Source organism: Neofelis nebulosa, chromosome 9 (assembly GCF_028018385.1).
Source record: "Neofelis nebulosa isolate mNeoNeb1 chromosome 9, mNeoNeb1.pri, whole genome shotgun sequence".
Lineage (NCBI taxonomy): Eukaryota > Metazoa > Chordata > Mammalia > Carnivora > Felidae > Neofelis > Neofelis nebulosa.
In genome coordinates this window covers 73,963,173-74,200,708 of record NC_080790.1, presented here as the reverse complement: position 1 = coordinate 74,200,708, position 237,536 = coordinate 73,963,173, and the positions used below count along the sequence as shown (strand labels likewise).

General features: G+C 43.4%; 3 protein-coding genes and 1 long non-coding RNA gene across 4 annotated transcripts; 1 reads left to right on the top strand and 3 right to left on the bottom strand.

Annotated features, from left to right (window-relative positions):
• Positions 1-5,561: 5,561 nt before the first annotated feature.
• Positions 5,562-51,901, bottom strand: STPG4 (sperm-tail PG-rich repeat containing 4). The gene is given in 8 exon segments (XM_058684190.1): positions 5,562-5,598; positions 5,601-5,700; positions 8,862-8,966; positions 34,596-34,650; positions 34,859-34,923; positions 47,867-48,124; positions 49,752-49,811; positions 51,692-51,901. Coding segments are annotated over 8 exon segments (741 nt in total). The 5' UTR covers positions 51,770-51,901; the 3' UTR covers positions 5,562-5,578.
• A 4,691-nt stretch (positions 51,902-56,592) lies between these two features.
• Positions 56,593-71,191, bottom strand: CALM2 (calmodulin 2). The gene is made up of 6 exons (XM_058684187.1): positions 71,082-71,191; positions 65,416-65,446; positions 58,501-58,644; positions 58,297-58,403; positions 57,927-58,062; positions 56,593-57,236 (listed from the first exon to the last, which is right to left on the bottom strand). Exons 1-6 carry the CDS (start codon positions 71,082-71,084, stop codon positions 57,208-57,210), a joined length of 450 nt encoding a protein of 149 aa, XP_058540170.1. The 5' UTR covers positions 71,085-71,191; the 3' UTR covers positions 56,593-57,207.
• An 81-nt stretch (positions 71,192-71,272) lies between these two features.
• LOC131485131 (uncharacterized) lies at positions 71,273-117,333 on the top strand. The gene is made up of 3 exons (XR_009248654.1): positions 71,273-71,826; positions 72,444-72,659; positions 116,973-117,333. It is a non-coding gene; the product is annotated as an uncharacterized LOC131485131 (long non-coding RNA).
• A 19,193-nt stretch (positions 117,334-136,526) lies between these two features.
• Positions 136,527-155,890, bottom strand: LOC131486328 (uncharacterized). Its single transcript, XM_058686395.1, has 4 exons — positions 155,850-155,890; positions 150,889-151,273; positions 144,261-144,408; positions 136,527-138,762 (listed from the first exon to the last, which is right to left on the bottom strand). The coding sequence occupies exons 1-4, from the start codon at positions 155,888-155,890 to the stop codon at positions 138,668-138,670; spliced, it is 669 nt and encodes a 222-aa protein (XP_058542378.1). The 3' UTR covers positions 136,527-138,667.
• Between the last annotated feature and the right edge of the window lie 81,646 nt (positions 155,891-237,536).

Genomic DNA, 237,536 nt, shown 5'->3' with positions numbered 1-237,536 from the left:
ATCTCTACACTCAACATGGGGCTCAAACTCACAACCTCAAGATCAAGAGCTGCATGATCTACTGACTGAGCCAGCCAGGCTCCCCTGTTTTCATACATGGTAAAGGGACTTTGCAAACATGATTATTAAGTTAAGGGCCCTAAGATGGGGGGGGGGGGGATCTTCTGGATTATCCAGGTGAACCCGATATAGTCACAGGGATCCTTACAAGAGGAAAGCAGGAGGGTCAGGAGCAGATATGATGGGAACAGGGGTTTGGAGCGATTTGAGGAAGAGACCATGAGCAAAGGACAGTGGATGGTCTCTAGAAGCTGAAAAAGAAAAGGAAACACACTTTCCTCCAGAGCTGCTCGAAGGAGCTTCCTTCTGGAACCCAGCCTGCCAACACCTTGACTTAGCCCAGTGGGACTGGTTTGGAGACTTCTCGCCTCCAGAACTAGAAGATAATGAATTTGTGTTGTGTGAAACAACAAAGTCTATGGAAATTTGTTATAGCAGCCACGGGAACTAATACAGACGGTTTGGTTAAAGCTACCCCAGACACACGGTTGGGCACAGGAGTTCAGGGTTATGTGCAGTGTAGCCCCCATGTCCAACCTGGGAGGGGCTGGGGATTAGAAGCCTAAACAGGTGTGACCCTGCCTGGCATGTTTCCAAGTGTCCCCTCTTGCCTTGTTAAATACGGGAATCTCTAGCAACTTCCTTTCTCCTCGATGGCCCTCAGTTGCCAGGCATGACTGCTGAGCTCAAGGACTTCAGAAAGAGGATGAGGAAGCTCAACGGCCAGCCCTCATCAAGCCCTGAGCTCCATGTGTGACCCACACATCTCTCAGCATGCTGTCTTCCTGTCCCACCCTGCCCCTAACCTGGGCCGCTCAGTTCCACAGGGGTGAACTAAATGAAATGCCTTGTCAATCCCTGCCTCCTGTCCCACCTAACCCACTCTAGTGACCAGAGATGGGGTGTCAGTGGGCCTGAGCCTGCCTTCCTGCCTAGGGTTCTCAGATACTAAGCCACATTCCCACCCAAAGCAGCCACACTGCTACCTCCCCCCGACTCTGGCTGGGCCCCTCTGAGCCCCTACCTCTCTCCAGAAGGGTGACACTTTTCTCTGGGCACTGATTTGGCCAATGGTGTGGTTAATAAGACCATGAGGAGCACCCGCTGGGAGATGATTCTCCACGTGTCCACCCCCTGGGACTCCCCTCTCTGGCTACCCCTCCTTCCCAACATCTATGTCCCATCTCTCTCCCCATCCTTGCTCACTCACCACCCCCAACCTCCCAGCCTCCACGGGTCCAGGCTTGCCTTCTTCTCTAGAGAGGCTTGTGGATAAGCCTGGGCAGGCTCTGGGACTCTGGCACTGGCCCTCACAAGCCCACACAGCCCCTGCAGGCCTGAATCTAGAGCCCAAACCCCGCCCTTTAGGCCTGTAGGCTCTGCCTGCCTGCAGCCCTGCCATTGGCCAAAACCAAAGGTCTCTGAGGAGCCCAGCCAAGGGTCCGGCTGGTGAGAAGTGCCTGGGTTCCAGGCTGCTATGGTTCATTCTCCCCAGAACAATTCTACCTAGTAACACTCCAGGTTCTAGCTTCATCCAGACAAACCAGCCCTGTGCTGTTCTCTTCCCTTAGGCCTCAGCCAGATGCTAACATGGGTCAATCTCTTCATAGCTGGAAAGTGACTCTTAGCACAAGGACCCTGTCTTCTTCAACCTCTGGGGTTGGGAAAATTATGTGTGCCCCAAAGAATTATTGGTGACAGGTGCCTTTACACCATCTTGACAGTAGTCCTCAACCTGGGCTGCTCATCAGAATTATCTAGGGTGGGGGAAGTATTTTTAAAAAATACTGGGCCTGAGCCCTACCCCCAGAGAGTTTAATGTGATCTGTCGGGGAGCTGCCTGACACCAAGATTTTTAAAGGTTCCCCAGGGGATTCTAAAATGCAGGTTAGGGGGTGTATGGCTGGCTCAGTCAGTTAAGCATCCAACTTCAGCTCAGGTCATGATCTCGCAGTCCAAGAGTTTGAGCCTGCTGTGGGACTCTGTACTGACAGCTCAGAGCCTGGAGCCTGCTTTGGATTCTGTGTCTCCCTCTCTCTCTGCCCCTCCCCCACTTGTGCTCTGTTTCTCTCTGTCTCTCAAAAATAAACAAACATTGAAAAAACATCTTTTTAAAAAAATAAAATAAAATGCAACTTAGAACCCCTGATTCTGAACTTACAGATTGTGAACTATGTTTTCAAGATAATAGGGCTTTCAAAGTAATCCCAGGCATGGGGACCTGAATCCAGGCAGCTCTGTGCTGCACTGAGGTCACTGGCATCAAGCAGGTGAGAGATGACACTGGAGGCAGGGCCTGGCACCAAAGTGATGTGGGGCCCTTGGCTCCAGGTCTGGAAGGTGTCCCCTGTAGGTCCAGAGGGCAATGGGGGGGTGTGGATGGAGGTGAGGAAGAAAGGAAAAAAAGGGAGGAGGAGGAGGACAAGCTGTCCCCATCAGTGCGGTGACTTCTGACATGCATGCTCTGACTTAATGGAGAGAGAATGTCACATGGAAACAGCAAAAGATATTTGCAGCCAAGATGAGCCATGCCCTCTGGTTGAAGCCAAATTCAGAGAGCAGTTGGGGGCGGGTAGGTGGGTGGGTGGAGAGAGGAACAGAGGATGGTCAATGGAGCTAGGACAGGGACCTGGAGAAGCAGTGTCACAGCAGTCGCTGGGGAAGGGAGGAGGGACTTAGGATACACAGCATGGTCCCTTCCATCTGCCGTGCTCTATGGCTTTTCTAAGCCCTTCTGGACATGTCACTTGATGCACACAACAATCCTTGCTGCTAGGTGGTAAAATCCCAACCTCAGAGCTCAAGCTCAAAGTCAACCCAATCTCTCCATCTTGGAAAGAACAGAAGGAGGCTCTGCTCTTCAATTATTGTCTCAGTTTTGGGCTTGTGGCAGGAAAAAGCCACCCAGAATTCCTCTGGTCTCTTTGGGAAAGCTTCTCCCTACTGGTATGAAATACTATACAACATACTGGAATGTGCCAAAGAGAAGCAGTAAAACATTGCTCTTCTCACCACCTCATTCCCACCAGCCCCTCTGCTAATATCTAGGGCAGAGTCACTGTCACATCGTCCAAAACCACAAAGGAGGATGAGGGCTGCTTTACAGGCAGATGGCAAGACTGGTAAGGAAGGCAGGGGTTGAGGTGGTCCCAGCTCCAGAAAGACAGACAGACAGTCATAGCAGCCAAAGGCAAAGCTAAGTGAATGGAAATGAAACACAAGGGTGTCCAGGTGGCCCTGCAGAAAGTTCTCCAGTGGTTCTATTTCCAGTGAAGTCTCCGTAAGCCTCTCCAATCCCCTTCCTGCAGGCTGGTGAAGACATCCTCCACTTCTTATTCTGAAAGGGTCTTCATTCTCTTCTAGAATCCAAGAAGCTGTCCTCCATTCCAATTATATGCACATACCACACAAATGGGACCCTCAGCTCTGTCTGCACCAAGGGGCTAGACCCTCTTGACTACAACTGAAGGGCCCAGGAGTGAAGCCCTGATCCACACTGGCCAACTGGAGTCTCTCTCTTGGGAACCTGATGCTGGAACCAAGAGGGGCTGCTTACATTCTTTTAGGGTGTTGGCTTAGGAAATGATGTGAGGAGAGCCTGAGGTAGCCACATTAGACCCTATACACGTGAAGAGGCAGTGAAGGTTGGCCTCTCGAGGGAGAAGAAGCAGGCCTGAGAGAGAAGCACTGGGGAGACACAGGGAAGCAGTTCCTGCCAGCCCCTGGTTCATGCTCTTGTCAGAGAGATACTCCTACGTACTTACAATCTCCCTTTCCCCTTGCTGGTAGGAGAGGTTCCTTTCACTTTCCACCTGTGAGTCCTAAGACAGATATGACCACCTCTTGCCTCTCTTGCTTTCTAGAACCAACAGCTTTCCCGAGCACCAATGGCAACCAATGGGTTTTCTTTTCCTCAAGAAAACCCCCTCTGTCATAACTGCCAGCCGTTACTTTCTGACCCCACAGGGGACTTTGACCCACTTGGAGAATAAAATTTGGAACTACCTGCCCTGAGGCCGTCTTCTGATCAAAGTGGGACAGGAGCCACTGCCCCTGAGACACGTCTGATTTTCCAAGTGGCCGTTTTCTGTTCTAAAAGAACGCATTACAGGGAGTTTCTTATACAAATGAGAAACTTGAATAAATTCAGTGAGATGATGACCTTCCCTTTCTTGCCTCCAACACCCCTTTTATAAGGGCTTATAAGACTAAAGAAGAGAGGTGGGGGAGGGCAGGTTTCACCTTTTAAAATACAACAAAATATAAGCATTGATATTCGTTTTTATAAGTTCATGTTTTTAATTAAAAAAGAGATCCCTTCCATTTGTTAATGATTCTGGAATCTCTCCCACCTTTGAGAGATAACGAGCTGTCATGCATGGGGTGTGTCTAGCTGGGGCTCCCTGAGCGGGTCTTCTGGGCATGCGTGACTGCATGTGGCCCTCGCCTTCTGACTGAGCCTCCCCCAACCCCCTCCCACCCTCACAGCACCCTCCACTCTAGTTGGACCAGGCTCCCGCTGTTCCCCTCCAGCAAATATATATTCCTACCTTTCATCCAAACAAGGTCTTTGCCCCCAACCTTCTTCCCTCTCCTTTCTGTCTATCTCAGCCTCCAGGTCCCCTGCGTGGCAGCCAAGCTGTCCTACTGCATGTGGCCACCCTTCGCCGCTTGGGGCCATGCTGCCTTATCCCTGCTCTGCCTGCTTGTGGCCTTCACTGTACACCAGGTGCAGTGACTTCACAGCTTCCTGAGACCAGGGCCTGTCTTCCCCGAGGAACTGCCATCGTGCGAGGGCAGTCCCTGAGCTTCACACACAAGGTGACCAGAAAGAGCCACTTGGCACAGTTTGCAAAGCCTTCCTCGAGCCAGGGGCTACCCCAAACTCCCTTTGTGGCCTTGTCTCCTCTATAACCTTCCCCAAACTCAGTCACATACATGCCTTGTTTGTCTTTCCACTAGGCCCCCACTCCTCAACCCCAGCACACACCTGGTGCAGAGCAGATACTCAAATGTTTTTGTTGACTGAAATCGCAAATACTCATTGAGTTGAATCAATATTGCTCTTTTCAGGGAGTTGAAAGAACCACCTGCTGGGATCCTGTCACGCTCAGCTTGGTCTTGGTTGAATGCCAACACTCGAGGAAGCCTCCATGAGCCTGTGAAGTATTACAGCTCTAATCCAGCTCAGACACAGCTGGAGAGCCCACAGCCATGCAGAGCACAGCCTGGGCATATCAGGACCTGTCCGAGCTGCCGCAGGAGCAGCCCAGGGGCAGTCTCTAGGAATATACCCTTTGACAATAAGCAGAGTGAGCACACAGTTTGTTATTCAAACCAGGACACTTTCGAGAGTGAACTGGAAACTGCGCTGGAACTATTCCAGATAAGTGGGCAGGATGGTCACCGGGGCAATCGATTATGTTCTGTAGTCAAACCCTCCTAAAGAACAGACAAAACAGAGTTTTCTGAACATAAGAATTTGCTAAACTCAAAGTAGCTTAGGGTCACAGAGGCTTTATTTTAAAAGCCAATTGTGTTGTTGAAGAAAAGGCTATGTTCTCGACCCATTTTGGCTATGGTCGGTGCCTGCTTGGGGGATTGTGCTGAAGATGTGTACGCTCCCGGACCTGGGGTTTTCTGGAAACAGAACAAGAGACAAGGATGATGAGAGAGTGACCCCAAAACTCTGGAGCCACCAGAGCCTGGCTGTGAGCTCAGATGTGGCTGGCAAATCCCCACTGGGGAAAACAAGGGCCACACGGGACTGCATGCAGGCCTGGGGCACCCTTGAAGTGGAGTGTCTCCTTGGCATCTGCTCCTATCAGCGGCCGCCCCTAGGGCTGCAGAGGTGCAGAGAGAAGGGTGGACAAGCAAGCACTGGCCTAGACCTGCGGGGCCGGCAGGCTCACATCCCACCTGCACCTCAAGGCACATTTTGTATCAGAGGGCACTCCACCCAGACTGCTCCTGTCCCTGGGAAAGCCACTGTCCTCCCTTCTAGTGACCTCAGTCTAGTGGTAAGGGGCTGGAGAAAATGGATTCTGAACCTGGGTGATTGACCTCAAAAGCCCAAACTCATGTTTCTGTACAAAGGTCTATGGACACCAGGGTCGGTGGACCCGAGTGTCCAAAGTTTTGTCAAGGGATCTATGAGTTCTAATTTTTAAAATCATATTTTCATTTGGATAAAATTCTTGAAAAGATTGTTTTGCCAATTATTTAAATGAAGCTTCTCCTCCATGGTGATCAAATGCAAATGAATGTCATGTTCATAGACTAAAATAAAGACTTCGATTTCTTAGGTCAGCATTTCCCATGCGGTGCATGTACCTATTCTTGGAGCCCAAAGGAATTTTATCTTGGGTCTGTTGGAGAAGCACCAGTGTCTCTGTGTGTGACTAAGGGAAGGATTTAAAGGCTTGAATTCGAGTCCTAGTCCCACCACCAATGGTTCGGTGTGACCCTGGACCAGGTGCTTCCAGAGCCTCGCCCATCAGATGAGGTAATGAGGCTTGCTGGAGGCCCCCCAGGACAAGATAGCACCACACTAGGCAGGCAGCAAGAGCTCTACACATTAGCTGCCACCACTGTTATTATTCTCTCTTACCATGTTCTTGTCATTTCCATCCTTCTTTGCAGTATGTTACCTCTTTAGGAGACAGGGAGGGTGGAAATAGGATTACTCTGAAAGTGGGACAGAGTGGTCAGCCCAGAGTGGATGAAGTCAGCTGCATGCAGAAGCCACTGTAATGACAGGATGTTTCCCCTGCCAAAAGCGGAGGAGCAGCCTGAAAATCTAATCAAGTCCTGGCCAGATGTCAAAGGAAGCTGAAGCCTTTATTAGTGCTATTAATGAGGAAGTAACATGCATGTGGAGTCCTGGAGAGCCAGCCCACAGAACAGGGGGTTTGTGGGCCTCGGTCTCACAAGGCCATCCCTCAGGAGGCTACTGGTTGTGGTTCTCAGACCTTGAGAACATCCGGCTCCATCCCCCAGTCCTGATTTCACTGTCACCAAGCAAACTTCTGATTATCCTTGGCTTCTATGAAGAGTTTCCTATGTAGGGAGAAACCCCATAGACAAGTGGCCCCAGACATCAGCCCCCTTGCTGGACACTTGTAAATTAATACTACATCTTCCGGGGGCACCTGGGTGGCTCATTCGGTTAAGCGTCCAACTTGGGCTCAGGTCACAATCTCATGGTTCGTGAATTCGAGCTCCACATCAGGCTCTGTGCTGACAGCGCAGAGCCTGCTTTGGACCCTCTGTCTCCCTCCCTCTCTGCCCCTCCCCAGCTCTCGGGAGCGCTCTCTTTCTTTCAATAATAAACATTAAAAAAAGGGATGCCTGGGTGGCTCAGTTGGTTAAGTGTCTGACTTCCCCTCAGGTCATGATCTTACAGTTCTTGAGTTCAAGTCCCACATTGGGCTCTGTGCTGACAGCTCAGAGCCTGGAGCCTGCTACAGATTCTGAGTCTCCCTTTCTCTCTCCCCCTCCTCTCCCCTCTCTCTCAAAAATAAAAATAAACATTAAAAAAATACTACATTTTCTGGGTTCTCTATCAGCTTAACTGATAACTGATATGGTTAGCATAACTCCAATTTCCTGATGATGCTCAGCCCTACGAGCTCAGACAAAAATCTGGGTCTGGATCATGGTGATGCCACTAGAGTGTGAGGATCTACAGAAGGTATCCACCACCTCCTGCTGTTAGCCTGTTTTTAATATCACCAGCAGGGACTCCCCAGTATTCCTCCAGATAAAGACCACACTACCCCCCACCAGACTGGTAGCTCTGGAGCAAGATCCTGAAGACACTGGCCTGGGACACCAACCCTTCCTTGATTCCTCAAGCAGAATTTGAATTTCTGTCTCCACAACCATCTCAAATAAGGCTACATACAAGGAAGTTCTTGAACTTTCAAACTGGGATGCAGATTGGGAATAAGACCATGGGAATTAAAATTATCAGTACTTTAAAAAAAAAATAATATATCATTCATGTTACGCTTTTGCAATTTTTCGTGGTCTTCTCTAGGCCTCTGAGGCTTGGATACTCCCCAAATGTACTTTCTTTGTGTCAGTGGACTTGAGCCTCTTCCCTGTCTCTCCTGAGTTCTTGGGGGCAGAATGATTGCTCATGCCTTAATGGCCCCCTTTGGTTCAATAATAACATTTCTGGGGGCCGCCTGGGTGGCTCAGTCGGTTGGGTGTCCGACTTCGGCCCAGGTCATGATCTCGCAGTTTGTGGGTTCGAGCCCTGCGTCAGGTTCTGTGCTGACAGCTCAGAGCCTGGAGCCTGCTTGGGATTCTGTGTCTCCCACTTTCTCTGCCCCTCCCCTGCTCACTCTGTCTCTCAAAAATAAATAAACATTAAAACAATAATAATAATAATAATAATAATATAATAATAATGTTTCTGCCCTGACGCCACACACACAGTCCCAGAAGCCACACACACAAAGAACAGCAGTTCTGGATGGCTGGGGCCAGCCACTGCCTACTGCTTGCCTCAGTTCATTAAACATGTTTTCCCACAGAGCATCCAGGTCAGATCATTGATGGCTAATTACTATGCTGGATGCTGTCGACTGGACCCATAATTCTGCCACAGTCTTTGGATCTGGACGCACTCTGAGCCTGAAACAGGCTGAGGGCTTGCCAGATTTTTGAGCTCTGCCTTAACAAGAAATTGGATACATATATGTACACTAGAATTGTATATAGCTATAACCTGGCCCCAATGACCCCCCACCCCAGCCACAAAACCTACAACCGTAATCTTTTAGAGTACTTACAGAACGGGTGGACAGGAATCGAGGTACTCTAGACTGAAAACAAGAAGTCACAGAATTTGCTTGAGGTATTTTCAAGTCATAATGACCTGGTCCTGGGCCTTCGTGCTATAGAAGAAAAAAAAGAAAGAATGTTTTAGAATTACTAATATGTTATATTTTATCGCTTTACTTGCCTTCCACAAATAAACATATGAATCACTGTGATATGGTAGAAAAATCCTAGATTGGGGCTTGGAGGATCTCATTAAGGTGTGTCCTGGCACAAGTCATTGTGAGAAGTGGGTGATACCAGCTTCACCTGCTTTACCTGCCTTGTGGATGACTGTGGAGACTAAGGATTAAGTGACCTGTGCAAGTGTCCATGTGTCCTGCCCGGGCCCCCCCTCCCCACACTGGCACACCTCCCTCCATACCTGTCCTGACTGGTAATAAGGACTTCCTGCTTTCAGCTGCTAGCTTTATAAAACACCCTTATTCTTTCATACCAATATAATATGTATTATCTCAGTCCAAACAAGTATTCACAGCAGTTCACTGACAGAAGTACAATGCCATAGACATTAACATAAAATGAACACAATTTGTGAAAGACAATCATCCTAATAGAAAAATTAGGAAAAGGCAATTCACAAAGAGGAAATACAATTGTTCAAGTGAGGAAATGGCAGGGGGTGGGGAGAGCTTTAATCTCATTAATAACCAAATAAGTTCTAATTAAAACAATGATGTGATTCCTGTTTGGGGGTCTAAAAAATTCACCAAGAAAGAAGAAAGGCAGAGGGGGATAGGAGAGAGGGAAGAAGAAAAGAAAGAAGAAAGACCCAAAACTTGCATGGACACTCCTATATGCTTCTGGTGCAAGTGTAAATTTGATTAGCCTTTCTGGAGTGCAATTTGGCAAGACACAAAATGGCTTGAAAACATTTATACCTATCCAGAGGGAGATAAAGGAGACTAGTTACCATATTGTTGCAGGAATCCAAAGACAAACGAAGAGTCCTGACCCCAGATATGGCAGGGAAAATGGAAAGAGCCCACACATCGCAGTGGATAAGGTGGACAAGATGTTAACCTCTTATTTTTTTTTTCTGGCAATTCACTTTTTCTTTTTTCTCTCCCATTTTCAAATACCTGTACTATCTTACAGAAATGAGTCTTTCTGGCATGAAGTCTTGGATCTGTTCCTAAATAATGCAGGGACTAGAAGTGGGTGTGAGTATACATTGGCCAGGAGCTCCTAATTGTCATATGGGTGCCTGGGGGTTCGATGAAGTATTGTGTCTATGTAGTATATACTTCTAAAGTTTTTACAATATGAAGTTAGAGACAATGTATATTTATAATTCAGACCCAGCAATTCCACTTTTAGGAATTCATCCTAAGAAAACAATTGAGAACGTATGCAAGTATTTGGCTACAAAGACATTCACTATAATGTTGTTTCTAAAAATGGAAAGTTGGAAATAAACTAAATGACCAGCGATGTGTGCCTGACTAAATACATTGTGATTCTTCCATCCAGCTGTCTAGTGATGAACGTCAAGGACACAAAAGCTTCTCTCAAATATTGCTAAGTGCAAATGCAAGCTTAAAAAAAAAAAAATGTACATAAAAACACAGGGAATGGAATGTCCTAACTGGTAATAAGGACTTCCTGCTTTTCTCCAGGTGGCAGCATGTTACGTAAAAAGAATGTTATTTTTCTCATCTGCATTTTCTAATTTTCCCACAATAGACTTGAGTGCTCTTGAGGTATGAAAAAAAATTATATCTAATGTATAGATAAATGAACATGAAAAATGGGCAAAGGAAACAAAGATAAGATTAACAATAACTCAAGTCTTAGAGTAGAACAGAGAAACGTAGGGTGCCTGGGTGGCTCAGTTGGTTAGGTGTCCAACTCTTGGTTTTGGCTCAGGTCATGATCTCATGGTTTTTGAGTCTGAGCCCCGCATCAGGCTCTGCACTGATGGTACAGAGACTGCTTGGGATTCTCTCTCTCTCCCTCTTTCTCTGCTCCTTCAGCAAGTGCTCCCTCTCACTCTCAAAATGAATAAATGAACTTAAAAAAAAAGAAAAGAAAAAGAACCGAGAAATGTGTCCTGTAAGATCTTTGTTGTAGGTAAGGCTGGGCCACCAATTAGCCCATCCTATTCAGCAGAACAAGTGCCCAAGTGCAGACCCTCCAAGGATTTAGGAGCAAGGCTTTCCCTTGTTCACTCCCATGGGTGGCAGCTGCCATTCCCTTCTTTTTATCCATGAATGGAGTCTGTTATTAACAGTCAAGCACAAGTCTGATAACCAAGGGACGGATGTGCCTCTAAAATTTTACAACTCATGGCAGAGACATGAGAACAGCAATGTTTTGAAACTGGTGCCTACATGAGACAGAGATCACTACCAGGGTGAGGCTCTCAGTGTGTAGTGACCTCCACACTGCCACTGGAAAAATCTGAGCTGCCATAAAAACCAAAGCATAGAAAGCCAGGGACTCCAACAGGAACAGTCTGTGCCACCTCCGCTTGCTTTGGCCCTAATAAATACAGTACTTTGAAGCCAGAGCGGTAGCTGGGGCAAAAGATGCTAAGTGTGCTACCATTGACTCCATGCCTACAGCAGCCATCTGCAGGATGGCTAAGAAATGCTGCACATGCCCTCTTTCCCCCCAGCCTGATGTGGCTTCCATTTCTAAGCTCCAAATCATGTGCTCTTTGGGAATCCAAGTGCCAGGATTGACAAAGCACTGATGTGTGCCTGTGCCATCCAGCAGCCTCCTATATGGGCATGGTCATCTAAGCCAAAGGACCTAAAAGTTGGGGAGAAAGAAATGACTGCATGCTATTTGCCCCACGTGTCAAATGGAATCTTTTAAGAAGGAACATTAGGGAAGTGGATACAGACCCAAGTTCATATTCCAGAAGCCACAGGAATGGTGTTCTAAGTGAAAAGTAATAGTTGGGCCAAGACCCTGCAATGGGTGGGGAGCAATTCCAGCACAGTCCCCACTTCTGAGGACAATGTGAGTCAGCAGAGCAGGAATGGAGGGAAGGGGACATGGTCCAGGATGGCTCAGAATGTGGGTTGAGAAAATGGATCCACTTCAACAGGACGGTATTTAAAACAAGAACAACACTTGAATGGCGCCCTACTCTTCCTTGAGGTTAGAGATGCTGCTCCCTCATTTACTGCAGATCGATGAGCATGACCCAGAGCTTTAATTCACAATATGTAGGACGCATGGGTGAAGGGCAGCACCCAGGTTCATGAAGCAGCACTAAGCAACTCTCACACAGATCAGATGAACTACCTCTTCAACTTTGTTTTTGCCAGGTCCATGGATTGACAATTCTGGGTTTCCTGAAGCTACACCTTTCAAAGAACACTGACATTTGGTGTCAAAGGAGAACAGAACTGTCACCTTCCTAGAACCCCAGTACCTGCTGCCAAAATAAACTATAGGAAACCTTTCATAGTTACCCATTCTCCTGCTTTGAGGCATGATTACATTTCAACCCTCCTGACGATATCTTTCTCTTCCCTTTGAAAAAGTAATTGAGTTTCTACTCAAGGGCAACGTTAACCAATGGGAGCTATAGGGATACTATCTTCAACCTTAAAGGAGTTTATCCAGGGAGGGATTCCTTTTATCCCAAAAGGTAGTGAGGAGCTCAAATGGTGCTGAGTGAGGACTGAGCTAACTGCCTGGCTTCAAGACTCTACACCAGGCCACGTTGTATCCAGCCTGTGCTAGCTAAGTGTGATCTCAGTGGGCCAAGGTATGGTACCAAGGGCGGCTGCTTTCCACTTACTGTAAAGGGCTCAGAATGGATGGGCCCTACTGACTTTTCTGGAGTGCTCCTCGGACTGTCACACCATGAAGAGCTTCCTAATGGGCAGTAACTCTCAGTACCATTATAGGCTTTTGGTGAGCCCTGCCATGCCTCCTCTGAACATATTTCTCTGGGGCTGGGAGAGTGAGACTGGCTAATCTATGCCACACTGCTCTGGAATTAAAAGGTATTATCACTCTGGGACATGCCAGAGCAGCAAAATTCCAGGTATCTCTGAAAGACTGTGTGAAGGTAAATGAAATTATCCCAAACTAATATGTGTTGAACTGTGATCCTCTCAAAATTCACAAACCCTATAAATTTGTACCATGTTGAACTGGGTTGAACGGTATCCCCCCCCCCCAAAATTCATAGAACTATGAACCACTAGTACCTCAGAATGTGACCCTCTATGGAAATAGGTCCTTGCAGATGTAATTATGAGGTCATCAGAATGGGCCCTAAACCTATATGAATGCTATCCTTTATTAAAAGGGGAATTTTGGGCACAGAGACATGGACACCGGTAAAACATACAACAATGAAGGCAGAGACCTACAAACCAAGGGAAGCCAAAGATTGCTGGAACACCACCAGAAGCTAGGAGAGAGGCACAGAACAGATTTTCCCTCACAGCACTCAGAAGGAGCCAATACTGCCACCACCTTGATCTTGGACTTCCTCTAGGACTGGGAGACAATACATTTCTGTTGTTTAAGTCACTCAGCTTGTAGTACTTTGTTATGGCAACCCTAGCAAATGAATATGTAAGTGTTCAGCTCATTTCTTCTTTCACAGTGCACCACACAGTGTGCTGAGAGTTGGGAATACAGTGGTATATGACTGTCTCCCAATATCCATTCTAACCTTAGTATTAGAACATTTTTTAACTGGTCACATGTCTACCCAGAATAAAGACTAAATTTCCCAGCTTCCCCTGAAGCTACATGTGACCATTAATTTCTAGTTAACAGGACAGAGGTAAGGAGATATGTACAAATTCCAGAGTATCCTTATGGAGAGGGAAGCTTGTCCAGCTTCCCTGCCTTCCTGCCTGCTAACAGGTCCCACTGAGAGTTCTTGGCTCTCTGGGACCATGGAAATGAAAGCCATGCTTAGCCAAGGAGCACACAGAAATGTGATACTGCAGAACTGCCCTACCCCAGCCTTAAGCTGTCCACTGCAGGAAATTTACACAAGACAGAAGTAGGTGCTTGTCTCATTTATAATATTGCTGTTGGGGGTCTCAATATTTCTGTTGGCAGCAGAACTCAGTCTTAATTGCCAAAATGGACATGTGCCCTCAAAAACAAACACATAGACCAATGGAATAGAATAGAGACCCCAGAACTGGACCCACAAATGTGTGGCCAACTAATCTTTGACAAAGCAGGAAAGAGTATCCAGTGGAAAAAAGACAGTCTCTTTAACAAATGGTGCTGGGAGAACTGGACAGCATTCTTTCATGCAGAAGGATGAAACTGGACCACTTTCTTACACCATATACAAAAATAAACTCAAAATGGATGAAAGACCTGAATGTGAGACAGGGGGAGAGGGGAAAGTGGGTGATGGGCATGGAGGACGGCACTTGTAGGGATGAGCACTGGGTGTTGTATGGAAACCAACTTGACTATCAATTATATTAAAAATAAAAAAAGATGGACATGTGCCCTACTCTCATGGGGCTTACATTCTAGCAGGGAATATATGCTGTACAAAAAAATATGACAAGTGTGTGGCATATGACACAAAGGGGCATACAGGATGCTATGGGAGAGCATGTAAGAAGGTAAACTGATCTGGCCTGAGGGGCTTGAAAAACCCTTAAGGAAGCACAAAGGAGCTAGGACCTAAAGAACAAGGAGGGGGTGAAGTCTACAGGCAAAGAGGCTGGAGGAAGGATCTACACAGAAGCAATAATAGGAAAGGTTAGGGAAAGCCATCCAGTGAGGAAGATGCCATTCATTCTAATTCACTGCATCACAGAAATAAAATAAAATGTGCATACGCTCCTGTGGAAGAAAAATATATATAATATAATATAATATAATATAATATAATATAATATAATATATCTAATATATCATATATAATGTATCATACACACACACACACACACACACACAAAGTTAGGGACCTGAAATCCAACTTTCTCAAGACAGTTACCACTTTGGTGTTTTTCACATGTGTACAAACGCTAAGAATGGTTTTACAATTTAACTGCAGATGTAAGATGTTAAATGTCACCCTTGTATTTCCAATCTCTGCAACGCGTCTGCCGCTGGTTTCCACATTCCAAGGCACCTCTCCAGGTGGCTGTGCAGCAGGCTCCACTGCTGCCCACCGTGAGCTCCCCCAGACCCTCACCACTGCTCATCCCTGCACCATCTATAGCTCATGTACCCACTCTCATCCAATGCTCACAACAGCCTCGCAGGGGACACGCCATCCCCTCCGTGTAACAGATGAGAACGTGAGGATGGGTAGGCCTAGAAACTAATGCTTCAGCAGCTTAGTTGTGGGAGCCAGAGCCAGTTTTCACTGCTGGGAGGTATCAGTGTTTAGTTCTAAACTATTTGTCTTTAAAATCACAAAGCTAGGGGGCACCTGGGTGGCTCAGTCAGTTGAGCGTCTGACTTGTGATTTCTGCTCAGGTCATGATCCCAGGGTCATGGGATTGAGCCCCAGGTCAAGCTCTGTGCTGAGCATGGAGCTGCTTGAGATATTCTCCCTCTCCCTCTCTCTCTCTCTCTCTCTCTCTCTCTCTCTCTCCCCCTCTGTCCCTCTCCCCTGCTCATTCTCTCTAAGATAAAAAATAAAAATAAAATCACAAAGCTAAAGGGGACCTAGAAAGAGCACATAGTCTATTCCCACTGATCCTAGGCACAACTTTCAATGAATCATACTTGAAGAGAGACAAGGTCAGAAATCAAATTTATGGCCCCAAATGTCTATCTATACACATGTGAAACACAAGTAATAAGCAACATAAACTGAAATTATTTGATGGGGTAGTAAAATTTGGTGACATGGGTATAATAGCTGGAATACATTGCTCAAAAAAGAAAACAGGAGTGCCTGGGTGCCTCAGCTAGTGAAGCATCTGACTCTTGATTTCTGCTCAGGTCATGAGCTCAGAGCTCTGTGTTGACAACATGGAACCTGCTTGGGATCCTCCCTCTCCCTCTCTCTCTGCCCCACCCCTGCTCGAGAAGAAAGGAAGAAAAGGAAAGGGAGGAAAGGAAAGGAAAGGAAAGGAAAGGAAAGGAAAGGAAAGGAAAGAAAGAAAGAAAGAAAGAAAGAAAGAAAGAAAGAAAGAAAGAAAGAAAGAAAGAAGGAAGGAAGGAAGGAAGGAAGGAAAGAAAGAAAGAAAGAAAGAAAGAAAGAAAGAAAGAACGAACAGATGGCTCTGCAAGGAGAGTAGAATCCTGTGTGGAGACAGGCACAGAGAGAAGCTGGAGTTGCCCCTCTGGGAACTCAGGAGGAGGCATGTGGCTGAGTGTATTCAACTCAGGAAATTCTAGAATTCTGTGTTGGTCTACAAGTTCACAGGAAAAGAAGGGAGACATGTTTGCTGTTGAGTACAGCAGAAGCCAAACTATCAGGGCCAAAAGTTATTCACATTTGCGAAATTCAGAATTGACCGCACCTCTGAAGTGTAGCTTGGTACTGTTTATTTCTGCAGAAAGAGAGGAACCGTGACAGTCTAGGTTTCCTGATGGGGGCCATGTGGGCAGGCAACGCAGAGTGATCACAAACCTGCCCACCACAAAAGTGCAACTTTTACAGGAAGGCACGTTCCAGGAACCACCAGGCAACTCAGCATTGCTGCAGGTGTTCACTGGCCCATCCTCCCTTTTCTAGATGACCCGGAGGGGGCCCCACCAACATTAGAAATCTAAGGCGGGGGGGGGGGGGGGGGGGGGGGAGGGGCGGTGCCTGGGTAGCTCAGTCAGTTAAGCATCCCCTAATTCGGCTCAGTCATGATCCCCCAGTTCACCAGCTCGAGCCCTGCATTGGGCTCTGTGCTGACAGATCCAAGCCTGGAGCCTGCTTCGGATTCTGTGTCTCCCTCTCTCTCTCTGCCGCTCCTCCACTCGTGCTTGCTCTCTCTCTCTTGCTCTCTCTCTCTCTCTCAAAAATAAACATTAAATTTTTTTTTTTTAATTTAAGAAAAAAATCAAGGCATACTTACGCACAGGAACTTCAGGTCTAGCTGGCAACTCCTGGTCACAGCGATTGGTCCGGGGCAGACATGTGACTATCACCTAGCCAATCCAAAAAGCCTGCATTTTCACACTCAGGTGGTCAGGCAGGCAGGTGTGCACCTGAAAGTGCTCCTGGCCCCTCCTGCCCAGCCCGTAAACAGCGTGCCCACAAGCCAGAGAAAGGTAAATCGGTGGCAAACGTCCCAGAGGCTGTGTGCGCCAATAAATTCCATCTCTCTTTTTATGTTTTAATTTCTGCTTACGCTCTTTCAGAATGGGCTTCTGTTACTTGCAACTGAAAAAAATCCTACTGATTATATACTTTTTCCTGTTCCCAGTCAAGATATTGTTATAAGAAAGAAGAGCAGGACATATCCAAAACAGGGATTTATGACTCTGCTGGAAAAGTTGCATGATTTTTTTAAAAAGAAAAACTGCCAGGCTATCTTTTAATAAAAAAAAAAAAATCCTTGTACATCTGTAGCTATATTTCAAAGGTTATATTTCTCCAAAAATGTTACCTAGAAGTGAACTCGTCTTTGAGGAGATTGAGCCTTTAATCATCTTTCAGATTCCATTCAAGCAGAAATCAATTTGTGTTTGGCTTGATTCAATCTGACTATGTTTACTAATTATTTTTCTGTTCCTTGTGGAGTTTTAAAGTATCAGCTTAGTTTTTAATTGAACTAATTTCGTAAATCAGAAACAGCTGGAATGATTCAGCATTCTGTTATAGCCCTAGTTTCAATGCACAGAGTATGCCACAGACCCACTATCCCCCTTTCAAACTGCTCTGAAATGTGACTACAGCAGACAAATCATATAACACTCACTCATATGTGCACACACTCTTTCCTGTTTACCTAATCCTTTCCTTATTCTTTATAGGCTTGTCAGGTTTTAAGAAATACAGAAACATCTTGAAATATTTGTGACATCAAATAAAAGTAACCCATTTTCGTTGACATTGTAAGATTTTATTTCCTACTGTCAGGAAAGGTGTGCACATCTCATTTTTCACTTTATATACAACCGTGAGAATTAGTAACTTTAAAGAATCTGCTCAGCAAATTACTGGAAGCTCCAAATCGTATGAATGACTGAGTCCTAATTAAGTAGTCGTTAAGTGGCACTATTTTTATTAAGTAACAAAATATTTTTGGGGCACCTGGGTGGCTCAGTCAATTGAGCGTCTGACTTGAGCTCAGATCATGATCTCACAGTTCGTGAGTTCAAGCCCCACATCAGGTTCTGTGCTGACAGCTCAGAGCCTGAAGCCTACTTCGGATTCTGTGTTCCATCTTTCTCTGCCTCTCCCTCTCTCTCCCTCTTCCTCAAAAATAAACATTAAAAAAAATTTTAAGTAGCAAAATTATTTTTATGTTGACCAATTTGATGGCTCTTTTCCTCAAACACTACTTCTTTTCTGACTTCTAAAAAATTACATTTTGAAAAATTATAAAAACAATGCAAAAGAAAGGAAGTAAACAACCACCCTAAATCATGGCACCTCAGCATAGCCAAAAAGCATTTTGGTGCATTTCCTTTTTTTTTTTATATACACATAATTTTTCTTCCATTATTTTAATCATAGTATACATACCGATTTATATATTGTATTTTCCCCCTACACATTAGATCATAAACACTTTTGATACTATTTTATGATTTTAACAATAATTGTTTTAATGGCTATAAAATATTCCTTTGAGTAGGTATATAATATTCTTTTAAAATTATTTCCCTTCTGGGGCACCTGGGTGGCTCAGTTGGTTAGGCGTCTGACTTCACCTCAGGTCATGATCCATGAGTTGGAGCTCCGTGTCAGACTCTGTGCTGACAGCTTAGAGCCTGGAGCCTACTTCCAATTCTGTGTCTCCCTCTCTCTGCTCCTCCCCTGCTTGCTCTCTCTCTCTCTCTCTCTCTCTCTCTCAAAAATAAATAAACATTAAAAAAATTATTTCCCTCCTGCTGGATGTTAAGTTGCTACTGTTATCTTGCTATTATAAGTAATCCCTTCATGGTATCTTTATACAGATGATATTTCTGTATATAAGACTATTACTTTAAGAGAACTTACTCAAGATGGAATCAACAGCCTACAAGATACATACTGCCAACCTGCCTTTCAAGGGGTTGTATTAGTCGATGCTACCACCAGCAATAAACAAGAGAAGCACTGGGTCTGTATGATCCACATGCCAAGTAGATACTAGGGAAAAAAGACTTAGAAAAATAATATCTTCCTTAGTCTTCTTTACCCCAATGGGCATATTAAATAAAGTCATCAGTGGCCCCTATATGTTCTAAGAAGTTGTGCAGAATCTCTGAAATCCAAATGTGGGAAGACAGCCCACATTTGGAAACACATTCAAGAGGGAACAAAACTCATGAAATTTTTTGGTGAATCAAGAGTTTTATTTGGGCCATTTATGAAAGCAATTAAATCAGTTAAAGGGTAGGGTGAGGGGAGGAGAAACCACAAATGACAAGTTTTACTTTGTCCAATTCCCTTGGATAAGAATGACCAAGATTTCTTGTAGTTTTCTCCTCTTCTTAAAAAAAACCACTATGAGGTGACTGTATCTTTAGGTCTTGGAATTTGTGAGGCTTTGTCATTATTATCAAGGTGCTCAAAGGCAGCAGAAGTTGCCAGTACAATTCTTTTTATGGTGCAAAAAGGCCCTTTTTCCTATGACAGACCATGTCTCCTGGCATTGATCCCAAAATGCTCACATAAATCTTCTTCTCATAGTCTTTACTATAGACAAAACAATTGTGCTGATCCATAAGCAATTATTATTTCAACAATAACAGAAATAGCCAATAAGTATACAACCTTACATTGGTTGCTTGATCTAAAGATTAAAAACCGTTTTCCAACCCGACAAATCCCTTACCAACTGCTTCCCCTGAGAGCTACCTACACTTTGGGGACAAAATGTAAGTCACCAACCGAATCACTGATACAAACAAGAAGGCTGTGTTTTTTAACAAGTCAGAACAGCTCCTCCACACTGAGAGGCCTTCAGGGGCAAATGATCCTAGAGGATTTTCAAATCCAACGTCAATGTACTTTCTACAACTAAAAAATCATGTAGTATTGGCTAGACATTCGCATGGTCATCTACTTGTCTTTTAATTGGCTGCTCCTGGAGATTTTAGGCATGAATGATGAACAAATTTCAATGGGCTACTTTTCACAGATGATAGGAAGAAAGGAGGAGGAGATGCACACCTGTATGTATCCATCTTTTATAACCTGCCTCATTCTCAAAAGGGTTTAGAGTGAACTCAGTGAATGTCTGTGGGTCATACTATATTGCACCAGGTCTACAGGTCAGATTTCTGGTGATAGTAGGTTTCAGATACACCAACAATGAGGCAACCTGTCCTAAGTCAACAGGGCTCAAATGACACCACAACCTTACTGTGCAACCATACACAAAACACATTTCAGAAAAATTAGAGTTTTAAGGTCTTTAAAATTTTTTTTAAGTTTATTTATTTATTTTGAGAGAGACAGAGATAGTGTGAGAAGGGAAGGGGCAGAGAGAGAGGGAGAGAGAGAATCCCAGGCAGGCTCTGAACTGCCCAAGCAGAGCCTGACCCAGCGCTTGATCTCACTAACCGTGAGATCATGACCTGAACCAAAATCAAGAATTGGACTCTTGGGGCGTCTGGGTGGCTTGGTCGGTTAAGCGCCCCACTTCGGCTCAGGTCATGATCTCACGGTCCGTGAGTTCGAGCCCCGCGTCGGGCTCTGTGCTGACAGCTCAGAGCCTGGAGCCTGTTTCAGATTCTGTGTCTCCCTCTCTCTCTGCCCCTCCCCTGTTCATGCTCTGTCTCTCTCTGTCTCAAAAATAAATAAATGTTAAAAAAAAAAATTAAAAAAAAAAAAAAAAGAATTGGACTCTTAACCGCCTGAGCCAACCAGGTGCCCTGAAGAGTTGTAAGCTTTTTTTTTTTTTTTTTTTTTTTTTCAAATCAAAACGACAAATACATGAAAGAAAACTAAAGTAAACATCATGTCTCTGGGGGGAATTAAAAAAATTTTTTTTAAATGTTTATTCTTGAGGGAGAGAGAGACACACAGAGTGTGATTGGGGGAGGGCAGAGAGAGAGGGAGACACAGAATCTGAAGCAGGCACCAGGCTCTGAGCTGTCAGCACAGAGCCTGACACGGGGCTCAAACTCGCAAGCCGTGAGATCATGACCTGAGCCGAAGTCAGACGCTTAACTGACTGAGCCATCCAGGAGTTCCTCTGGAGGAAATTTTTTAAATGGTGGAAAAAATAAGAAAAGATGCATAGATTTCATTCATTCATTCATTCAATACATTTTCTAAGCAATGTACTAGCCTCTGGGTATTGAAGAAGAAGACAGTCCCCCTTCCATGGAACCTACATTCCAAAAGGTGATGACAAACTCTAATTTGACGATACTAACATTTTACATTTTGAACTTCTCTCTAGGGGCGCCTGGTGGTTCAGTCGGTTGAACCTCCGTCTTCATCTCAGGCTGTGATCTCATGGTTTGTGAGTATGAGCAGAGCATTGGGCTCTCTGCTGTCAGTGTGGAGCCTGCTTCGAATCCTCTATCCCTTCTCTCTCTACACCTCCCTTGCTCACTCGCTCATGCTCTCTCTCTCTCCCTCAAAAATACATAAACATTTAAAAATAATTAAATAAACTCTCTATATAAAAACACAAAAGTAAAAGGCAAAATCCCTGAAAACCTTCAGCAAATAAAAGTGCTAATATTTTTCACTATAGAGTTTATACAAATCAACAAAAAAAGAATGTTAAAACGCTACCCACTAGATAACTGGGTAAAGACTATGACCAGAAAAGTATGTAGGAAGGACCGCAAGTAACTGATTAATAATTAGAATGTGTAGTCTCACATGAATAGACACTTTTCCGAAGAAGACATCCAGATGGCCAACTGACACGTGAAAAAATGCTCAACATCACTCATCATCCGGGAAATACAAATCAAAACCACAATGAGATACCACCTCACATCTGTCAGAATGGCTAACATTAACAACTCAGGCAACAACAGATGTTGGCAAAGATGTGGAGAAAGAGGATCTCTTTTGCACTGCTGGTAGGAATGCAAACTGGTGCAGCCACTCTGGAAAACACTATGGAGGTTCCTCAAAAAATTAAAAATAGAACTACGTATGACCCAACAATCGCACTACTAGGTATTTATCCAAGGGATATGAGTATGCTGTTTTGAAGGGGCACATGCACCCCAATGTTTATAGCAGCACTATCAACAATAGCCAAAGTATGAAAAGAGCCCAAATGTCCAACGATGGATGAATGGGTAAAGAAGATGTGATGTATATATATACAATGGAGTATTACTCGGCAATCAAAAAGAATGAAATCTTGCCGTGTGCAACTACGTGGATGGAACTAGAGGATATTATGCTAAGCGAAACTAGTCAGAGAAAGACAACTATCATATGACTTCACTCATATGAGGACTTTAAGAGACAAAACAGATGAACATAAGGGAATGGAAGCAAAAATAATATAAAAACAGGGAGGGGGACAAAAACATAAGAGACTCTTAAATATGGAGAACAGAGGGTTGCTGGAGGGATTATGGGAGGGAGGATGGGCTAAATGGGTAAAGCCATTAAGGAATCTACCTCTGAAATCATTGTTGCACTATATGCTAACTAATTTGGATGTAAATTAAAAAATAAATTAAATAAAAATTTTAAAAATTGTGTAGTCTCAGATCCTAAGATTAAATTAAAATAATGAGACACCATTCTTTTATTATCAAATTAACAAATATTTTTTAAAATAATGATAAACAAAATTTATACCAATTTTTTGAAATGGGCATCCCCTTGATTGCTGGTAAAGATATAAATGAATGTGATACTTTTAAAAAAGGTTCAGCAATCTCGATCAAGAAGCTGTATATAATCTCTACCCTAGTAAATACCATTTGTGATAATCCATAAAAAATGATGCTCAGATTTAGAAAAGACTTTGTGTATTCAGTCTTATGTTAGCATTAGTCTTTTGATCTGAGTATTCAGTACCAGAGTCTTTGTATAACAAAGTTGTGAATGTAAACAAAGTTGTCATAACACAGAAAAATTCTCCAATGAGCTGACCTCTTACAAAATTATATCCTATTCAAGGAGCTCCTGGGTGGCTCAGTTGGTTAGGTGTGTGACCTCTGCTCAGGTCATGATCTCAAGGCTCATGGATTAGAGCCCTGCTTCAAGCTCTATGCTGACAGCTCAGAACCTGGAGCCTGCTTCAGATTCTGTGTCTCCCTCTCTCTCTGCCCCTCCCCTGCTCATGCTCTGTCTTTCCCTCTCTCAAAAATAAATAAAAACATTTTTTAAATTAAAAAAAATTAAAAATTAAAAATTAAAAATTTAAAACAAATTAAAAATCATATCCTATTCAAATATCTCTCCCCACTTAACATTGGCATCCACCACTGCAGACAGGACAGTGTCTTTTTGAGTCAGTTTATCTGCACTATTCTTAAATGATATTTAACAATACATCACAAATAAAGTACAAATCCAATTCAAAGTGAAAATGCACATTTTACCCAAAAAATGCAAGATTTCATGAAGTCAAGGAAAGTGATGGAAAAGTACCCACATCACAGGAAAAGTCTTTGATAGACCAATGAGGACCCAGCAAAGTTAAGTTAGCTAACAAGAAGAAAGAGACAATGACAAGGATTGTGACGTACTGGCACTTCAATAAAGAATGATTTCAAATGTCAGAGGAGATGCCCCTGGGAAAACTGATGACACTTCAAACAATATTTTTTCTAAAATTTGTCCTCTGTGATTTCATTAGAATGTCAAACATGAAGTGAAGGATGTCACTATACTATTATAAGACATTGTCATAAAAACTCAACACAGTCTCCTCTTTAACTTAGGAATGAGTATCTAGTTGCAATTATAGGATATTCTCCTAATTTTTAGTCCAATTTTTTAAATTTTTTAACATTTATTGTTTTTGAGAGAGAGAGAGTGAGTGTGTGTGTGTGTGTGTGTGTGTGTGTGTGTGTGAGTGAGTGGGGCGGTGGAGTGGGGGGCGGGCAGAGAGGGAGACACAGAACTCAAGCAGGCTCCAGACTCTGAGCTGCCAACACAGAGCCAGATGCAGGGCTCGAACTCACAAACTATGAGATCATGACCTGAGCTGAAGTCAGATGCTTAACCGACTGAGCCACCCAGGCACCCCTAGTCCAATTTTTCTTTTTAAAGGAAAGACCAAATCAAACTTTATTGACTACTTTGAGATTTTGATTCTACTTAAAGTGGGTTCACGTTAATAGGTCTTTTGGGTGGGTCAAGTTCTACTTGGATACTGAAGGCTCCTGTATATGGAATAATTGAAAACAAGATTGACCATCAAGAGGGGAATGGTTGAGTAAATTATGATGTGATAATTTGATTATTTACCTAGTAAAAATAAAGTTTAAAAGGATTTGTAATAATATGAAACATATGCTAAGTAAAAAAAGGATATAAAATTATCATGCACCATGATCACAACTATGTTTCTATTTTTTTATTTTTTTTCACAACTATGTTTTTAAAACTGCACAGGAAAAAGGAGAAAATTAACATTATTGGTTGCATATGAGCAATGACAAAAACTGTAAACAGAATTTTCTATATTTTCCAAATAATCTATAATTTATTTATTTTTACTCTAACTTTAAATTTTTATACATTTTTACTTAAATTTCAAGACATTTTATTAAATTTATAGAGAAGTGTGGCTTTAAAAATCAACTGGAACCAAAAGTCTTATAGTGAAAAACAGAAGTCTGGTCTCACTCCTCTCCCAATTTCATTTCCTAAGACAACCGGTTTTGTGTTTTGTTTTTAAGAGTGTGTAACAGCACATGATATGAATGTGAACATAGCATTTCACTGAAATAACACTATCCTCACTTCACACAACTAGCACTCTTAGAAACACCTTTTACACATATGTCTTAGGCATACATGTCTCTGAGCAGGTTCTAAAGAGCCTAAGACAATGATTTTTAGCTCTTAACTGTTCTTACAGAAGTGATCTTATCACTAAATAGTGTGTTCATATTGATATTTCTTAATTTGTACTTTAAAAATTATCTACTGATGGCCTCCTGGAATGAATGAAGATATGGCACTTGCCCTGTCCACTATTCCTCTCTCCTCATCCACTCAAAGCAGCATTTTATTTATTTTCAAAGTAACATTTTAAATCACTAACCAATGTTTACTAAATAAATATTATTCCTTGCAGAGCCAAGTTACATATTATGATTCCTTTTCTTAGATTGTCTTTCGTTTTACCTGGGGTTAATTAGTATCTTGTTTTTTTTCACTTGTGCATTTTGCTATACATATTTTCTTAGTATTTCTCATCATGTGGCTGTTCTTAAATGCTTTTCTCCTTAAAAACATTCCTTCTGGGGTTCTTTAGTTTCTTTCTCAATGTGGATTGGTTTCCCTGTCAGCCTGCTGCACAGTGGTCCACCTGGGACATCTTTTAAGTGCTCTCCCAGGCTGGACCCACTTTGTCCTAGATCCCACACCTCCCTCCTCCTGGATTCACTTCTTTGTTTTTCTGTATTTTATCACCAGTGGCATATTTAAAAAGAGTATTTGGGAGGCATTTTTTATGAGTTTTTGCATGCTGGAAAATGTCTTTATTTTATCTTCACAATTGATTGTGTGGCTGAACACAGAATTCTAAGTTGAAAATAATTTTCCCTTTTCTCTCTCTCTGTGGATGCTAATTGAATTTAAAAAAAAATCTTCCCTCAGGGTGCCTGGGTGGCTCAGTCAGTTAAGTCCAATTCTTGATTTCAACTTAGGTCATGATCTCATCGTTGGGGGATCAAGCCCTACGTCAGGCTCTGCACTGAGGGTGGAGCCTGCTTAGGATTCTCTCTCTCTCTCTCTGCCCCTCCGTCCTCTCAAAATAAATATATAAACACTTAAAAAGTGTATTAAAAAATCTTCCTTCTATTCCCTGTGTTCTGTTTTCAACCAGGTTTCCATCTTTCTGTCTGTTTATATCCATCTCTCATTCGTGTTACAGGCTTTTCACATTTGCCTGGTGGAAGCTTAGGTATGTGGCTGGGATGTGTGGAAATCAGGCAAATGAATGGGGAGCCAGTCTTTTTCCTGGGGTTCCCCCAATGTCAGGATGTGGTTCTCTTTCCTCTAGGCTCATTGAGTTTTTCCAGAGGATAAATTCTACTAAACTTTTGCTTGAGGGGCAAGTGTCCATTTCACATTAGGAGAGGAAGGGAGCCTCCAAACTTAAATTACTCTCTGTATACAGTTTTGATTAATTCCCTGGTGTTCAACTAATTCCCTGTGTCACCTTACTTTCCCCCACCAAGTCCCAAGTCTCTCTGCAGTTCTATGAGACAAACAGGCTCCCGTCTCTTCTGCACCATCCCCTGCCTGCTTTTTAATCTGTGGCTTCCTCTACTTTCTATTATCTAAAAATTGTTGAAATCTCTTGTGTGCCAGTGTTTCCCTTTTTTTCTATTTATTCATGTGGATTTATGTATTCTTTTACTACCATTTTATTGGGATTTGAGAGTGAGAAGAGACTGCTGTATGGCCAATTTGCCATACTGAGCAGGAAATCATATATTACTTTTAGAATAGAAAATATAAACTTTAAATTCAGGGGCACCTGGGTGGCTCAGTCGGTTAAGTGTCCAACGTCAGCTCAAGTCATGATCTCACGACTTGCGAGTTCCAGCCCTGCATTGGGCTCTCTGCTGTCAGCACCAGCACTGAGCCTGCTTCACATCCTCTGTCTCCCTCTCTCTCTGCCCCTCCCCCTGCTCGCTTGCTCTCTTAAAAATAAACATTTAAAGAAAACACTTTAAACTCAAATAGCTATTATGACCATAATTACATAAAGTAAGATATGCAAATTGATATTCAAATTTTCTACATAAACAGGAACTCCCATCTATTTAGCACTCATTCTTGTAGATTTTCTCTGAAACTATGCTACTTCAGTTATGTCAAAATTGGATCCTCTCATAAGAATCAACAGACTTACTTATTTTATAAAGAAAATATCTGTAAAACTTCCCAACATAGCAACTCTTTGTGATTTTTATTTTTCTTTATTTTGCAGATGCTTTTATGGAATTATCTTGAGGTTGATATCAAAAAGTGTAACACATATTTTGTGTAGAGAACAAAGAGTAATGATATAAATATCTAAAAACTGGAACCCCTCTTTTCAGTTCCTTTCCTTTATCCCAGGTACTCTAATTCTTGTCTCATCTATATTCCTGGAGGATGAGGGGATGGGGAGGGAGAATCTAAATAGTCACTAATTCCTTAGTATGAATTGGATCAATATATTTCTCCTTCAAGAGCTTTTGCATTTAAAAGAGGGCATGTGAGAGACTCCTAGGTGGCTCAATCGGTTGAGCGTCTGACTTCAGCTCGGGTCATGATCTCATGGTTCATGGGTTCGAGCCCCACATCAGGCTCTGTGCTGACAGCTTAGAGCCTGGAGCCAGCTTCAGATTCTGGGTCTCCCTCTCTCCCTCTCTCTCTCTCTCTGCCCCTCCTCCACTTGCTCTCTGTGTCTCTAAAATAAGTAAACATCAAAAAAATTTTTTAAAAAAAGAATGGCACATGTCTCATGTCTCAGATCTTAGGCTTTCATATCAAAATCCTTACTATGGGGGCACCTGCCTGGCTCAGTCAGAAGAGCATGCAACTCTTGATCTCAGGGTTGTGAGTTTGACCCCTACCCTGGGTATAGAGATTACTGAAAAATAAAATCTTTTTTTTTTTAAATCCCTACTATGGAGTTTCAGGCATGACTGCAGTGGGCAGTAATTTCCCTTCTTGACCCCTCATCTAATAAATGCCTCATGAAAAAGCCTTTGGATCCAAAGGCCGAGAAGACAACTAGCACTTTGGTTTCTTTGAGTTTGGCTTAGAATACAGGCTTTGAAGGGACAAGTATGGATGTCCCTTTCCTCATTCAAGCCTTTTCTTCACTCCTTATCTTTTTCTTCCACCTGGAATCAGCATTTGCTAAGAAGCTTACAAGTGAATGTATCAGAAAGTTCTGGAGATGGCTGGAAGGAAGAAGGTACATGTGCTTCTATCAACAGATAATATTAAACTTGTCATCAGGGGCGCCTGGGTGGCTCAGTAGGTTAAGTGTCCGACTTCAGCTCAGGTCACGATCTCGCGGTCTGCGAGTTCGAGCCCCGCGTCGGGCTCTGGGCTGATGGCTCAGAGCCTGGAGCCTGCTTCCGATTCTGTGTCTCCCTCTCTCTCTGCCCCTCCCCCGTTCATGCTCTGTCTCTCTCTGTCTCAAAAATAAATAAACGTTAAAAAAAAAAAAAAATTAAACTTGTCATCAGTGTCTAATTTTGGATGTCATGTTTCAAGTCGTGTATGCTAAGCCATTTGGTCCCACACTAGTTCCTGTGTGCTTCTATGGGTACACTTTCTATAATTAATAAAATCACTGAGCAGACTTGCCTAGGTGTTTGGAAACAGAAGCTATGTTTTATTTTTACTTATTTATTTATTTTTATTTTTTTAATATATGAAATTTATTGTCAAATTAGTTTCCATACAACACCCAGTGCTCATCCCAAAAGATGCCCTCTTCAATGCCCATCACCTACCCTTCCCTCCCTCCCACCCCCCATCAACCTTCCATTTGTTCTCAGTTTTTAAGAGTCTTTTATGCTTTGGCTCTCTCCCACTCTAACCTCTTTTTTTTTTCTTACCCTCCCCCATGGGTTTCTGTCAAGTTTCTCAGGATCCACATAAGAGTGAAAACATATGGTATCTGTCTTTCTCTGTATGGCTTATTTCACTTAGCATCACACTCTCCAGTTCCATCCATGTTGCTACAAAGGGCCATATTTCATTCTTTCTCATTGCCACGTAGTACTCCATTGTGTATATAAACCACAATTTCTTTATCCATTCATCAGCTGATGGACATTTAGGCTTTTTCCATAATTTGGCTATTGTTGAGAGTGCTGCTATAAACATTGGGGTACAAGTGCCCCTATGCATCAGTACTCCTGTATCCCTTGGGTAAATTCCTAGCAGTGATACTGCTGGGTCACAGGGTAGGTCTATTTTTAATTTTTTGAGGAACCTCCACACTGTTTTCCAGAGTGGCTGCACCAGTTTGCATTCCCACCAACAGTGCAAGAGGGTTCCCGTTTCTCCACATCCTCTCCAGCATCTACAGTCTCCTGATTTGTTCATTTTGGCCACTCTGACTGGCATGAGGTGATATCTGAGTGTGGTTTTGATTTGTATTTCCCTGATGAGGAGCGATGTTGAGCATCTTTTCATGTGTCTGTTGGCCATCTGGATGTCTTCTTTAGAGAAGTGTCTATTCATGTTCAGAAGCTGTGTTTTATATTCTTCTTATGTGTTTACCTACACCTACTACCACGCTTGAGGCAAGTAAATATTCAATAATATTAATAATTTGAATAATTTGGCCAAAAATACTGTTGAAATTGAATGAAATCGTATGGTGTAGGTTGATTGGCTCTCGAAAGTTTGAGTTGATCACTACTCAGTCTGAGATGTCAATAAGAACTACGGTCATTCATGGGTGTGAAAAGGCAGTTTGAAGAATAAAACACTTTGGGTTATTGACTTTATTTTTTAATTTTGGGGGGAGGGGGCGGTTATTGACTTTAGAGTGTCCTTGCCCTTTAAGAGGGAAGGGAGCACGCTGATAAGATGTCTCATTTGCATTGAATAGTCAACAATACCAACCTGGCATTGGGGCCTTACACACAGAGCCACCCAAAAGAGCTGTATAGAGTAGATGAAAGAATTTCTATTGAAGTCAGCTAGACTCAGTTGAGTCCGGCATTTTACAAAGAGACTTTGCTAAGAAAAGACTGGAAGTTCTAATATCCTAAAGGTGTCCCAGAGAAAAATATGGCCAATTAAGAAAAGCTAGTGTAGCAAGTCTCCCAGCTGGAGCCTAAGCTGCATCCATCCATTGTTAAGAATCTTAGATGATCAGGGCCTAACAGGCAGGCTGGCAGATGGACCTCCCAGGACAGAGAAGCTCCCTGCATGTGAACTTATCCTACTGCAAAAAGGGTCCAACCTGGGCCCACAAACAAGCCTTAGTCATCAGTGAGGAATGGTGACGCCAGAGACAACACAATGTCTGCCACCTGGATTTGACCCCTGATGAGCTGTAAATGTCCAAAGGCACTAAGCAAGTCACTTGATCATGCTCACGCACTAGGCAGTAGAGCTTAGAGCCCAGGTTTTGAGGTCACTATAAACAGGGTCTAAGTCGCAGCTCCATTTCCTAAAAAACCGTGTGACCTCTGGAAACTAACTTCCATTTCCTGACCTGTGAAACGGAGATGATAAATATTACCTCACCAAGTTGCTGCGAGGAGCACCTGCACCAGAAAACAGTCAATGAATGATGGTTATCACCATCAAAACCAACCCTAATAGAGTACAGTTGACCCTTTCACAGCATGGGGGTTAGGGACACTGGCCCCCAAGCAGTGGAAAATCCATGTATAACTTTGGACTCCCCCCAAACGTAACTGCTAATAGCTCACTGTTGACTGAAAGCCTTACCAATAACATATACAGTCAATTGGCATGTATTTTGTATGCTGTATGTATTATATATATTGTATTCTTACAATAAAGTAAGCTATAGAAACAAATGTTATGAAGAAGATCATAAGAAAGAGAAAATACACTTACAGTACTGTACTGTATTTACTTTTAAAAAATCCACATATAAGCGGACCCACACAGTTCGAATCTGTGTTGTTCAAGAGTCAGCTGTAGCTTATTTATAAAGTTTCTTCCAGTTCTAAGAGTCCTAAACAGTTCTGTGATCATAATGTTAATTTCTAGAACAATTAAACTGAAAGATGAAATCAATCAAATTGAGTTTTTCAGATAAAGGTCAAGTGGCATATTATAATGGCCTAAAGATTATTGCATTGGTTTAACATTTGAGAATGTTCTCCTGGTAGGCAGCATTTCTGTACCATACTCAACACAGTGCACCAACATCTCCCACTGTTGGGATCAAAGGAGTCTGCTTTCTGTAGTTTACAAGTTTGTGGATCTAAACCAAACCCACATTCTGCTGTAGGAATGCATGTTTAGGACAGACATGAATCACAGCCCTGAGCTATTTCTTTGTGTTAGAACATTTTCCATGAAAGTATTCTTTTCACTTTGTTGAAGGACAGGATGTTCTAAATCAGTGAAGCACATTTATTTATAAAATAGAATGGATGAGGTGACATCAATGAAAATGGCAGAATAAGGATCTCCAAAAATCTTCTCCTCCATAAAAGCGATGAGAACAAAGGCAAAGACTGTCAGAATCAACTGGCTTGTGCTATTTCATATACAGGGCTGCTTTTCCCTGCAGGACACATAGCCTGAACTAATATCAAATTATTTTTGATTTGAGCCTCTTTACTAATAGTAAACAAATTATTATTAGCTCACAGCATTCATTTAAAGCATATATTTCAATCCGGGAGCCTGGATGGCTCAGTCGGTTGAGCATCCAACTTCAAGCTCAGGTCATAATGTCACAGTTTGTGAGTTTGAGCCCTGCGACGGGCTCTGTGCTGACAGCTGGGAGCCTGGAGCCTACTTCAGATTCTGTGTCTCCCTCTCTCTCTGCCCCTCCCCTGCTAGCACACTCTCTGTCTCTCTCTCTCTCTCTCTCTCTCTCTCTCTCTCTCTCTCTCTCAAAAGTAAATAAACATTTTTAAAAAATTTTAACAATATATTTCAGGGGATATAGAGTATTACCTAGCAAAAAAAATCCATGTGTCTTGACTTCTTGCTGCCAAAGCCAGCCAGACACATTCATCTGTCTCTGTTCCACCTATCAAATAAAAAAGGCATAACTATCCACCCCCCATTCCACACACACACCCAAGAGAAGAGACAACAGCCAGCAGAGATAACATATCTGGGGTAGACATGAAGCAGTCTGGAGGAATGGTACCTGATATGGCTCAGTGGGGAGAGCTGAAGCCCACGCACCTGGAGAGGGCCTGCCAGAGGAGCAGGCTGATTTGCTCCACAGAACCCAAAAGAAGGTCAGGAATTTCAGCCCTGAGGAGCCCCTGTGAGGTGGGAATGGGTGGTGGGGGCTGAACACAGGAGGGCCGGTAGACCTCTCCTCTCTAGGTCCCTCTGCCTCACGCCCTTCCTGCATCCCAGGGTGTGTGTTGGTGGGGGTGGGGGTGGGGGGGGTTCATTCCTGGGAAGACTGCACCAGAGAATTGGACTCAGGAGCCCCAGGCACTCTGAGGACAGGAGCCTTCACTAAAAACAGGAATTGAGTGAGCTCTTTACACACAAAACGGTGAGACCTCCCAGCCCCTTCCCCGTCTCAGCATCCAGAACACCAGCAACTGGCCTATACCCAAGCCAGAGGCTGAGGAGTCATTTTGAAGCTACTGATATGTCCGGGAGAAAAGGCCTAGGGACACCCAAAGGAAAAACCATGCCCTCCTCCCATCAATCCACAGTGAAATCCACTGGACATAATCTCTACCTATATTTGTGTCCTGTGCCTGCTGTGACAAATTACTATAAATTTGGTGACTTAAAACAACAGAATTTTATTCTCTCATAGTTCCAGAGGCCAGAAGTCTGAAATCAGTGTCACTGGACTAAAATCAAAGTGTCATCAGGGATACCTCTGGAGGCTCTAGGAAAGGATCTGTCCTCACCTCTTCCAGCTCCTGGTGATGGCCACCTTCCTAGGCTTGTGGCCGCATCACTCTAACCTCTGCCTCTGTGGCCACATTGCCTTCCCCCCTTCTCAATCTCCCCCTGCCTTTCTTATACAGACACCTGTGGTTGCATATAAGGTCCACTGGAAATCCAGGATAATCTCCCCATCTCAAGGTCCTTCACATAATCACACAGACAGTTTCTGCCACATGAGGTAACCTTCACAGGTTCTAAAAATTAGGACACAGACACAGCTTTGGCGCCATTATTCATCCAAGCACACCACCCACATACAGACAGTTTTCAATTAACCTTTTAGCTTCTCACACTTCTTTTACCTGTTTTACTTTTCTATTGATGTTTCTCCTATAGATTGTTTTTTTTTTATTAAGTTTATTGATTTGGGGAGAGAAAAAGAGGGGGGAAGGGACAGAGAGAGAGAGAGAGAGAGAGAGAGAGAGAGAAAGAAAGAGACAGAGAATCCTAGGCAGCCTCCACACGGTCAGCATTGGTGGAGAGCCCAATGCGGGGCTCAAACTCATGAACCATGAGATCATGACCTGAGCCGAAGTTGGATGCTTAACCGACTGAGCCACCCAGGGGTCCCTCCTATAGAGTGTTAAGAGAAGTGTAGATAAGGCTGTCAGCCCTTTATCTACCATGTATGTTGAAAATATTTTCCTAATTCCTGTTTACTTATTTACAGTTTGTTTTCTGATATACAAAAAAATTTAAATGTGGTGGAATCAAATCAAATACTTCTTTTCCTTTGCAGTTCATCCATTGCTATTACTCAGAAAATCTACCTTATCCTAAAATTAGATATATGCCAATATGTTTTCTTCTGGTTTTATGGTTTCAAAAGTATTTAATTCTTTAATCAATATGAATTCATTTTAATATGTGGTATGAGGAATCTAACTTAATTTTCTAAGTTATTTCATCAATTGTCTAGCATAAAATAGCTCTTCCTTTTTCCTACTGATTTGACACAGCATCTTTATCAAATATAAAAATCTCACATAGTCTATGGTCTGTTTCTGAACTCTGTTATCTAAATTCCCCTTTTGGAAGTTCACTGTATGTTTCTCTTCCCCTGAGTTTCTAGTTACAAATAGGTAATTCAAGTCCATCAAATCATCCCTAAATAATTTCATATTTCTTTAATCCTTCAAAATGTTTATATAATTATTTATTTTTTGGCATCCTACTAGTTAGTTATCTAAAGGAGTTCATTTTTATCATAACACATGTACATATATTTGGAAACTTGTAGAAACAGGTAGGTAGGCATTTTCACACTTTGGAAAGAAACCAGAGACAGATACTTTTCCTTCTTGCTGTTAATATAATGATCTATTGAATATCTCTGACTTTATCAATCAATTAAATCAATAAATGCCATGTGTCAGCTATTTTTCTACATGTTATGTAAACAGGACAAAAACACACAAAAATCCTCACTTTTATGAAGCTTATATTCTAGTGAGGGAGACAGATAAAACAGGAGAGATTAATGTTCAAGTGTAATGTATCAGATAGTAATGAGCAATATGGAGAAAACAAAACAAAACAAAATAAGGAAGGGGCACAGAAAATTCTTAACAGGTGACCAAGGATGACTTCACTGAGAAGGTGATAGGAGTCAAGACTTACAGAAAGTAAAGAAGCCTTTACTTTTATTCTATAACTCGACACAAATGGACTACTTACACTGAAATCCCTAGTATATCTTTAGATATACTTTAAGTACATATTAAATCAATTACATTAATCATTCATTGCTTATCTACTACAGTGAACAAAAGGTTAATCTTGATATCTCAAAATGAACCATTGCATGTTTTAAACATCAAATTCATCAGGAGTTACGTGTCTACAATATACTTACAGGAGTGAAGCAGCTTGTTGGAAATCTTTGAACTGCAGAACGAAATACGAAGCTCCTATATTAAAAAAAGAAAAGGTGATATTCTAAATCTGTTTTTTAATGTGAGAACTTTATTAACTTATTCCCTATCTCTCACTAAATATTTAAAAATGCTAATCTGGATATGATGGGCATAAATTTAAAAGCCATTAGTATTGGTTAAGTATGTAAATAAAAAGGCATGAGTGAAATTATTAAAAGCAACTTAATAAGTATATAATTACCTGGAAGCGTGCTTGGGAACTGGCGCAGGAAGTAGATCGTATTGCCCTGGTGAAAGCTTAACTGACTACACAGAATGGACAAGGACACCAAAAATAGATTAATACAGGTCTCAAGCTCACTTTATTTTATTACCTGTCATTCATAATCCTTTATTTTATGACCATACAGCATTATATAATTTATTCTCTATCTTAATAATGGAAAAAATACATTTTCAAAGGTGGAGCTTCAAAACATTCAACCAATGCTCACTTTTCATGGTAAATTTTTTTTTAATGTTTGTTTTTGGGAGAGAGAGAGAGACAGTGAGTGAGCAGAACAGGGGAGGGGCAAAGAGAGAGGGAGACAGAGGATTCAAAGCAGGCTCCACAATGACAGCAGAGAGCCCAGTGCAGGACTCATGAACCATGAGATCCTGAACCATGAGATCTCATGAACCATGAGATCATGACCTGAGCTGAAGTCAGATGTTTAACCAAGTGAACCACCCAGGGCCCCTTCTTCATAAATTTATATGACAGTATGCCTGAGATGATGCATAGAAAAATGCTGTAAAATTGATCATATTTTAAATGTACTAGATTCAACGAATCCATTTCAATTACCATTTAGTGAGCATGCTCTGTAGGTAAAGAACTGTGCTGGGTGTAATGGGGAATATAATAGTCCCTGACCAGCAGGAGTGAGAAGGCACACACGTAAACAATTCTAATATAAAATACTATAAATAAAATTATAAAAGACAGACTGAGGGTAGGAAGAGATTAAACCCAGCTGAGTGACCCACAGTTAATATCACATACTCAATGGTGAAAAGCTAAAAGCTTTCCTCTAAGATCAGGATAGGAGAAGGCTGCCCACTCTCTCCATTCCTATTCAACATAGCATTGGAAGTGCCAGCCAGAGTAATTAGGCAAGAAAAAAAATAAAAAGCATCCAAATTGGAAAGAAAGAAGCAAAACTGTTCCCGTTCACAGATGACATGATCTTATACATAAAAAATCCTAAAGACTCCACCAAAAAACTGTTAGAATAAATAAAATCAGTAAATTTACAGGATACCAAAACAACTTACAAAAATCAGTTGAGTTTCCATGTACTAACAATGAACTACCATTTTTTTAAAAAAATTTTTAATGTTTATTTATTTTTTGAGAGAGACAGAGAGAGAGAGAGAGAGAGAGAGAGAGAGACAGAGAGCAAGCAGGGGACAGGCAGAAAGAGAGAGAGGGAGAGAGAGAGATATCCCAAGCAGGCTCCATGCTGTCAGCACAGAGCCCTCGATGCAGGGCTCAAATTCACCAACTGTGAGATCATGACCCCAGCCAAAACCAAAAGTTGGATGCTTAAATGATTGAGCCACCCAGGCACCCCTAACAATGAACTATCTGAAAAACAAATTAAGAAAATAATCTTATTTACAATAGCATCAGAAACAGTAAACACTTAGGAATTAATTTAGTTAGGGAGGTGAAAGATCTATAAACTGAAAACTGTAAGACATTGATAAAAGAAATTAAAGAAGGCACAAATAAATGCAAAGATATCCTGTGTTCATGGACTGGAAGAATTAATATTGTTAAAATACCTATACTACCCGAAGCAATCTACAGATCCAATGCAATCCCTATCAAAATTCCAACTGCATATTTCATACATATAGAAAAAACAATCCTAATATTGATATGGAATCATCTAAGACTGCCAACAGTCAAAGCAATCTTGATAAATAACAAAGCTGGAGGCATCACACCTCCTGATTTTAAACCATAGCTATAGTAATCAAAATAGTATTGTACTAGAATAAAAACAGACATATAGACCAATAGAACAGAGTGGAGAGTCCAGAAATAAACCTACTAATATTGAACAAGAGCACCAAGAATACACAGTGGGTAGAGGATAGTCTCTTCAATAAATAGTAATGGGGAAACTGGATATCCACATGCAAAGAATGAAACTAGACCCCTATCTTACACTGCTCACAAAAATAATTCAAAATGGACTGAATACTTAAATGTAAACCTGAAACCACAGACTTCTAGATGAAAATACAGGGAAAACCTCTTTGACATTGGTTTTAGCAATGATTGTTTTGGATTTTTTTTTTATAAATTGTTAATATCCAAAATACATAAGGAACTCATACAACTCATGAGTTTTTGTAGCAAAACAAAAACAAATAATCTGATTAAAAATTAGCAAAAGACCTAAATTTTTCTAAAGAAGACATACAAGTGGCTAACATGTACATGAAATGGTGTTCAATGTCATTAATTGTCAGGGAAATGCAAATCAAACTAAAATGAGCTATCACCTCACACCTGTTAGGAAGGCTATTATCAAAAAGATAAGAGATAACAAGTGTTGGTCAGAATGTGGAGAAAAGGAAACCCTTGTGCACTATTGGTAAGAATGTAAAATTATACAGCCATTATAGGAAACAGTATGGAGGTTCCTCAAAAATTAAAAAATAGAACTACCATATGATCTAGTAATCCCATTTCTGGGTATATATCCAAAGGAAACAAAATCATTATCTAGAAGAGATATCTGACTCCCATGTTCACTGCAGCATTATTCACAAATAGCCAAGCCAGGGAAACAACCCAAATATCCACTGATGGATGAATGGATAATGAATACATATGTGATATAAATTATATATGTGTGTGTGTGTATAAATGAGCATAATATCTGTCTATTTATCTATCTGCCTATTTACCTACCTACCACAGGAATATTATTCAACAATAAAAAAGGATATCCTGCCATTTGCAACAACATGGATGAAACTGGAGCTCATTATGCTAAGTGAAGTAAGCCAGAGAAAGACAAATACTGTTTCATATCACTTATATGTGGGATCTAAAAGGGTACTCATATAGGGGCACCTGGTGCACTCAGTTGTTGGAGTGTGTGACTCTTGATCCCTGGGTTTTGAGTTTGAGCCATACATTAGGTGTAAAGATTGCTTTAAAAATAAAATCTTTAAAAAAAAAAAAAAGGGTACTCATAGAAACATAGAGTAGAATGGTGGTTGCGAGGGTCTGGGGGTGGGGAAATGGGGAGACGAATGTCAAAGGGTACAAACTTTCAGTTACTGGATGAATAAGTTCTGGGGATATAATGTACAGCACAGTGACTATAGTTAATACTGTATTGTATCCTTGACAACTGCTAAGAGACTAGATCTTATGGGTTCTCACCACACACACACACACAAAATACTAACTATGTGAAGTGATGGATATGTTAATGAACTTGATGTGGTAATCATTTCATGAGGCATGCAAATATATGCAATTTTATTTGTCAGTTATACCTCAGTAAAGCCAGGGGAAAATAAATAAATAAATCCATCTGGGTGATCTAAAGATGGAGAAGACCGTGAGACTTGAGTGCGGTTTTAGGGAAGGCAGGACTTCCTCGAGGGGGCCACGGAAGGGCATTTTAAGGAGGAATGTTGCAGAAGAGATTGTCTCTCTACCTACTGCCAAACTTACTGCAAACTACCTGGGTGACTCCATTGTCCCTGGATCTTCAGATAATAGCCCGAAAGTGTGTGACATAAGGGAGTGTCAGGAGCTGGTGCACACACAGAGTGGAATAGAGAAGGAGAAGCCAGGGGAAGACTGACCAGACCTTCAGAACTGCCTATGTTGAAGGAGTTGGCAGGGAGGAGTTGTATTAAGAAATCCTGGGAAGAATCATTCCTTGAAATGAACAATCTCTTCCACCCCCTATTATTTTAAAATCAGATTTAAAAGTATAATACTGCCTTTGCTGAAAATGAGGCATCCATATCCTGGCATCACCTGCCACATGGAAGTTCATCCATTCTATCTCACCCCACAGCTGTCTTTCACATCCTAATACAATTTTGATTGCAGAGGCAGCTTTTTGTGGATACAGTGATAATAACCATAAATACAGATTTTATGATGAAATTTATACATTGTCCTGATGCACCTGTGCCTTCTTCATTGCTCACTCGACATAATAAACACCAAGGAAACATGTGTTTGTTTGTTTATGACACCATGGAAGCACAGGAATGTATTTTAAGCAGGCAACTTTCTTGGGGGCCACAGCATTTTATTTCTTGATTTTGATGATGGTTGCATGTATATTCCCTTTCTATTTACTTTAAATTGTGCATATATGGTTTATGCTCATTGTTCTTGTGCTCTCTCTCCTTCATGCACATATACACACATACAGAGGAAGAGAAATGAGAAAGAGAACTGAAAAGTTAAGAAAAAAATCTTAAGCAGCTGTTTATTCTTCCATATTCAGCAATCACAAAAGATTTACATAATAAAGTACTCATGGAAAAACTCTTAGCATTAACCTAGAAAGGAATATTGGTTACCCATAGCTTCTATATTTATCCTATTTTATTTGGCATTGGCCATTCTTTGCTATTTGATATAGCTGAGAGAGGGCTGATTTTTTTCCATAAAATCTTAAATAGCTGCCTTACATAAGAGACTGTTTCTCTGTGCATGGCTGAATTTGTTGCAAACTATCTGGGTGGTTACATTATCTTTGGGTCTAGTGGAATATATATGTATATATAACTCAAAAAGAATGGATATGTGTGTATGTATGTATGTGTATATATATGTGCATGCACACACGCACACACACAGACACACACTTTCCTAATTCCAACATATGCTTCTGAGTTCTTCATTTGTAAGATACGGCTCAGAGAATATAGACTATGTGCCCATAAAAAGACCTGACTCTAGCTAATTGTTTCAATTCACATTGATTAGGCACTCAGAAATCTTACAATCTTGGGATCATAAAATAGGGCAGGATCTCAGTGTGGATACTTAATTCAGTTGGGTGGTACCAGCACCATCAATGTCAGAAACCTGGAATAAGTGAAAAAAAATCCATCTCTACTTATTAGGTCCTTGGTGTGACAATATTTTGAAAACCCAGATCTATAAATAGGTGGGACAGAAGGAAACAGATTTTTCACTCCTTTAGAATCCCTACCAGAATAATCATAAGGTGAATGAAGTGAATGGGCTAGCAGGTGCAATATTTTTAAGCACTATTGGTGGAAATTTCACCAAATGTATCTCTGAGAAGTCAAGTCTCTTATGTCATATGAAAGTATCACTGATTCACTGCTCAGACTTGGGTCTGAGAAATAGACAACATAGGACTTTCTCAAAAAGAAGTCTGCCTCATGATAGCAATGATATTGTTCTTAATTATGCCAGTATCTTGTAGTTTTCATCAGCTCCAAAAGAACCCTAAGAACTACAAATGCATCCCAGTCCCTGAGAGGGGTTCTCCATATCCATTTTTCAAAAATCATTTTCATTAGCTGTTTTCTTGACATATTTGCATATTTGGCAATTACTGCCTTGCCTTTCAGATACTCTCTGAGAACTTAACCTCAAAAAATATTTGCTAAATGAGCCAACTCTGAGGGCCACTTTTTAAATTTAAATGAACAACGAACTGTCTCATCTACATTTTGCTCTTCATTATCCCAACATTTACCTCTTGAGTTCCCTACAGTATTACTTGCCAGCCCCTCTTTGGGTGCAACGTTTCTCTCCGTTGATATTTTGCTCAATGCAAAACCATCCTATTGAAATTTCCATCAGACATTTCTTTTACCATGGTACGCTTTTCATATTAACATGTCTTCAGAGATAGCATCAAAGCTATAAACACAGCTAAGAACTATCAATGTATCAACCAGATTTTCTCAACCTCAGTCTCCCAATCAGCTGTTCAAGGATGTCTTTTGAACACATTAGAATGGATCCTTTGGCTAATTTCTAAGTTAACAGGGGTGCCTTTCCAGCCTGGCCCCCTCCTTACGATATGGGGATGGGGAGAGGCCGGATCACCAAGTTTGTTTCCTTTTACATGAGCGTCATCTTCTAAGGCTAAAGCTAACCTAGACAGAAGTTTCAAGCAATTTTAAATCTTCCCTGTGATTTTCACTGAAACGTTCCCAACCTAGAGGAAGTAAATAAGAGAAGATTTAAAATGGAAAATGTAATGTAACCCTCACTTCTCAAGAGGAAACCAGTTAATGATTGCTTAAGTACCTCTCAAGAAAAGGAAGGACGCATTTAACATTATATATATGTATATTTGATTTTATTCATACAAATGGGATTATACTATAATATTTGTCTGTTCCTTGTGTGTTTTCATTTAATAATATATACCTTGGAGATACTTCCATATCAACACATATAGATTTACATCATTATCTTTAATGGTTGCACAATATACCACTGTATGGATGTACCATTATATAATTAGTCCTCTGATTAAATAAAATTATAAACAATGCTACAGTACTGTGTATAACATCTCATTGTACTTTTGTAAGACCATTTGTAAATTCCTGAGAATGGAATCCCTTACTATGTGCATTTAAAACACTGCTAGAAACTGACAAATTACCCTCCAAAATACTTGCAATAATTTGTATTATACAGTGTATGAGAATATGCTTCTGTACCCTCTTTGCCAATAATGGGTATCATCAAACTTAAATTGTTGGTCATCTGACAGGCAAAGGATTGTGTCTAGCTGCTTTTGTTCCTTTGTAATTATTTCATTATTAGTTGAAGCCAAGAATCACTTTATGGTTCTGTGTGTGTGTGTGTGTGTGTGTGTGTTTAGTAACTGGTATGCCTGTGAATTGCTAGTTCACATCCTTTGTTCATTTTTAAAACAGACTATTTCAATTGGATTATAAGAGAACATGACTCATTTTTACCCTTTGATGCAAGAGTGTTGAAGCCACACAATTACTGACTCATTTGCTACAGACTGGGTCAGAGTCACCATCTTCTCCCTGTCCTGTGCATTGTAGGGAAACTCGGGAACAGACTTTGCTGACTTCAGGTTATTTGGAAGTTCCCATAGCATATTGATTTCAAGCTTATACTTAAAAATTTTCTCATTCGAGTCATTTGATTCATGTTTCTAGTTGAAAACATAAACAGCAGATGTAAAATGGCACTGGACTTGCAATATCCTGTAAGATGGAGCTGCAGAATAGCACAATTTTTCTTTTCATTTTTTTGAGAGAGAGAACATGAGCAGGGGAGGGGCAAAGGAGGAGAGAGAGAGAGAGAGAAAGAGAGAGACTCTTAAGCAGGCTCCACGTCCAACTCCAAGCCAATGCGGGGCTCAATCTCATGACCCTGAGATCATGACCTGAGCCGAAATCAAGAATCAGATGCTCCACCAGATGAGCCACCCAGGTGCCCCTAGCACAATTTTTCTGTAAGAGAATTTTGGCAATGCATCTCCAAAGACTTAGATACATATATACCCTTTCCCCAACAATTCCACTCTATGACTAACAGCAGAAAATGGTTGAATATATTAGGATATGCCATATGGTAGAATATTACTATGCAGCTATTTAAAATGTTGTAGAGAGGGGCACCTGGGTGGCTCAGTTGGTTAAACACCTGACTCTTGATATTGCCTCAGGTCATGACCTCTCAGTTTGTTAGATGGAGCCTGCTCAGGATTCTGTCCCCTCTCTCTCTGCCCCTCCCCCCACTTGTGCATGCTCGCATGTGCACTCGTTCTGTCTCTCTCTCTCTCTCAAAATAAATAAATAAACATTTAAAAAATAAAATAAAATGATGTAGAGAATATATAATGGTGTGGAAAAGATTCAGTCTATTTCTAAGGGGAAAAAACAGATCTGGTTTCTATTTATAGCAAGCTAGGTTATTTGGATAATAAACTTTCCATTGCAGATGACTACTGGAAATGAGGAATAAAATATTAAAAGCAAATAGAGTTTTTAAAGCAATATGCAACTGCTAACAATACAATAAAGAATCATAAGAACCACAAGCCAAGACATAGCAAAAAGCCAGAGAGGCATTGTGGCCTAGTTTTGCCCAGAGGAAGTTTACTAGTCCAGACCAAACTCAGCAGAAGAACCGAGCTGTGTCTGAGGGACTGAGGGAACTTCAGAGTTCTACAAGGATCCAGAGGTCAAAGCCTGGGCCCATCAATGATGGTGATCTAATGGGAGTCCTACCCACAGGACTTAGAGGCCCTAAAAGAGCACTTTGTGAAAGTAAACTCTCCCACATCACCCAATGTTAAGGGTCTGTAGAAAGAGTTGCCATGGTGCTAAGCAGAATTGGAAGAGGGGAAAAAAATTCATCGTTGAGAAAGTATAACCCTGGGGTGGTCCCTTTCAGATTCCAGTCCAAATTCCCATCATTGGAACGATCCAAGAACATATAAGCAGTGCATTTCAAGTGGCACCATACTGGTAGCTCCCCAAAATATCAGCAGAACCAAAAGCTGAAGGAAAACATTTCCATCTTGGATCTTAGGATCCATGAAAACAAGTTTTGAGGAGCAATGAGCAAATACACATAGTCAAAGAAAATCGCACATCAAAGGAAACAAATAGAGTAAGTCCCAGTCAGAGTTCAGATATTTGGGTAATCATTCATTCATTCCACATTCAACAAATATTAACCATCAGACACTGTTCTAGAGGCAAAGATGTAACAGTGAACAAAACAGATAAATATTCATGTCCTCATGAAGCTTCACTCTCATGGGAAAAAACAGACAATAAAATAATAATAATAAATATAATAAATAATAAAATAATAATAAATACAAAGTGCAAGTAAATTATATAGTATATTGATTGCTATAGGTGCTAAAGAAAAAATAATAAGGCCAGGGTAGGGAAGGTCAGGAATGTCAGGTGGCCAATTAAAAAATTTTTTTAAAGTTTATTTATTTTGACAGAGAGAGAGAGAGAGACAGACACAGAGCATGAGTGGGGGAGGGGAAGAGAAAGAGGGAGACACAGAATCTGAAGCAGGCTTCAGGATCTGAGCTCTCAGCACAGAGCCCAACACAGGGCTCAAACTCACAGACTGCGAGATCATGACCTGAGCCAAAGTTGGACGCTCAACTGACTGAGCCACCCAGGCACCCCATCAGGTGGCCAATTTAAATGGGGCTCATTGAGAAAGTGACACTTGAGGAAAGACCTGAAGAAGGAGATGAAGTGACCCATGCAGATAACCTGGAATAAGAGCATTCCAGAAGAAGGAAGATCCAGTGCAAAGATACTGGGGTGGAAGGCCCAGCTCAAGAAGCAGCCAGGAGGCCAGTGGGGCAGGAAGAGAGTGAGAGAGAATATAGTAAGATGAAGCCACTTCACAATAAACCTGTTGACCCTGAGGACAACCACTCAGAGATCACGCCCACTATCACAAAGGTTCTCAATCAGGAAGGAGGTGGATTAGTTTGCTGGTTGGTTGGCTGGTTTTATTACTTCCCCCCTCACCCCCAGGGAACACTTGGAAATGTCTAGAGACAGTTTTGGTTGTTGCAACTGGGGGGGGGGGGCGGAGATCGATAATGGATTAGCTAGATCTAACTAGCTAATGGAAACTAATTATCCAGGAATGCTGCTCAACATCCTACAAAGCTCAGAAGAGCCCCCACAACAAGGAATTATCCTGTCCAAAGAAACCCTGAATTAGACACTCAAGTGCAGAAATCAAAAAGGCAATTCAATATATGAATCTGGAGTTTAAGAGAGAAGTCTGGGAAGAAGATATAAATTCGGAAATCTCAAAGCAATGGATGGTGTCCAAAGCCCTGGAACTGAATGAGATCACCAAGGGAGTGAGTGTAGATAGGGAAGATGTGTGAGTGCCAGGGACACTCCAACATGAAGAGGTGAGGGAAGAGGGGCTGAAGAGGTGAGAAGAGAGAACAAGGGTTGAGGAAGAGGAGTTGGGGCATGGAAAGAGGGGAGATGTGAGATAAAGCCACCCACAAGAGTGGCAGAGAACACACACTTAGGGAAGTCCATTCAGTGCCAGGTGAGGTGAAGAATTTAAAATGAGATGAGTCATTCGGCTACATGGATGCAAGTACAAAGTTCCCAGAGACTTGGATTTAACCAGTGTTAAATCCCTGGCCTTGCCAGACAAATAAGATGAGCCACCATGGCAAGGGAACTGAGGGTGTACACAGGGAGAAACTCTAATGATTAACTTGGAACTGCAGCTTTGCAAAGACAGAAAACATCAGAAAGTCAGAGGCAGTGAAAAGGAGGATCCACGGATTACAGATCGGGAGGATGGAAAAACTGTTGGGGTTGGGGTGCTAGGGTGAGCGAGACAGAAGATTAGGAGAGGGTGATAAAAGTGGGTTGCACACAGTTGAGCTTGGGGAGAGTTGAAATGATGGATCTTGGAAAACTCTAAGGAGTCAGGAGCTGAGGCAGAGGAGAAATCAAGAAACCGAGAAGCCAGATTGTTGGAAGATCATGTACGGGTGTCCTGAAATCATGACAGGAGACAGTGGTGGTGTGAAGGAGCTAAAATCATCCAGAAATGAGGGAAAGGAGCCCAGGGGCTAGCAGAGGATGAGCAGTGACCGGGCAAAGGGTAGGTCATCACACTACAGATGGGGAGACACATGGCCCCACTTCTGTACATGTCCTACAATAATAATCTATTATTTCTCAAAAATAAACACAAAAGAATTATTGTAAAAATTGAAGGGCCATCTCAAATACTCTTTGGAAAGAGCCAGACATAGATGAGTATACACACACATATGCATGCACATGTACACACACACACGTACGCACATATATATATGACAAGCGTCTTTGATATAGACTCTCCAGTGAATTACATGCTTCAGAATAAAGGTGTTGAAAACAGTAAAAACGTTCTTACAAATAAAAAGCAGCACTAATGGGTATAAAGTGAATATACTATTAAAAATTGTGAAGCTGGAGAATGTCGTTCTGTCTTAATAAATAACAACAATGTATATTCTATTTACCACAAATTCAAATTATTATTATACTGAGTTCTGGCTTTTTAAAAGCCAGAGTTCTGGTTCATAAAATTATGAATTTTATTGGTGAGTAAACAATGTCACATCTCAATAGCTCTCCCTCTCAGAACATTATCATATACCTTTCAAACAGAAAATTAGGAAAACATCGAATTCTTCCAGTTTCTATAGTACAATCCTTTGGGGGAGGTGGAGAGAGAGACAGAGGAAAAAGAAACAGGAAAAGCATGTTTCCAGGTTTTATCCCTCCCTCTGGGTAAGCCAAATTCTTTTGGTCTTTTAAAGGTTTAAATGTTGCCTAATATCAACCTTCTATGTTTTCTCCTTTCAGTAGTGGGTCTTGATCTACCCTCAAAAACTCCTAAAAGCAAGAAGAGAGGAAGTAGAAGGGAAGTGAATGGTGGTGGAGAATGAGGAAGAATGGTTTTCTAGTGGAGGTGGCCAGAATGGTTTCATATGTAGCACAGTTACCTGATACCATGCCATAAAAGTCTAAGCATACTTTAGTGTTTGTATTCATCCACTGAAGCAAACAGGATAAGATTTACCCAATGAACACTTACCATTCTGTCCTGGTTCAAAGATATAATTTGCAAAGCAACAAGAAGGGTTTACATATTGGCTATGATATGTGCTCATCCTGCTGAAAATTTCTTGTCCATCTTCATAACCACAGCCCTTGTATTTAATTCAACCTCCAGTTACAATGCATTCCTTCTCAGGTTATCGCAATAATATTCCAAAAAAAGTTGTTGAGATTGATACTATTACTGGCTTCTTTTTTAATTTTTTAAAAATTTTATTTATTTATTTTGAGAGAGAGAGAGAGTGGGGAGGGGCAGAGAGAGAGGGAGAGAGAGAATCCCAAGCAGGCTCCGGATTCTCAGCACAGAGGCCCACGCAGGGCTCCATCTCACGAACCGTGGGATCATGACCTGAGCCCAAATCAAGAGTCGGACACTTAACCACCCGAGGCATCCAGGTGCCCCTCCCAGAAGCCCCAGGTGGCCTCTTTATAAATGGGAGGCCCAAAGTCCCAAAGGCCGAGTCACAACTCTGCATTTGCCAGTCTGGAACAGGCTTTCAAGAATGCTATGCCCCTCCCTTGAAACACCTACTCTGGATCCACCCATCCAAACCCTGCCCCTCATTCATGGCTGGAGGCACACTGGAAAAAGCACCAAATTTGGGCTCAGAAACCCTCAGTTAAAATTAATGCATCATCTACTTATCAGCTACATGCCTCTGAACAAGTGACTTAGTCTCTATTCACCTCAGTTTTCACATATAAAATGGGGATAACATCTGTTCCACCTATTTCAGAATGTTGGGGAAGAACAACTGAGAGATTACATGTGGAAACTCACAATAAGCTATAAAGAGCCACATAAATGTCATGTATTATTCAAGGTCCAGCTTGGGTCCTACTTAATCCAGGGAGCCTTGCAGCTTTTGAACCCAGCCTACACTGAACTCCCCCTGGCATTTCTTGCCATGCTATTTATCTTAGCACTTGATATATTTGCTCTTGTATTGTTACTCAAATACTCCCCAGTCAGGAACATCTCCCCTGCACAGAACCTAGCACAGGGCTGTAAGCATAGGAGTACTCTGTCTACTACCAATGTTATGAATGAACTGGCGGGGCAGAGAGTAGACTCTGACCTTCTTGGTACCACAGTGCTCATTTCTACAAGAAAGTTTTGAAAAATGTTCACTATGGGATCCAGGTCTATTCACACTCTCATTAAAGGGTACTACTCACTGGAAAACTTTTCTCGTTAAAAGAAGAGGGTACCCGGCATCAACTGCTTGAGAGAACAGAAGTATGGCCCAATCACAGATAAGATCTCAGAAGCCCCCCAAGTCCCCCAAGTCGGGGGAATCCTGCCAACAATACCCAGAGAGGGAATAACTTGTCCCCATGTATTCTCCTTAGGTGAAGGAGACATCACAGGGAAAAATCTTGCTGGACATACTTGCATATTAGGCAGCCCTCATCTGATTTCTGTAGAAAATAAAGCATCATAAAGTTTTGCAATTTCTCCTGGGGAAGATGCGCTCTAAGTACATAGAATATTTTCCTCAGGGGTTCTGAGTAGCTTTCCCACAAATAAGTAGCACTTTACCTGATCTTTGTAAACCAGCATGCTGGGGCTTGGCCGTGGTTTGTCTTTAAATGAGTAAGTGGCTCCTTGCTTCTTTAACAAGTCCAAGAAGTCAGGAGGTACATACAGGGGAAGGTCATTTAGTACTGGATCGTTTCTTTGCACAAGAGATGGTTTTTTTCTTCCTTCGTTTTTAAAATTGTAGGTTGCTATCACTGGATTTAATAGGGATTCTTCAATAAAAGTTTTCAAGTGGTAAGTGCCAGGGATAGGCGTATTCTGTGGAAAATTGACATCATTTTTTCAGATCAGTATGTGAATGGGTAACATCCCCTAAAGCATCATTCTTAGAAGGGTCACTCTTAGTATTTAAAAAAAAATATTTTTTTGTTAACATTTATTTATTTTTGAGAGAGAGAGAGACAGAGAGCATGTGCAGGGGAGGGGCAGAGAGAGAGGGAGACACAGAATCCAGAGCAGGCTCCAGGCTCTGATCTGTCAGCACAGAGCCCAACACAGGGCTTGAACTCACGAACCATGAGATCATGACCTGAGCCAAAATCAGACACTTAACCAACTGAGCCACCAGGCACCCCAGAAGGGTCACTCTTAAGGAGCATTTCTCTGTTTTAAAGTTTAATAAAATTTTATCAAATACAGTAGACACCCTCAACAGAACAATATTTCCAGAGAATCATGATTGTTTCCTTGGTGAGACAATTGCTGAATTATATAGCAAATGGGTCATGGCCATAGTCAAAGTTTTAACTTTTTAAAAAGTAACCTCAGAGATACTAAAACTTGAGATGCAGTTGGACTAGAAGTGTCAGATCTCTCGTGAAACCATTCAGGACAGTTTCTTGACAAAAAAAAAAGTTAGCCTATTTCTGTTTGATAGATAACGACAGGTTTCTTTCTAGCTCTCAAGTGAGAAGCTAAAAAATAAGAACATGAGGCTGAGGATGAATGGGAAGATTATGTGATCTGATGGGTCCCCTAAGAGGTTTGGTACTTTCAAATCCCAACCACAGTGTGGTTGAATGGCCAGACCTGAAAGTTTAGTCACTTTTGTTTTGTAACCGACTTTGCACTTGGTTCCACCCTTAAAATCAATTTCAAGAAGGCTTTGACCTATGGGTCCCTCTGTTATTGAAGGGTATGGATAGAAAATATTTCTACAATACAGAAATGATGTCTCTTGAAAGGGGGAATTTCCTGGTTATTTTTCTTTGATATATTATCACCTTGCTTTCTTTTTTTTTTTTTTTTTTTTTTTTTTTTTTTTTTTTTTTTTTTTTATTTATTTTTGGGACAGAGAGAGACAGAGCATGAACGGGGGAGGGGCAGAGAGAGAGGGAGACACAGAATTGGAAACAGGCTCCAGGCTCCGAGCCATCAGCCCAGAGCCTGACGCGGGGCTCGAACTCACGGACCGCGAGATCGTGACCTGGCTGAAGTCGGACGCTTAACCGACTGCGCCACCCAGGCGCCCCATATCACCTTGCTTTCCTACATTGACCATGTTAAGTTCTCATAGGCTCTTTGCCATCTAACTAAGATAAAAACTGAAACCAAAAAACAACAACAACAAAATGAAACCCACACCCCTTTTTAGAATGGAGGCTTTTTCTTGTGTAATCTCACCACCATCATAAACTACACTGACCTCATCTAGATATCCTGTAAAGCACCTAGATTCCCAGTTTACTTTTTACTGCATCCAAAATTTAAATTAAATTTAATTAAATTTGGTTTGTCAGTCATATGCTGATACTAAAATTATAAATATGAGATGAGGTCCACTGTTTTCTAACAATTGTTAGCGACCTAAAGGGTAAGGACTGGTTAAAATATCAATGGGAATAAGAATCACTTGAATAGAAAGAATGAAAATATACATACATACTCGTAATGCTATTCTCCACCATCCTTCTCTTTGAAAAGATGATGTCTTCCGGGTTCGTTTCTATTAACAAACATAAAATGTGCTTAATCATTTGAGAGGTGATCCCTGGAAGTTAAATATATTTTATAAAACATTTGCTTGAAGAAATCAACACCTGTACCAAATTGGTCAGCCTGAATTAAAATGAAAGCTACATAATGATAAATTTTGCCTATAATATTTCCTCAAATTGCTATTTTATGATTTAAAGTGGTTTTAATCATCTAAATTCCCTTGGGAAAAATGAGAGTAATAAATAATCTCATCTTCCAGAGATGTCATAAGGCAAATCAGATGTTACAAAATGTGGTGTTCTTAGGAAGGAAAGAGTTATGTAGATCTTAAACTGTATTATTATAATATGCTTATGGTTCAGGTGATTGTGCTGGGAGTTCAAGGTAGAAGGGTATAGTCATCAAATTAATCTGATATTGGGATACAAATTCCTGGCTATGTGGCAAATGTTGAAAACTGCCGTTTCCTGGATTTACAAAGACTACCAAACATGTATCATATAAATATGATACAGCCAGTTCTCTCAGCTTGTCCAGCTAGCTGTGACACTAAAGAGGCAGAATGATAGAGAAGCCAGACAGACTTGGGCTTGAACACCAACTCTGCCACTTACTAGCTAGGAGGACTAGGCACATTACTTAACCCTTAGCCTTAACTCCCTCTTAGGAGTATATAAATAAGGCATACCAAGATTGGCACAAGAATAAGGCATGATACATTTAAAGACCTGTACCCACAACCAGTACTCAAAAATAGTAGCTTTTATTTTTAACATCTCACCTGCCAAATTAAAAAACAAATTATTTTTGATATTCCTTAGTTTCCAAGGACGTTCTTGTCTTCCATAGTAAGTATTCTATACCCATTTATTATTATTCCACATTCATTTCTGCCTCACCATCAACCGAACACAGTTGTTTATTTTTTCCTTTTGTGCTATTTCCACAAGGTATAGTCATTAAAATACTGAATTGTACTTTCATTTATAATGCTTTTGTTATAACGACAAAATGTAAGTTATTTCAAGCAACGATGCATTAGAAATAATAAACAATCTAATCAGTAAACTGATATAAATATAATTCATTCTTTCTATTTAGCAACTTAAATTCACTCTACTTATGAGTACCCCTGAGCTAGTTTCAACATACACTGCTGTCTGAATTTCTTCCTACATGTTCCCTTTATAAGATTTCTGTTGAATCTTCTCTGTTGCACATTTAAAGCCACAGAAATCTAACTTTCTCGGGCAGGTCAAGACAGGACTCCCACCTCTACCTAGAACCAGGAAAATAAGCAGGAAGAAGGGAGAAGTAAACATGGTACTTCTTAAGGAAGGTACTCAGCAGACACTGCTTTGTTTTGCCCCAGGCGTGATCTAAACTCCACCCATCTATCACTTCAAATTCATTTAGGGGTGAATCACTTTTACAAAAGATAGGCTAACCATCCCTCGCCCAAATATACTTAGACACTAAACGCAGGTAGTTTCAAGTATTTTATAAATACTAAAATAGGAGGCAGAGGCAAAAACGTGTGCATCAGACTAAGTAAGGAAAAACCAATCCTCTCTAGGCAGAGGGGGAAATTAAGAAAATTAAAGCGGCTGTCCAGCGCAGTTAGTAGTAGGGAAGGAAAGAAAATACAGAAAACAAAGGGCGAATGGAAGGATGAGAGAGAGCAAAGGAAGAGGAAATAGAGCGAAGTAGACCTCAGATAAAGATCAGGAAGACAGGACTACGGGTAGGTATGAGCGAAGGGAAAGATAGGAAGAACTAACAGAGGGGTGCAAAGGCCCAGCATTAGAGAGACATGGGAGTCGGTGCAGAGGACTTCAGCAGGAGATACTAGTGGGTACTGGGGGGCCTGGGGGAGGATTTCTGTACCGAGGTGACCACCGAACTGCCAGGTCCCAGGCCTTCCCTTAGGGTATTGGAGGTGAAGGCCATAACTGGCTGGTGCATGGCAACCTCCTTGCTCCCTCCGCCGTGGTTGGCGTCCGGTGGCCTGGAGGCGCCTGGGGTCCGCGAGCTCCTGAGCCTGCGCAGGGGACCCACCAGCAAACCGCCAGCTTCGCGTCGCGTGGTGAGACGAGAGGCGGACACACCGAGGCCCCGCCCCAAGCCTCGCGCACAGGAAATCCGTTCGAGGCTGTCACGCACGTGTGCAGTAAGAAAGTCTACAGGGCTCTGAAGGCGTCACGGAGCCCTGGGGTGGGTAGCTGCGCCAAGAAAGACTTACAAAAGACTGTTTGTGGGAGCTTGAGCATACCTTAATCCCCACCGGCCTTTTCCCAGATTACCCCCACCCCACACCCCCAGGCAGGGAGACGGTATGCTTGGTAGGCATACTCAGCTTTAGAGCGAAAATCAGCCTTAGCACCCACTTTTTAAGGTTGTTTCTAAACTCCTCCGGATTGAAATTCTGGGGGTGTCTCTCCTGCCTCTTGATTTGAGGAGCGAGCACTAGAGACAGTGGACTTCCCTAGCTGTGACACCAAGAACCACCCTTTCTTCTGACAGATTCTTTTCGCTTTCAACCTCTACCTGTAGCTTCTCAACCTATAAACATCCTCATCTTTACAAACTCTCCCCTCAACCTTAATAATTTCATTTGATGGAGAACCTCTGGTGTTCTAAGTACTTCACACATTACTCTAATTCAATCTTCACAACAACCCTGTTTAACAAATACTAACTCCATTTTATGGGTGAGGAAACCGAGGCTTCCTTGGACAGGTTAGCGTATATAGTTGACTGGGCATCGCATACAAGTGGCAGCGGCAGAGTTCATATCCGGGTCTTGCTCCAGCACCCCACTGACCACTGTACCAGAAAGTTTCTCCTTAACTTTCACAGATTTCAAGAGTAGGCTTTCACTTCCCATACTTTCCTAAAACCATCTTAATCTGACACGTGTACACATCTATTAAAACTGGATTTGCTCAACTAGCCAGTGACCCAATTACCAAATCCAATGGGGGATTTTTCAACTATCAAACTTGACCTCCACTTGCCATTGCTGTATTGATTACTCCACTACCTCATTCTTGAATCCCTCTCCTCCCAGGACTATCAGGATCTGACCACTCTCCGCATCTGCTGTGATTTATCGTCTATAAAGGTGATTAAATAAATCGGTACCTGCCCACACCAGGTTGTTGTGGAGACTAAGCTGAGCAAAATGTTCAGAACCATGTCTAGCATAATGCATTCAGTAAATACAGACTATCATTATCATTGCCTTTGGGACAAAAGCAAAATTCACAATCCAGCTTCATCTCCTTTCCCTCATTAAAACGTCACGCTCAGATACATACTTGGAAATCCCAAATATGCCATCTTCACGCTGTCTCCCCTTAGGCTATTTATTCCTTTTTGACAACTTGACAAACCTCAAGAGTCAACTCCTCCTGGAAGTCCTCCTTAGCCTAATCCCTTATACCCCAAAGCATCATGTGCCTATCTTCACTGGAGAATTCATTCTGACAAATCGTTGCTCCCCTAATTTTTAAACATGTCCCAAACACAGGTTTTTGTCTGAATTCTGAGTCTTCTGAACACAGGAGGGATTAAAATACTTGAATATATATGGTTGACCAGTTTCCCTGCCTATTAAATAAAACCAGAGGATGGACTAGCACAGTGCTTTTCCAATAATAATGTGCATACAAAACGTTTGGGGATCTTCTGAAAATAGATTCAGATTCTGAGGCAGGGCCTAAGATTCTATAGGTGAGTTTTTGTGAGAGACTAGTAGACTCCATCTCTCAAAATACTGAGATTCTATGGGGCGCCTGGGTGGCTCAGTTAGTTAAGCGTCTGATCTCAATCTTGCAGTTCATGGGCTCGCGCCCCACATTGGGCTCTCTGCTGCCAGTGCAGAGCCTGCTTGGGATCCCCTCTCCCTCCTTCCCCGCCCCTCCCCCACTCACGCACGCGCGCGCACGCACACACACATACTCTCTCTCTCGAAAATAAACAGGCAGGGGCGCCTGGGTGGCGCAGTCGGTTAAGCGTCCGACTTCAGCCAGGTCACGATCTCGCGGTCCGTGAGTTTGAGCCCCGCGTCAGGCTCTGGGCTGATGGCTCGGAGCCTGGAGCCTGTTTCCGATTCTGTGTCTCCCTCTCTCTCTGCCCCTCCCCCGTTCATGCTCTGTCTCTCTCTGTCCCAAAAATAAAAAACGTTGAAAAAAAATTAAAAAAAAAAAAGAAAATAAACAGGCACTCTCTCTCAAAAATAAACATTACCAAAAATACTGGGATTCTAAATTCAACAGAGCCTTAAAAAAAAGAAAAAAACTAAAAGCGGGGGGGGGGGGGGGGGGGGGGGGGGGGGGACAACCAGGCATCAAGTTTGAAATCAAGAACTGAAATTATAAGGCCAAAAGGCTAATAACCAGAGTTTTCACAAATGTTAAGAGATTAAATCAAGTCTATCACTGTTCCTCATTTCACTTTCTTATTTTGGCTGAGCCTGTAAAACTGGCTCAGCAGACTAGGGACTGGTACTCTAGAGACTAAAGGAATATGATGAAAGGTACAGAGAAGTCTAGAAACCCATACAAGGTGTGAAATAGAAAAGAACATCTAGATGAGAAAATAGTTTTGCGTATCTCAAAAATAGAAACAGCATAGGTCAATGACTTCCAGGACTTCACCAGTAAGACAGATTAAGTATGTAGGATAAACAAAATGTCCTCTTAAGAAAACATAGTCTTGTACAGTATCACTGAGAAAATTTTAAGATTTATTTTCAAGTTATCATAACAGCAGTTTTAAAAGGGAGGATGCATTTGAGAATTCAAGAATACACTAAGTAGAGGTCAACTGCCTGTTAGGCATCAGATCTTTAATAAAAATTTTGTAAAATACATCCTGAAGTATGGATCACTTTTATTAACTGCAGTAGTGATTTATGTTAGAATTATCTGAGAGCATGGGGCGCCTGGGTGGCTCAGTTGGTTGGGCGTCCAACTTCGGCTCAGGTCATGATCTCACGGTTTATGAGTTAGAGCCCCACATCAGGCTCTGTGCGGACAGCTCAAAGCCTGGAGCCTGCTTCCGATTCTTTGTCTCCCCACTCTGTGCCCCTCCCCTGTTCATGCTCGGTCTCTATCGTTCAATCATGAATAAATGTTAAAAAAAAAATTATCTGAGAGCAAACATGTTACAGATGGTACTAGGGTAAGAATTATCAATTACCATAATCCTGCGATACTAAAAGAGGCAATATGGTTAAGATTTGAACATAGAACTAAAGCGTTCAAAAATAGTCCTGAGTTCCATAAGATTATTGTAGGAAGTGGAATGGAGATTTGCATCCAGCTCAGTACGTGCCAAACATGACCCACTAAATTATATAAAACTGCTCACTTCAATTTCCTATAAAAACAAAATGCCAATTTTGTGACTTTTGTGAATATTAGAACATAAAAATCAGTATGATATACCAAAGTACCCCTAAATAGTGTCCCCTTCCAACCTGTTAACCTAGGTAAACTTCAAAATGTAGGGATTGGAAAAACTGTTGGAACTGTGAAAGATTAACTCTGACCAACTCCCTCATTTTAGAGTCATAACTGGTTTAAGAGCGTAGTAACATCAACTGAACACCTACTGCAAACGCCAAGAAATATGCTAAGTACTTTACCTTCGTTATTGTAAAAGTCAAGTTAAAAACCAGTTGGCTCAACTATACCCATTTTGCAGGCAAAATAACTGAGGCTTAGAAAACACTGACCTCTTCAAGTTTTACACACAGCAGTGATATGAACACTGTTGAGATAAAACTCCAAAGCCCATGTTTAATACACTGGAGACTACTGTGACTCAACACCCAGGCATGTTAATCTTTGCCCCAAATACTTTGCTGGCCTTCCTTTTCACTTAATTATTACATGTAATGAAGGTCTTTCTATTTAATTGATTGCCTGCCTAGCATGTAATAATGTAACACCCCGTTAGGATTATCAATGCCTGTAACTTCGCTCTAAAACCTACTTAGTTCCCTTTTCCTTCACTAACCATCCACTTTTCTATTTTCTGGTAGAATAAAGGTATTGAAATAGTCCAAGATGGGCAATAGCCTGCCAAATGAATTAACCCCCTGGGAAGATAAACCTTGTGGCTACAATAATCAGATAACAATTATACTTAATGTTTTAATCTTGGCTCTGGTTTACTATGGAATTTTGCATTAAGTATTTAAAAGGTAGCTAAAACAAACAAACAAACCCTGATAACCACTTTTTGAGCTTAAGATTATAAAGCAATGGTTTAGAAGCAAGCAAAAACTAAAACCAGAAGTGCCAATCCCCTCCTAAAGATAACTTTTTTGTAAAACATGTTGCAGATAGGCAGGACAACCCAAAGTTCTCTTTTGCCTTATGAAGAAGAAAAAGCACTATGAATAAAACATTAGCAAATAGAAGTAAAAGCATAATGACACCCTCCCCTTCTTTTGGATTGTTTTTTGTAACAAATATTTTAAAAAATCATTGCATGGATGAAGTTAATACGGAGAAGTGGATATGCCAAAGTTGAAGAGTAAGGAAACACTAAACACCTACATTATGCCAGTTCCCATGTTACGTACACTTACAAAAAGTTTTTTAATCTTTCACTTAAACCTTTTGAAGGAAGTATCATAATTTCAAAACTAAACACAATCTAGAGAGTAAAAACAAGCAAATAAAAACATCTAAATTATACTAAGTAAAAACCACCCCACTTGATTCTCAAAATTGACCTCAAGTTAATTAAATGACTCAGATTCAGAGCAACAGTTGGGTAAATTGTAATTTTTTTATTGGAAAACAAATATACAACTTGGAATGGATTTGAGGCAAATTGTGCCATAAGCAGATTTTCTTTAAGTGGCTAAACAAAGTTTAAAAAGCAAGTTAACAATAAAAGAAAATGTTTCTGGTACAGGACCAGCAGTACAAAAAAATAGTGTACGAGTACCTGGATAATACACCCGTTTTGCAATAGTGCAACTTTTAAGTACATATTGTTGACTGTCCATAGTCCACGCAGAGTTACAACTCCACACTTCAACAACAACATGCTGACAATTCCTAAAGAAAACTACTTAAAAAAAAGGCATAACCCAGATGTTCCCTCGTTTGACCAACTCCATCTAAGTTTAGATGTGCAGAAGGGCTTAGATATATCCAGAGTAAGCCACATGCAACATGTTACTTGTTCATTTTTCTAAAATAAGGTTTCAGGACAATGACAGTAAGATAAGGGAAGAAAACATGGAGGAATAAGTCCTAATTACTATACATGCATATTTTTTGACAGCAGGGGGAAACCTTTTACAGATAAGTTACAAACAAAGAAAAGGCAAATAAACAATTTTGTACAAGAAATTTAACACATTCTGTACAATGTCTTCACTTTGCTGTCATCATTTGTACAAACTCTGAAAAAGAAGAAGCACACAAGAAGTGTCAATGGCAAAAGACTGACAAAACCAATCATATTACTCAATATCTGAGCAGTCTCCATTTCCCCTTTCTTTCCTCAAAAATACCGTATGGTACAGAGGAAAGCTAGTTTACTTAGACTGTCAAGGCTGGAACTCCATAAACTAAAATTACTAAGGATCATTAGCCAATAAACCAAATTAATGCTTTTAATAAGCTATTGTAAATAGAAGCGTTCTTGCTCTTAAGTTTGGTATAACATGGTAATTTTGAATGGAAGCATAAGTAAACAGTTTTAGACTAAAGCGAATTAGAGGAAAAATAAATCCAATGAAGGAAAGTCACCTTAATTTCATTTTGAGGATCCTGAAATAATTTTAAAGATTTTCAAACTGTTCTACAATCATTATACAAAGATCAATTCAGCAGTCTGCAGTACAATGCTTCTCAAACTTAGATACTAGGTATATGGATAGGACCAATAGTAAACCGTTCTAAAAAAGTTCTCAGGTGATGATTTTTGCCTAATCCATAGAAAACACTCTGAAAAGCTAAAGGTTTATAAATATAAAAACCCATTTTATCATCTTTATGAGGGGGGAGGTCCCTAATTTTGACCTATCAGATACCTAACAAACACCTATAACTTAAAATCAAAGTGCAGAAGGAGGTAGTGAAAGACTTACCTTCATAGTTTACTTGACCATCACCATCAATATCTGCTTCCCTGATCATTTCATCAACCTCCTCATCTGTTAACTTCTCTCCCAGGTTTGTCATCACATGGCGAAGCTCTGCTGCACTAATATAGCCGTTGCCATCCTAGAAAAAATTTAGTATAATAAGTAAAATTACAGACTCATAGGGAAAAAAATACACTTTAGAAATACATACCAACTAAAAACAATCTGTAGTTGAACTATAAATTAAAGGTCACGGAGGACAAAGCAGGATAGCCTACACTGAAATCACCATTTCTTAGTTCCAAAGTCAAGTGATGCCTTCTTGCCAAGAGTCATCCTCAAAATTTAACAAATCCAATCCCTGAATACCTACCTTATCAAACACACGGAATGCTTCTCTAATTTCTTCTTCACTGTCTGTATCTTTCATTTTTCTTGCCATCATTGTCAGAAATTCCGGGAAGTCAATTGTGCCATTTCCTGAAATGGTTTGTTTAGTTGAAATATTACAACAGGATTTAAATAACCCTCTTTGACTCCCCCTCCCCAAATAAACCCCCAATTAAAAAAAATTTACCATCAGCATCTACTTCATTAATCATGTCCTGTAACTCTGCTTCTGTGGGATTCTGCCCAAGAGATCTCATTACAGTTCCCAATTCCTTTGTTGTTATAGTTCCATCACCATCCTTGTCAAATAGTGAAAAAGCTTCTTTGAATTCTGTTTTAAAGAGAGACCAATCCAAATGTACAAATTAACAACAATGAAAAGTAAACTCCTAAATGAAATCAATTAATCAATTCTTAAAAGCAAAGATATATATGGAGGTAGCACCTGAAATCAGCTTTTGATTCCTAAAGAATTAGGTGCGAAGACCTTGTGATATTTCAAACATCTTTAGCTAATCATACCAATATGTTGTTCATATTGACATATCAGCAATTTTTTTCACCTAAAATCTTACAGAGAGAGCTCCAATATCAAGAACAGATAAGAGTCAAAATTATTCTGGATTGAAAGAATCAAAACTTCTCTATTTTCTACTGAAGCTCCAAATAGAAAAATAAGACTATGGTAGCAGCATGTGTTTCCATAGAGCAACTATATGCATTCTGTCTGAAGTAATCCTCAAAAGTTAAAATTAAGCCTATTTAAGAACCTACTAATTTAAGAACAAAAAAAACTTTAAACTTCAGAACAATATGCAATAGGCTAGTTTCCTTTTCTGAGATCTAAGGAACTATCACCAAATAATCTATAATGATACTAACAACAGGATGATCAAGATATGAATGGTTAGTTTTAGCTAAGTATTGTATTACTAAGAACAAAGATAATTTAGACCTTTATTTAGAATATAAAATCCCAAGGGTGCCTGGTTGGCTCAGTCAATTAGATTGTCTCACGGGTTCATGAGTTCGGGCCCATCAGGCTGTCTGCTATCAGGGCAGAGCCTGCTTCGGAAAACTGTCTCCCTCTCTCTCAAAAATAAACATTAAAAAAAAAAAATTTATATATGTATATATAATATCCCAAACTTTTAATATAGTGAAATATATTATTATCTTAGATCTTTAAGATGTCTTGTGAAATTATGTTCCTTTTAACTCACCACTGCATTACATAGAAAGCTGTTGGAACAGCAGTCCAGAATTCCTGGCTTCATCATTTATTTTATAAACTAAAGCAGAAATTAAATTTGGTAATGCAAGATCATATAAATGAGCTAGTAACAAAACCAGTATTTTCTGGTAGGGTGCTTTTTAAAAAGGTATCAGACCCCATCAGCATGCAAATCCAAAAGCAGTTCCAAATTCACAGCACTAAGTTCCCTCAAAATATCTATCCATTTGAAAATGTGTACCTGACATGTTTTAAGAAATAGTGTGCTTCCCTCTTATATAATCCCATGTCCTACTCCTCCCAGTTTCAATCCATCATAATCTCTTCACTAGTCTCAACTACTCTTCCACTGAAGACACATGTATCATGTGTCTTAAGTTTAAAACTAAATTCAAACCCTGTATTTTCTCTTAGGTGCCTGCCCTTATCTTCCCCCAATCTTGGGAAGCACCATCACTGACATTTCTTCTACGAATCCACTATTACAATTACTTCCAGCTCCACTCATCAGTTGAAAATGCCAAGTCTACCAATAACGATCTAGTTGCTCAATCGAACAATTGTGCTTAAGTATGTGAGGCCATATAGCATAGAAACTAAAAAGCAGACTTTGGAACTCAACCACTTGGGTTAAATAATATCAGCTCTGCTACTTACTAGTAATGTAACCTTAGGCAAGTTAAGTTACTACCTCAGCTTCCTCCTTTTTGTTAAACAGGAATAAGTGAACCTACTTACTAAGTTTATGAATTTAATTGATAAACATAAAGCACTCAGAGCTATGTCTGATAAGTGTCAAGAAAAAGATGATCTCATTTTCCTGCAGCATCCAAAACACTGAAAAAATTCTAAACTTCTCTTGGCTTTCACAACAGTACTTCAGTTTACTTCCTACCTTACACTGTCAAAGGCTCTTTCTCCCATTTATCTCTCTCACATGTAGATATGACCAATCTTCTTATCCCTTTTCTTCTCTCTGGCCATTTCATTGATGCCCACTTTTTTTTTTTTTTTGGGACAGAGAGAGAGACAGAGCATGAACGGGGGAGGGGCAGAGAGAGAGGGAGACACAGAATCGGAAACAAGCTCCAGGCTCCGAGCCATCAGCCCAGAGCCTGACGCGGGGCTCGAACTCACGGACCGCGAGATCGTGACCTGGCTGAAGTCGGACGCTTAACCAACTGCGCCACCCAGGCGCCCCGATGCCCACTTATAATGAAGACTTCTTTAGCCTACTGGTCTCTCTCCTTAACATAATACAGTAGTTCCCCCACCCACAGTTTCACTGTTGTTTCAGTTACCAACACCAACTGCAGTCCAAAAGCAGGTGATCTTTTTGGCATACTGTCAAAGTCAATAGCAGCCTAACACACTACATCACAATGCCTACCTCATTCACTACACTTCATATCATCACACAAGAATTTTATTATCTTACATCATCATAAGAAGGGTGAATACGCTATATGAGAGACCACACTCATGTTAACTTATATTACAGCATATTATTATTATTGTTACTGTTGTTCATCTTTTATTGCCCCTAATTTATAAATTAAACTGTATCATAGGTATGTGTGCATAGGAAAAACTAGAGTTTGGTACTATCAGTGGTTTCAGGCATCCACTGGGGTCTTAGAATGTATCCCTCCCCACCCTATAGTACCTTTATTTTGGACTTCCTAAAAGACATCGCCCCTGGCTGACCCCAAGTAAGACTTACAAAAAAGAATTCTATATTCCCCAGCAACCCTAGGAATGCAAGCAGAAGACATTTTTAACTCTTTCCCTCTGAACACTGCTTCATTCCTTTTACATCTCTACAAGACATTATCTTGTTTCATGGCCCTGTCATCTTTTGCTTAGACCATTACAACAGCCTTCTAACTGGATTCTTTATTTAAAATTACCCACAGAGACACCTGGGTGGCTCAGTGGGTTAAGCATCAAACTTGGGCTCAGGTCGTGGTCTCACAGATCAGGAGTTCTAGCCCCCCCATTAGGCTCTGCGCTGACAGCTCAGAGCCTGGAGCCTGCTTCAGATTATGTGTCTCCCTCTCTCTATGCCCCTCCCCCGCTTGTGTTCACTCTCTCTCAAAAATAAATACTAAAAAAAATAAAACAAAATAAAATAAAACTACCCACACAACTATCTGGTGCTATTACTACTTTTTTAGATTACCACATTACCTTCTTCTGCTTAAAATCTCTTAACTGTTTAGCTTTAGACCAAGTTATCACTGACTAGTTGGGCAATTTACTACATTCAGTAACAAGACAATTCCATTCCATTTAATATTGTTTTCAGACAAACTCCCCTTGTTTCAGAAGCTTAGTGGCAAAGAATTGATTTTTACAAAATTAGCATATAATAGATTAACTAGATTGACTCAATGACAAAAACAGATCAATAAATCCCACAAGTAGTAGAATTTGAAGACATTTCCATTTTACTCAGGTTGTCCCCCAGTCCCAAGCAGGACTTAGAAATACTGACTAGAAATGCATAAACTACTAGGGTTTGAACACATGGCATCTATCATCTAATAACTTAAGTCACAAGAAAATTATCTTTATGTATAGATGTACACCATTCTAAACAGAAATTCCCATGAATGACTTAAATCAAATGCCTGTTTACCAACTTCCTAGTACTTAGAAAATTCTGAACTTAATAATCTCACAAAGGGCATGTATCAGACTTTTGTTGGCACTACGTAAACTAAGATTATTATTTTTATCAAGTAAGTTTTACCCCTACACTGGAACTTCAAAAAAGAAAAATTCTTGTTAGGTTTTTCTTATTAGTCCCCTAAATGTCAAACACCAACAACTGATATCACGGCAGGGTCATCAACAAAATTAACTTGTTAGTAAGGTCACACTGGACTCTTCTGGATTGCCTTTTAAGACTAGGTAATGTGAACAATTCCAGTAACTTCACCTAAACAGACATGCTTTTTCTACATTATTTGCTGTTAGAATTTCTAAACAAATCTGAAGTAGTAATGGTTATCATATGGAGATAAAAATAGCTTAAAAAGTACCTTAGTATATTCAATGTTGATTTATTTATTAAGCTTGTTAACATTTCATTTTTTGATAAGGACTCTAAAATGTTACTAGCTCCCAGTGATTACAATTTATCAGGATAAAGAAAATAATTTGCCTCCACCTCAAAGGTGGACATTAAAACAATCAAATTAGGAGGAAGGGATTTTCGAAGGAAGAGGAATAACTCTTAGGATACAGTAGATGGTGTTCTGGAACATGTTTAAAGTGTATCCATTCTTCAGTCCTTACTATGTGGGAGGCACAGGGGATACAAGAGGCAACAAAAAGGTCCCTGATCTCACAGGGTTTTATTTTAGTAGAATAAAAGCATTGGCTTCTCTAAAGGTTCACTAAACCTGGGGTCCAAGGAATGGTTTTAAAAGCCTAGGAAGGGGCACCTGGGTGGCTGAGCTGGTTAAGCGCCCGACTCTTGATTTCAGCTCAGGTCATGATCTCGTGGTTTAGGAGTTCGAGCCCCACATCGGGCTCTGTGCTGTCATGATAGTGTGGAGCCTGACTGGGATTCTCTCCCTCCCTCCCTGCCCATCCCCTGCTTGTTTTCTCTCTCTCTCAAAATAAACAAACAGAACAATAAAAATAAATAAAAGCCTAGGAAAATGCAGGGTAGGAACAGAATCTAAAATATAAAATAGATTTTCTCCCATCCCCACTGGAAATTTAATTATATCATGAAAGTCAATGAAAAGACCACATTTATCCTAAAGTGAATGCTCCAGTGAACTGCTAGAATTCTTTATGAAAATGCTATCAGTCTTTGAAGACTGATCCTCATCTATTTAATAGAAACAAAGAATTTTGTTTTGATAATTAGTTGTATGTGTGGTTGGGAGGGCAATAATGAGCACCAGGTATGTGACAGATACCTCAAATGATACATTTGAAAGTGAACATGCTGTGTTATATACAGCAGGAATAACTATCTGACTAGGAATACCAAGAAATGAAAGGCAGACAGGGAGGTAAATGTATTAGAGAAGAATTTAAGACCGGAAATATTAATTAGCCCTTCAGATCCTAAAGGAGACATTATTAAAAACAACAACACTACTTTAGAGTAATTTACATTTCATGGACACATTTAAGATAATATAAATGAACAAAGAAACTATTTCCAAAGCTCTGCTTGACTGCTTCAGCACTCAGTACATGCAATTTATCAATCCCAGAAAGCAATTCTCAGATTTAAGTCAAATTCACACAATAAGTAAAAATAAAACTTACTTATATATTTGGTCCTTAATGCTAAGGAGCTTTCTACTCTACACAGTCCTATGAAATAGTATTTGTGATGAATGTTTGAGGAGACTAGTGATTTCTGGGTCCTCCAAATTTGTGTTTACATTGGTGGGGGCTTACTTTAAATGGGATATATAGTGGAGTTCCAACTGGGCTTCTCAGTTTTCTCTAGCGTTAAAAAAAAAAAATGCTTTAGCGATTTGGAACACTTCAAACTTCTTGCCTACCAGGAAAACTGGTAGTTAAAACTGCTTGATACTTGTGTTAATAAAAGTCTGAAGAAAGTAAAGAAGAGTTTGAAAAGCATTTTAACACTACAATGAATTAAAAAAAAAAAAAAATCTTTTGCTAGTTTCTCCAACATTTTGATGTTAACCAGCCATCACAAAGTGTTAGAATAAAATCAAAAGTACCAATATTTAATGTTATCACATAAAGACAACATGACAAGTTTCACGTAACAATTTCACTTATTGCCATAGCAAGATTTAAAAGCTCATTTCAATAGCTGTTACTGTTCTTTAAGACAAAATTCAACTTATTACACATTTGTAAAACAGAATGATTAACTTTTGGATTTAAGTCTTTCTCTAGAGATAATGGTTATCTCAGATTGATCCCATGTGCAATTCTAAGGTTAAAATATTAGCTACTTTAAATTGGGGTAAATTCAATGTTCCCGTCCTGATTCAACATTTCAAGTTACCTATTAATTACTACTTGGCTCTTTTCTTCTTGTGAAGAGTAGTCTGGAGTTGGCAGTGTTAAAAACTACCCAGAATTCATGTCTGAAAGATAATCTTCAAGAAAAACAAAGACCACCACCACCAAGCTCCAAAGTATATACCCACATAGCCAAAAAACTTGCCTTAAAAAAAATTTTTTTAATGTTTATTTTTGAGCGAGAAAGCACTAGGTGGAGAAGGAGCGGAAAGAGATGGGGGACAGAGGACCCAAAGTGGGTTCCGCACTTGACAGCAGTGAGCCTGATGTGGGGCTCGAATTTACCAGCTGTGAGGTCATGACCGGAGTCCAAGTCTCAGACTCAGCCAACTAAGCCAACCAGGTGCCCCAAAAACCTGCCTTTATTTACGGTTAGCTCCATACATCTTTCACAGGCAAGCGTACCTTCTCATTTGACAAAGCAGATTCAATTACTATGTTACATTACACTCATTTGTTACTCTCTACTGCATAGAGCAAAGCAAACTGAGTGTGTGTGTGTGTGTGTGTGTGTGTGTGTGTGTGTGAGTGATAATTATTTTTTTTAACGTTTTACTTCATTTTTGAGAGAGAGGAGAAAGAATGCCAGCGGGGCAGGGGCAGACACAGAGAGGGACTGAAGATCCAAAGTGCACTCTGTGCTAAGAGTGGACAGCCCGATGAGGGGCTTGAACTCACGAACTGTGAGATCATGACCTGAGCCGAAATCATACATTTAACCGACTGAGCCACCCAGGCACCCCCAAAGTTAATTCTTTCATACAAATAACTTATTTTGAGGTTGGCTATTCACTTTATAATGAAATCTAATGGGTACAATTTATTATTTCTTACCTGCAATCTGCTCTTCAGTCAGTTGGTCAGCCTACAAAGAGATCACAGAGATAGGTAAGTGACTTCAGAGTATACAGATTAGCAGTTAAATTAAGAAACTTTAAGAAACAAGTTTTAAAACTTTCAAGTTTCACCTTGTACCATAAACTGCATTTAGTCTAACATTCCTTAGTATGAGCAACAGAGAGAAAATGCACGTGAAAAATGAAAGCGTCTTAACCAAGTTTAATATTTAAACCAAGCTATTATTTCAGAATACATATTGAAGTCCAAATTTCACAAAAACTGAGGGGAAAAAAAAGCAATTTGGCATACTAGAATACTAGAGAGTTTAAATGGAGTTGTTATTCTTCTAAAGCAAGGATAGAATCCAACAAAAACATTATTTCCTTTCTCAAAATTAGGATACCTAAACTTAAGCTCACCTCCTCTGTTAGATGAAAACCACTATTAGAAGAAATGTCCACTGAACCAAAAATAATGTCCAAGGACTACATTCAAAGTTACCCCTATAAAAGGTTAAACACATCATTTGGACATGAAAAGGATTTTCCAAACCTTAAAAAAAAAAAAAAAAAATACTAAGTGAAAATCCCATCTATTATAAAGATAAAACTCCAAGCTGTCCTAGTTGAGGCAACAGGAAAGCTCCAGTTTTTACTTCTCCTCACCTGCCAGGCAACTGCAGGGAATCCAGGATTCTAACCACTCGAACTACATTATTTACTAAATGTTAAATCCAGCTATCCATTTTCTCTTGACTTTTAAAACCCCAAAGTGAACCTAAGGTTTGTGATTTTTTTTTAACACTGAGAGGAGTTACTTATTTTTGCTTAAAAAAAAAAAAAAAAAAAAAAAAAGCCCAGGCATTTGCTAAAGTCCATTATATACATGGTTTTTATTCAATCTTCATAATAACTGTATTGGTATCATTCTTTATCATACAGATAGGGAAAGAGGTTCAGGTTAAATTTCTGGGAGGAGTTCAAAATTAGTACCTAGTAAAGTCAGAATTAAACAAAAAGGTGTTAGACATACTCAATACCTCTAAGTTTTAAATGCAGAGTACCATAATTTATAAACATATCTAAAAAATACCAAGGCTTCTTGTGCTTCATGTGGCCTTCATCCTGGGACATTTCACCACTTACTAGTACATAAACCCATGAAACAACCCATGTGGTACTGAGAACCCAGAACAAGAAACTACCTTCTAATATCCTTACCCATATGAAATCAAGCATTCTGTAATTAATCCATTCTTTTACTGGTATGAAAGAATAAACACTGCCTGGTTTCACTCTTTTAAAGGAACACAGCTCTGGAAAAAAAATACCTTAATATAGAATAATAACATCACATTTTTTCTAGTGGACAGCATGACAAAATGTGGGAAGGACCCAGAAAGCTTGAAAGTTTCTCTCCCTGCTCAACAATTTTCATTTGACCTCAAAGCAAACTCAACTGGTTTCTATTTAAAAAAAGAAAAAAGCCAAAGGTCTGCTATCTTAAAATTGAAGAGGCAACAATTAAGTTCAAATGCAGAAGTTGAAAAAAACCCCAACTTGTATCCTTCCAAATCCCAATCTTCCACCAAGTATCTGATACAAAATCAGTCCTATGTTGTTTTCCCTATGGAGTAAGACTTAAAACACAGTAAATCCACTGACTTGATGTTTATTTTGTTAGAGACTATAAAGGATTTACTTCTAATCCAATCCCATTTTGCAGGATTTCTATCATTTATGAAGAAAGGGCAGAGTAGACAAAAAAGGATGGTGTTTTGAGTCATTGGACTAATATCCTAGAGCTTTGCCACTTAATAGCCATGTGACCTTGGACAGGTTACTCAACTGCTCATAGTCAATTTCATCTGTACAATACCTACCTTACAAGGTTATGGTGCACAGTAAGAAACTATGTGAAGGACCAGCCCCAAGAATTCAATGATAATTATTTTATTTATGTTAACTTATCAAAAAACCTACAATGTTAAATATGAACCTGACTATAGTCAACTTCCACACAGACATGCATGGCATCATTATCTCGTTACAGACAGTAGCAGGGCCCTCATTAAAGATCTCACAGACTGTATCATATGCAGGTATTTTGAAGTCTATTTTCATCCGGCTATACTTTGTCTTTTATACCAGTCATCTTAACTCCACTCTATATTACCAGATTACTTCTTATGAAATACTTTGGAGGATCAAAATATACATAAGCACATGTGCTTCTCTTGTCATGTAATATGGAGATGCCTATTTAAAATTTATCCTTTCTACAAAGTTAAGTTCAAAATGTATTATTGCCACATGGAAGTTTATTTCTTAATTTTACTTTTCCCATCCATTTACAATTAAAAGCACTATATTGTAACTTGGCATTCTGTTTGATAGTTTATTCCTTAAAGCTTATTTGTGAATTTTTCTAAGAATGTGTTTTCTTAGAGGTAGAAAGCAGACAAGATGGCATGGGGCCATTACATTTTGTTACTCAGCCTTCAAAGTGCTCCTGGATTTTGCTTGCATTGTTTCAAGAAACTTAAAGAAACTTTTGTATTTACTACTAAACCAGAGTTCAAGCTTTTAAAATAAACTTTATCAGCAACATTCAGATTAAGGCCTACTAAAAGCAAAACTACACGACTCCCTAGCACTCTAATTTGTAAGCCTTTTCCAACTACATGCAAATAAATCTGGTTCTTATTTCTGTCTATGGAGAATGCCATTTTCTTAGAAGAACGAGAAGAATTATACTTTCGGGAAAACTCAAGTTCATTAACACGTGTGTTTATCTCAGTTAAGTGAAGAACAATCCACTAGAGAGATGACTAGTTCTTACTCCTTTATTTCTACAATTGATAGAATTTCTACTGTTCTGGTCACTACAGAGAAAGCTTCCAGGCATAGCACGCTCTCAGGTTCCACATCAGACCTACTGAAGTACAATCTGCATTTTGAAGAACCACAGGTGATTTGTAAACATTGAGAAACACTAATCTAGACTAATGTGTGACCTGAAAAGTGAATGTATTATGTACCTACTAAACATTTCCTAACTGGCATTCAAAAGTAGACATGGATACTCTTGGAACTTATCTAGTGAATGGCAGTTTAAAAATAATCCAAAATTCTTATTTGAATAGACGAATCCATAGGCTTAAAACGGAACACAAACTTCTAGCTTTCATTCATTCCTCTTAATTCCAAGTATTAGATACAACAAAGGCTTACTAAGTTTCTTCCACATTTCAGAAGTCAGGGTATTTATTTTACCTATATCAAAATAGTCTTTAAATTATTTTAGTAAACATATAATTCTGACAGAACAGTACTATGTAGCATCATATAAAGAAACCACTAGAACAAATTATTTCACAGAAATTAGGATCTTTACTAAAGGTCTAATTTGATCATTATAACTAAATCTAGAAACTTCTATATATTTTAACAAGGCCATAGTGGATTTCCTCAGTTTAACAGAGATGCCCTTGCAATAATGATTATTTAAACAAGCACAAAAACTTTCTACCTCTTCACATCTTTTACTTATCAGTTGGGCCCCAAGTCTTCTTAAAGCAATCCCCCACCCTTTCAATGAGCATGTATCAACTACATATAAACCCAAGAACTATGGGAGCAATCTTATTCCGCTTCCACACAAATTTTTATTCTATAAGTTGATAAGAGTCCTAATTTTAAATCTCCAGGTTTTAGAATTATGAAGTTACCTTAAGACAACTTCCTAATTAATTTTACATAACAATGACTGTCAATCGAACGCACCAATAGTGTAAACAGGAACTACAAAAGCTTACCCCTGGCATAGGACCATGAAAGCGTACATACATAACAAACTGCATGCATTACCAAGAAAATCTATTCGAGCTCCCGATTCAATGATTAGACTGATTAGGAAAAAACTTTACCATTCATTTGAAAACATTTTTAAAAATTTACCCCACAATTTAGAATCTTGATTACATGCATATAATGTACACCTTGTTTCACCTAGAAGAGTAAATTCAACTAGTATATTCAAATCCAGAATAATTTAAAATAATCACAAGAGAACCAGTGCATCAAACTTAAATAATCACTCGTTTATCCAAGGCGAACTCCTCGCCCCACACCCATACAGGCTGGAGGTTTCAGTTGGCAAGAATTCCCAACTCCTGCTTAAGATGTCACCTTGCCTTCTGGACACACCCATCGCTGTAACCACTTGGCAGACGTTAACACAAAATAGGTATTGCAAATTACCGCCCTCATTAGATTTTTTTTTTTTTAAACAGGAAAAAAACCAGGAGTTCCGGTCTCAAGAGACGGGAAGATACTTTTAAACTTCCCTGCTCCCCCCGCCCTCGGCATATTCTTGTTATCACTACCGTATTTGATACCCATTACTGAATAAACGAATTGAACTGCACGTTAAGATGGTCTGGCAATTTCTGTAAGGAAATACGACTCATTTTCAAGGGGGTGGGAGCGGGGGCAATTCTGTGCATGTGGTTCTTTGACATTAGGAGTGCACGTGAGTACTCAAGAATAGGATATAGACACTGGCTCTTTCCAACTACTGCGGGAGGATAAAAGCGACTTTCAACAGAACCGCAGTCACCCCAAAGCTTGCTTTCGGTAGGTGAACAGGAAACGCCTTTCAGATCCAAGCTGGAGCTGATTACTTTCTCTAACAAGAAGACGCGCACTGTAAGGATGCGACAGACTTCAGGTATGCAGCTCATTTCAATGACAAAGCCACTTAGAAGAAGAAAAATTTGTTTTCAATTGTCCAGCCATGGGTGGTGGAAAAGGCCCAGAGCCCAAATGGAGCGGAAAGATCAGGATTCAACGAGCTTCCTTCTCGCCACCAGAGGGGGGTGGGAAACTGCCGAGGCCGCCCTCCCCCACCCATCCCCAACCGGCGGGCCCCGCAGCGCCGCGGGCCGATACCTCCGCAGCCCTGCAGGTGCCAGCGCAGCAGCTGGGGCGCAAGCCGAGTCAAGCGGGCGGCGGCCACGGCCCCGCCGCCCCGCCCCCCGGCCGCTCCCCGCGCGGCTCCGGCTCAGCCCACACAGCGCGCCGCGCCCACTCGCGCGGCCCCCCGCACCCCCCCCTCCACCGGCACGCGGGGGATGCGGGCTAACGGCGGCGCTGGCGCTCACCCCGGGCCTCGCGCTCCCTCCCGCCCCCTCGGCGCATGGCGGCCGCAAGCGGACAAAGGCGCTTCCTGGCGCCAGCACTAACCGTCCGTTGGGCTTTTGAATCCAACCCCAGGACTGACCTTTCGGGATGCCAGACCCGAGGCTTTTGCCCCCCACCCCCCGCCCTTCCACTCTCTCGCCTCCACCATGTGCTGGACTACCCCTCAACCCGGATCTATGATCCTCACCCAGCCAAGCCCCTGAGGAGCTTCGCTGCCTCGTAGGCAATGCTCCCAGCCCCCAATTCGCCGGGGGACACCTCCCTAAGAAGGATAAGGATGGGGGAGCACCTGCGACGCAACCGCCGCCGTGCCCCCAGTCTCTTTCGCGCCATCTCTCTGGCAAAGACCACTCCTGATGGGTGTGGGGGAGCAGAGTTCCCTTTCTTTCACAAATTCGCTTCAACCTCGCCCCCCCCACCTCAGGCTAAGCGTCGGCAGCTTAGCGACGCACTCACCATGCTGCAAGCGCTACCGGTCTCCGAGAAGCGACCACACAACCACTCAGCTCGCTCGCCCTACTCGGACTAATTCTCCTCCTCCGCCCCCAGCGCCTCATAAACACCTCCCTCCGCCAGATCCCTCCGCCGCATGCCAGATAACGGAACATCGCAAACGAGTCCCGGCCAACCCCCTCCTCTCTAACTCTTTTCAAGACTCCTTTATCCATTGTTACTTACTCGACGAGGCAAGAGATAAAGGGAAGCAGACGAACGAATGACGTGAGTGGGTTTCACTCCCCAGCCAGCCCGTTAAAAGGCCCGTGGAGTCGCGCTCGAAGGGCCCTACTTTGCGGCGCGGAGGAGCATCGTGGTGGCGATTTGTATCCGACGATCGTTGAGCCGGCCTCCGATTGGCTGGTTCGTACCTGCAATGCGTCACTCGAGCTCGCAGCCGCCGCCGGGACGCGGTGCGGCTTCTGCCGTTGCTGGTCTGGCCGCGCTGTCCTGGCAACTGCGCCAGGCGGCAGAGTCGCTTTCCTTGCGCTTGGCTGGAGAACCTTCCTCCTCCACCCATCCTTCTCTCCCACACTCACACACACACTTTCCCGCCCCTTGTGCAGGGGTAGGCGAAAACACCTTAGGCAGATAAAGAATGACGCTGAAAGACCCCAGGAAACCTGTACCCCGCGCTCAGCTTCTCGGCCTCGTGGAGGTCACACGTTTTTCATTTTACTCCTTCACGAAACCAATAAAAATCTAGGTAAGGATAAATGCAGCTGCTTAGCTGTGAGACTAATCCGAAAGGGTCTTCCGTTTAGACTTGCCATGCGCCTTTCTTACCAGGGGGTCCTTTCCCAGAAAAGTCACTCAGAAACCACCTCTCCGAGATTCTGTCGGATTAGTCACCCCCAAAGCCCCTTGATAGTGTGGAATAAAGGGTCCTCGTTTGGAGTCAGACCTGGGTGCAAGTGTTGGTTGGTCCACTTTGTTAGATGTGTGACCTTGGAGGAGTCATTTAATCTTTAGCCTCATTTGTAAAATGGAGGTAATAGTTATCTCAAAAGCTTATCGTAAGGATTAGAATAATATGAAAATTAGATTAATGTAAAATGTTAAAGTTTCTGGCACAGGGTAAGCACCCAAGTGGTCACTGTAATATACCTTACCCTCATTACAAATTTGCCCATTTGGGTCTCCAACCTCTCAGATTTAAACGGACGTTTAAAAAAACTTGTCAGAGTTCACTCCTTGAAATGGGAACCCTTGTGTACTGTTGATGGGAACCTAAAATGGTACAGCCACTATGGAAAAACAGTATGGCAGTCTCTTTAAAAATTGAAAGAGAATTCCCATATGATCCAACAATTCCACTTCTAGGTATGTACCCAGAAGAACTGAAAGTAAGATCTTGAAGAGCTTTTGGTATGGCCATATTCAAGGCAGTGTTATTCGCTATAGCTAAAACTTGGAAGCAACACAAGAATGGATAAGCAAAATGTGGTATATACATACAATGGAATGTTATTCAGCCTTGAAAAGGAAGAAAATTCTACAACATGCCACCACATGAATGAACCTTGAGGACATTATGTGGTAAGTGAGAAATAAGCTAGTCACAAAAAGAGAGATACTATATGATTCCATTTTTTTTTTAATGTTTATTTATTTTTGAGAGAGAGAAAGAACAGGGAGGGGCAGAGAGGGAGGGAGACACAGAATCCCAAGCAGGCTCCAGCTGTCAGCACAGAGCCCGATGTGGGGTCGAACTCTTGGACTGCAAGATCATGACCTGAGCCGAAGTTGGATGCTTAACCAACCTAGCCACCCCTGATTCCATTTATATGAGGAACTTAGAGTAGTCAAAATCACAGAGACAGATAGTAATCTACTAGGGGCTTACCACTAGATTATTAGATAGTGATTACCAGGGTCTGGGGCAGGGGGACTGGAGAGTTACTGTTTAATGGGTATGGAGTTTCATATCTACAAATGAAAAGAGTTATAAGGATGGATGGTGGAGATATTTGTACAACATTATGAATGTATTTAATATCACTGAACTGTACACTTAAAAATGGTTAAGGTGGTCAATTTTATGTGTATTTTATCACACGCATTTTTTTTTTAAATTAGCTCCTTAGTCCCACCCCAAATAAGTAAGCATATTCATAACCTGGAACATTTAATAATCGGATAGTGAACACCTGTGTGAGTTCAATTTGACTGCAGTGTAGTTGTTACCATAGAAGGGGTTTACAAGGCACAGAGGAGGGGACCTTAGCGCACCACAGAGGTTCCAAAAGGGATTTCTAAAGAAGATAAATCCTAAATTGAGTCTGTTATGATAAATGGCCTAGGAAACAGGCAAAAGGCAGGGAGGAAAAGAGAAGTAAGTTCCAGATGAAAGAAAACAGAGCAAAGGCCAAGAGTCATGCAATTTGATTGCATGGCCTGGTGGAGGAGCTGCCAGTGATTAGGCATTACTAGAACCTGCCAGGCACAGGAGAGGGTTGCTGGGAAGTTAGGAAGGAACTAGGGTTTAATGCTCAGACTGCATTTCCTCAAGAAGGTTGTTGGTAGAGCTGCTGTCCAGAAGAATCATCTTAGGCCACATTAAAGCCTTAAAATTTCCCAGTAATAAGCACAGGCATGTGGACCCTTGAAACCTAAGCAAGCAGCATTTTTAGCAAGCCAAGGTGAAATCTTGCCTACTGAGAAGAAGGTTGCCCAGCAAGACCAGGATGTTCTGTAACTGCTATCTGCACATACTTGGAAAGCTTCAGTGGAATTTAACCTCCTTTAGCCTATTTAGACATTTCTTCATACCATCAAAAGTATTTACTAGGCCAGGGATGGATCCTCTTTCTTTCAGTCATGTAAATCAGACATAAAGTAAGTGCTCTTTCAATTAGTATTGGCAGCACTGTGACCTTCCTTTCAGATGAATGGCTATTTAATGAAAACTCAGAATCCTGTGCTTCTACTGTCCTTGCCAATGTAGTGATGTGATGAGGCGGGGGTGGGGGAGGTAATTAACTTTATCCCACAAATGAAATACCATTGAGAATGTTAGTTAAAAGTGGGTACCTCTGCTTCAGAATCTAAGCTGGAGACACAGACCTAAGGCCATGGTTCCTGTACTGTTCATTCTGGTAGCTCTCACATCTTTCAAGGTATTCCTCAGAAATTTGTCTCTGATTCTTCCTCAGATGGAAAAGCCATCAACAATCTTTTCTCTCAGCTTAGTCACTAAAAATATTCTCTTCACACAGTACCCCGTCAGCATGCATGATTTTACATATGAAATTTTTAATGATAGGAAATTGAATGACAAAGTGAATAATCACCTCTTCTAGAAAATGAATTTTTAAAAGGATTCATGTATAACGTATAACAAGCAAAAGCTTAAGTGTAATATATACGTGCATGCTTAGAGTTTTAGGTATTGAATCAATAAGCTTTTAAACAAATATTTGGTAATGAAGCATGTGTGAAAGAGACTACAGGAAAGTTCTTGGTTTCTTAGGTTGAATTTCAGTAAGGCTTCTCTTGCAGAAACTTCCTTGCTGACCTCTCCAAGATGAGAAAGAAAATGAGAAAAAAGTCAAGACTTACATTTAAAGCCATTGTGGTTTATGTGTATTTGAGACTGTTCCAAGTCAATTTATTTATAGAGCATTTGTCTTCCACAAGATGACATACAGTGCAGCCTGACTTTGGCAATTGCCAACTGAGAAGCAAAGTTGATGACAACTGTCACGTCAAGGCCTAGGAGGCGGTTGGTTGTCTTCTTTTTCCCCTTCCTGATTGGTGAGATCTCACAGCTTTCTACCTTTGTCCATCTTAGGAAAATGAGAATGTACTTCCTCTCCAGGCCCCAGTTCCTCAGTTTGCAGAACACAGATAACATAAGCCCCATCCTTTGATATTTCCTTCCCATAGTTTCTCTCCTCCAGCCAACTGTGCTAACCAACAAGCGCAGAGGCCAATCAGAGCAGCATTCTTGATTGTAGGGCCTATGTGATTCTTGACAGGTGAAAGAATTAAGCCCTAAATGCCCTAAGGCATCAAGGTATGCCTCAGCTTCTCTCCTATGCATCTAGAATGGCATGTGTTGTATGTCAATTTTGAGAGAATTGAGAAAATAGTACTCAAATCATTTTCTTGTTCTGTGGATTGGATAAGGAGCTCTGGTTGAAAAAGTGAAGCTATCCTTTTCCAGGATTATGGGGCGAAACAGAGCTGGGACAGGAATCCAAACAGGTCATGAGAATGTCTTACCCACAGCATCCTCAGTTCGATAAACTGAGGTGAAGAGGGTACAGAAAAAACATCCTGCATGGGCTTATGCTCATATACATAGGAAAAATTGAGAGTCATTAGCTTTGATATTGACATACCGCCTTTTATTTATTTGCTCATTCAAAAAAATTGAGATGTCATTTTCGTGTGACCATCTAGGATTTGCCTAAAACTGAAGGTTTTCCCGGGACATAGGACGTTCAGCACTAAAGCCAGACAGTCTCAAGCAAACCAGTGTGATTGGGCACCCTAGAAACTGACCACTCAATCAATAAAAACCAGTAGCCTATTACTTGCAGAATGTGCAATGATAAGAATGAGCACAGGAGACCATGAGAGCATGTAGGAGGACAACCTAATGGGCAAGGGGATGACATCCTAGAGAATGTGATAAATAGCGATTTGAGTAGAGATGGACAAAGAGGAAAAAGTGTTTGAGGCAGGAAGAAGACACATAGAGGAATAGAGATATCATTACCACCTCCATCATTGACATCATCATTAGTACATTCACTAATGTACATCAGCCACTGACGATTGGGTGCTTACCATGGGCCAGCCACTGTGCTGACCACATTACATACATTGTCCATATTGTTGACCATTTCATTCCTCATGAAATACTCTTCTCTCTTGGCTTCGGGAATGACCCCTTCCTAATACTTCTATTTCTCTGGCAATTTGTTTCAAGCTCCTTGGCTGGCTCCTGCACCTGTTGCTTAAAGGGTAATGTGCCTCCAGATTTAAGCCATGGCTCTCTTCCTTATGACTTTGACATCTGCCCTGAGCAAACTTCCCACTCCCATAGCATTCGCTAGGTGCCAATGACCTCCAAATATGGCCAGAGGTAAAGTCTTCCCTAAACTCCTGATTGTATTTCCAGCCACTCAGGCTGGCCCTAACATTTGTGGACTCAGTCAAGAGTACAAACATGCTTGTATAGCATATGTTAAATATGTTGAAGTTGTAAGTCAAGTTAACAAACGAATATGTTCTATTCTTCTACCTTGAGAGATAAACTTTCATAATCACCTGGACAGCCATGGCCAATTTTAGAATCTTAAACTTACCGACCAAATTGTGGAAGTATAAGGAAGCCATCCTCTAACCCACAGCCTACCCATTTCTTTTCTCACTGCCAGCTCCATCCACATTGTGAGAGGTCTTGCATATTCACTTGTGTGGACACTGTGGTCCTGAGTAGGCTCCATATACAGCCCCACAAATAGTTGCTTCTTGTCCATCCTTCAAGGCCTAGAGACATGCACCCTAGAGATACAGTTTGCTCTTTGGAGAGTGGACCTGAGGAGGAAGCCTACATGGGAAGCAGGGTCAGTGCTATTTGATCAAGGAATCCCGTAATCCTAGGGACAGAGAATAGTCTTAAGGGGTGGGGGAATGTGGGTTCTAGGTAGGATGTCCTCTTGGCCCTTTATGTAGAGGTGTATTTGAAGGAGGGACACAACCAGGTTCTCTGAAGTGAGGCTAGGCCAGGGCCCTCTCTTGTACTCCTAAAAATGCGTACTGGCGACTCTTCTGGTGGCCCTCAGGCCCTAAAACCACATCCAAATTGAACCTCTCATATTTTCACCCCAACCTACTCTCCTCTATTCTAGCTTCATTGAAGAGCACCTCCCTGTCACCCAAGCCACACTGAACCACTTGCAGATATCTGCATACACTACACTGTTTTCCATTTTGTCTTTCCTCATGCTGCTCCCTCTGCCTAGAATATCCTTCCACACTTTCCCACTGCCTGCTACACATGTGCTCATCTTTGGCACAAGCATCATATCCCCTGTGCTGTCTTCCTAACCCACCAGCCGTCTCCCTTTGGTCCAAAGATAAATAATCACTCTCTCTCAAAATATCCTTATAACACCTTATGGTACTATTTCCTTATAGGTTGGTGATACCAGCTGAGTCCCTTGAGGGACCGTAATTGTGTTTGCACCCTTACAACCTTGCTTCATGCTGGGACACAGTTGATGCCCAGTAATTTTGTCGAATGAGTAAGTGGACGAATGGACAAAGATATTATCATTTTGCACTTGCCTTTTCCACATGGCTTTGAAAAATAACTCAGAAGATTATTACAAAGTGTGAGTTGTCTTATAAATAATAAAACAAAGGGCACCTAGGTGGCACAGTCAGTTAAGTGTCTGACTCCTGATTTTGACTCAGGTCATGATCTCACCATTCATGAGATCAAGCCCTGCGTTGGGCTCTGTGCTGACAGCATGAAGCCTGCTTGGGATTGTGTGTCTCTCTCTCTCTCTCTCTCTCTCTCTCTCTGTCTCTGCGCCCCTCCCTTGCTTTTGCACACTCTCTGTCTCAGAATAAATAAACTTTAAATAAATAAATAAATAAATAAATAAATAAATAAATAAATAAATAAACAAGTAACATAGAAAGTAGCCAGCAAGACAATCTCGTCTTCTAATCTATTATTTAAATAAATTTGAAAATTCTAAATACATATTTAATCAAATGTAATTTTCATTTTCCTTGGGATTTTTTATGTCATTGTATAATTGTTTATACAATTTTCAAATTGTATTTTTTCTCATCTTAGAAAATTTAAGGTTCAGACTGCATTAGCTTGATGAAGTAAGAATTAAAGCAATTAACCACCACATAATTAAGCTAAAAAAAAATTGTGCTTTCAACAGTGCCTGGTTTCACAGAAAAAAGGTGATTTATGTCGTGGTTGGTATTCTATTGGCAGCATGGGGGCCTACATGGAAGTGTGAATTCTCTGCAACCTCGACTTTTAACCTCAAATCTATACGTCAAATTTTTAATTTCGTTTTCTCCCTACTAGCTTGGTTTGTGATTATCCTTTGGTTTAAACAATCAGGATTCCCATTTTCGTGGCTCTAAAGTTGATGCTATTGGGGTCCTCCTTCCCTTCACATTTTTTTTCTAGTCCCCATTTAACTATGTATCCCGTATTTCTAGGTTCTCCTCATGGAACTTGTAGTAAATCATCATCTGCTTTGAAAAAAGATTTTAAATTGTTCTAAACTTAACTACTTACTTGCCTTTTCTCTTTCGTACATTTTCCATATTTCAATTTTCTTTACTGTGTGCTATGAATTATACTATCTACTATATCTTCCACGAAACTCTCAGTAACAATTTCAGTTTGGAAGCCCATCTGCCATTTTGCCAGTTTGAGATTCACTGACCTCTCTTCTATAGAGAAACCAGGAACCAGGGGCCAGTCTGTAAAGAAGGTTCACAGTTTGATGTGGCTATGGGATCAGATGCATCCTAGTAGAGCTTGATTAGAAAGCTATGGGTTAGTGTCTGTACTTACTAAATTCCTCATGTTGTTTTTGTTTTTGATGCCATGAAATCATACTAACAAAAGAATGTATACTTGCTGGGGAATTATCACTTCTTGTGATTTTCCATGGTCTTTCCTGGAAGGAGGGAGCTTGGTTTCCCTCCTCCATGAGAAAAATGGGAGTCACTTAGAGAAAACATCTTCTTTATTTTACCGCCACATTCTTGCTTTCTTTGGTTCCAAAGTGAAAAGAGTCACGGCCCCTGCCATTCATGTGGGGGCTGAGGGAGACATAGATGTGCCCCTATTACAATAACAGGATTAATTAGGAATGAAAGAGCTTCTCTTTTTCTAGATTAAGCATTTTTTTAACTGTCAAATATTTTCTCAGAAATTTAGTTCTCTATTTTGAAAATTTTCAAATGTATGGAAAAATTGAAAGAATGATACAATAAACCATTCATATACTATCCACTTTGATTCAGCAATGGCTAGCATTTGCTACATTTGCTTTCTCTTTCTCTGTCTCTCTGTCTCTCTCTGTACACATACACTGATTGACAAATTTTTTTTGGATGAAACATTTGAAAGAAAGATAGTCATCATACTTCACCTTAGAATTTCAGCATATTTCTCCTGCGAATAAAGATATTCTCCTACAAAACAAAACCACAACACTGTTATCACAGTTTAAAAAAAAATTCTATAATGGGGCACCTGCATGGCTCAGTTGGTTCAGCTCAGGTCATGATCTCGTGGTTCAGTTTGTGAGTTCTAGCCCTTCATCACCCTGACAACATGGAGCCTGCTTGGGATTCTCTCTCTCCCTCTCTGCCCCAACCCAGCTCGCATGCACATGTGTGCACTCTCTCTTTCTCCAAATAAGTAAACAAACTTAAAAAAAAATCCCTTTAAAAATTCTATAATACTATCTTATACTATCTATATATGTACATATGTGTATGTGTGTGTATATATATATATATATATATTTAATATATATTATTATATATAGGGAAATTTAAGTATAGATTGGAATATATATATATATATATATATATATATATATATATATATATAATCCCAAGCAGGCCCCACACTGCCAGTGCAGAGCCTGATGCAGGGCTTGAGATCATGACCTGAGCCAAAATCAAGAGTCAATATATATTATATATATTATATATATATATATAATATATATAATATATATAATCCAATCTATACTTAAATTTCCCTAATTGTCTCCAAAATGATTTTATAGCTGTTTTCCTTTTTTCTAACTAGGATTTGACAAGGGTTGTACTTTACATCTCTTTAGGTTTCTAATTTCAATCCAGATAATTCCCCTTCCTCTGATTTTCACCTCATTTATATTTTAAAGGATCCAGAACAGTTTTCTTTTACAATGTCCACATTCTACATTCGTCTGATTGCTTTCTCATAGTATTACTTAATGTGTTTCTCTATCCTATAAACTAGAATTTAGGACTAAAGCCTTGACAAGATTCTAGTTGAAGACTTTTGGCAAAACTACTTCACAGGCAGTATTGTGTATTTTATACTGCCATCATCCTAAGAGCACATAAGAGCCAATATTACATTCTTAGTGATGATAATTTGATCATGTAGTTAAGATGGCATCTACCAGGCCTCACCATCATAAGAGTGTGTTTTCCACATTTAATTGATAAGTAACCTGTGGGGTGATATTCTGCTAACATGTAAATATCCTTTCCCCAGCAGTTCTCCACCTAGTGATTTTATCATGCATCGATGACCATCATCTGTTAACTTGGTTACATTGAGGGTTATAAATGGCTTTTCTAATTCTGTGATCCCTCCCATATGTATTAACTTATATTCTTTTTGCAAAAAATATTCTTTCCTCCCTTATTCTCTCCTTTTCTGAGCATTACTGTTAATTGTTTTTTTTAATTCAGTGTATTATAATCAATTACATTTATTTTAGGTTTTGGTGCTCAAGTTGTCCCAAATTTGGCCAATATTTAGAAGCCTCAGTCACCTAATGGATAAGGCATTGGCCTCCCAAATTTGGCCAATATGTGCTGTTCAGGCCAGTTCCTATGTTTTTTTGACCTATCTCTATCAATTTTTGAGTAGTTTGTTGTTTTCTGACACAAAATATTCCAGGCTAACCTTCTACTTTCTCTGCTTGGATCTAGAATCAGCCATTTTATTCAAGGATCCTCAGAGATGTCCAATGTATTTGATTCCAAACATGTAAAAAGTCATCATTCTATATTTGTTGTACTCAGCCTATCCATAAACACTACAGTGGCTTTCCTTAGATCCTCAGAAGTTTTTCTTCTCAGTGCAGACTTTATTCTGGACCCTTGCTCTCAGTGCTTGGTTCTTTGTGTTCTCTCTGTGTAGCTCTTAGCATCTCCTTCAGTCCTTTCCCAATGTGTCATATTTATGAGTGTAAATTGTGAATACTGGGTCAAACTGGAAAATGGATAATATCACAAAGCCCATGTGGAAGCTGCAGGTGAAAAGGCCTAGATAGGCAGGGCCAGGACAAGAGAAGAGCAACACCCTCAGCCAGAAGGATGCAGCTGCAACCTCCTTTGGCAAAGAGACCATGTCTTCCCATAGTCCCCCCTCCCATCCTCATACCTGCTTACTTCCCCAAAGGCAGAGAGAACTTGGGGATACCAGGAACTTTGCTTTAATCTCATAGTTCAGTGTTTGGGGTAGGGTGATTCCAAGGTCAGGCAAGAAAAAGGGAGGGTGGCTATTACTCTAGGTCCCCAAAGACCTTTCCAATATTATATGGACCCATAAGACTATTATTTTGGCCATTTGTTTAGGAAGCTCCCATGTTAATTTATCTCTCATGTTCATGTTTAAGTTTCTTTATTTGAATATATTGTCTAGATTTACTATGTCTTTTTTTAAATGTTTATTTATTTATTTTGAGAGAGACAGAGAACAAGCAGGGAAAAGACAGAGAGAGAGAGGGTGACAGAGAATCCCAAGCAGGCCCCACACTGCCAGTGCAGAGCCTGATGCAGGGCTTGAGATCATGACCTGAGCCAAAATCAAGAGTCAGACACTTAATTGACTGAGCCATTCAGGCACCCCTATATCATTTAATAATAAGTGAAATTGGAATAATTTTACTTGCCAGTGATTTCTAGTTATCTTTATCATATTAAAACTCTTAGTTGTGGACCAAAGGTCTTTTTCAGCAGTGTCCCTCTGTATCTGGTGATAGTATCTCCCAACAAGCCCTGCATTGTATTTCCCCCACCCCAGAAACTGTCTCTTGGGCTATACCTTCTCCTGTCTCCCAGTTGTACATCATATAGAGGACGCATCACTGCACAGGGACTCAGAGGTAGGGATTTGTATCTAAGTCACCACCAACTGCTCTGTGATCTTGGGGTAAGTTTCATAGCCTTTCTGGACCTCAGATTGTAAATCAGTCACATGATCTCTTGATCTTAAGGTCCCTTTTAGTAAGGGGGGGGAAGGAGAAATACCCTTAGAATGTTTTTCCTCAAGTTACAGATTGGTTTGAGTGGGAAGAGATTTCAGAGGTCATTTAATGTACTCCTTTAATGAGGAAATTTAGTCCCTAAAGATGAGGGGATTGCCCAAGGTCTTCTGTGTATATGAAGAAAGAGCCAGGTTTAGAACCCAGTTTCCCTGACTACCAAATTAGTCCCTTCTATACTATACTATACTATACTATACTATACTATACTATACTATACTATACTATACTGACTTTCACTCCCACCCTCTTTAAAATTCTGCTAACCCTCTAGTCCAGCCGTAGTAACTCCAGTAACACCCATCTCCTACCTTTCTCTCTTCCTTGTATGTTTTTATCGCTTCTATTTTTTTAATGTTTTATTTATTTTTGAGAGAGAGGGAGGCGGGTAGAAAGAGAGGAACAGAGGGCCTGAAGCAGGCTCTACACTGACAGTAGAGTGCCTGATGCAGGGCTCCAACTCATGAACCGTGAGATCGTGACCTGAGCCAAAGTGAAACATTCAACTGAGCCACCCGAGTGCCCCAGTTTTTATCACTTCTGATAATAATAATAATAGTAGCTAATATTTTTCAAATACTAAATTCTAGTTTCTGTTCCAGCCATTTTACATTTAGTATCACATTTAATCCTCATGGCAAACTTATATAGTCAGTTGTACAATCATCCAAGTTTACAGATGGAATAGCTGAGGGTTAAAGGATTTGCATAATTTGCCCAGTTACACAGCTAATAGCTCTCAGAATTAGATTTCTAACTCATCTCTATCTGACATCCACACCTATCCACAGCACTTTTCTGTCTGTGAATACAGGATACAGTTATTCATCCATCCATTGCTTACTAAGTACCTACTAGTGCCCAGCACTGTTCTAGGTACTATGTGAAATAAAAAGAAATAGAAGACTGTTCTAACTGGAGATGCAAAATCTATAAACATGAAACAACTAGAATACAATTGAAGGCAACATGTATGATACAGGAATTCCAAGTAGTTCTTTTTTATGTCAATAGACTAAAAACTTTCCGAAGACAGGGTTTCCATCAGTGTTTTCTAGGATACATTGGACTACAGATAGATAATGGAAATAATCTGCTGTCAGACAACAAAACAGTGATTGGAATTGAGAAAGCAGGTTTACTGAGAGCCAAACCAAAGTCATAAATTTATATCAAATTTGCAGGTCACATTAAGATTGTGTTAACTGTCAGCAGCAAGAAAAGTTGAGTACCTACTATATGCTAGGTGCAGTGATGGACACCTGAAAGAATCAAAGATAAGGGAGACAACTGGGACATTCAGACCAATCAAAGATAAGGCTGGATTGGGGGCCATACAGTGCCTTATTGCTGGTGTGATCAGAAGAGGCTGGACTTTAGGATTATTTGAAGCGTCTTGGGAAAATAGAATTATCTTCCAATGGGAAGTGGAAAGTGGCAAACTTGGATGTTTGGGAGTTTAATAAGAGGAGAGGAAGTTTGGGGTTTAAGCAAGAACTTAGAAAGTAGACCAGCGGTCTTCCAGTCTCTCACCACCCTCCACATCAAGGGGCAGGCTGCCTCGAGATAGGAATTTGACTTTGTTTTATTATACTGCTTTTTCTAGACTGACTCACTCTTGAGGTTGCTACATATTTATGAGTGAATAGTTTATTTATATATCTTTGCTAGACTTCAGAATTACTGAGTCAACTTCAAATCTTAAAGACAATACATTTAAAATCAGTTTGGTCTGTGACCCAATTTAGTTTGATCTGAGATACTCAAGTTTTTTTATTGGAGACTGCTTAAAAGTTGCTGAATTATGGTATGAACATATTACTGTTATCAACAGTGGAATCATTTCTTTCAAAAATGACATTGGATAATGTCAATGACATTTCTTTAAAAAATGACATTGGACTTCCTCTCCACTAGAGCTCTGTATCCTTCTACCTGGAGTTTTATGATATAGTAAAATAACAACAACAAAACACAGGGTTTCCTGGAGAGAGATAGAATCTTCTTTCTTGGGGTGCCTGGGTGGCTCAGTCGGTTGACTATCCAGCCTTGATTTGGACTCAGGTCATGATCCCAGGGTTGTGGGATGGAGCCCTGCATCAATTCTCTCTCTCTCTCTCTCTAAGATTCTCTCTCTCCCTCTGACCCTCCCCCCTGCTCGTGCTCTCTCTCTCTCTCTCTCTCTCAACCAAAAAAAAAAAGAGAGAGAGAGAGAGAGAGAATCCTCTCTCTTTAGGCAATTAGTTTTTCTAGCTCTTTAGACAGTAGGTTTAATATATGAAAATATGCAAACTGGCTTGAGACAGTGAAAACAAATGGCCTCCCAAGATCCTACCCAGCTTCAGCATTCTGAGATACTTCATGTGGATACTAATTCCCTTTACAGTGTTTTCATTTGTGCAGTGCATTATTCCAGTAGGCACTGGGCTATAAAAGTTACAATCCTTTTGTGAAAGGATTGAAATTGTTCAATTTCAATTGTTGAAATTGTAAAAGTCTGTTCAGACTTTTACAATATGGCAGGCTCTGGAGGGCCATCTTCACAGAGGCTCCAGCTCTACTGACAGGCTGCCCTTCTACAAGGGTCTGCTATATCTAGTTTCCTAATCGCAAATGTAAAATTTTCCCCTTTGAGGGCAGTGTGTTGGTAGTTCTGTGGTATGCAATGATCTAATACCCAGAGAGTCTGTTACCATGCAACAAAAACTAAGGTCAATTATGATTCCTCATCAGTGACCCACAGCATCCCTCATGTCTCTCACAGCAGTCTATTTTGAAGAGCAGACACTTTAACATTTTTAAAGGAAACCAGAATTATCATTCAAACGATAAACTGCCACACAGACAGACATTCTCTTATGATTCATTGAAGTGCAGGTCTTAAGAGGTTATGCATTTGGTCTCAGTGTTTATTAAAGAAAGTGAAGACAAATAGATCAGAGAACAAATCAAACGTTGCACATCATAGATGCCAAGCTCAACAGAATGATGTTCCAATATTAATATATGGGCTACATAACCCCACTGGGCAAAAACATGTTTTATTCAGGAAAACAACAAATCGAGTAATCTCTCTATAGAAAGCCATTTACAACTCATTTGGAAATTGAATTCATAATCTTTAATAAAGCCTGTTTATACCAACCATGAAGGAGTTTCAAATAAATAAAACTGAAAGCAATGATAAATTAGCTTCCTAGCCTTTATATGTTTAGTACATTGTGATCATTCAAATCCACTGAAGTCAAATTTGTTTTTCCAGTTTCCTAAATTCAATCCAATGAGCTCCTGGTTCTTACACGAAACCAATTCGTATTGTCAGTGACAGCAAGAAAATTAATATTATGTTGGTTCTTACTATCCAAAGGGACTTACTAAGTGTAAGTAATAATACAGGCTTTTACCATCCAAAAGTCTATTATTTAAGGTAAACTCTAGCCACATACTCTGATAGCTTTATGAAGGCAATGAAATAAAAAGCTGACCCTGGGGATTATGTCATATCCAGCATGTTAAAATGGATCCCCTAGGGCCTTGGTCAGGAAGTAAAGAGCTCTGCTAGAATTTTATTGAAAAATCATGATGACAAAGCCCTTTCCATTTAAAAATCAGTTTATCAACATCATGGAATCAGTGGCCGGACATGAATGGAGAGGTGGTCTCATTTTGTTCTCTGCTTGGCACTCAGCTTTAGGTAATGCATTCACATCACTAGTTACAAATCAGGTCAGGAGACTGCTCAGAAAATTCCCTAGGATGACAGGGTTCCTCCTCGGCAGAGGCCCAAACGGGGCTGAAGCTTTCCTGCTGCTGCCCGCTGCAGAACTACTTCTCACTGATCCACTGTCAGTCTCTGGGACAGATTCTGTGTAATCCAGGCACTTCACTCATTCCACTCTGCGTTTGTTTTCAGTTGAGGGAAGGGAGGGATGATGATCCCTCATGGGAGAATGTGGGAAGAAAAGTAAACCGTGCACGTGAACTGCCTAGAACTGCCTAGAGCATTCCCTCCTTCCCATTCATGGAGCAAATATTTACCGAGCCTGGATTCTGCGCATAGCGTTGTACGCAGCTGATAATGGCTTCACAGGCCTCAGAGTGAGGACTATGAAGGCCTCCCATTTCACCTAGCCAGCCTGGATGGGGAATGAGGAGAAAGGATTTCAGAGACAGCAGACCTGGTTTGAATGCCCTGGCACCACTTTGCAGCTGTTGCCTCTGAGTCAATCACTACCTCTCTGAGCTTCAGTTTCCTCATCGTAGGATAAAGAATTAGAGCATGTACCCTGGAGTGTGATGCGAGAGTGAGACCCAGTGCACGTCAGGTGCCTGGCATTGCCTAAATGTTCTTTCCACCATCCTGCCCTCGTGCCCCCTCCCTTCTGAACTCCATATTGAACAGGACATTCTGCATCCAGCAGTGTGGTCCTTCTACTCTCCTTTCTGGGGCTTGTCTTATTTCATGTCAAAGTTGTGCAGTCTTTGAGAGCAGAAGCTGTATCTTGCCAAGCTCTGCATGTCCCCCAGGACCAGCCCCAGCTTCACTGTGGGCTCCTAAATAACACGCAGACTGCCTGCTCAGAAACCAAGAAGAAGGGAGACTGCCTCCCCCACCCGCCTCTTTCTCTTCTCTGCTGCAGTCAGGCCTGTGGCCAGAAAAAGCCCAGGATCTCCCCCATCATTTCCTGCAGCCTCCACACTCCTGAGCAGCAATAGAGGGGAGAAGACAGGGAGCTGCTCCAGACCAAGACTGATGCACAGGGTCCCTCCCCAGCCTTCTGAGCTGAACCCAGCCCATATTCCTTTAGGGGAGCCTTATACGTAATGAGGGAGGGGGAGAGGAACCACATATCCACAGAATTCATGGAGAGCTCCCAGCCACTCCTCAGTCTGTCCCCTCCCACAGCATTAAATTCACAGCACCCCTCCTCCTTGTGGGTGAGATCAGGGGAATGAGCTACCTTTACTGAGCATTACTATGGCCCAGGAACTATACCTAATTAACAAAGGTTGGCTCAGTTCTTCCTCAGAACATGGCATATAGGATACATCTTATTGGCCTCATTTTACAAATGAAGAAACTGAGGCAAAGAGAGGTCAAGTGGGTCCCCCAAGTCACAGAAAGTGCCTGGGCCAGGATTTGAGGCCCAGGCTATCTGACTTCCAGCTCAATCCCTTAGCTTCCAGCAGGCTACTTTGCTGGCAGGTGGTAGGGAGGGAGCTGACTCATGGCGTTTGATTCATTCAGTCCTCTTTTCTCCATTAGCATTGCTGCAGCCTAATGAACAAATACTGCATTTTGCATTTCTCATTTTGCAAACATCCACATGAGGCTGCTTGCCTGCAATCCTGAAGAGTCACAGCATTTCCGGGTGACATATTGACACACTGGCTTGTGGGTAAGTTAAAAAGATGTTAGAGTCCTTAGATATCTAAACTGTAGATTCTTAAACTGGAGTTCAAGGGAGACTTCTGGGAGCCTGTAATACCCTGAATTTACATACATTTTCCTAGACCAAGGGTCTAGAACTCTCACCAGGTTCTCAAAGAGATTCTAAGCCCCAAAAGGTTAAGAACTGTGCCCACTCTGGCCAAACCAAACTTCACATTCCCAGGCTTGCTCCTCCATTGCTCCATTAGGCAGCATAATTTGTGATAGAGAAAACCCAGAACTAAATACCAGTAGCAGAATCTGAGCTCTGAATCTTCTGGCAAACATTTTAAAGACTCATGAATTATTAAAATGGCTAATTAAGTCAACCTTCACCAGAGAATATTTGCTTTTCCATCATAACGGAGCTCACTGTGAAACCTGACTTCACTCCGTCATTTGCTTAAACATAAGGTCAGCTCCCTTTGTTCTGTCTTTGCTGGTCTAGGAAGAACTTGAAGCGGCTTGCCATGTTAAATAGTAGCAGCCTCTCTGTGTACCTCAGTGTACACGGCTAGCAGGCTTAAACCCATTTACTACTTCTTGCTTCCTCAGTTCTCTCCTCCATCATCCATGTCAAACATGCCTGTTCTCACCTCTTCCCCTCATACCAAGATGGTCCTCCCCCTAGAATGCTGTGAGTGGCCTTGAACTAAAAACATACGAGGATCATCATGTCAGGGTACATTGTAAGGTTGCACTAGCCTCTCTACATTTTGTAGCACATTTACCAAGGATCCTCCTCCCTCACCTCCAGATTTAAATACTACTTTCAGGACCCCTCTATAGTTCCATGTCCTTTATGGAACCTTGTTATTTTATCTGTATCAATTTCATCTATTTCCAACAAGATGATAAGCCCCTTGAGGGTAGGAACTTACTTTTTTTTCTTCTTGTAATATATTTATCAACAGGTTTTATACCAAGTTAGATGCCAAATAAAAATTATATTAAGAAGTAGGCTTCTCCCTACCCCCACAGTCTTTGAAGTTGACGGCTTGCCAACAGGGTCCATTGCAAAATGAAAATGTAGGACCCTGACTGGGAGTGAGGAAGAAATTAATCTCCCCCTTCCCATGGCCCTCTGCACTAACCCATGGTCAATAGGTGACTCCCTGAGAGATTATAACCTCCGTGCTGGCTGTACTCGGTACCTGGATCAGAGGATGCTCCTAATTTGCTGACCAAATGCACTTTGGCACTACCAGCCCAGAGCAGGAATTGCTACCACCTTGCCCTACCATGAGATGCCACAGAATGCACACCCAACCTGACCCTCCTCACACCTGTGCCCAGGCCCTTGTCATGAACAGAGGACAACAGTGGCACACAGCCCCCCCCCCCCCCCACTGATACAAACTGGTCACCATCCCCACCTGATGGTGGCAGCAATCACAAATCAGGGGTGGGGAAGGGGAGGCCAGGTGAGGCTCAGGTCCCTAGGGGACAGGGAACAAGAATCCATCCCAAGGAGTCAGAAAGGTGTAGGAAGAAACTACTGCAGGAGAGTCAAGGCTCTAAGCCCCTGGGCGCATGCTCCATTGTTCCATTAGACTTCACTTAACACAAATTCAAAATTAAATTACTACCAGTTTTAAGATGGCAAATGCTGAGCATCAAACCCCAGGTATGGGGCCCTTCTGAGTGAGAGGCCTGGGGTAACACATGAACCCAGTCCTGTTGCTTCCTAAAATCTTTGACATAACTTGACTTGAAAAAAATACAGAGGAACAATGGGTAATTCACTTAGGGATTCATGGAGTTACCCTAATGGCTATGAATACCACCACTTACCTCATCTGTTCCGTATGTACACAAGGATTCATAAGTTGAAAATATATCTATCTGTAGGAGGATAAGTCAAATTGGCCAATAAAGCATTTATTATTTAACAACCAGATACACAGCTTTAGTAGAAAATTCTGTTGTTTGGCGGGCATTTGAGTGGCTCAGTCGGTTAAGCATCCAACTCTTGATTTTAGCTCCGGTCATGATCTTATGGTTCCTGGGTTTGAGCCCCACATAGGGCTCTGTACTGACAGCACAGAGCCTGCTTGGGATTCCCTCTCTCTCCCCCTCTCTGTCTGCCCCTCTCCTGCTCGTGTTCTTTCTCTCTCTCTCTCAAAATAAGTAAACATGAAAAAAATAAATAAAATTTTAAAAGAAAATTCTGTTGTTTGGAGGTTGATTTAGCCATGACCTGTCTCCCCTTTCCCTATGGAAGTCATTCACCTCCTTACTTTCCACAAAATTCAAGAATCCTTAATGTTTATCAGAACAGAGATGGTTAAAGCAAATTTTACTCAATTCGTATGAAGCCTCAACAAGAAGATTCATGCAACATCACACTTTGGTTTTAAACCCAGTGTTAACCACTGTAAGCTGTGTACTATTGTTCTCTCCCTCACATCTTTAATTCATGACTGTAGCTGAATATTTATCCTAAAAAGATGTTTAAAAGGTTGATTGATCCAACTGGCATTGGCCTGGGTCAGATCCCATGATGGATAATGCTATTTTTTTTTAAACACAAGCAAGCAGTCTCTTTCCAACTAAAGACTTGATAAAGTGAGGTGGCCTTTGAGAGCTGAATTTCTGAGCTGGACTAGGGCAGGGTCTGCTGGGTATTTGCACTGATGACATCTGGGGAAGGAAACTGGGTGCTTCTGTTGACTCTTGAATTTCTGTTTCTTCTTTTAAGCATCCTCAGACTTTGACTGGATGTGTGTGCCTCATCCAGCACCCAGCTGCTAGGGTAACATCTGTGAGCTGCTAATTAGTTGGGGAGTTTTGTAGCCCACAGCAGTGAACTGTGTTGCCTAATAATTGTAACATAACAAGAGTCTCAGAATGGAAATGAATTGTGGGATACTGGACAGTTTTGCATATTGGTGTCTGAATCCTGGGAACAAGTTCTTCTGTGGTTGCTAGTTCCTACTCATCTGCAAGCATTTCCAGAAACAGAGAAGGCTTAACTTTTCTCTTGGTGTCTACTACACAGTTAGTATTCAATAAATGCTTATTGAATTGATACTGCCCTAACCTCCCTTCCTTTTGTCCATTTTCACCTGCAAATTCTTCCCCTAGGAACTCATATTTCTATCACTAGCTACATCTTTGCTAGAGATTTTCCCTGTAAGAAAATCTTATTCACTGCTTCACTGATCTGGCGAAGCAGTGGCACTTAAACACACTTTCCAGGGCAATGTGAGTTCAATGGATTACTTCTTTTCTAGGCTTCCATACCACAGAAGCAACTTCTAATCCTAGGAGCCCCAGGAGAAATGGCAGGTGACCCATTTCCTCACTAGCTCAGGAGATCACTACTAGGATCCATTGACCTTTTGTTTGTGGATTGTTTTCTCTAAGCTGAGACAAGAATTACATTATAAGCCCAAATCCCCATTAAGCCAATTTTCATTTTCCCTCTGCTTTCATGGAAAGCAGTAATAAATCTTGCTTTGTAGGGCCTCTGCCTCCTTATTCAGTCCCTAGGCTAATAAGATCAAGACTGTTCCTGAAATTAGATTAAATAATTGGCTCTTTTCTTTCTAGAAGTTTTGGAGCTCTACTGGCCTTTCTTAAAGAGGCAGAAACGGTCTTGTTTTTTTCTCTCTCAGTGGCCTTTGAATATCCTGTCATTGAAAAAGCAAAAGTAGGGGCGCCTGGGTGGCGCAGTCGGTTAAGCGTCCGACTTCAGCCAGGTCACGATCTCGCGGTCCGTGAGTTCGAGCCCCGCGTCGGGCTCTGGGCTAATGGCTCGGAGCCTGGAGCCTGTTTCCGATTCTGTGTCTCCCTCTCTCTCTGCCGCTCCCCCGTTCATGCTCTGTCTCTCTCTGTCCCAAAAATAAATAAAAAACGTTGAAAAAAAAATTTAAAAAAAAAAAAGAAAAAGCAAAAGTAAAAAGAAGGCATGGGATAGAGAAGGGAAGAAAACTGGGAGTCAGATTTCACTAACTAGTTGTGTGCCTCAAATTCCCTCAGGCCTCGGTTTCCTTTCTGCGAAATTCAGGACTCAGATGAAAAAGTTATCTTTAGAGGTCCCTTTTAGATACCTAAAAATCTAAGTATCTCAGAAAGTTGAAGTCTTCATGGATAGACTGTAATTTTCTAGGCCTAAGGAAATTGTTTTCTTTGTGATGAGAACAATTTTTTTTTCTCTTCTTTCTTAAAAAAAAAAAAAAGAACAACAAAATGATCATAAGTTAAGCTGATTTCTTTCTAAACCACAGGATTCATTTTCTGTAATTGTTGTCTTTTCCTTCAAAAGCCTCAGCAGTCCTCAGACTTGTACTCAGCTCCATCACTTTTATATTAGGTCTTGAAATAAGGAGCCTTTTAAAGTAGACTTGGAATGATCATTGACAGGATACGGGCATGGCTGAAGTGACTATCTGCACAAACCTCCCCCAGGAGGCTAAATCGGCTCACCTTCCATCCTCTCCTAAACCCTATCCAGAATCTGGGTGAATAAAATGCCATTTGTCAATCAACCTATTGATAATTATTTCTCAAGTGACTGTTATGTGCATTAAACTATTGATGTCTCATATTCACAACACCAACAGTCATACAGTCCTTAGTTTTTAAAATCAGGGAAAGCTGTGTTACTGGGACATAAGCATATTTCCATAAAAGGAGATAACCTCAGAAGACTTCAGGGATTAAAAACACGGACTCTGCACTGGTCAGAATAGTCTCAAATTCGGATCCCACCATCTACTAGCTGTGTCAGCTTTAACTTCCCTAAGTGTCTATGTTCTCATATGTACAAGAGAGATAATGAATAATACCTATTTATTTAGGACAAGGAATAATTTAAATCAATTATGGAAAGGTCTTAGCATAGTGTCTGCCATACAGTAAATGCTCAATAGATTCACTTATTATTAATAGTGATACTCCATTAATAATATATAAGTAAAGTGACCCTTGTTCGCCCTAATCTAGAGAAGCAACTGTAGCCTCGGGCATCACAAACCTTTCTGGACTTCTCTTGGGTTACTGAAGCAAGGTAAAGTGGAGAAAATGTCATTATGTTTCAGTCATTGAAAGTAATGGTAAATTTCTTTGGAATACCTCAAATTCTATTTTAATGTAAAAATTGCTTTCTTCAGAAAGTAAAGAATTTAAACAACTAAGATAATTAAGAAGTTAAGAGAATTGAGAGAGAGAGAGTGATTTTTGGCCCTCTGTTGATGACACAGGTGAGTTTGAACTCTCACCCTTGATTAGAATTGATATTCTGGCTCTAGCCAGTTGGGGGAATTGACATTCTGGCTCTAGCCAGTTGGGGAAGTAGTGAACCACAAGAAAGAGAGAGAAATGAGGGCCATCACAGGCTCTGGCAGCATATGGACTAAAACAGATCAGGACTCAGTAATACTTGTTTGACTGAAAGCATCCATTCTTCTGTCATGCCCACACACTGGAATCAGATGGTGTTATAAACCCTGAGGGCCAAGGCAGATAAAAGACAGTGACTCATCCCGAGTGGGGATGATGCCCTAGTGAAACAGCAGTCATAGCTTTTATTTAGAATTCAGATCCACGTTGAGATGAAACTCATTTACTCCTCTGGGTCAGGGTGTGGCTCAGAAAGCCTGTGGAAATTTGTGTTCAGGTTTGAATCTGCTCTAGCTCCTTACAAAAGCTGATGTGGTGTTGGCCGTCACCATCAGAGAGTCCCTAACAGAGTTTGGTTATGTTACAGAATCAACAGATCCAACCTAGCCTCCAGTCAGGAAGTGAGAAGTGCACAATTTCTGGGGTGCCTGGGTGGCTCAGTCAGTTAAGTGTCAGACTCTTGGTTTCAGCTCAGGTCATCATCTCATGGTTTGTGAGATTGAGCCCCACATAGGACTCTGCGCTGACAGCACGGAGTCTACTTGAGATTCTCTTCTTTCCTTCTCTGCCCCTCTCCCACTCTCTTGCATGTGCTCTCTGAATGAATGAATGAATGAATGAATGAATAAACAAATAACTTTTTAAAAAGTGCACAATTGCTTTACCAAATCTGACTCCAAATTATGAAATATCTCAGTCTGAGGTATAGCCCAAGCACCCATGACAACAAGTTCACTGAGCTGGCTGACTAGATCCAGAAGATGGAGATAATGTAACTGGAAAGAGGGAAATTTTATCCATCCAGAAGTGAAGACAGACAACAGGTAGACAGACCTAGCCAGCTACTCAGGGACAGTGAAAGACCATTTGAATTGGGGGGGGGGGGGGGGCGGGAAGAAAAAGGTATCATGCAAATTATAACTAATTTATTGGAGGAAAACACAGCAGAACAGGAAACATGCCTGTGGATAAATGAAGCCTCCATTAATGGCTTCATTGCATTTATCAGAAAGGATTTCAGTTAACCTGATGAAGTTCAAGGCAATCACGGTAGGAGGAAGAGATGGATTTAGGATTAATCCCTTGTTGTTTTCTACAGCAATTTATAAAGGAAATGTTTCAGGTGAGAGCCTAGCTAGGAATTAATCCCCAAATGATTAGAATTGGATTTTTTACAAAAGAAGAATCCTAAAGGCAGTACATCCCAAACTTGGCTATACAATTTGAATCATTTGGGGATCTTTCAAATGATTTTTTAATGTTTTTTTTAAATTTATTTTTGAGACAGAGAGAGAGAGAACGAGTGGGAGAGGGACAGACAGAGAATCCCAAGCAGGGTCTGTGTCCAGCAAGGAGCCCAACATGGGACTCTATCTCATGACTGTGAGATCATGACCCAAGCAAAATCCAAGAGCCAAGATGCTCAACTGACTAGCCACCCAGGCGCCCCTCATTTAGGGGTCTTTTAAAATTCCAAAGCTTCAGGCCATGCTACAGATGAATTGCATCACAATTTCTAAGGTGGGACACAGGCATTAATAATATTCAGTGTTCCTCATTGATTCCAAGATGCAGGTAAGTTTGGGAATCACTGTGTAATGGGCAGTATGCATGGTGGACACATATTAGGCAGTGGCATATTACATTAAAGGAAAATAAATACAGTCATTAAGAAATGAGAAATGGCAAGAAATTAGCCTGCCTTAGAACAGGATGCAGCTCTCGTTTCCTTTATTTGTAATATTAAAAAGTGTTTATTAGTGTTCAAGAGAAATAGATGAAGATACAAAGCCACATTTTAAGAAGAAAATAAGCAGTTAGAGTTAAATTCAAGTCGTTACTGAATAAGGACTTTGAACTTGGTGTCTGGGATTGGGATGAAAATCAAGTGAGTTCATTACATATTGGATACAGCAATTTATATATCTTTGCCTCATAAAATGTTCACATCCATGACCTAATTTTAGCTTGCATCTCTGTGAAGTAGGCAGAGAAAGTATTATTTTTCTCTCCCACTTCCACAGATGGGAAAACAGATCAAGAGAGTCTCATGATTTACTCAGCATTACAGAGCAAAGCTAGTGGCAGGACTAGGATTTTGTTCTTCAAAACTCCCAGTTGAATGTCCTTTCCTCCACACCATGTTGCCTTCCTGCCCTTGAAAAACTAAGAGTGGGAAAAGTTACAGTGATAACTAAAACATCAAAACATGACACTTGGAGAGCTGAAAGAGTTCTTCCATTAGGAGAAAAAAATCTAGAACAGATGCCAAAAGACACATCAAGGTGGTAGCAAAGTGCTGGACACCCTGCCCTTGAAGATGCCTCATGAATATTTGATGATACTACTACACTGGATTTGCCTCCAAATTTACATTGGGTTGGGGGGCAGGGGTAAGTAAGGTCATTCAGGTCACAAGAAATGATTTTTGAGAGACAGAAAATGAAAGTAGCCTTACAGCTATTTTGGGCTACAGTTTGAGAGCCCCTCTTAGGTCAAGTAGATTGTGAGGGAGCCAGTGAGTTGTTGTTGCCCTGGATGCTATTGCTTGCAAGAAATAGAAATTCACTGGCATTGGCTTACCCACAATAATAGTAAGGATAACTTGTAGGCCCTAAGGGCAGGAATCTCATTGACTTCAGGAAAGACTAGAACTGGGAACTTGCAGACTGTCTGCAACTCAGAGGAAATATGTTCTCTCCATTTTTCATTTCTGTTTCTGAGTATTTGTGCCCATTTTTGTTTCTGAAGAGTTTCCTTTGCTGCTCTGTCCACATTTGGGATCAAAGACAGACACCCACAACTCCCAAGTTCACATTCCAGCCATATGAACCAAGTATCTCTCCCCCTATTCCTCTCTTTCAAACACAAACTCCCATGGAAAGAGTTCTTTTGGCTCAAATTGGCTCAGGAATCCATCCCTGATCCAATCAACTATGACCAGGGGTCAGGGTCACATTAGGCATAAGCAGCTGTTGAAAACCACCCTCTACAGATGGCAATAAAGCATTTATAGATAGAAATCATTTAAGCTGAGCATATACCTCAAAATATATCTACCACTCACACCCACTAGGATGGCTACACTAAAAAAAAAAAAAACAAATGGAAAGTAACAAATGTTGGCAAGAATGTAGAGAAATTGGAACCCTCATGTAATGTAAATGGTAATATAAATATAAATGTGAAATGGTACGGTTGCTATGGAAAACAGTTTGGTAGTTCCTCAATAAATTAAGCATAGAATTACCATATGACCCAACAATTCTACTCCTGGGTATATACCCAACAGAATTGAAAACAGGTGTTCAAACAAAAACTGGTACATAAATCTTCATAGCAGCACTATCCGTCATAGCCAAGAGATGAAAACAATCCAGATGTACATCAGTTGATGAGTGGATAAACACAATGTGGTAAAGCCATACAATGGAATATTATTTAATCACAAAAAGGAATGAAGTGCTGATACGTGTTAGAACTCTATATGTGAAAGAACTTTAAAAACCTTATGCTAAGTGAAAGAAGCCAGACACAAAAGATGTCATATTTTATACTGATATGATATATTCAGAGTAGGCAAATCCTTAGAAACAGAAAGCAGATTAGTGGTTTTCAGGAGCTAGGGGGACATAAGATGAAGAATGACTGCTTGATAGGTACAGGAACTTTTTTGGGGCGTGATAAAAATGTTCTGGAACTAGAAGGTGGTGATGGTTGCACAACATTTGAAGATACTAAATGTCACTAAATTGCATGCTTTAAATGTTTATGTTATATGTATTTTACCACAACTGCATCTATACATGATATATATGTGTGTGTGTGTGTGTGTGTGTGTGTGTATACACACACACACAGATGTATATAATGTATATATACATATATATATGTGTATATACACACACACACATATATATATATACACACATACATACATATATCAATTGCTAACTAATACGTGAACTGATTTACTCATTCAGCAAGCATAAATGAGTATTCATTATATGCCATGCTGTGCCAGGCATCAAGAATATGGGGGCTAAGAAGGTCCAGTCCCCAGCCTCGAGGGATGGACAGATTTGTGGAGCAGACACAGGTAGATCATTTCAATGTATTGTTATAAGTGTGAAGCCTAAGACATGCTCAGGGTGTTCTGGAAATTTAGATGAGGCATGATCATGAAAGACTGACAGGGATGAGGCAACACCTAGCTGGTCCCTAAAAGACAAACAGGTGAGGCAGCAAGAAAAGAGGAAAAAAATGCAGTAAAAGTACAGAGATGAGAGAATGTGGTCAGTGGAGGAGGGGACAAATTGTGTGAGGGGAGAGGAAGGGGGAGCCAAATGGCTAAGGCCTTTGGCTGCCGTCCAGAGGAACCTGAGTTTCATCCCAGAGACCGTGGCCTGCGCCTGAAGGATCATCCGCAGGAGAGCACTAGGGAGAAGAAGCAGAGTCTAACAAGATTGGAATGGGATCAGGGGGAGCAGGGGAACAGAGTGTTAGCACAAGGTGACAATCCAGAGAAGGGAGAGAAACAAGAAGAGTAGAGGGGTCAGTAGTGTCATAGCTTCAGCAAGGTCAAGTAAGATGAGCTGCAAAAATGGCCATGCACTTGACAATGAGAAGGTCACTCATGTCCTTTGCACATGTTTATGGTCATGTTGGGCTATGGCCTGAACGAGCATACTTTTCTGTGGACTTTGGCTGGGAAGGAAAAGAATCTCAGCATGCTGGAGAGGGAACATGTTTGTGTGCTCAGGAGAAAGACAGGATGAGTTAGGGACAGAAGGCAGAGGAGAGATGGGGGAGCTGAAAACGCCAAAGTGGTGCCTAGGCAGCAGGACACTCGGGAGGGCTTCCCTTTGCCCAGATAAGGAGATTCCACAGCCTCCAAGACTAGGGGAGGCAAGGATGATGAAGGAGGGGATGATATTTTTCCTGGTGGGGCAGAGGTGTGGGTATGTGAAGATGAGGAATTCCTACCTGATAGCCTCTATTTTCTCAGCAAAGCTCAAGGAGTGGGAGATGCTTAGAAAAGCCACTCTGAGGAAAGGGCCAGTTTGCTGATGGGGATGCTAAGAAGGGTTTCCAGGCAGCTCAGCAGCCTGCTGAGGCTGCAGATGACTTTGTAGTAGTGCCAATCTGTGTGGGCTGTGATTTTCTCCAGCGGAGCTCAGGAGCCCAGATGTCAGAGAAGGAAGAGCTAGCCTGATCAGGCTGAGGTACGGCCAGACAGGAACAACAGCAGGACTGGGGCAGACAGGAGGGAGGATTTAGGCAAAGGAGGGTGATGAGATGGTTCATGAAGCTTGGGATAAGTGGGGAAGGAAACAAAGAAAGGTGATTTGATGCAGTGACAGAAAATGGCAAGGGAGAGAATAGGTTTTGAGGAGGTTGAAAACCCAGCATACTGGGAGGTAAGAATGGGCGGGCTGGGAGGTGGGAGGCTCTGATCAGAGTGGGCTGGAGAACAATTCAAGGCAATATGTAATCAAGTGCTAAATAGGATGGTATGAAATGTAAGTGGGCATAAGTGCTGGGAGGAGGGAGGCACTCCGGGAATGGAGAGCTCAGTGTGGATTAGGGAGAAATCCAATGTAATTTGCTGCCTGCACAGCACCCCCAGTCGGGAATTCCAGGTGACAGTGTAGCAACTGGTACTGTATCTTGAAGCTTAAAAAATACTGGGTGGATCAAACCTTCCAGAGGACAGATTCTTTGGACTTAATAAAGGCAGAAAGTGAACAATACAAGAGAATGTTAAGATTCTCTTAATTCTGCCTATGAAATGCTGTTGCACTCTCTGTGTGCCCTGTAGTTTATGTTCTTCCTCATACTTTGCCTGCCTCATTCACTCCCCACTTCCAGCCTCTCTCTGACATTGCGTCTGCATTCCCCATCCTCAGCTGGTCTCAAAATTTTAAGAAGCGTAAAGCATATTGTACATTGTATAGAATAAGGCTATGAATTAATGTGGGATTTGGAGAGAGGGGGTAGTAGAAGAAATCATCTAAGTGGTCCTTTGTAAAGATGAGGTTTACAGCCTTTGCTGATGATGTCCGTGAGGCTGTGCCCATGGACACTAGCCTGAAGTAGCAAGCTAGGACACAGCAGATCCCAGACCAGGTCAGCCCTCTTTCCACAACACAACTCAGAGGAAGTCACATGATCCTTCCCTGCCCACTTCCTGGGCAGTCAAATCCTGAACCTCCATTCCTTTCACCTCATGAACTCTATGCTGGAATTAGGTGTAAGCATCTGTGGTTTTTCCCCATTGAACATTCATTTTCCCTTGTTTCTTTTGATCTCAGCACCCAATTTGTCTCTAGTGAAGTATCTACCCCCACCATCATTCTGGGTGACTCTGTCAACTGATGACCATGTGGCTCAAGGTAGGCCTACTCATTGCTGTGTCACTGAAATTTGAGTCCTGGGTTGAGACCCCTGGAGCTCTTTACCCATGAATGGGGCCTCACCTGAAGGGTAGTTTCTTATACTGAGATCCTAGCCCCATGCTTTCAAAACCCTACAGCTGTTCCTTCTGGTCTGCACATCCTTCCAGAACAATACCCATTTGTAACTTTGTGTGTGTGGGATTTGGTGCTTGCTGCCCAAAAACCTAGAATATCCACCATTCAATGAAAACACAGTTCACAAGTCAGGACCTGGTAGCACCAGACATTCCATCTGCCAACAGATCTTACCACCACTACCTTCAACACATGTCCAGAACTGGAACAACACTTCATACCTGTCCACCACCACCACTCTGGTCCAGCCAGCACTGTTTTTGGCCCAGACTCCTGTAACAGCCTCCTTGCTGGAAGGATTGCTCCTGTTCATACACCTGAAGTCTGTTCACCACACAGCACCCAGGGCACCCAGGGGCAGTCTGTTATAAGGTAGGATGGACCGAGTCACTCCACTGCTCACATCCTCCCAGTGATTCCTACACCTCACCCAGAGTAAAGCCAAGCCCCGACAGTGACCTTTCAGGCCCACATGTTCTGGCCCCATTACCCTCCAACAACTCCCACAGACACCCCCGCCCCCAGCCACACAGGTACCCTCACAGTTGCTGCAACACCCAAGGCACATTCCCGCTTCAGGGCCTCTGTGCATGCTGTCTCCCTCACTAGAAAATAAGCTCTATGAGGACAGGAATTTCTGTTTTACTCATTGCTGCATCCCCAGCACCTGGCAGAGTACATACCACAAAATAGGTGCTCACTAAGGATTTGGTGAATCAAGGAATGAATAAATGAGGGCAGGAGGGAGAAAGGGAGGGAAGGAGCCATTAAATATGAACTGGGAAGCTTGGTGCTTTTTCTCCTTGTCACCACCACCCCCATCCTGCAGATGTTCTGGCAACCCGTGGAACTTTGGGCAGATGGCTTTAACACTGAAGGGGTCTGTCTTGTGGGTTGTTTTTTTTTTTTTAATTGCAGCCATGAAGACCAGACTCACTTCTTTTTAAAAGACTTTATATCTTAGAGCAGTTTCAGGTTCACAGCAAAACTGAGAGGAAGATGGCAGAGATTTTCTATATAAACCCTACTTCCAAACCTGCATGGCCTCTCCCATTATTAATGTCTCCCAACAGAATGGTACATTTATTATAGTTGATGAACCTACATTGATATATTATAATAACCCAAAGTCCATAGTTTTCATTAGGGTGCTTTCCTGGTGCTGTATGTTCCAGGGGTTTGGACAAATGTATAATGACATGTAGCCACCATTAGGGTAAAATACAGAGTAGTTTTACTGCCAGAAACATGCTCTGTGCTATACCCATTCATTCATTCCTCCTTCTCTCTAACCCCTGGAAATCACTGATCTTTTTACTTTTAACTATTTTGTCTTCATCGTTTTATCTCTTCCCGAATGTCATATAGTTGGAATCATGCAGTACATAGCTTTTTCAGATTGGCTTCTTTCACTTAATAATTTGTATTTAAGCTTCTTCTACATCTTGTCATGGTTTAATGCTGAATTTAAGTCCTGAATAATATTCCATTCTCTGGAGGTGCCACAATTTACTTACCCATTCTCCTACCAAAGGAAATCTTGGTTGCTTCCATGTTTTGGCAATTATGAACAAAATTACTTCATGAACAAAATTACTATAAACAAGCATGTCAGGTTTTTGTGAATGTAAATGTTCACCTCTTTTGGATAAATATCAAGGAGTGCAATTGTTGAAATATATGTTAAGAGTATGTTTGGGGCACCTGGGTGGCTCAGTCGGTTGAACGTTGGACTCTAGGTTTCTGCTCAGGTCATGATCCCAGGGTTGTGGGATCAAGCTCTGCTGAGCATGGAGCCTGCTTGGGATTCTCTCTCTCTGCCCCCTCTCTTGTGCACTCTCTTCCTCTCTCAAATAAAAAGAAAGAGTATGTTTAATTTGGGGGGTTTCTTTCTTTCTTTTCTTTTCTTTTCTTTTCTTTTCTTTTCTTTTCTTTTCTTTTCTTTTCTTTCTTTCTTTTCTTTCTTTCTTTTCTTTCTTTCTTTTCTCTCTTTAAAGTAGGTTCCAGGGGCGCCTGGGTGGCTCAGTTGGTTGGGCGGCCGACTTCGGCTCAGGTCATGATCTTGCGGTCCGTGAGTTCGAGCCCCGCGTCGGGCTCTGTGCTGCCAGCTCAGAGCCTGGAGCCTGTTTCAGATTCTGTATCTCCCTCTCTCTGACCCTCCCCCATTCATGCTCTGTCTCTCTCTGTCTCAAAAATAAATAAACGTTAAAAAAAAATTTTAAGTAGGCTCCATGCCCAATGTAGGGCTTGAACTCACGACCCTGAGATCAAGAGTTTCATGCTGTACCAACTGAGCCAGCTGGGTATCCCAAGAATATGTTTAGTTGTTTTTTTTTTTTTTTTTACTTTTTTTTTTTTTTTGAGAGAGTGTGGGTGGGAGAGGGGCAGAGGGAAAAAGAGAGAGAGAGAGAGAGAGAGAGAGAGAATGAATATCTCAAGCAGTCTCCATGCCCCCACCCCTCATGGAGCCCCACATGGGTCTCAATCCCACAGCCACGAGATCATGACCTGAGCCCAAATCAATAGTTGGATGCCCAATTGACTGAGCCACCCAGGCACCCCTGTTTACTTTTTTAAGAAATTGCCAAACTGTCTTCCAAAGTGGCTATACATTTAATGGCTATACATTTTAAATTCCCACCAGCAATGAATGAGAATTTCTATTGTTCTATATCCTTGTCAGCATTTGATATTGTCAGTGTTCTGGATTTTGACCATTTAATAGATGTGTAAAGAATGACTATATTCATTTCTAGAAGTGAAACTAAGAGTCTATTGAGATATATAGAAAAAACAGTACTTTTAAAATCAAAGAGAAGCAGACAAATCAAAATAAAAATGCATAAACATATGACTATGTCTTCCTAAAGTGATAAAAGCCCAAAGGTTATGACCTTTGTGGGTCTGGTTTCTTAGGGGTGCAGGCTGGCAGGAAAAGGTTGTTGTTTTTTTTTTAATATAAGATCTTTGGAAATGCATTACACAAACTTCCCAGAACCCTTTCTCAAAAGTGTTTCACTTTTCCTCAATACTGCCTTACATTGGAGAATTCTACAAGCCTTCTATAATTGCCCTCAAAGATGTTTGCTCCTGGAAGAAGCTGTTAGAAGTTATGAAAACAGACAACCACAATACTTTTATGAGAAGCCCAGCCTTTGGGGCCTGTGGCAAACACCTGAGGGATAGCCTACCCACTTGCAAACCCTTCCGAAGGTCTTCAGGACTCCACTAGTGGATAATTCTGTCGGTTTCAGTGCCTCCCAACCCTGGAGTCCCCAAGGGTGGAAGGATGTGAGTCTGGACTGCAATGGCCAGAGACATCTCTCTGAGATTTGTTTTGCTCATTGCTCCAGCAGCCCCTACAGAAGCTCACTTGGATCCAGGGACTTCCATCTCCCTCAGCCCAGGTGCTCCTCAAAATTTAATGACGCAGAATTCTCCTGGGCTCTCTGTGACACCCCCTTCCATCCCCACTCAACCACACTTAAAAACAAATGTACAGAAAGTCTCCTATTGGCCCGTGAAAACTCACTTTGAATCTCCCCAACTGCATTGCAGGAGGGTGATTTAGGCAGGGCCAGGAAAGTTTATCTTATTTACCCACTTCTTCCCCCTTCACCCTTCCTCACATCCTTCCCCCTTCCTCTCAGGAAAGTCTCCATCATCAGTCATTTATGCTTTGGAATTCATTTCAATGCCAGTGTTTCCTTTTTTCCAGAGATGATTATGTTTTCAGTCACATTTCTCAGTGTAGGCATCAACAGTCTGAGGAGGAGGGGAGTAAGAGGAGCAATAGGTCCTTCCTTGTATCACTGAAATAATGCAGTAGCAGCAACTCTCATTTCCTGAGTATCTACTATGTAGTTTACACTGTACTGGGCACTTTGCAAACATTATACCATTTAAATAATGAGTTCAGATTAAATGGTTTAATACATGTAAAGTGTTTAACCCAGTAGCTGGCACATAATAAATAATCTTTTAAGAGTAGCTATTATTTTTAAAAAAATAATAATCCTTGTAACAATCCAATGAGATAGGTATTATTCTATTTTATAGATGGATAAACAAAGGCAAATGACTTCTCAAACTCACTCAAATGATAGCTGCAAGGCTAAGATTTAAATCCAGGTATATCTAACTTAAAGATATGCTCTTCCCATAACACCATTTAGATTTCAAACCACAAAAGCTTCTGCTTAACCTGCCTACCAGTAAGTCTGGCCAGAAACTTGTGTGCATGGGAAGTATGTCCTAAAAGTCTTCATTTTTAACAAGGCTTTATTTACCATGAGAAACTTTTCTGTTTTCTCACCCTCATCATTTTCCAGAGGAGCAGAGGTTATTTCTTCCACATGGTGCTCACAGCACCTTATGTCAGGGAAGTGACAGCCTGAGAAGACATGAAAGTCCCCAAAGTCCTGCAGTGTCAGAGCTGAGTGTCTACATAAGCCTTTTTGGTTTGCCTCTGTTCCCAAGCAGACCTGGGAAAGGAACACGTCTTGGTCTACTTTCTTCTAGGACAAATACCATGTCCAAGTGGCTAATGAATCTGTAATGATGCTAATCCATGCCTCCTCCTTCCATATATATCCCCAACCATTACATCCATGCACTCTGTCCACTTGACACAGCCCGCAAGGGAGGCAGACAGTGTGCATTTCCGGGAAAGTGGGTGTGTGACTTCCTGCCAGGGGAGGTCCCTACCACTTTTGTTAGCCCTCGGTGTTTATAGGGTCATCCCTGAATGAACTGAGTAGAGCAACCCTAAAATAACACTCTCTGCCCCCATGTCTGACCACCTCCCACACTGGAGCTGTTGGCTCACAAAGGCAAGGGCCTAAGTGTGCCTAGTGGCTGGAAAAACAACGCAGAGCCCAGTGCCCGTGTAAGACAACCTGCACATTTATGGTGCCTGCCCTTTCAGTCTCTTGGAAGGATATGTGTGCTAGGAGCAGCCTCTCTCAAGTGCTCCCCTGAGCATGTGCTGAATACAGGGATTCTTTATTCCTTGTGGAAAATGTTTTTGCTACATTATGATGCTTTACCTTTGATTTGAATGTTCTGTGCAGTAACCCCTTTCAACTGAATTAAAAATAAAATGTTCCCAAAAGATACTCCCCTCATACAGGTTACTTTGAGGCTCTAACATGAACCAGTCTGGGAGGCAAGCTGTGTAGTCCCTGCTGAGATCAACATTTTCTGGGTCCACTCTGTTAGGTACAGAGTGATGTCTCCCAGCAAGCTTTTGAGCCATTCTCCCACCATCCAGTTTGGTACAAAAGTCCACACAATGTAAGGAAGTCATTCCAAGTCCTCTCCCAGGTTTTGTTAATCAGATATTATGACTGATTAGACAGGGATCACCCATTCTGGTCCTTCTGCCTCTAAGTCATATAAGGATACATGGATTCCATAGTACTATCCTTAAAAGGATTTTCTTTCCTTGTGAAAGAACTAGTTTTCAAGGCTCTGCATTTCCCTTGTTCAGTTTTATCCATCAATATTTTTTCTGCCAAATTTCATTTCTGATCTAACTAGGGTTCAAAACTGGATGGATACCAGTGATCAGTGAGGCCTTGAGAAGATCTGGTAGCTATGTCATTGCTGTGAAGGCTGCATTTCTGGTCTGCCATGTGAGAGTTTCCTTAGTAACTGGCTGGGAAATCGTATGTGCTAGAACAGGACCCATCTGCAGCTCTTGCCCTCCAGAACTCTGACAGTATCAGGACTGTGGACAGCAGCAGGTTGCAGGTCCTGGGCACAGAACCCAGATAAGGAGGGCAGGAGCAAGGCTGAGTGCACATTAGGAGATAGGCAAGGGATTAGGTCAGACCTGGAAAATGCCACTAGAAATCTGTCAACCAGCAAGGAGGGAAGGTCAGGATCCAGATCAGTGCAGAGTGACCAGTGGGGGAGTCTATCCAGGAAGACAGTATGTGAAAATCAGAAGGCAACCTGTCAAGAGTTAAGAGTTGAAAGCAAACCAGGAAAATAGTCAAAACACAACCAACTGACTTTTTACAAAAGTGTCAGTGTAACTCAATGGGAAAAGGATAATTTTTCTCAACAACTGGTGCAGAAACAAATTTTTAACCATATGTAAAAATGAACCTTGACCATTCCATAACAAAATTTGACTTGAAATTGATCTGCAAAGGCTAAAACTATAAAACTTTTAACAGAAAATATAGGAGAAAATCTTAGTGATCTTGAGTTTGCCAAAAATCACTTAAAAGGATTCAAAAAATATGAACTCTAACAGTGTGGATATACTTAATGCAACTGAACCTGAAAGTAGTCAAAATGGTAACTTTATGTTATGTATATTTTACCACAATAATGGGAAGGGGAGGGGGAGGGAGAAGTGTGGGAGAGGGAGATGGGAGGCAAAGGGAGAGAAACTTCCCTCCAGGCAATTGCCAGTGAAAAACACACCCACAAACTATAAAGAAAATTCAAAATTTAGAACTTCTGTACTTTAAAAGACACTGTTATAAAAATGAAAAGGTGAGACATGAAAAGTTGCAAAACGTTATCTGACAAAGGACATGTTCTAGATTATATAAAGAAGTCTTACAACTCATAATAAGACAAACAACCCAATCTTTTTTTTTTTAATGGGCAAAAAATTTGAACAGACAATTCACCATAGTAGATAGATGGCAAATAAGGACATGAAAAGATGCCTAACATGATTAGTCATTAGGGAAATGCAAATTAAAACTACAATGAAGGGTGCCTAGGTGGCTTAGTCTGTTAAGCATACAACTCTTGAGTTCAAGCCCTGCATTGGGCTTTGCACTGGGTGTAAAGCCTATTTAAAACACACACACACACACACACACACACACACACACACAAAATGAAAAATTACTATATGCCTATGAGAATGACTAAAATTAAAAAGACTAATTATACCAAATGTTGGCAAGAAAGAGTAGAAACTAGAATTCCTCATATACTGCTGGCAGGGATGTGAAATAGCACAACCATTTTGGAAATGGCTTGATCATTTTTTGTAATATTAAACATACACCTACTATGTGATCTAGTCATTCCACACCTAGGTATTTACACTAAGGAAATGGAAGCCTATGTCCACAAAAAGACTTGTACTTGATAGGCACCTGGGAGGCTGAGTCTGAGCATCGACTACAGCTCAGGTCATGATCTCAGGTTTCGTGAGTTTAAGCCCTGTATCGAGCTTGCTGCTGTCAGCATGGAGCCTGCTTTGGGTCCTCTGTAGCCCTCTCTGTCTGCCCCTCCCTCCCCCACTCATGCTCTCTCTCTCTCAAAAATAAACATTTTTTTTAAAAAAGGACTTGTACTTGAATGCTCATAGTAGTTTTATTTGTAATAGCCGAAAACTGGAAATAATTCAAATGTCCATCAAGAGGTAAATGGATAAACAAATTTTAGTGCATCTATACAATGAAATACTGCTCAGCAGTAAAAAGGAATGAACTATTGTTACATACAACAACATGGACGAACCTCAAAATAATTATGCTGAATGAAGACAGGCCAAAAAAAGACTACATGCTCTCTGTTCCCATATATAAAATTCTGGAAAATGCAAATTAATCTATAGGGACAGAAAGCAGATCATTGGTTGCCTAGGAGCAGGTAGCAGTGGAGGAAATGAGGGATGCACAAGGAAGCTTTGAGGAGTGATAGACTTATTCATTATCTTGATTTCAGCAACAGTTTCATGGCTGTACACATATGTCAGAACTCATCAAATTGTATTCTTAAATATATATCAGTTATAATTCAACAAAGCCTTTTTTGGAAAAGGATAAGAAAAAAGGGAAAACCCACTCTGCCATCAATAGGCAATACCTGCTCATGGCAACAATTTGGGCTCTGGAGACTTCACCTGTTTGAACTCAGGCTCTGTATGACTTACAAGCTGGGTGACTTTGGCAAAATCATGTAATCACTCTAAGCCTTGCTTTCTTTATCTGTGCAATGAGGATAATAATAAACTACTTGGAATGGTAGCTAAGAATGGGAAATGTAGGCTATCGTGGTCATAATCATCATTTATAAAGGTGATGATTGAAATACTAGGCAGAAATAAGGGAGATCAGCATCCAGGTGGGTGGATGAAGGGGTGTAGGTGAGAAGTCATGAATTCAAGTTTGACTGTAATACCCAAAAGACCCACTGCCCCAAGGAATGGTGTTTTGAGGCAAACTTGTGACCAGCCTGAGCCCAGACCCCAGGTTTGGCTTCAGGGGAGAGACAGGTGGATAAACCTGGATGAAAATATGTGGATGGAAAATACACAGGTTGACAGACTACATAAGGACCGTTCCAGAAATTCCCAAGTTTCTAATCAACACCTTGCTGGTGCCACCTTAGACTCATTGGAAGATAAACTCTTCCCTGTCCCTCTCTCCCTGAAGGTTGTTTCCTGACTTAGCACAGGAGCCACCTTTCAGCCTTCCAGCGCTTTCCAGTCAACCACCCCTCAAGGCTTAACCACAGCTCACACCAGATCTGCATGCCACCTGAGAGAATCAGCACAGCCCCTCTTTCTGGTCTGAGCAATCAGAGCACTCACTCAGTTCCACCTAGAAAAATGGTGTCAGGGTAATGGCAATGCTACCAAAGGCTGACTACTCATGGCAAGGGCAGCAAAATCTGTAGAGAATAATGCAAAAGACAAAAAGAGAATAATGCAGAAATGCTGAACTGGTAGGGGCAGAGGATGGGGAGGGGAGATGGCTGGTCAGAAATTGAAGGAGACTTCTCTAGCAACCATTGCTGGGCCAGGTGAGCACAAACCCAAAAAAACAAAGATAGAATCAGCAGTCAGGGTTGTGGTGGATCCAGTTGGCCAGAAGCCTGGGTTCAGGCAATTTCATTCTCTGGGAGAGTTTCCTACAGGAACAGGAACAGGAAAGAAGTGAGAAAATGATTATTCAAATTAATAAATAGGTGGGGCAGGCCAGTGCTTCAGTCTCTGAGGGGGCTTGTGCCAGAGTCGAGGGTGCTGCATGGTGGAAAGGCATCTCAGCTAGAAAGAACCACAGCAAGGATAAGAGTTCTTAAGAATCCATGGTTCACAATCCAGCTCCACTGCTATGCCACCTATTTAGAGTGCGTCACCTGGGTTTTGGATGGGTTCAGCCAGTGGGAGACATGGAAAGGATGGGAAAGCAGGAAAGAAGAGAGATCAGGGTATTCCCTATTGCCTCTTGCTTGGAAGCCTGGTCCTGGCAGTGGCTGTGTCCCTTGGTGACTCTCGCTCTACCCCCAGGGGTTCAGTTCTCACCTATCTCTGGTCTCACTCTTTCCACTCCTTAATCTTTTAGATTTGTGGGTAGTCAGAGCTTCCTGCTGTTGCTCATCTCTGGGTGCCTCACCAGCTTTTGTTTGTCCCTGAATCCTGTCCTCAGCTCTCTAAATGAAACCCTTCATTTGAAGCAGATCCATCAGATCCTATTCCCTACCAGGACCTGCCTGATAAAGCCACTTGTTAGCTGCATAAAAAAAACAATGCAGTCAATCTCTGGGCTCCACTTTGTCATGGGGGTGGGGGGGGGGGGGGCGGGTACTAGAAATTGTGAGTTTTAGACAATATAATGCATACAGTTCCCACCCCACCCCACCCCCACACCCCACCGTTATCCCAGGTGATGCTCCAGCCAAAGCCTGGCAGGACAAAGACTCATGGATTCTGTAGGTCTCCCTCTCCCTCCTCCCTGAGACTTTCTTTCTCTCAGATAAACCCTGCTTGTTCTGACTGAAGGAGAGAGGAAGAATATTCCTCTGGCTCCTCATCATGCAGGCCTGGGAAAGCAGGAAGGGCATTCTGCCAGCCCAGCACATCAACCTCCCCTCCCTCCAACCCCCACCCTACAAAGGTCAGCCTGCCCGGAATAAGGAAGTACCCGCAGCTGGGAAAGGTAAATCCAAATCCGAAAATACAGGAACTGAGTATTTCAACCAACATGGGCCTGCAGCGTCCTTGCAGAGCACTGTTTATGAAGCAATAAACCATTTAAATGACTCTGTTTTGTAACCCACAAAGTCTCCTTGAATGGCTTATAGGAAGATACAGCTAATAAGAGTCTAGGACGACTGGAGGACTGGAGCATGAGGCTGGGGCATCTTTGCCTCAAAGCTGCAGGTTTCCTTTGGAGGAGGTGGAAACCTCTGTGAGAAGTAATAACCCCTGGAAAGATTGCCATGAGGTGTGTGCCCCTGGGGAAGACCCTAGGGTTCAGGCAGGGCAGCCTGAATCACGGATATTAAAGACCAGTTTTGTAAGGAAGAGTTATATGGAAAAGATACATAATTTTTTGTAGTGGGCAGGAAAGGGAGGGCTATAGTGGTGGTCAAAAGCACGGCATGGAGTCCTGAGTTTAAATCCAGGCTCTGCCATTTATTTGGTGTCTGACCTTGGCAAATGTCCTTACCCTCTCTGACTCAGTTCGGTCATCTGTAAGATAGGGATAACAGTAATAATATGCCTGTCTTATAGAGTTTGGGAGGGGATTAAATGAGATCATATATGTTATGTGCTTAGCATGGGGCCTGGCATGGTAAATGTTCAAGAAATTAGCCATTATCAAGAATGTTACCACCACACTCATCTCTTTCCATCTAGCCATTCTTTTTCCCAGCTCCAAAGAGAACAAGGGTCCCTGGGGAATTAACAGTGATAACTGACACCAACTTCTGGGAGGGTGATATAGTAACAAATTCCAGACCCAGATCAACTCTCACAGCCCAGCAGAGTTTAGAGGCTGTTGGAGGGAAAGGGCAGAAGCTGGGAGAGCTGCATGGCTGGCAACAAGTGAACTGCATGCAAATGGTCGACGGAAGCATGCCAGAGGCTAGTGGTCTCCTCAGGGCAATGTCTTAGGTACGCTGACACAGGACTGCCAAAGCTGGACATGATTACACACCCCTTTGCAGAGGCATAATACTTGGGGGAGGGTCTCAGTTTTGAAAACACCATCATTTATAGGAAATACAATCAGTTGATGTTAGAAAGATGAGTAGCAAGAGACAGGATGGTTCCAAGGGAGGATCCAAGGCCATAGTCTACCTTGATAAATTTTCCAAGGTCTGGGGCTGTCCCTCATCAGGCTCCCAAACTTGATGTGATCAATAGGCTGAGGGTGGATTTATCTTTTAGGAATAGACTGACATCAACCAAAGTAATAAAACACTGATATATAGATTAGAATGCTAATTCTCTCTGTCTCTGCCTCTTTCTTTCTTCCTAATATTTAATGAATGCCTACAATGTGTCAGGCAGCTATAAATAAAGCAGTCTCCAATCTCATAGAGCATGCATTCTAGTTGGGAGATACATAAACGTCTTTCAAGAGAATCAAAAGACAAGCCACAGACTGGAGAAAATATTTACAAAAGATCTATCTGAAAAGGAATGTTAAGCTAGGATATGCAAAAAATTGTTCAAACCCAACATTAAGGAACAAGCAACACAAAAACTGGGCACAAGATCTAAACAGATAGATACCTCACCACAGAAAATACAAATGGCAAAATAAGCATATGAGGAAATGCCCAACACCATGTGTCATGAGGGAATTTCAAATTAAAACAATGAGATTATACTCCACACCTATTAGAATGGCCAAATTCCAGAACACAACAACACTAAATGTTGGCAAGGATGTGGGGCAAAAGGAATTCTCATTCATTGCTGGTGAGAATGCAAAATGGTATAGCTATTTTGGAAGACAGATTGGCAGGGTTTTTTTTTTTAATTTTTTTTAATGTTTATTTATTTTTGAGACAGAGAGAGACAGAGCATGAATGAGGGAGGGTCAGAGAGAGAGGGAGACAAAGAATCCGAAGCAGGCTTCAGGCTCTGAGCTGTCAGCACAGAGCCCGACGCGGGGCTCAAGCTCATGGACCTCTTATTCATAACTGCCCAAACTTAGGGGCAACCAAGATGTCCTTCAGCAGGTGAATGGATAGAAATAAACTGTGGTCCATCCATATAATGGAATATTATTCAGTAATAAAAAGTAATGAGCTATTAAGCCATGGAAAAACATGGAGAAAACTTCAATGTATATTATTCAGTACAAGAAGCCAATCTGAAAAGGCTCCATATTGTATGATTCTAACTACTTGACATTCTGGGAAGGGCAAAACTATGAAGACAGTAAAAAGATCAGTGGTTTCCAGGTGTTAGTGGGGAGAGAGGGATGAACAGCAGAGCACAGAGGATTTTGAGGGCACTGAAACTCTGCATGATACCATAATGGTGGGTACATGTCATTAGAAATTTGTCCTGACCCATAAAATGTACAACAAAAAGTAATGGCTCACACATACTGTGGACCTTGATTGGTGGTAGTGCATGGGCCGGGGGGGGTGGGGGGGGGTGGAGGGCTTATGAGGGAACTCTGTACAGTCAGCTCCATTTTTCTAGAAACCTAAAGCTGCTCTAAAAGTCTATTAATTTTAAAAATCTACATAAATAATTAAGAGCAGAGAATGATAGGCACCATAAGAGATACTTAGGGTTAGGTGTGGGAACATGAGGAAAGGGGGGCACTTAGCCAAGTTAAAGCCATCTCCACAGAGCCAAGGTGAGGGGGCAGGGGAGGCATTCCAGGACAAGAGAACAGCAAGTGGGTGCAGTCCTGAGTAACGACTGCCCAGAAGACTGGGATCCCTGCCTCTGCAGGCCTGCACACCTTTTCCCTGCAGGTACACAGTACACAGGGGGAAGACCTATGGTCAGAAGACTGCATGGCATGCAAGAAGCCAGAGCAAGGGAGGAAGTGATCCCGGGTAGCGAGCTGACAGAAGGCCTCGGTGGCCTCCTGCCAGTCCAGGCCTCACCCTGCCCAGGGCCGGGATGCTTTTGGATGGAGGCTGATCCCCAGAGGTAGTGCTGGAGAGTCTGCCCCATTGCCCCTGTCATCCATAAGTCCTTTCTTCAGGTTGGTTGATGCAATTCAGTTGGCTACTGTTAATCTTGCGTGGGCAAATTATTCAAATTGTTCAACCTCTCTGTATGTATTTACTCATCTACAAAACAGGGATAATAAAAGCTACTTTGCAGAGCTCAATGGTGAAGATGAAGAATCTGTGAGGTAGTGAAGCTATGTGAAGCCCCTCTCCCAAAAATAGTAGCTATTCAGGGGCGCCTGGGTGGCTCAGTCGGTTAAGCGTCCGACTTCAGCTCAGGTCACGATCTTGTGGTCCGTGAGTTCGAGCCCCGCGTCAGGCTCTGGGCTGATGATGGCCCAGAGCCTGGAGCCTGCTTCCAATTCTGTGTCTCCCTCTCTCTCTGACCCTCCCCCGTTCATGCTCTGCCTCTGTCTCAAAAATAAATAAACGTTAAAAAAATATTTAAAAAAAATAGTAGCTGTTCAATAGATGGTTAATTTTAATTGCCGTTATTTGTATTGTTTTGATTATTCCTCACCAGCCTGTGAGCCTCGTCAATTCTTTAAGGGACAGAGGTAGAGCAGAGGAGTGGCCTATAAAGTGGTCTAGGGCACACAATCTGTGTAATCGCAGGCAAGTACTGTGAGAACCAGAGAGGAAATTCCAGGAGGAGAAAAAGCTTTTTAAATGACTTACTAAGGTGAACTGAGCACATGTGGAGCTGGCGGTGGTTTTACGAGTTCAAGAGAATGGGCAAGAGACAACTGAGATGAGTGAGGACAGGGAAATCAAGGGGTCTGGACATATGGGAGGTCTCCTATATTGAACTCCACACCTCCCAAAACACTGAGTTGCCCACCTTCTGACCCAAAGCACTGGCTATACGAGGAAGGAAGTTGCCTCTAGGAAGGGACCTCTGTTCCTAGAGCAGTCATGACCTTGATGAGCAAGACAAAATGACTCCATCTGTCTCAGAAACAGAGAGTGCAGACCAGAGGAGGGGAAGAACATTCTGTATTTTCTCCTTTATTCCCTTTCTTCCAGCCTTCCCATATTTGACAGGCTCCATTTTCTTACTAGTGGAGGGGAAAAAAGACAACTAAGATTTTTCTTGAATCTTGGCAACAGAGCTCAGACTTTTATTAGTGTGCAGTAAAAATGGCACTGACCTCAGTAACAAATAAATTAAATCCTGGTTGGCTTGGAGTTTAACATCTTGGCCTTTTTAAGTTCACTTACCAAGTGATTTACTTCCTTAGTTCCTTTAACCCAATATCCCCAGCAGCTGACCTTCCAGTGGTTATCATTTATCTTGCCTCAGGGATACAGATCAAAGACAAAGCTGAAAATGGGTCTTAGAAATATTCATGAAGATTAGGGGCGCCTGGGTGGCTCAGTCCGCTCAGGTGATGATCTCATGGCTTGTGAGTTTAAGTCCTGCATCAGGCTCTGAACTGGCAGTGTGGAGCCTGCTTGGGATTCTCTCCCCCTTTCTCACTGCTGTTCCCCCTGCTTGCAAGCTCTCTCTCTCTCTTATGCTCTCTCTCTTTGAAAGTAAATAAACATTAAAAAAAGAAATATTGAGGATTGAATGTGTTTTAGACATGCATACCATGGAGGAGTGAGAGCTAGCTCCCTGTCTCTAGCTAAAAAAGAATTCACTTAAGGGATGGGCTATACAGAAGGAGATTTAAGTTGGGAAGTGGGGACCTGGGACCCAATTCCTGAACCTGTTCCTCATCAATAGAGTGACCTTGAGCAAGTCACATTACTTCTCTGAGCCTAAGTTCCCTCTCTGTGAAACAGAGGTTGGAGGGCTGGCTCAGGACACCCAGCCAGCTTGCCATTTATTTACCATGTCACCAAATATTTGTTCAGGTCTTGTCCTTCCAATCTCCTCAATGCCTTCAGTAGTCTAAGGATACCTGTTTTGATCATTTCACCATAGATAGTAACTGTCTCAGAACTGTTCAGTCTCCTCATCTGCAGCAGGGGTGGAGTAATGACCTAAGGTTCAGTGACGCCTCTAGTTACTGGCTCAGGGCTCTGCAGAGCAGCTGGCGGTGATGTTCCTGGGAAATGAGCTGGAGGCTGCTAGTTTGGCTATTTCCCTGAACAGCTGGTGTGGAGAGTAGAGAGAGCAGGACAACCTCTGAGACTCTGGCCAACTGCAGTATGTATTAAGGGCAACCCAGATGGCTGCTAGCCAACAACCCAGGCCTATGTAATTTGCACACTGTAGTTTCTCCTTCTGAAGGTCTCTCTCTCCGGTATATAGTGACAGAAGTTTGTTTCATTCCCCTTCTGCACCTGCCCACCTGAGTGAGGCCTCAACTTGAGTCTCTATCTCCACATGGATCCTCATGAGTCTCTTCCTTCCCCAGGGCCAATCTGTGACCCCTCACACAGGCTCCAAGACGATCATGCTTTCTTGAGCAGGCTGTAGGGGAGGAGGTCTAAGGGAAGATCACACTCCCTTGCCCCACTGTGTTGCAAGTGTGGCTGTAGCTTCTTATTTTGCTAAAACTGTAAGTTAATAAAACTGCTGAAAGCTGGGGATTGGCAAAAGAGAGTTACAATCACAGAATAAAGACAATTAAGTTGGGGGTGACTGCGTGGCACAGTTGGTTAAGCATCCGATTTTGTCTTGATTTCAGCTCAGGTCATGATCTTGCAGTGGTTTGTGAGATCAAGCCCCACATTGGGCTCTGCACTGACAACGTGGAACCTGCTTGAGATTCTGTCTCTTTCTCTCTCTGCCCTCCTCTCTCTCTCTCAATCTCTGTCAAAATAAGTAAATAATCATTAAAAAAAAAAAAAGTTGGAGGAGGCTGCCTATAAACTCTCCTAGAGCCCACTGACCCATGGCCTGGGTCCCCTGCCTGCCTTCTCCCTCCACAGCCTTCAGGCCTGCCATCTGACTACAGAGCTAACCTAACTCCCAGACAGGGGGGCCCTTGGCCAGACTCCCCTACCTGGAGTCCAGCCCCCACCTCTTTGTTTTTTCCCTAGAGAAGAGGAAAGCTCCTCCTCCACAAAGTGAACCCTAGAAGAACTTCTGCAGTGAGTGTGGTAGCTATGTCTGCCCATTGGAAAGACAGCCTTCTATATTAGTATGCACAGCCATTTATTTCTTCTTGTCTCCATTTGTCCATTCTAGAATCAGCTCTGAGTTTTTCCTCTGCATAACCAAAAAGCCCAGTGTTTTTCCCAAAACAAAAAACGGTCTTTTCTGGTAGATAGATTTTCCTCTTCCTTTGCTAAACAGAAAATAGCTGAGGCTTTGGAATTACTGCATTCCCTGCTTCAAGCCCTCCAAGTTGCAGTGGTATCAGGGTCTGATAAAGAGAGCACCCCATCATATAAGTAATAATCAGACATGAATAACCATATTTGGACCAGTCATAGTTGAAGGCAGAAGGTGCCAGGCAGCCTTCAGAAGTAGGGCCTTCTGCAAATCAAGGTTTTAAACTAAGCACAGAATGGCCTTCGAGTCTGTAGCACATGGCTTCATCAGCCAGCAGGACCAAATTATCCCTGTGTTTACTTTTTTTTAAAAAGGCACTGACCTATGAATAAATAGCACTTGACATTGAAAATTGCCACATTAAATACCCTGCTCCTCTCCCCGATTATGGCAGCCTCCGGAGCTCTTCCAAATTGTCACCTAGGATGAATATGACAGCAAACAATGCTTTAAAAGTAAGTAATCTGCTCTATAATTATTTTAGCGGCTGCAACTGCCAACCAGCAGGATCACTTATGAAAAAGGATGCAGTCGTTCCTTATTAAAAATGCATGAATATAGTCTCTTGATTGTGGAAATAATCAGCAGACTATCTAATGTAACAAGACTTAGCCACAGAAGAATTAATTAGGGTGAAATTGATTAAGGAAAAGAGGGTAAAAATCTATCTGTGATGATTCAGGCTCCGATTAAACTCAAGCATTAATTCTCACATTCTTTTCAAATTAAGAGCCTCATCTAAATGCTCTGCATTAATATTCCAGTGTACACCACCCTCCCTTAAAACCAAAGAGAAATGCAAGACATTTCTAATGAAAGCTAAAGATCATGTTCTTGTTGACTATAAAGCCTCTGTCTTAAGGATTTCAGGAGATTGGAGTTTTAATTATTATTTTAAATAAAGGGGCAAGGAGTTGGAGTGGGTGTAGTGAAATCCCCAAATTCATTCTGGTTTTGAACACTTAGCACTTCTGTCAGGAGATTTCTCAAAAACTAAAGGAAGCATGCAACACAAAAAAATTATGTGGCAGCCTCCTGAATTCTCTTTGTTTTGCAGTGACCTGCTCTGGTACAGATAAGGGGAGCTTGAAGGGGTCATATGTATTCCATCCTTCACCCTGAGGCAGAGCTCTATCAAACCAGAGAGCCATCCATAATTATCTACCATCTCCTGAGAGGCCTGCGGGCGCTCCACAACTCCCTTGGTAACACCAGCAGCTAATATATTCCCAGCTCCAGAATATGTCCTTCCCCCTCCCCCTGCAGCCATTAAAGGACGCTAGTGAGGAGAAGCTTCCCGCATCACTGATTTTTCTCTTTTCATTTTTCCTCCCTTAGGAGCCAGCTCTGTGGTTCCCGGCTCTCCCCAGCCAAACTGTGCTTACGTTTCATAGGGTCACTGACCTTTCTTTCCTTGCTGCTCCAACAACTGCTATCTTTGCAGCTCTTCTTCCATCTGCTGCCTTGTTTTTTGTTCCATGGCCATTGTGGTTGAGTACGTCCTTTGTCTGAGCTGGGACAGACAACTCCTGGCTGAGAAGCATCCCGGAAGGCTCAGAGCCGTCCCTCTGTGCAGTATGCAACCACTCAACACCATCTGGGGGACACACTAGCCAAGATGCTCTGAGGTAGGGCACTCAGGGTTGCCAGCCTTATCAGTGAAATATGGAAAGACAGAAATAAAGAAGCAATTTCAAGACCTTTGGCCTGAATATGATCTTCTTTTCTCTTTGCCACCCTAGAAGGTAATCATGGTCAGAGTGGGAGATAGAGTTGTTCAAGAGGCCTCCAAGCAGAATCTATTTCCACTTTGGGTAGTCTAGCCAGGTCTCCCTGAGGAGTGTGTCAAGCAGTGTGGCCTGGGAGAGGGCTTTCCAGACAGAGGGGATGGTGTAAGGGGATCTGGAAACAGCATGAATGTGGCAGGCTTCACTTTCCTGGGCCTACAAGGGAAATCTCATTTATATTTATTATAAAATATCCATGATGCTTTTCTCCCCCACAGACCTGCTTGCTAGTCTCAACTGCTTCAAGCATAGCTGGGCAGATGTCATTGGAGGAATCTGGGGTAGGCCACAAAAGAGCTATAGGGAGATACCACTGAGAGCCTCAGGGAGAAGTCCACATACTACCTCAGGAACACAGTCATACTCTCCTAGAGCCTGGCTCCACTGCCCATACCTCCAGCCCAACGCTCACCGTACGTGACTTTGAATGACAAACGAGGAATATGGCAAGGTGGCAAGGCCCTGTCTCCCCTCTCAGGATGTTCCTTCCCTTCTATGTAAATTTGTGGTTGCAAATTGTCATGAGGAGGCAGGGACCCCAAACCAGTCCAGCCCTAAATGCAAATATTAATGGGGGAAGGGAAGGATGGTCATCCTAACAACACCCATCCACAGAGCCAGCATCTCAGACTCAACCAAAAGGTCCTATGCCCTACACAAAGGCTACCATGGCCATAACCAATCCTCTTCCTCTTCTCTCTCCCCTCTCTTTTACACTATTCTTCTCCCATCTTTCCCTCAATTTGGTTATTAGCAACCTGATTCTAAGGGCCTACCCAAGACTTAGACTTTATCCTTGGTACTGAGGAGGATGCAAGAGAAAAAGATGTGAACGCTGCTCTCCGGGATTTCACAGGTGGTCAGGAGAATGACATGAACCCACAGCAAGTGACAAACCATAATAGAGGAGCCACCAATTTAACATTGATGTCAGAAAGGAGCAACCCTTGGAACATGGGCTGGGGTAATCAGGAAGACTCTGGGGAATAGGTGGGACTTGAATTAAGTCTTGAGGCTCAGTTGGCATCACATAGATTGAAGGGAGAAAGGAAAGATTCTAAGGAAGGGTGGGACAGCAAAAGCCCAGGCTGGAGAGCAGGTTAGAGGACCCTTCAGTCTGACTGCAAGGGAAGATAATGCTGGGGAGTAAGGAAGCCAAGCTTTGCAAAGCCTTGAATGCCAGCTATGGAGGTTTGGATTTTAAGCTAAGTTGTTGATTATCAAACTTTAGTGTGCTGCAGCATTCCCTGGGGTACTGGCTAAAATGAAAGATTCCCAGGCCCCAGACTCAGTAGGCATGGCATTTTAAAGTTTATTTATTTATTTTGAAGGGGGGGAGGGGGAGGGGCAGAGGGAGAGGGAGAGAGAGAATCCCAAGCAGGCTCCACACTGTCAGCAAAGAGCTCAACCCAGGGCTCAAATCTCATGAACTGTTGAGATCATGACCTGAGCCAAAACCGAGAGTCGTATGCTTAACTGACTGAGCCACCCAGGAATGGGAGGGCATTTTAAATAAGCACCTCAGGTGACTCTGATGGTGACCCACAGGCATGTTTGCTGAAGGTTCTTTTCTCACCATTTTTGTCCTGTGGGTTTTGTTTGCATCATGGAAACCACAGCACCAAAGAGGGTTCCCAGTTTCTGCAAGGATGTTGAGCCTTGTCTTCTAGGAACCTGGAGGCTGGGGCAAGGAACAATTTTGACTACACTAAAGCCAAAGGGAAAGCAGCTCTATTGAACAACTCACAACTAGAGTCATTCCTGAACAAGAGTGGAGAAGCTGCCTCAGACCCTGGAACTGTGTGGGGCCCCCCTCTTGAGTGACCCCAGTGATTAAAAATGGAGCCAATGAAGAAATACCTTTGCTGGAGATATTGTAAAAGTGTTCAGCTCTAGGTTCCTTTAAATAGCTATCTCCCGGGGCACCTGGGTTGCTCAGTCAGTTGAGGGTCCGACTTTGGCTCAGGTCATGATCACACGGTTCACGGGTTTGAGCCCCGCATAGGGCTCAGTGCTGACAGCTCAGAGCCTGGAGCCTGCTTCAGATTCTGTGTCTCCCTCTCTCTCTGCCCCTCCCTGCTCATGCTCTCTCTCTCTCTCTCTCTCTCTCTCTCTCTGAAAAATAAACATTAAAAAAAACCTGTCATTAAAAAAATGATAAGGAAGGAAGGAAGGAAGGAAGGAAGGAAGGAAGGAAGGAAGGAAGGAAGGAAGGAAGGAAGGAAGGAAGGAAAGAAGAAAAAGCTATCTCCCTTTAGCACTGTGACATACATTGAACCCTGGATCCGCCATTTAATACATGCGTTTAATGGCAAGTTACTTGCCCTCTCTATTAAATCTGTTTGCTCAAGTCTCAATGTTTACTGGGAAATTTTCAAACCTAGAGAAAAGTTGAAAGGATCAGGAAAACCTATAAATCTTTATCTAGATTTACCAAGTGTTAACATTTTGCCATTTGTTTCCCTTTTTTCACTTTATATAAACATGTTAAGTATACATAGGTTTATATATTATATATACACACTTATTATCTATCTATCTATCTATCTATCTATCTATCTATCTATCTACTCTTTGTTTTTGCAAAAGCATTTGAAAGTCACAGATATCATTACATTTCACTCCAAATACTTAGGAACCAGGACATTCCTCCTATAATTCCTCCCATAACCACAACATCATTATCACACCTAAGAAAGTTAACATTGATGCAGTAATATTAGCTAATTTATAAAACATACTGGAATTTCTCTGATTCTCCCAAAATATTCTTTATGGCTTAAAAAAGACACAGGATACAATCAAGATTCACAAAGTATATTTAATTGTCATGTCTCTTTATTTTCCTTTAACTTAGTATGGGTCTCTCCCTGTCTCTGTTTTGTTTATGACATTGGCATTTTTGAAGAGTCCAGGAAAATTGTCTTGTAAAATGTTCCACAATCTGGATTTGTCTGATTGATTCCAGCTATTTGGGGGCAAGAATATACTATGAAGGTGATGCTGTGTCCTCCCCATCGCACCCTGTCATGTCATGTCAGGAGGCATGCCCTGTCCGTTCGTCCCATTCATGATGATGCCACATTGAAGTACTTAGTTAAGGTGTACACCATATGTTTTGACACTTGGTTAGATTTACCTAAGCACTGTATTGATCAACTCAGTCAGATTGTAAAGTGCTTGAGGGGAAAAACTGAGTCTTTGGAAAATAATACTTTGCAGTTTACAAGATTTTTTCATAGAGCTTATCTTGTTTCTTCCTCAGCTACCTCTAAGGGAGATATTTTTATTCCCATTTTACAGGAATGCAAAATTTCAGTGTTTAGGAACCCTGACACTGAATCCCAGTTCTACCCTTTCATAAATGTGTCTTATGGCAAATTACTTTAACCACTCTCTTAAAATTCTGTTTGCTCAACAGTAAAATGGGAATAATAGTATCTTCCTCCCATAGTTGTTATGAGGGCTAAATGGGGGCATTGAAAATAAAATGCTTGACATAGTGTTTAGCACGTAAAGAATGCTCAAAAAATGAAAGTGTTCTATCTGTAGAGCTAAACATATTATGTGCACTCACACATAAACACATACATACATATACATATATACATAGACATATATTCATATATATACATATATACATAGACATATATACGTGTGTGTGTGTGTGTGTGTGTGTGTGTGTGTGTGTGTGTGTGTGTATGAATGCTCAGGAAAGTTAAGTGTCTGGTCTGTGGTCCTCAACAAAACAGCAAGCAGACCCAATTCAAGCCCCATCTGCCTGACTCCAAACCCAAATCCTATGCCCATTATTCACACACCATCCTGTAGGCATTGGGCCAACCCTTATCACATTATAGGAAACATTTGATCAAAATCATTTGAATAACGTTATAAAAATTAGTCTTCAAATATCTTATTCACACCTAATTTCAAGATGCACAAAGCAGGACCCTACTGCTCTGATCATACAGGTTGGCCATGGGTCCCCATATCAATGCCCTTTCTTCCCAGAATCTGCTAGTACGCTGCCTTCAGCTCACTGCTGTGTTGGCAATCTCACAACATCCCAAGCTCTCCACGTTAAACAGCAGTCACCATGCACCCAGAAGCAACATATTATAGCCAGAGATCATTCTGTCTTTGACCTTAAATGTTCCCCTGTGCTGCCCTGCAGAATAATTGCTCTGGAGTAGGAACAAGACCAGAGAATGAGCCTTGGTTGAAGTGGGGAAGCTTTAGGAGGCCAGGCCAGGCAGAAGTCCCTGAAAGCTCCCATAGGTTTTCATTGGAAATTCCCATTCCTGCTTTCTACTAAGTACCCCAGCCCCTGCCCCAGTCTATAGAAGGGAATCCACAGAAACAGCAAACCATCATTTTGAGTCAAGGGTCTTTATCCCATGTGAACTAGGATGGGTCCACCCAAGAACTAATCCCAGGGGTGCTTGACTGGCTAAGTCAGTGGAGCGTTCCACTCTTGATCTCAGGATTGTGAGTTCGAGCCCCACTTTGGGTGTGGAGATGACTTAAAAAATAAAGTCTAAAAAACCCAAAAAAACCTAATCCCACCTGTCTATGATTTTGAAATGTGGGTTTGCTGTTCAGACACATGTCTGGGATCCACAGCAAGGAAAGATCACCGCTAATGAAGAGTTCACAGAGGTGGTGGGCCTTGGAAAAGGGTGGATTGGAGTTGGATAAGGAGGAGAAGAAAGGGAAGTCCTGATTTTGTGGGCATCGGGGCACAGAGCATTAGTAAAAGCACAGAGGTAGGATAACAAAGGCCCGATTCAGGGATGGAGGGGACAGTATGTGCCCAGGAGGAGTGCAGAGAGGGAAGAACTCCTCCCTTCCAGACACAGAGCAGATTGTGGCTGTGGGACAGCTGAATATTTTATTGATGGAAAATTGGATGTGGCTACGGTGCTTGGGATGTGGATTCTGATTTCATGGCTGGGTGTACTAGATGGCCGATTAGGCCACAGAAGGGAGACCAACACCCCCACCCCCAGGTTTCCCAGGCCAGCAGGACCCAGATAATGACCTTTCTTCCAGGCAGCATCAGTGTGTGTACATGCTCTGGCATGAGCCAGATGAACAACCCATTGCCTCACAGGTTCTCGGTTCCAGTTATTCAGCGGACATACATGTAGCACCTACTGCTGTACCAAGTATAGTGTTAAATACAAATGAGATATAGATGTCTCTGCCCAGGGGACAGCTTGGAGACACAGACCCCCTAACAGGCCTCTAACTGTAGGAAGAACAAAGTACTATGGCCTGAGGCAGCACAGAAGAGGGGCCCCCCTGTGCTGATGCATTCCCCAGACAAAGAGGAAAGAGAGGGATGCTACCCAGAGTTTACTGAGGACTCTGTTTGGGGTAAAGCATGAGCTGGGAGCTTGTTCTATACTCTAACTCTTAATCTTCATAGTCACTGTAAAAAGTAGGTATCACAGTTCCTAACTACGTAGACAAAAGGCATTCCAGGTGGGCACATGGGAAAGAACCCTGGAATGTGGAGACACTTAGCAGTTTGGAGAAGCTGAAGCATCAGAGGCTTACCAGGGTTGGGGCTGGCAAGAAATGAGCCGAGGAAGATGGATTGGGAAGACAGATGACAAACTTGGACTTTACCCATCTAGCCCATGAAGGGTTGTAAAAAGGATGGTGCCAAATGTCTCTTTCACTCCTTCTACCCTGATGGCCTCTCTGGTCCTGGCCTCCTCTCCACATACTAACCATTCTCATCATATCAACACATAATGATCGCACACCTTTACTGGGAGCCAGACCCTCTCCTGGGCACTGGGGATGTGATGAACAAGACAAGGCCTACTCTCATGAAGTAATGAACGAGAGAGTAGTAGAAGGAGACAGACAGTATCTAGGACACAAACACACAAAATAAAGGCAAGATTGTGATAAGTTCTGTGACAAAAATCAAACACATACATGGGACAGAAAGAAATGGGGAGGGGCAGGGGGCTGCTTTAGTTAATTGTTTCCTCTTCTTTCCATGGAACTCTGGTTGCTATGGAGTACAGGGGTCTCAGGACACAGAGTTGGGAAGCTGTTTAGTTCCCCCCATTTCAAATCCTTTTCCTGAAAGTAAGTTAACTTCCTAGAAAAACATATCCCATGCTTCCAACATTCCTGGGCCTCTGATGCTGCTCCTTGCCAAGACTGGGGGAAAGGCCCCTAACTTCAGACACAGCCTAACCTGATTCTTGTGGGGATTAAGCTAGCAAGAGGCATGGCATGAGACATCCTGTGCCCTCCCCACCAGTATCAGGAGCCCAAAGTGCAGAGCCCACTTTGAATCCCAGAGCTGGAAAGGAGAAAATGGTGAGGCCATGCAGGACAGACAGTAGATGTTTGCAAAACATTTTCAGGGATGGGTTCCTTTCCCTTCATCCATGAGCCATGCAGAATATCATCCTCTTGGCAGCCAACAGTGTCCTTCTTTCTCTGGAATGACCCCTCTGCTTCAGTGCCCTATCTTGGCCTGTGGGCAGGGAGAAGACATATTTAATCCCAGGCCCAACAGTCCTCAGAGACCAAGTCAGCCTGAGTAGGCTTCTCCCAGTTCACACAATCTTGGGCCCTTTGGACGTCTGTCAGTGGCCAGAGTGTTTGTCCTGAGAGTGAGGGGAGCACATGGGATGCTGGCAGGGTGGCTTGTCATACCTCAGTTTCTGGACCATGGAGCTGGATAGGCAAGGAAGGCTGTGGTGTGGAGCTAGAAGCCCAATGAGTGGCCTCCTCAGATATGAGCCAACCTGCCGGAGCCCAGACATAACACACCCAAAGGGAATGGTGAGCAAGTCAAACCGGTGGGGCTGGATCCCAAGCTGTGCCATCCTGGAAGGATTCTTGGAAAACCAGACAGATGCTAAGAAGGGTTGGAGTAAGAACCCAGCTCATGCCTGCACCAACCTGGAAGGAGAGGGGTGGGGGGAATGTGAGGGTGGGCCTGGACCACCTGCAGGCCAGAGGCCACATTGGGATCTGGGCTAATGTCAAGATGTATTCCCAAGTTCAGAGAAAGAGGCAATCCATGCTGGACTGCTTATCAGTGCCTTCCATCCCGCAAAGGAACCATGGCTGGGTCTGGTTTTATTACAGCACTTTTGACCTCTTGCTTCCCTCAGGGAGGCATGGAAACAACTGGGGACCCTGGAGAATAATTTGGCAGCCACCTCCCTCACTTAGAGGATTTTTTCCACCTTTCCGCACTCCTATGGGCATTTCCTAAAGCCCAGCCTTCTGAGAGGTGACAAGAAAGAAGCATGTTAAATTTCACAAGCAGAGCATTATTATTATTCCCAGCCAGAGCTCAATATGATGCAGAATTTGAAGCCATGCATGTGAAAAAGTGCAAATCCATCCTCACAATTTCTCCAAGATTCCATCTCAAGCATCCTAAAGCTGAATAATGGGAAATTCAGCACTCTTCTCCTCCATTCTCTCTGCTTCTCTGTCTCTGTCTCTCTCCCCCCGCAGCCCCCCCCCCGCCCACGCACACAAGCATGCATATATGCACCATCCCCCTTACCCATTTCAGAATCTTCTCTTTTCTGCGAGTCTCTGCCTCCTCCTCCCCACCCCCACCTCCCTTCTTAGAAGGAGCACACCAGGACAAGAAAATGTCCCAACCACAGAACTGATTTCTCAGAAGGAGTTGTTAATGCAGATATAGCCCCAGAATGATTGCTTCCCCGAGCCCATTTCTCAAACCCACCATGTCTAATGTAACCCAAGAAATGATGCAATTGCATGTAGTGGCCTTCACCAGACAGTGCCCAGGGTTGCCCCGGAGAGCCATATCTGCCGTTGTTTTAGGAAAAGGCTAGCTCACTTTCTGTGGCAGGAGGCTGCTGATATGGTCCCTTCCCAGGGATTGGCAGCTCTGAGGGGCTTGGGAAGAGCACTTATAAAACACAGATTCACAAATGGGCTGCCAAGGGTCTGGGAAGGCCCTGAAACTGAATGCACTAGGGTGAGTATGTGTGTTTTCCTTGGGATGAGAATCTGTTTGTTCTGTCTGATTCTCAATGGAGTCAGAGACCCCACCCAAATGGTTACTAGTTTGGGGCGATTGGTAAAACAAAAAGATGAAATGTTCCTTCTCTCATTTTTCCCATTGATGAGTGTGTTTTATGCAATTCCTCGTATAAAATAGAAGCCTGAGCCCATAGAAATCAGGGGTTGAACATCCTGAATATGCAGTTCCGTGGATAGTCACCAAGAGAAGATCTGAGCAGGAGACATGATGTCACCTTTGGGGAGGAGACTCTTCAGCTGTCTGGAGTGAGGGGAGGAGGTAGGAGAAGAATCAGTAGCCTTGGACCCCCAGGGAGAGGCCAGAGCACCTTTCTGGGACACAGTCCAGGCTCTGCATTGAACATGCAGCTCTAAAGGAGATGCTGTGCGGATTCCAAGCTGCCAAATCCTGGAGGCCCTAAGGGAGAACCCAGCTCCAATCAGCCCAGATGGTGTCTGGGCATCCTGTGCCATACCTACCAGGATCAGGAGCCCAAAGTACAGAGCCCACTGCAAGTCAGAACTAAGACAGCTCAACACCAAGACCAGCTTCCCTGACTTCCCACAGGAGGGAGAAGAGAGAATGAGGGCCTCCACCCACCAGCCTCTAAGTCTCTTTAGCCCTTGGCATGGTAATTAATGGCCGGGAAGTTATACATCAGCCTCAGCAAGCTAACATGGCAGGAGCTCCTTCCTGACAGCAGAGCTAATAAGAAATTTGCTAATGCAATTTATCACTTTAAAAAGCCATATGTCAGTGAGTATGAGCACTTCTCTGCAGCAGCCAGTCTAATTGTCAGAGCAGAGCAGCAAGCAGCTCTCTGAATGAGGTGAGGATGATGTCTTCACTGAATCCGTGGCGCAATGCAGCAGATGGGGACTGGGAGGAGGGGTGCTGGGCCCCAGGCCCTCAGCCCTTTTTGCTCTCAAAAAGCTGGTCTCTGCAACACTCTTGTAAGGACCTATTAAGAACCAGATGTGCCCTGAGTTCCAGCCCCTGCTGGAAGCTGAACTTGCAACCACTCGGTTTATGCCACAGCATTAAAATAAAAAAACAGGTCTGTCTGCAGTGACAGCTGATCTAAGTCTCAGCCAGTGAATGTCAACACACCAGACCCCATTGGGGCTCCTGACAAATTTGCTTTTTCTCTCTCAGACCTCTGCGATGACTCCGTTCGGGACAAGGACCACTAGTCCTGCGTCAGGTGCAGAGAAAGAAGATTAGAAATCCACCTCTGGCTCAACAAGATCTCTGTTCCCAGTTTAGACAAAAAGCAACTTGCTTTGCATGCCCAGTGTTTGGCAAAAACAAACATTGGTTTCCAGAAGGGGGATAAACTGCCGTCATGGGATGTTGTTTCACTCACTCCAAACCATTTGCCCCCAAGGAAAATTCATAGAGAAGCAAATGAAGCAAGTATCCCTCGTGGGAACAGAGCCCAGGGCTACCAGGAGGGACTGAGTGCCCACATATCTGGATCCCCACTGCTTTCTGGAATAGTCCTCTTAGTTATCACTGGGACTGAAGGGGGATGGGAAAAGTGATGAAGGAAGGCAAGCCACCGACACTCAGAGACACATCACACCCAATTTTAATCAGTTCAACTTTCCTCTACACCAGATGTTGATCCTAATTTTTCCCTGTCCTTTAATTAATTCTTCGAATTTTGGGTGCCAACACTCAAGGAAGACAAAGCACAAGGACCCAGGTAACAGCCAGTGGAAAGAAGCAATGCTATGCCGGAGCTCTGGACAGCTCAGCGTGTGTATACCACCCCTGATAACTGAGAGGAGCCTAGCGTGCATCAACCAGTGCCTAGAACAGTAGGCTGCCTTCTTGTTTAAGACTTCTCTTCAGGGGCGCCTGGGTGGCGCAGTCGGTTAAGCGTCAGACTTCAGCCAGGTCACGATCTCACGGTCTGTGAGTTCGAGCCCCGCGTCAGGCTCTGAGCCAGCTCAGAGCCTGGAGCCTGTTTCCGATTCTGTGTCTCCCTCTCTCTCTGTCCCTCCCCCGTTCATGCTCTGTCTCTCTCTGTCCCAAAAAATAAAATAAATGTTGAAAAAAAAAAAAATTTAAATAAAAAAAAAAAAAAAAAAAAGACTTCTCTTCAGGTTGGTTGTCCAACTTCGGCTCAGGTCATGATCTCACGGTCCGTGAGTTTGAGCCCCGTGTTGGGCTCTGTGCTGACAGCTCAGAGCCTGGAGCCTGCTTCAGATTCTGTGTCTCCATCTCTCTCTGACTCTTCCCTACTTGCATGCACTGTCTCACGCACACTCTCAAAAATAAATAAACATTAAAAAAAAAAAAAAACACTTCTCTTGACCTGATGACCCCCTTACCCTCAGGAGTGACAAGTGAGGCCAGGCACCTGGAACTGGTGCAAATTTCTTTATGAGTCTAACCTGCAGGAGAAGGCTTTTGCAGCAAGGCCCCTCAAGGAGTTGAAGCCACCTGTGTGTGTGCAACCTGGAGGCAGTGGGCAGGTCCCCTAGCTTCCTGTTGTGCCTGATAAGCACCTAGGCAGAGCAGTCCAAGTGGCCTGGGATCTGAGGAACACAACCTTCAAGCCTTGGCCCAGGGTTCAGCAGTCAGGGCTACAGGAGCAGAGAGGAACATCCACTGGAACTGCTTGAGCAGAAGAGAGTCCCATGGGCCCTTTTATGTGCTCTTGAAAATGTATTTTAATGTCTGAGTTCCTATCCTCCTGTTTTAGTTTTTTAAAAAAAATTTCCTGGTTCTCCTCCCGTGCTTATTTTTCCAAATCAATCTTAATACCATTTTTCCAAGTTTAAAACAAAGATTATCCTGTTGAGATTTGATTGGGCCAACATTGAATTAACAGATTCATTTAGGGAAAAATTTTCACTTTTACAAAATTGAGTCCTTCTGTTCAAGTTAGAATATATTTTTCCATTTAAATAAAGCCCTACTGTTCAAGTACTTTTAAAAATCTCCATATTGGCTCTGAATTACCTTCTTTGAAGGCTCATTTGCCAAAATGTTGTAAACTCTTACTCACTAAGGGAGTAATGTGTTCCCTCTTTCTTGGTAGTGAAGTGAATTATATTCTAAAGTGGACTTCTTAGGTGCCTTAATTTAAACCAAATGGCACCGGGACTAATAGCCACCTTGAGTTTTCTTAGCCTTGTGACCTCCAACCTAGGCTCCAGGTCCTGAAGCCTCCCTCATTCTGGAACCACACCAACACACAGGAAGGCAGTCTCTACCCCAAGACCAACTAAACTACAACTTTTACCCAGTCATTGGTGAGTGCCTCTGGGTCCCAGGGAAGAGACCCAAGGAAGATAAAGTCCCTGACTTCAAGACACACAGTTAGTAGGTTAACTTGAGAGCAGTTGCTAGTACAGTCCTGGTTATAGCCCCACTCACACACTTTTCTCAAGTAACCCCTCTGCAGCACCAGCTTCACAGAGGCAATCGGTATAGTCACACACATCCTAGTGCATAGATGGATACTCTGCTTGCTTTAATGCTCTCTTGTCATCATCTTAGAATTCTTAAAACTTTGAACAAGGGAACCCACTGTTTCCTTGTGCACTGGACCCCACAAGTTACATAGCTGATCCTGTTTCTCTATAACACTCAGAGGCTCAGAGACAGGAGCAGTCCAAGTCACTCTAAGAGTCTGCTGACATTCAAGCACAGGCAAATCTGAGTACAACGCTGGGCCCTTTGTCAGTCTCTATGTCCAGCAGCAGGCATGGCCTCACTTCCATCTGCAAATAGGCCTGGCTGATCAGTTTTTAAGGGGACACATCACAGGAGACTCAGTTCTTCCTTCCTCTTCTCTTCCTCTTAGACTGCCTCCTGGGGTCTTGGCTATAAAGTCCACTTAGAGAATCCTTAGCACAACTTGCTGGCTGTCATCTGGACTACCTCAGGCATAGACCTGCTCAGTGTTTCCCAACTTCTCCAGACTTCTACCTTTCTCAAGACCTCCTGGGAGTCCAGGCTAACAGGAGAGAGCACTTCCGGACCATTAGCAGGAGCACATCCAGTCTCCCGGGCCAGAGGAAGTCACCAGAGTAGGAGAAGAGAAGGGCCTGAGTTCCTGGGCCTTAATCCATAAGAGTTACTTAGCCACCAAGCAGTATAGTCAGGGAGGAAGGAGTGGTAAGGCTCCAGACTGGAAAGTTCAGGATCACATGTGCCTTGGAACCTTTGGGATCTCCCCTCTTTCAGTCCCCTCAGCCAGGAGGGTGAAGCCAGCTTTGGCAATAAAGGGATCAGGGCATAGCTGGGAAGGTAAAAGCTCAGGAAATTCCCCATGGACACTCATCTTTTTAGGAAGACTTTCCTCCTGAGGCCTGCCTGCAAGGATGCTGGCAACAAGCGAAGGATTCACTCATAATTTCCCAACTGGAAAGGTAGAAGGAAAATATTTATTTATTTAATGCTATCCATCCATTTACACATTCATCCCTTCATTAACTGAGCACTTTTTGAATGCTTATTTAGGGGATCCACTAGGTTAGGGGTGATGAAGACTGCTGAGAAATGTAAGACATAGTCTGGCCTCCAGGAACTTGGAATCTAGATGTAGAGTCAAAATTAGCACACATGAAACAATTGCTGGAATACAATGCAGTTGAGTGGAATATAATATGATCATTGCTAGACTGTAAGTAAGTGCTAAAGTGCAGCTCAGTAAATGTTTCCTGAGGGAATGCTGTGTGCCAGGCTTTAGTAAGTTCTCAGGTACAGAAATGGATGAGACATGTTCCCTACACTGGACATGCTCGGTTCTAGTTGGGGGAAGACATGTCAGTAGACAACTTCAATATGCACAGAGCACTGTGGAAGCACAGAAGGGACCACTGAATCCAATCCAGGTGATACAATGCCCCAGCTGAGTCAGGGCAATCACCCAAAGGAAGGTTGGAAGAATGCTGTAGGCACAAAGAACAGTATAGAAATATGCAATGGTCTGGTATGATTGAAAACTACAAGTAGAGAGTTCTCAGAACTTGGGAGAGCCAGAAAATAAGGCTAGAGAGGCAAATAGAAATCAGATCATGCAGAGCCTTATTAAAGAAATTGGCCTTGGGGTGCCTGGGTGGCTCAGTCAGTTGAGCATCTGATTTTGGCTCAGGTCATGATCTCATGGTTTGTGGGTTCAAGCCCCACATCTGTGCTGACAGCTCAGAGCCCAGAGCCTGCTTCAGATTCTGTGTCTCCCATTCTCTCTGTTCCTCCCCTGCTCGTACTCTGTCTCTCTCTCAAAAATAAATAAACATTAAAAAAAATTTTTTTTAAAGAAATTGGCCTTGTCTTGGTATATGGTGGAGGCCACCAAAGGGTTTTTAATAACTAACTCTCATGGCTGGGAGGAAGATGCACTTGAAAGGAACACAATTGCAAGCTGGGAACCCAGTTAGGAAGCAACAATAATCCACATGAAAAGCGATGGGGGCCTACATCAGGTCAGTGGTAGTAGGGATGGAGCAGAGAGGACAGGTCTTACTGTTTTCACAACCTGGAATGCATTCCCTGTTTGGTTTTTACCCAGTTTGCTCCCTGGATCCTTCAGATCTCAATTTCTCTGAGTCACCTTCCCTACCCCCAGGCTAGTGCATGTCCCCCTACTATACCACAGCATAGCTCTGGGTCGTTCCATTCATTAATCTTCCCAGCTATCATTCTAGATTTATTCCTGAGGTTATTTGATTAACATCCAGGTTGTCCAATAAAACTGTGTCTTAGCCCATTCAGGCTGCTATAACAAAAATACCATAGATTGGATGGCTTAAACAACAAATACTTATTTCTCATAGTTCTGGAGTCTGAGAAGTCCAAGATTGAAGTACCAAAGATTCAGTGTCTGGTGAGGACCTGCTAACTGGTTCATAGGTGGCCATCTTCTGTGTCCTCACATGGTAGCAAAAGAGCCCTCCAGGATCCCTTTTATGAGAGCACTAATTCCATTCGAGAGGGCTACACTCCCAAAGGCCCCATCTCCAAATACATACCACACATTGGGGGTTAGGATTTCAACATATGGATTGGGGTGGGGCAGGGGGAGGACACAAACATTCTGTCCATAATAGACTGTAAGCTCTATAGGGATGGAGACCATGTCTTGTTCCCTATTGTATCCTCAGCTCTTGCCCAGAGTCTGGCACATAATAGGGGCTTAATAAATATTCTGGAATGAATGGATGACAGATTTGGCTGCTATTTGGAATCTCTATAAAAATTCAGAGAACATCTATGTGGGCTGGAAGAGCTGGTGTAGTCTTCACCGACAAGATATAAACACAGAAAAAGTTAAATAACAACACAAGACAACAACACAAAAGAAGTGATAAGGCAATTGATGTGATACGTGTCAGACAAACAGTACAAATACTGTATGTTAAAGAAGGGAGAATATCAACTATGAGGTTTTTGTCAGCAATAACAAAAAAATGTCAACTCAAATTGGCATTAACTGCAAGGGAGTTTATTATCTCTCATAGCAGAGGCTCAGAGGAAGGCAGGCTCGTGATGCTTGGTACAGCAGCTCAAGAAGTCCTTTTCCTACTTCTCTGCCCCCTTGAGTAGTGGGTGACAGGATGCCCACAGCAATTCCAGGCATGGAAATATCCTACTGAAGAGGGAGAAACTGTCTCTTTCCAAGGAGCTCCCCTGCGATCTCTCCCATCATCTCACCAGCCAGAACTGGGTCACATGCCCCTTCCTAGGCTGACCACTGGTGAGGGAGTAGCATTTCTGTGACTGGCTTAAACCAACTGCAGTTCCCTCCTGGGCTGGAGATGGGTCACTGTCCACTGAGTGAAAAAGGAGTAAATATCCTATAGAAATCAGGATCTGTTAGACAAGAATAAATGGGGAAATGGATGTTGGCTAAAAATAGTGTCCACTGCAGCCCACCCCTTTGTATACTTAACATCCACTCACATCATTCATCCATACAAAGCAGTCACTCTGGAAAATCTATCTAGAAAAAGCTTGATGGTGGTAGTAGGATTTAAGTGAGGTCTCTTTTAAGAGGGTAAGACTTACACATGTGGAGAACAGGCAGTGAGAAATGAGAACATGGAGGTGGGAATTAGCCAGGCTTGCTCCCAGAAAATGCCCCTCCAAGAGCTACTGTTTAAGGCCAGGCAATTCTATATACTGGAAGGTGCTAGATTTGAATGGCAAAAAGGCCTCAGTTTACATCTTGACTCTACTACTCAAGTTTTTTAACCTCTTGGAATCTCAGTTTCCTCCTCAGTGAAGTGGGACCGGAGGATCTGCCTTCCTGGTATGTGAGCAGGATCACACCAGACTGTTTGGGACAGAACCTTGCACATAGAAAGTGCCCAACACATGTTTGTCTCCTACCTTTCTTCCTTGGAAAGGAAGTCTGTTCTGGAGAACACTTTGAATTGCCAACACAAACTTCAGTCCTACCGTGAAAGAGAGGCACCAGGCTGTGCTTGGATGCCAAGACTTGAAGCATGAGTGTTCGTTCTCACTTGAGCCGTAGATGAATGTTGGGCCTCTTCTCACCTTCTTTATTTCTAGCCTGTGGCCCCCTTTGACATAAACTTTCACTACAGCAATCCAGGCGAGATACAGAGGGCCTCATCTAGAGCCATAGATGCAGAGATGGAATGAAAGATCCATCTAAATACCTCTGCTACCTAAGGACCTAACTGCCCAAGGAGGTTAGGGCTGGATTTTAAGATTATTGAGGTTCATGGGATTCAGGACCCATGAGAACACAGGAAAATGTTGTAGACATTCTTATCAGAGAAATGCACATATGTACAAAGAGTATTGCATACAGTTTCCAGGGGTTCTGCGGCACTCTGAAGCATCTTCTTAGAGAAACCCCAGAATGAGAAGCCCTGAATTAGAGGGTTTCTTTGGGATGGTCAAGGACTGGTTTTTGCAGGCAAGTGGGAAAAGAGCTGGCTTTGCACCAGTATAAAACCACGTAGTGACCTGCAGCTTTAGGATCTGGATGCCTGCTGCTGGCCCCTTTGTTCCCAGCGCCACACTTAGCCCCTGGCCTTGGCACAGTTTCAGGGACAGACTGTTGTGCATGCGCAGACGCTTACAGAGGGCTTTGGGTGATGCTGATGCTGACTTGAGAGAAACCAGCTGAACATGGTTAGGATGACAGGCTCTTTGTCCTGAAAGAGAGGATTACCTCCCTCCCTAAGGGACAGCGACAAAAAGACTAAGATGCAGATGCAAAGAGAAAGATGAGATGGAGATTTAAAACAATCAGGAAAGCTGCTCCAGGAACTTCAGCCAGTGGTGGAGGTGGGGGAGGGGCTGCTAATCTGAGAGGTCGGGAAGGAGCAGGGGAGGGGGGCAGATTTAAGGCAGCAATCTTGAAAAAGTGTGTAGCACTTACATAAGATTGAGAAAACGTCAATTGTCCAGATCAAAGAGTGGGGGAGGAGTGCTTTCCAGAGTTTATGGGAAGACTGAGGCCGTCCCAGCCTCCTGTCCATTGGCGCTGCCTCTGCGGCCACAGCTCCGAAGCCCAGCAGTCTGCAGAGGCCCAAGGACGCTCACTGCCCTGCCTAGAGTGTTAGCTGATGCGAAGAGGAGGATAGCAGCAGTGGCTCCTTAATGGAGCTCCCCAGGAGCCCAGCTCCATTGGCTGCCTGCATTATTAATGCATTATGTCATCTTCCCTTGCACTTGCTCTCAGCTGCTGAAATTTTATAGAGCAGTATTATTAATTGAAGCAATTAGTGCTGGGGATATCAGCACAGCCACGTCAGGGGGCAGGAGATGTGCAAGGCAAGGATCTCTCCCTCTCTCTCTGTGCCCTGCTTTCCCTCTCTCCCACCCTCTTCCCTGTGTTTCCCCACCCCCACTATTCTCATTGCTATTGTGCCCCCCAACTTCTGTGCCTTTCTCTTCCAGTTCTGTCTCAAAATCCACCTTCCCACCCCCAAAACTCCCGAATACCCACTACCCTTCCCAGGCATAAATCATTCACAGTCTCCAACACTCTCCCAGATGGACATACAGACAAAGTGTCACTGTGGCTGACTCCTACCTGGAGTTGCTGGGCTAAATTAGGACAGGAGACCATCCCTCACAGTTCTTATTCAGAGTGTCTGGCAAGGGCAAAGGGTGACAGGTAGAAACAGGAGGGGTTCACTGCCTGTCAGACCCATTCATTCATTCATTCATTCATCCTCTGGTGCTGTGGGAAATCAATAGGAGATAACAGCTCAGCCCTCTGGGGCTGGCATTGTAGCCAGAGAGACCAAACTGCCCCTGAAACAATTCAAGCAAAATAGGGTACAGCAGAGGGTCCTAAAGAAGAGATCCTCCGGGGATTGCCCAGCTCCTCAGAGCAGACCCTGTGGCCCAGGTGGTGGGAAGAAGGGCCTAGGGAAGCCAAAGAGCCCTGAGGGATGAGAGAAGTGAAGTACTAGCAGACTGCAGGAGACTGGAAGGAAAAGCTCCAGCCAGGAGGAAGGAAAGAAGGTACAAGCTGGGCAGGAAGAAAACAGAGGGCCCAGGAGGGACTGGATGGCTCCCCAGCCCATGAGATGGACGCTGTCAGCCCAGTCCAGCTGAGGCTGAGACCTAGAAGCAACTGGAAAACCTGGCTAGAGGCCAGGACAGCAGGACACTATGGCCCTCACCTCAGATCCTTTCATCAGGAATCAGAACCGACACCTGAGAGGCCACAGGCTCAGGTTCCCTATAAAATAAACAGATACCAGGATGGAAACATTCACCCTGCCCCTCCCCACACTCTCTGCTCCCCACCCCCCACCCAGTTATACTACCAGCTATAACAGGGCTTCCCAGTAGACATTCTGCAACCATCAGATGTTCTATTCTGTGCTGTCCAGCATGGCAGCCATAAGCCACATGCAGTTAGTAAGCACTTGAAATGTGGCTCTATGTGGAAGGCCTTGAGTGCCAGGTAAAGAAGGTAGGACTTTGTCCTATGTGTGGTAGAAAATTATGGGAGGTGTCTGAGCAAAGGGATGTTTGATAAGAGCAGGGAGGCTTTATAGTTTTATTTGCTTATTGGTTTGATTGCTACCATTGACTGATCACGGCCTTCCGGGTGATGAGCCCTGGTCTAAGCTCATGCACAATCTCATTTAATTCTCATGTACAGCCCTATGAGCTTGATGTTTTACAGATGGAGAAACTAAAGCTCAGTGTTGGTGGGTGTCATGCAGTTAGTGAGTGGCAGAGGAATTTAAACCCATGTCTGTCTTACTCCAAAGCCTTGAAACATGAAATGCTGGCTTTAAGAAAATTCAGCTACTAGGGCACCTGGGTGGCTCCATCGGTTAAGCATCTGACTCTTGGTTTTGGTTAAGGTCATGATCTCTGGGTTCATGGGATTGGATTGACAGCACAGAGCTTGCTTGGGATTCTCTCTCTCCCCCCGACCCTGCTCTGCCCTTCCCCTGCCTGCACACTCTTGCTCTCTCTCTCTCTTTCTCTTTCTCAAAATAAATAAATACAAACTGTAAAAATTAAAAAAAAAAAAAGAAGGAAAAAAATTGAGCTACTAGCAGATGTACAAAAGGATTGGAATAGGAGAAGAGTTAGTGGAATCTCCTACACTGGTCTCCAGAAACTGTGCTGGCACTCAGAGAGGCTAAGTAAATCCTTGCTCATTTAAATTGAATTGAGTGAAGGTTCTGGAAAGTCCTTAATCCCAACCATGCTGCCAGAAACTAAGTCTGGTATGGGTCTCTAAGAAACCTGTTTTCACCAGGCAGCCTGGGAATCCAAAGCTCTTACAAGCTTGCACAAAGTTTACTGTCCATTAGAGCTACTAACGTGCCAAGCTGCTTGGCGGGACTATTTCCAGGGGCGATGGCCAGGCATAGGACTGCTGGAAGGGGACAGGTGTGGAAGCTTTGCTTTGTGAAGCTGGCATTTCTGCTGGCTCTATACTAGGCCCTGCCTGTCCCCAAGTTCTCCCCAGGGGTATCTGAGCTAACCTCCCCAGCTGGGAAGAAGGACCTGGACCAGGGGACTGTAGGGCCCAAAGACAAGGTCAAACCCAGAGATACAGAGTTCAAGGAAAGAGGATCAAGAGGCTCTGATTTCTGGAAAACCACTTTAAATAGAATTTGTATTCATACCCTGCTGTGCCAGATTTGTCCCACTGTCCTCTCCCAACCTACCCTCAATCAGAACTTTACTTTCTCATACTCCCCACATTCTCTTAGAAAACTTTCAGAAAAACTCATGGATCCTGAAATATTAGGACTTTAAATTCAATTCCTTATAGTCTTCTGTCCCCCTTCTAGGAAAACTACATTCTATGGTGGAATTCCAGGCCCTCCAGGTCTGAGCTAAGAGCAAACATGTCCGTGGGCAAGGCCATCCTGGCTGATATCAAAGCAATTCGGAGTCCATGAGAGAACAGCTCCAACAAGGCATATCAAGTGAGGCGAGGTAAGTAAGTCCTTTGGTTTGCAAGGGTTTCCTGAGCACCTCCTGTGCCCCATCATACACCAGGAGCTGAGAAGCAAACAGAACAGTGAAAGAGGCAGCCTAAGAGTACCAGCAACAGGTGAAGGGACTCTGGACTTGGTGACAGAATACCTACCTGAGTTTGAATTCGAGTTCCACCACTGAACTGTGTGATCTTAGGCAAGTTATTGGTTTCTCTGAGCCTCCCTCCCTTCTAGCTTTCTTTGATTTGGAAACAGAGTTGAGTGGTTAAAAGCGTAAGCTGTGGCAACAGACAGACGTAGGTTTGAATCCTGGTTTTGTCACCCATTTTTGCTGGGCCTTGAAGAAATTCCTCAGTCTCTCTGTGCCTCAGTTTTCTCAGCCAGCAAATGGGGATGGCATGGTGGTTGTAAGAATCCAATATGATAATACACGTGCAGCACTTAGTACGCAGCCTTGGACAAAATCTCAATATGTAAATTATTATTATATTAATCACTTGTTTCTCCAGGCTTAGATGTGAGACAAGGAGGGAGAGGAAATGATGAGGAACTGGAGGATAGGTATCAGAAAGGAAGCCAGATCAGTGGGAGGATGAGGCCAAACAGCAATGGCTGGGCTCAGGAGCCAGGGAACCTATTCAGAGTCATTGTGCAGTTGTGCACAAAAGCTGCACAAAGATGGCCAGTGGGAGCCAAAATCCCACCTAAACCCCACTCCCTGGACAAATTTTACCTGTGTTGGCAGCATCGTGCACAGGGCTGGGCACACAACAGGATAAGGCCTATCCTAAGGGGTTAGGGCAGGTCAGCCTCTGGGAAAGGCAGAGGTGGAAGAAGGAAGAAATTCCTGCAGCTCAAGGACTCTGGCGGCAGCAGCGGTGTTCTAGGGACCTTGCCTGGGAAGGCAGGGCAGAACTCAGTCCCCAGAGCAATGCAGGGCTGGTAGGAAGCCAAGGCAGGCACTCAGGTGAGGGGCAGCCCCAGACTCGGAGATCAGCTGGCACAGAGCAAAGGGCCCTAATAATGGGACCGGCTGCAAGGTCAGGCTGGGCTCAGGCACAAAGGTGACTCTATCCTGGGTCACAGAGAATGAGCAATCGGGGCCTGAACTCACTGGTGATGAGGATGAAATGGTCAACTACTGATGCTGGAGGGGGCAGGCTGTGGGGGCAGGGAGCTGGCAGATCTTTATGAACTTTTTTCCAAATCCTTTGGCAGTCTACATGCTCCACACAAGGCTGTGTAGCAACATTCACTTCTCCCAGGAAGGGTGGCTCCCAAATGGAATGATGTTAAGAACAAGGAGATGCTCCTCTGCCCAGAAATATTGCCTTCATGGTTCTCTGTGCTCCTATTACTGTGTAATTTCTTTGGATGAAGTCAAAGGTCACAAGCTCAGATGCTACAGGAGCCAGGCAGTGGCATAACTGGAAGGAGGAGGCCAGAGATAATGACAGGGAGCAATAAGGACTGGTAGGGCCTGCAGCAAACCAGCGAACAAAGGTTTCTTTTAAAGAGGGCGATAACACTTAACTCAACCAGTTCTTAGTAGGAATGTGTGGCCAGTACTTTTCAGTTCTTCCATTTTCTAAAATAAGCCAGAAATCTAAATTTTTATGTAAAATCTTCTTTTTTTTTTCTTACAAAACTCTTGAGGTTACCATGATGTTGACCAAAACCAAAAATATCTGCGGGTCACACGTGGCCTCTGGCTTGGGAATTCCTCTCTCCAAGATTCCCTGGAGATGTAGCCCCCTCTGAGAGAGGCCTCACATTCAGTCACCACCACCTCCAGGAGAGAGTGCTACTCCAATACACTCTTTCTTTCTTGTCCCTGGATTCTCCTTCTTTCTTGTCCCATAGGCTCTGGGCATCTGAAGATGGGAAAATGAGAGGGAACAGAGGAAGCAAAGGAGTAATATTGAGGACAAACCTTGCTGACTTCATTATTTTGTCCCCCAGGACATGCTGGGTCTACACCAGTCACAATCCGTAGACATAAGCTCTAAGAGATGGGAAGGGGCGCCTGGGTGGCGCAGTCGGTTAAGCGTCCGACTTCAGCCAGGTCACGATCTCGCGGTCCGTGAGTTCGAGCCCCGCGTCAGGCTCTGGGCTGATGGCTCGGAGCCTGGAGCCTGTTTCCGATTCTGTGTCTCCCTCTCTCTCTGCCCCTCCCCCGTTCATGCTCTGTCTCTCTCTGTCCCAAAAATAAATAAAAAGCGTTGAAAAAAAAAAAAAAAAAAGAGATGGGAAGACGACTCTGAGGTCAAGCAGGTCCATGGCTTTGTTTCATGTGCTGTGGGCTGGTCACAGCCCAGAGGGTCCATGGCTTCCCTCTATGAACCACCTCTTTTTTTTCCCCTCCCTTCTAAAACAGTTCTTCTGGCCTCTGTCACTCTGTGGTCATTTTTATAAGACTCATCTTACTGTGTGGGTTTTACTAGCAAGCTATTGCTTCTCACAGGCTCAACTCTGAACCTTTCAGTTGTGGTTTCTACCCTGGGCAAGTGGACTCTGTAGAAACAATTAATATATCCCTCCACCCTCCCACACTGGGGAGAGCACAATACCTCAGGGCAAGAGGGAGGGGTCTAGGTATAAAGTCTGACTTCAAAATAATAAACAAATCATAAGCAGTATTACCTTGCTGAGAAATTTAAGGCTCAGAGGGCCTGAAGTCCCCTGTCAGAGACCATGGAGGCAGTAAAGGAGGTGGGACTCACACGCAGGGTTTTGGACCCCACCCCGCCGTGGCCTGATCTTTCAATTAGGGAAAGGGTTTGAGGTCAGACTGCAGGCCCTGTGCTAGAAGCTCTCTGGAGAATGCTCAAGAAGTGTAAAAGTAAGGCCTTTCCATCTGACTGTTGAGAAGAGATACACATGGAACACCACCGAAGAGAACAAGAGAGTGTCCGATGTTCCTTCCCTCATTGCACAGGCACTGATTGGGCTCCTATTGGGTAGTCTACACACAAACTGCCCGCAAGGGCCTATAACTCACTGGGGAGAAAAGACTTTGCCTCTACCTTGTTAGAGCTGTAAGAGGTTTTTTGGATCATCTAATTATGGATAATCTGGAGTTTTCAATCTCTCTTTCTCTCTCTGTGCAGCATTTCAGAACCCAGGTCCATTAATCATATCAAAGTGGGTTCTCCGGTTGGAGAGGATAGAAGAAATCCTGAAGTTCCTATCCACTTGGCTCCCCTCCATCCCCTGCTTCTATGTAGCAAAGCAGTCTCTGAGGAACCCTCCTAGGGAAAACAGTTCAAAAAATCTAATCTGTTCTAACTAGTCTGGACCACTAATCTGGTCCAACCCCTGAAAAATCCCAGTTTTAGAAATGGAGATTCCACGAGGTCAAAGTACTTGCCCAAGGCCATATAACCTGCACCTCCTGATTGCAGGCAGGTCTCTTTCCTCAGCCATAATCAAACAGTAGTATAAATATGCAGTCACCAGAGAAAGGGAAAGTAAGCGGTAGGAAAGACCGAGGGGGCAGACAGAGTTCAGTGTGGGGTTGCTCAGGGAGGCAGGAAACTTGAGTGGGAGCCCTAATAGGTGGCTGAGAGAGGCAGAGGCGGTCATTCAGAAACAGGGCATGGGTCAAGCAGGTGTTAAATTCCAGAATCCAGTAGATAAGCAGTGCCGATGGAAAACTGGGATGGGACTAAGATCAAGTTCCATGTAGACAGAAGGCCTGGGGAGCAGTCTTGGGCTGGTGGTAGTTGGAAGGTTGAATTCTTTCCCTTCCAGTTCACCCAGATGCATCTGCTGATAGACCCCAGGTGTGCTCAACTCTGGAAGAACTAAGTTTCCAGGCAGGCAGGCAGTGGAAGTAAGTGGAAGTGGTATATTAAGTAAAGCTTAGAACAGCAGCTGACTTGCATTAAAAATGAATCAAGGTGATGTTTGAATGAAAACAAGAATGGAGTGCTGGGGAAGAAGCATTCTGAAGGCTGTGAGTGCCAGCAGCTAGGGCAGGGCAAGGTTCCTCCACGAGGGCCACGTCAACACCCCAGATATAAGCCGGCCTTCCAGTGTCTATTCAAATGAGACAAGAAAGGTGGAGCTGGCTTTGGAGAATGGCCCTTCCAGGTGCTTCTGGGAACCTTCGTTCTCTTACCCATAAAATGGGCATAACAGTCTCAACTCTACCTCTACCCTGGGGCTGCTGTAAGGAGCAAATGAAATAAACTTGAGAACCACTGAAGGCTTTTACCGAGGCTGGGCGCAGCTAAACTCCTTCAGAGGTGGCAAAATGTGTGACTTGGCCCTGGAGTAAAACCAGGGGAAATGGAGGCTGGAGATGCCTGCTTGGCTGAAGACATTTGAATTAAAGATTCCAAAGCCTCATACTGGCCAAATGAAATGCATTGGCCTGACACCCTTATGCCTAGCTTGCACTCCCTGAACTAAAGTTTTGGGAAAGAAATGCTTAAGGTCTGAGCCTCCCAGAGGATGTATATTCCCAAGGAGGCCTCAAGAACCACCCTGACCATTATGATAGCCACTAACCACATGTGGCATTTAACTGTAGATCTAAATTGGGGTGCCTGGGTGGCTCAGTCAGTTAGGCATCCAACTTCAGCTCAGGACATGATCTCATGGTTCGTGAGTTCAGGCCCTGCGTGGGGCTCTGTGCTAACAGCTCAGAGCCTGGAACCTGCTTCAGATTCTGTGTTCCCCTCTCTCTCTGCCCCTCCCCCACTCATGCTCTGTCTCTCTCTGCCTCTCAAAAATAAAGAAAACTAATAAAAAAAATTTTTAATAAATAAATAAAATAAAATAATTAGTTCTTCAGTTATACTAGCCAAATTTCAAGTGCTCAATAGCTACATGTGCCTAGGGGCTACCAAATTGGACAGCACAAATATAGGAAATTTTCATTGTCATAGCAAGTTCTGTGGGTCAGCACTGATCTAGACCTATAATAATGGAATGATAGGTATTGGGGTGGAGGGTTTCTTCCCTGAGGCTTCTCAGTACAATACACCATGTATGGGTTTCTTTCTTTGCCTGAGTTCAAGGTTAACCCTGGATCTCTTCACCACTTTTGCCACTTCCTTTAACCACCAGGCTTTGATGACTAACTCCTAAGAGTGAAGTCACCATACTTCTTGCCCATCTGCTTAGGACCAAAGGTCTAATGGGAGAGGGCAAAGGGCTCTCCTGAGGTTACCATATCTTCCACTATAGTAGTGACTAAGAGCAGGAATTTCTGAACCAGAGGGGAGAGGGCAAGCATGATAGAACTGAGGGAGACATTCTGGGGTATTTAGGACCAAATGGTGCCTTTCAAACAGCATAGTGGAGTTGGCCACCTGCTTCTATCAGGGAGGCAGCATGGCAAAGTCATTAAAAACACATGCTTCTCAGGTTGGAATCCCAGCTCTTCCACTTATTAGCTGTATAACCTTGGCTCCACATAATCTCTCTGAGTCTTAGTTTCTACGTAGGTAAGATGGGAATGGTACTTACTCAGATAAGGATTAGAGGAGTTAACAGATGGAAGGTGCTTAGAACAGTGTCTGGCATGGAATATGTGTTAGCTAGGAGTGGGAGAAGGAGTAGTGGTAGTGATGGTAGTAGTAATCATATTCATAGTCACAGTATTTGATTATAAATGTCAAGGCCTTGGTCAAGGTTGTGAATAAGGCAAGTTCACCATACACACCAACCTTACTACATACTGTGCACCTGCTCTTCCCCAACCCTCCCCACACACCGCCTAGATTTTCTCCATCGTGGTGACTGTTGAGCACTTGTTTCTTCAGTTTTAAGAGCCACTGCTAGGCCTTATCACCAAGGTCTTGTCTTGCCTTTGCCGCCCCATAGAGATCCCTCAGTCTTTCCAACACTGCATCTCCAGCATGGTGAACACTGCTCAGGCCAGGCAGTGGGATGCCCACCAGGCCCCAGAGCTCCCTCGGGCAAGCGACAGGCTCATTCTTATGCTGAGTGCACAAGGATTGGCCCTGAAGCTCCCCCCTGACCCAAGACCAGTGCATCCAAAAACTGGCACCCCAAAGGGAGAACATCTGGAGCCAAAGGGAAGTTGAGTCAATCACATTCCCTCTCCAGAATTTGAGTAAGTAAGACCCAAAGAATGGGCAACTGGTTAGCAACAGAGGCTGAAGTTGAAAGGTGAGGGAACCAGAGAAGTCTATGGTGGTCAAGTGAGAGCTTAAGAAAAGAGGCAACACAAGTTCAGTCAGTGTGTAATGAGAGGGCTGCACTGAGCCAGATGTCCTGGGACTCAGCTGGGAAATGAAGATTCTGGCTCAGGGAGTAGAGCAGCACCTTTTACCCTGCACTCCACTTGCCCTTCCTTGGAGCTTTTCTGGAAATGCTTCTTCTTCTGTCCTCACTAGAAGCATGGAAGGGACTTGAAGTAAGTATAAACACCTTTATGATGAGCTTGAATCTCAATGTGGGTTGAAAATATTAGCGTAAACACAGCACAGAACAATGCTCAGCTGCCCAGCATCTCCTTCTTGATGGGCATATGAGTGTCTAGTCCAGAGCAGACCAGGTGATCTGGCCGGCAGAAGGACGACCCATTTCTCCTCCTTGCTCCACGGTATTACTCCGACAAAGAGAACTGCCTTCCTAGATAATGAGGCCACACTTCCATCAGGAGTCTGCCAATGTGATTTGGTGAACTAATAGAGCAGCTCTCACCAAAATAAACTCTGGACTAAAAACAGGAGAGCCAACCCAAGCGTCAAAGCTAACTCCTTAAGCAAGTCTGTTTACCTCTCTGGGCCTCAGGTAACTTGTATGAAGAAAAGGAGGCTAGAATTTAGAGTAGATCATCTCTTGGGCTCCTTGCACTTTTCTCCTTGCACTCATTGATCCCAGGAACCCTCCCTTAAGACACATCATCTTTAGCCTGTCAGCCTGTGGCCTTTCTAGCAAGCTAGTCTTCTAGTAAACAAACTACAGAAACCCTTCCCTTTCTTATTTTTCTCCCCTTTCCTTCCTCTGACATAACTAGCATCTGTATTGGGGCGGGGGGCTCCTCTTCTGGGGTGTGGAGTAAGAATAGTTAACTAGCAGAAGCAGTGACAGGGCCCAGTACCATGCAGGGAGGGCTGGCATCAAAGGATTTGCTGTGTTCTTGGTTGTTATTTTTGACACCCCACTTATATGGAAGCTGGGTGAGGCAGCCTGGCACATCAAATGTACCTCTGTGAAATCTGAAAAAGGAATATTTAAAACACACACACACACACACACCCAAGCACACACACATACACACACACATAACAACCACTTCCTTGTAAGCCAACACCTCTCCTTGTGAAAAGGAGCCTGGCCCTGTTTTAGGGGGTGGAGGTGGGAAAAGGGGAGAGCATTAGGCCCTACCTACCTGGGCCCTGAGGCACTGTGAATACAGAGGCCATTTTCATCCAGCCTTCAGAAGTTTCCTTTTGTGGCATCACAGTGTTAAAAATATTCCTCCCTGAAGGTGCAACCGCGGCAGAGCAGATGTCCCTGACTGAGCACTTGGGAAGGAGCTATTAAAAGGAACATAATTAGGTTGTCATCCTGGGGCCTCCGAGCCAGCCTTCTGAACGCCATCTTTGTTGAAAGTTTTCCAGACGTCAAATATTTGCAGAACCCGATTTACCAAAAAGGCTGTTAATACCCAGTAGGACCAGGCTGCGTGCAGCAAAGGCAAAATGACACTGTGGGTCAAGGTTGGCATCAGGCCCTAAGACTCCTTTTTCTGTGTCCTTTCCCCATTTGGGTCCCTAGCCTAGCTCCCTAACTTCCTCCCCCCTCCTGCATACACCACGTCCCATCACAATTTGCTCTTAGGAAAGACTCTATTAGTCATTTACCCCTTAGCATGAATGTAAGTAAGCCACCAAGCACCTCTCTCCTCTCCAGGAATGTGGGATTCATGCCTGAGCTCTATACACTGTAAGGAACAAAGGCTTTGTCTCCTTTTGTAAAAGGGATATCAGGCACTGGAGTGCAGGTCCAGGAGGGCTGTCCTAGTGACCCTGAAATTGCACCTACTCCTCTAAGTATAGAGCTAGCCCATCCTGCCCTGGAGACATCTGCTGTAATCATTCTGTTCCTGCTGGTTAGATCCTGCAGCCTCATCTGTCCTGCCATCTCTTTGTCATTCATCTATCTATGCATCCAGCATCTGCTGAGAACCTGTGGAAGAATCATGCTGAGTGGGAAAGAGGGTGGAGAGTATCCATGGCCACCATCTTTGTTGCCATAGAGGGAGACAACATAGATGGAGGACACTCACCATATAATGACAATAAATGTAAACAAAGGAGAAGGAAGTACATGGTGCTGTGAGGATGTATCAGAGAGGAAACGGACCTGTTAGGGAAGTCAAGGCAAGGAAGATGGCCCAGATGAATTGAAGTGATGACTGAGCTGAGATCTGGGGGCAGTGTGTGTGTGTGTGTGTGTGTGTGTGTGTGTGTGTGTGTGTGTAGGGGGATATGTGCTCTGTGATGAGCTCCTTCAGTTGGAACAGCTTGTGCAAAGGCCCTGGCTGAGCCTGAGAGGAAATAACATGATTTTCGTGTGATCTTTCTCCTACTGGACTTTAGGTTACATCAAGGACTAAGGTTACAAAATAAAAAGGTAGGGTGAAGGAAGGAGAATCTGAAACTGATTTCTGAAACCCTCTATAGAAGATGGACTTCTTATAGGTTGTTGAGACGTGCCTCTACAAACAAATAAATCAGGCCAGGCTTTCTTTGGTGTCAAAGAGAGCTGGACCTGGCCTCCTCTTCCTGGAGGATCTCCCTGTTATTCTGGCCTGCTTTTTACCTTTTAGAAATATATCATGATGGGGCACCTAGGTGGCTCAATCAGTTAAGTGTCCGGCTTTGGCTCAAGTCATGATCTTGTGGCTTGTGGATTCAAGCCCCGAATCAGGTTCTGCACTGACTGTTTGGATTCTGCTTGGGATTCTCTCTCCCTCTCTCTTGCTGTCCCTACCCAACCCCCCAAAATAAATAAACTTAAAAAAAAGAAATATATCATGGTTATTTCCCCAGGTCAGGAAATAGATTTTGTAGTAAAATTGTTCATGGCTACCTAACATTCCAGAGTAGAGAAAGCCACAGTTTTACTCAATGAGCCCCCTGTTGTTGGACTTATTGCCAATGTGTTGTAATCCTGAGTAGCTCTTCCATGAATGAAGAAGCTTGTATATCATCTTTGCCCACTCTTTTGACTTTTGCTTAGGCTAAGTTTTGCTGCACATTAATAAATTTGAGAACCAGCTTTACTAAACACAAGTTTTCTTACCTACTTATCGTGTACACCCAATCAACTCATAGTGCTTTTCTTACTCTGCACAGGAATCCTGCTGGATCCTCATGCATCAACTCAGTGAGTTTGGAAGAAGGGATGGGAGGAGTCTCAGCAGAAAAGAACCAAAGTGGGCTAGGTGCTAGGTGGGCTGGGGTGGGGGGAGGGTGCTCCATCACCATTTACCTCTTTCTCCATATGTTCTTCTCTATCATAATGGACCAACCTGTCTGTGGTGGTGGAGGGCTCTGCCCTAATGCCGTCATGATCAGCACTCTATTTCACCCACGTAGACAGAACCTGAGGGTGGGAGGGGCTAGAACCTCCAACAGTGAGCTCTCTGCAGGTACTTTCTGAGGAAAGCTCACAGCCACCACCACCCCTCTTCCCCCCTCACCAAAGATATAAGTCTGTCTGGAATGCTAAAAGAGAAAATTCCTAAAGGAGAGCATGCTAGGAAACAGGAGACCAATCTGTGATTAAGCTTTTGTTACAGATGTATTGTGTAAATCATCTAATTTTTCTAGGCCTCTGTTTCTCCATCCATCCCATGGAATTAATCCTCTTTTACCCCTATTTGACCAAGATGATGCAAAGATGAAGGAAGTAAATATATCTACTTAAAATGAGCTAATCAACATGAAACTGAATGGAAATATACAGGTAGAAAAGAAGAAACGGAGATTCAGTAAGCCATAGCAAGTAAGTGGGCTTTGTGTTTTGTTCACTCTTTTATTGCTAGTGCCCAGAACTGTGCCTGGCACTCAGCAAATATTTATAAAACGAATGAATAAACACCTAAGCACTTACTCTGTCCTAAACACCATGCTAAGTATTTCATAAGCATTATTCCACTTAGCCCTCAAAAATAGCTCTTTACCAATAGGGTATAAAACACTACCATTCAGCAGATATGAAAACTGAAGCTCAGACTGGTTAAGTAACTTCCAAGCATCATTCAGCTAGCATTGGGCAGGATTTACACTTGAATGTAAGTTCTTCTGATGCCATTCCCCTAGCTCTCCCCACCCCTGTTATATGTTTCAGGGGAAAAGTTACTGTGATGTGTTGCTATGCATTAAATGAGCTACTCTTTATTAAAAGCTACAGCATCTGGCATGCAGTTAGTGTTCTACGAATGTGATCTATTATTACAGTACTCTTATTTATTAGTTCATTTTTTTTAATATATAACCACGTTGTAAACACCTTAAGGGCAGGGGCCATTCTCTACAAGGCCAGGCAAAGTAGTTGCCTGAAATACCAATTAACTAAATAACATTATTTTATGGTGACCATAAAGTGGAAGCAGAGGTGCTTCCTATAAGGCAGGGCTTGGTGCTTTGGGGACAAAACTAGTCTGACCTTGACTTTAATGGGAAGCAAGAGTAGGCCATGATTCTCCAGTGACTTGGAATCCTGGTGGTCAACAGGGAAACGGGTAGAGCCAGACACCAAGGAAAAGACAACAACTAACACAGAGAACTCCTGAAGCCTGGGATCTGACCCACGGCTGACAGCAAGCTACCATTCTAACAGCCTCTGGTCCCGCCCCCAAAGCCTACGATCTGATAGGCTCAGCATAGCAGGAGTGGGCGGAGCCTTGGAGAGAATCTGGCCCAATCCCCTTACTCCACACTTGCGGCCTGGGACTAGTGGAGGCGACTTGACTCAGGAACAGATGTCAGAGTTACTGGAAAACTTCCCTCCCCTGCTCCGCCCAAAGGCAATGCAGGAAAAGGATTTAGCATTTAAGTCTCTGGCTTTGCCCTTTACTAGCGCTGAGCCTCAGTTCCTTCATCTATAAAATGGAATAAGAGTTCCTTTTCCATAGGTTGTAGCAATTAAACAAAATATGACATGGAAAAGTAGGTAACACAGGTACCTAACACATGGCCAGTGCTCCAAAAAATCAGTTACCTCTAAATAGCAATCTGAGGGCGCCTGGGTGGCGCAGTCGGTTGAGCGTCCGACTTCAGCCAGGTCACGATCTCGCGGTCCGGGAGTTCGAGCCCCGCGTCAGGCTCTGGGCTGATGGCTCGGAGCCTGGAGCCTGTTTCCGATTCTGTGTCTCCCTCTCTCTCTGCCCCTCCCCCGTTCATGCTCTGTCTCTCTCTGTCCCAAAAATAAAAATAAATAAAAATAAATAAATAAATAAATAAATAAAAAACGTTGGAAAAAAATAAATAGCAATCTGCCTGAGGGCAGGAACTGTATCTGAATCACAGCTTGCCAGGGTGCTCTGGCACATTCAATTGTTAGTATAATACTTGTTGAATGGCTGGAATCCCTCCATTCATGCTTCACCTCCTCTGTTAAGCCTAGCCTGGTTTTAGGCCTCTCTCAAATATTTCTAAAACCAGTAACACCCTATTTCTTTCCCCCCTCTTCCAGAAAGGCCTGGGGACAACATGAAGGCCTGGGTACCTGGAGAGAAAAACTGGCTGCTTTCATAACGAAGACAAATTCATGGTGTTACCAGTCCCTCCCTGGCTGCTTGCACCTTCATTTTGGACCTTCTTGCTCCCCGATACTAGAGCAGCAGGCTTTGGCCCACTGTGGACTATATGAGGGATGTTAAAGATAGCATCAGACTGCCAGGATCTTGGAGGTGCTGAGTTGCCCTTAGGGGTGGAGCGATGTATTCTGGTTAGAATTAGGGAATGAATAATTTAAAGGAGTGGTTAGAATCGGGGCATTAAGATTAGAGTTTGGAGTTAGGATTCAGTAATTAGTTACCATTAAATTTCTGAGTGAGACCTGGGGAGTTGTTAGTGGCCAGATATAATGGGGGCCACCACTTTGATCTGAAATTTAAAATGTCCTGTTCCAGAGACCTGCCTCCTTCATTGTGGAGAGCCAGAGATTCCTATCCTCTGATTGTCTCCTCTGTAGCCCTGGGTGTACCTATAGATGGAGCGTGTTAAGCATCTACACATACCGGGTGTAAAGTGTAGCATATAGGGTCCCAAAGAAGTCTAGGTCAAAGCCCCCTACAATAAAGCTGAGGAGATCAGGATGTGAACGACCTGCTGTAGGCTCAGCCCTGCTGTAGCTCAGTGACTTTGGGAAAACCTTAACTTTCCTAGCCTCAGCTTTTTCATCTGGCAAATGGACCTAACCTCAGAGGGCTCTTTGGAAAACCTTGAATGATCACAGAAGGAAAGCACTTGGAAATGAACATGGTCTGGTAGAGTAAGCTGTTCCAAAGTGAACTATAAGGCAAAGTCTGGGCACCTTACCTTCAGGAAGGGTTGACGGTCTTCCTCCCCTCCATGAAAATCTAGGATTTCCCAAAACCATTTCCAGTGGGGATTTATGCTTCTGAACAGGAACTGACAAAGAAGCAACTCACACCAAATGCTCCCTACCACACACACACACACACACAGAGCCAACCCTCATGGGGTTGCAGTATGACCAATCCTATGAGTCACCTGGGTAAAGTAAGGACTCAACAAATATTTATCAAATGAATGAATGAATGAATGAATGAGGGAATGGGATGAGTGAGTGACTCCATAAATGGGCAGACACTCCCTTAGAGAATGAGACTGCTTCCTAATCCAGGATGCTGAATGCTACCAAAGAAAGTCATTTGGGACTTTCCTAGCGAGTGCTCCATTTCCGAGCCACACCCTCTACTTTTCCTCAAGCCCCATTTTGTCTTCTTTTATCCCCAACGTCATCATGGAGGACTGTGTCCTAGACTCCTTTGGGAGCATATATGCTAGACTCTATACCGGGTATGTAGTAGATGCCCAATAAATGTGTGATAAACTGAAGGAGGAGCTACAAAGATAAATAAGACTTGGACCCTGACTTTCAAATGTTTACAGTGCAGTGGGAGAGAAAACATAGGTAGGTAAGCATACATGATAAAGCATCATAGGTAACTGGTGCCAATCAAGTGCCAGGGAGTGTATGCTATAGGAGGTCAGAGCTGAGAAAACCTACTCTGGAGTGAAAAAGTCAGGGAATGCTTCCTGAAGAAAAGGAATGGAATCTGAAGCCGGACCTTGAAGGAAGAGAAGGATTTGGAGGCAAGGGAGCAGGTGTTGCTGATAGGGGGAAAAGGAGGTGGGGGCTCCACCAGAGGAAGGCCAATTCAAGTTGTATTCAGATTTGTGTAGATTTAGTGTAGCTGAAGAGCAGGTTCAAGCAGAAGAGTGTGCCACGTATGTACGTAGGTTGGGGCAAGACTGTACAGAGATCTGAAAGCTAGGGGAAGGGATTGGGATCAGACAGCTAGGGAAAGCTTTTGAGCAGTGGCAGGAAGCGAAAGGAAAGCTGGGAGGTGGGAAGATGGTGGTGGGGAGAGACAGGCAAGGACAAAGGTGAGTGTGGCAACCTCTGCTAGGAGGTATTGTGCCAGCATGGGGCTGGCCAGAGCCAGGTCTCAGACCACTTCCCATTTCTTTCATTCCATTCCATGCATTCATTCAGCCAATCAATATCGATGTCCCCTGTCACCTGCCAGGCCCTGCAGGAGCGAACATTGCAGATGCCTTCCTTCCTTTCCCGGGGTCCTGCGCTCTAGGCCCTCACGCAAGAGCCAGGGGGCCAAGGGCCTGTGCCTAGGGTGAAATAGCTCTGACCTCTCACCTGGAGCTTCTTTCTACAAAACCGCTCACGGTCCGGGTCCCAAGCCCGAGTTCTCCCGACCACGGCCCTCCCCGACCACCGCTCTCCCCCACCGGCCACACCTGGAAAGGAAGGAACTGCGGGAGGAGAGGGATTGCCTGTGGAGGGTGTGGCGCGTCCGGGACTGCCCGTAGACCAGGGACTAGGTTGACCAGAAAATGGGCTGCGGCCGGATAAGGGGGCAGATGATAGCTGCGGGGTGGCCTGGAAAGGTGCTTCCTGACGGTGCCCACACTCGCTCGGAGGCTGAGCCAGCGATTCGGCGGTGGGGCGCGGAGGCGGCCGGGTGGGAGGAGGGTGCTCCAGGACCGGGGAGCCTGGGCTCCGGGCAGACGGAGCAGTTCCTCTGCGCCCTCTGCCGTACGCCGACCTCCACTGCTCTGGGCGCCACGATTCCGCCCGGAGGCGGGCACGCCCTTGAACCCTGCTGCCAGTTTGGGCCTCTCTCTACCCGTCCCGAGTGTCCGCGTTCCTCTCTGGGAGAAAGGAGGTGGGAATAAATGCTTTGTGTGTGTGTGTGTGTGTGTGTGTGTGTGTGTGTGTGTGTGTGTGTGTGTGATAAGAATAGAGGCGCTACCGGAAATCCCTTCGCGAGCGCCTTCCCTGATGCCTGAAATTCCACCATTAGAGAGAGAGCATGGAGGGGTAGAGGGGGCACCTCTTCAACCTTCATTGGATATTTTAGCAGTGAGGATATTTCACATGTGCCTGGGAAGGGGCCTGGAAGGAGTAGGTGGTCAAAGTCTCATTCCTTCTCTCAGACAAGCTTTTATTAGAGCTCCTTTGCCACGGCCTCCTGAAGGTGATTGGGAGCCAACAGTCATACTGCAGGCGTGCTGGAGTTGTGAAAGGCTAGTTTCTCTAGCCATGCTTTGCCTTTTATTAATTCCTGAATTGGGCCTTCCTCCTCCAAGTCACAAAGTCAGCCGTGACTTGTTGGGTGAGCCTTACAGGCAAGATTAGTATCTCTCAGTTTAGCAGGCCAGGGTCTCTGTTTATTTCTCATGAGTTTTACCTGGTTTCTCCAAGTTCATTCAGTACCCAGGCACGGAAAAATCCTCATCAATGGGGACACTTATCTAGGGAAGAAGGAGGAGGAGAACATAGATTAAAGGGAGCAGATGCTCAGACTTACTGTCCAATCAAGGACACGCCCACATTGTCCTCCAAGGCCACTCTTGCATCTAGTCCCACATTATCAGTCACCTTCTTGAGCACCCACCCTGAACAGTCTGTACTTCAGAGAGTAGCCAAGAGGTCATGTAAGGTCATGAATGCTCTAAAATATAAGTTCATCTCTCCTCTCCTCAAAGAAGACTTGAGTAGATTTAGTGTAGCTGGAGAGCAGATTGAAGCAGACGAGTGTGCCGTGTATGTATGTACATTGGGACAACACTGCAATGGCTCCCCATGTCTCCTGGAGTAAAAGCTGAAGTTTCTACATTGGCCTGAAGGCTCTAAGTTCTGGCCCCCTACTTCTTTCTTGGAGCCTCTGTCTTACAGCTTTTCCCATCACTCACTACTCTGGCATCCTCTGGCCCTTGCTGCTGTCCTTGAACACACAAACATGCTCCCATCTGAGGACTTTTGCACTTGCTGTTCCCTCTGTCTGGGATTCTATTTCCCAGATACCAACATGACGCACTCCCTCACTTCCTTCAGGTGTCTATTTAAATGCGACCTTTCCAAGAGCGCCTTTCTCTGACCACCCTGGCTAAAATAACACCCTCCATCATTGTCTGTGCCCTTAGCCCCCTTGATTTTCTTCTAGCACTTATTGCTACTTGACATTTATTTGTTTATTTGTATGTTGTCTGCCTCCTGAGCAAGAATCTAAGCTCCATGAGAACAGAGAACTTCATCAGTTTTGTTCACCATCCAGCACCTAGAAAACAGCCTGGCACGTAATCAGTCCTCAATAAATTTGTGAAATGACTGAATGAATGTGCTGGCCTGGTACTGAGCCAAGTACCAGGGCAGCCCATGAATAAGCCTGGGTTCTTGCCCTTGAAGAACAGACTGGCAGACAGGCAAATAATTACAAACCAGAGTGATGAGTGCTGCATCTAAGTACAGATGTATATAAAGTACACATGAAGACTCAAGGGAAGAAATAATTCACTCTGCCTGGAAAGAGGAGGAAAGCATGAGTATGACATCACCAGGCAAAGGAGAAAGGGAAAAGGCATTCCAGGCAGAGAGAACAACAAGAGCAAAGACACAGAGGCATGAAAATATTTGACTTGTTCAGAGAGTGGCAAGGAGACTGGCCTGGCTGGCATGCAGGATGTGTGGTAGGTGTGGCAGGACATAAGTTTGGAAAGATAGATGAAGGACATATTATGAAGGGGCTTTTCAGAATGATGACAATTGACTCTCCACATTTCTGATCCATGCCAGGCCAGTGGAGGCATTTCAGGGCAAAGAGCCTGCATCTAACCCCAGACAAGGCACTGTGGAAGCAGCTATGGCCTGCTGCCTGGAGAAGGCCTAGAACTGTGTGGTCTCGGTGGGCCAGGCAAGGGTCTGAGCACCCATGGGAGCGACCTGGTGGCTCTGTTTGCCCTCCTGTTGCTGATCTAAGCAGGACTCTCAACAAGGACCCTGGCCAGCTCCACGAGACCTGAGAGTGTCCTGGACCACATTCTCCACATTCTGATCACCAAGAGTCCAAGTTTCAAAATGTCCTTATTTTGCGATCTGACTCAAAAGGGTAGGGAGTGGAAAAATTATAGATGGCAGCCACCAAGGGACCTTGGCTTAATATAACTGGTGACCTGGGAAACAACAGGCAGAAAATAATTTCCCTCTCGGACTGAGAGACTGAGAAGGCCTCTCACAGCTGACTCAAAATAAAGGCTTTTCCTTCCAGAAGACAGAGAGCATTTGTGTGTTTGCAGGATAAGAAGATTCTTTTCTTTTGCTTCTTCCTTGGTTACGTCACTCTTCCCTCCCCTCCTTCTCCTGCCTAGCTCTGCCCTTGATCCTGTTCCTCTTGGCTTATCCTTTCTTTCCTTTTTCTCTTTTCCCACTCCTCCTTCCACCCTGCCCACTTCCTTGCCCTCCTTTTTTTTCCTTTCCTCTCTATTCTTTCAGCTCAAGCACAAAGCAGGTATTTGAAACTGTTAAAGGATAATTTTTTTTAGTTTAGTTATTTTTGAGAGAGACAGAGACAATGTGAGTGGGAGAGGGGCAGAGAGAAAGGGAGAATGAGAATCCCAAGCAGGCTCCACACTGTCAGCACAGAGCCTGATGCGACTCAAACTCACACAATAGTGAGATCATGACCTGAGCAGAAAGCAAGAGTTGGACGCTTAACCTACTGAGCCACCCAGATGCCCCAAGGATCATTTTTTTTTTTCAAATGTTTATTTTTGAGAGAGAATGTGCCAGCAGGGGAGGGGCAAAGAGACAGGGACAGAAGATCCAAAGCAGAGTCAGATCCAAAGCTCTGTGCTGACAGCAGAGAGCCCCATGCAGGGCTTGAACCCACAAACTGTGAGATCATGACCTGAGCTGAAGTCAGACACTCAACCAACGAAGCCACCCAGGTGCCCCAAGGATAATTTCTTAAAAGGTAAAATCATGACTCTTATGCAAATGTAAAATGAACACACGTGTTCAACTTGATTTAACTCACTAGTTAATGAGGGAAACAGTAAGATGTTATAGCCAGCTCATGGGAGAATCCAAAATGTAGATACATATATAGCCATCAGGGATGCAGGAAGGGATTTGCTGAGAGGTACAGAACTGGCGTCTTCCTTTGCATCCCTGGAACAGGAATCCGTGTCTCAGCATCAGCCATGCCTAAGTTAACTTCTATTGCTACAGAGATGCAATGTCATCACCAATAAAAGGCACAGATCCCTGTAGAATCAGCTAACTTGGGTAGGGTCCTATAGTCCAGGCAACAGTCTAGATGATGCCTGGCATTCTGTTGAAAGGATGCCAGGGATCTTTGCCCATTTCAAAGTCTTTCACAGTTTTTCTTGATAAGACCTTGGAAGAGTAAAGGAAAGAAAGGTGGGAGCCGGGTAATTTTTACAAGTCTCCAAACATTTAAAAATGGAAACTGATTCTGTTTAAAAATGGAAGCTGATTCTGGCCCAGAGGCTCAGTCCAAGGGCAGAAAGGGGAGAAAAAGATTGGTTGTCTGGCTCTGATCAAAGTAGTGACTGGTGGGGCTTGTCCACATTCCATAAACCCTCATTCTCCTCCTCCTGCCATCATCTTTTGGCTTTGGGGACACAGGGACAGTCAGGGCAAAGTTGGAGAAATCCACCCACATGTGACCAGACCAACGGAGGCAGTCCTGTGCCTGAAGGTGACCACAGGCCTCTTTAGAGTCAGTCCTGCTAACCTATCCTTGACATTTGGCTCTTTCGTTATGAAAGAGGACAGCTTTCAAGACCACCTCATTGGGTTTCCCAGCTCATCTCCCAGGCTCTGTAGCAAGCACTCATTGCCCACGGCTCAGACCCTACACTGACCTGTTGTCCACTCCCAGGCCCCACCCAGGTTCTTCCCAGCTGTCCCAGATTTGGCCTTCTTGGACCTCCAAAGTTGCCAGAGAACAATCAGGCACGTTTCCAAGATGTACCTTCTGGCAAGATATGTAAGCTTGTAAGCGTGAAGCAACCTAATTCTCTGGGAACTACTGAGTGCTGGGCCCTGGGTAACATACGTGCTTAGCAGATGCTGGAGGAGAATTGGGGATGGGGTGAGGGAGAGTAGCATTTACAAAGAAGATGTGATCCCTGCTCTCAGAGAATGTCTAATCTAGCAAGGAAGCCAAATACCCAAGAGGCCCCAGGAGCTGGTAGCAGAGAGTAGTGTGTGAGGAGAGAGGGATGTTGGGGGCAGGGAACGAGGGTGAAGGACCTCTGATCTCAGAACTAGCTGTAGAGGAGAACAAGGAGATTATTAACCACCAGTGAAGTTCCTACAAAATCCCTTATCCCCTCAAAGGAAAGAACAGCTACTTTACTTACCTATTTGGAGCAGGTGTCCTGAACTTTACCTCCCTATAAAGAGGGTCTCAGGCTGGATCTTAGCCGCCATCCCACAACCGCTTTTTATTCCCACCCCTGCAGAAGGGAGAACTGTTCAGCCCCAAGGTGGAAACCCCAAATGGATAATCAAGAATTAAAAGGGTTTCTAGGATGCAGAAGGAGGGCAGGTGATGAAACCCATTCCACCAAAGGGCCTTGGGGCAGGACTTAGGAGCAGGTGGGGGAGGACAGGTTTGTTTCTTTCAGCTATTCCAGTAGTTGTGTGGTTCAGACCAAATAAGTTTTCAGTTCATCTGTCAATAAGGGGTTTGGACTCCCTGGTTTATTGATTTACTTAAATTTAATATTTTTATTGTGGCAAAATATATATAAAGTAAAATTTGCCATTTTAATCATTTTTAAGTGCACAATTCAGTGGCCTTAAATATTTACATTGTTGTGTAACCATCACCACTATTCATCTCCAGAACTTTTTGATCCTTCTAAGTTGAAACTCTGTAGCCATTTAAACAGTAACTATGCATTACTCCCCTGCCCCACCACCAACTCCCTGGTAGCCACCACTCTCAGCTGTATCAACACATTTGACTACTCTGGGTGCCGCATCTGAGTGTAATCACACAATACCTGTCCTTCTATGTCTAGCTTATTTCACTTAGCATAATGTCTTCAAGGTTCAACCATGTTGTTGCATGTGTTCAAATGTCATTGCTTTGTAAGGCTAAATAATATTCCATTGTATGGATATGCCAAATATTGTTTATCCATTCATCCACTGATGGAATTTGGGTTGTTTCTACCTTTTGGCTATTGTGAATAATGCTGCTATGAACATGGCTTGTACAAATATGTCTGCCAGTCCTGCTTTCAGTTCTTTTGTATATATAGCCAAAAGTGGAATTATGGAATCAAATGGTATGCTTAATTTTTTGTTTTGTTAATGTCTTTTTGCATGTGGTTATCCAGTTTTCCTGGTATCATATTATTTGCCTTAGTGGCTACTCCATTGCTACATTCCCACCAGTAATGCACAAAAGTTCCATTTTCTCCATATCCATACCAACACTTGTTTTCTGTTTTTCTGAAAGCAGCCCTCTTAGTGGGTGTGAAGTGATATCTCATTGTGATTTTCATTTTCATTTCCCTTGTGATTAACGATGTTGAACACCTTTCTATGTGCTTATTGGCCATTTGTGTGTCTTCATTGGAGAAATGCCTGTTCAGGTACTTTGCCCATTTTTGAATTGTGTTGCTTGGTTTTTGCTATTGAGTTTTAGGAGTTCTGTATACTCTTGATGTTAATCCGTAGCAGATAGGTTATTTGCAAATATTTTCTCCCATTCTGTGGGTTGTTTTGTCCTCAGTTGATAGTTGGTAGTTTTTAATTTTGGTGAAGTCTAATTTGTTTACTTTTCTTTTGTTGCCTATACCTATAGTGTCATAGCCCAGTAGGCACTGCCAAGTCCAATCTCATGAAGTCTCCATTTATGTTTTCTTCTAAGACTTTTATAGTTATAGCTCTTATGTTAACATTTGATTCATTTTGATTTAACTTTCATATATGGTGTAGATAAGGGTCCAGTTCATTCTTCTGCATGTGGATATCTACTTTTCCTGCCTAGGAATTTTGCTCAGCTTCAACAAATAGAAACTGCAATAGCTTGGGACGCCTGGGTGGCGCAGTCGGTTAAGCGTCCGACTTCAGCCAGGTCACGATCTCGCGGTCCGTGAGTTCGAGCCCCGCGTCAGGCTCTGGGCTGATGGCTCGGAGCCTGGAGCCTGTTTCCGATTCTGTGTCTCCCTCTCTCTCTGCCCCTCCCCCGTTCATGCTCTGTCTCTCTCTGTCCCAAAAATAAATAAAAAACGTTGAAAAAAAATTAAAAAAAAAGAAAAAAGAAAAAGAAACTGCAATAGCTTAAATACACAAGTTCTTATTGTTTCACATAAAAGAAGTCCATAGGTTGGCTGTTCTCAGCTGTTGTGATGGCTCCATGGGGATCCAGGCTCCTTCTGTCTTTCTCTTCTGCCGTGCCTGGCTTCCATTCTAGGTCCACTATGACTGCTGGAACTCCAGCCAATAACACTTGTGAATTCCAAGCAGCAAGAGGAGAATGGGGAGGGATAAAAGAATGCTACTCCTGGGGCGCGCCTGGGTGGCTTAGTTGGTTAAGCATCCGACTCTTGATATCAACTCAGGTCATGATCTCATGGTTCATGAGATTGAGCCCTGCATTGGGCTCTGTGCTGACAGTGTGGAGCCTTCTTGGAATCCTCTCTCTCCCTCTCTCTCTGTGCTTCCCCCACTTTTGAGAACGTGCTCTCTCTCTCTCAAAATAAATAAATAAACATTAAAAAAAGAAGAATGCCATTCCTATGAAGGAGCCTAAATCCTGAACACTTCCACTTAAATCTTGTTGGCCAGATCTTAGTCACAGAGCAGTCTGGGATACGTAAACTTTCCTCTGGGTACGTTGCCATCCCAAATGAAATCAGAACATTCTCACCAGGGAGGAAGGCTGAAAGGAATGCTGACTCAGATAGCTCTGCCTGGGGTGCCTCACACATCTGAAACTCTGTGGCAGTCTGTCTCCTGGAGAAAAAAAAAATGAGAAAATGGTTGCAAAATGCTTAGATAAATGTCTTGCTCAGGTTATGTACTGAAAAAATGTTCTCTCTCTCTCTATCTATCTCCCTCTTTTTACTCTCTGGTCTCAGATAAGCCTATTTCTATACCTGGGCAGAACAGCCAGTTCTCTGAATGGTGTGATTTATGGACTTCAGAGGTGAAAACTACCTCCTAAATATCTTCAACACTCATGCCTCAAGTACACCACTAGTGCTCCAAGTCTCCGTTTCTCTCTTCAGGCCTCATTTACAACCCAAAGGGAGGAGGGGGGAGGGGAATAGGTAGATTTCAGGAACAACACATTCAGCCACAGTCTGTCGGATGCTCTTTTGCCTGACTACTGGCTGGGATCCAGACCCTGGGGAATAGGCATCAGGAAGGAAGGGACATACACAGCCCCGAGAGTACAGGCTGAGTGTGCACATCAGTGAAAAATGGAAAGTACAGAAAGGGGGTTGGTTGGTTGCCTTTGTGTATTTGTGTGGGGGTGGGGGCATTTAAAGGTGGTGGAGGGCACACTTTGCCCCTCTTCGTCCCTCCCTGACCTGTCTGACTGCACTGTCAGGCACAGTTCAGTTAAACAGGGCAGGCTGGGAAGGCCTGGGATCTGAACTGGAACCACCTATGGGGCAGAGGTGCTGTAGAACCCAGAGTGTCAGAAATGTAGCAAAGCTCAGGTGGGGGTCTTCAGCATGGTTCCAGAGACCTGGGGTCACTCAGCAGTCAGCTCCAGACCAATCTGTCTGATAGCAGGGTCCCAGGTGGCACCAGGCTGGGCTGCAAAAGTCCTTCCTGGGAAGACTGTCTAGATCCCTGTCCTTGGAGCAAGGTGTCAACAGGCACACACTACCAGGGACAGGAGTGAAGCTGGAGCTGGAACCTCATGTCAGAAATCAGGCTTCAGGAGGCCCATTTAATAGCAGAAGAGTGGGCTCAGGGTCAGCTCATGAGGGTATGATATTCAGAATATTGAATCAGTTTGGCCATACTCCCACATCAGGACAGACACGGGACTTAGAACTAGGGCATGGTCCTGGAGACCTCATACTAGGCCAAGGGACAACCTTGTATTTTGTGGATCCTGAGAAGGTCCTGGGAAATGTGGCAGAGGGGCCTGGGGGTCTGGATTGGCAGAGGGTCCTCAGGGGACATGGAGCTACAGCCATTTTCCCACTGGTATGGAGGTACTTCAGTACTTTAACCACTAGTACAACTGAAGCTGTTCATTACTGTCTGAGTGTCAGCCCTAGGCCCAGAGAGACAAGTGTGGCTTGAGGCCCCTGACTCTCCTACAGTCTAAGGGTCATTGGGATAAACTGGGTCAGAGCTGAGCCTGCCCAGGGAACAGTGGGCTCCTTACACACACAGATACATACTCTCCCCCACTTCAGTGGACCAATGGACCCCAGTGTAAGGGTCCTGAGTGGACCTTTAGGATTTCTGTTTGGGCTGAATCAGTGATCTGGCTGCAGCATGGTGGTAGAGGGTATGCTTTGCCCCTCTTGCTTGTGTCGTTGGAGCTGTTGCTTGCTGGAGGTCTGTGAGCTAGAAGCAACCAAAGGTCAAAATCAGAGGCAAGGTCAACCTAAAGGGTCAGTTTCTAAGGAAAAGGTAGAAAGCACATACAGGAACTATGGGTCAGGGCCCATACCAAGAGACAGGTGCCAGGGCTAGGGTACTTCCTATGGTGTGTCAGGTGCAAATCCTATGGGCAAGTCTTGGAGGGAAGGAGCTGTTTGGGGCTGACCTTTTGTCAGTACAGCCAGACCCCTGGGGAGAGCCAGGATGAGGCTGCAAGAGTCCACGCTAGCCAAATCAAAGGCTCTCCCCAGTTGGAATCGTAAATGACTACCAGATTGGTTCATTGACAGCAGATTCATGATGGACAATTAAGTGACAGTCAAGAGTATAAGGGGACATGGTAAAAAGATAATCTAAATGGGACATAAGGGCTCCAGTTTCCTCTTTCAGCTCTGCCGTTAAAAGGCTGTGTGACCTCAGATGAATCACTGCCCATCTCTTGGCCACATTTTCTTCACCTGTGAAATGAGTGCTTGAGGCCTGGCAAGGATCTCTGGGGGTAGAGATCATGACCATAGGAAGAGCCATCCCTGAGTGAACCAGGGAACAGCCAGGTAGGAGCTGCTAGAGTATTTCACAGTAGAATTTAGCTTCAGCATCTGGAAAGGCTACTGAAGTTTTCAGTCCAGAAAATGCAATGGAGGAAAAGTGGTTGAATCTTGTCCTGCTTCCAAAGATGCTCAGATCTCAGACTTGCATCAAGACCAGAAGCCAGAGGGCAGAATTTTCTTGAAGCTAAGGAAACTTCAGGGTCCCCCACCTGCATCAACCCCTTCCAAAGCCTTGGAGAGCTCAAGCCCTATGTTCACTTTCTTTTCCTTAAGGAGAGTATCCCCAAACTGTATCTGTTCAAACCCCATGAAATCTGGCCCCAGCCCTGCCAGATGGCCTGTGACTTGGAGCCATTACTGTGGCTGGTGGAGGGTACTGACAAGCACCCATTCTGACTGGATGACCGAACTCAGTGACACACAGCAGGCCACTGCACTGTGGTGCTTGTCATGTACCTGTTCACTTATACCTGATAAAAGTAATAATCCCAGGGGCGCCTGGGTGGCGCAGTCGGTTAAGCGTCCGACTTCAGCCAGGTCACGATCTCGCGGTCCGTGAGTTCGAGCCCCGCGTCAGGCTCTGAGCTGATGGCTCGGAGCCTGGAGCCTGTTTCCGATTCTGTGTCTCCCTCTCTCTCTGCCCCTCCCCCGTTCATGCTCTGTCTCTCTCTGTCCCAAAAATAAATAAAAAACGTTGAAAAAAAAATGTATCTTAAAAAAAAAAGTAATAATCCCATACGTACCTACCCCACTTTCACCTTCATTATCCCAGCCAGTCGTCCCCACAAGCCTGTGAGAAGGGCAGGACAGGTCTTGCCACCTGTGAGGCAAATGATGAAACTGGGGCTCAGAGAAGCTGAGAGGCCTGCTCCAGTTCACCAGGTGGGCTGAGGACAGAAGCAGAGCTAAACCCAGAACTCTCTTATGACTAGCCCACGACTCTGAAGTTCCCTGATTCAGGACCAGACACAGGCATCCCAAAGCATAGCATCAAGAGATTCACGCTTCTGCGCCTGGAGAGACACCAAGTGGCTGCCAGTAGCACAGGTGCCTCCATCCTGGTCCTGGATGTGCCACAGAGAAGGCACAGGTGGATGTAAGTCAGAAAGCATAACTTGGAATCATAGAGATAGAAAAGTCCAAGAACTTTGGAAAGGAGAAGTTGTTTCCATTTTCCCCTTATTTTCTTTGCATTCCTACTCGTGACACAAGTCATTTCAATCAGATGTATTTATACTAAATATAAATACAAATACTCAACCAAAGTATAATTCAGTTGGCAATAATTTCTCTATAATATCCAGACTGGAAACAACAACTGGAGTTTCAGGGGCCTAATACACATACACACAAGCACACACATACATACACAAGCACACACAAATGCCTCCCAGTAATAACTCTGATCTCTCAAAGCCAGAACTATGTAGAAGAGGGAGAGCCAGCCCTCACCTCAAATCTGAGCCAGATTTGTAGAGTTGGTTTGGCCTAGTGAGACAACCTCCCCTCCCCCACCCCGAAACCTCAGGATAAAACCTACCAACCAAAACAGCAAAGAAAGAAAATAGCTGCAGAGTGACCTGCCAAGCTATCTCCAGTTGCTATAGGCTAACAAGGCCACCTGGGACCCCAGCATAAACAGGACCAAGTCTCATGGCCACTTGAGGTATACTGTGTGTGGCACCTCCAGGCAGGGTTTCAAACCTAGGGAGACTACCAAGGAGCAGTTTGGAGGAACTGTGCGGAACTTGTTGACCTCCTCTCAGAAAGTATTGTCTATTTTCTCAATCTGGATCACCCAGGGTACCGAGATTCATTGGAGGGAAGCTTTGACTATTCCTACAACTTCCTGACCTTAAAAAGGAAGCCCTTCTCTATTCTCCTGTAATTTGGAAAAATGGACTTTCTTCCAGCCCCTTTCTGATTTATAGATGCTAATCAAGTCCTTTCTTTTTTTTTTAATTTTCTTATTTTTTTTTTTATTTTTGAGAAAGAGAGATAGAGAGACAGAGTATAAGCAGGGGAGGGGCAGCGAGAGAAACACACACAGAAACTGAAGCAGGCTCCAGGCTCTGAGCTGTCAGCATAGACGCTGATGTGAGGCTTGAACCCACGAACCAGGAAATCATGACCTGAGCCAAAGTCGGATGCCACCCCAAGTCCTTTCTTTCTTTTTCTGATGGGTGAGTCTAAATCCTTAGACTATCTTCAGTGGCTTTTTCTCCCTCTGTCTAATCCCTACTCAAACCCTGGATCCGCTGCAGAGAAGTGCAGTATGCCTCTTTGGAGGTGTCCCAGCCAGGATTTGGGGTTTGTGTTGGGGGACATAGAGAGGAATGCCCTCTAGCTTATATAAGGTTTATGTGGCAGCCAGCCTCTAGAATGACCACACAATGATTCTGCCTCCTGAGATTCACACCCTTGTATATAGTCCCTTCCCACACCATGAGCTGACCTGTGTGATCAACAGGATATTGTTGAAATGATGGAATTTGACTTCTGAGGCTAAGTCATAAAAGACATTGCAGCTTCTGCCCTGTGCTCTGTCTTGGATCACTTGCTCTGGTGGAAGCCAAGGGCAATGTTGTGAAGATGCTCGAGGAAGCCTATGGAGAAGTCCTTGTAGTGATGAATAGAGGCTTTCTGCTAACAGCCAGCATGAACTTACCACCTGTGTAAAGGAGGCAGCCTGGAAGTCAATCCTCCACCCATCATGCCTTTAGATGACTACAGCCCCAACTGACATCCTGATTCTGCCACCTTTTATGAGAGAAACAAAGCCAGACCACCCACCTAAACTAGAGATAATAAATGTTTGCTGTTGTAAGACAATACACTTAGGGATGATTTGTAATACAGCGTTAGATAACTAATCATCAAAGCAAAAGGGGACAGAGCATAGAGAACTGTTCAGAGCCCTGCCAAATTATTCTTTTTTTAAAATTTTTTTTATGTTTATTTATTTTTGAGAGGGAGACAGAATGTGAGCAGTGGAAGAACAGAGAGAGTGGGGGACACAGAATCCGAAGCAAGCTCCAGGCTCAGAGCTGTTAACGCAGAGCCTGAGGCGGGGCTTGAACTCATGAACCACGAGATCATGACCTGAGCCGAAGTTGGGTGCTTAACCAACTGAGCCAACCAGGTGCCCCCTGCCAAATTATTCTAATCCTAGTGGGATACCCAACCATCCAGAGTCCCAGTGATGGGCACATGACCCTTGCTTGGCACAAATGACTCTCCATCACCTTGGCTCCTTTCTAACTGAAGTTTCTGGAAGTCTGAATTAAATTCAGAGAAAGGCAGTAAAAAGTAGAAAGGTGAGGAGAAGAAAGTTCAAGTGCTCTGTACTTCAGCCCAATTAAGGAATATAAAAGCAAAAAGTTCCTGGTAACTGGACTGTGCATTTCCTTATCTGTGTTTGACATGAATTCCTGCGTCCTGCTCTTTTGAAAGGATATAGAAATAGCATTTGCTTTCATCCCTTTAAAAATAAGTAGATCAAACTCAGTGTAGGATTTTGTGGAGCTGCATTTTTTTTCTCCTGTAATTAGGGAGAAGGGGAAGAAGTTTGTCTACATTTTCTACATATGGGACATAGATAGATATGGGGGACACAAGAGAGGAAGGAAACATGGTCTTTCAGTAAATAAATCAAATAACTTACAGTGTAAATAAATAAATAAGTAAATGAATGAATAAATAAATAAATAAATATCTCTACTGGGAAGAAATAACACAATTGGCTAGGGGACAGGGGACATACTGTCACAGTTCTGAGATCATCTGGGTAGACCTTCCAACTTGAGGGTGAGATTAACTCTGCCTGTAAACTTCTACAGAAAGAGCCTGCAAAACCCATATTTGCTGTCAACTTCTTCAATCTGTTGCTATTGTCAAATTCTATAAAGTGCTGGATGTTGAAAGCCACTGTACCATTTAGTTACTTAGTCATCTAGGAAACTCACAGCAATAGTGAATGGCTTTGATTTTTTTTTTTTTTTTTTTTTTACGGAATCATTTTTTTTTCCTTTCAAAAAAACTGAGATATAATTTATGTACCATAAAATCCACCATTTAGTGTACAGTTCAGTGGGTTTTACTACAAGGTTGTGCAACCATCACCACTATCTAATTCCAGAATATTCTCATCACCCCCAAAAGAAACCCCTGTACCTGTTAGCAGTCACTCCCCACTCCTCCCTTCCCTCAGCCCCTGGCAACCACTAACATATCTTCTGTCTCAACAGATTTTCCTTTTCTCGACGTTTTATATAAACGGAATCATACAATATATGATATTTTGTGACTGATTTCTTTCATACAGCGTAATGTTTTCAAGTTTCATCCATGTTGTAAAGCAGGAATCAGTATTTTATTTCTTCTTATTGCTGGACAAGTTTTCATAATATGGATCTAGTACATTTTGTTTATCCATTCATCATTGACAGATGCTTGGGTTATTTCTAGTGAGAAGTTTTTTTTTTTTTAATGTTTATTTGTTTATTTGGGAGAGAGAGAGAGAGAAAGAGAGAGAGAGAGAGAGGTCATGCACGCACACGCAAGTTGGTGAAGGATAGAGGGAGAAAGACAGAAAATCTCAAGCAGGCTGCTCGCCCAGTGTGGAGCCTGACGCAAGGCTCAGTCCCAGGACCATGAGATCATGATCTGAGCCAAAACCAAGAGTCGGTCACTCAATCGACTGAGCCTCCCAGGTGCCCCTTTAGTGAGAAGTTTTTAAGGAAGCCCAATCTTGTTGTGTTCAATATGATTGTAAGTGATGTTTCCTGTCCCCTCTGTGGTCACCATAGAACTTCCCCCTGAAAGCAGTGTACCCTGCTGTTGCAGTGCAGCAAGAAATGAACACTGTGTACTGTAAGGGTGAAATCAGCTACATAGCTCTGGATTGACCACAGGAAGTCCCACATCAGGAAATTCCCCCCTGGGTATTTTTCTTGGTATTCGGGCAATGTAGTGATTATCTCAAGCCTACGCCAGGGAGCTTGCTAGAATTCCTTTCCCTTTGCAGCCCTCCTGTTTCCAAGGTTAATGACATCAGATAAGCTTTTACCTAGTCATTTGAGCAAATGACCCCCCTGTCCCAGTCAAGAAATGAAATAGATGATCATTCTTAACTGGCCGCATATGGAGTGTAGAGAAGAGGCTGAGTTGTGTGTGAGGAGAGCAGAGATGATGACTGAGAAGGAGTCTTTTTAAGTAAAAACACATTGTTCATCAGTCAGCTAGTCATTGTAAATTATCAGCCCTTCTTTGGTCCTGGCCCTGTACCAGGCACTGTGAGACACACATCACTTCCTCTTAAAGACCTTAGGGCCGGGGCGCCTGGGTGGCTCAGTCGGTTAAGCGGCCGACTTCAGCTCAGGTCATGATCTCGCGGTCCGTGAGTTCGAGCCCCGCGTCGGGCTCTGTGCTGACAGCTCAGAGCCTGGAGCCTGTTTCAGATTCTGTGTCTCCCTCTCTCTGACCCTCCCCCGTTCATGCTCTGTCTCTCTCTGTCTCAAAAATAAATAAACGTTAAAAAAAAAAAAATTAAAAAAAAAAAAAAAGACCTTAGGGCCTAAACAGGGAGGCTATGATATATCACAGTAGCTGATGACTGAAAAGCCCAGCTTCCATAGTATGAACCGGCAAGTTGCCTTGCACACAGAAAATAATCGAATATTATGCCAGCAAAACCAAAAGCCTGAACCCTTGGAGGGGAAAATAACTGCAAATAAGAGAAGTGTAAGGAAATGACACCTGGGGTGCCTGGGTGACTCAGTTGATTAAGCAGCCGACTTTGGCTCAGGTCATGATCTTGCTGTCCATGGGTTCAAGCCCCATGTCGGGCTGTGTGCTGACAGCTCAGAGCGTGGAGCCTGCTTCGGATTCTGTCTCCCCTCTCTCTGCCCCTCCCCTGCTCATACTCTGTGTCTCTCTCCTTCAAAAAATAAATAAACATTAAAAAATTTTTTTTAATTGATGAAGACTATTTATAAAAAGAAAGAAAGAAATAACAAAAGGAAGAAAGAAAGAAAGAACACCTCTGGTTCATTTACTAGAAAATTAATAAGAAAATAGGAAAAACAAAAAGAAAATAGGAAAAGCTAGATGTGCCCGTTATTAAGCTATTAAGCTCTCAGCTAGGCCAGGACTATACACACTTTTCTCCCTTTCTAGCTGCTCCCCAATATGCTTTACTGTGGAAGCCTGCAAGGCTGGACTAGGGACACAGGGTTTACTTCTTCTCCTGTTTGCTACCTGTTCCTGTCAGCGTCACACCAGCAATGAGTCTGCGCCTGGCAGTGGCAGCTCCTTCCAGGGAGCAGCAGACACCCTCACCGCACCCTACTCAGAGACCCCAGGAGTGTTCAGGCAGCAGCCCCTCCTCAGAGACTAAGTACCAGCTCCACAGAACCCCTTGTCCAAGTTCTAAGTTTTAGCAATTCCAACCTCTTTCATTTGTTCCCTCAGCCTTAGGGCTGGCAGTTGTTTCTGATAGTTGCTACATCCATGATAGGTTAGTATTCTCTTTTTGTCTTGTCAACTATTTGTTACCACTAGCTAACAATCATTGATTTCAAATTGTCTGTTAAAATAAATGGGGTGGTTCCATTTCCCGGCAGTCTCTAAACCTGACTGATAGAGTGGATCTAGACAAACTAAGGCTGCTGTTGCTGTCCAGGGGTGACCATTCCTGAAGGAATATTCTTCTTTGGTTAGGGGATGGCCAAAAGTGAGTTCCAGGAAGTCCACACCCTACAGGAGAGGCCTCCAACCATGCCATGTGAGCCAGAATTAGGAAGATTTTTCATTCAATAGATAAATTCAGTTTCCTAGATATATAGCATAGGAAGGAATAAGGATTGAATGAAACTGGGTGAATATTGCATAGCTCTCCCACAGCATCTTTGCATATGCATCCTGTTCATGTGTGGATGATACTTCAGATACCCAGAAGTCAAACTAGGAAGACTGTATCCCAGAGTCTGACCCTGTAGTATCGACAAGTTGTTAAGAGTACCTATTGAGTCCTTTACTTACCCTTTTAATGTTTCCTTCAAAAGACTCAGAATTTCTGTGGTGCCTAGGTGGCTCAATTGGTTAAGCATATGACTTTGACACAGGTCATGATCTCTCAATTTGTGAGTTTGAGCCCCGCATTGGGCTCTCTGCTGTCAGCGCTGAGCCCGCTTTGGATCCTCTGTCCCCCTCTCGCTCCACAACCTTTGGATCATGACCTGAGCCAAAATCAAGAGTCAGACACTCAGCCAAATGAGCCACCCAGGCGCCCCTAAAAGCTTTACTCAATTTCTGACCTATGGCTCATAGCAAGGGTCTTTAGACAGAGTGAAGGGATAGCAGAAACCACCTGCTAATGACAAAACTGAAAGAGTGGTTAATTTATTACAGCAACCAGCCAATAATACTAGAATGAAGAAGAGTAGACTTCTCCATTGAGTAGAATATATAACCATTTCATAATGATTCTGAGGTAAAAATGTATCATAGTGTTTGAGGGCATTGACAAATCTCAAGGTCCTTCTAATCCATCCAGTAAAGTGTGTTACAATTGCTACTGGTTAGCAAGAGTATTTTAAACATAGGAAAGCATTCTAGAAATTAGTTTGTTAAGAGTTATTGTATCTGTCTATGTACCTGAAACACCCATCTGCTTCTTTTCATCTTGGAAGATGAACCGTCCCTGAAGCAACACTTTACTTGTTCCTAATTGACTCAGGAGAGTTGATCTCTTTTTTGTTGATGATTCTTCCCATATCATGAGCTTGATAAACACAAAAGCTCTCACTATCAGTTGAGTGATAAAAACATGGAGATTACCAAACATACCTAATTATTTTCTAGCATCTTTCCTTTTATAAAGCAAGAAAGTAGACTTTTGGTAGCCACCAAACAGCATCTAAAAAGTGCCAAATAAGCTTCATGTGCAAAAAATACTTTGCTGGCTTTCTTTTGAAGTTGAGGGGAAGAGTTACCAGAAGAAATTGAGCCTTCATTTTGGATGGAAGCATAGGTGCTTGAGATCTTGGCTAGGTGGCTGATAAGGGTAACAATGTAACATTTTAAAATAAACAGGGCATGGACACCTGGGTGGCTCAATTGGTTAAGTTTCTGACTCTTGGTTTTGGTTCAGGTCATGATCTCATAGTTTGTGAGCTCGAGCCCCGTGTCAGGCTCCATGCTGACAGTGTAGAGCCTGCTTGGGATTCTCTCTCTCTCCTCCTCTCTCTCTGGCCCTCCCCCAGTTGCTCTCTCACCACCAGCACAGAGCCTGATGTGGGACTCACACTTATGAACCATGAGATCCTGACCTGAGCCAAAACCAAGAGTCGGATGCTTAACCAACTGAGCTACCCAGGCACCCCAGAAGTGAGGAACTTTTGATGTTGGTTCAAAAGCACCAAAAATTAATGGGCTTCTGAGGAAGAATACTCAGTTGATGTAAGTCATTTGTGCTATCAAGGCAGGTTACACAGATGGTGAATGATTTTTTACTAGTTTTGGTGAAAACCAGACTAAAAGTTCCGAGAGCAATTTTGAACCATACCTCTTCTCTTCATCATACATAATTTATTTTGCTTATTCATTTTAATATTCATATGTATGTATATATATATTTATTTAAACATGTACAGTTATATACAAAAGTTAAATGACAACCTTAGCTTTAAAATATGATTAACCTGGGGCGCCTGGGTGACTCAGTAGGTTAAGCGGCCGACTTCGGCTCAGGTCATGATCTCGCGGTCCGTGAGTTCAAGCCCCGCGTCGGGCTCTGTGCTGATAGCTCAGAGCCTGGAGCCTGTTTCGGATTCTGTGTCTCCCTCTCTCTGACCCTCCCCCGTTCATGCTTTGTCTCTCTCTGTCTCAAAAATAAAAACGTTAAAAAAAATTTTTTTTTAAATAAAATAAAATATGATTAACCTTACATTACATGACAAAGTATACCATATCAATTTACCTCTTCATTGATGCCTTAAAAAAAAAAGATATAAGCTACACTTGGTGATCCAGTTCTTTTCTCTCTGCTTCTCTGTGAATTTCAAGTTTTTAAAAAATATTTCAGGGGCGCCTGGGTGGCTCGGTCGGTTGGGCGTCCGACTTCGGCTCAGGTCATGATCTCACGGTCTGTGAGTTCGAGCCCCGCGTCGGGCTCTGTGCTGACAGCTCAGAGCCTGGAGCCTGTTTCAGATCCTGTGCCTCCCTCTCTCTCTGCCCCTCCCCTGTTCATGCGCTGTCTCTCTCTGGCTCAAAAATAAATAAACGTTAAAAAAATAATTTTTGTTTAAATATTTCAGGCAGCCAAAGATTTCTCGTTAATTAACTGAATACTCTATAATATTAATCTAAAGACTTAGTGGGGCACATGGCTGGCTCAATCAGTAGAGTATGTTGAGTCTTGATCTTGGGGTTGTGAGTTTTAGCCCCATGTTTGAGGTAGAGTTTACTTTAAAAAAAAAGTCTTGGGGCGCCTGGGTGGCGCAGTCGGTTAAGCGTCCGACTTCAGCCAGGTCACGATCTCGCGGTCCGTGAGTTCGAGCCCCACGTCAGGCTCTGGGCTGATGGCTCGGAGCCTGGAGCCTGTTTCCGATTCTGTGTCTCCCTCTCTCTCTGCCCCTCCCCCGTTCATGCTATGTCTCTCTCTGTCCCAAAAATAAATTAAAAACGTTGAAAAAAAAATTTTTTTTAAGTCTTAGTTTTTTTTTAAGGATCTTGAAAATTATGTTTAAGCTGCAATTATAAAATAACACAATCATTGCTATTAAAGTTTGTCAGAGAGATGACAATCAGAAATTTTCCACAGGGTGAAAAAAAGAGGGATGCCTGGCTGGCTCAGTTGGTACAGCATGCAACTCTTGATCTCAGGGTCATGAGTTCAAGCCCCACATTGGGTATGGATCCTACTGAAAGAAAGAAAAGAAAAGAAAAGACAGAAAATTTCCAAGGACATTGAAGGTGAAGTAATGAAATCCGAAGGATTTGAAGCATTGTCTGAAATTCACAAGAACAAATCCATTTTTTTCTTTCTTATTAACACATTTATTGTTATAATTTAATTTAGTTGAATGCACATATTTGCATTCTCATAATCTTAAATATTTTGTGAAACAATGATAATTTATTTGACCCGTAAAACCAGTATCAAAAAATTAGAAAGTTCAAATCAATTAAGCTTTCCAAAGAAAACAAGACAAGAAAAAAAAAAAAAAACCCAAGTCTTGCCTAAGATGAGATATACATTTATATTACACCCCACACTGTGGATAAAATGAAGCTGAAGCTGTAAAGCTGTTGTTAAGCCAAAATTTTCAAATCGGTCTTACCTATCAAGGATTCACCTCTATTGAGAGTATTGGTGAATGTGGATCCAGATATAATTTTGCATTCATTTATCAAATATTAAAAATACTTCATAGCAGTTCACCTTAGTACTTTCTTATGACTGTGTAGACTTTATTTTCTGTATTCATAATCAAAATGCTCTGGCATTTGAAGCCTTGATCCTGGACAGACTGCACCTCCCAGGGCTAGCCAATCCCTAGAGAGCAAACACTCCTCTCTAAGAGTCTCTTTGATATACAAAGCAACCAGTCCAGAGCCTACACCTGACCATCTCTTTTATCAAACTCTTCACACACCAAGCCAGTATTTCCCCTGCCCTAAACCACCTCAGCACTAAGTGCCAGACAAGTAGGGACTATAGCCCAAAGCCCAGCAAAATTACTCAAACCATCCAATGCTAAGTTTACTCAGTACATCTACCCTGCCTCACCCATTCCTTCCTATGAACCACAATAAAGGCTTTGGGCTGTATTCCTGGCTTCTGTCTCTTGATCAGCATGGAGCTTCCCCATGTGGCCCTATGTCACATGCCTAGCCTCCTGTTTCTAGGAATCTGTGAGTATAAACTTCTTTTCATGACAATTGTTTCCATGTCTGTATGTCTTGCCATCCCTGATTTTTTAAAATACTGGCTTTAGGGCACCTGGCTAGCTCAGTAGATAGAGCATACGGCTCTTGAACTTGGGGTTGTGAGTTCGAGCACCATGTTGGGTGTAGAGATTACTTAAAAACAAAATGTTTTTTTAAAAAATCCCAGATTCTGGGGCGCCTGGGTGGCTCAGTCGGTTAAGCGTCCGACTTCGGCTCAGGTCACGATCTCGCGGTATGTGAGTTCGAGCCCCGCATCGGGCTCTGTGCTGACTGCTCAGAGCCTGGAGCCCGTTTCAGATTCTGTGTCTCCCTCTCTCTCTGACCCTCCCCCGTTCATGCTCTGTCTCTCTCTGTCTCAAAAATAAATAAATGTTAAAAAAAAAATTTAAAAAATCCCAGATTCATTTCTAGAACAGACTGCTAATTGTTACCTCAATGCCTATTTACATTTCTTTTCCTTCTCTTGAGATCCCCATTATGAATCTGAGTGACAGGTTCTTGTGATCTGTTAACCAACTATCCCTCAACAAAGCCAATCACAGATGTACAGACAGATCATCATACATGGCCAATCACTTTTCCTCTGTGGGGAAGGGCAAAGGTTTTCCTCACATACAGATGCACAAACAAGAACCACAAGCTCCAGTGCTGTAACTTTAACCATGGGTCAGAAACAAACACAGACACTAACACATGTGCCTACCATAAACAAAAATCAGAAGTAAACTTGTGTAGGTAAACACTTCTGAGAGTGCAGAACTAGACAGGCAGAAAGTGTGGGCCACTATTTTCTCCCCACCCACTCTGGGGATCTTGCATGGTTCCATCCTGTGGAATTCCTTAAACAAAGAAATGTTGACCTAAGCCTGCAAGCCCAGGTCTCCACTTCACCTTTGGAGACTTTTCTCGGACTTCCCAACACAACAGTGGTTCCCCAGAGCCTTACCCAGGCTCCCAGGCTTTAAGCTGGAAGATGAACATTTAACTTCCAACTTTGTCTACCTGGACTTCTCTCTGGTCAGCACCTCTGGGACCCAGTCCAGGCCTTTCAACTCTCCCCCGAAAGACAGGTCCTAGCGGTTTCCAACAGGCACACAGACATGACTTAGAGAGCCACATTTTCTGCTTCTAACTTTTGAAAGACAAAACACACACACACACACACACACACACACACACACATCTCATCCACAATGGACGGATAGGTATGACCACCAGATTTTGACGCATAAGAACTCTGAAAATGAGCCAAATTTGCCAGATTTTGGCCAAAATTCACTGGTTGGTTAAAGCAATTCTGAACTCAGAAGGTCAGGGTGGCACAAAGTATCTCAAACTTCTGTTTTCTGTGAGGTTCTTGATCTGGGGGCTGCTCTCTACTCTAGGGAGTCCTTGTGAGGGAGCAGGACCTCGGAAACTATGAAATTGTTAAAATGACAATAACAATCATTGTTCTTCAAATGAAGTTATATTCCTCAGCAAATCAGCTGAGCCTTAGTTTGGCCTATTAGGACACATTCTCAGATGATATTAAAACATCACACAAACATCTCTGCCTTATTTCCAAGTTTTGTATCATTTTCCCTGAACAAAGTTTCATCTCTGGAAGTAGAAGCAAAGACCACAAATAAAGGCAAGTTCAAGTGCTAGATTTTCTGATTCTTAAGAAATGAGAAAATATCACCAGATAACTTTCAAACACAGTCAGATGTTAAAAGTGTTCATAGGCTTTGAATTTAACATTCCACTGCTAAAAACCTATGCTACAGAAGTCTATGGAGGCGTATATGCCCAGAGCTTCATGCCCAAAGATGTTTGTCTTCATGCCCTTTATCACAGAGAAGAACTGGAAACAATCCAAAGGGTTCATTAATGATGTGTAGTAGAAGCTTTTACTCCTTCAACAGTATGGGACTTCATCCTCACTCCACTCCTTACCAATTATGTGTCCTGAACTCCTAGCCTTTTTGTAAAATTAGGACTAACAACGCCCAGGGTTGGATTACCCAATATGCAGATGTGCACAGGCCCTAGTAAAGCAGAGGCACCAAAGAAAATGCTTTTGAAGGAATCTAATGTTTGATGGAAAGAAAAAAAAACACTATAATAGTTAGAATAAAGTATACTTTCTTACGCTTATTTTATGTTTTTTGTTTGTTTGTTTTTGTTTTTGATTTATGAACAACAACATGGTGCTCCCATGATCTTGTTGGGAAAGAAAAACTTTACCTCTACCCCCTTAAATTTAAAGCTTGGGACCTGTGAGTCAAACTGACAAAAGAGCTTAGCAAGAGAAAAGATGATTTTAATCTCATGTGTATGGGAGTTCACAAAGCCGTGTGATTCAAAGGGGTGATTAGAATTTGGGGATTACATGCCACCCTAAGAGATGAATCAGGGGAAAAGAGAAGGGCACAGTATGGAAAAAATAAATGGGCCCTTAAGGGAGTGAATGGGACTCAGGATAGTTTTGCGACAGTGTCTGTTTGGGCATGGTGCTGACTTCTCTGGGAAGATTAGTAGCACCTGGGGAGGGGATTTATGACTATTAAGTTCTTTTGGGAGGCTCTGCTTTTAGGCAGATAAGGGATTTCAGGAACTGAAAATATTTGCATTCCAACTCAAAATAGTTTTTATACCATAGTCACAGAGACTTAAAAAAGGACCCCTTCAGTCTTCTCCTAACCACGAGTACTCTTTGTCAGTGATTGGTTGTTACACGGGTAAGCTGCTTGAGAATTTGGGAATGAGGGAAGTAGGATTGCTCCAGAAGGTGAACTGTAAACCCTGTGACTAATGGATCAGAGAGCAGATATGCAAAATTACTGAAAGAGGCTCAGCAGCCTGGCAGGACTTGACTGCAACCGGATTAAATATATTAACATATCTAAAGAGAGTGTGTCATTTAGAAGTAGGGCTGACTTTTCCCCTCTCTTGTAGTTACTCTACTTTCCCCAACTGCTTACCTTTAAAGCAGACCTCCCATAAATGTTTAGGGGTTTGAATTAGGATATATTGACCACCAGATGCCAGACATTGGGCTAAATGTCATTAGTGTGTTATCATATTTGAGTTTCACAGTAGCCTGAAGCACAAGTATTATTAACCTATTTAACAAATATTTAGAGAGACAAGAGTGTTGCCCAGGAGATAGCCCAAGCTCTCAGGTGGCAAAGCTAAGACCAAACCTCAGAATCCCAGCTCCTGCCCTTCATGCTGCCACAGTCCAGACTCCCGTCCAGGTATCCCCTCCCCCGGACCTTGAATGGTTGGCCATAAATCCCCTAACCCAAACTTTTGCTCATTTTGACAGTGGACCCAAGAAATGGAAAATAAGTCCAGCTCTCCTGGTCTCCTATTCGAGTGACCCACAAAAACATAAATCTTGCAGGCTCTTCACCTCCCAAGATGTCTAAAACCTAGGAGGTGTGAAATCCAAGCATCACTGTGAAGGAGAAGCAGACAGTCCCTGTCTGAGCCCTGGTTCTGCAAACGACTACCTGGGTGATATGGGAGAAGTTGCTAAGCCTCTTTGGACCTAATTTTCTCGTTTAAAATGAGAGCAGCAGACCTATATCTTAGCACTACCATCCTGGGATTCTGTGGTTCAATAAAAAAGGTAAAAGTCTCCTTAGGGGTAGAGTTTGCAAGCAGAGAGACTGAGTCCTCACTGAAGTGTTTCCAATTCCAGTGATAAAGCTATTTTTAGATTTGATCTGGTTCCCTCATGCATGTTGCATGTTACAGGATGGTTTTCTGGGTCAACCTTTCTCAGATAAACTGTCACCTAATCCATGACCAGAACATTTGTCCCTATAGAGTAACAGCTTTTCCCACACTAGCACTGGCTATTTTGAGATTCCTTTGCCCCATTTATCTGACTGGCCTTCAAAGAACTGTGATGTAGGGGCTCCACATGTCTTTGTTTGAAAGGGGTATTGTGGAGGTTCTAGTCTGTTACATGTGGAGTTACGTGCATTCATTCATTCCATAGTTTGTTTTTCTGGAGAGCCCACTTTGTGTCAGGAACTTAGAATACAATATGAGAATAATAGACAGGATCTCCACCACCAAGAAGCTTACACTGGGGGGAGAAGACATTAATTAAATAATACTACAAATTTTTATTGTGACTATAATGAGAGTGCTACAAAGGAAAAATATAGGATGCCCTGAGAACCTAAAATTGGAAGCTCAGAGAAGGTCCTTAGGAGGTGCTATTTGAACTGAGTTCTGAAAGATGAGTATAATTAAATAGGTGCCAATGAAAGGGAAAAACATTCCTGGAAGAGAAAAATTCTAGGCAGAAGTCTGTGAAAAAGGAAGAGTCATGAGACTAAAAGAAAGCCAGTGTAGTTAGTTGAGCACAGAGATCAAGGGCACGTCAGGGAGGAAAATCTTTTCCTCTACCCTCTTAGGTTCAGTGCTAGCAGGCTGCAAATTAAACTAACAAAAGATAGCTTAACAGGAGAAAAAATTATTCATATATATATGTGGGGGCTTACAAAAGAAGTAGCCCGATAAATGGTTGAAGTCAGAGGTTTATATATCTAATTTAGTAGGGAAAAGAAATGGGGGGAAGGTCTCTATGAAAAGAACAAATAAGCTTCTTTAGATGAGACAAATGGGTTTCTAGAAGAACAAATGGGGGATCAAAAAAGTTTGTGATAATGTTTGTTCATGCAGGTATAAGTGGTCTTGCTGACTTCATCATGGTCATAAAACTCCCCTGGAAAGAGAGTTCATAGTAGGTTAATAACTCTTGGTCTCATATCCAGGAGCAAAAGCCACCCTGAAGAGGGAATCTGTGGCATCCTTATCTCCCAGAAATTGCTGCATTTAGTCAGATAAGGGAAACTCTAAGAAGGCTTCTTTCTGCATCTGTTGAATCTCACGTCTTCAGTTTAAAAGAATCTTCATACCATTTCTGGGGTTCTAAGTGGGTTTCCACAGGTGACTGATGCAAGGTGATGCCGGGGAGGTAGCAGGGCCAAGATGACGCACAACACTATGTTAGGCTGTGGACAGTGGAAAGAATTGGGGGGTTTGAAGCAGGAGAACTGCAAGACTGGATATGCATTTGCTGAACTTTGGGTGCATTTGAAAACTCTAAGAGTTGATGGTGAATAGGCAGCAAGCTGGATATACCAGCCTGGAACACAAAAGACGGCTCTAAAAATCTTTGTATGAGTCATCTACATATAGATGGTAATTATAGACCAGTGCATAGCTGAGGTTGCCTAAGGAAAGAATGTATAGGAACATAGTGTTCCTTCCCACCCACCTGTAAATTAAAAAAAAAAAAAAATGGAAGGAGGGAGGGAGAAAGGGAAAAGAAAAAGTTGTAGGGAAGGAAAGCTAGTTTGCAGGAAAACAACCCATTTCTAGGTTTGCTGAAGGGACCTCTAGGAAATTGTAACTATGTTATTTCTATGACTTCATTGCAACTCTGACCTTGGAGGTGTCCCTTCATCTGGCTAATGGGGTTTACTTTACTTCTGCTACTTAAAGAGACTGATAAAACTTGGGGCGCCTGGGTAGCTCAGTCAGTTAAGTCAGTTAAGGCTTCAGCTCAGGTCATGATCTCGCTGTCCATGGGTTCAATCCCCGCATCGGGCTCTGTGCTGACAGGTCAGAGCCTGGGGCCTGCTTCAGATTCTGTGTCTCCCTCTTTCTCTGCCCCTCCACTGCTGATACTCTGTCTCTCTCTCTCTCAAAAATAAATAAAACATTTTAAAAAATATTTAAAAAAAGAGACTGATAAAACTCAAATAATATGAAAATTCTTAGAACATATAAAGTATTATATTATATTGTTACTATTATCACTAATGTTATTATATCATTGTTGGCTAAGAAGCAAAGGAAAGTGAAAGAGAGAAAAAGAACATTTGTAAGTTTACTAATTTACCACACACTGTGCCAGCCAATTTGCATTGTTAATCCTCACTAGAGCAAGACAGAGGCTAGAGTCCCACTTTACAGATGAGAAGCTGAACTAAGGCTCAACAAGGTAAAGAGATTGCCTCTACAGTTTCATCGCTAGGACATAAAGAACTACAATTCACACTCACACCTGAACACCATGGCTCATTCTTTTCCTTTTAAAAGTTCTTTGTCTCCAGCTGTGCAACCCCACACCCCACCACCGCCACCCACCCCCCACCACACACACACACAGATTTTTCAGCTCAAACTGTGCAGTATAATCAAAGGGAATAGAATGTCATAGGGTCATAAAGGTTGGTCTGGGTCACTCCTTAGGCTGGTAAAGCTCTTGTTCTGACACTGGGGAAATGAAGAAAGTCAGCCTTCGTCCCTATTGTCCTGCTATCGGACTTACAGTTTGGCAAACAGTGTTAAATTTATTTTCTCATGTTATTTATTTACTCATGTGTGTCCTCACCGACTTTTTATACGAAGAATTAGTAGCTGTTTATCTAATCTAAAGAGCTGGGGGGAGGGGGGCATTTGGATGGCTCAGTTGGTTGAGTGTCTGACTCTTGATTCCCACCCAGGTCACGATCTCACGGTTCGTGGGTTCGAGCCCTACACCGGGCTCTGCGCAGGCAGTGCGAAGCCTGCTTGGGATCCTCTCTCTCTCTCCCTCTCTCTGCCCCTCCCCTGCTCCTACTTTCTGTCCCTAAATAAATGTCAAAAAAATATATTTAAAAATGGGGCGCCTGGGTGGTGCAGTCGGTTAAGCATCCGACTTCAGCCAGGTCACGATCTCGCGGTCCGTGAGTTCGAGCCCCGCGTCAGGCTCTGGGCTGATGGCTCGGAGCCTGGAGCCCGTTTCCGATTCTGTGTCTCCCTCTCTCTCTGCCCCTCCCCCGTTCATGCTCTGTCTCTCTCTGTCCCAAAAAAATAGAAAACGTTGAAAAAAAAATTTTTTTAATAAAAAAATATATGTATTTAAAAAATAATAAAATAATAAAAATAATAAAGAGCTGAAAATTTGTAAAATTATCATCGCTGGGCTATGCAGGTCGAATCCTACTACATCAAATGTATTCCCAAACCTCAGCCAACCAGTTTTCTACCTTTCTTCCACTTTTCTCATAGTACAGAAACAAGTACTATAAGAATAAGTACTGTTCTCAGTAGAACAGCAGGGAAAAACTTTGGACAGTGCAGGTGTGTTGTTATTCAGCACTCTGTAGTGAGAACTTTAAACACTACGGAGGACACGTATATGTATCTACACACATTAAACTCCGATTTCTACTCTCAAGGAGCTTACACTCCACCTATCATCTAACAGCCATCCTCCTGGGCACTGTGAGATAGCTGTTCTTGCTTCCGAGAAAGGTCAGAGAGGTCACTGTGACTCGGGAGGTTGAAGACACATTCACAGCAGAAGAGCCGCTTGAGTTTGAAGAAAAGACAGGGTCCAGAGAGTGCACAGGGGGGCATTCCAGGCAGAGGGAACCACAAGAAAAAAGGCACAGAGGTCAGAACTGAGAAAGGCAGGTTTAGGCATAGAGACAGGACCTGTCTAAGAGAAACAGGAGTGCAGGTGGGAAGTGACGGTTGGATATGTGGGTGAGGGACATAGAATGGAGGGCATCAATTGCTGAGTCAGCTCAATTCAGGGTTCCTCCACCTCAGCACTATTGCTAATATTGACATATTAGACCAGATTGTTCTTTCTGTGTGGGGGGTAGAGGTGGGAGGATGGGAACCTCCTGTGGTTAGGGATGATTAACAGCATCCCTGGGTTCTACCCACTAGATGCCAGTAGTACCCTCACTGCCTATTGTCCCTTCCACTCAGCTGTGACACACACAAAAATGTCTTTAGACACTGCCAAATGCCCCCTGGAGGTCAAAATTGCTCACTGGGCTGAGAACTACTGAGTCAAGGCATTGTAATAGTACATGTGATCCATGTGTGATTTATCTCGGGTCGACAGGTCTGTTGTGAACTGGTTTCATTATTCCACGCACCATCAGGGCTCCTGTGCTCATGGCACTATGACAGCGACCTACGGCCCAGAGAGAATCCATCTTCCTGGTGGATTCAGTTGTGGGTGGTGTCCTTCTTCACCAGCCCCTACTTGCCTAGAGAATGACACTAGGGGAGAAAGAACAGGTACAATGCAGCAAGCCAAGAATTAACAAGAGCCTGCCATCCTAGTGGAGATGAAACACTTTAAGATATTAAATAAAAACACATGGAGAGTTCTGAAGCAGTTTATTATTAACATCAAACCCATGAGGATGGCTACTATTGACAAAACAGAAAATAAGTGTTGACGAGGATGTGGAGAAATTGGAACCCTTGTGCACTGCTGCTGAGAATGTAAAATGTACAGCTGCTGTGAAAAAGAGTATGGTGTTTCCTCCAAAAATTAAAACTAGAACTACCCTATGATCTAGAAATTCCACTGCTGGGTATGTACCCAAAAAATTGAAAGCAGGGTCTCAAAGAGGTACTTGTATACCCACGTTCAAAGCAGCATTATTCACAGTAACTAAAATGTGGAAGCAACCAGGTGTCCATCAACCAATGAATGGAAAAGCAAGTTATAGTGTATACATACAATGGAACATTATTCAGTTTTAAAAAGGAAATTCTGCAGTATGCCACAACATGGATGACCCTTGAGGAAGGTATGGTAAGTGAAACAAGCCAGTCACAAAAAGACAAATACTGTGTGATTTCACTTACATGAGGTACTTAGAGTCGTCAAAATCATAGAGATGGAAGATAGAATAGATTTAATACCACTGAACTGTATACTTAAAAATGGTGAAAATGGTAAATGTTGTGTTATGTGTATTTTACCACCATAAAGAAAGTGGAAAAAAAAAAACAGGAATGGTGGGGAAATGCCCTATTTCCTTCTGAACATTGAACCCATTCACAATAAAATGACAACTGTGATTGTCCCAAAGTTGGACAGTGAAATGCTGTCCAATTATTAGAGCTGGCATCAAGCCAACTAGATCCCCCGATTAACACCAGCTGGGATGTTTAGAGGCTGATATATTGTTTTCTTGGCCTCCGTGACTGGCAGGTTGTTGATATCAGAACCCTGTAAAAATGTTTACCATTATTCTGGCTTTTCCTAATTAGAGATTCTAGAACCACAAGCTTTCCTCAGGGCCTCTGACATGGGGAATGGAATGTCAGGCATTGGAACAGAGCATGTGTGCGGCTGGGTGACCCACGTAGCTGAGCTTCCTATCTCTGTACAGGCCTTTCTGCAACCTGTCCCCTTCCAGTTTTATCTGGAAAGAAAGACTTGTGAAATACCCCTCTTGGAGCCTAGAAAACTTTTTAAAAAGGTCATTCCATTACTGTTAGAACGAGTATTTGAAAGGCTAAATTCCATTGTAGTGATAGCTAGCATTTATCTAGTATTTAGTATCCTTAAAGGTCTTACCGACACAGCATGAGGAATCTGAGGCCTGGAAATGGTGGATGTCCTGCCAAGGACACACAGATGGTCACTTGTACACTGAGAATTTGAGTGCAGTTCTGCATGTCTCCTGAACACCCTTAACTTTAACACACATCAGCAGTCAGACCTGCCTACATGGGCTGCTGATGGATCCCCTCAAACCCTCACAAAAAGAAACTCTCTCCATCCAGACTTGCTTTACATCAAGCCTGGGGGACTTATAGCTGTCTTGTCTGTATCCCCTTCTTGATCAGAAGGGTCAAGAGTAGCTGTGGAGAACCTATGACAGTTCCCTTCTTGCTCTTAAAAAAAAAAAAAAAGTTTCTTTCACTTATTTATTCACTGTAGAAAGTTAGAAAACTCCTGAAAAGCACTGGAGGAAAAAAATTTATCCGTGATTACAAAACCTTGAGATAAGCTTTTAAAACAGCTCCATGTATTTCCTTCACATACAACATGTTTTCAGAGGCCTGTTGACCCCAGACTCTCTAGTAGCTCCTTACCCTTGAGCATTAGTAGTGTTCACAGGCAGGCCCACCCTACATGCTACCCACAGAAGGTCCAAGAAACTATGACCTAGCACCTCTTGTGTCCTAGAAGCTTCTCCCTTTACTCTCATGGGTGAAGACTTTCTCCTCAACGTAGTCTCCACAATACTGTGTCCTACAATCTTCTTGCCGCAGCTCAAAGTTAGAGTTTTGAAGCCAACTTTTAGAGAAGTCTGGAGAAATGACCGCAAGCAATGATACACTGTTGCCTCCCTGAACTTCTTATCCTGAGCATAATGCTGATTTGGTTCAAATCTGACGCTGGCTTTTTTAGAAGTCAGGCACCCTACTCAGGCTAATACAGAGTTATATTTACAGCTCTAATAAGTAACCATGTCATAAATCAACCAGTCCCTATCCCTCTAGACTAACAGAAATATAATGTGACCTGCATGTGTATTGTAAATTTTCTAGTGGCCACATAAAAAAGTAAAAAGTAACAAGTGAAATTAATTTTTTAAATATTTTTAACCCGGGACGCCTGGGTGGCTCAGTCGGTTGAGCATCCGACTTCGGCTCAGGTCATGATCTCACGGTCCGTGAGTTCGAGCCCCGTGTTGGGCTCTGTGCTGACGGCTCAGAGCCTGGAGCCTGCTTCGGATTCTGTGTCTCCCTCTCTCTGAGCCTCCCCCGTTCATGCTCTGTCTCTCTCTCTCTCAAAAATAAATAACCATTTAAAAAAATTAGAATAAATAAATAAATAAATAATAAAATATTTTTAACCCAAGATATTAAAAATATTATTGAGATAGTCTACAATCTTTTTGTGCTAATCTTTTGATATCCAGTATATACTTTATCCTTATGGCCCATCTTAATTTGGAGCAGCCACGTTTCAAGTGCTATATAGCCACACGTGACCAGTGGCTGCCATATTGGACAGCACGGCCACACCGATTTTAGCTCCATTTGGTGACCGGCAGCAGTCTCCCCTACCATATCCCCACTCTCAGGTCACTTCCCAGCTAGTCTTGAATGCTCCAGGAACGGGAGAAACGGAGAAAGGGTCTTTTTACACACTGAACAGCCCTGCCCTCTGGCATACTAGATAGCAGGAAGCTGAAGCTGATGAGAGTCTCTGCAGATCTGGTGATAGTAGGCTCAACATCCTTCAGTGCGTGAGCCCAGATCACCTTCCTGGAAGGTGGAGGAGCACATCCCACTCCCTTCTCAAAGCCCTCCCGCTGGCTTCCTATTGCATACACAGTAAAGTTCAAACTCCATATGCCGCTGCCTAGCTCTGATTTACCTCATCTTCAGCTTCTTTTCTCATGACTCCCCAATGGAACCTTAGCTAAAGCCAAGCCAGAGCAACCTGGCACTGTACAAGCAGGCCTGGCCTCTTCCTGCCTCCAAGTCCTTGTGTATGCTACTTCTTCCCAACTAGAATGCCCTCACCTGCTTATTCCAGCCATATTCCGAAGACCTGGCTCTTCCTCTCTTCCCTGAGGCCTTAAGGACTTCTGCTTCAAGGGTCTTTGCCCTCCTCTGACATCTGTAACACATTCATTGGCAATAACCAGGTCCTGAGATGTCATATTTTAGGACATGTCTTACTTTCGCTTTAGGTTGTAAACACCTGCAGGGCAAGGCTCAGAGTCTTAAATAATAATACATGATGGTCAATGTCTATTGAGCACTTACTATGTTCCAGGCACTGTGCTAAGCACTTTACATTTAATTCTCACAACAACCCTGGTGAATTATTCCTATTTTATAGGTGACAAAACAGAGGCAAAGAGAGGTAACATACCCAGTCCCACAGCCAAGTGTGGCTCCAAACCCAGACACTTTGGATACCAGTGCCTGACTACCACTTCCCACCTGACACACGCTCCAGGGCCTCTCTGCTACATTTGTTCCTTCCCTAGCACAGTACTGTGAACTTAGTATACAGTAAAGACACATTTAATTATACGTCAGGGCACCTGGGTCGGTTAGGCATCTGACTCTTGATTTCGGCTCAGGTCATGATCTCATGGTTCGTGAGTTCAAGCCCCACGTCGGGCTCCACACTGCTGGTGTGGAGCCTGCTTTGGATTCTCTCTTTCCCTCTCTCTCTGCCCCTCCCCTACTCCCTCTCTCAAAATAAATAAACTTTAAATAAATAAATAAAATGTTAATTATATGTCAACCACTTGGGGCTTTCCCCAGAGCGTCTGACGGTGTGTTAGGCACATAATAGCGATGCCATAGAGATTTAAAAACTAACGCCCTGCACCCACATGGCCACCACGGGACTGGGCACTTCTTGCACAGCCGTAGCACGGCTCCCTGCTCCGTACAACCAGCACCCCCAGCACCTACAGCACAGCTGTACCATCAGATGTTGCTCTATAACTAGATGTTGGCTTTGTTCTCAGTCTTGGTGCATGCCATGTGCAGCAAACAACACAGATCCCAAGAGTGGGGAGCAAAGAACATCCCCACAGGACACGAATGAATTCCTCCCCCATTTCTATCAACCTTATCTGCTTGTTGTGGCTCTTATCGCTAAGAGGAAATTTAATCCCCCTCTTGGAACCCAAAAGTCACATACCCATTCCCCAAGGAGCTGAGATCATAAGAAAGACCAAAGTTTAGGATTACTCCTTGATAAGAGTCTTGTTTAAACAAGATCGCATATAAAAGCCAGTCTGATCTCCACACCCTTCTTCCCTCTGTTCTCCTCTCTGCTTTCTTCCTCCCTGCTTGGAAGATTATGAAATTGTGTAGTCCACCCCAGGGACTCAGGCTCTGACAGACCTAACGCCCATTGCTTTCAAACACACAAATCTGTTTCCCAGCCCTCTCTGGAAGCCAATGTTTGGGACTCCCCCAGGGCTGTTTGCTCAGACCAGTTCCTGGGCACTTCCCGTTGGCACTTGTTCGTTTACATTTTGAAACTAGAACAAAGTTCAACACCCGTTGGCTTCAGCACCCTATGAATTGCCCAACCCTGGTTAGAAAAATGCAGATAATAGCAACCTGGGAAAACTGCCCTCCTGAAATAGCACAGCCCCACAGCATTTTGGCAACAGGTTTCCCCGTGGTGAGTCTTCTGGCTCTGCAACAGTGGAGACACCCAGGGGTGTAAACAGCAACGAGAAAAGGCCACTTGTGCCACTATTAGGTTTTGCGGTGGTGAGCGCATTTTTCTCCCCACAAAGCGTCAGTTGTAATTTTTTGTTGTTCCATTTAAACTTTGAATGAAAGTGTAAACACCGAGAGTTGAGGACTTGTTGTCCCTGCTTTTATGCTATGAGAGTTTCTCCCTCTCCTTTTAGTCACCTGGCTTCTCTATTTCAGCTCCTGTCTGCCCTGTCTGAAGACAAGTTCCTTCAGGCTGCAGACCACTGCAGCCTCAAGAGCTGGGACGGTTAGAAGGAGGTAGCAAAGCCCCGCGCCTGGTGCCACTCCTGTCTGCGACAGGCCCTCGGTAAGTCAGGGTCACAGTTAGATTGGGCTGTTGCAGGCCACTGTGGGGGCATGCACTGGGGGGCCCCCTTGGCACTTGCCCGTCACACCGATACCTGGCAGGCTGGCCTGCTGGGCGGAGCACAGGAGCTGGGGGTAGAAGCAGCCAGCTCCCCACACTGATCCCCTTTTACAGGATTCCAGCCAGGGCCAGCAGCCCTTCGGCACAGAACTTTCTGTACATTCCACAGCAACTGAAAGGGCTTTTGTCAGCAACAGGAAGAACGAACGACAAAGGCAATTGTGCGTCTCCTTGCAGACCTGCACAGCAGGCTTGGAAAGAGAAACTTCTTTCCCCAAGAGACCAGTTTGCCCGAGCGACTGCAATCACAGATGTGGTCACACAGTCACACAACACGGGAGCAGTGTGGTGTTCGAGTTCCCACGTGTGTGGCAGGGTGCTTATCGCACGTACAGTACACACCCTCACACATGCACACCAACCCCAACACACTGCTCCCATGCCAGCTGAGAAGGGCTGTGAGTTACATGCCACAAGTGCAAGGGGCCTCAGGAAGGCGTCCCGCTGACCCCCTCAGGAGCCATCGCTTGATTATTCCTCTCTTCTGGTGGAGCCACAAAGGTCTAGAGGGTCCTATGACTCGTCACAGGTCACATTGTTCTTTTCGAGACCCACACCCCATTCCTGTGAAGAACACTGGGCAGCATCAGAGAAAGACCTGTCTACAAGAAGCCTATCCTGGGGTCCCTTCAAACGCATAGTTATTCCTGGCCCATTGAGTTCTGGGTATAACTCCAGACCGCCCATATAAGATCCATTACATGGAAGAAACATTTCTCACCGGAGGAGAGTAGATCTCTCCTTTTGCCATTTTCTCCCTCCTCTTTTTCGCTTTTCCCCTGTAATTGCCATAATAGGAGGCCAAAGGTTTGAAGGGTTTTAAATTTTGTTTGTTAAAGGAAAAAGCTTTCCTTATCAAATGAAATTATTACGTATCAGTTTATTGCACCCTATGAATGGAATAACACAGCCCATTTCCCCTGCAGATCTGGCTGCCAGAATTCTCAGTGCTGAGTTTGGTGGATGGGTTAAAGCCACTTACTCAACCCAGGCACATCTGCTTCTCCCAACAGGTGTCTGCCCTGGTGTTTGTCTTTGATTTGTATCTTGTCGCATCCCAAGTTTTAACATCATAAGCAATCTTTGTGCTATGCAAAAAACTTTTATTGACCTGGGAGAGTTGGGAAATCTGAGTATTATTTCTGGCTCTGCCTGAATGATCAGTTCTACCTTGAGCAAGACATCCCCTCTCTCTGGGTCTTGATTTCCTCATTTGTGAAACACGAAGACTGAGCTGTCTGTGTCTCCCGAGCTTGCCTGTCACAGCATCACCAGGGGCTCTGGTTAATTGTACAGATCCCCAGGACCCTTGCCTGGATGGCAGGGGAGGCTGGAATCTGTATCTTTAAATCAAGCAGCCCAGGGGATTCTTATCTTCCAGCAAGTTTGGAAGACACTAACACCAGATAGTTGCTATGGTCTCGTTCTGCACTATGATCTGTAATTTATATAAATAATTTCTTAGAAAGAAGATGCAAAAGGATGAGGATTTTGAAGCTATATGTTTTCTATTTGCTGGTTATAGTTTATTATGATCTTCAGTTTTCATTTATAAACACATGAGGGGCACGCTTCATATTTCCCCACCCAAGTGCTGGGTCTCCTGCCCATGCAGGCTGCGCTTCTTCAGGAGCTCAGCAAACATTTCCCCAGACACTTGCATGACTTCCCTCCCTCCACACCTTCCCCTGAGCGCTTGCTCAAACGTTACTTTGAGCAAATGTGAGGACTTCCGTGGGGCCAGTATCACAGCTTCACAGTTCCCTCCTCATTTCCAATCCTCCTTAGCATGCATAACTGTGTAACCTCCTTAGCATGCATAACTTTTTCTCCTTAGCATGCATAACTGTGTAACCTCCTGAATTTTCACTTATCTATCTTGTTTGTCATCTGTCTTCCCCACTAGAACACAAGCTCCTTAAGGGGAGGGATTTTTTTGTCTGTTTTATTCTCTGGTATAGCTTCAGTGCCTGGGCTGGGACACGGTAGTTGCTCAATCAATATTTTTGTAATTGGTAAATGAAATCCCTACTGGACAAATGAATGAATGAATGAATGAACGAACGAAATTCCAGAAAGTGTCCAGACGTTTAATCCCAGGGAACAGCTTCTCCATACCCATGCCGGCTCCAGGCTTCCAGCAACTTTGTTCTAGTTCGTTGCTCATTACACACAGATAACATTGGAATCCCATGATTGAGGCTCTTCTTGGGAGGATATTACTCAATCCTGCCTTGCTTCTGTGGGATTGGCCTCAGGGCACACAAAGCTCCCCAGGCCCCCCACTCACAGCTTACTTCTTGATGCGTGACCCTGACTGTGTCCTTTGACACAATCCCCTTTTTCCTCTCCTTTTCCACTAGGATCCACTGAGACCTCGGTCACCTTTGCTCCAGGCTGGGGTTGTCCACCTCCCAGCCACACTCCTGAACCTTTCTCTAAAAAGAAAATGTTCTCGGGGTGCCTGGGTGGCTCAGTCGGTTAAGCATCCGACTTTGGCTCGGGTCATGATCTCACAGTTTGTGAGTTCAAGCCCCGCGTCGGGCTCTGTGATGACAGCTCAGAGTCTGGAGCCTGCTTTGTGGATTCTGTCTCCTGCTCTCTCTGCCTCTCCTCCGCTCGTACTCTGTCTCTCTCTCAAAAATAAATAAAACATTAAAAAAAATTTTTTTTTAAATTAAAATAAAAAAATAAAAAGAAAATGTTCTCATTTAACAGAGGGGAAATGGCAGATGCTGGGATCCATCTCCCAGCGAGAGGGAGGCCAGGCACCCCTTTAATTTTAGTTTTCGAAGTAAACTCTATACCTAGAGTGGGGCTTGAACTCATGACCCTGAGATCAAGAGTTTCATGCTCTACCAACTGAGCCAGCCAGGCGCCCCATTAGAAGCTTTTAAAATTTAGCCAGCAACCACACCTCAGATTAACTACTTCCAATTCCCTGGAACAGGGGTCTGGGCATTATCATTTTTAAAGCTCCCAGGTAATTTCAGCGTCCAGTCAGTGTTGAGACCTCAGGGCAGGGGGATCAAGCCCCCACCACATATGCTAACACCTGCTCTCTCTGAAGCCCCTTTCCTGCCTCCTGGGCCAAGGGTTGCCCAGACCACAGAACTCTCTAGAGGCTGGATTAACCCTTTGGGCTCTGCACTTCTGCCCTGACGACTTCAGCAGCAACAGCCTCAAGGCCCCACATGGGTGGTTCTGTTCTCCCAACTCTTCTCTCTCCCAGCTCTTCTCTCTTTTGGTGGAGGAAGGGGCAGGATATTAGTAAGTGGTTGAGGAGCAATGCCACAGGTCTGGGAATCAAGAGACTTGGACTTTAGTCCTCTCTGGGAGCCCATGTGACCCTGGCCCAGTCACTTGTTCCATTCAATACCTGTAATCAGATAGGTCAGTTCTGAGTTTCAGGGAAATTCATGTATTTGTGAAGCGACAGCGTATGCCACTGGTCCATACAGTGACTTTGTGCAAATCCAAGCGAATTCTGGATTTTGATAGTCCCTCAGCTGCCTGCTCGTATATAATGAACAAGTATACCTGGCCTGAATGAAACACACCTTAAAGGAAATTTAATTGGCGAAGAAAATACTGGACCTGTACCTCCACCTGAGATGAAATGATGGGTCTGCAAATGGGAAAGGGTGGAGGAGAGAGGAGGCTCTGGGATCTGCTGTGGAATCTCTTGAAGCCTCAAATGGCCCCTGTGCGGGGCTGGGACAGACGAGCAGCAGACGGCTCAGCGTGCATGCCCTCAGCCACGCAGGGGAGCTGAGACCTGGTTTGCAAACCTAGCAATACATGCTTATGTGCCTGTGTTCACAAAGAGAAGCTGGAAAATAGAACATATTTTTTAAATGAAGATTAAATAGAGTCACTGAAGCTACAGATGTTCATCTTCCATCTGGACATTTTGAAATTGGTCAAATTTGCTCTGAGATACTTCCATCCCCACTCTGCCTTCTCCCCTTCTCTGTGCCCTCTTGGCTTTTTTAAATGTCCAGTGTCCCCAGTGCTCTGCTTACCATTCTCCCTTTCTCAACCACCTCACCCCCACCCCATTCCCATTCTACCCTTCCAGTTAACTTGAAAAGTTGTTGGAAAGACTACAGATTAGACAGATCTGGATTCAATTCCCAACTAACTGGGTGCACCTGAGGCAGTTAACAAAACCCATTTGAGCCTCAGGTTCTTCATCTGTAGAATGGGGATAATGATACTTAGCTGATATAATGGCACTTAGTTGATAGCGTTGCTGTGACAATTAAACAAAAATATACACAGAGTATCAGGCATATAATAGGTGTTTGATAAATGCAGACAGATTCTACCATTTTTCTCTCTGGAAAGGTGCTGCCCTTATTTATTTAAGCCCTAGTACATATTTCGATCATATCTTCCTTTTCCTATACGTGTGGGTATTAATGCTTTCGTTGTTGTTGGGAAGCATTGCTATATCTTGAGCAGCCCCAGGCAGCTCATTTCCTGAAATGCACTACTCTTTGCAAATACTCAGTCTTGGAAGGGCAGCGGCAGGGAGGCCAAGCTGTGTGGAAGAGGGCAGGGTGCCCTGGCTTTATGCATGCTTAACAGGTAGCCCACCGGGACAAATGGTGTTGGGTCTTGGGGACACATGTGTGGACACCCCCTTGGCCTCAAAGGCACAACAGGATGCAGCCGCCTGCTCTTGAGCCTCACAAGCCCTGACGATGCTGAGGGCATGCCCTCTGAAAAGCCAGGGTCTCCACGCCTCTCTGAGGAGCCCTGCCCACTATTGAAGCTGCTCGTCATTCTTCCACACCCCTGTCCTTTCCTAAAAGGCTCGGGCCATAGGTTTCCCACTGACTTTCTAAAGTGAGCTGCTGACCTAGACCTCAATACAGAGGGAGCACCGCGGCCTCCTTCAGCCTGGCATCCTAGGCCTTGCCAAGGGAACAGCAGCCTCTTGGACGCCAAGATGGAGAGGAAGCACCACTCAGGTGACATCGGCTCTCCTCTTGGGCACCTGTGGCTCCCATGTCCGTGTGAGCACCTGCCCCCTTTTAGGGCAGCCTCTTCTGTTGTCTCCATTGTCCACTGTTCTCATAGCCCCACACTCTGAGGCAGGACCTCCTAACATTTTAGCCTTTGTTTGGAAAGAGTATAAAATCTCTGTGCATTTTGAAGCAACAGAGCTGAGTCACAACTAGCAGAGAGCTCACTTCTTTCTGTCACAACGGACCATGACTGTGAAGCCTCGTCCCCAAGGCACCTCCCCCTCAGCTTTCACAACCTTTCACAACCAACCAGTCCAAGCTTCTGAAGCTCAGGGTGTGTGGGTCAGAGCCTGCTCGATGCTATGGTGGGGGTGGGCATCTAGCCTTGTGCTGGAGACAGTAGTTAAAATCTATGAAAAGCTAGCTCTCCCCAGGAGGGAAGGACACTTCCTAAAAGAAGAATCTAGATGTCTTTCTCTGTTCTGTCAGTAAGTCATTTCTGTTGTAGATCGAAAGCAAATGTAGGTATTATTATCAAAAATAATCCCTTTGGGGTGCCTAGGTGGCTCAGTCGGCATCTGACTCTTGATTTTGACTCAAGTCATGATCCCAGTGTCATGGGATTGAGCCCCCGCATCAGACCCCACGCTGAGCGTAGGGCCTGCTTGGGACTTTCTCCCTCTCTCTCTCTCTCTCTCTCTCTCTCTCTCCCCCTCTGCTCCTCTCCCCTGCTTGCACTCTCTCTCTGTCTTAAAAAAAAAATCATTTTTTATTATAAAATCAGTATGTGTTAATTTGTTGAAAACGCAGAGAAGCAAAACAGAAACATAAAAAGCAGCACAGCCCTCCCCCCCCCATCTGCATGTTTACAGTAACAACTACTTATTGAATGGTATAAGCTAGGCGGAGTGCTAAGCCCATCCTGTGCATTTTTAAATTGAATCCACACAACCCTATACAATAGATATTATTTAAACCTCCAGCAGATAATTAAACAGTCTCACAGAGGGTAAGTGTACAGTCAATAGGGAACAGAGCTGGGATGTGCACACACACCTCTCACCATGGACTAGAAGACTTTATTCTCTGTTAAGGGGCTTTCAGGCAGCAGAGGGAGCTGAGGAGCTCTTTCCAGCCCCTACATCTCAATCCTACAGCAGCCCCCCACTCTGGCATTCCTGCCTGGTTGGCCAACCCTGCCCATACCCACCTGCCCACCTGCACCAGCTTCTGCAGTCGCTTCGTCTTTGCAGCCACAGCAACACATTTGCATGTAGCCCCTGGGGTGGCTACACACCATGGACAGAACTCTTCCTATTAGGGCTGCTGATATAGGAGCCAGAGGCCCTGCCCATCGGTACCTTACAGGGTGACCTTGGACAAGATCCTTGAGAGTTATTATTATTATATAACTCTCATGGGAATAATAGCAATCAGTTTTTCCTGTGGTTCTAAAGGAGGTAAGGTAGGGGTGCCCGGGTGCCTCAGTTGGTTAAGTGTCCAGCTTTGGCTCAGGTCATGATCTCACGGTTCATGGGCTGGAGCCCCACGTCAGGCTCTGTGCTGACAGCTCAGAGCCTGGAGCCTACTTCAGATTCTGTGTCTCGCTCTCTCTCTGATCTCCCCTGCTCGTGCTTTGTCTCTCTTTCTCTCTCAAAAATAAATATTAAACATTTTTTTAATAAAAAATAAAAACCTAAAGGAGGTAAAGTACACAAGACCATCATTACCGGTGGTTTAAAATGACATAGAACAGTTACCGAGAAGGCAAGAATAAGCTGTATAAAACATGTTCACAATGTGTACAGAGCATTTGATGACATGAGACAATAAGAACAGATACAGGCAGACCACCATGACACCAAAGGTGCCTTAGTTGTGGAACAGGGATAGGCAAATGCATATTGATCAGAAAATTTACCCGACATGCCAACCCAGAGCAGGCAGGTTCCATGTGACATTGGATGAATTGGGGGGCTGGAACCACCCCCCATTCAATGTGTGAGGGTGCGACTGAGATTGGGCTGGAGTCAGGAGAGCCTGGGCCAAGAACACAGGCCTGATTTTTCATCTGGTGCGGCCCTTCCTGGAAGAGGCTGAGTCCCATGATCCCGGCCTGTTTTGGACTTTCTGGAACCTGGAAAAACATCCCATAGGCTTTGTCTCTTTGAACCTCAGAATAAGAAGACTAAACAGCAACAAGGGAAGAGAGTGGGCTAAGGGTTGCAATCTCTACATCTAAGCACGTCAGCCCCACCAGCCCGAAGTGGTCAAATCAAGCTGCTGACTTGTCATCTCATGGCCCTTCTGGGTCTCACATCCTGTGGGCTTGTTTTTTTTTTTTTTTTTTTAATGTTTATTTAAAGACAGAAAGCATGTAAGCAAGGGAGGGGCAGAGAGAGGGGGACAGAGTATCTAAAGCAGCCTCTGTGCTAAGAACACAGAGCCCCATGAGGGGCTTGAACTCACGAACCATGAGATCATGACCTGAGTTGAAGTCAGATGCCTAACTGACTGAGCCACCCAGGCACCCCTGCCCTGTGGTTTTAATAGCCATCTCCTGCAACAGGAAGAAGAAAGTACCATATTTCTCCTGGGCTTTGACAGGCTCTTAAAACAATGCTGTTTCTGTTTCAGATGATGATACCCTGAAATGATCTGCCCATCCCTACAGCTTCTCATGAACCCAGTCAATAATTAATTGACCAACTCACATTCCTAGAAAGGACACTGTTGAAGACCCAGTGCTGTGTTGGGCCTATGAGGTTGCTCAGAGGTTCACAACCCTGTCCCTGTCCTCAAGGAGGTTAGCCTTCAGATGGTGTTTCAGTCACCTTGGAGCTCACCATGGGCACAGGAAGAAAGAAAAAAAAAAAACAGTACAGGAAATGCCTTCCTTGGTGTCAGCCTGAGGACATTTGCCTATGTCTGGAAATGTTTACATGGGGATTGCACCGTATGGAGCGTTACACCACATACATCTGCCTTTGCAGTTGTATTGTCCTTGCATATTTCCACAGGCTGAGAAAGGGAAGACAAGTAACGTTCCTGGGCTCCTCCTGTGGGTCAGCACTGTACCAACAGCTGACTGGGATTATTCATCCTCACACTGCCTCGTGGGAAGCTTCAGGAATCTGCTGTGCAGGGGGCAGATCTCAGCTCTGAGAGGCAGGAGTGCTGAGCTCAGGGGGCTGGAGCTGAGAGTGTGGGTCTGTTAGCTATTGGTTGTGGGGGTTAGCCATAAGGTGACGAGGCATGTTTCCAGCTCATTAAGGGCCTTGGGTGCTGGCTAAGGAAGTTTCTCCTGGCTGCTGAGCTGATCAAGTCTGTGGGGGAGCTCTGTGGCAGCTGTGTGAGGGCTGGCAGGAAGAGGGGGAGGGACTGCAGAACAAGACTAGAGGAGAGGGCTCCGGAAGAGCAAATCTGATGTCCTTCTCCTCCTCCTCCCCACACACAGAAGAATGGTCTCTGGACTCAAGTAAGTCATTTTAATAACCCAGCTTTAGATTTTAGACCCAAGCAGTGGCCCCTATATTAATTTGGATAGTCAAAATTGGCCACATTGAGACAGCTGAGCGAGGGAGCTTGTGCTGTGAGTAGCAGCCCGGCTAGGTGACTGCTACGAGGACAGAGGAGACTTGGCATCATGACTGAAGGAGCACCCGGGGAGAGGTGGGGGGAAGGCGCTAACTGTAGATTTAGGCAGGCCTGGTTCTGAAATCTGGCTCTGCCATTTATGAGCCATAAGACCTGGAAAACATCATTTCAGCTCGTTGGTCCTCTTTCCCTCACCTGTAAATAGATTTCATCATCCCCCTCTTGCATGATTATGGAATTAGAGTATTCAAAGTGCCTAGCACACGGTTGGCGCTCAGTGAATGCAGCTAGTGTGACTTCTCCTAGTGGCTCCCCAGTGCTGGCCCCATCAGCCTGGTCTGCCCTGTGGAGTAACAGTGCCTTTTAGTGGCTGAACAGGGAATGACAGGTCTTCTAGGTGCCCGGGCCCTGCTTCTGCCCCACCCCACATCCCACAGGCTACAAGTCTCCATTGTCCTACACAATCAGAGCTGACAACAACTCAGACCCAGCCAGCATGCACCTCTCAAAAGAGCCCAAACCCCACTCTGGTCAGCAGGGGACAGGCTTCGTTGTTCTAGTACTGGAGGACCTCAAACCCGGTGGGTTCTGAATCTTGGTCTAGGAAGAAAACACAACCTTGAGTAGCTTGGGAACAGTTTTCTAGAAATGGCCATGACCTCCAACCCCTCCAACCCCACCCCGAAGAACCGTGTGAGTTGAAAGCAAAATTCCAGCTGCACAGCCAGGCATTCCCGAGCAAAACAAGGAGGAAAGCCATTCAACAAACACCAGGCACCATCCGGGTCGCTGGTTCCACCAGGCTGCAGATACCACCGCCAGCAAACACAAAGCCCTGCTCCCTCAGGTAGCTGACCATTTAGTGGGATAAAGACATCAGCCAAACAGTCACCCGGATATATAACTGCAGACCATAATAAGGTCATGAAGGAAAGGTTCAGGGTGCTGAGTTCACCAAGGACCAGATAAGGGGCTCCCACAGGCCTCAGGAGCACCTCACTAGTTAAGGTCCCACCCCTAGGCTCTGTGCACTTAGCATATATTTGAATGTTCACTACATTTTGGAGGTGGGATGACATGGCTCTGTGCTGTCTACCCCTCAGATTGGTAGACAGGAGTCAGAGAAGTCACCAAAGGATGAACAGGCATTAGTAAGTGCTGGTTTTTAAAAAGAGCATGCCCAGAAGCAGTTCAAAGGTCCTGAGGTGGGATCCCATGGGGCATCTTGGTGCACAGAAATCAAGGGTAGTGGCAGTAACTCTGGAGCAATAAGCAGGGGCCAGGCCATGAGGCATCGGGGGTCATAATCAAGAGTGCAGATGTCACTTTTAGTGCTTCTGCTTCCCTGTCACCCACCCACCCACCCACCCACCCCACCCGCCTGCTGGGACAAGCCCCTCATGCTGCCTTCCTCTTCCCCTCACTGCCCAGGGTGCCTCTGTTAAGTCTTTTCTGGACTCCATCCTTTTTTCCCTTCTCTCTGTAGCAACCTATCAAATGTGTCAGAGATTTTTTTCCCTTTCTTCCTTCCTCTCTTCTTTCCACAGAAAATCCTAAGTAAAAACTGGCATTCAAAACCAAAGTCCCATGCCTAAGCTGCAAGGATTTCTTGCCAGCCCTGTGTGCCCTGTGCTAGGCCTGGGGATGAGAGAGAAGATATGCTCGAGAAAATACGCTCCTTCCTTACCCCTAAGGGGCTTCTCATCTTGTCCTGAATCCAAAGACTGCCTCTCAACTACGCACTACTACATTCTGAGCCCTGTTGTTGGAAACAACACTTATAAATGCTCCCTCTCTTTCTGAACATTCAGGTCCCCACGCGGGAATCAACCTGGTGGGCAGTCAGTTCATCTGGCAAATGGCTTGAGGTACACAGGAAGGGGCACTGTACCTGGAGCCAAACGCCTGGGTTTGTAACCTGGCTCTGCCATTTTTCAAAACTGTGTGTCCTTAAATTTTTTGACTTCTCGGGGCTTTGGTTTCTTCTTTGATAAAGTGGGGAATAACAGGACTTTCCTGCCTACCTTGCAGAGGGTTTACGAGGATCAGATGAGGCACTGCAGTGGTCCCCACATAAGGCTTCTGTGACAGGTGGCAACTGTGAGGACATTTTCACCAGCCCAGGGTGAGATGAGGAAAATAAGGTCAGTGGAGAGAGGCGTTCACAAAGGTAGATTTATTCAAGGGGAAGGACTGGCCATTATTCTGAGATTGTGTCCTTCTTTGCATTGAAACTGCATTTGTTTCATGAAATGATGTTAGAAGATTTTTATGAATGTTTTCACTTCACAAAATAAAAGGTAACTATTCAGTTTGGGGGGAAACTCACTGCTCTGTGAAAACCCAAATCCACCCGAGTAAGTGAACCCTCTGCAAACCACAGGTACTACTCTTGCTGCCCCACCTCCTGGACTCCTGGCCACAGCCCTCTCATCCTGGAGTTAAAAGCAAAGTTTCTGGAACCCAACTGTTAGGGCTTCAACATCGATGATACACTTTCTAGCTGTGTGTGATTGTGGACACGTTGCTTATGCTTGAGTTTCAGTATCTATAGTGAAGACTAAATGTAAGGGACGTGAAACAGCGCGTGGCACCTATGGACACCGATGAATGTGAGCTGTGATTATTATATTATTTTTCCTCCCAGCCCCAGCTCACCAGGTCACAGCTGCCTGTGCCAAGCCTTACGTCATTATGCCCTCGGGTTCTCTTTCTCCATCTCCAAGGCCTTTCTAGATCTGCCTTTAGGGGCCAAGAAGCCATTGGTTTCTCATAGAAAGTTCTGGGAAGGGAAACGTACAGGACTGTTCCTAATAAGCAGAAAGAAGAAGAGGGGTTTTAACTCTACTGTGGTGTGTGTGTGTGTGTGTGTGTGTGTGTGTGTGTGTGTGTGTGTGTGTTTTCCTTTCCATCTAAAACTCTGTCCATTGACTTGCAAATGAGGAATTGCTTTCAGGTTTTCAGCCATCTTTTGCCACGGCTAAGCCCGGAAGTGAACTTGGAAGCTGAAGACTTGAGAGGGGCACGTGCTTGGCAGAGACCAGGTGTTTTGGTTTGTTTTAAGAGAATCCTTTTCTACTTCGGTTTCCCCTTTTCAGGACACAGACTCAAGACCTCTTCCGCTTGTGGCAGACATGCGTGCTCTCCATCATTCGCTAACAAGACGTCACAGCATCTGTCTCCCTTGTGATTAAAAACGTGCGGGGAGCTAGAACACACATATGCCTCAAATGCTTCTGTTCCAATAAGAGAAAACTCACAGCTGGCCCTGGGCTGGGGCCAGCCCATCCAGATCTGAGCATAGGAAGACAAGAGGCTTGGTCCTGAACTTCCAGAACAAGCTGAAAACACCAGCTAGCCCCCGATTCCACTCTCCGTGGGAGTTGGCCACTGACACCACCGTGGAGCCCACAGAGGTAACGCCCTTTTGCTCTTGCTTATAGCTTGTGGTATCTGCATAATTGACACTGGAAAGTTTGTCAGCAAAGGTGTTTCCATATTTTTTTATACTTTGAACAATATAAATAATGGACACCGCAAGGTTTTTTGTTAGACTCTCTACTCTTTGTCCCTAAGTGCACTAAAAAGCACACAGAGGGTTTTTCCTTTCAGAGGTGCTTTAATCCAGGCCTGGCTCCAGGATTTATTTGTGGTTCCCTGGGCTCTGCCCTCTCTCCTGCACTGCCCACACCCCTAGCCTGGTGGCCAGATGGCTCAGGCAAGCCACAGATGTCCCCAGGAAAAGAGGAAACAGGTCTAACCCAACATTAGAGGCAAGACTCCTGCGGGGCACCTGGGTGGCTCAGTTGGTTGAGCGTCTGACTTTGGCTTGGGTCACGATCTCGCTGTTCGTGAGTTTGAGCCCTGCATCGGGCTCTGTGCTGACCACTCAGAGCCTGGAGCCTGCTTCAGATTCTGTGTCCCCCTCTCTCTCTCTGCCCCTCCCCTGCTTGTGCTCTGTCTCTCTCTGTCTCTCAAAAATAAATAAATATTAAAAAATAAAAAATAAAAAACACTTAGAAGCAAGACTCCTGAGAGTCCCCCTAACTGAACAACCCAGGACATAGGGGCCCCCGTGAAAGCGCTGCTCAGAGGAATGGAGGGTGCCCACTGGCTGTGCCGACCAGAGACCCCAGGAGCTGGGGCTTGGGCCCCCTTCTCCTGCTGGATGTGGGCTCTATGAGGAAGGGGTGGACACGAAGGCTGAAGGAGGGGCACGAGCAATGCCCACTACTCAGTCATTCTTGAGCTTTGGAAACTACATAAAAGTAATGGACACTCTCCCTTGAAAACTGAACTTATACCAATGACATAAAACTGTGCCTCCAGATTTAGAGGCTTTGTGGGCTCTTGAAGTCCACCTCTGGGGGCTAAGAACGCCTCCACTGCCCTATTTGGCTCAGCAGCTGTTACAACATGCCAACTTGGAAGAGCTCACACCTTTCTGCCCACTCCTCCTCTGAAACCTTCCGGGGTCCTCCCTCATCTGAATGTCCCCTCCACCTGGTGCCACTGTCCCTCTGCACCTTAGTTCTGCCACCTCCTCACTGCTTCTTGAGGTTTCCTGCAGGTAGCCTTTGAGACTGCCCCTCCTCTACCTGATTACTTTTCCTGCTTTCTCTTTCAGACTAAACACTACCCTAAAAGCTGAGCCCACCCAGAGACCCCACCCCTACAGAGCCCAGTCTCATCTGAAGCCTGTAGCTCCTTCCCTCGTGGTTCCCATGGAACACTGTGCTCTGGCTGTCAACTGGCTCATAGAACAGAAGGATCTCTAACTTGCTCAAAAGCAGAATAGGCCTCCTTGTTCCCAGACTCCTTCACTCCAGCAGGACCTCGGTGCACAGTCACTGTGCATTTGCTCAGCTCCATCCTCTCCCAGTTTGTCCACATCTTCTCACTCTGTTTCCCTCCACCCTGGCTGGACTGTGGAACTCAGCCAGGTGCCATGATCCACACGGGGAGGGGACATGTGACTCTGGCCTCCCCAGCATAGGCCCTAAATAGCTGAGCCAGCAGGGCCTGGAGCATGCATGTTATTGGTTTTACTGACTACAAGTCTTTATGACCATCCAGGAACTCAGATAAGTAGCAAATTATCCCCCAAGTTACTCCCTTAGTGTCTCCAACCCTGAGAGGGCATGCAGCCTCCAAGAACCACAAACCATACAGTGGGATTTCAATGGAAGGAAGTAAGAATCTGCGGCACGTGTTCTCTGTTTAATTGAACACATTGTCTTAGAACATCTACCACCTGCCTGGAATTGTTCTAGAAAGTAAGGATACATCAGCAAACCGACAAAGTCACCATCCTTCTAGAATGTCCCTTCTAGAGAAGAAAGGTAGACAATAAACAAATAAGTGTAATATTTAGTATGCCAGATGGTGAAAGTAGTTTGAAGGAAAATAAAGTTGAGGAATGGGAAAGGGGACGAAGGGAGTAAGAGCAGGTTTGGAATGCTCAGCAGTGTGTTCAGAGTTCATTGATGGAGTGACATTTGAGCAAAGGCCTAAAAGAGAGGAGGGATCAAGCCCTGCAGAGAGGTGGGGGAAGGGCTTTCCAGGCAGGGGGAGAGCAAGTGCAAAGGACCTGTGGTGGGGACAGGTCCAGGGTGATGGAGAACAGTGTGGAGGGCTGAGTGGCCACAGCAGAGTCAAAGTACTTGGTGTTCAGACCTGGGTTTGGCCTTCAGAGCAATTCAAGGGAAGGGGACAACACAGTCCTTCACCTCAGAGAAGGAAGGAGCCTCTAAAGCCCACACAGCAAACGCAGCAATAATAGCTCACCTAGAAAAGAGAGAGTCCAAGTCCATGCTACACAAGCTCAGAAGAGAAAGCTCAGGACTCTGGAGCAGGCAGAGAGGGCTTCAAGGGACGGTAGAGACCAGCTGAGGAGGCACTGGACAGGCAGGGAGGAAGGGAGCTGGGGCACAGTGCACACCATGGGGCATTCTGGTCAACTATCAGCCATGCTCCCTGTGAATAAGTCTCTGAAATTATTGCAGCTTGGGATTTGGCGACACAAATCAATAGAGGTTCGTAATGTGCAGGTATTTTCTCCCAGGAAGAGAAATTCTATATCAAGGCTTCTGTCTTTTCTCATTACAAAAGTCCTATTGCTGTACAGTATGAATGTCTTCTGGACATCAGCATTAAAGGAGGGAGTGGGGATTTACAGTAGGAGAGACTGACCAGCAAAGGAGCCTGGACTGCCCAGAGCAGCCTCTACAGCGAGACTCAGGAGCTGCCCTTCCCCCAGAACCCTCAAGGGTTCTCTGTGCCACAAATCTTTCCTGCCTGATCAAAGGCAAATAACCCTGGGAGAATCATATTCTGAGCCCATCACACATTTATGCCTGCTGTCTTCCTTAGTTCGTTGTTTTATTCATTTGATTATTCACCAATTCATTCAACAAATTTTTATTCTCATTATTCTGAGGTTGTCAGTGCTACCTACTCTCACCCCATGGCCCCTTGAGAAGTTCATGTGAAGCCATGAAAACCTGATAAATCATCTTTAATAAGAGCCCAGTAACTTCAGATGCCATATGGACAGAACCAGAAGAGGGTCCCTACCCTCTGCTACCACCAGGGCTAGCTCCCTATGGTGGTATGAATGAAATGAAAATACAGGGTCTCGGGGTGCCTCACTGGCTCATTTGGAAAAGCACAAGACTCTTGATCTCAGGCTCATGAGTTAGAACCCCACACAGGGTGAAGGGATTACATACATACATACATACATACATACATACATACATTTAAAGAAAACACAGGGTCCCTTATTCAAAAAGCAAGGAAAGAGGTGCCTCAGTAGTGCATATGACTCCTGATCTCAGGGTTGTGAGTTCAAGCCCCATGTTGAGTGTAGAGCTTACTTTAAAAAAACCAGGGCTCCTGGGTGGCTCAGTTAAGTGTCCGACTGTCAGTTTCAACTCAGGTCATGATCTCATGGTTTGTGAGTTTGAGTCCCACATTGAGCTCTGTGCTGACCGTGTGGAGCCTGCTTGGGATATTCTCTCTCTCTCTCTCTCTCTCTCTCTCTCTCTCTCTCTCAAAATAAATAAACTTAAAAAATTAAAAAAACTGCAAAAAGGAAGGAAAACATGCCATTAAAAGCATTAAAATATGAAACTTCCTTTTCTTCCATGGTCTCTCTTTCTCACACTCTTGTGGTGTTTCTTATCTGCTATTTAATGTTATGCTTCTTTGGGCACAGGGATGTTTGTAAGAGGAGTGCAAGCCCTCACAGACGCTGAGGGTGGGCTGCCCACTGACTGCATGAGCACACACAGCCCATCAGCTCTGGGATTCCTCCTTTAGCCAGCCACCAGACTGACATGCCATGCTCCAGGCAAAACCCACGGTGGATGGGAGAGCCCTAAAAGGATTAAACCTCTGTGCCAGGACATGCTCAGTACCTGGAGCAGTTGTGGTAAGGGATTCACCCCTGCTGCTGCCTGCCTAATGTACTGTGGCACTGGCAGCCCTGGGTACACATGCTCAACTGTCATTCTCCCTGTACCTACATGCAGGCCCCTACCCAGGGCTGGGGGTGAGAGCAGTGAGGGCATGCATGAGGGCAGGGAGAGGGGAGCTAGGCAGGACCAGGGGAACCAGGGAGCAGAGGACAGCCAAGAGCCCATCCCAACCAAAGAGGCAGAGAGGCAGTGAGAGGCAGACCATTCATGAGCGGAGTCTCCAAGCCCCAATGCACGCTTCTTTGTGCCATCAGACTTTATTTACAAAATGTAAATTCAAAGATAACATTATGAAGAAGGGTAAAATTATGCTTAAAATTATATTGTTTAATAATTCTTTTTTTGAGAGAGAGAGCGCGCTGGGGATAGGGGCAGAGAGAGAGAGAGAGAGAGAGAGCGAGCATCTCAAGCAGGTTCCATGCTTAGTGAGGAACCTGACGTGGGGCTGGATCCCACAACTCTAGGATCATGACCTGAGCCAAAATCAAGAGTCAGAACTGAATGAGTCACCCAGGTGCCCCTTGTTTAATAATTCTTGAAATGATTAAAAGTTAAAGTATCAAGATCGTGACCACAGAGCATAAACTCCAAGTGCAAGACTCTTTTTTTGAGAGAGAGAGAGAGAGAGAGAGAGAGCAAGAGTGCATGTGTGCACATGGGCTCACGCACGAGAAAGGGGGGAGGGGCAGAGGGAGAGGGAGAGAGAATCTTAGGCAGGCTCATGCTCAGTGCAGAGCCCAACTCAGGACTCAAACCCACAAACCAGGAGATCATGACCTGAGCCGAAATCAAGAATCAGATGCTTAACTGACTATGCCCCCCAGTCATCCAGTGCTGGACCCTTTTGAGTGTAGGCCCTTGCAAGCATGGGGCCTGTGTGATCACACTGGTTGCACACCTATGGAACCAACTGGGCGACAACTTTCAATACATGTGTCTTATGGTTTAGGTCCTCTGCAAAGTCTGTTGCTTCCATTATCTCCTATCAGGGCTGAGATGGGTCCTCATCTGGCATTAGGAGAGATGTGAGGCTCCCCACTGTAGTAATAAAAATATCAGCCAAGGCCTGAGGAGTAATGGCTGAGCATCCTCAGATTCGGATCACTGCTGCCTCATCAGCTTCTTCCAGATGCTGAAGGCACCTCAGGGTTTTGGGGCCTGGTTTGTTTGTGTCAGATATAATAACTTGCATGGTAATTGCTTTTAAAAATTGGATATGCTTCCATTTGCCAGCCTCTGAAATCAGACCCATGTTTCATGTTTCCCAGTGTGCCTTTGAGAAAAATACATAAACCCGTAAACACTTTCTTTTTTTTCTCTCCAAGGAGCAGTTTAATCCCAATACTTAATACCACCGATTACTGGGGAGCTGTGCTGAAGACACCTTCTCTCTTAGGCTCCATTTCTCATCCTAAGGGACTTAATGAATATGCACCCACACTTCATTATGGGAAATTTCAAAAGCCTCTGAAGAAAACGAAAGCAGATTTTGAGTGACACCTTTTAAGAGAATAGAGAGGAAATACTAGCAGAATTTTCAATCTTGATTTCATAATCCATTTGTTGAGATCTGGTTTTACAAGAATAAAGAAAAGCCCCTAAGCATAGTAGCTTGTTTTAATACCCAAATACATTAGCAGGCAACTGAGAGCATCTAACTTGAGATATTTGGTCATACAAGTATAGCTGAATAAATCCTGAATCTCTGCTGGGCCCTTGTGCTTTGTCTGCACAGAAGCTGGCACCTGTGAGCCTGGCAACTGTGGCAGAGTCGGGAATCAGCAATGCCAGGGCCACGGTCAACGGTGTAGTGGGAAAGTTCCTTCAAAGGGCTTTTTGGCCAACAGGTGTAGAGCCAGGAGCCAGGGGAAGAATATGGCGGACTTTCCATAGTGCACGCAGCCCCAGACCGCACGCCCCTATCCCCAGAGCACTGCAGAGTCTCTGAGGGGAGCTCTCCAGTCAGGTAGCTGGTGCTCAGAGTCATTGTTCCTTGAACATTTACACCAGTCTGACCCAATTTGCTAAGCACAGGCAGGAGAAGCTAGATATACCTCCTTAAAGTCGAAGCCAAAGACACTCAGGGGTATTTTCTGAGGGGTCCTGGTGGTTGGACAATCGTTCCGTGCTTGATTTGCCTCCTGCCTCACGTTGAGTCTTTTCTGTCTTTCCCAAATGTGGGAAAGGACTTGGGTGGGAGTCGTCCTTGGTTTTGATGCACTACACCACACTCAGCCAGCAGAGGGCAGCACTGCATTTTGGAATGGCAGTTTGAGAACCTTTAAGGAACTCGGATAAATGTGAGCCTCCCACCTTGTCGCGCCCTACCCACTTCATATTCTTCGTTTAAACCCTTGTTTTCTTCTGTTTACTGTTCTGGGCAACCTTAAAGCTATCCGAAATTATTCCGTTGCTGTTGTGAAGGAAAAATTTTATTTCCTCATTGGGATGGACTTGAGCAAAATTATACCATGGTAGACCACCCACCCTCAGGCAAGCCCAGCTGGATTTTCTTTACCTCCTTCAAAGTCATGAATGCATTCTCATATCCTCTCTCTCTCTCTCCTCCCGGTCTCTCCCTCCCTTCCTAAATGCAGAGTTTGCTCCCCATTAAAATGAATGTCAGGCATGGGTAAGCAGGTGAGGAAAACATGTGAGGAGGTAGACCAGGTCAAGCCAGTAAGTCTGAGTCTGAATCTCTGGTTCCAGAAACACCAGTGCCTCTGCCCTGAGGTCCTGCTTCCTAGCTCTGAACCCAGCTCTCCTTGGTAGTGACAGTCGTGGCTTCCAAACTGTTTCCTAATCATGCCACGACTGAGCCTGTGTAAATGGGCCTTGTGAGTGCCAGAGAAATTCCTTTGTGGGACATGTTTTCCTTCACCCTGTCTCAATTCACAATTAGCTAAATCTTGGCCAAAGCTACATGCTAATATTTGGCTGTGGGACCCCTCCTTGCCCCATTCTCCACCTTCTGGGTTCCTTCTGGGAACCAGTGCCCTTTCTCAGGATCTGATGGAATCGAGAGGAGGGTTTCTTTGCAGGCTGTTTTCCTCAAGTTTTATCTCTGCCTCTCTCATCTGGTGGGGTGTGTTTCTCCACCAGAAGTCCTGCTAGGGAAAAAGAAAACTCATTCACCATTCACAGCAAGGTGTTTGCTTTTTTTTTTTTTAACTGCTTTTTTTTTTTTTTAATAATCTCTACACCGAACATGGGGCTTGAACTCACAACCCCAAGATCAAGAGTCCCGTGTCCCACTGACTGAGCCAGCCAGGTGCCATCTGAAGGTTTTCCCATTTTAACTAGGGGACAATAAACCAATGGAATTGAATTCTAAAGGTGAGACTTGTAGTTTTGGGGTGAGATATGTGTAAGAGGAGACTAGGCCACCATGTGGGGAGGTGCCTCTTCACCCCTCACTGAAACCAGCCTACAATCCAACCAGCTGATCCAGGGCCAGAAACACCCAGCCAGGTCTAGTAAGCAACCACTTCTGCCAGAGGTGATCTCATTGCAGTGGCTGGGTTCTCAATGATCTGTCCCAAGCACAGAATCACCTCTGATAACCTTTGCAGGTGATAGTTTATCTTGAGCAACTCCTGTATATTCCATACTAGGCAAAGCTCTGACGAGGATACAGTAAAAGAAGCCACAATCCCTCGAGAAGCCTTCTACCCACCTCCTACCAGAAACTACCTTCCCTCTCCATGTTTTTCTCATGGACTTTTAGTGGGTCATTTCAATAGTCTCACTCCATTGAGCAACACTGCATGCTCCCAAAGATGATGTCAGGCTTTATTACACACTCCCATTACAGACTTCTGCATGTAATATTTACATATGCACAGTTTCTCACCAAGGAACTCAAAGCCATTTATGGATCCTAGCCCTTTCGCTCCCATGGGAGCTCTGAAGGTAGAGAGGTGTGGGGCCCATTCTATCTGGGAACAAAGAGACTGAAAGAAATTTCCAGGTCTTCTCTAGTATCAGAAAAGAGTCATCCAAGGTTAGTCATAGTTGCCAGTGTGTGCTTTATCAACATGTTGAGTTGATAATCCTAGGACCATCTTGTGAAACTAGCATGTGCAGAATGATAATCCTCATTCAGGAGCCAATGTTCTCCTACTGAATTCATCAGGCAAACTGAAACACTGTGGATTCTGTGATAGGGAGTCAGTGTAAGGACCGAGGCTTAAGAGCTTGCCTGAATGGCCAACCAGAGCCAAGCCTTGGCAAGTCCCAGAGGATGAGCGAAGGGTCTCAGGTAAAATGAGCAGTTAGAAGAACCTAGACATTTTCATTAAAATGGCAATTTGTTACCGCACAGACACATGAGCAAAGGTGAAAACCCTGATGTGTGACAGCATATTTTGGGGAAATAACAACAGGATAATGAGTTGGGTGGGAGATTGGATGCAAGTGCAAGTGCAGTATGAGAAGCAGCCAGGGACCAGGTCGGGGCCAAAGCGTGCAGGTCCTGTGGACTTTAACAAAGATTCTTAGACTATATTCTCAAGGGTCTCTGAACAGTTTAAGCAAGACACGGACCTGATCAGATTTGCATTTTGAAAGAATCACCAGGGCTGTGATGAAGAAAGTGAGTCAGAGAGGCCAGAGTAGGCGCCAGGAACAAGGCAGAAGGACTCAGGCAGGGGCCAGTAGTCTGGACTAGAAGGGTGGTAATGAAGGCAAAGAAAAATCAATGGATTCGAGAGCTATTTAAGAGAAAAAAATCCCAGCAGGATGTGAAGAGAAAGGACCCAATGCTAGAAATTGGATTTCCCAATATAAACTTGGGTATCTAATAAAATTTTATATCCTTTGAACTGCTGGGTATCAGGGAGAGTAACAGAGTAAAGGCGGAGTCTAATGTTGGAATTCTCAAATTCCTACTGTGTGCCAGGCACTGTCTGAAGCTCTTTTTTTTTTAAAGATGTTTATTTATGTATTTATTTATTTTGAGAGGCAGAGAACAAGTGGGGGGGGGGGGTAGATGGGGGAAGGAGAATCCCAAGCTGGTTCTGTGCTGTCAGTGCAGAACCTGATGTGGGGCTCGAACCCATGAACCATGAGATCATTACCTGAGCTGAAATCAAGAGTTACACACTTAACCAACTGAGCCACCCAGGTGCCACTTAAGCTCTTCTAACCCATAGGATAATATGGGCTTTGGAATTAGAAAGATTCCATCTCTACATTTATCAGCTGTTTGACTTTGGACAATTTATTTAAACCTTCTCATCTATATAATGGGGTTAATAATGCCTTTCATTCGGGGTGGGAGGAATGGGCAAAATGGGTGAAGTGGGGAGAGGTTAAGTAATTTACCCATAATTTTCACTTCTGGTCATGATGGAGTAACAGGAATCAGATATTCCTTCTCACCATAAAAAACCAGGGGCGCCTGGGTGGCTCAGTCGGTTAAGCGGCCGACTTCGGCTCAGGTCATGATCTCGCGGTCCGTGAGTTCGAGCCCCGCGTCGGGCTCTGTGCTGACAGCTCAGAGCCTGGAGCCTGTTTCGGATTCTGTGTCTCCCTCTCTCTGACCCTCCCCCATTCATGCTCTGTCTCTCTCTGTCTCAAAAATAAATAAACGTTAAAAAAAAATTTAAAAAAAAACCCAGAAAACTAGGCAAAAATGCATAAAACAAATATGATTAGACATTGCACAATAGGCAACACAAGTCTGCGATCCCTAAGAGAAGGGAAACACATGAAGTGATTGCCCTGGTTTTCTGCCTATAAACACATTCTAGACCAGGGCACAGGGAGAGCCCAGGGGACTTCCTGACTTGAGAGAGAGACCAGAGTACAGGGGTGGAGGGTGGACAGTATTTGTAGGGCAGAATTCCAGAGGATCGAGTCACATTGAAGGTCCCCTTGAGTCTTTGCTCGAGTAAAGTATACATGAATAGATGGAACTCCATGAAACATGAACATTGAGAAGTGGAAGGTATGAGAGAAAAAAACCAAATGGAATTTCTAGAGATGGAATTAACAAGAATAGACACTGCAAGAGAAAAAAATTACTGAACTTGAGACATAGCAATAGAAACCAGCCAAAGTGGAGCAGAGAAAAAGACTTAAAAAAACAAAGCCTCAGTGATCCATGTGACAGTATCAGGTGATCCAGGGGCACCTGGGTGGCTCAGTCAGTTAAGCGTCTGACTCTTGATTTTGGCCCAGGTCATGATCTCACAGTTCATGAGATAGAGCTCCATGTGGGGCTCTGTGCTGACAGCACAGAGCCTGTTTAGGATTTTCTCTCTCTCTCTTCCTCACTCTCTGCCCCCCCCCCCATGCACACTCTCTCTCTCTCTCTCTCTCTCTTTCTCTCTCTCTCTCTCTCAAATAATATAATAAACTTAAAAAAATCCAGTGATCTAACATAATTGAAGCCCCTCAAAAATGAGGGAGAGCAGAAAAAATACTTGAAATAATAGCCAAAATGTTTCCAAATTTGATACTGTTTGAAGTAAAAAAAAAAAAAAAGTTTTTTACTGTTTTTTTTTACTGTTTATAACATATGGGGTTTTTTTTTTACTGTTTTTTTTTACTGTTTTTTTTACTGTTTTATACTGGTTTTTTGTGTGTGTTTTTTTTTTTTAGTGTTTATAACATATGGGGTTTATAACATATGTAGAAATAAAATGTGTGATCACAATGGCCCAAAGGGTGGATGGGAGAGAAGAATTGGAAGTATATTGTCATAAGATTCTTAAATTTTATATGAAGGGGTATAATAGGTATTCTGGGATATGTAGTTTATCCAAGGTTACACATATGGTGGAGCTGGGATCAAATCAAAAACTCCCAACTGCAAAGCCTTGTGTAGAGAGAGAAGATGAGAGAACAAGTTCACATAGCCTAAGAGTCCTGTAATGCTCCAAGACAGTTTTACCAAAGGCTGTGGGAGTTAAATAAAAATAAATTTAAATTTAAAAAAAATTTTAATTAAAAAAATAATAATAATAAATAAAAGACATGTTTAAGTCCTAACCCCCTGTACTTGTGGATGTGACCTTATTTGGAAATAGGGTGTTTGCGGGGGGTCATCAAGTTAAAAGGAGACTATACTGGATTACATTGAGCCCTCATACAAAGACTGGTGTCCTTTTGGAAGAGAGAAATTTGGACACAGAGAGGGAAGAGACACAGGGGGAGTGCCATGTGGCAATGGAGGCAGAGATCGGAGTACTTCTATAAGCCTAGGAACACCCAGCATTGACACAGCCACCAGAAGCTGGAACAGACAAGGAAGGATCCTCTCCTAGAGTCTCCAGAGGAAGCATGGCCCTCGCCAACACCTTGATTTTTTACTTCTAGCCTCCAGACGTAGCCTCCAGACGGCAGAGTGAATTTCTATTGTTTCAAGTCACTAAGTTTGTGGTGCTTTCTTATGGCAGTTGTAAGAAACCAATACAGTCCTGTAAATTCATTTTTCCTTCATGTTCCCAGTCTTTACGAGGTAAGAAAAAAAAAAAAGCGAAAAAGCTCTGGGGGCCCAGGTAGTAAGTGAATGTTGACAGCGAGGCTCTACGTTGAAAAAATAAACGAGCTTCAGGATGTAAGAGCCATGAAGGAGGGAACTGGTTGGACTGGTTTTCTCATAAAACTCAGTGACTTTAATCCCAACCAGGATGAATTTTAAAGTTAATTGACCCAGCACTTAACACCTGAATAGCTTGCTGTGTGTGTGTGTGTGTGTGTGTGTGTGTGTGTGTGTGTGTGTGTGTGTGTGTTTGCGGCCCGTGTTAGGCCCACAGGCCAGATGAATCAGATGCCCTCCGTCTTGAGAAGCTCTTTCTAGAAGGACTCCCCTTACTGCAAGGTGTAATGGCATAGGTCAGTATTAGTCAATTGAGTGAGTAACCAGATGCAGGGGGTCAAAATCAAGAGTGATTCATTCCACCTAGAGGAGGATCAGCCAGCCCGCTTCACGGAGGAGGAGACACTTCACCAAATAACACTTCACCGCGGCGGAGTCTGCAGCCCAAAGGACAAACTGATCTTATGTGCCAACTAGAGACAAATGGAGGAAAACAAAGCTACCAGGAATGCTGGTGTTTTTCCAGGGGATGTTTCACAATAATGAGGTAGTGCTCTCTGTTCAGTGGAGAGGTGGAAAGCTATCTAGCCCCGGCTTGAGCAGGGGGTGATTCTCTGGGCTCTCAGAGTCTATCCTCTCCCCTTCCGGTTCTCCACATGGGGCTGGGGTTCATCACCACATTCTGCAGGGGGAAGGTGGCGAAACTGGACGTTTTGTTAAGGAGCTGGTGGTGTAAGGAGAGGGCAGACCCTCGTCTAAAATTTGCAAGATTCAGTGTAAGAGTATAGCCCGCATGTCCCAGTTCATCCACATTGCCAAAAAGTAGCACCCCTCAGCCCCATTTGGGCCTCCCCAGCAGCATGGCCCACAGTCTGGGAAAGGGACCCAGAGAAGAGGCTATGCCAAGCCTGAAAGCAGATTTGAGTCTTTTGAGCAAGGAATTGTGGTGTCCTGAGTACTCAGAATGTGGTCTAGAAGGGAGAGGCAGGGTCTAAGTAGGCGTATTCTCCTGGCCCTCTTGGCCCTTAACCCATGGGAAAAGACGTGGCTGGAACAGGACTGTAGCAGGACTGCCTAAAGCCTGGACCTGAGCTGACCGACCCTTAGATTCATTTGAGGTCTAAGGGAGAACTGAGTGAACTGAGTTTCTTCCTTTTGTTCTGCTAGCTGGACAAGCTAATACCATTCATCACAGCAGCCTATGTAAAGAATTTCATGGAAGGTAATGTGTCTGAAGCAGTGGTTCTCAACTGGGGGCAGTTTTGCCATTCAGGGACATTAGGCAGTATCTGTAGACATTTTTTCGTTGTCACAACTGGAGGATACTACTGGCATCTAGTAGATAGAGGCCAGGGATGTTTGAAAAATATCCTCCAATGGCGTCCTACAACAATCCCCCCCACCCCCCCCCACCCCCGCACACGGCAAACAGTGATCCAGCCCCAAACATCAGTAGTGCTGAAGTTGTATCTTGAGCCTGTCGACTTGCCTGCTGCAAGATGCTGAGCCTAGAAAGTATAAGATCACAAGAGTCAGGGCTCCTAAAAAAGGACCCAGAATGAATGCTTCCAGAAAAATGGGTCAGTATCAACAGAAAAACAACTTGATGGTGAACTTGGGACTGTATCTCATCCTCAACAAACGGGCTTGTGTCCCTGCCAAGATCCCCTATAACAACAGCCAGCCCTGAACCATCAGCCTTTCCTGTGCGCCTACCTACCTGCTCACTACCCCCGTCACCCCTCCCCTTCCCCTTGTCTTTGGTCTTCACAGGAGCAACTCTCCATTCAACTAAATCTCCAACGCTTAAACTAATTCAGCTTTCTTTGAGAGCTGAATATCATGCTTCCACAGTGTCTACTTTTATCAGGTTACACAACTCAGGACACAGGCAGAATTTGGATTTAGGGGGTGCCTAGCTGGCTTAGTCAGTAGAGCAGATTCTTGATATTAGGGTTGTAAGTTTGAGCCCCAAGCTGCATGTAGAGATTGCTTAAAAATAAAATCTTAAAAAATAAAACAATTTGGATTTAGGTCTGTGTGGTCAACTGAGCAACCAGTACAGTTTCCCCAAGCAGCCAGGGGTCTGGGAGGGATGCTTTGGGGAACATTTCACTAAATGTTTTCTAGCCCAGAGCAGAAAGTGATGGTCAGGACATTCTGAACAGCAACCCCCCTTCTACCCCTGCCCCAGGCTCATGACAACTTTTTAAGCTGAGCATACTACAATCAATTAATTCTTCTAGACATAAAATGACTAGTATTACATTCACTCCAAGCCCATGAGTGGGCAGGACCAATTCCAAGACCACCCCCGAGTCTTCATCATGAGGCCTGGGATCCCAATAGTTCTGGGGTCTTAAAAGCTTTTCAGGGGATATCTGGATGGCTCATTCAGTTGGTTGAGCATCCAACTCTTGATTATGGCATAGGTCGTGATCCCAGGGTTGTGGGATCGAGCCCTCTGTTGGCCAGTTGGACTCTGCACTAAGCTGTCAAGCCTGTTTGGTATTCTTTCTCACCCCCACTGCCCCTCTCCCCCTCCCTCCTGCTCACACAAGTGCTCTCAAATACATACATGCATACATACATACATACTTACTTTTCAGACTCCTAAACTTTGCAATAATGCTTTTCAATTTCCAATGATATTTTTCTCCAAAAAAGACCCCCAATAACTAGCTAAGCAAAAAGGAAAAAGTGTGTTTCTACTGACTTGGTCAATTCTTAATTATTTTGGAAGGAATCCTCCCATTTAGAAATCCCCAGCTTCTTCTTTTCTCCCAAGCTGTTCTTCGTTCATTCCTTCATACATATTTATGTGGTACCTACTAGATAGTGGGGCCCGGCCCCTTAGCATTGGGATGTATAGTGATAAAGAGCCATTTTCCTGTATAATATCACCCAGGTTGATTCCCAGATTTACCATCTCAGTGTGGAAAGAAAGAAAAGTGTTAATGAAATATTTGCAGTGAAATTTCACCAGGGTAAGAACATCCCAGGAAATAATTCCTTGTACTTCAGTTATTTGAGGACTATGTAATGGAGCCTTTAAAAAGGTGGTATCAGAGAAAGAAAAGGAAGGGAAGGTTCTGAGAGACTGGTTGTTTTTAAAAGCATCTTGACCTGGTCTGGTGCTTTTCCTACAAACAAATAGTATGCATATCTTTCAAGATCTAAGAAGTACTGGTGAGCATCAGTTTTAGGGAGAAATAAAACAACAAAGCTTCCTCTGTGCAATAAGAATATATTAGCTTAATGTTTCTTTTCTTTTCTTTTTTTAAGTTTTCACTGACCTTAAAAACATCGAAATCTAAGAAACTGGATTCTGGAGCTTGAGGTTGGGGAAATCCCAGGATTGTGGGCACACAACCACATCAGCAACAAAAACAAAGGAAAAGGAAAAACTGGGGCAACCTCCCGAAATACTAGGAAGCCTTGTCCCAGCAGGGAGCCCGCGGGACTGCCAGGAACTCGGCCCCATTCAAGCCACGTGATCACTCTCTCAGCTTGCCCCTGGGGCCTGGGGACACAAGAGAGGGGAGGAGACTCGGGGACAAAGAGCAGAGCTGTAGAAACCTGCCCTGGGGTGAGGATGCCACGGTTACTGGGTCGGAGTTTCTGCCTTTGTTTTTTATCTCACCCAAGGGAAGTTAAAAATTCACCCGAGCTTGTAAAAGGACTCTTTAAGTAAAAGTACCTGTGGGGACCTCTAAGGATACTTGCTCACCTAGTCCTTCGGCCGTACTGAGGCCAGAGCACAGAGGGGAGGATTTTCACGACAGGCCCAAGCCCCCAGTCTCTCCTTTCAGGACCTCCCCTCCCTCCCCACCTGGGATCACTGAGCAAACCTCCTCTCTCTGCCTCCCTCTTAGCAGTTGTGCCTGAAGGTGTCTGTGCCTGCGCTACATGCCGCGTGGGAGAGAAATCTGTGCTCCCCGGCAAATGAGCCTCACCAAACAGCCACATGGTGTGAAAGAGATTGTTGTTGTTATTTGATGTCCTTCAGAGAAATGCACACAGCGTGACCATGAGGCCAGTCTGGAAGGCATGGGGAAAGCAGGACATGTTCAGGTGCCTGCGTGGCTGTGGGTTCCGTTTCCTCTGGGTTCAGTGAAATTTCCTCCAGCTTCACAGTTAAGATGATTTCCAGTATTTGGCATATTTGTGAGTCTCTCTCTCTCTTTCTCTCTCTCTCTCTCACACACACCCACACCCACACACACCCCCCCCCCCCCCCACACACACACACACACTGAGAGCTAGAGGAGAGTTTAGAAATCAAATCACTGTTGAACAGACTGTGAATTTAAGTTTTGGAGAAAAGGAATAAAAATCCCAGCTCTACAGTTCAACCCCAAGTTTACCTGCCTAGCCTCTTTAATTGGTAGTTTTGCTTTTGGGCTCCTGCTTGCTTCTCTGATTTCTCTCCTGGTGAGGAGGAACCTTGGAGTCCCAGGCTCTGTGGACCTTCTTCCTATCATAGGGTGAGGATGTGCATTGAGGACAGCAGTCTCTTGAAAGTGGCCTGGAGTAGGGGTGGGAGGTGGGGCAGGACGGGGGCGGGGGTCAGGCACCTGAGTGGCTTAGTTGGTTAAGCAGTTAAGAGTCAGATTCTTGAGCATCTCAGCTCAAGTCATATCACAGTACATGGGTTCAAGACCCGAGTCAAGGACTTCTTGGGATTCTCAATCTTTCTCTCTTTCTCTCTCTCTCTCTCTGCCCCTCCCCTACTTGTATTCTCTCTCTCTCTCTCTCTCTCTCTCTCTCTCTCAAAATAAATAAATAAGAACTTAAAAAAAAAAAGAAAGAAAGTGATCTGGGAGGCAGATCCAAGGAAACAGCACGTAATATGTTTTCCTTGGTTGCTCATTTGTCTGTCATTAGTTCTAAGGGTGCCATTTTTCTTTACTTTCTCTTTTTATTTTTATTTATTTTTTTATGTTTATTTATTTTTGAGAGAGAGAGAGCAAGTGAGCGGGGAGGGGCAGAGAGAGAGGGAAACAGAGAATCTCAAGCAGGCTCTGCACTGAAAGTAGAGAGCCCAATGTGGAGCTGGAACTCGAACCATGAGATCATGACCTGAGCTGAAACCAAGAGTAGGATGCTTAATCAACTGAGCCACCCAAGTGCCCTGCTTTCATTTTGTAAAAAACTGAGATATAATTTACATGCAATAATATGCACAGATCTTAGGGGTGTGGTTCGGAGAGTTTTGACAAATGCATATCCTTGTGTAACTCACACTCCTATCAAAATAGCACACATTTCCATTACCCCCTACCCCCCACCCCCAGATTTCCGTATGCCCTTCTTCAGTCTCTCCCTTCCCAATCCCACCCCAGTCCCAGGCAACTGTGTTCTGATTTCTGTCACCACAGCTTAGCTTTGCCTGTTCTGGAATGCCATACAAATGGAATCATACAATATGTACTCTTTTCATCTGGCTTTTATTGTTTAGCATGATGTTCTTGAGATGCATCCATGTTGTTGCAGGTATCCGTAATTTGTGTTCAAGGTACTTTTGATAGCAAAACTCCACAATGTATCAGGCCCCCTCTCTATAGAGCCTGGTCTTAGGCACTGTGTTTTTCAGAATTCCTCTCGCTGTATATTCCAGGCAGGTGTTGGCTACAAGAGAAACTTGTGTGGTATTTGGAAGATGCAAGTGGAACATTAGCGGTGATTTCAAGGGTCTGCAGGCGGGCGCCAGGGCACCAGGCACTGAGGCGGTTCATGTGCGGCTAGTTCATGGGCAGGAGACGGTATCCAGACCCATAGCACTTCCTGCTCCCACCTGAACTCCTTTAGCTTCTCCATGGGCTGGGTCAAGTGTGTGTGGCTGTGAGGACAGGTGCCAGCATCTCCTGGAGGGCACCCATAGCGTCTGGGTTGGAAGCGGTAAAAATCAGAGTCAGGTTTTAGTTTGTCTTCATGAGTTCCCATGTGTCCTCACTTCACTCTCCATCAAATCCAGCTTTCTTTTCTGACGGCCGGTATGGTGACCTGTGGTGACTTCAGGCTAAACACTAGATCCAGAGGCAGAAGCCTCACTTCTACCAGCTCCCACAATTGTGCAATTCTATGTAATCCCTGTAGTAAATCCTTTATTCTATACCATTCACACTATACCATTCTATACCATTCTGCTTTTCTGGTCAGATCCTGACTGATTCAGGAAGGGCTAGAAGTCAGTATGCATGTGGGCAATGCATCCAACATGAAATCTACCCTCCCAGCTCCTCAGATTTGGAGCCAGCGATCTACTTCAACAGTCTTCTGCTGTGGACCCTGGGCTCTGAGAGCCCCATGGAATGCTCCACCTCTATAGCTACTGGCACACATTCTTGTTCCTCCTGTCTTCTTACTCCCCTTCCCTCACTACACCTGCTCCTTGACCTTGTCTAGTCACCCTGCCTTTGACTGCTCCCTTTCCTTTATCTCAGTCCCTCAGCCTCCTTCTGGCTCCCCTTTATCTCTGCTCCAGTCTACAACCTCATAGAACCACCTGAATGATTTGCAGAAAAATTACCCAGATATGGAAATAAAGTAAGACAATGACTGCCTGTCCTTTCAATGTTTGGCACTGTTTCATAGGCTCCCCTAAGATTATTCAGTTATCTAGAAGAATCCAAGTTTGACTTTGCTATGTACTATTGATTACAGCCCAGACACTGTGAAATTATACATTAGCTTACAGATTTTTATCCATTGGAGATGCAAATTATTTCTGTCCAGTGGGAAAGATAAACTACAGTTTTGTAGTTTATATCTAACAAATGTATCTAGCAAATGTAGTCTAACAATCCTTTTTTTTTTTTTTTTTTTTTTTGCTTATAAATACTTGGTTTCTTTTTTTTTTTTTAATACTTGATTTCTCAACGCTTTTGGAACAAGCTTTACTATTTTACTGGTTCACTCATTAATTGAATATTTTTTTAAAGTTTTTTTAAAGTTTATTTCTTTATTTTTGAGAGAGAAAGAGAGAGAGAGAGAGGGCATGTGTGTGAGCAGAGGAAGGGCAGAGAGAGAGGAGAGAGAGAATCCCAAGCCGGTTCCACGCTGTCAGCATGGAATCATGAGATTGTGACCAGAGCCTGGATCAAGAGTTGGACGCTTAACCGACTGACCCACCTAGGCGCCCCAGTTGATGAATCTTTAAGGCATGTTATTTTCATATTATATCAGAATCACATTTTTAAATTTTTGAAAATTATGCTTTGACAATAATTTCACCCCTTGTCTATTTGGAGCATCAGCTCTACAAACCACCTACCCTGTGTGCACCCAGCCATTTGTACCAAGCTGTTCCATGATGTGGTTTTTCTCCAGTAGGGTCCAGCAAAGCCAGATGTGGGTGAAGCTAATTATGGTTGCTCTGCAGGAGTTTCAACTACGTCTCTTTCCTAGATCTTCAACTTCTTTCCTGACTCCTTCCCCTCGGCTGACAAATGGGCTCAAATTTTGCCCACCTTAAGAAAAATATCATTCTTGACCTGAGAACATGGAAGCATAGGAACAAACACCATGGTACTATTTAGGTTATCGCATTGTTTTTTTGTTTTTTTTTTTAAATATTTATTTATTTATTTATTTTGAGAGAGAGAGAGAGAGAGAGAGAGAGAGAGAGAGAGCGTGAGAGAGAGAAAACACAAGTGAGGGAGGGGCAGAGAGAAAGGGAGAGAGAATCCCAAGCAGGTTCCATGCTATCAGCACAGAGCCCGACATGGGGCTTGATATTATGAACAGTGAGATCATGACCTGAGCAGAAACCAAGAGTTGGATGCTTAACTGACTGAGCCACCTAGGCACTCCTAGGTTATCACATTCTTGAATCGCTGGCCCTTCCTCTCTGCTGGAGTGGGAAGAGCCAAGATTCAGGTAAGAAACTAAGGGAGAAGGAGGAAGAGCAGGTCAGTTTTGGTTCTTGACTTTAGGTCACCCCTACCCCAGGCAGAAATGGTTCCTCATATGGTCTACCTTCACTCACTAGATCCTCCTAGAACCTGGGTTTTAAGGCCAAAGCCTTGCTTACAACATATTTATTGTCTATGTAAATAATGCATTGTGTTAATTGCTGAAGATATAATGGACAACAAAGACCTGGTCCTTGCTTTACAGAGCTCATAGTCTGGTATGAGAGGTGGACATTGTTCAAATGATCCCCCAAATTCAAAATTACATTGGTAAAAAGTACAACAAAGGAGGGCTCCTTGGAAGTGTAGGAGAATCAGACCTGTCAGGGTCAGTAAAGGTTTCTTTGAGGACGTCTGGATGGCTCAGTTGGTTAAGCGTCCGACTTTGGCTCAGGTCATGATCTCATGATTCGTGAGTTCGAGTCCTGCACCAGGCTCTGTGCTGACAGTTCAGAGCCTGGAGCCTGCTTCAGATTCTGTGTCTCCCTCCCTGTCTGCCCCTCCCTTGCTCTCTCTCAAAAATAAATATTAAAAAAAGAAAAAAGGTTTCTTTGAGGAAACAGTGGTCATGCTGATGTCTGAAGGATAAGTAGGTATGGATTAGACTACTTAGAACATTTCAGACGGGAGGGGTGGGCAAAGCAAGCACAAAGCCCTGCAGGGGTAGGAAGGGGCAAATGGGAGCACAGTGTGCTGGAGGAGCAGAGGGGAGAGCAGGGCTAGAGTGACAAAGGCCCAGAGAGGCTGGGAAGGGAGGCAGAGACCACACCATGAAGGCCTTGGTCGTGTTTAGAATTAGGAATTTATCCTTAAAACAACAGGAAGCCCCTGGAATGGGGATGCAGTAATCAGATTTGGGTTGGGGAAGATTCCTCTGGTTGTTACATAAAGAATGAGTTAGAGAAGGACATGAGTGGGTGTAGGAAGGGGTGGCTGGTTGGGACCAGGATGCAGGTGTTGTTGGGTGCCCTGATTCAATGCAACTTCATCTCATACCATTCCCACACACCTTCATTCTTCCTCTGTTCCTCCTTGGTGGTCTCACACCTACCCCAGCACCTATCTTAGTGTATTATTGTTGTCTCTTTCATTAGTATGAGCATTTCTCAATGGCAATGACTCTATCTCCTTCATTTCTCTCCTTTCCTCACCCCACCGTGTTTTCAGCCAAACAATTGATGCATAGTAGGTTCTCAAATAAATGCTTGTAGACCTGAAGAGTATCTTCCTCCAGTTTTCACTCCAAGGTCAGGGAGAGGCTCCACCTCTTCATGTCCTGTTCATGCCCACCTCCTCCATATTCTGCCTCCAACACTCCACTGACACTTCTGTTGCTAAGATCACCACAACCTCCAGGTGGTCAAACACGATGGACAATTTTAGTTCTTGCCTTAGCTTGAACTCTGCCCATCAGTATCTCTCAACTATTCCCTCCCTTGTGAAAACTTTTCTGCCCTGGTTTCCACAGCCCCACTGTCTTCTGCTAATTTAGCCCTCTAATTGCTTCTTCTCAATATTTTCTGAGGGGCCTACTTCCTCTATCTGTCCCTCAAATATTGGTGTTCCCAGAGATCCAGTATCAGCTTTCTTTTCTTCTCTTCCTGGATGATTAATTCATACACACTTACAATCCCAATTATGACCTTCGATGCTGAAGACTCTGATATCTATCCATATGCCTATTCCAAAACTTCCTTCTTGGCCCCAGACATGTGTTTTCAAATATACTAGATATCTGTACCTAGATGTACAAGGAACACCTCAGAGTCAGATATGAATTCACCCTCTCCTTGGAATCCACCACCAAACTTGCTCCCTCCCCTTCACTCCTTGTCTCTGTAAATAGGACAACCATTTACCCCATCACCAAGTCCTGAGAGTAGAGTCATCTTAAATTGCTAAATAGCTCTTTTTTTTTTATCTCCTACATCCTGTTGATTCTATCTCCTAAGCCTCGCACAGGTTTGCACCCTCTTCTCCAGAACCAACACCCTGCCAACGTCAGTTCAGATCCTTGTTTGATCTCTCCTCTTACATGGTCTCTCCTGTCTCCGTCCTCTGCCCCTCCAATCGGTTTTCTGTATCACTACGAAAGGAATTACTCCACACCTCTGACCACATCACTCCCTGGATTAGTCATCACTTGGATAAAATCCAAAGTCCCCTATCATCTGGCCTTTACCTTCAGCCCCATCTCCCCATCTCCCTGTATGCACCGTGTGATCTTGCTATATGTAACTACTTGCTATATAACTATGTATATAGTTATGTATAAGCTTAAGTTAAGTATATGTAACTACTTGCTTTATAACTATGTATATAGTTATGTATAAGTTATGTATAAGCTATGTAACTACAGCTTCCCCATTGTTAGACCTCTGTGCAAACTGTTCCCTCTGTTCCAAATGCCCCTTCCCCACTTGTTGCCTGACAAATTCCTGTTCACCTCCAAGACCATTTGAGCAGCCCCTCCTCTGTAAAGCTGTCTTTGCTCTCCTAGCACCTTGACATTTCTATACCATACCCCTTGTCTTTACTGTAGTCATCTCAACCTGCCAGAGTCCTGGACTGTGAATTCCTTGGACAGATGGTCCCTCTTAAGATCCCCAGTGCCCGGCACTGCAGGTAATCCAGTAAACAGTGATTAAAAAGACAGATTATTAAGTAAAAAAGCCTCTCTAGTCAAAATAGTCAGTATTGGGTAAATAAAGCTAATGTATAAATAAAAATGGAAAAAGAATGTAGAGCTATGTACAAGTGAATGGAAATTAATGAAATGCCATTAGACTAAGACCAGAACTTACTGATAAGACAAGCATCATGGGGCATCTGGGTGGCTCAGTCTGTTAAGTGTCCAACTCTTGATTTCAGCTCAGATCATGATCTCATGTTTCCTGGGATCAAGCCCCGCATTGGAGCTTGTTTGGGACTCAATCTCTCCCTCTCTCCCTGCCCCTCCCCCACCCCTTGCTTGTGTGTGCTCCTGTGCTCTCTCTCTCAAAATAAATAAGTAAACATGAAAAAAAAATTTTTTAAGACAATCATCATGATTCTTTTAGAAAAAGATGGATAATTCATCTAATGATATTGGAAAAATGGGTTATTTTTGAATGTATTAATTTAAATCCTGGCCTCATGCCATGCCCCAAGATTAAGTCTATATGTATTAAAGAATTACTGCAAATATAGATCACTTTTTTTTCCAAGAGAGAGAGAGAGAGAGAGAGAGAGTGAGCATGAGGAAGGAGCAGAAGGGGAGAGAGAGAGGGAGAATCCTAAGCAGGCTCCATGCCCAGCACAGAGCCCAATGCAGGGCTCAATCTCACAACTGTGAGATCATGACCTGAGCCAAAATCAAGAGTCAGACTTCCAACCAACTGAGCCACCCAAGTGCTCCAAATATAAAACCATTTTTATGAACTAGAAGAGGGGCGCCTGGGTGACTCAGTTGGTTAAGTGTCTGACTTCAGCTCAGGTCATGATCTCGTGGTTCGTGGGTTTGAGCCCTACATCGGGCTCTGTGCTGACAACTCAGAGCCTGGAGCTTCAGATTCTGTGTCTCCCTTTCTCTCTGCCCTTCCCCTGCTCACGCTCCATCTCTTTCTCAAAAATAAATAAACATTTTAAAAAAAAGAACTAGAAGAAAAATTTATCAAATAGTTATGTGCTTTCTGGATGAGAAATCTCTTCCTAAGCATAATGATAATGGAAGGAAAAAACCTTTAAAAAAGGCTGACAGGGGCGCCTGGGTGGCTCAGTTGGTTAAGCGTCTCACTTCGGCTCAGGTCATGATCTCACGGTCCGTGAGTTCGAGCCCCGTGTCAGGCTCTGTGCTGACAGCTTGGAGCCTGGAGCCTGCTTCCGATTCTGTGTCTCCCTCTCTCTCTGACCCTCCCCTGCTCATGCTCTGTCTCTCTCTGTCTCAAAAATAAATAAACATTAAAAAAATTTTTTTAAATAAAAAATAAAATAAAAAAATAAAAAAATAAAAAAAGGCTGACAGATGTGACTATACGAAAATATAAATCTTTTATAAATCCAAAATATAAAATGACAAGTCAAACAACAATCTGGGAACAACACTTGTCTATAAATATGACAAAGCATTGTCACATAAGTGCTTATAAAAACTGATTTTAAAAACCATTAAGATTTTGGGGTACATGGGTGGCTCAGTCCGTTGAATGTCAGACTCGGTTTTGGCTTGGGTCATGGTCTCATGACATGGTTTTGTGAGTTTGAGCCCCGCATTGGGCTCTGTGCTGGCAGCTTGGGATTCTCTCTCCCCGTATCTCTCTGCCCCTCCCCCACTCATTCTGTCTCTGTCTCTCTCAAATAAATAAATAAAAACTTTTTTAAAAATTTAAAAACCATTAAGACTTCAACGGAAAGTAAGCAAAGGACACCTCCACATAATTAAAAGAAAGTGTAATAAAAAATTAACATCCCTGTAATAACTAAAAGGTGGAAACAATCTAAATGCCCATCAATTCATAAATGGATAAACATGGATAAATGGATATCATAAATGGATAAACCTACGATGGAATATTATTCAGCCATAAACAGGAATGAAGTGCTGATACGTGCTATAACATGCTTGAAACTTGAAAACATTATGCTAAGGGAAAGAAACCATGATTACATCTGGATAAAATGTCTAGAATAGGCAAATGTACAGGCTGAGTGGAAAGTAAATTAGTGATTGCCTAGGGCTGTGGGTGGAGGAGGGTGGAGGTGATGGCCAGGGGTGCTGGCTTCTTTTTGGGATAATGAAAATGTTCTAAAATTGAGCGAGGTTATGGATGCCCAACTGAATATACTAAATATCACTGAATTGTTATACTTTAAATGAGTGAATTGTGAATTATATCTCAATAAAGCTGTTATACACACAGTGAAAAAAAGAATTGACATCCCTTGTAAAGAGGAGAGCCCAATCACAGGCTCCCTTTAGAGTAACTTGGAAGTTATTAAGTGCCAGAGTTTATCTCATACAGAAATAAATATTTCTGTCTATTTCATGACTAAGACACAAACTTTGCGGCTGACAACAGCATTCGATGAGCTAATGTATATCTGCTAGTTATGACTTCACAAATTATTGAAATGTTGTAGTTTAAGGTCCAAATTGTTACCATTCGTTAAAACTGGACTTGCATGAGAAATTAAAATATAATAATGATGATTAATTTTTAGCCGAAGTGCTCTCTTAACTGAAATGCTTTCTTTTTAGTCTGCCATAAATGTGTTCAATTAATAATCATTTTCCTTGGTGTTCAGGAGAAGGCCAGTATTGAGACCTAACTTCGGAGCATAAAGAAAAGTAAATTTAACATCCCCTGAAAGATTCTTCTGGAAATTAGCTTATGGACTCCCTAGACCCTAGTCTCATGATGGGTTTGGGCACCATGATGTATCTTTCTTCTGAAAAGCTCAGTGCTCTACCCTAGTTTTATTATCTGGTGTTAATATGTAGCTGTTATTTTTATTATTATTATTGTTTCTAAGTAGGCTCTACGCCCATCGTGGATCTGGAAATCATGACCCTGAGATTAAAAGTCGCTTGGTCTTCCAAGTGAGCCAACCAGCCCCCCCCCCCCACCATTTGTTAACTTCATGTATGTTTCTGATCTCCCCCAACTGCACTGGAGAGAACAGGGCCTACATCTCTTACTTCCTGGACACCAATAATGGTTAGCATTGAGCTGCATAATTTAAATTAAGTAACTTAAGTGCTTAGTAAATGTGTATTAAGTAAGCAAGTCACAAATTAATCCCCTGCCAGCCCTGTTCTTCAGTGGGGCGATCTGACAGGTACTAAAAGACCCTACAGCCTTGAAGTCCTCCTTCAAAACGAGCTTCTGTGCCTAAGAATCCCATCACTTATCTCTTTTTTGTTGTTATTTTTTAATGTTTGTTTATTTTTGAGAGAGAGAAACACAGTGTGTGTGTGGGGGGTGCGGTGCGGTTTGCAGAGAGAGGGAGACACAGAATCTGTAGCAGGCTCCAGCCTCTGAGCTGTCAGCACAGAGCCAGACAAGGGGCTCAAACTCACAAACCCCAAGATCATGACCTGAGTCAAAGTTGGAGGCTTAACCAACTGAACCACCCAGGTGTCCCTCACTTGTCTCTTTTGGATAAAACATTGTCTCCAAGAGCCCTGTATTAAAATGTAAATATTGGGGTGCCTGGGTGGCAGGTTAGGTGGCAGATTTCAGCTTAGGTCATGATCTCGTGGTTTGTGGGTTCCAGTCTCACGTCAGGCTCTGTGCTGACAGTTCAGAGCCTGGAGCCTGCTTCAGATTCTGTGTTTCCCTCTCTCTCTGTCCCTACCCTGCTCATGCTCTGTCTCTCCCTCTCAAAAATAAATAAACATTTATTTTTTTTAATGTTTTTATTTATTTTTGAGACAGAAAGAGACAGAGCGTGAGTGGGGGGTGGGGCAGAGAGAGGGGGAGACACAGAATCCGAGGCAGGCTCCAGGCTCTGAGCTGTCAGCACAGAGCCCGACGCGGGGCTCTAACTCACGCAGTGTGAGATGATGACCTGAGCTGAAGTCAGACGCTCAACCGACTGAGCCACCCAGACGCCCCATAAATAAACATTTAAAAAAGCATTTTTAAAAATGTAAATATCTAACCTGGGAGGTTGCCATCACTAGCACCTGGTCTTTAGTAGTTTCCTAGCAGAGAGCTTGGGCCTAGGATTGAGTCCAGGGAAAGGGCCAGAGAACTTAAGGTCCCATTTTGGGGTGTGAGTTAGGTCTCTGTGGGGTGGGGCAAGGAATATCCAACTGGGCTACAGTGCATCTCCACACAACCAGAACTGATCTGTAGTATAGAGCCTTCACAAACTAAGCCACGCTGCTAGATAGGAACCAAGTTTTAGGGTGAACTCCCATCTGATCAAGGCAGACAAGTGACTGATCCAAGATTACACCAAGAGCACCGTCTGAGTGGTGATGAGGCACTAGGCTGCACCGCTTTTCAGAAGTAACTGCTGCTCTCTTTCAAATCACAATGAGAACCGAAGCCGGGGAACAGAGGTGAAGGAATGTCTGGGGGAACCAGAGGGTTTTATTAACTTAAGTTCCCATCTGGAACTGCCCTCCAGAATGATGGGAGGATGGGTCAATGTGGTATGGCTCTTGACCCAGAACCAATATAATTTCTGGATTCTGAGCAATCTGTACATAAACATAACCTACACCCATGCACAACATACCTATGCTTCAGGGCTTCCACATACATAAATCCAGGATTTTTTTTCCCTATGAATTGTTTGCTAGGAGTCAGAAGTCAGCAGCATCCCAAAGTGAGTGGGGGTCACAGATACCAGGCAGGTCCTCTCTCTTCTACCAACCCCCAGTAGGAAGCAGATGGGACAGGTTCCTATGGTTACAAGGGCTTGGCTGCTTTATTACTTTCATTCTTCTGGGCGTTTTTACAAGAAGTAAGCAAAGTACAAATATTTTATAGCCCTTTGGCTACAAAGTATGATATCCCATTTCAAAGAATGAAGGCCCCTGTAAAGGTGAGCCCCTAACTACAAGCTTCTTTGGGAATCGATCACATTATTAAGTACGAGAGCTTATCTGATACACAAATATTTCTCTAGGTTTATAACTGGTAAGACATAACTCTTGGGGTTGGTAGCATAGAAACTGTGTGGGGTGGGGAAAGAGTGGCACAGAGGTAGGGGTCAAGCTTCACCATTCACCAACCATTCACTGGAGCTTGGGCGTTACTGAACTGTGCTTAGCCGGTTCTCTCATTTGTAAAAGAGAAATAAGTGATACAGTCCTGTGAAGAGTAAATAAGATAATGTGAAGAAAGCACATTGTGAGCGGCTTACCAAATGTTCGTTGCTCCTTCTCTTTCTTTGCAGATGGTGAGCTGAATTAACTAACTGGTAAGGAAGGTTTCTTTTCTTTTTTTTTTTTAAAGTTTTTATTCATTTATTCATTTATTTTGAGAGAGAGCGAGCACAAGCAAGCTGGAGAAGAGTAGAGAGAAGGGCAGGGGAGACAGAGAATCCCAAGCAGACTCCACGTTGTCAGTGTAGAGCCCAACACAGGGCTCGAACCCACGAACCATGTGACCGTGACCTGGGCTGAAATCAAGAGTCAGACACTTAACCGATTGAGCCACCCAGGCACCGTGGTGAGGAAGATTTCTGACAAGTATCCAAATAAGGCTCTGAAAGCCCTCAAGGGTAAGAAGAATCTAAAAAATAAGCTGCAAAAAAGAAAGCAATCTGTTTCATTAACACTTAAAATAGTGTAGAACTGGAGAGTAGCCAGACCAATCCTGTTTCTATTAATTCTGTGTACTGAGTTCTCTGTGGTGGGTATCTGTCTCACCCCTGAAGTTAGAAATTCCTCAAGGGAAGGCATGAGGACTGAGAAACCTAAGACCCCTGTCTTGTTGAACCTGAATCTCCACAGAACTAGTATGGAGCCTCCTAGTTTGATGGTTGATTAAAACTGAATCATTTTATCTCCCCTTCTTGCCAGTTGGTTCTGAAATCTGATTCTCCTTAGGTAATTTTGGATCCCCTTAAGGCTTACTTATAGGCCAGCTTTCACATTTTTACCCCCATTGTATGCCCAACATGCATGAAACAAATTTACCTGTGCTTTCCAGCAGGTGATTTCTACAGGAGTGAGCCAGCTTGGGTGATATACAAGCCAAACTATGCCTGTGTTCTTATCTATACTCCATATACTCCATAATTCCACTGGTTAGTGATTGCCATTCAATGGACCTGCTGCTTTCTCCTACCCAAGCGTTTTGCACCCAAGGATAGAAGCAAAGTGTGATGTCCCTCCATGTCAAAATGGCTTACTAACCCTTCACCAGTCTGAGATATTCTATGAACTATTTGTAGCATTTAGACCCACATGCTATTTTTTCTGGGCTATATATCTACATATCTATATCTATATCTATATTTTTTGCTATCTTTTTGATCTAATAAATCCTGCATGGAAATGGAAGTGTGGTCATTACTTTATTGGTTCACAAACTTCTCTACAGGCTTCTGGAGAAGCCTTCTTTTTTTACAAACAGGGAACCAACAAAGATGTGACATATCCTCTTTCCTCCCTCCTTTGTCCACATTCCTTTATTTCCTTCTTTCACTTCCTTCTACCAATTCATAGCCATAATTCTCCCTGTAATGCACTCTAGCACCCTAATGCTAAGGACTGATGATCCTTAGCACTAGGACAGTGGACAGCCTAGAACTCTCAGGGACGTTATCAAACTGGGTACATTCTGAGTCAGTATTGTATACACAGTGATGTACATTGCATGTGGTTCAGCTGGGCCATGACAGCTCATGTCATTTGATAACTCACTCATCCTGAGTAGGAGTGCCAGTGAAATTAAGTTCATGATATTTAGTTCATTTTTATCACACACCTTGAGTTTCTAGGGACATCTCCGGAGTCCCTATCAGAACATACAGATAATTCCAGAAAGGAGAGCCATGTAAGTGTGTACTTTCCCTTTGTTGTTCCTTTCTCATGCCTTGCGAGCTGCCAATGTGTTTATTCTCAGCCAGCAATATGAGAACCCAGGCGACAGTCCTGTTTGACCCTGGCCAGTTACCAGGAGAGAGAACTTCCTCCGAATCGTGTATGTATACTTGGTTGCTTCAGAGATGTCATTAAACTTGAACACTGTCTAAAATAAGCTCTCAGGTTTCATCAGGGCTTTGGATACACTGTAAATGACGCATCATAAAGACCCCACCCCTCTCTGATCCCGATAAGGCGAGGGTTAAGGTCCATCTCTGTTTGCCACACTCTAGTTCCTTCTGTCTAGGCCACAATACAATTTCTGGAACCAACTAGTTCCTTTCTCAGCTGGCTCTAAGAACACTGTATTCTTTCTCAGTATTGAATGGTTAACTCATACACAAAGTAAATGCCCAATACTTATTAATGACCGTGACTCAATCATCCAGGTGGTTATTAAGCTAAGATTGGTCACCCCAGAGCTCCCACTTCACCATATCCTGCCAGAGAGAGCACTTCCACCCCTCCCTACAAAGATTGCCACCACCCACAACTATACTCTGTAGGGCAGGGCAGTCATCCGGAAGTTCCTTGACCTTCGTATTAATATTCAAAATCTGCACAGCTCAGGCTGATTTCCCATTTCCCTGCAAGAGCCTGTCATGCTAGTCAGACCGTCTTATACCCCATTTGCCTCAGTCACTGCCAGAAGAACACCTTCTAGGTTACCCAACATCACATAGGCCATTCATTCCAGTACCCTTGAGTTCATCACCTAATCTAATCCAGTCCCTCTCTGCCCTCCCCAAACTCTCCCACTGCACCCTTCTCGACTCCTGCTCTGTCACCATCAAACATCCTGATAGCCTCCTCTTCTTTGACCACCCCTCCACCTCTAGGCGGTGAGTGAAACTGGCTTCCCTCCCAGGTGGAAGATGCTTTTACTTTTTCCCTCACTCCCAGGCACCTCAGGGCCAGGGGGTGTGCGAGGTGTTCTGCTTGTCTTTTCCAAACTATTCCTTTAATCCTTCTGAATGTCCAGCTGCTTCAAATCCCCTGTGGTCACCCCTTACCCTTTAGGCTCCTCACTTCCGAGCTTCATTGTCACCGTTCTTCACCCTTGTCTGACCTGCATCGTTACTTCCCAACCCTGCTTAGGTGCCATGGCCCAGCACTGCCATTCCACTTTTGCAAACACTTTCCACACTAACCTCATCCTTCTTTTATCTGTCTTGTTGGCTTGGAATATCCCATTCTGTTGACCCCCAACTCCCTGGCTCTCAGAGCTTGCACCCAAGCAGCCAGTTATTGCTAGAGGAAATCACACCATGTAGCTGATTGATTTCACTTTGAATTGTGACCTGAAACCTCAAAGGAACACTCTGCACTGCCTGGCAAATACTATCAAGTTTTCCAGGAAAGTTCACTGTCCCATGCTACAGTGATGTTCTCAGGGGTGTCTGGCTGGCTCAGTTGGAAGAACTTGTGACTCTTAGCCTCGAAGTTGTGGGTTCGAGCCCCACATTGGGTGTAGAGATCAGTAAAAATAGATAGATAGATAGATAGATAGATAGATAGATAGATAGATAGATTTGTCAGAGACTTTGCTCAAAAAAAATTTTTTTAATAAAAAAGTAAAATGACGTTCTCACTTTTTCCTTTTTTTCCTCAAAATCTTCCACACTGCAGGGGTGCTCGGGTGGCTCAGTTGATTAAGTGTCTGACTTTGACTCAGGTTATAATCTCATGGTTCATGAGTTTAAGCCCTACATCAGGCTCTGTGCTGACAGCTCAGAGCCTCGAGCCTGCTTTGGATTCTGTGGACTCCCTGTCTCTCTCTGCCCCTCCCCATCTCACACTCTCTCTCAAAAATAAATACACATTAAAAAAAATTTAAAAGGCTTCCATACTGCAAATCTTTAATAGCTGCAAAGTATCTCCCCCAGAATGTTTATCATGACTCTCATTTTTTTTCAAGTTTTTTAAGAGTTTATTTATTTTGAGAGAGAGAGAACGTAAGCAGAGGAGGGGCAGAGAGAGAGAGAATTGCAAGCACGTTCCACACTATTAGTGTGGAGCCCAATGCGGGACTTGAACTCACGAACTGTGAGATCATGACCTGAGCCGACGTCAAGAGTCAGATGCTTAACAGACTGACTACTCAGGTGCCCCACTGATGGTTTTTTTTTTGTTGTTTTTGTTTTTTTAATTTTTTTTCACCGTTTTTTATTTATTTTTGGGACAGAGAGAGACAGAGCATGAACGGGGGAGGGGCAGAGAGAGAGGGAGACACAGAATCGGAAACAGGCTCCAGGCTCCGAGCCATCAGCCCAGAGCCTGACGCGGGGCTCGAACTCACGGACCGCGAGATCGTGACCTGGCTGAAGTCGGACACTCAACCGACTGCGCCACCCAGGCGCCCCCACTGATGGGTTTTTAAAAAATGATTCTGGGGCGCCTGGGTGGCTCAGTCGGTTAAGCATCCGACTTCGGCTCAGGTCACGATCTCACGGTCCGCGGGTTCGAGCCCCGCATCGGGCTCTGGGCTGATGGCTCAGAGCCTGGAGCCTGCTTCCGATTCTGTGTTTCTCTCTCTCTCTGCCCCTCCCCCGTTCATGCTGTGTCTCTGTCTGAAAAATAAATAAACGTTAAAAAAAAATTAAAAAATAAAAAAATAAAAAATAAATAAATAAAAAATGATTCTGATGGTTTTAACATAGGTCCACAAATTGTATTCCTCCACGTGGGAGGTGATGCTTCATTTGCCTCCCCTTGAGTGTTGGCCACACATAGTGACTGGTTTCAAATGAATGGAGTGGAAAAGGGAAACATAGCCACTTTACAGTGGGGAAACCTGGCAGACACTACCTTACATGGTGATTCAAGTGATCCAAGTAATAAAGCATGCAAATAACAAATCAGTTTGATATCATGTACCCTGGATATGATTTAATGAGGGGGGCCTAACACCTCTGTAGTATTCTTCCCCAAACCCATGAATGACCTCTGTCTTCGCATGAGAAAATATCCATACCCCAGCTGAGAAACATTCCACAAAACTGTACTATACCAAAGAATACTATACCAGTAGTACTTTTAAAAAGCATCAAAGTCATTAGAAAAAGGGAAAGACCGAGAAATGGTCACAGACTGAAGGAGACCAAGGAGAGAGGATAATTAAATGCAACATGGGATTTTAGATCAGAAACTGGAACAGTAAAAGATCATTCGTGGAAAAACTGGGAAATTCTGAATAAAGTCTGCAGCATTGGTAGTAATATCATACCAATGTTAAGTTCCTTTGGGCATGTAAGATGTTAACACTAGGGGAAACGGGGTAAAGGACATATGGGAACTCTGTACGGTATTTTCAACTCTTCTGTAAATCTAAAATTATGTCAAAATTAAAATTAAAATTAATAACTCTCACATCTCGTCTTCATAGCCTTCTTTCGGCTGATGACCTTACCTCATACGTCCATGATAAGAAAAAAGTGTCAGAACAGAACTTTCATTCTCTCACAGCCCATTAGCTGCTGTGTCTGTGTCTGCCTCCATCTTGCTGGTGGAAGAGGAAAGCCATCCTTGCTCTCCCTGAGGGCTAACCCTTCCACTCTGGGTCCCATTCTCTCTCCCTTCTCCCTTTCTCCAGGATGCCCCTCCCTCACCTACTTCTCTTCTGTCCTACATCAGCAATCCCCCCCTCTCCTGGATCACTTCCATCGCCATGTAAACACCATCTCTCACATTAATAAGACCCTCCCTTGACTCTTCATGTCTCTCATTCCACTACCCCGTTTTCCTCATCCCCTTGGAAAATATTTTGCAAGACTTACCTGCATGTGTTCTCTCCTCAATTACTATTTCCTGTCAATTTCTCTCCATGATCACCATGATTCTGCCAAAATTACCAAAATCCATTGGACCATTCTGTGTCATCTTACTGATTTCTCAGTGGCATTCAGTACAATTGACCATTAGCTGTCTTTTGAAAACCCTTTTCTCCTGGCTTCTGTGACACTCCTTCTCCTAGCTTATTGCTACTTCATCTGCCAGTGCTACTCAATGCTCTATCTTGGCTCCTCCTCTTTCCTGGTCAACTGAGTCAGTTGAGCGCCCAGCTCTTGGTTTTGTCCCAGGTCATGATCTCACAGTCGTGAGTTCGAGCCCCATGTCTGCGCTGTCAGCACAGAGCCTGGAGCCTGCTTCGGATTCTGTGTCTCCCTCTCTCTGCAACCTCCCCTGCTCATTCTCTATCTGTCTGTCTCTCTCTCTCTCTGTCAAAAATAAATAAATGGTTTTTTTTTAAATTTAAATGAATTAAATAAATAAAAAGTTTAAATAAAATAAATTCTTAAAAAGAAAATTTAACACCCATTTATGATACTCCCAGGAAACTAGAATTAAAAAAAAAAGTTTTTAAACCTGAAAAAGGGCATTCATAGTAAAAAACTCACAGCCAATATAATACTTTATATCAAGCAATTGAATGCTTTCTCTCTAGGATCAGGAATAAGGCAAGAATGTCTACTTTCATCACTTCTATTCAGTGCAATAAATAATATTTAAAAGAAAGAAGTAAAACATTTTTTGAAGATAATATGATTGTGTACATATCAGAGCCTAAGAAATCTACACACACAAAAAAGCTGCTAGATCTATTAATGAATTTAGCAAGGTTGAAGGGTATAACGTCAATATATAAAAATACATTGTATTTATGTATACCAGTAATGAACAATTGGAAAATGAATTTACAATACAATTGACCCTTGATAATATGGGTTTGAACAGCACAGGTCTGCTTATAAGTGGATTTTTTACAGTACTTTGTTTAAAAAAAATTTTTTTTTTTTTTAATTTTTTTTTTTTTTCAACGTTTTTTATTTATTTTTGGGACAGAGAGAGACAGAGCATGAACGGGGGAGGGGCAGAGAGAGAGGGAGGCACAGAAGCGGAAACAGGCTCCAGGCTCTGAGCCATCAGCCCAGAGCCTGACGCGGGGCTCGAACTCACGGACCGCGAGATCGTGACCTGGCTGAAGTCGGACGCTTAACCGACTGCGCCACCCAGGCGCCCCTAAAAAAAATTTTTTTATAGTACTGTACTTTAATTGTATTTTCTCTTTCTTATGATTTTCTTAATAACATTTCTTTCCTCTAGCTTGCTTTATTGTAAAAATATAGTATCTAATACATATAATTATTATAGTACATAACATAAAATTTTGTTAATCAACTGTTTATGTTACTGATAAGGCTTCCCATCAACAGTATGCTATTAGTAGTTAGGTTTTGGGGGAGTCAAAAGTTACACTGGGGATTTTTTTTTCTTTTTAAAAACATTTTTTTTAACATTTTATTTATTATTGAGAGACAGAGCGAGACAGAGCACGAGCATGGGAGGGGCAGCGAGAGGTGGAGACACAGAATCTGAAGCAGGCTCCAGGCTCTGAGCTGTCAGCACGGAGCCCGACGTGGGGCTCCAACTTACAAACTGTGAGATCACGACCTGGGCCAAAGTCTGTTGCCCAACCAACTAAGCCACCCAGGCGCCCCTACACTGGGGATTTTTGACTGTTGAGGGTCAGCACTCCTAAACCTTGTGTTGTTCAAGGGTCAGCTATAACATCAACAGATGAAATGCTTATGGTTAAATTTAACAAACTGTGCATAAGATCTTTACACTGAAAACAACAAAACATTTTGAGAGAAACTAAAGTGAGTTCTAAATAAATGGGTAGACCTTGACATAGACTAGAAAACTCAATATTACTAAAATGTTAATTCTCCCCCAAATTTGATATATAGATTTAATGTGATCCCAATAAAAATCCCAGCAGGCTTTTTCATAGAAATTGACAAGCGCAGTCTAAGATGTATATGGAAATGCAAAGGACCAAGAATAGCTGAAACAACATTGAAAAAGAATCACAACATTGGAGGGCTTCTGCTCCTTGATGTCAAGACCATCTTAACCAAGCTGGCAGAGTCCTAGAGCAAGGACAGGCACGTACGTCAACAAAACCAGAGAGTTCAGACATCGACCCCACACACATATGGTTAACTGAGTTTTGATAGGTGGCAAAGATAGTTTTTTCACTGTATGGTACTGGAACAACTAGCCAGACATGTGAGTTAAAAAACAAAATGAAAAAAAAAATACACGCACAAAAACCTTGACTTTTAAAAAAAAATGTTTTTTAATGTTTAGTTATTTCTGAGACAGAGAGAGACAGAGCATGAGTGGGGGAGGGATAGAGAGAGAGGGAGACACAGAATCAGAAGCAGGCTCCAGGCTCTGAGCTGTCAGCACAGAGCCAGATGCAGGGCTTGAACTCGCAAATTGTGAGATCATGACCTGAGCTGAAGTGGGTCGCTCAACTGACTTAGCCACCGAGGCGCCCCTTGACATTTTTTTTTTTAATTTTTTTTTTTTTCAACATTTTTTATTTTTTATTTTTGGGACAGAGAGAGACAGAGCATGAACGGGGGAGGGGCAGAGAGAGAGGGAGACACAGAATCGGAAACAGGCTCCAGGCTCCGAGCCATCAGCCCAGAGCCTGACGCGGGGCTCGAACTCACGGAGCGCGAGATCGTGACCTGGCTGAAGTCGGACGCTTAACCGACTGCGCCACCCAGGCGCCCCTGACATTTTTTTTTTAACATAAATTAATGTATTTATTATAGGCTATCAGTGTTTCAAATGGTGGAGCTTCTACTGGTCTTTCAATTCCTTCAGTCTCCTGATGGCAGATTTTCCTTGTGACGGCAGAAATGGTGTTTGTTATAGATCCAGGCTCCACCAGCCACCGTTTTCACGAAGGAACCACAGTGCTAGATCCCCACAGCTCCTCTTTTCATCTTGGTTTTGCCACAGAGGGAGCAGGTGTACTCGGTGTGCTGGCTTATTTCAATTTTCTTCACCATTTTCCTGAACGAGGCACTTGAACAGTTTCCTGGTGCGGTTAGCCATGTTGCCTCAGATGAGATCCCAGCCCAGTCAAAAACTTTGACTCTTATATCATACATAAAAATTGACTTGAAGTGGATCATAGATCTAAACTTAAAAGCTAAAACTATGAAAGTTCTAGAATAAAATGTTGAGAAGACGACAAAAAGTTGGATGATTTCCGCATAAATAATAATGGTGAGACGCGTGTGAGAGAACTTTGTAAGAGAGAACTGTCTTGTACAGTAGGATAGGAACATGTACCATGTGAAGCTGGGGAGAAAAAGCAGCTGACTGCCTCTAGTGGAACAGGAATCAGGGCAGGGAAGGGAGCTCCTGGTTTTTAACGCTTGTAGTACGATTTGACTTTTATACTATGTACATGCATTTATTTGATAAAAGTAAAAATCTGTATTATTTTTAATTACAATAGATTTCACCTAATGAGTATCTACATATTAATGTAGGAAATAGTGTACTAAATACTTATTATGTAGCGCTTTACATTTTATGAAAGAATTTCAAGGGCCAAAATATATAAAAAACAGTTTTTTCATGGTTAGGGGCTAGAAGTTTTGATTTGGAGACAAAGTTAACTTTTTTAATGACAGATAAAATGACACTTGATAAAAATTATACACATACATATGTGTATATATTAAGGTGGGGCCCGAATATACAAATGCAAACTAGTTTTATAAACCTAAACCAAACTGAGTAATATCTCCATTTTATCAAGAGTACATCCAATGAGGTGTGCCTGGGTGGCTCATTCGGTTAAGCATCCGTCTTCAGCTCAGGTCATGATCTCGCAGTCCGTGAGTTTGAGCCCTGCGTCAGGCTCTGTGCTGACAGCCTAGAGCCTGCTTCTGATTCTGTGTCTCCCTCTCCCTCTGCCCCTCCCTCACTTGCACTCTGTCTCTCTCTGTCTCTCAAAAATAAACACTAAAACAATTAAAAAAAAAAAAAAGAGTACATCTAATGAAACCTGGTTCTTTAGAATTAATGAACACATGGCATCAAACTGTTTGACAATGATTATCTAGGAGAGAGAGAGGTTTGCTGGGTAGTGGTCAAGAAGAACTTTCATTCTTCAATCTTTTTTTTTAAAGATTTTATTGGGGCGCCTGGGTGGCTCAGTTGGTTAAGCGTCCACTTCGGCTCAGGTCACGATCTTGCGGTATGTGAGTTCGAGCCCTGCGTCAGGCTCTGTGCTGACTGCTCGGAGCCTGGAGCCTGTTTCAGATTCTGTGTCTCCCTCTCTCTCTGACCCTCCCCCGTTCATGCTCTGTCTCTCTCTCTGTCTCAAAAATAAATAAAGGTTAAAAAAAAAAAGTTTAGGGGCGCCTGGGTGGCGCAGTCGGTTAAGCGCCTGACTTCAGCCAGGTCACGATCTCGCGGTCTGTGAGTTCGAGCCCCGCGTCAGGCTCTGGGCTGATGGCTCGGAGCCTGGAGCCTGTTTCCAATTCTGTGTGTCTCCCTCTCTCTCTGCCCCTTCCCCGTTCATGCTCTGTCTCTCTCTGTCCCAAAAATAAATAAAAAACGTTGAAAAAAAAAATTTAAAAAAAAAAAAAAAAAAAAAAAAAGTTAAAAAAAAAAGATTTTATTTTCACGTAATCTCTGTAGCCAATGTGGGGCTCAAGTTCACAACCCCCAGATCAAGAATTGCATGGGCTACTGACTGAGCCAGCCAGGTGCTCCTCATTCTTCCTTCTATATAATGTACCTTTGTTTCCTACTAATATATTACCCATGAAATATCAAAAATTTTAAGAACTAATAGCCCATTATAGTAAACGTTTACACATTACACTTCCTTTTAGCCATCTGCAAGAATAACATTTATCTTATTTAAGGTTTCATTAAGTTCATATATTATGTGTGTGTGCAGGAGTGCGCGCACACACACACACATATACTCTAAACCTATGTGAAGAAACTAGTATAGGATATTAACTAGGTAATGTTCTTAAAGAGCACTAATTGTTTCTTAAGGAACATAATTCTTTTCTCCAATGCTGATTATATTTAATATGATATATTTTTGTTTTAGAAGTATCCTTTATATAGTCAAGAAAAACTCAAAACCCAAATCCCTATTCAATCAATATTTTATATTACTCATTGAATTTTTTATTTTTATTATTTTTTTAATACTTATTTTTGAGGGGGGGGAGGGAGAGGGGCAGAGATAGAGGGAAACACAGAATCTGAAACAGGTTCCAGGCTCTGAGCTGTCAGCACAGAGCCCAACGTGGGACTTGAACTCACGAACCACAAGATCACAACCTGAGCCAAAGCTGAATGCTTAACTGACTGAGTCACCCAAGCACCCCTCATAAATTTTTTTAAGTGTTTATTTTGAGAGAGAGAGAGAGAGTCTGCATGCAAACAGGAGAGAGGCAGAGAGAGAGACAGAGACAATCCCAAGCAGGCTCTGCACTGTCAGCACAGAGTCTGATTCGGGGCTTGATCCCACCAACTGAGAGATAATGACCTGAACTGATATCAAGAGTCTGACGCTCAAATGACTGAGCCACTCAGGTCCCCCACCCATTAAATTTGTATTAACTACTTTCTCTCCTTTTCCATCCAGTCTTTGGCTTTGATGTTGTTTTTTCAGAAAGAGAGAGCATGAGAATGGGAAAGAGGGACAGGGTGAGTTGGGGAGAGAGAATCTTAATCCATGCTGAACACAGAGCCTGAAGCCTGATTCAGGACTTGATCCCATGAGCCTGGGATAATGACCTGAGCTAAAATCAAGAGTCAGGGTCTCCATCACCTGAGCCACCCAGGAGCCCCTGATGTTGGCTTTCAAATTTGATTCTTATTTGATGGAATGCAGGAGTTTGGTCAGAAAAGTTTAATTTTGGGGTGCCTGGGTGGCTCAGTCGGTTAAGCATCTGACTCTTGATTTTGGCTCAGGTCATGATCCCAAGCTCATGGGATCGAGCCCCACATCAGACAGTGCAGACCCTGCATGGGATTCTCTGTCTCCCTCTCTCTCTCTGCCCCTCCCTACTCACTCTCTCTCAAAAATAAATAAACATTTTTTTAAAGTTTAATTTTTAATTTTGTCATATTTCTTTCTTAGTCAAATATATCAAACTGGCTTCTGTCAAAATTTAAAAGCAACATCTGTAAAATTTGAGAATAGTTTTAGAAGTATACCTGGGTATGAAATCTTGCAAAAATATTGACATTTCTTCCATAGGGCACTGGAATCACAAAAGACTAACTAACAATCAAAGCATAAAATGAGAGTAATTTTGAGCAGTGAGTGAGAAATTACAAAGCTGTTAAAGAGCTATAAAAATAGATAATATCTTGGGGCATCTGGGTGGCTCAGTCAGTTAAGCCTCTGACTCTTGGTTTCAGCTCAGGTCATGATCTCGCAGTTCGTGGTTTTGAACCCGGCGTTGGGGCTCTACACTGACAGTGTGGAGCCTGCTTGGGATTCTCTTTCTCTCCCTCTCTCTCTGCCCCTCCCCTGCTTGTGCTCTCTATCTCTCAAGATAAATAAAATAAACTTTAAAAAATGTTTAAACAGGGGCACCTGGGTGGCCCAGTCAGTTGGGCAACCAACTTCACTCAGGTCATGATCTCACAGATCGTGGGTTCAAGCCCGTGTCGGGCTCTGTGCTGACAGCTCAGAGCCTGGAGCCTGCTTCACATTCTGTGTCTCCCTCTCTCTCTGCCCCTCCCCCCACTCATGTTCTCTCTCTCTCTCTCTCTCTCTCTCCTTCAAGAGTAAATAACATTAAAAAAAATTTTTTAAATGTTTAAATAAAAAGTAAGTAATATCTTGGATGTGTATTTAGATACAGTGAGTTAGAGATTAATGTGGTATTTTGTCAATTAATAATCATTTACTCAATTCTCTTAATTTTGATGAACAATTTAATAAACAGCCTTCAAGTTATAAGAAGATGAGGTAACAGAGTTAGATATGGCAATGAAACATTTTGCAAATAAAGCCACAAAAATTAGTGAGATTATTCTTGGGAATAGTATGTATAGTTTGGGGGTTGGCAGTGTGCAACTTCCTGAAAATACCCAAAATGCAAAAGCAACAAAAATCAGGTTGATAAATTGTTCTTGATTTGATACTATTCATTTCACTTAAATTGCTGAACAGATCATAAAGTTCCAAAACCAGGTCTAGCAACTCAGATTTACAGGTTTACAAGACTGATAAGATTTCCTTATGAACTCAATAATCAAATAGTTTTTTTAATGTCCTAGTAAAATTCAAATTATACAGGTAGCCATTGTAACACAGTGACTATTTACATTAATCAACTGACAATAATAGGAAGGTACAACTTAAATTATTGCTCAATAAAAGCATAAATTTTTACTTGATATATACTCGAAAAATCAAATTTAGTTGAATCTTAAAATTGCTTTTTCACCTTTCCTCTTTTGCACTTACTCTGATGATATCTAAAACAGAAAAAAAAAAAAAAAAAGCCAGAAAAAAAAAGCCTCCCCCC

Bases quoted from the DNA above. Each gene is read 5' to 3' on its own strand.
- CALM2 (XM_058684187.1), bottom strand. The intron at 58,645-65,415 runs GTAAGAAATAAT...TCTTTAAAACAG, and splicing joins GACTGAAGAGCAGATTGCAG to AATTCAAAGAAGCTTTTTCA. The intron at 58,404-58,500 runs GTAAATTTTTTT...AAACCATTTCAG, and splicing joins TAATGAAGTAGATGCTGATG to GAAATGGCACAATTGACTTC.
- LOC131486328 (XM_058686395.1), bottom strand. From the start codon at position 155,890: ATGGCGGCTAAGATCCAGCCTGAGACCCTCTTTATAGGGAG. The intron at 144,409-150,888 runs GTGTGGCCGGTG...TCCTTTTAATAG, and splicing joins CGCAGTTCCTTCCTTTCCAG to CTCCTTCCCAAGTGCTCAGT. The intron at 138,763-144,260 runs GTAGGTAGGGCC...TCCCATCTTCAG, and splicing joins CACAGTGCCTCAGGGCCCAG to ATGCCCAGAGCCTATGGGAC.